A 288358-nucleotide genomic window follows, 5' to 3' on the forward strand; every position below is an offset into this window, starting at 1 on the left:
AGGGTGATGGATAGATAGATAGATAGATAGGTAGATAGGTAGATAGATAGATAGAGTGAGGTTGATAGAGTGAGGGCGATAGATAGATAGATAGATAGATAGATAGATAGATAGATAGATAGATAGATAGATAGATAGAGTGAGGACGATAGATAGATAGACAGATAGATAGAGTGAGGGCGATAGATAGAGTGAGGGCGATAGATAGATAAATAGAGTGAGGCCGATTGATAGATAGATAGAGTGAGGGCGATAGATAGAGTGAGGGCGATAGATAGATCGAGTGAGGGCGATAGCTAGATCGAGTGAGGGCGATAGACAGATAGAGTGAGGGCGATAGAGTGAGGGCGTAAGACAGATAGACAGATAGAGTGAGGGTGATAGATAGAGTGAGGGCGATATATAGATAGATAGATAGATAGATAGATAGATAGATAGATAGATAGATAGATAGATAGATACATAGATAGATACATAGATACATAGATAGATAGATAAATAGATAGAGTGAGGGCAATAAATAGATAGATAGATAGATAGATAGATAGATAGATAGATAGATAGATAGATAGATAGATAGATAGATAGTCAGCGAGACCTAAAAACCGGGATAATGCGGATTGAAAGCATGAAAGAGAGAGGGCTATGGGTGGATGCATGCATGGATGAGTTGATAAATGGATGGGTGGGTGGTTTATTGTGTAGCTGTCTAATAAAATGGAATGGTTAGGTAAGTGGATGGGTAGCAAAATGAAAAGTTAAGAAAAAGTGCGCAAAAAAAAGAAAAGAAAGAGTATGAGGATTGTTGCAACATTTGTTTTGTGAAGTACAATTTTGTTTGTAATCCAGCTGTCAACCTGCAAACGGACTGAAAATCCAAAACCGCACCACAAGACACCAGCAATAGAGGCACGGACCACTAAAAGGCCCGATTTGCGGGCTGATAAATGTAAAAACCGTGATAGTGCGGATTTAAAAATAAATGGTGTCACGAACACCAACGGCAAAATCATGTATATAGCAAAGCAGTTTGTACATTGTAACTTAAAGCACAAATAATGAAGGCTGGTACGTGTAATAGTAGAAACGGACTGAAAATCCAAAACCGCACAAGACACCCCCAATAGAGGCTCGGAGCACTAAAAAGGCACGAGTTGCGTGCTGATCAAAGCAAAAATAAACATGAAAAGCAAAGTATTTGGTACATTGTTCGTCAGACGCCGTCGCTCCCCAAGGCCCCTGGTGTCTTGTGATCCACGCTGTGCCACACTGCTGCCTCACCTACGCTGCGCTGCTCTGCTGACTGCTCTGCTGCCTGGGGTATCGTAGCGCTGCTGCCCTGACTAGCGCTCGCATATTATTTATTAATTAAGTGTTTAGAAATTAAGGTGTGCTCCACTAGCGCTCGCATATTATTTATTAATTAAGTGTTTAGAAATTAAGGTGTGCTCCATTTCGCTAGCGCCTCCCTGCCCACAGCGCTATTTACTTACATTCCCCAACCAACTTCCGGTCTCGCTTCCGACGCCATTTCTGTTGTTGTTGTGCCTCGGAGCCCGCCCTCTCCACCACGCACCCGCCTCCCAGCTGCTTCTCCCTCGCCCCTCCCCCCTCCACTGTCCTCATATGACAGATGCATATCCGCGCAGCGTACACGTGCAGCGGTCGCGCCCCTTGCGCGCCGAAGGTGCGCCAAAGGTAAGCCCGTCTACGCCCGTCCGCGCCTGGACCGCGCCCAGCGCCAGACCCCCTGGTCCTCGCAAAACCCACTCCTCCTGCTTAACGTATGACGCCGCCACCCTCTTAGCCCTTAACCCCGGACGCACACCACAATGCTACGAAGCTGCCCCAGGACATGCCCACGGTCCCTTCGCCTGCCACTCCTGCAAGTTCGCCTGCATCAAGAACCACACCAAATCCACTCCCTCCAAACACAGCTCCGACTCGAACCACCTGAAGTGCATCCTGCTGAACACCCGCTCGGTCCACAGACACTCCATTGAACTTTGGAACCTACTCGACACTACATCGCTGGACGTCGCCTTCCTCACAGAAACATGGATGAACGCCTCATCAGCCCCCGACATCGCCATAGCCATCCCGGACGCTTACAAGATCATCCGAAAAGACCGCACCAACCAAACAGGAGGAGGCATCGCCATCGTCCACAAGAACACCATCAGAATCACGTCCATCTCCGACGATAACCTCGCTACCGCCGAACACCTTCACTTCCAGATCCACACCGACCCTAGGACCACACTTAGAGGCACCCTCATATACAGACCACCAGGAACCCGTAAACAATTCAGCGAAGACATCACTGACTTCATCAGCCCACATGCCCTCGCCTCCGAGAACTACATTCTACTAGGAGACCTCAACTTCCACCTGGAAAACATAAACGACAGCAATACCACCACCCTTCTGGACAACCTAGCCAATCTCGGACTCAAACAACTTGTTGACTCCCCCACCCATGTAGCCGGACATACGCTCGACCCAATCTTCACCTCCAGCAAACACATTTCCTTCAATCGCACCACAGCTCTCCATTGGACGGACCACAGTTGTGTTCACTTCAGCTACAAAACCACCTCGACCCACAACCCCCCACAACCTATTCCTCGAAGAAACTGGAACAGAATCACCACCGACCAACTCCTCACATCACTCAACCAAAACCCTCCCACCCTCTCATCGGACCCAAACCAAGCTGCCACCAAACTCAAACAATGGATCACTCACAGCGCTGACGAATTAGCACATTTGAAAAACCACCAGATCAAATCAGGTAACAAAAAGGCCCCCTGGTTCAACGATGACCTTAAGAAATCCAAGAAGCTAAGCCGTACTCTAGAGAAAACATGGAGAAAAAACCCATCCACCGACAACATGACCACCTTCAAAGCAGCCACCCGCAAACACCACCAACTGATTCGATCCACCAAGAAATGAGCATTCAAGGATCGACTCGACAACAACGCCCATAACAGCAAGGAACTCTTCAACATCGTCAAAGAATTCACCAACCCCACCGCAGCCTCAAACGACATTTCTCCCTCCCAAGACCTCTGCGATTCGTTATCATCCTCCTTCTACAACAAAATTGCCGACATACATAACAGCTTCGAGAACATTTACAACAAACAACCCTCCCCACCCCCCTCCGAACCTACACCGCCCGCTAACAACCTCAGCGCATGGAACCCAATCACCACTGAAGACACCATCCGCCTAATGAACTCCATCCATTCTGGCTCGCCAACCGACCCATGTCCCCACCACATCTTCAACAAAGCAGACTCCATCATCGCACCCCATCTCCGTGATGTCATCAACTGCTCCTTCAACTCTGCTACCTTCCCAGAAAGCTGGAAACACGCCGAACTCAGCACCCTCCTAAAGAAACCCACAGCAGATCCCACTGAACTTAAGAACTACCGCCCCATATCCCTCCTCCCATTCCCTGCCAAAGTCATTGAGAAAGCCGTCAATAGCCAGCTCGCCACCTTCCTTGAATCCAACAACTCCCTCGATCCCTCTCAGTCCGGATTTCGAGCCAAACACAGCACTGAAACCGCCCTCATTGCAGCGACAGACGACATCCGAACACTACTGGACAACGGAGAAACAGTGGCCCTCATTCTACTCGACCTCTCCGCCGCTTTCGACACAGTCTGTCACAGCACCCTTATTCAACGCTTCAACAACATCGGCATACAAGGAAAAGCCTTGGACTGGATCTTCTCGTTCCTCGCTGGGAGAACTCAGAGAGTCCGACTTCCCCCATTCAAATCAGAGGCCACCGAAGTCATCTGCGGTGTACCACAAGGATCATCACTCAGTCCCACCCTCTTCAACGTCTACATGAGTCCACTCGCACCCATTGCACGTCAACACAACCTTAACATCATCTCCTACGCTGACGACACCCAGTTGATCCTTTCCCTCACCAAAGACCCTAACACCGCCAAAACCAATCTCCACGAAGGCATGAAAGAAGTAGCCGAATAGATAAAAAACAGCCGCCTAAAACTTAACTCCGACAAAACGGAGGTGCTCATCCTAGGATCTTCCCCCTCTGCCTGGGACGACTCATGGTGGCCTTCAGCTCTGGGCACAGCACCCATACCCACTGACCACGCTCGTAACCTCGGCTTCATCCTGGACTCCTCACTCTCGATGACCAGACAAGTCAACGCAGTCTCATCCTCCTGCTTCAACATACTTCGTATGCTCAAAAAAATCTTCAGTTGGATCCCCCCCCAGACAAGAAAGACTGTCACCCACGCACTGGTCACGAGTCGACTGGACTATGGAAACACACTATACGCCGGAATCACAGCCAAATTACAGAAAAAACTCCAACGCATTCAAAACGCATCAGCAAGACTCATTTTGGACATCCCTCGCCAAGATCACATTACCGGCCACCTAAAAGACCTCCACTGGCTTCCCGTCAACAAGAGAATAACATTCCGTCTCCTCACCCACGCACACAAAGCCCTTTACAAACTAGGACCCGAATGCCTCAACACTCGACTGTCCTTCTACACACCCACCCGCCAACTAAGATCCTCCAATCAAGCCCTCGCCTCAGTTCCGCGTATCCAAAGATCCACCATGGGAGGTAGATCCTTCTCCTACTTGGCGGCCAGGACCTGGAACTCACTCCCCACTCACCTCCGCCTTACACAGAACCACATCTCCTTCAGAAAAGAACTTCAAACCTGGCTATTCGATAATTAATGACCCCCCCCACCCCCAAGCGCCTTGAGACCCTCTGGGTGAGTAGTGCGCTATATAAATACCCGAACTTGAACTTGATTGTATCAAAAAATACTAATAATGCGGGCTCATAAATGACAATTCACTAGTAATGCGGCTTGATAAATATTTATCGTAAATGGAAGCAAAAACACGCGCAAAGCAGTTTGGAGATTGTAACAAAAAGCACTAATAATGCGGGTTGGTACATGTGATAGTACAAACGGGAGCGAAAATCAAAACCGCAGACAGCCCAATACGGCCTTGTTAACATATACCTAACATGTTTTAAACTTGTGAAGTCATTATGGGCTTCAAGAAGACTGACGCCACGCTTTACAGCAAATGAAATGAAGATCTGTGAAGTCCTTGGGTACGGTTGTAATACTAAGCAGAGCAGCAAATATGCAGAGTACTAAATGTGAAAATCCAAAAAATGTTGGTTGCGAAAGAATGTAGCTCAAACGGAATACACAAAGAAGCAAAAGTTTCAATTAGTTGCTACAGCGGCGCAGATATCACTAAAAATGCGGGCTGTGAAATGTGAAAACCGTAGTAATGTGGGTTGAGAAATGGCGTAGCGAAAATAGAACGCAAAAGACGCTAAAAGCCAAGCATTTGGTACTTTGTAACAAAGAATACTAATAATGCATACTGAGAAATAACAAAACACTACTAATGCGGCTTGAGAAATGTTGTAGCGAAAACTGATGCAAAACCATGCCTAAAGCAAATCTGCTTGTATATTGTAATTAAAAGCAGTATTAATGCGAGCTGGGAAATGCGATAGTAAAAACTTAATCAAAAGTAAAACCGCACAAGGCACCTGCAAAAGAGGCATGCAGCAGTACTATGGCATGAGATGCGGGCTGATAAATGTGAAAACCGTAATAAATCGGACTGATAAATGTGAGCAGCGTAATAATGCGGGTTGGAAAATGGCGTAGGGAAAAGTGATGCCAAAACACGCCAAAAGCAGATTATTTTATACATAGTAACAAAAAAGACCACACAAGACACCAGCAATAGAGGCACAGAGCACTAAAAGGCACGAGTTGTGGGCTGATCAATGTAAAAACCGTGATAATGCAGGTTTAAAAATGTTGTCGCGAAAACTAACTGCAACACGAAAACAATGCAAGTAGCCATGTGAAAGGTAATAATAAGATAATAAAAAGTGAGCGAAAAAAATAAAAGAGAGAGTATAAGGATCGTTGCAAATGTAGTTTTTTACCGTACAATGTTTTGGGGGTTACATTGTAACTAAAAGCACAAATAATGCGGGCTGGGACATCAATAGTAGAAACGGACTGAAAATCCCAAAACGCCCAAGACACCCGCAATAGAGGCACGGAGCACTAAAAGGCACTAGTTGCGGGCTGATAAATGTAACAAGCTCTCGGCATTGCCTGGTAGGGGCAGGGGAGCGGCATTGCGTGGCGGGGCCGGGGGAGCGGCTTCCTTTGAAGTCTGATGCCGAGGCTCACAGGCAGCCAAATGGTGTGAAGCATCAGACCTGTACAAGAGCAGAAGAAACAAGCTCTCGGCATTGCGTGGTGGGCCGGAGGAGCGGCATTGCATGGCGGGGAAGTGGCTTCCTTTGAAGTCTGATGCCGATGGAGTGCGATGTCCACGCGCCCGGCTCACATGCACCGTACCCTATCCGCATTTTGGGTGCACTTTTCAAAGCCCTTACTTTAATTTTGCCAACAAGCATTTCTAAACCAATGCCTTAGGCTTGACCTAAAAAGCATTGGTAAAGGAAATGCAATGCTCAATCAATAGAAACAAAGGAAAACTAAAGTGACAAGCTCATGGACAAATAAGAAGTGAGGGCGGGATATAAGCCCCTTTTAAGATATATCAAATCCAATAGATTTCACAAGAACATACATAGCAAGCACTGTGCAGTAGAAACCTAAAAATGCGCACGCAAACACCGAATCCTTGTGTTTTTATACTAAAGTATTTAGCTCAAAGATGCACTGTATACAGAAAACAACCGGTTTATTTACTTGGGTTTTTTTCACTACAGAAAAGCTTTTTTATGTTTTGGGCTGGAATAAAAATGCAAGCCAGACTTATTAGCTTTGCCCGGAATATTATATTATTCTAAATTGCTAGCGACGCCGATTTTCCACTGCCGCTCGTTTACTTTTTCGCCCTCCCATCTGCTAAATCCTTGGAGTCTACTTTGCAAACAACGGATGCGGACGTAGCAAAATTTCTCTGGTTGTTGTTACGCGCGCACCGTGTTTTCGAGCTCGGTTTCCTGTTCCCTTACCATCTGATCCCAGCCCAGGATGTTACGTCCAGCCTCGGTCTCGAGCTGCCTGACTCGGTCCCGCCCACCTCATTTCCTCCTGTGGCAGGCAGGGAGGAAGCATCTCTGCCAGGACCAGGGCGAGGCAACCAGCTTAGAAGAGGCGCCAGCGGTGGTCAAGGAGGCAAGCGGAGCATGGACAGCCAGGGAAGGAAAGTGATTGTCTGCGACAATGGCACTGGGGTAAGTGTCCGGAGAGGGCTGTCGGGTCACAATGCCTAGCCTGGTGAAGCTTGGCAACTTTACTTGAAAAATAAGCAGAAGCTCCCCAGAAGCAGGAAGTGCAGAGGCTGTGCCTGTTTGTGCATTTATAATCGGAGTGCCACCACCCGGTTTCCTCCCTATTACATTTCTCAAATATTCTGAACCTGTTTTCTTCAAAGTAAATAGTAGGTGATTTTAAAAAAAGCATTGCAATGCACAACTACCGGAAATAAATGTTTTCTTCTCATTTTACCCGTGTTAGCTCCTCCTTTCTCTCAATTTCTTTCGCACCTTTCGTCCTCTCGTCTCCTGCTTTAGCCTCCCTGTATCTTCTTGCTCTCTTCATATACTGTTGATTTCCAGTTTTTTAAGCGCTTTATGTTGAATTTTTGCTTTCCTCAATCTTTACCGTTGTAGGCAGATAACGTTATGTAAAGAACCACGGCTGAGCGTAAAATGAGTTACCAACATCATACATGCAGCAGGGTTATATGCTCTTTATTGAGAAAGAATGGTATATTTTTACAGTACTTTGTCACGTGTAAGCTTTTTTAGATTCGCAAATAAAAGGTGCAACTATGTTCCCACTCACCTTAGTTGTTGCTCGTATTTACCCCACCGTGGACGTTGAAAGGGATACTCTGTTGGGGTTATAACTTGTGATGTACAGGCTGCTAGATATATTGTTGTCACCTTCCCATTGTGCAACATGTTGTTATGCTTTTGTAGTCAGCCTCTTGACTGTGCTGTCAAAGGGAGAATCTGCCCTTCAAGGATTCGAACCGGTGACTTGCAGACTGCTCACTGGGCTGACATTTTTTACCACCTGTTTATGTGCAAAATACCGTTCAGATTGTGGAGTGAGTCTTTCGACTGTGGGGTTGAAAGGGTGAATCAGTACTGCTATCATTCCAACCTATAACACGCAGACTGCTCACGGTCTGAAATTGTGTGGGACTTGTGCATTTAACACTAAAGAGAGAGTCTGTGTGTTTAACTTTGATGACTTTAACTCTTACAACCTGAGCCAGCTTGTGAGTTGCCCCTTATTTCGACTCGATGTTTTATTAAAATCTTGTTTAGCTTAATTTAAAGACTATATGAAAAAAAATTAGAATAACCAACGTCAACATCAAAAAAAGTATGCTTTTGTATTTACGATCAGGAATCTTAGCGTATTCATTACGTAGAGTGATGGTAAGATCCTAAAACTAAGAGTGTTGTGCAGCAGGAGGCCACATATTTAAGTAGAGCTCAAGATTTGAGAATGAGTGCCGGGCTGGACATCATCACACACGTCTGACTGAAATGGGATGTCTGGCATTACTTTCTGATTCAGACGAATCATTGCTGAATTAAAGTCGAATCAATTGCTAAAATGCGATATACGTGTAGGTTTCTTCCTAAAAAGGAAACGTCAAGTCATTTGAAAAAAAAGTTAGTTTTGAGGAAGCTTTCTGCACCGCGTCTAATCGGAAATTCGGCTTCCTAAATAATTTATCGATCGTTTGCAGCAGGAACTTTCGGACAGTTCCATCTTTCTTTAATGTTAGTGGCACGGTTTAGAGGGTGTGTGCAATAATTTGAGAGGTGTGTGTGTAATCGGCAAATGTGTACTTGTATCCACCTTTCACAACGGTGTTGCTAGGAGGGAGCGCACCGACGGACCACGGGTAGGAAAGTGTCACCCTGCAGACAGTTTAGGTGCCTTTGTGGATGGCGAGCTACCTCGGGTGTGTAACATATGATATCTCACCTGAGGGAGAGTGGGTGTCACCAGGAGAGAGAGAGAGATCTACCTCCTCGCCAGGTGAGCGTAGAGCATCATACTCCAGAGTGGATTTGTTGTTAGAGGGGGGAGAGCCCTTCCTCTCACCTTTCAGAGGGACATTTCCCTCAGTGAGGCGGGCCCCTCTCGCTTTTCTGAAGGGTGGACCGCTTCTCGACTGAGGGGGAGAACGAAAGGTAGCCCATGAGCCTGTGAATTCAGGAACATTCCACCTGAGAGCGTGCAGGTGCCGGCAAAGGTGGAGTTAGAGTCTATCCACAAGTTGCAAAATAGTGCCGAGGTGTTCATAAGTCAGGGTTAAGTACTCCCACACACACAACTCAACCCCTGTAAAATACTAGATCAGCAGACATGCCCCTTTCCCCCCCTTACGAAACGTTGAAGCGAAGGTTTCACCGCCTCCCTGTAACCCGGAAATGGTGTTTTGGTCCGAGAGCTAGGAATGTGCCCTGAGTGCTTTTCTGCCCGTGGTCAGAACTATCCCAGATTCCACTCGTTTTACCTGAGTGACACGCCGAAGTCGCTTCACGTGTTGCAGTCACTCTTCCATGAATGTATATTTTTCTCCTGTTACCCAGTTCACCCAAATATTTGTGTGATTTAGCTTGAGGGAAACTACCCTACAGGGAAGAACAAACTTTTGGTTTGACTTGAAACGAAATCAAGGAAAAATAGCAGAGCCCACAAGCTAAATCTTCAACTGTCACTTCCACACGATGAGTTTGTAGTCCCTACTTCTCACCTCATTGATACTTTTTTTTTTCCATTTCAGAAGCATGAAAGGTTGAGTGGGCCCTCCTAAAGTTCGGTGTAAAGTACGGTGCTTCATGCAGCACTGATTATGAAATATAGAATGATCTGTTCGAACTTAATCATAGCTCCCTATAATCGGATTGCTATTTTCTTCGCATTTCTTTAACGCGGAACTGCAGCCTGTCAAGAAGTTGCATTTGTAGACTGTGATGAAATTGTGGCCAACATGAAACGTCTTTTTTTATGCCTTGGACGCAGCAGAGGAAGTGGGGAACTGTGAGTCATCGGTTGACGAGGAGCGCTAAAAGCTTGTGAAGCTCTCACAGGGAGAGCTTTTGCCACTGCACATTTGTTAAGGTAGCCCAGTGTGATGACTGTAGAGGCCTGTGTGCAGCTTTAGTCACAGGTTGCAGTTCCAGTGGGGTAGCTCAGCGGGCTAAGCGTCTGTTGCAGAGATGTCTCGCCAAGTGATGGATTCAAATTGCAGGGCAACAAATTAGTGGATTATACTTCTGCTCCTGAGAATTGTGTGTAACCTGCATCACCAGGAGAACAATCAATCATTCAGGGTTGGTAAAGCGCAGCTACTCACCTGCAAGGGTCTCAAGGCGCTAAGGGGGAAAGGGGGTCATCCGAGGACCCAGGTCTTGAGGTCCTTCCTGAACTGGAGCAATGTAGGGACTTGCCGCAGGTGGAGGGGAGGTCGTTCCAGGCCTTGCCTGCAAGGTAGAAGAAGAACATTCCTTCCCGCTTTGGTCTTGTAGATGTGTGGGATTGTGGACAGAGACATCAGCTGACAGGAGGTGTCTCTTAGGTGCGTGGAAGGAAAGGTGGTTGTTTAGGTATGCTGGTCCGAAGTTGTGAACGGCCTTGTATGCGTGCGTAGGGAGCTTGAGACAGCCATTAATCCTTCTGGGGTCAATCTAGTTAGTACTAAGGAATAAAAGCACCACTTTTTATACAGTACTCGAAAATATAGGTCTGTTGAAACCAGATATATAATGCATCATCAGATTACATTGAATTTATTGAATGGGAGTAAGCGGTGTCCTGGGCTTCGGGTGGGGATATGGCTCTATGCCGTGAAGGGTTTACGTTCTTGAGAAGGCGGAGTTCATATTTAATAGGCAAATAGTAGATATGCTTGATACTCAAGGAATAGTCATTATTGGCAGCTGCAAAGCGGTGTTTACATCAGGGTGAAGATCAAAATAATGGCAAGGGCAATAAATGTTGTGCGGGGATCCATTTCTAGCTTAGTCATGTGTCGCAGAGCGAATGAAAAGGCAAAGTGGTAGGGCAGCCATATGTAGACTTTTGGGATGTAGCTCGACAAAGTTTGTTGGTGAGTTTTCTTCTTGTAGTTTCTGGCGATGGGGAGGGACCTGCTATGCCTTAGTTTCTAGTGCTACAGGACGTTTCAGAGATCAAGTGCTCATCCGAGAGTATGGGGTGTCTACGTTGTCCCGGTCACATTGATCATGGAGCATGTTTGAATTGTGAGCCCAGGTGTATATGTCAAGGTAGGGTGGTACAGCCTGATTGCTTTGTTCTTTGACTATGGAGACAGAATGTGATTCTGCTTGTAGTGTTGATGGCTGGCGGGGTTGTGGAGGTTCCAAAAGCAGCAAGAAGTGTTTACCCTCAATGTTACATAGATGTTTGTGATGGTAACAAGCGCTTGTAGACTGGTCTGAAATAAGCCTAGCTGCACCCTTATGGGCTAAATCAAGGCTGTCCGTGCCATTTTTGTCACTTGCGCCTTGAAGCTACAGTGAATGTCAAAGTGGTAGCCCATGGATTTTGCATGGGGAGGATTGGTTTGGGAGAAACATTCAGTCATGGTGTTACATTTCATTCCGGGATGCCACTAGACACGAGGAACACCGCTTCTTCTTTTTGTAGGTTCAGTTGTGTATACGTCTCTTGTACTTGCTTTGTGACACAAACATGATTGGAGTTGGTGGCTGTCATTCTGAGATGACGCTTCAGCTATGGCTGTATGGCAATTCCTTGGTTTTGCAGAAGGGGGCCTGATGGTTCCATGTCCGAGTCCAAAATTATAAATGATAGAATTAAGCTGTTCCACACTTGAGCCTTAAGAGACCCAGCAGTTAACACAGAGAAATATGATCTGTGGTTAGCTGCTTGTATTGATGTCTGTCTATTAGTAAGGAAGAAAGCAATAACAACCAGTTCCATTGAGCCCCATTCCTTCGCAGAGTGTTGCCTGGCCGATATTGTATTCACCTCCTATCCAATGCAGAAAACAGGCCAGAAAGAGTTGTCACTGCCTGAAGGCTAGAATGTAATCCACGACTTGGACATTAACACTCAGTGTTCTTCATTTGTGTATCAGCCAGGCTGAAAAGGTGCTAATTAGCAAAATATAGTTGTGCAGCACTTTATAGTTACACGGTGACCCTGTGGTTATGTAATTTTCGTTTTTTCTTTCCCCAAGGAGTGAGTGAAGGGTAGTGGTTGCTAGTTAAGGTGAGATGTCTTTTGTAAGAGCGCAACATGCCTGATTTTAAGGATGTGTGGAAAGCACTTTGTTGCTCTGAGACATTGTCAGTGCGCACTAGGAGAAAGTGGGTCAGCAGGTGTTTTGCAGAGGATTTCAATCTCTTCTGTGGCGGTCCAGAGCGAGGGCAGAATTTGTAAGTGGTCTTTGAGGATTGGGCAGCCAAAGTTGTTAAGTTTGGAAGGATATGTGGATGTGATAGAGAAAACCAAAATGTGGACCATTTCCTCTATCAAAGCAATATATCCGGGTGCCAAGGTTGTTAAAAACCCTCTATACTAGGTATATACTCGAGCTGCAGGTGAGAACTTGTAACGGAGGACAGGTTCTTTATTTACTAATAAAGCCCGAGGCAGAAGGGCTAATGTCTTACAACATTCCACTCACTAAGGTGGAATTGTTTTGAATTAACCGGTGGGGGCAGACATGAACATGGGAATGTGGATGTTGAAGGTCTTCAGTAGAGCTCTCAAAATCCTAAATTGTTAGTGTGCGTTACTTTGCCCATTTTGCTACATGAATAATGTTTAGATTGCATATATTTTTCTTTCGGATGGTGCCAGAGAATCAGGCATCTGATTGTTGTGCCATCACAAAGCTTTGAAGAGGTCTTTTGTCCCACTGTTTTCGTTTTAAAGGATTGGGTATTATAGTCTTCATGGCAGCTGGGATGTCTTTTCTGTGTTGTAAAAGAAGTTATTTTAGTCGAGTGATCTATCTCCTTCTTGTTTCCCTTATATCTGGCATTATGCTCCTGAGTGTACGATATTGCCCTGCCCTCAGTAGCATAGTTTTAGGTATTACCTAAGGCAGTGCATGCATTGTCTCCTACAAGAACTTTTATTAACTTACAGGGGTTTAGAAGGGGCCCAGTGATTACCTTTAGTTGGCCTCACTTTCATGCTCGTTTGCATGCTTCTCATTAGTCAGCTTTCCTAGGGTTCCTTCCTCTTTATGGGTTTCTCGCTCTCCTGAAGCATGGACACATTACTGTGTCCTTCCTTTATTTGCTTTTTCAGGCGCTACGCTTTTAATTTTTGTTTAAGCTCTCTACAAGAGTGCCAGTGTTTTTCAGCTGGCTCCTTGTGTACTTCTCCCTGCTTCATGTTCTCCCCAAGTCCCTCTCGCCCAACCTCTACTTGCCCTAGCTCCCTACCCAACTCTCCGTTGTCTGACTGCTGGTCTGCAGCACCACTCGCTCAACTCTGTCAAATCTGTCAATGTGCTTGTCTGCAGCACCTCACCCACTCTCCATTGCTGTTGTACTAGTCCACATACTCTCCCACCAACCCTCTGTAGTCGGTGTGCTTGCCACCAGACCTTACCTTTCACCCTCCTTTGTCCAGGTGCTCCCCATCCCCTCTCGCCAGTCCTCCCCCTCCTTCCCTCCCTTTGTTTTACCTAATCCGCACTTGTTTATAATTTAAAAAAAAAGCGCTATAACTCAGTCAGCATTGGTTTTCATTTTTTAAAATTAGTTTTAGCCTTTGCTGCATAGCACCCGCCCTGCTGTACATCATGACTACAAAACATTGCCAACAGCTGACCCATGCGAGGCCTGTTGGCTCTGCCAATGTTTGTTTACTAGCCTGTTGGTTAGTGGCCTGGAAGCGCAAACACATCAGCCTGGACACTGAAGTGCACTCGTTTTGAGGCAGCAGTGCACGTGATCAGGCCAAATGTGGCCGCTCACAGTGTAAGACAGAAAGTGGATGTGGGCTTACTCACTGCACCCTCCTGTATGACGTGGGGATGGAAGCCACATGTGCATGACACCTGAACAGGTTTTTTTTTTAATTGTAAATCGCCCAGGGTGTTTGACTTGCCTATTTTATAAAGAAATACAACTAAATATTAACATTTGAAAAGAGGAAGTTGAGAGGGAAACAAATAGGAGGGAGAAAACAGAAGAGACAAACCAAGGTCAAAAAGCAATTTCACAATTTGATCACAAAGTTCTTTCAGCTTCGAAAACTTGCACAAATTGAGACACCTGGACAGACCAATAGAGAAACAGGACTGGCTGAAAATCCAGTATGTAGATCTGCATTTTTATTGTGAATTTTTGTTTGGATTCTTTGGAAAACCTGAGATTGGTGAATCAGCTAAATCTGGTTTTAGCCGAGACCCTAAAAAAAAAAAAAAATCGGCTTAGGTAAAGCACTGAAGCATGGGAGATGGTGTTGGCAGTGCTTCCCAGAAGTTAATGCAACCGAAACAAGTTTTAAAAATTAAAAGGAAATACGGCCTTTCCAAAGAGAGTATAGATACATTCTGTGCTTCCAGAGGCTTTGAGCTCTTCGGGAGTCGCCTTTCTGTCATATACATACCTGATGAGCGTCGTGCAGGTCGATACAAGACTGTACAAGCTTTTCCAATGGTGTGCCTGGAATGCAGTTGGGCGAGTAGCTAATTCAGAGGGAAAGAGCAGCGAGGCGCAGGAATGATTTCTGTTTTTACTCATGGATGTGCCTGCTGGTTTTAGAGCGCCTGGTACTCCCTGAATCACAAAAAGGGGTACCGCAGGAAGTGGTGGAGATCAGGAGCAGTAGAGGACTTCTGTACTGTTTGCTTTTGTCACATCTCTTGTTTTCTGTTTAGAGATGTTGTATAGTAGAGCAGTAATAGAAATAGTTTACTGAGACCCAACAGGTACAGATAGGCAAAGTCCATCACTACATATGTGCATACGTTTGCGCCTGGACTCTTAAGACCCCATCGCACATTGAAGTTGCAAACACAAACGGTTACATACTTTTGCTTTTGAGCTACAGGTTCAATATATTGTTGGACGTTTCTCCTCCAAAGTGTCAACCCCTACCTATCCTGGAAAATTGTCTTCCTTGGAGGAGAGGGGCAGGGTCATTTTGTGGCTGTAATGAAACCATGCTACCCCCCGTGTCACCCCTTTGGTCAGTTGTCTGATTAACGGAATTGCACTTTGGGAAAGATTTCGCAATTTCTTTCCCTTTTGCTGGTAATTTGAGTGAATGACAACACTTGTATTCACATTCACTACAACAGTTTCTGTGTACTTCAGCCGCGTAGTCCTTGTGCAGTGCAGGAGGGGGGTCCATCTTGTCTCATTTACTTGTCATGCATGGTGACTGGAGGATTGTGGGGGAATCTCCCACCCTTATCATAAGATGTTTCTGAGGTGGTGCATCGCCTTCTGTTAAAATTGCAAGGGTAAGGTAAGCTAGTTGTACCGTCTGGTTGCCAGGTGAGCATGTGGAAGGCACCCTCGTGGAATAATAGGTAACGTTCTTGCATAGATGTGTCGGTGCTGGAATTGGGAAAAATATTGTGCAGGGAACCCATCAATTAAAGAGGGAGGGTGTAGGTGTGGTAGATGAAAGGGGTGTAGTTAAAAGAGTCGTAGTTTGAAAAGCAGCCTGATAGTCAACTTGAGCATTTAAAAAAAAAAAAGTCTGCCTCAAATAAATTGGCAACAAAGACAAATATGACAGTATATCTGTTCTAGCTTAGTTAACTGGTCAGAAAAAGGCTGCATTTTAGATTTCAGGCACGTAATGCAGAGATCATTGTGTGCACAGCAATGTTGAGTGATTATAACAGCAGTAAGATAACCGGGGGTTAATGCACTGCTAGTTAGTTCTGTGTTTTGTCCAGTCCCAGTTTTGACTCCTAAAGTAGCATGGAGTATTAGTGTGCCTGCTGCAAACAAAATTGTATAAAATGTAGATCACAGATTCGAATTTTATGTGGAAAGGTAATTAGGCTGCTGCTTTTGACACCGAGATGATTTTGTTACTTCCAATTCATACGTTGCAATCTTTCTAATATTGCACAGTGATCTATTTATTGGCATCCAGGAGCAGCATGCAAACTGTAAGTCATGGGTTGAGAGCATTAGTGTTTTTTCCCTATCTATTGCTATTATAAGATTGCAAAGAAGGGTTGCTTTGAGCAGTAATAGTCTTGTTAGTAGAGACTATCCAATCACTGCATTATGTTTTATATCCAGACCTTGTCTTTCTCCGACCATTCAGTCCAGGGTCGGATTGACTTATGGGACAATCTGGCAAGATCCCCCAAGGCTGTTCTGACCAGTGTATGAGCTGGTTTTGGGCTGTTTTTATGGTGGCCCGTTTTTTGTCCGATTTCTCTGATAGTACCACAAACATTGCCGTAGCAAGCACAACTACATACAGTCAGACTTATTTTGCAAAACACCTATTTAGCTTATCTTTGCAAGTATGAAACTGCCCTAATTTGCAAACGTGTGCCAATTTTACATCTATCTGCCTCGCCTTCAGGGAACCACTTTAAATTTAGTGCTTGGAGTGTTTTCTGTCCGAGTCCAACTCTGATTCACTATTAACATATATTATCAAAAAGTATGGAAACTCTGTGATTCCTACACCTTATAATCCTCATTGTTTTATGTAACATTTCCGGTACATAATTTTACAGACACATGATTTATTGTGTCTGCGTGTGACGTAAAGCGCTTTGACACCATACAGTGGAATGAGTAGCGTTGCACAGAATTAAAAAGAATTAGCAGGTCCCATTTAAATCAATATTTAAGTAAATACAGACACATCTGTCATTCTTACAGTGCATACACATCTCTTTCTGAGGGGTGGGGGTAGTTGAACATAGTTGAAAACCTGCCTCCAATAGTTTCTCTTAAGTACTCGTGAATTTATAACAAGCTGTTAGCCTTTCTTACCTTCCATCTAGGTGTTAGGCTCAAGGTGGGTCCCAGCCAGGATGATACTTGAATAAAAGAAGGGCTGATCGCTCTTTAAGTCATGCCTTTATTTTAGGCCCAGATGGAAGATAAAATAAGAAAGCCGCTCTCCACCTGCAGGTTGCTGCTCCAAGTAAATGGAAAGCAGACAATGTGCGGGTGCTGCTGAATTTTATCCTGGTGTTGGATAATGACACCAGGTCAAATAAAAAAATTTATCATGGGTTGGGCGGATGCCAGGTCCGGGCTCAGAAATAACTGCCAGAACCGGGCTCCCATGTGTTCCCCCTACTGTCCAGCGCTGGTTGGGACCAAACACTAATAGAGATCAGGCTGTTCCTGTCCGCCCCATTCTCCTCAATTTTCTTGCTTGTTTTTCCATTCTGTGGCTCGCGCCTTCTTCGATTCATTGATAGTTTTTTCCTCCGTTGTAACAGGGAGTTGGTTACCTCTGTCCCTTTAGGGTCTTCTTCTTTTTTTTTTTTTTTTTAACTGGGGAAGAAAATATGCATATTTATTTCGGATCGTTTCATGAATAGGTGCGGTGGCTCATTTAGGAGCCGAACATGTATATTTGTACGTTGGCACACTCTAAAGAGTAAACACAAGGAGATGATGGACGGAGCTCTGAAACTTTTCAGACGCTCACCCCCAGTCACAGATCTGGGTTGAATTCATAATCATTCTTTAGCTCACTTCGCCACCCCAGTTCAGACCCAGCTATATGCAAATCAGTCTTGAACCTGTGCCTCATGGGAACAGTCCAGCCCGAACTGCCAAGCCAGGTCCTCCCTGGACCGGAAATAAGCATCCTGGGACCGGTTTCGGGGTAACACCCCTCATCAGCCAGGCTAGCTTGAATCCAGTGACAAAGTGAACTTTGCTGTGTTCGCCCTGTGTTTGCAGTGTTCGCCCTAAGTTGGCAGGGTATGCCCAAATGTGGGTTCCTTGCTCACTTTCCCACTGGATGATGAGAGGTGTTACCCCAAAACTGGTCCCAGGATGCTTGTTTCAGGTCCAGGGAAGACCTGTCTTGGCAGTTCGGGCTGGACTGTTCTCATGAGGAACAGGGTCAAGACGATTTGATATGGCTGGGTCAGAACTGGGGTGGCAAAGTGAGCTAAAGAACGATGGCGGATTAAGCCCAGATCTGTGACTGAGGATGAATCTCTGAAAAGTTTCAGTGCTCCGTCCATCATCTCCTTGTGTTTGCCATACTCTAGTCTCAGGAGTATACATACAACTAAGAATTTCTCCAAGTTGGAGCATGATTTTCAGACATAGAGCAGGTGTTGCCTCTATTTATTTCCGAGGCGTGCTGTCTGAAAATCATGCTGTAACTTGGAAAAAATGTAAGTTATTTGTCTGCACCTCAGCCAGTGCAACGGGAAAAAAACAGGCGCTGGACTTTGCGCCTCAACCCAGTGCTAAACTAGCGCAACTGTTCATGATACGACCTTCCTAATTTTCCTGAGCCCTGCCTCCTATACCAGCAGCACAGGTCGGGCACTCTCCGAGGAACAGTCCTAGAACAAGGCTGCCTCTTGTACTCTGTGTATCCTCTTATTAACATGAATGCCCGTTTCATATAGCTCCTCTCCTTGCCTCCCGCCCGTGTCCGTGTTTAGATTTCTGAGTCTCTCTTCACAGGGCTTCTATTTTGAATCCTGCACCCCTCGGGGGTGCATCGTGTGGCTGTGTTGTATCTGCCCTGGTTCTGCTGCTAGGCTGCCTCTTAGCCTGGTCAGAATGCCCGGGGTGTGCCCCTACTGTGACCACCTTTCCCAGAGACAAATACTGACCGGTTGTTCACATCATTTTAAGACTCTGCAAGGGCGCTTGACAAGGTACTTCAATAGAACTTTATTTGAAAATTGTCTACATTCATGTTTTTTTTAAAACATTTTTATTTGCATCTTAAAATAGTACATTAGAACTCTCATTAAGTGTACAGAGTACATTTTACACAGTATCTCATCAGCAGAAACATTCTCAATCACTTTATAGTCACAAATATACCTTATTCCATCAGTTGAGGTCAGATTTCCACCAACATGCATTATTTCCAGGGGACTAATCTGAGTACATTCATGTTTTTTAACATGGCTTTTGTGTACTTTAATTACAGTGGGGGATCTTTAAGGCAGCACTAAAACACATCTTAAAGTGCTTTCTTCCTATATTTACTGTCGAAGGTATGCACTGATAAGTGGAACAAAATACCAGCTTTAGGTATGTGACTTTTCTAATTTTTGAACCAGCAGTGACGTTAAAATATTGGTACGGGCGCTACAAAATTGTTCAGGTGGCAACCATGTGTGCCCCTCAAAACAGAGTATGTGCCTAAGGTGGACTCCCAGAAGTGGACACCGTACTCAAAATGTGGGCTCCAGTAAATATTACAGAACTTCAGAGGGAGCTTCCAAAATTGGACATAGTACCCAACATGCAGTGACGGAAATAAAAATAGAAAATTCTCCGGGATTTTATACATTGGGGGTCAAGGTGTGGTATTAGAAAGGTGTTGAGGGTCACCTGGGACGAATTAATGAAAAGCGGAGTCTGACTTACTCAAGATGTACTTTAAAAAAAACAAAAAACTCTGCAGTAAAGAATTTGTTGGCAAAGACATGTGACAGTAAATTTGTTCTTGCTTGCGTGATTGGTCTCATATAGGTTGTATAATAAACTATTTTACGTGGTTAAGCCGCCTGATGCATAGATCTTTTCAGGTAAGAAACTATTGGCAATATAATTGCTAGAGAGATCTGTTTTGTTTTGTCCCAGTTTTAACCATTATAAAGTAGCAAAGAGGGTTCATGTGCCTAGTGCAAAGCACAACGTTTAGCATGTAGATCACTGATTTTTATTTTATGTAGATAGCTCAGTTGGTTACTTCTCTTGTTCAAGAGGTCCATTGGTTACTTGCAGTTCATAAGTTACAATCCTTCTAATATAGCACAATGAGCTACAAATAGGCAGCAAGGACCTGCATGCACATTACAGGGCATATGTTTTTAACCCTATTCTTTTCCTCAATCTTTTGTTATTCTCTGATGATCAAATAATTTATTGGATTTTAAAACAATGTCACAATAGTTCATAGCTCATTGGCATACAGTATAATTCGCAATTTCGTCCCAGTGGAGCCCACGGGGGAGAGAAACCGCAAAAGTGAAAGAGCACCATGCTCTCGCCAGCCTCCAGGAACAGGAGATGTGCATGCGTACGGAGTGCACATCTTCTGTCCGCGCTTGCCACCTCCTGTCTCCCTTCCAGCACCAAAGCTACAGCAATAGAGTCTTCGCTAGCCCTGACTCCCTCAAAGTGGGTCAGGTATCACCCATCCTAAAGAAACCCACAGCTGACCCTATGGACCTAAACCACTATCGCCCCATTATAAATATTCCTACCTTGGCCAAACTACTGGAAAAATGTGCACACCACCAACTGACAAAACATATTGATCACTTTGACCTTCTTAACAAACATCAATCAGGCTTCGAGCTGGTCACAGCACAGAATCAGTTATGACCCACATAAATGATGATGCGCTTCAAATTCTGGATCAGAACGGTACATGCCTACTCATCCTAGTAGACCTCTCCTCAGCCTTTGATACGGTCAAACAAGAGAACTTGATAGATCTGCTGAATTACAGAATGAGTCTTTCAGGGTCAGTGCTTAACTGGTTTACCTCTTTTCTTCAAAACCGGACTCAAAAAGTCAAGGTCAAAAACACCCTATCCAAACCCGCTCCAGTAACGTTGGGAGCCCCGCAAGGGTCCTCTCTATCCCCTACGCTGTTTAATTTATTAATGGAACCACTCACAGAATTACTACAAGCGTCTAACGTACAATACCACATGTACGCAGACGATACCCAACTATACCGTAAGATCCACACCCTAGAAGACATTAAATTGCTTAACACAACGCTTAGGAACACCCAGATATGGCTGGCAGAGAACCATCTCAAATTGAACGCTCTAAAAACTGAATTCCTCCTTATCGCTCCACCCGCCAAAGTCCCCATAATGCATGACTGGTTCAAACATCTCACTGCACTCAACGTTCAACCAACCATTGTGGACTCAGCGAAATCTCTAGGTATAATCCTTGACTGCAATCTCAATATGCAGGAACACATTAGCAACGCAACACAGGGAGCAAACCTCCAGATAAACACACTGAGGAAGTTGAAACCCTTCCTACCAATCAATGACTTCAAGATGGCGGTTCAAGCTCTAGTTATCCCGCGGGTGGATTATGGAAGTGTCTCTCTCTGTGCCCTTCCTAAAGCTACAACCGCACCGCTAAGAGCCTCTATCAATGCTACAGCGAGACTCATCACTGGCTCGAATAGAAGATCGCACATCTCCCCAGACTTAAAATCCTTGAACTGGCTACCACTCGAAGCCAGAATTCGACTGAAAATAGCTTGCATGACGCATACGGCCATACATCCCAATGCACCCAGCTACCTGACACAGAAACTGACAATCTTTAGTGGTACAAGAACCACAAGAGGTGCAGAAAACCTTCTACTGAAGCCACAAAGATTCAACAAAAAGAAAACCTATAAGCGTTCCTTCTCCGGGATGGTGCCCAGGATATGGAATGCACTACCCCCAGAAACCAGACTGAACCCCTCCACTGCATCTTTCAAAAGGGAAGTAAAATCGATTATCATGGCCAAATCCACCTGATCATAGACAAAGGAAATTTTGAGAACACTCTTACCCTCACCAGTATTCTTTATTATGACATGGGTCCAACTAGACAACCTAGTCATTATACTGGCATTGTCATGCCTCAATATGCCTTTTCTTATTTGCACCCTATTGCGCTACGTTGCACAAGATGTTATGTATATTTGTTTTACCTGCATTTCTTTGTTGTATAATTGAACCTCATTTATTGTAAAGCGCGGTGATATCCGCAAGGATCTTGTTCGCGCTCTATAAAACTTTAAAACTAAAATAAATAAATCTCCTTGCAGTCTGACAAAGATAAGACCAGAGCCACAGAGACAGTAGTTATCCAACATGCATTGCTATTAGCCCATCCTAACCACTTGCCCCGCACACAATCATACTTGGCTGGACACCCTCTTGTCTCATTTATAGTTTTTTCCTGCGTGGGACACCAATCAAGTCTCTTACTCCAGTGGAAAACAGTGGGGTGGTTGGTGGGGGTAAAGGGTCTTTCCATGTGGCTGCTATATCGCTATATCACATTTGGTCACCATAAAATGCTTTGTTAGCTCAAGAGCCTCCCAGACCCTCCAGGACCACCAAGATGAGGACCAAGAGAGTAAACAGGACCTCCCATTCTTAGAACCACCCCCAGTTCGTCCACTACCTCCGTCCAGTATTTGGTGAGAGCAGGGCAGGACCAGCTCATGTGGTAAAAGTCAGCGGGCGCTTCGGCATAACGCGGGCATCGTGGAGTCGGGAGGAACCCAATCGCAGTGCAGTCTGACTGGAGTTAGATAGGTGCAATGGAGCTAGTAAATTTGGATCAACCGCAGTCTGGCTGAGATGGTGATGACTCGGTGGGGGGGGGGCATAAGGGCATCTCACCAGTCTTCATCCTCCAGGGGGCCCAACCACCATTCTCAACATTTCATTAGATGATCTAAGGTGACATAGGAGTTGTTAATAAGAGACCAGTAGATCTAGGGAGTAATAGCGTGTCAGAACTGTAAGTATTTATAGAAGTGAGTGGAGTTAAGGGAGTATAGGCCTTGTAGGTCTTGAAAGATACGCAGGTGTCCCCCCAATCAAACCTCACCAAATTGCGTAATGCTGATTAAATCCCACTTCCTCAATCCCCCCAACACAGCCACCTCCTTCATCCAAGTGCCATGCCACAAAGGCATCTGTAGTGTGAGCTTGGCATCCCATTGAGTATATATCGAAGTGCAGCGCTCGATGTGAGAAGGGCCGCTCGAGTCACTGCCGGGATAGCATGGGGGATTGGAGCTCCGTATAGCATTGCTTGGATCTGGAAGACCCCAGGGTCTCAAGCTCCAGTTGGTGTGCTTGGTCAGACCCTCCTCCTGAGAAGCAATCGTTAATCATTAGGAGGCGAATTGCAACTTAAAGGAAAAGGTTGGACATCCCCAGCCCACCATCGTAGGGGGGCCGCTGGCAATGACCAAGGGCCACCCTTGGTCTTGAATTACCCCAGAGAAATGCTGTGGCCATTTTGTCTAGGGTGTGAAACCACTGGTGTGGGAGGTGGAGAGGCAGATTTTGCAGTACATACAAAAATTAGGGAGCACCATAATTTTGAATAAGGCAATCTTTCCTAGTGGATTCAGTGGAAGGGACTGACATTTACGTAGCTCTTCCTTGGTTTTCCTTAGCAGTGGGGTGGGGTGAGGTTGAGGGACCAGGTAAGTTCGGGATGGAGTGCCACCCAGATCCCCAAGTATCAAAAACGGAGGCTCCTTGCCGGTATGTCAAATTACCATGCCACACAATCCTGAGAGACGTGCAGGGGTATTGGATTTGATTTGCTTGGTTAAGGTGTAGGCCAGGAGCCTGCCCAACAAGCTGCAGGATGCTGAGACAACTGGGGCCAAACGAGCGGGTTCTGCGATGAAAAGAACATCTTCTGCATACATCGCAATACAATCTTCATGGGAGTCCTTCCATTGCCACCCTTGTATTTGCGCGTCACATCTAATAAGTCTGGCAAGTGGATCTATCGCTAGGGCGAAAAGAAGGGGAGATGGGGGGCAGCCTTGCGCCAGACGAATGGGAAAGACGTTGGAGAGAACACCATTCATCAGAACTCGAGCCAACTGGTTGGAGTAAAGCACGCGTATGAGTCCCCGGAAGTGGGGGCCGAATCCCGCACCAAGCAGTACACCTTTCAAATATCACCAATCCACCATATCGAAGGCTTTCTCGAAGTCTATCAGTATCCAGGCCAAGTAGGGTGAAAGAAGGTAGTAATGGGCCAATGCTTCATGCAGGTGCCGCAAGCAGTGCCTCTTGCTGCGATGGGGCATAAAGCCACATTGATTGGGATGTATCAGAGTGGTGACTACCAGTTAAGACGGGTGGCTAGGATGGTGACGTAGATTTTAACCTCTGTGTTAATGAGTGAAATTGGATGGTAGTCCGAGCAGGAGGGTGATGGAGGGTGCCCCTTAGGGATGACCCCAATCGTGGTCATGTCAATGTCGTTTGGAAAGGCCCCCTTCTCCACCGCTTCCTCATAGAGAGCATCAAGGCCCGGTGTTGGAATATCTTTAAATGATGTATAGTACACCTCCGGGTACCCGGCCTGACTTCTTTCCGGTCACTATTATGGAGATGGCTGCACCGATCTCTTCCAGCAAAATGGGCTGGTCTAGCAAGCGCGCGAGAAATGTGGGAGAGGTTAATCTTGTAAGAAATGAGGGTTAGGTTCTGGATCCAAGGAAGAGGCCGCTGAGTAGTGGCGCTTATAATAATTGGTGATGGTCTGTGCATTGGCAGCAGGAGCGTGCTGTGTGTGTCCCTCCACATCCAAAATCTCTGGGATTATCCAGTTGGCCAAGGGGCGAGACGCAAGCCAGTAAAGAAGCTTGCCATTTTTGTCTCCCTAGCCATATACTCTGGCAGTAAAAGACCTCCATACCTGCTTAGCCGACTCTAGGGAAACATGGCGTATTTCTTCACGCAGGATTTCAAGCGGCTGGAACACAGCTTCTCAGCCAGCTACGTTAGTGGCTTGTTCCAGACTGAGGGCTTGAGCTTCTAGCTAGGAGAGGTGTCTCCTCTCGGGCCAAATATTTCTTCTTGCGATACCCCTTAGCAAAGCCTCTGACTGTGGCATTGCTAGTCGCCCACAGTGTACCCGGAGAGCAGACCGTTCCCTCATGTTAAAAGTATTGCTTAAGCTCTTCACCTGGGCCCGTTTATAGACCCTATCTTGAAGAAACAAGACGTTAAGCCGCCAGGTGAGACAATGTTGGCTTCTGTAGGACCTCACAAGTGAAGGAGATTGGGTGAGCGGTCAGAGATAACTCGGGCGAGGATTTGGATATTGGCTATCGCATGACATTCAGGGACAGGCATAAATATCAGGTTAATACAGGAGTGAGTGTGATGGGCCGCGGAGGTGTGAATGTATTGACGCAATCGGGAATTCCATGTTCATCACACACCACACAGGCTGAGTCTGGACACCCACTCTGTGAGGCGTTTAGCGCCCTATCGCCGGTGAGGGGGTCCCAGAAGAGTCGCATGTAGGGTTTAGGACTGCATTAAAGTCTCCTCCGATCACCGTCAGTCCCTGGGGAGAGACGACAGCAAGTCTGCAAGGTCTCTGAGAGAGGGTTCAAGGGCTGCTGATGGTACATACATTGAGACAAGACTATGGATAGTCCAACCCCCCTCCCTATAAGGGCCACAATGCGTCCCTGGGGTACTTGATATCCCGGGTGACTGTGAAAGGGAAGGAGCGGCTCAGGAGAATTGCCACACCCCAAGAACCTCGTGTGAATCCTGCGTGGAAAACTCTATCATACTCTTGGTGTGCAAGGAATGGACGGTGATTTCCCATGAGATGTTTCTTGCAGCATTAGGGCGGGATCTCTGTGAATACTTTACGTCCGCAGTCCGTTTCACATATTTGTTACTTATTAAAAGAGTCCATCTATCTGGGAGTATGCTGGCTGCTGGCTCCTGGCTGTCTGGTCCGACGGACCCAGCGGCGCATCGCCAGTTTGTGTGATCTGTAAGCGTGAGGGTTGAAAATGTCATGCCAAGTGCGGTAGACAAAAGAGAAGGGATACAACAACAAGTGAACAAATTCCCAACCAACCCCCCACCCCATACTTTTTTCCTGGAAGCATCTGTCGCCCTAAAAGAGAACTCAAAAACAACCAGTGTGATTTGGGAGCAGAACTGTGGACCCCTCCATAATGAAGGATCTAGAAAGCTTCAGGAGTCAGGGACAGTCAACATTTTGCCATTCGTCAGATCCCCGGGCTCTGGGAAAGGTCAGTGTCTTCTAAGCTAGCTGGGGGGGGAGTAGAAGATCGCCTGCCGGGCATCCCAGAGTGTGACTCCAGATCTTATAAGAGTCTAAGTGGTCCAGCAGGTTCAGAAGATCCAGTCAAGCCCCTTGTGGCCACCACAGGTGATGAAGAAGCCACTCTTAAAGCGTTGCGCCCTCTGCGGTAGTTGGTGAGTCTCCTATGAGGCATGACATCCCCGCGTGCTCTAGATCTGGTGGGTGCTGACAAGAGGGAGCAGTATTTTGTAGATTGAGTGGTTGTTCCTCCGTCGCCAAGGTCTACGCTAGCTCTGGGTTGTCGAAGAAATGGCTTTTGTTATTGAAGACTACCCAAAGGCTGGCTAGGAACAGGAGCCTGTACTGGCGGTTGAGGCCCCATAGCGTTTGTTTGACTGCAGTATAAGATTGATGCTGTGTTTGCACCTCCCTGGTGTAGTCGAGGAAGATAGTCACCTTACTGCCTTGGAAGTACAGGTTAGGATGAGTGTGGACCTCTTGCAGGATGGCATCCCTGTCCTTGAAATTGAGGATCTGGGCAATGATCGTGTGTGGGGCTCCCGGCGGTGACTTAGGTTTAAGAGCTCAATTGGGCTTTCGGTTTAAGGGCTCAATTTGGCCCGTTCCACGATGAAACCTGTCAAGAGGCAGTCCGATGGCATCCAGGAGTTGATCCAGGTCTCCACGAAGGTCGTGGTTTGTGTAGGTTCCGCTTCTTCGGGGATGCCTACAAAGCTAACAATGTTTTGACTGGAACTGTGTGCCAATGGAGTTCAGTTATATGGGACAGCAGCTGAGAGAGTGCCTTCAGAGTTAGTGTCATCCTCCACGGTGGCCAGACTGGATACGGCCTTCGAAATTCTAGCTGTAGTGTTCGGAGATTTTGCTGTATGAGGACCATGTCGACATGCCCCTCACCCATCTTGGTTTCTACAAAGTCATGTGAGGTGCGTATGGCTTGAAGGATGGTGGTGAGAACTTCTTCTGAGAGGGGTTCTTAGCCAGAGCCGCATTGCTAGTGTAAGTCCTCAGCTCGCCGCAGATTCCTTCTCTCCCAGCTTGGTGCCCTGCAACAACTCCGATGGCTACCCTTTCCTCTTTAGGCCACTTTTCAAACGGAAGGACTTAAATAATTCTCTTCCTCTGACAACACGGTTGTGTTGCGCCTTGAATCACCTGACTACTCATGTAAGTTTACCTTCCCTTTTTCATGGGCCCATTGAAACTCTGCTCACCGGCCGCACTAAATCAGTATTTTACATTTTCAGGACTAATTTGTAATTAAATTCTGATGCCCTCATTCAAAATATTGGCACCAAGCAACTCCTGCCATTCCCACTCTGTTACTCACAACGTAAGTGCAGCCACCACCTCAATTATACCTGCATGCACTTGTACCTTTCAATAGCCCTATTTAGTTCTTTCCCTTTTTTCTTAGCCGCCTAATTTGAATTGGGCTCACGCCAACCCCGGCGCCCATCCTTATGCAGTTACACTTCTTGAAATTGCCCCACCATCAGTTTTTGAGTAAGTGTAAGTTTTAAACTTCGTAACTAGGCGCCTTCCAATGCTCCGTCTCTTGCTATTTTGTGCGCTCTGGATTAACTATTCTTTTCCTTCTACTTACTTTTCAATCAACTCACTATCCTCATTTATTAAGTAAGTCACTTTGCCTGAAATTTGAATCCTTGATTGATCTTTTCTTCACAAATAATTCTGATTCATATTGCCTGAATTTGAAACTTGGAAACCTTAATTAACTCTCTACGTCAAGGCAATATGCACTACTTATACATTTTACCAATAAAGGCACTAACCAATCAAGTGTCTTTCAACCAATGTCATTTTTACGTCTAGCCTACGCAGCGTGCATGTGCTGCATAGGAGGAGACCTTTAGGAATCGAATCCAGTTTTTTGGCCAAAAACGTGCACGCTGTGCATTGCTTTCAATGGCAACGTGTGTTTGGTGATACTCTTGCGGTAGCGAGCTTTGAAACCATCTGTTTGTAATTAACTTTCAAACAGATGACGCTGCTGCTCGCTCCCGCAAGGGAAACGGGCACAGCCCCCTCCTTTCTACCCTCTCCCTGCTGCTTCCTCCTCGTCAAACTTGTTTAGTTGGTTTCTGCCCGTCTTGTTGGAAGTGTACATTTTATTCTTTATAGTGTTACTAATGTGTTTTTAGCATTCATTTTTTTTTTAAGTATATTTTATTTTTGTCAGCAATACGGCACTTTCTAATCCTCTTCTATGTCTCCGCTCGATCTGCCGAGCGCATTCAGCCCTTGCTCTCTCTTGCCCATTGACAGTAGTCTTGGCCCCGAGGGCTGCGGCGCACGCTAGCGTGGCTGCAGGAGGAGCCTGCGCCGCTCGCTGAGGCACCGGGGCTGCGCCGAACAAGCGGGAGGAGTTACCTGAAGAGAACCGGGAGTCTCTGACAGTAACGAGGAATTGAGGCCACCTCTGAAAGCGGTGATCTCACTTCGGCGGGCTCCAGTCTTAAACCTGTGGACCGGTCGCACCGCCTCTTCTTTACCAGCCCTGTCCCGGTTGGAGCTTTCTGCATGCCCCTCGCCTCTGTTCCAGCCCAAGTGTGCGGCTTACCCTGCCGGGGTCTGTGCGTGGGCTGCAAGCAGTGAGAGGGGAGCATGGAGTGGCCACTTGGCCTGTGCTGACCAGCATCATGGAACTTGGCAACCCCTTTAGTTGAGCCCAAGTAATGGGCCGGCCGGAGCAACGACCAGGGACCCTTGTGCAGACAGGAGCTGCCCGGGACCCCCCGATTGCATTGACTGGCACTGAGCCGTGCACTCCGGCTTTCTGTCAGCACATTACTTGGAGGACTCCTGCTCTCAGACTTGGAACTTCCACCAGCAGTAACTCTGGAAACTTGTATCATGAGCTCCCTCCTGGAGCCTGAGGTTAAATAGGCTCTGCTGAAAAAGCCCAAGGATCGGACCCGGAGGTAAGTGTAGTACCCTTGCGATCATTGTATGATCTCTGCGGTATGCATTTCGGACTCCTGCAAGTCCTCCAGTAGTTGAGCGAAGTTAAATAGAATAATTCATATTGTGGAAGTGTTCTGCTTATCCATTCTGCATTAAGATGTACAAGTTGACCTTCTGTTCATCTCACCTTTCTCTATCTGCAGCCATCCCCGTCTTGTGTGCATGCTGAGCTGCGGCGACTTTGTCTTATTATGTTATTAATTACTCTGGTCAGCTCAGTTCTCCCCTACTACTACCTCCCAAACCTCAATGTGTACTGCCTTACCGGCATCCCCCAAGTCAGTGACACTTGGTAGATAGTTTTCTTTCTGTTGCCATCCGTTGTATATTATTCGATTTTTTGTTACAATGCCTTCCAGCACTGTTTCAGTGTAATACTTCCACCTGGGGTGTATTATTCTCTCAGTGCTGCTGTACGTCCATTGCAGTCCTCCTCCAGATAGTGTGTTTATCTGCTGATCTGGGCAGTGGCACATTTCGTTGCCAATTCTCACCCTCCCTTTGAATCCTACCTTGTAAATGTTGCTTTCCCTCTCTCCTTTGCAACCTCTGTAAAGGCTGTACTTTTTATTAGTTGATTTTCTTTTAAGTACAGTGCACCAAGCACATTTTAATATGTTTTGAATAGCTAGATTCCCAGCACTACTGCTATCGGGCTCTCTCTGAGAACATATAATCACGTGCCTTAAATATCGATCTGTATGTATACCGCAATCTCCTACTGTCTATCAATCCGCACTAATTTAGCCAATTAGGCACTTAATTCCTCACTCTCAGTTCTACTCCTTTCCATCTCCCCTCTTCTACACAGCCATCTGTACCCACCCACCCTCTGCCTTTTTATAGACCGTATAACCCTTTTTGCTTTCTTTGTTTCTGTGCATAATCGCTATAATAAGTCGTAATACTTATAAGCACAAGTCAAACAAGTATTGGCATAGCCAAAGGTCTCGCCTTTGGGACCTTATAAGTGTTTGGTTATCCAGCACAATATCCTTGGTGCAACAACATCATCTGTTGCATGGCTAAACACTTATAAGGTCCCAAAGGCGAGACCTATGGGCTATGCCAATGCTTGTTGTTGTTTCTCTGGGAGCCCTACCTTAATTCTAGTATGTGGTACTATGACCAGGACGTCACCCTTATACTATGTAAATATCTCTTATTGAATCGGATTGCTCACATATGGTATGTCCTGAAGATGATCACTAAATAACGGATATCTAAACTGTCGACCCCCTACAACCAGAACTGCATATTTTATATAAATTATTTCCTAAGTAGTTCACTTGTGTGTTGTCAATGCGATGTATATATTTTAAAGTCCCCCTCACTGAGCACCTCTGTCTCTTTTTTTATGTGAGCACCTGAACTAGTATTACTCCTTGCATACTATTGAAAATAAACATCTATTGTTACTCTGATTGTAATGTGTCCCTGGTCACACATTTCCATGCTCCCTCCAGCATTATTTGCCTCCTCTTACTTAATTGCACTGGTGCCCATTCTGGCGCCACCCCTGCGTCTGCCCTGTGCCATTTTTTTTGGCCAGTTTTTGAACCATTGTTTTCATAAGCAGTGCTAGTGTTGGCACCACCTGTGGTGTACTGGTCTATGCGGGTTAGAGATGGAGGTAGTTTCCCTACCTTCTCTTTGCCCATGTCTAGTTTGTGGAGGGAGGGGAGCTAGTCAGGCAATACAGTTCACCCATGAGAGGGGCATCACAGCCAGGACCACTGTAGATCTGGGAGTACAGGATGCCAGAGGATTCCTCCTCCCTACACTTCTCGCCTCAAAGTACTCCCTCAAGAAGAGATCATGGGTGGGGAAGGGGCACCTGATTAATGATGTAGCCTAAACCTGCAGGGCGGAGCTGACCCGCTTGCTAAATAGCCTGCACTCTTGTATCGCAGCCAGATTTCCAGGCTTGGAAAGGGATGTCCGTGGTGCCAGCCTCCGTGCAATGACCACTTCTCATCCTTAAGGGAAGCCCCTGTACAGGCCGGCAGCTGGTCGTATTGTGTGTGAGTCTCACTGTTCCAAGGGTCTGCTGCCCATTGCCAGCCCCGAATGAAGATCGACCACAGGAGGAAGCAGTAGGTCCACCTACCTAGCTTTTTCTGGTGATGGACCCACATGTCCCCATGCCAGTTGCTTGGGATCAGGCACGTCTCCAAGCTTCTCCTCCCAAAGGCCTCGCACCCAACTGGTGCTGCCGGAGCTTGGGATGCAGTGGACCATGGGGAGCCCAGAGGTCAAGGAAGCTTCGCCTGAGCATCTCTACTCTTCCAGGCGGGGATCGCTGCAGAGACAAACGAGGCTCAGGCTCCTGACCCAGGGTGATGCACTTCTAGCGCTCCCCCCCCCCCTCCCCAGCTGTGGGGGCCGGCCGGTTCCACTGCCTTCCAATCTGGGCCCATGCACCTGCTGGAATGCTTTTGCAGGAGATGGCTCCTCAAGGAGAGGAGTTAGCCTAACAGCTAGGCGGTCAATCTCAAATCTGGGTAACCGGGTTCGAGTCTAGGCAAGGACATGCAACATCCTGTGATTCTCGACAAATCACTTAATTGCCCCCTGCCTAACAATGAATGTGTCCTCATGTAAAGCAACTGGTGCTTGTGTAAAGCACTCTGATACCAGATCGGGTCAAGTTTGCGCGATTATAAAACTCTGTGTATTAGAAAAAAAAAAAAAGCCGCCTCTGCCGCCAGTCTCCAGCAGCCGCCACGGAAACTGCCGCAGAGCCAGTCCACACACGACTCTGCAGGCCGACTGCCTGGCTCCCTCTCGCAAGTACAGCCGAGTGATCACCAGGCTGGGAGTTACAGCTTGGGCCTCGGAGCTGGATGAGGTGGGAGCAGTTCAGCAGAGACCCCACAAGTCCCCCAGCCCATCCTTCCAGAGGTCCTCAGCAGTGCGAGCAAGGCGATTGGCGACAGGGCCCTTTCAGGGCGCCACTATTTTGTGTCCGTGGCTGTTGCCCGGTTCGGGGGCTCTCCCCATCAATTGCAGGAGCCCCCAGCGGCAAGAACTGTAGGAGTTGGTCACCAGGTTGTAGCTGGGCGATTGGAAGTGTCCCCTGCTCTCGAATCTCAGCCCGGATGCAAGCGGATGACTGAGGGGTCCATAGCACTCCTAGAGTGCGACTGACATCTTGAGGCTTTTACCTTTTATTATTCTAAGGTTGTTGAAAAGTATTTATTTGGGTGGTAATGAGGTCTTCATCGTACAGACCACTCCAACCGCTGCTTCATATTTTAAATCCTGACATTTTGCTTCTCATGACCAAGCAACTTATAGGGCCTACTGGCTTGAATGATATGTGACTCCTACAACTTGTAATGTTTCATTATCTTATGTAACATTTTTTGGACATTGATACACACTTGTATGATAAATTGTCTCTATGCAGTGTGTGTGTGTTATGTAAAGCACTCTGACACCCTACAATGGGCGAGTAATGCTATAAAATAAATTAAATAAATTAGTGGTATTTAAATAGTTACTCATGTAATTACCCACACAGATGCATCTGGAATACTTACAGTACATGCATATCTTTTATATATACGGGTTGAACAGAGTGAAATAGTTGCCTCAAAACTACAATTTCTCTTTGTCACTTGTGAAATGACAACAAAGTCAGTAACTTTGTTTCCTTGCATTTGGTGTCTAGGTATTAAGCTCCAGACAGCTCTAGCTATTATGAGACTCTAAGCCTCCAACAAAAGGAGGGCTGATTGCCCTTTAAGCGAGGGGTTTGTTTTTGGGCCCAGTGAGAAGTGGTAATAAGAACCTTTTCTTGAGGTTGCAGCTTTTAACGGAAACCAAACACTGCTAAGTATGTCCTGGATACAGCAAATATCAGGAGCATAAATTCAGAATACTTCACTGGGAATGGCCTAGATTATGGATCCTTCTTAATAATAGCCTCGATCTTCCTCATTTCCTAAAACTACTCGCAAGTAACTCTTTCCCCCCCCCCCCCCCCCTTCTAGGGCCGGACTGGCCATAGCGGCACCGGGCAATCCCCCGGTGCGCCGCACGGGGGGGGGCGGTTTTGGGCCCCTGGGGGCCGTTTTTGTTACAGGGCTGTTTTTGCAGCATAGCTGCAAAATCGGCCCTGTACCAAAACCGACCCCAGCAAAGAGCTCGGCGGCACCTCCAACCCCCTCTCCCCCCCCCACACCCCCAAGTGGGGGGGGAGGGGCGGCCGAGCACTTTGCCAGGGCCGGTTGTGGTTCCCTGTCCGGCCCTGCCCCTTCCTCCTCCCAAAAAAATGACTCGGCACAGTGCTACAGCTGATGCCCCAGAACAAGTATCCAGAGGAGGCTTGGAGAAGTGTAGTGCAGTCTTGCATATGCAGTATCTGGTTTTGGGCACAATACTGCAGAGGAAGCCACCAGGGCTATTTGACCCAATTCTTCAGATGTGGTCTCCGGAATAGGAAACTATACTTCAGATGACTCCCACTCGCCCGCCACCCCCCCCTTCCACCACACAAACACAACACTGCTGATGTGATTTCCTGAATGGAGACATACTACTTCAGATCTGATGACCTCCTGAACTTGACAAAACAACCCCAGTGTAGTGTCCTCCCCAGGTACTCTCCAGTGACCATGCCACACATGGAGCTTAGTATAACACGTCTTTTATTCTTCTGTGTATAACCTCGAACTCCACCTTCTAAACCTGCATTCTATTCACTAGGCGCTAATGTTTACGTCGCAGATCTAGGGAGTCCATCAGGAGCCACAAAGGGTCTGTCATTACCTACTCCCACAACACTACACCTGGTACAAGACGAAGAATTGTAATTGTAACAAGATGTTACCCAGGAAGTGATTCTGTATTTTTGATTTTCACTTTAAAAAGATATATAATTAAAAACCTATCTATCTGTAGTATCCTGCATTTATATTGTAAGTTGTTTTACCACCCTTGCTCTGCCAGTGCCTGTGCTCTTGACTCATTAGAATGTTGGAGTCTGATGATGCCTCGGAATGTTGGGGCTGAGAGAGGTGAAGTGACAGTCATGGGCTGAGCACCTTACAGGCAGCTCCTGGTGGGGCTTCTTGAAAGATCTTACCTGTTTGATGTTAACTACAATAAAGACTTCATGTGTTATATACTTCGTGCATGGACCTTCTTCACTACATATTTTGGCGACGAGGTGACGAACCTACAGCTACAAGCAGATCTCAGGTAACTGGCTTACAAGTAGACCTGTTTATGGCAAAATTTACAGAAGCTACAGTGGCAACGACCACAATTTTCAGAAGAGGAGGTATCCACAAGATGGTATTTTCTACGAACAAGAAACCAACGTATTTTACACAGAACTACAAAGATGACTACAAGGAAGAAACAACTACTACAAAGAAAACAAGAAAAGATTAAGCCCTACGCCTTTAAGCCCCACCAGTGTCCTCCCCACCGGACAGCCCTAGCCCAGGTGTGTTGTGCCAATCTACACCACACATTTTGGGACTTTGTCTTTACCACTGCAGTCTGCTGTGCTGCCACGCGCTTCCTACTAATTACAGACTGCTGTTTGCTTCATCTTGATTTTCTACAGCGGCAAGATGATGTTGTGGCTGCAGGGTATGCCTTCTTACCACTTTGAGCTGTGTGATCTTGAGCAACTGCTCCCTACGCTGTGTACCTTGTGCACATCTACGCTACCCAATTTGGACTTTGAAACTTGCCCTTTTCTCTCAGGCTTCAACTCCAAGTGATGCAGCGCTTGTATCACATGCCTTCAACACAGTGTTTGTGTTTGCTACACCTCTCTACCACGGTGCCTTGAGGTGGTTCTCTCATGAAGCTCCTCTCAGCCAAATTTGTGCTAACAAGTGTGCATCGCGGTTTTCTTAGTGCTGTTTGGTTCTTGCCGTTTATTAAGGGCAGACGGTGTGGTGACTTACTTTTCAACATTTTTTTACCACTTTCTAACTGTCTTCCTTTTGGCAGTTGCAACTGTTGGTTTGGTCGCTGTTCTTTCCCAACTGCCGCTTACCTCATGCATTTCCCGCGCTGGTCACCCGGAGGATCCTCTGTGACGACACGCTCTCCGACACGTTATGGCCAAGTATCTCTGTTTGGCACACAATTGAACCGCAAGCCATCCCGCACTGCACGCCGTGCGTGCGGCCATCTTCTGCTCCTTCAACACGTACAAGGTATTCGGTGGCTCTTATGTTTCAAATCTGGTCAATGCGCCATGCTATTTCGTGTGACACGCAACTTGATGTGCGGCTATCCAGTGGACTGAACCATTAAAGGAATTGTTGACTGCGCGGATTGTCCTCCTGTGTTTGCCGATCGACCGCATGATTGTTCCATGTATTTGCTCCTGGTATGTGCCAGTGTAATGCTTCGGGCTTGGGCGGTGAGCACTCCCGCGTTATTATATGTGGCTTCAAAGTGGAACCTAGCCCAGTGTTCAAAAACATCTTCATCATTGCCCGCTGTTTTACAGCATGCATCTCTACGATGTTTGTCATCCTCAACCTTGTGCATTTCACCATATGCCTCGCACTAGTTCATGTAAGGCATTGTACATGGACCTGGCCTTGTGCACGACTTGCTCACATTCTGCTTGTTCGTGTATTACTGTTTGTGACCCTCAATTCTTTACACTCCAGCACGGACGAGCCTGGAGGCAGTGGATACGATGATTGAACATGTAAAATCCTTTGGTGCTTTGGTGCTTACAAGGACATGCTCCGTTTCTGTGCCGCACTCTACTTTTCTTTTCATGGACTGTGATTCTTTGCTACATGGTGTTCCGGTTGTCCTTCCTGGGGTTGTTCTGAGAGATTTGGCGACACGCTCACACTTATATCCTTCAGGCTGCTAATAAAATATTTGTGTAATTCTTTATGCACACACTTTGCCACCGCCTGTACACATGAATTGAGTACACACTTGCACACAGGTTCATTATTTCACGTTCAAGGACATTGTGTACACTCCTCCTGGGGTTTATTTCACATGTGTACTCCTACATCTACCGCTTTGCTTCCATCAATTATTCAACCGTATTGTCATCACCTTTTTGTCAGACCAAAATTATTGCAGTTATATATGAATTTGCCATATGATTTGTCATGATGGTTAAAGATGTATAGGATTTAAAAAAAAAATCTCCCTTTTTTCTATTTACATTTATTGATACTATATTGTTCTTAACTGTTTTATATGAAATGAGCCAAAATAATATCAAAAGGAAACTTGTGTATAGATATTAATCAAAATGAGTTATAATCCTCATTAAAATTACAAATATATTTTTCTAAATATATGACAGTCTTGGTCTATTTGTGGAACATTGTGTGGGTTTGTTTATTTAATTTTCACCTAGAATATTTTGGCGTATATAATATATGCTTGCTATATATACTTCCTTTTTTCGTAATATTGTTCAACGGTATAGGTTCAAAGGTATAGGTTATGTAGGGGTCCACTTTTTTTCAAAATTATACTCCTACATCTCTTCCTTCCCTACATTGGGATTACCGAATATTAACTTATATACACATTTGCCTTCTTGCTTTGTGTTCTTTATTCTGTATGTTTCCCTACACAGGGATGGAAATGGGTTCTAGCCCAATTTGCCCATATACACTTGCCTACTTGGGCAACTCACGGTCTTCACCCTTCATAGGGCACCGTTGCATGGGTCACAGTCCCATTTGACATAGTTCCCTTACACAGGGCACCGTCTCATGGGTTACAGCCCCATTTACTTTTACATATTCACCCTCACACAGGGCGTTTTATGGGTCATAGTCCCGTCTTTACAGGGCAGTACTGTTTTCCTCAACTTGGGGGTTTACTTTACACGACCTACTTTGTCTCAGGCTTTTGTCCCATTTTCATCGCTCCTCACACTCTTGCATTTGGAGTAGAGGAGGGTTGTGGGTTTCAGTCCCATCGGCTGATTTTGCCTTTCTACATTTTGTCACATTGCGGTTTGTTTTCATCGCAATATTACTCATTATTTATTTCTATTGTCTTTTTGAAAATTGGGAGAGGATCAGTTGCACTATTGTATTTCTTTTCCTCTTCTCCATTTCCTCTTATGTCCAGCTTTCCTTGTGATGTTATACATAATTTTCATCCTTGGATTCTGGATTTACTTTGCCTGTTGTCTTGCTTTGTCTCCAGCCTTTTCTCCTGTTTTTGTTCATTCTTTTCCTTCCCTGCTCAGGAGGAGATCCGGTACTCCCTCTTCCTTATGTCTGTGTGAAGGCTGGTGTCCGGTGTGCGTCATGCCTTATTCTTCCTTCCTCTCTTGCCTGCCTGACCAGTGGGTATGTTTGTGGGTTGTCTTCGGCACGTCTGTTCTCTCTCTATTTCGTATTTCCTCCCTTTCTTCTCTTTGTCTCCTTCCTTGCTATCTGTCATTTGTTCTCTCTTGTTATCTTTTATCATACTTTGCATTTGTTCTTCTGTTGGAAGGAAAAGGGATATATGTAGTATCCTGCATTTATATTGTAAGTTGTTTTACCACCCTTGCTCTGTCAGTGCCTGTGCTCTGACTCATTAGAATGTTGGAGTCTGATGATGCCTTGGTATGTTGGAACTGAGAGAGGTGAAGTGACTGTTGGTCAAGGGCTGAGCAGCTTACTGGCTGCTCCTGGTCGGGCTTTTTGAAAGATCTTACCTACTTGATGTTAACTACAATAAAGACTTCATGTGTTACATACTTCCTGCGTGGACCTTCTTCACTACACTATCTTATCCTTCAAGCCCCACGCACGCCAACAGTTTTTTCATTCCCAAGTGAGTAAATATGTATTTGGCGATAGAAATCACGTCTCAAGACCACATGCTATGGATCAACCATTCTAAACCAAATATCTGGCTTCTATAACTCCTCTTGAACACATTCATTCTGATTTTAACCTTCTCTCCTGGTGTACAGAATACACTAATACACTGAAATAAAATACATTAAAATATATTGAAATAAATACATATTGGTGCGTACACCAATTGTCTGGAAAACAAAATATGTAAAGTAAGCGCCAGCCCCAGCCCACATGAATCCAGCGTTGCCTTCTTTTGATTACGTTTTCTTGGTATATCATATACTCTGCTGAAGTGATGGCAGATGCTCGGCACTGCAAGAAGGTAAAGTTGTACCGACAGTGGGCACAATAGTGGAAGCTGCTTGCCAGACCCAAAACGAGTTAGTGCTGCCATGCAACTGAGAGACATGAGAGCAGATGGAGAAGGATGATTGACCGAGCGCTAAAAAGCTAATTTTATTACGTATAATTAGCAGCATAAGCAACTAGGATAGTAACCTCACTACAGGCACTTGTTTGCAGCGAGCGAGGCAAGCTGCAATTCAGTAACTCGCCTGGTAGGCAAGTGTGGCACTGACTTGGACGACTCTCCCAGTCCCGCCGCAGCAACGCTGGGCTGGTTCTGAGGGCTGCTGGTGTGCTCTGGCTGCACCGTGCGAGCTGCTCTGCAGCGATTGCCGCATACAGACAATATGTAAAAGTTTCATGAACTGCCTCCCGCGGCACGACCCGCCTATTAAAGTGTGTTTCTGACACCTCATGTCCTGTCCACACTGTCTCGGTAGTAGCCATTGGGCACAGTGACTCCTGATGTCCGTTGTAACAGTAATGCAGGGGTGCGTGGTGTTGGGAGAATACAAGTACTAGTGTTACACTGTAGCACCAGCTACAGCGCTGCGGACAGCTGAGCTAGCCCCCAAGCCTTCCGTAAGCAGCATGCACCATCACAACGCTCTGCACTCCAGCTGAAATTCATTCAGTAATGGTGCATTAGCAGCGCTCCCGCTTTCACAGCTGAGGAAGCGCTATAATGCGTGACTTTGCATTTCAGTGCGGTGATGCGGACCACCACGCTAAAATGTGTTAGTCTAACTCCTGATGCGTGGTACTTGGTTGGGTTGTTTTACCTGACCAGTAGCCCCCCAACCACCTATCTGTGATATTATTTCTGTAAGAATCAACAAAAAAAATGCACAAATAACCTGGCCACTTTGATGCACTTTGTGAGGGAGACATGTACGTTACACACAGTGCTTTAAATAGGCCGGTGAATACCTGCACTCCCTTATTTTGAAACAGAGAGTACCTGCATTTCTCAGAAGCAAACGGGTACTCTGGGTAGGGAGTATCCGGAGTGTTATATTTTCATTTAAAGGGCTGTGCCTGTACGCTGTTGGAAATATTTTTCAGCACTTATTTCTTATTATGCATTGGCATATATTCCACTGCGAGAATTCAGCAAATACAGTATTTTCTAATTTCCTTGATGTGTATTTTTATTGTATCGTGTCCAGTCGATACAGGGTTCAAAGAAGCAGTCACCAGTTAATGAGTGGGGCGCTTACCTCTCACTTTGAATATGCTGGTGTATGCTGTTTGTATTTGCAGCATGTATACAGGCTACAATCATTAGACAAACCTACACATGTGTAGCATCCCTCCATCCTCTGACCACAAAAGCACCCTTTTAACCATGCACTCAGGACATCCAGAAACCCCATACAGAGACCATCACAACCTCTTCAGGGTTATGAAGCACTTTATAAATAATACAGTCAGACCACACAGAGCTTTAGACTTCCCAACTGGTATGGGAAGCACTATACAAATACCAATACAATATCTGAAAATAAGTGTATCTACCTTCTCCACAATGTGTTGAGGCATGATAGAATTTTATTGAAAAGGTGGAAAACAAAGGACGTATATTTTTTTTTCACTCCTGGGCCCGTATTACTATGGGCCACCTAATTACATTGAGGCCTGAAATAGCAGTTATTGGCCCCACTGGAATTAGGAGATTTGCAGTAACCTCACAGATCTATTTATTTTAGGCCGTTGATTTCAGCAGCAAAACACCTGGGACAAATGAGGACTTGTGGAAATCAGACCCGGAATTACGTATTTCCCATGTAATTTCTCTGTGCATATACAGGGGTCCTTCCATTTACAATGCCCAGTAATTCAATACCTGCTTTGAAGTTTTGAAGTATCCCGGGTAACTATAAGGGTGAGTAGTTACTCCTGAAGATCCAGGGTCAATGTGAACTACTGGCATTCCAACATGAAGTTTCCCCATGTTTGGCGATTTTATTGTAAATTGTAGGGAATCTGCTGTTCCTACGTGGATACCCAGATTTTTTGCATTTTGTTTGGTCTTATATTCTTGCTGCCTTTAGATCTCTGGGCACTTCAACCCTGCTAATCAGTAGTAACTTGCCTGTGCGCACTGAGTTCCTGGTTAAATTGGCTTATTCCTAGTTGGCACTTTTAACGAGTGTAACTCCCCAGTATATGGTGTAAAAAAATAAAATGTACCCAAAGGGCCTGGGAGTTAAATGCCGCTAGTGGCTGCAGCATCTATTGTACCTTCCTCTACAGTGACAGTGCAAACATGGCTTCAGGCCTACCATTGTAGCTTGGCTGCAGCAGTTTTAAATCTGTCGCCTGACCTGCCAAACGTACCCATTTTGACAGGAGAAAATCTCTTTTTTAGGTCGAGCTGGCGTAAGCAGCGTGAAGCGCTGCTGTCTCCAGCGAGCTCTATTGTTAGGGACTTGCCTTGCAAGTGGGACAGGAGATGGGCACGCGCATTGCGATTTGAGCAGGTGTACGCGCACGTACAGCCCGCTCCGTGCTCATCTCCTGTCCCGCTTCTGAGGCAAGTCGGCCTCCTGTGCGCACACACGCACACACGCGCGCACCCACACACACACACACACACACACACCCCTCTCTTTTCTCCCGGCGCTGCTACAGGCTCCGTCACGCTCAGGCCTCCCCTGATGTTATCTCCGCCGCATCACCTGGCACACGCGGGGCTTCCCTCAGTCATGGGAGCCCCGCACTTGCATCAGCGGCCTCAGCCGCCACTTCTGCTCCTCCTTACGTCTGCTGGCACACGCGGGGCTCTCCCTCAGGCATGTGACCCCCGCGCCACCACTGCTCCTCTGGGCCAGCCACTCCGTGGCGTGGGCTTCCCGTAGAAGGCGGAAGTCCTGCCCCACGACAGGCGTGTCGCTCCCTAACTTCCGGTTTTCGGGCCGGCGGCGGTGATACATTAACTGCTCTTTTTGGTAAATGCCCCGGGCCGAGTGACTGGATCCACGCAAAGGCTCGCAATGGCAGGTGCGCGTGGTGCTGGGGTGCCGGTGCTCTCTTTGTATAGTCTGCTCCTGAAAAGAGGCACGCATGTACCCGGTGCCTCTCTTCTCCCCTGCTGTGCGCAAGTGTTTGTGAACGGGGTAATTTTGTGTGCCAACCAGGCCTGGTTTTCTTTTTGTCTGTTTTGAATAGCAGGTGGGGGGGCTCCAGGATGGCCTCGTCTTCCGCGGAGCTGGGGAGGAAAGCCAACAGTGACACTGAGAGCTGTGTTTGTGATAAGGTTGCTAGTCTTTGTGTACGGCATATCTCTCAAGTGTATCCTAGCGCTTTCGAATGCTGATTCTGTTTTTCTCACCGAATTCAATCAATTTATTTTACAGGGCTAGAACGACTTTGGGTAATATCCACACTACATAAAAATAACAATAAATAAATGTTGGCGCGCGCTACATTTTTCTTTATTTGGGTTATGAATGGGTGGCTGAATGGGGTACTTTTGTGTGCCAACCAGGCCTGCTTTTCTTTTTGTCTGCTTTGGATAGCAGGTGGGGGGCTCCAGGATGGCCTTGTCTTCTGCGGAGCTGGGGAGGAAAGCGAACCGTGACACTGAGAGCTGTGTTTGTGATAAGGTTGCTAGTCAGATTGGTGATGGAGAATGCAATAATTAGTCCAGGCGCCGCATCAGGTGTTCAATAATGATAATAATGGTGTTCAGTGTTTTAGCCCACCTCCACTGTTCACTGGCCCTTGCTGGCCTGCCTCGTGTGTGTGTGTGTACACAGCTCACAAATCAGACAAAGCGCGAGGAAGGGTCCTGCCCTCTGTGAAGCCTTATGTGTCCCGTTACTTGAAAGTGCACTGGGTGGGAGGGGAAGAGCTCTGAAAAGCAACCCCCCCCCCTCCCCCCACGAAGTGGGCAGTCACAGAAGGCACCTTGCCAAGGGGTTTTGGGCTGCCTCTGGCTGTAGGAGGTGAGTACAGTCGTTTTTTTTTTTCTTGCATAAAGATAATATTCCATGCATTTTTACAACGATTTAACCGGCAGTCCCAATAAGCTGGTGAGGTCCTGTGGGTGGTAGGGAAGGCAATTGGGGGGAGGGGGGAGGGGGCTGTGACACTGTTCAATGCCCTAGCGGTGAAGGGAAATAGATGGTGCGCCTAATGTGTATCACTGGTGTTATTGGAGAATTCCATGTCACTGGGACACCTTGTTTTCAATAGTAACGTTCTGAGTGTTAATAAAATACAGATTCTGACTTCTAAAGGACTAGTTTTTTAATGTTTTCTTCCTCTAACTGCCCCGTCCCAGCCACATGTGGGTGACTTATTTGGAAGCCTGCTTTCAATGCTCCTGTCCTGGGGTGCCACTGTTGGCATTTACAGTGGTATTCAAAGGTGTTGAGCGAGGATGCAGGCATCCTTATGCCATCAGCTCTTTGTGCCTCGCCACAAATCATACTGTCCTTTGCAGGGTGCATGTTTTGAAGAAATTATTCAGAAGAATGTTCTGCACAGAAATCACTAAACATCTCTGTTACTCGCAGCACACGTTTGTGTAGGGCAGCCACTGGGACCTCTGTAAGGCATGTGTGCCTGCACTGTTGTGCTCGGTGCTGCGAGCGCTTTCAATGACCGGGCTGTTGATAACCTGGATGTGCACACAAACCTTCCGTAGTAATATCTGCTCTTAATCCTTCAGTCCCCGATTGCTCGTGGTAAACACTGGCAAAGGCAAGGCTGCGAAATGTTTATCTGACTGCGTAGAGGGTTAGTGGTGTCTTTTTAATACAGAGCAGTTTGTTTGTGTAGACAGGTACTGCTGCTGAGAAATAACCAAAGCGTTCAACCGGTTCGCTTCCGGTGCGGGAGAACTGTTTCTGTTGAAGGTTTGTTCAAATTCGCCTGTTTGCGGGTGAAATATGTTAGAAATGAAAGAATAAAGTTGCAGATAGCAAAGGCAAAGCCAATAGGAATGGTTTTAATGTGCTACAGTCTGCAAACATAGGCATCTACAAATGCACACAGGCCTTTTGTTCTATGTTTGTGTAGCCTGATGCACAACAAACTGGGGACGTTTTTTAAAACAAGCATTTGCAATGCAATAGGTCTCGCATTTACGAGAGTTTGAGCTAATGGCATTGTAAATGACAATGGCTTTTTTATTTGTGTTGGTTTTTACAAATAGATAAATAAAAGGCATTGTCATTTACAATGCCATTAGCTCAAACTCTCGTGAATGCGAGACCTATTGCATTGCAAATGCTTGTTAAAATATTTATTAGTCAACCCCTGTGTTGGCTTTGTAGCCCACAAGGAAGGGTGCATGGTATTTAAAGTAAGGAACAGTGTAGAGCCACCAAGATGCAAACCTGTGAATTTTCGGCTTACCCACAGATCTCTGCAGATAACTCTATGGTTCACGGTGCTGTCTGACCTACCTTACTGAGGTAGTTTCAGCACAAGCAGAAGCTCAAGCAGCCTTCATAGATTTGCTCATTCTGTGGCATGTTAAAGGCTTGGAATGAAGGCCCTGGCAATTCCTGTTGTAGTAGTCTAGGTGCATATCGTCGCGTGATTAAGAAAAGAATATCCATGTTGAAAGCACCCATGGTAAAGCAGACAATGGCATTTTGTTCAGAGGTCTACTTTATTTCCAAGGGCCTGCTAAATTGATTGGATACTCTTGGCAAGTTCTGTATAGCATAAAGTTGGCCATTAACACATCAAATATAAAGTTAATGATGTTAAGCCCTCTTAATGTGCCTAGTTGGACATCCTGGGATGTGAGCAAGTTCAAGAGTGAATAAAGCAAAAATGGAGGAAACGTAAGCAAGAGCTGGAGCTTCCTGGCACTGCATACAGGGACAAACAACCCTGCACGTTTGCCAGGGAAAATAGTGGGTGGGGGAAAGTATATAAGCCACAGGCTCAGAATGATGCCCTGTGTGGAGCTGACATTTGGGGATAATCTGATGTTCAACATCTATTAAGCCAACCCTCCAGCACACCAACAGTCCTGTTGCTTTTAGGCCGCTCTTTGGTAGCCAAGTTGAGACCCGAGTCCGGGTGTTTGGTAAACAGGCGGTGCCGCTCCTGGCTACCTGAATGTACAATGCTTCCACCAACTCAATATTTACACAGGACGTCTCCTAGCTCACTCTCTTCGCAAGCCTTCTCCTAGTGCTCATGCTTAGCAGGCCTTCTCTTAGCTCACTCTCTTCCCAGTGCTTCTTCTGAGTCACTGCTCAGTGCTTCTCCTGGTCTACTAAATGCACAATCCTTCTCCTGGTTCACACTCTTCCCAGGCCTTCTCCCACCTCACTGTCTGCACAGTGAATCTACCAGGTCATTCTCTGCACAGTGCTTCCACCCGCATAGGTTGTCTGTACAAGGTACCTTCGCACAGCTGTGCTTCTCTTAGCTCACTTCTCCTTACTTACTTTCGACACACTGCTTCTCCCGTCTGTCTGCACCGTACTTCTCCCAGTTTGTCCCAGCCCACAGTCTGCCAAGCCCTTCTCCTGGCTCAGTGCCTCTCCAGTGCATCTCCCTCACCCACTGTTCGCACCTAGCTTCTCTGTCACTATCCGCACAGTTCCTCCCCCGTACTCGCTGGTTGCACCATGCTTCTCTCTCACAGTCTGCTCTTTGCTTCTCCCCATCTCTCAGTCTTCACTATACTTCCCACCGCTCACTTCCTAACCAACGCTTCTCATTCTCACTTGCTCTATGCACTAAACTACTTCATGACTGTCCATTGCTTCCTACTTGTTTGTTGTCTGCAGTATTTCTTCCAAATTTGCTGTTGGCAGAGCACTTAACTCAAATGTCCTCTCTTCCAGAGCAGTCAGTGTCTGCACTGTACTTCTCCTTCATTTGTTGGTTTACCAGTGATTCTCTCTGACTCAGTGTTTACCTAGTGCTTATCTCCTAGTTATCGCCTCCCCAGCACTGCCCTCCCACTCACCGCCTCCACAGTGCTTCTCTCTTATACTCAGTGTTTACTTAGGCTTTCTAATTTGCTAGTTATTTACAGACCATTTCTGCCAAACGCGTTGTCTACCCCGTGCTTCTGTCACTGCTGGACTGTGCTTGCCTCTCCCACTTACTGTCTGTGCTGTGCTTAATTCTGTCACTCAAGTTTTAAATGTATTTGTAAAGTGAATAGTTAGTTAAAACCATTACACTGTTGTATTGTAATTGCATTTTTATAGCGCTTACCACCCTTGACGAGGTGTTGCAGCCTTTTTTGGCAAATAGCACGCTACTCCAGAACCCAAAAAATGATTAGTGGTGAATTATTATAGGGAGATATGAAATTAATTTGAGCAGTGTATATGTGAGTTTGTTATTTGAATTGAAAAAGGATAGTGGAGGGATAGAAGAGGGAAGGGTTTGCATTTATAAAGCGCTTGCCACCCCTAATGAGGTGCTGAAGGGCTCTTATGTGGGTAGCACGCTACTCTGTAACCCAAACATGATTAGTGGGGAATTAGTATAGGGAAATATTAAATTAATTTGAGCTGTGGACGTGTTAGTCTGTTAGTTGGATTGAAATGGATGGGGGGGGAATCGAAGAGGGAATGGTCTATAAAGTGTTTTTTTAGAGCTCATAACAGTAGGAGGAGGTTTTGGATGAGTAAAGGGGAGGTGGAGGGGTGAAGAGTCAGAGGTCCTCATCCTCTGATCCACACCCTCGGCCTGGGACGACCCCTGGTGGCCGACCACACTAGGAACTGCTTCAACGCCCACCGACCACGCACGCAACCTAGGGGTCATCCTCGACTCGACCCTCTCCATGACGAAGCAGGTCAACCCTGTCTCTTCCTCCTGCTTCAACACCCTCTGCATGATCTGCCGGATCTACAAGTGGATCCCCACTGAAACGAGAAGAACGGTCACCCAGGCCCTCGTCAGCAGCAGACTGGACTACGGAAACGCCCTCTACGCAGGAGCCTCGATCAAACTCCTGAAACGACTCCCAACGCATCCAGAACGCCTCCTCACTCCTGATCCTCGGCGTCCCTCGATGCAACCACATCACACCCCACCTGAGAGACCTGCACTGGCTCCCCATCAACAAGAGGATAACCTTCAAACTCCTCACCCATGCACACAAGACGCTCCACAACACCGGACCAGCATACATCAACAGCCGACTCCGCTTCTACACCCCCACCCGCCAGATTCACTCTGCCGACCACGCCCTCGCCACTGTCCCCCGTGTCCGAAGAGTGACCGCCGGCGGCAGATCATTCTCCCACCTCGCCGCCAAGACATGGAACACCCTCCCCATCCGCCTATGGCAGACCCAGTACCTGCTGACCTTCAGAAGACTCCTCAAGACCTGGCTTTTCGAACAGTACAGCAGAATTCCCCCTCCCATCAGCATCTTGAGACCCTCACAGGTAAGTAGTGCGCCTTACAAATGATTGATTGATTTGTTTAGAAAGGATTGTTTGGGAGATCTGAATAGTAAAAGAGCTATGAGATGATGCAAAGAGAGGTAGAGGAGGGAATAGTCTAGAAAGGGTTATTTTGTGGGATCATAGTAGTTGAATGGGGTTTGGATGAGTCGGAGAGTGAAGGTAGAGTATAGATTGAGAGGTATGGGGGAGATATAGGTTAGTGCATTTGAGATGCTGAATTATAAGTAATGTAATAAATATAAATATACATAAGTACATGCAAGGTATATATGCAACTTATGTTTGGGAGTAAAGAGTTCCACAGTTTGACTGCTTGAACAGAGAATGATGTGCCACCTATGTTTTTTTTATGGTGGGATTTTGACATGAGGTGCCAATCGAGAGTGGAGGTTCCTTTGTTGAATTTATTATTTTATTGCTGATGAAGAACGGTCCTTTTCCATGTATCGCTTTGTGGGTGATACAAAGCAGCTTGAATGTGGATGTTCTGGCAACTGGTAAACAATGGTGGGCCTTCAAGGCAGGAGAGATGTGGGCTTGTGGCTTTATATGTATGTAAGAGTAGTCTGGCAGCAGAGTTCTGAATCTGTTGTAGTCTTTACATAGTTGTTAAAGATGATCCATGGTAGAGACTATTAGTGTAATCAAGTTTAGACATAACAAGAGAGTTCTGGACCTTGTGTGGAAATCCCAAGTGGGGGAAGATGCGTTGCAGAGTTCCTAAAGTAACGAAGCTTGATCTTGCTAGTTTGTACCCTTGGGCATTTATTGATAGCTTGGAGTCCATGGTAATTCTGGGGTTTCTTACTTCCTTTGATACTTCACTAGGGGGGGGGCATAAGTTTTCCGGTAGCTACACATGAGTATTTTCGTTTTTGAAGGATTCAATTAGAGATCGCTCCATTTCATCCACGGCTTGGAGCAACTGAAAATTTGTGAGCTTCCCATGTCTTTGGGTCTTTGGGGCTTGAATTAAGGAGTATTGGTGTGCCATCTGCATAGTTATAGCATGTGAGGTGAAATTGATTGATCAGTGCCGATAATGACTTCATGTAGATGTTGAAAAGCATGGTGGAGATGATAGAGCCTTTAGGGACCCCTGCTTTTGTGAAGCACGGTTTGGATGAGAAAGGGTGGGTATGGATAATATTGTGATCCAGCCGAGAGCAGTCCCTGTATGCTGACTTTGTAGAGTCTTTGTATTAGAGTATCATGGCCAATCGTGTCAAAGGCTGCTGCAAATCACATGATTAACAATAAATACAAAATTTTCTAAACAATCTTATCATTTTCATAACTATTTCACATTTGTTATCATTAAAGAAGCCGTATGGGAGGAATCAAATGCTAAAGTGCTCATCAAAGGTAAAAACTCATTGTGCAATAGTGTAAATTTGTCCAGTTCCACATTTTCAAAACAGTCTGGTCATTACAAGACTATTTTTCATTTGTTCCTATTGAAAGAAGCCTTAAGATAGTAATAAAATGCTAAGATCTCAGTAAAGGGTATTGTTCACTTTGCAATTGTGCAACTTCATCAGTGTGGCTATTTACTAAGGTAGTAGAGCTCTGGAACGGCCATCTTGGATAGACCCACTTTGATTGTTCAAATTCCTTCCTTAGGGGACGCCTGTACGTGATGACATAAGTTAAGTATATATATCTAATATACACTTTATTAAAAGCCATAACGTACCTTACATATATATAGCTGCCTCACTGAATCTAAATAAAACTGTTAAAAACAGAAAGAATATATACATACATTATTGCTGTTTCATTTAGGAAGGTTTGCACTCCTTCCTTTTTTGTGCTGCAAGAATAAAACAATTTGAAAAGCGACAATTGAGGATTGTGTCTGTTGATTTAAAACATGCAATGACTGATTGTCTTTGGGAACTAATTAATCTCTGGTTCCATACCACTCTCAACAAGTTTCTCCTTTCCCTCATGAGTCCCAGATGAATACAAAGTAGATGGACGACATTCTCCTCAGCTGCTTGTCAGTCTGCATATGTATAGTTCTTCGTTCCAAAGGCAGGGCATGGTGTGAGCGCGACCAGGGAGAAGGCCAAAACTGTACCTAATAAACTATTCCTTCATCCATGTGGACCACCCACCGTCCAAGTATGGCCGAGATTTAATGATTTTAAATTAATTTATAACTGTCCAGGCATGTGATCTGTTGGATAGAGACTCCATATCAATTATCACAGAGATCTTTTTAATTATCCCATGTCTTCGTTTTTTTAAGGCCCCCCCCTGCGAGAGTGTTGAGTGCCATAGTCACCAATGGCTGTATTTAGGTAGTTACTGGCTGGAGCACTTCAATTATTTTGCATTTGATGCCAAAGAGCTTTGTCCAGTGTGGATTTTATTATTTTCCAGGTTTTAATATACGCCCCTTTCTTACAAGTTGTTGGTTTGCTTGACCAAACTCTAGTATAATCTGGGACTGGGATGCATTAGGAGGGAGACGAAAGAGATGCCTATAAGTTTTAGTGACGATTATGTTCAGAGTCATTGCATATTTGGCACATAAGGCTTCGCTCCCATATGATAGACTTGAGACCAATTTTTGCAGTCATTACCTTCAGAAGTGGCATGAAAGTTAGGCCAAGCAGGGATCTCATTAATGTTTGAAATGCAAGGGTTATTGCACTGCCCTTCCTTTTTATCTCCTGTTTGTGTTGGTTGAAGCTGCCTTTATTGTCGAACAGGACCCCAAGATATCTGTAGGTTTTAGCCAATTCCAGCCGATCATCTTGTAGATACCATTTGTTTTATCCGTGAATCTTACTACTCTCTACCATAACTTTTGTTTTCTGTTGTGCTATGGTCATGCCATTATTCTCTGAATGGTTTGTTTATTTGGTAACTCAGTGTTTACCGAATGCTTTTTTCCCTGTCTCAGTCTTCAGAATGCTTTTCTCTCACTCACTGTATGCACATCACTTCTCCATCATTCACCCCAAAAACACAGATACGTTTAGAAGACCGGCTCCGCTGCCAGAGGACAGTCTAATCCACGGAGCTTCTATCTTGGAAGCAGCAGGAGTTGTCCAGGCTCAACAAGTGCTGTCAGTCCCTCTGTCCAGTTATGTATTACCAATGAAGAAATGACAACTAAAGGAGAGGCCCTCGGATGCCTCTCACCTGGTCTTTCATGGCTACTTTTTTCCAAATTGAGATTGAGACTATAAGTGTGAGCATCCAGGCAGTGCCACTCCTAATAAATTGTTTCCCCCATCACAAACCCCATATTATGATAAATTACCCGGATGTCAGTAAGGTGGAAAATTACGCCTCGTCAATACTCCCAGAATTGTCTCCTAAAACATTCTAAAGAGTTTTAGTTCTGACCTGAGACTGGCCTGCTGCTTCCCCAGGATACTTATCTTTCTCTCAGCTTAATCCTCCATCATTACTTCATCTTTGAAAGAAGGGATGGGTAAAGAATCCATTATCTCAGATGTATCTATTTAAATCAATAGACCTTTCGAGTCCTTTTAGTTGTTGCCCTGTTGTTGCCCTCCATATCCCAGGCACAGTTCTGGAGAAGGAGGTCACTGGTCAATTATAAATCCATTTTCACCTTAATATGCCCTTACCTGAAGCAGTCAACATTTTGACATGGTCCTGGGACTGACTGCCCTGGTGGATTTGGCAGATGGTCGTTTATAAACCACTGATGAGGAAGGTCTAGGATTCTCGTACCTACACCATGCGGATAGTTTTTACCTAATCTGAACACTGCAACAAATCTTGATTTGTCCACTGGTCCATTCATGACCAAGGGCGCATTGTTCATCCAAGAAAAAAATCATAAGTTACCAAAACAACCTCCCTTCTAGACAAGCACGTAAGCTAATCATTCTCCCTTATAAGAAGAAATTTATAAGATCATCCCTTTCTGTACATGCTGCAAATTACACAATTTATCCGAGCTAAGTCAGTCATTGGCAGATTCTTTGGGCCTGGGTTCAAAATACTAATGCATGTGAAACACATGTAAGGAAGGCAGGAGGGTCAGACTGAGAGAGCCCTGTAGTTGTAAAGTAGTCCTTCATGCAGTTTAAGCATTCCCGTAAAGCCAGAAGGATGCACTCAAGCGACCAGTAGAATCAAGTGAGAGACAAAACACTGATCTGGAGGTTCAGTGGACTAATGCGGCCACTGTAGGGGCCTATGTTGAACCTCCTGGTCATAGGTTCAAATCCCGTCTGGTTCACTCAGCCTTTCATCTTTCTGAGGTCGATAAAATTATTCAGGGCTATAATTCCCTTGGTGCGCTTTACAAAAACATGTTATGTTTGTTATTTTTAAGATTCCTTTGAACTGAGCCAAAATGTGTTCGACAAAGTCTCAAGCTAATGACTGAAATAGGCTGGTCGAAGAAAGCCAACGGTTGAAAGGGTTGCTTCCAAAGCCCACTTGAAGTATGTTGTTAGCAAGAAGACTGGCAGGATTTCAGAAGGGTAGTTAATATCTCGCCCTAACAAAAGATGCCTCAGCTCACCTTCCAAAAAGCGAATTATTTTGCTAACTAGGAAAGCATGGACCTTATTACTGAGGACCGTTCTTACATAAGAAACCGAACCTTTCCTGCTTGAGAATGGTAGCTCTAATTACACGCACTGTTACTTCCCACCCTACTTCTTCCTCTCCAGGCATAAACGAGCTCCACAATCCCAGCGGCATGAGAAGTACATTACACTAATTTTTTTATTTTATTTTAATGTATTTATATCGAAGCAGCCAAGTCCAGTCAATTGGTATATACATATTCATTCATGGTATACATAGTTAAAAAAAGAAGCGAATAACTAAATACAATACGCTTAGCATGTCACGTATGTACTTTACACTACATATCACACACATCAAAACACTGTATTCATAGGCTGCTTTCCCAGGCCCCACTCTTGCAACTAGGCGCAGAAGTTAATATAAATATCGTGCGTTACCCCGCATTATTCTTTGTGCTTTTCGTCGCTGAAGAGCAGTGACTGATCTGATGTCCCACTCTGGCCGTCACGCACCACGACACCAAAACTCTCACCACTTCGGCCAAAACGCAACTCGGCACCGTCTAACCAACGACTTCCCGCGAGATTGCATACTATACCTTCGTTTATGCACTGTCTCGCCTCGTCAGGGGTGTATGCCACAATTCCAATACAAGGGCCTGTCCTCCACCTGCAGATGTTCCACTTTTCTCTGTTTTACAGAGGTGGCCAAAAATTACCTCAGTATTTCACTCACTCGCCTGCACTCCGCCTACCCTTTCCCTCCTGTTTCTTTCCCCGTCTTGTCAGCATCCTGCGCTCTCGGTCCTCTTTTTCATCTCAGAACTGCAATGTAAACCCACTAAACCGGTCGGGGTGATGCACCGGCGCCTTCTTTTAGTTATGTGAGGACAAAGTCCCCGCCGGAAAGAAGATAAGAAGGCGGCCGGCCTGCCAGCCTGTGAGCGCCTCGTGCCAGGCGCGGCTGGCAAACAACGCCCGGCGTGTTTAAACCGGGAGCTGGTGGGAACCGCTCTGGAGGTGCCTACGCCCTTTCTGTTCTCAGCTGGCGCTCGCGCGGGGAGTCTGTGTATCTATACCGAACGGCGGAAGACGCCATCAAAGTATTTACATGAATTGAAAAAGTCTAGCTTAACATTTTATCGGATATTGTACTGTAATATCTTTATTGAAAGTATAATAACACACCCCTCGATTGCTGCTTTTGAAGTGCGCTAAATTATGTTATAATGCAGCTAAACATCTCTTGCATCTGCTACAACACCTCTTCGAGGGTAGCAAGCGCTATATAAAGGCAAACCATTTTCCCTTCTCTATTCCTCCACTATCCTTCTCAAACCCAATAACTGACTAACATATCCACCACTACAATTACTTTCATATTTTCCCTATACTAATCCACCACTAATCCTTTATGGGTTCTGTAGTAGCGTGCTACTTGCCAAAAAAGCACTTTGATGCCTCGTCTGGGGTAGTAAGCGCTATATAAATGCAATTACAATACAATACATAAAAGTGCAGGGGATCCATTAGTAACTATTTGACAGAAACCAGCCTTTTTCTAGGCTGTCCCTCTCGCGGGGGGCTGTGCGTGTGTATGTGTGTGTGTGTGGGGGGGGGGGGGTCCCTGAACCCTCCCTCAATGCAACTTTTAATGCGAAGTTTAGAAGTAAATGGAACATCTGCATTTATACTGATGTACTAGGTAGCAAGTAACGTGCTCCAGTTAAGTTATTGGTAATAGAGGTCTGGTGGCTTAGTGGACTTATGGGTCCACTGTGGGTGCCTCGGTTTGACGGGTTAAAATCCTGGCGAGTCCACTCAGCCTTTCATCCTTCCAAGGTCGATAAAATGAGTGTCATTGAGTTCGGTAACAATAAACATCTGTTATTCAGCTTCAAGATGCCCACGGATGAACGTGTGCTTTACAAATACACGTTATGTTGATGGGGTCTATGGAAGCGTGGGATTAAGGCCGTTGCAGTGCAATTCTGTAAGGTCAGAAGAGGAGTTACTCTGTGCCTTAGAGCAGCCAGTGGTTATGGTTATTGGCTCAAACAATTACATTCAGTGTCCAGTAAGGGCTACGTTTTAAAAAGTATATATTTATATGTAGGGCAGGTCAAATATTAATTCTTAAACATAGACTATCCTAGCTGAAAACAAGACCTGACTCCACCCACCATGTACTGTGCTTATGCCTGAGGCTTTGTTCAAGGACTCAGCTCGTCTAGAGATAGCCGTCACTGAGGATGAATGGGTCAAGCACTTTGTAGCACTTTATTCCCCAGTTGTAACTGTAAATGATCCAGTATGCGAGCCGATGTGTAAGGGGAAGGGTACAGGTGGGTTGGACCTCAACTTCTCCTTGGAGGAAGTAACTAAGGGTATTAATTCAAGTCTAGGAGGCAAGGCACCAGGCCCTGATGGTGTTCCTGTGGATATTTTTAAGAGGAATACCCTGTTTTGGGCACCTCTGCTCACCAGAACTTTTAATGCCGCATGTTCCACAGGTTTGCTGGGAACTTGGTACACGTCGATTATTGTCCCGATTTTTAAAAAGGGAGACAGAGAGAACTGTGCTTGCTATCGGCCCATATCTCTGCTCGAGACTACAATAAAAATAATTGGCAGAGTCCTACTAGATAGATTACATTTTTGGGCAGAGGAACACCATATTATTAGTGATCTTCAATATGGTTTCCGTGAAGGGGTCGGCACCACCGAGCAGGCACTAAATTTATCAATTTTGATTGAGAAATATACCAGGGCAAAGGGTGGAAGACTTTTAAAAACTTTTTTAGACTTGACATCTGCCTTTGATTTTGTAAATCACGAGAAACTATGGGATATCTTAATCAAATTAAGTGTGGATGTAAACATTATTAATTTTTTGAGGGAGCTGTGTAATGGGGCCAGTGCAATGGTTAGATACGGAAAAAACGGGGAGTGTACAAGAAAGTTTAGTGTCGCGAGGGGTGTGAGGCAAGGTTGCGTCCTTGCCCCATTTTTATTCTCTATTTACATAAATAACTTGGAGGCCACATTACTACAGGACTGTAATGATATGCCCATTGCCACAGCCCGCCGCATACCAGCTCTCATTTACGCAGATGATCCAGTTCTTATGGCACGAACTCCCATAGCCATGCAGACTATGATTTCTTCTTTTAGTTCATTCATGGCTAAACTTGATTTACAAATAAACTGTACCAAGACTTTTGCTATGAACTGTGGCGCTCACACTACTTACAAGAAAAAAACTATGTTCATAGAGTCAACCCCCTTACAACATACCCCAACCTTTGTTTACCTTGGGGTTATGTTTGATCAAACGGGTAAATGGAGTACAGCGATCCAAGCCAGAAATTTATTATTTTCTAAATCCATAATGGCCCTTGGGTCCTTTAGCAAGAAGATGGGCAAAAAGCCAGTTAAAGAGCTCTTATATATTTATAGAGCAAGTTGTGTCTCGGTAGCTTTATATTGGGCAGGAATATGGGGTGATTCAAACGTTAGTAGCTTACAAATCACTGAAAATGTTTTCCTACGATATCTTTTAGCTCTCCCCAAGAGTATATCTAGTTACACCTGCCATTTAGAATTGGGTATCCCTCATCAGAAGGATCTACTTAAAGTACAACCGATTCTTCTATGGCATCGTGTTTTTGGACTAATGAGAAGTGCCATCTAAATCGCGTCATTTTGGGGGATGTATTGAAATTAGATGGGTGGAAAAAGATAAAATGGTTGTGCTACATTAAGATATTTTGTGATAATATCAAGCACCCGGAATTTTTCAGTGATCCGCTTTCAATGTTAGATACCTCTAGGAAAGTATTGAAACATCTAAGCTCAAACTTTTTAGAGAATCAAAGAGAAAGAACTGAATCTTCTAAAAAGACTGTAACTGCCCATCTAATGATAGTCAAATCAAGAATAATCCAGCCTTACCTAAATCTACAAATGAAAGAACAAGAAAGGTTTTTGTTGATTAGATTTAGATTCGGTATTTTGTTCAGACTGATGAGCTTTCCTGTTGTAAACGATTGGTCCAGGGAAATGTGTAAATGTCCATGTGACAACATCTCTGTACAATCGGATATACATATTCTCTTTTTTTGTAAGTTCTATGTTATATCCAGGAAAAGATGGATCATGCCTATTTTAAAATATATGAACTTGAGACAGTGTCGCCCTGCTTTTCTTGCTATACAACTTTTGGAGGACATTTTTTCAGTGGCCTCTGTTGCAGCTTTTTTAAAAAGTACTTTTTATTTACGTAAGAAAATGATTATATGAAATTTCTGGCATATGTTATCGTGTAAACTGTATGTTGTTATCGTGTAAACTGTTTCTTTTTAACATTATTAGTCATGATGATGTATTGTTTACTGATGTACTTTTATGGTTATTCATAATTATAACCGAATAAAGTTTTTGAACTGAACTGACTCAGCTGGTTTCGTGTACAGGCCATCAGTGGAGCAGGGAGTTTCAAAAAATGTAAGTAGCACAAAATCCCACCAAGTGAGCTGGAACAGGAATCCAGCCAAAGTCAAAAGTGAAGTCTGCGATGTGAAATGTTCCAGCTTTGATCAATTATTAGGTTGCAGATAACAAAGGCACCCCTGGCCCTGCAGGTGGAGTTTGGAGGCACTGTTAAAGGGAAGGCTTTCAGCGGAGCCGACAGGTCATAAGTCAATTCATGTTTTTTTGTTGTAATAAAACTAGCACCCAAACTATGTTCCGGAGGAGTACCAGCCATCAGAAGGAAGTATCTTCAAAGTGAGGGTGCGGTCATTGTTGAGCTGTTCGGTTTCCAGGTGCGTCCATGGGACTTGCCAGTCGTTTCTTGTGGAAGCCAAAGGTGCACAGCACCAGTTGGGATTGTGAGCTGGATTATACAGTTAGGATCTAATTATTTCTCTTGGTATAATTTTGAAACCACAGTGGCTAGAAGCTAAACTTGAACACTTTGGTCAGCTAGCCACAGCCAACCCTACACTGCTTGAAGGCCTAGGGTGAAGGGGAAGAAACTCGATGTTCCTCTACTGCTGAAAATGGGTCTTGCTGTTTGTTGACCTGACTAAGAGCAACCTCCTCTATTCACAGCAGACAGTGACCATTCCACTTCTTCATGGCAGATCACAGCATTAGAGCCTCTCCAGAATCTAGGCCTTGCCATTTCCTCGAGTCCAACAACAAGACCTTATGTGTGCCAAATATTTCATGGGTAACCGCCCAGTTGCTTGTTTAGAAGTCCAGATAGTTATAAATACTGGCTGGATTCTGTCAGTATTTTTATGCTTAATTACCCTGACAGCAGGTCAGGGCAACCAAAACACAAGCTTTATTTAAAATCTGATACCTCTTATCTGGGCAGAGTGCATCTTCTCAACTTTTGTAAAAGTCAGGTGGTGCCACTGGCGTCTGCTGGTTTCAAAATGTGTATTATCTTCACCCACTATGCACACTCATCCAAGGTCCTCAAGGTGCTATGTGATGCTCGCCATCACCCACTTCGCATTCAGTACCCTGCATTATGGATACTGTAGCCCCAACCACATTAAGGCTGAAGTTGGGGCCCCAATAGTAGTCGCCAATAAAGTGTGTGGCTTGACTTGCCCCAATTTGGGATGAAAACAAATTGAATTCTATAAGTTTCACTGAGAATAATGCCCTCTTACAGGGCCCAATGAGGTAAGGAATTAGAAACCATTGTAACAAATCTTTGCTGAGCACTCATCTACTATCTGTATATAGCAGTATAATATCAGTCCAAATCTCAATAATTACCCAACAGTGTCCAGTCAACAGGGAATATCCAAATCCAATCCAATAAAGTAAGGTCGCTCCAATTGAAACAACAAGGTACGTTGATAGTTTCTGCATCAATCAATTTTCTTTCTTTCTTCTTCCATCAATAAAGATTAGCAGCTAACACGTGTTTCGTCTGGCATTCCTATCATGCCTTATGACTTCTTCAGGGCTGCAAGCCATGAAGATAGTAATAAAACTCAATTTACTAATCAATTCTATAGGCATTATTTAACAGAAAGTAAGAGCACCACCTAGGTGTAAGTCATAGCGTTACCATAACTGTGAGTTTAATAACAAAAAAGAGAAGACGCCCAAATCAAATTAGTGCATACCATGGTGTCTATAATAAACAGGACAAGACCCAAAGTACCAATTATGTCAGTCTTATGTAAATTCAAATTGTATTTACCAAAGCTTAGTATCTCTCTGTCGTTAAGATATCCATTAATATAACCAAGAGTCGGGATCTGAAAAATATATAGGAAGCAATCCTAAGTCTCTACTTCTACTGCAAAGTCTCATAAGTCTACATGTAAGTCGATATACTCACTTTAGTAGTATAAACCAGAACCGTCTCATATTCTCAGGTCTTTGTATATTCAAATGATCTTTTTATCCGTAAAAGTTTTTTACTGCATTGTATCCCGGCAGACACGGGTACGCGTCAGTTTTTCCTTTTAGCTATATAAAGAACGGAAAAGGAAAGAGGAAATATATCCTCTTTAGATTCTATAGTTATAACTTAAATTTGAGTTAAGTCTCTACTTCTCGAAAACGTACCGCTCGGTATAAGCGTGTACGTTCACTACGGTACTCGGATCGGCAACTGGCATGTAACATGGGCGCCATATTCTTTAAATATCTCCATGCTTTCTCGCTTTAAACCTGGTCGCCATCTTGTAGTGTATAATACTATTAGTAACCTAAGGTTACGAGTACCGTAGTGAGCGTACACGCTTATACCGAGCGGTAAGTTTTCGAGAAGTAGAGACTTTTAACTCAAATTTAAGTTATAACTATAGAATCTAAAGAGGATATATTTCCTCTTTCCTTTTTCGTTCTTTATATAGCTAAAAGGAAAAACGGACGCGTACCCGTGTCTGCCGAGATACAATGCAGTAAAAAACTTTAACGGATAAGAAGATCATTTGAATATACAAAGACCTGAGAATATGAGAAGGTTCTGGTTTATACTACTAAAGTGAGTATATCGTCATGTAGAATTATGAGACTTTGCAGTAGAAGTAGAGACATAGGATTGCTTCCTATATATTTTTCAGATCCCGACTCTTGGTTATATTAATGGATATCTTAACGACAGAGAGATACTAAGCTTTGGTAAATACAACTTGAATTTACATAAGACTGACATAATTGGTACTTTGGGTCTTGTCCTGTTTATTATAGACACCATGGTATGCACTAATTTGATTTGGGTGTCTTCTCTTTTTTGTTATTAAACTCACAGTTATGGTAACGCTATGACTTACACCTAGGTGGTGATCTTACTTTCTGTTAAATAATGCCTATAGAATTGATTAGTAAATTGAGTTTTATTACTATCTTCTTGGCTTGCAGCCCTGAAGAAGTCATAAGGCATGATAGGATTGCCAGACGAAACACGTGTTGGCTGCTAATCTTGATTGATGGAAGAAGAAAGAAAGAAAATTGATTGATGCAGAAACTATCAACGTACCTTGGTGTTTCAATTGGAGCGACCTTACTTTATTGGATTGGATTTGGATATTTCCTGCTGACTGGACACTGGGCAATTATTGTGATTGGGACTGATATTATACTGCTATATACAGATAGTAGATGAGTGCTCAGCAAAGATTTGTTACAATTGTTATATCTGGAATTAGTATTCTGGACCTGTAGGGAAGTTAGGTGACCTTTCCTTCTGTGCTTTGAAGCACCACTCTTCACAATGTGTTATTATTGAATGCCATACTCTTGCTGTGCGCCGGATACTTAACCTGTCACCCTCTTTAAAAATTGAGGAATTAGGGGGCGTGGCCAAGATGGCGACGGAGTGAGACGTCTTTTAAGTCCCTCCGGCGCCGAGCCCAGCTTAGCTTTGCCTAGCACGATTAGCGGCGTGCTCTGCGATCCCTCGTGGGCTGATTCGGCTCCCTGAAGGTGGGGGTCAGCTCCGGTGCCACAAGTGAGTCATTTGGAGGGCTGGACGAGGCCCCGGGAGCGGCGACGCCTTGAGGCCCTGTCATCCCCGGCCTTGCGTACTAGTGGGGCCGGACTTCCGGTCATGGACGCAGCCGCATAGCGCGGACCCTGAGGCGGGGCGGAGGCGGTTTCGAGGTCCGTGGCCCCAGCTTTGCAGCTTTGCAGCCTGCCAGGATTGCCGGTGGGGTGCTGGAGAGGTGAGACTCTGCCGGAATCGGGGGCTGCGGCCGCCGTGTGTCCCTCAGCGGTGCGGACCGGCGGAGAGGCGGCGCGCGCCCCCTCCCTCCTCCCGCTCTTCGCCGACTGCAGCGGTGAGCCTGTGCTTTCGGGAGGCTTCCCCCCCCCCCCCCCCCCCATCAGCGGTGACCTCCAAGGGGGTGCGGTGGAACCCAGCATCGGGTTTGGGCCCAGTGACGGCCGCACTAGGGCCGTAGCGCCCTGAGCTCTGTGGCCTGTGCTTCCCGGCCTGGCGTCTTGGACGGGCCCGACCTTCCTGTGCAGCTGTGGAGATTGCGGGGGGCTGGTGCTGAGCTGTGTCCGGGGGAGCCTACTTTGGACTGGGCTTGCCTGCTGCTGGGGGAGCAGCGTTGCGTTGGATGCTGCGAGGGGTCTCTGCTGGAGAGGGGCATGCGGGAGTTGCAGAGCGGGAGCTTCCAACCCACCCCTGAAGGCGGAGCAGAGCTGTGAGGGTGCATGACCCCATCCCCGCCACCCTGCTTTAACCTGCTTTGACATCGGTGGCTGACTGGCGTCCGGGGGCCTCGTAGGGGATCCGCAGCGCTCCCCCACTGTGGTGGCCTCGGAAGGTTTGCGGAGCAATATTGTCACGCCGGGGGACCCGACCTACGAAGACTGGCGCACGTGACCTGGGCGCTGTACTGTGGGGTGCACCTGCAGGCTGCATCGACAAGAGGTGGCGGAACATAGGGGTGCGGCTCGCGCCATCTGTTATAGGGGGACCGTCACCTCCAGGTTAGGTGGTGCCACGATGTCCACCGCGTCACGCAAAGGGAAGCCTGGGAAAGATGGAGTCGCGAAATCTACTCCGCAACCGGCGTCCCCTGGACCCAGCGCGTCGCCAAAGAAATCGGACGATGAGGCCCCAGCGACCAAGGCTTTTATGGCGGAGCTCTTTGCCTCCATTAAGGAAGATATATCGGAACTTCACGCCCAGCTTGCGTCGGACCTCCGTGAAGTGCGGAGAGACGTGGACGGTATTGGAGAGAGGGTGGCGACCTTGGAGGATCACGACTTAAGTATGGCGAATGATGTCCACCAGCTGCAGCAAGACATCATTCGGCTTACGGAGCAAAACTTGGACCTCCAGACCCATACGGAGGACCTGGAGAACCGTTCCCGCCGGAACAACATCCGCATTCGCGCTGTACCATGGGACGGAGAAGCGGGCGATCTGAGGGGATATGTCCAGGCCCTCTTCCTGCAGGTGCTGGGTGACGATGATATCCAGGAAATCAGAATGGACAGGGTACATAGGGTTGGTCTTCCAAGGAGAGGGGGGCCGCCCCCGGACATTTTAGTTTGTATCCACGATTTCCAGCTTAAGGAACGCATCCTACGGAAGGCACGGACCATCTCGTCTCTGCAATTCAGGGAGCACCGGCCGCAGCTCTATCAAGACTTGGCACCTTCGACCCTTCAGAAGAGGCGGGAGTTCCGTCCAGTGACCGTCTTCCTCCGGGAACGAGGCATTTCTTATTCGTGGGGTCATCCATTCCGCATCATATTCAGGTGGGAGAACAGGCTGGTGCATATTCGCTCTCTCCAGGTGGCGAAGGATCTTCTGGGTCTGGACGACGTGATCCCCTCACAGAGATCTGGCGGCTCGCCGGCGCGGAGGCGTAGGCGTTCCTCCTCCTGGCAGAGAGTGGGCCCGGATGCGGGCAGCAGGCGACCTGACCGTTCGACTAGCTTACTGGAGAGGGGGGATGCTGTGGCCTCGGTGGCCTCGGGACCTTGGCGTCTTCCCAGCAAAGCTCAGGAGCTGCATGATCTTCCAGCCGCCAGCTGGTAGGTGCCGGAGGGGCACATGACTTCAGGTACCGTGGGTTTGGTTGTACTTTTGGAGAAGACACCCCGGTCTGTGGTCTCTTGGGGTCCCTACAATGGTGCCCCGGCCCCAACCCAGGAGGATTTCCACGTGCTATCATCCACTGGGACTGCTGAGTACATTAGTTTGATTTTGGTTTTGGTTATGATTTTGGTCTTGGGGGGGGGGGGGTGTTGTTGGCTTTTGCGGGGGGTGGTTTGCTGGGATTGTTTGTCCGCTTTTGAGGGTTGTTGGGGCTCAGAAGTGTTGAATGCGGGGGGAACTGTTGGGGGGAAGGTGGGGCTGGGGGTTGGGGTGGTTAGGTGAGTTGTTCGACTGGGTGGTGATGACAGGAATGCGTGGGTTGTTATGCGTGCTGTTGTTGGTGTGTGGGTTGCTGAGTGCTGGAGGGACTGGGGGAGTGGGACTGATGTGCTGGCTGGTTCAAGGTGGCGGGTGGTTGTAATGATTGCAGAGCGGGTGACTTTACTTTATTTCTATGTCACTTAATATTGCTACTTGGAATGTGAAGGGCTTGAACTCACCACCTTAGGCATAGGCACTTTCCGCTTATTTATAGATCCTCGGCTTCCACCAAACATAGGGGGGTGGCCCTTCTGTTTCGAACGGCCCTTCATTTTCAACCAATGGGGATGCAGTGACAGGGAGGGCCGATGGTTGATGGTCAAAGGATTGCTGCATGAGAGGATTTGTACATTTGTGGTGGTGTATGCTCCTAATTCGGGGCAGAATAGTTTTCTCCAGGATCTGCTGCGAAAAATTGAGAACTTTGTTGAGGGTCATTTGATTCTTCTCGGTGACTTTAACTTGGTGTGGGACAAAACCCTGGATAGTTCAGGCACCCTTGGAGCCGACGCCGGCTCGTTCTCTTCTGCCACGCAGCGTAAGATAAAGTGAAATGGGTTTGATTGATAGTTGGCGCACACTGCACCCCCACTCCCGAGACTACACTTTTTTTTCTGCTGTCCATCGCTCCTATTCCAGGCTCGACCATATCTTTCTAAGCCAGGCCCTTCGGGGCGATGTCCGCGACTCCAGCATCTTTCCACTCTCTGTCTCGGATCACAGCTTACTGGTCCTTGGGTTGCGCTGGTCAGCGAAGGGCGACGGTTTGCGCAAATGGTATTTCCCTGCTGCCTTAATCCGAGATGACACTTCTTGCAAAGCTTTGCGAACGGCCATCCGGGATTTCTGGGCTCTAAACCCGGTCTCAGACACCTCCATCTTCACGACTTAGGATGCCTGTAAGGCTTCCCTGAGAGGCACGTGCCTCGCTCTCAACGCTAATCTTAACAAGTTGCGGAGAGCGGAACGCGAGAAGCTGGAAGCTGAATTGGCCGACCTGGAATCGGCACATAAGCTGAACCCCTCCCGACTCACCCTTCGCCCCCTTACGGCGGTGCGGGGGAAATTGAGGGCCCACTACAACAATAGGGCGGAATTTACTCTACTACGGCTGCGCCACACCTCCTACGCGCAGGGTAACAAGGTGGGAAGACATTTAGCCCGACAACTCCGAGACAAACGAGAAAGAGAATACATTGGGAGCATGCGGGACGGAGCGGGGGACCCCCTTCATCGTGATGAGGAAAAGGCGGCCCTGTTTGGCTGCTTCTACGCTGACCTCTATAGAAGTGACGACCACGATCCTGAAACACAAAGGCGATATCTGGCAGACTTATCACTGCCTCAAGTCTCTGCTGACCGAAACGAACGCTTAACGGCCCCCTTCTCTCGGGAGGAAATTCTAGACGCCATCAAAGCCCTGAAGCCTCACAAGGCGCCGGGACCTGATGGATATACCGCCCTTTTTTATCAGACCTTCTCCATCGAGATCTGTGACTACCTAGTTGATCTCTTCAATGCGATGGCAGAGTCTGGCTGCATCTCTGGCTCTATGGCCGAGGCGGTGATCTCGGTCATTCCTAAACCTGGGAAGGATCCCGCTAGTTGCTCTTCCTACCGACCAATTGCCCTTTTGAACATCGATTCGAAATTATATCCGGCTATTATTGCACGATGCCTCCAGGATCTGATGCCGGTCCTCATCCATCCGGATCAGTCGGGCTTCATCGCGGGACGACAGACCCACGATAACTTACGCCGGGTGATCCATTTGATCGAAAAGGCCGATAGATTCCGCATCCCGGCGGTGCTAGTGGGGTTGGACGCGGAGAAGGCCTTCGATCGAGTGGATTGGGGGTTTTTGTTTCGTACCCTAGCGGCCTTCGGTTTCTCGGATAAATTCATCACGATGATCCGGGCGAACTACAGTACTCCCCGCTCCAGAGTAGCTGTTAATGGACACCTGTCTCCCTTCTTCTCCCACTCCCGCGGTACTAGGCAGGGCTGTCCCCTTTCCCCTCTGCTCTTCGCGCTTAGCATTGAACCGCTGGCGTTGGTGGTACGGAAGCATGAGGGGATTCGGGGCCTCCCCTTCACGGGAGAGCAACACAAAATCTCACTCTTCGCAGATGACGTTCTACTGTCCATAGGAGATCCTGCTCGCTCGCTCCCACACGTCCGGAGGGTCCTATCCGAATTTGAGGAGGTAGCCGGCTTTAAGGTAAACTTTGGGAAGTCGTACATCCTAAACCTCACACTATCACCGGCTGAAATGGAGCGGGTACGGCTTTTGACCCCCCCTGTCCTGGGCGACCGGCTCCCTCTTGTATCTGGGGGTCCGCTTAACACCTACCGTGGGGGGCCTGTTTGCGGCTAATTTCCCTCCGCTGCTGACGTCCATACGGGCTGACTTAGCCCGCTGGAGGCCCAAATACATCTCATGGCTAGGCAGAATACACGCCATTAAGATGGTTCTCCTCCCGAAGTTCCTCTATCTTTTTCAGGCCCTTCCCATTCCGCTGGATCTAGATTTTTTTAGACGCCTCAAAACTCTGATGCTCCGCTTCATCTGGCAAGACGGGCACGCCCGTTTCTCCTTTTTTACATTGCGCCGATTGCGATCGGAAGGAGGAGTGGGTCTTCCCGATATGCACCTGTACTATAAAGCGGCGCAACTGCGAGTTCTTGTGGAATGGTCCCAGCAACTCTCAGAGAAACACTGGCTGCATATGTACAGGAGTATCGTGGGTCGGTCCGTATGGGATCTAGCTTGGAAGCCCAAGGGAGATAGGCCCAGGAATGCCTATATCAGTACCCCCACCAGCACGGTGCTGAAAGTGTGGGACACAGTCTCAGGCGATGATCGTTGGACGACGTTCCCGTCGCCCTTCACTCCCATTCATTTCAACCCGGCCTTCCCCCCGCATTGCAGGAGGGCCCCTTCCGTTTGTGGCGTGAGGGAGGCTGTCAAGCACTTACTCACCTTTTCCATGGTACAGTTCCGCTCACCTTCACTAATTGCATGAGAGACTATGGGGTTCCCCCGTCTGAAAGATATCACCATCTCCAGCTCCTTCACTGGGCTACCTCCACCGGGACGGGTGATGCAGCTACGAGACCGCCCTCCACCTTCGAGGCCTTCCTCCTGCGCACTACCACCATGAAGGGGGCCATCTCCTTTCTCTATAAACTGCTGCTCACTACGGCGGCATCGCCCCGCCCATGCTATATGGGACATTGGGAGGAAACGATCGGAAGAGACATCGCCGATGCCGAATGGACAGGCCTCTGGCGAGACATCACGGCGCACAATCGCTCGGTAGCGCTGCGAGAAGCCCACCTCAAAACGATGATTGACTGGTACTTATACCCATCCAAATTGCACCGCATCTTTCCATCCTCTTCCGACCGCTGCTGGAGAGGCTGCGGTTTCCTGGGGGATTTCCGCCATATCTGGTGGGACTGCCCGATCATTCGCCCTTATTGGGAGGAGATCTTGTCCCACCTCAAGGACATCCTTGGCTATCCGATATCTACCTCACTAGAACATGTCCTACTCGGGCTTCGGGACCCAGGTCTTGCGCACCAGACGAGAGCCGATAGGCAAATTCTTTGGCTCTGCCTTGGGGCGGCTAAACTCACCCTTGCGGCAGCATGGAAGACGCTGACTGCGCCAGCGACCTCCCTCTGGCACGCGAGGCTGTGGAGACTTCTGAGTGTAGAGTGAGTGGCGGACATCTTTTTGGGGAACTTTAAGAACTTCATCTTTCGCTGGGGCCCTATAGTCCGATTCCTTTCACGAGGATTGCCCTTGGCAGTCTGTCCTTCCTCGGTGCGCGCGCTCCACCTATTTCAACTTTAATTAAGAGAAGTATGTCTGTTTGTATGAATGGCTGTCATCACCACGGGGGGGAGGGGTGGGAGGGAGGTTCGTTGCGGGATGATCCGATTATGCGACATTCATTGCACCTTTAGACGGGTTCAGCAATTTGTGCACGAGACGGCTTACCTCGGCTCCGGCTGCCCTCCTTGACTGGAACTTGGACTCCGACTTTGGATTATCTATGCTGCACTGCCGTTGAGTCTCTTCTTCCTGAAGTGCGTTGCCCGTGTGTGGACTGTAATTCAGAGATGTCGCTCGTTGTACTGTTTTATTTTGTGTTTGCACACTGAAAATAAAAATAAAAATTGTACAAAAAAAAAATTGAGGAATTAGAAACCAGAGCCAGCAGACATTCTGCCGAGAGATCCTGCCAGCGGCTAAAGTCGGCCAGGCTAGGGAACAATGGGCAGATCAAAGGTTGCATAAGGATTTAACTGCACTGTACTCAAAGCACCTAAATGCCAATGCACTTCATACTAACCAACGATATTGTCTTAGGCCGGTACAGCAAGGATGATTTGTGCGCCTGAGGTCGACAAAGTGTAGGAGAAAGGTAAAGTACACTGCAAAGTCGAGGAAACCTGTGAAACTCCTTGTAAATAAGTTTATTTAAATCAGAATAAACACCCGGTGTGTGAACATTGTTCTGTGGGTAGATCCAAAATGTAATGTGGTATATAGAATGTTTCCTGAGAGGTATCAGGAGTGACTTCAATTGTTTTCAACTCATATGTATTTGATGGCAAATTGGAGACACTTCGAAATGAAACCAACTTGGATTTGGTTCACCAGGGTGGTCCTTGTATCTGAAGGTATGCATCAATACATGCTTGTTTGGTATTAAGTCCCATGAACGTTGTGAAGCCGCCCGCAACTTGTCTACAAATCAGTTGGTCGATTTCCCCCGCCCCTCATGTGGGAAAGTAAGTCTCCCTTTATTGGTTGGTCTATTTTAGCTCTATAGACCGGTAACGTCCTTAGTTTTATGGCGGGGAAGGCTTCTGTTGCCATATTGAAGGGCAATGAGGACTTTCCATAATACCTGAGAAAGACAGTTGCCATCTTAGGTTTAATGTCAATGGCACTTATGGACCATTCAGTCACAAAAGAATCCAAAGATGGCACGCCATTGGCTGTTAATGAAGAAAAGTAAGGTTGTTAGGTAGTTGCTGTTTCCAAAGTACCTCAACTCGGGATGGATGTGTATTTTACTGTTGCAGGCACTTGTGGGTGCAGTTTCTCAATTCTTTTCTGCTTTGGCCAGTCTCTATGCAGGGTAAGGCATGCACTTTTAACCCAGACACTGATTGGTGCTACTGACCTGTTGGTTGGGCACTGCATGGGGTCTCAGTGTACTGTAGCGTAAAATGTCACCATTCCTGAGATTGAGGGTGTGTCCATTTGTATTGTGGCCCACGGAGTTGACTGGACAGGAAGGGGGCATCTTATTTTGCAACATCAAAGTGGGAGCCCTCTGCTTTAGGGGAGGCATCAAGAGAATGCAATGAGAATTGTTAGGCTGTATTGGGGCCAGTGAGGATCTCTCATGGGCTATGTGTCGGGCCTATAGAGGTCCTTGATCGTTCACTGTTCTACCTCTACCCAGCATTCCAGCTGTCTACCCCAACTTCAGCACATTGGCAGCAATGCTTCTCTTTTGCCAGACAACTAGCATAGGGTGTGACGAGTAACAAAAGAAAGGGTTTTTAAAGTAAAGGGAAAGGGGTGCTCAGCTATTGTAAACGCAAAATAAAAAGGATTACCAATATTTGGTGTTGGTGCATGTAGGCGAGGGGATAAGCCCTATAACCCCCCGAATCCGTCTGTTACCAGAACACACGTTATAAACATAAAGAAAAATGCCTATTGCACACAACAAGAGTAATTTCTTCTCAATTTTTCTAATGCGTGTCTCTCTTTTTTTAAAATTTCTTTATTGAGTTTTAAACGTTTTAATGCAAGCAGGGGACAGCTCATGAATAACAAAGTTCATTACAAAAATAATTCATAAAGAGAGAGGAGACAATTCCATAGACCACAGTAAAAGAAGGAAGCATTGTCCAATAACCAAAACATTGCCTAAAAAGAAAAAAAAATGTTAACATTGTCCTGGAACCTGAGCAAAATAAATCAATCCAGGGTCCCCTGAATCCACTGCTCTAAAGGCGCCCAGAGCTTTGCACCAAGCAATCTTTTTTTCCAACCCTTAGTCCTAGGAGGCACTGCTGAGAAAGTATTCTTCCGGCTGTAAGCAGACTGCCTCAATCACTTGCGAGATCCCGTGTTCCAGATAAGGTCCTTATCTGGAACACGGGATCCCGCAAGTGATTGAGGCAGTGCGCTTACAGCCGGAAGAATACTTTCCGGATAGCCATCGAAGGAAGCACACCCGCTCCTCCATTTGTAGCGGCTGCCGGCGGATGTTTTCTGGCGGATACAACTTTCTCTAGCTTTATTGAGCCTCATTGTCCCCGCCGCTATTGTTCACCGATAACATTACCAACTCTGCAATTGGATTGAACCTGCAAATACCCATAATTGTGGTTCTGATCGGAACCTGAAATCGACTCACGCTTCACATGGTCTAGAGCCCGGCCGGGTTGGAAGTATCACCGGCTAAGCGACCTCTTCTTTTCACCTGAACCGTACAGCCCTGAGGAGTTGCATTGCTATGCGACGAAACACGTGTCGGCTGGCTGCAAAAGATATTAAAGAAGACTTTCTTTAAAACACTGTGTTTTCTCTGACAGCTTTATATGTATACTGTTTCGAAACATTTGTCCATTGAGACCCGCATTAGAAAAATCGAGAAGAAATTACTCTCTTGTTGTGTGCAATAGGCATTTTGCTTTATATAGGGTGTGACGAGCAATGCCTTTGGAAGCCAATAGTCATGTTACTGCATGCAGAAGCCAGACTCCCGCAGGCAGTCGACTGAATACTACTCTTGCACACCCTAAATCACTCCATCTGCAGATAACTGTGGCACAAGTACTAATCTTGCCACTCCTAACAGTAGAACACCAAAACAACGTAACTATTCATTTGCAGCATGCTATTTTTGCTACAAGTGGCCAGTGTTGGGATGGAATAGTCCTCTGCATGGTACAGACGTATACCCCTTTTCTGAGTGCCCATCTGTACTGTTGTCTGGATCCCTATTGCTGACTTTTTTTGTCATAGCCGAACACGTGTGCACCATGACATAGGCCTGTCTCAGGGATTGTGGTATTGTTAAACCGGGAGAACGCCCAGATGGCTACCCTTGTAGTGGTGGATGGCTACTGCCTTCACAAGTAATTAAGTAGCATAAGTGTGGTGGTGGCAGCATAATTTCTAGTGATGAATAGTAGTGACCATGACCTTTTTACCCTCTGCCACTGAAATGAGGCTGCTGCGTGCTTAACTCACCCTTGGCATACCTCAGGTAGAAGTGAAGTGCTGCATAATGCTGGAGTAGTTACTCTGCGTGGTTGTATGTGTACCTGGGAGGGGTAAAATATAGGGATGGAGAAGTACTGTGTAGTACATGTGTGACTGGTGCATGTGCTAAGTGTATGTATGCCTGGGAAGGAATACATGACCTGACCAATGTAGTGCTGCGCAGTGTGGGTGCAAAGAAAGCAATAGCTCAGCATATGTATGTTTGCGTGAAGGACAATACATGAAGGGTGAAGTGTTGTGCACATGGTGTGTGCTGGCAGGGTGTGTTTGTTTTAAAATACAAGGGAGTAATCTGCCGACTTTGACAGAAGAAGATTCTCTGTTACTAGAGCAGGAGATTACAGTGGAGGAAGTTTTGGAAGTGATTGGGGGGGGCTATTGTCAGGGAAGGCGACTGGGGATGATGCCCTCGTGGCAGAGCTTTACAAGTGCTGCAAAAGCCTCCAAGTTGGGATCACAGGACTAGTTCCAGATTCATGGAATATGGCCAACATAATTTTTTTTCTAAAAAAAGAGAAAGCTCCAAAGGAACGGGTATCGTACCACCCAATCTCTTCAATAAATGCAGATGCAAAGGTGTTTGCTAAGATATTGGCCACCCGGTTAGCTCCAATGATGGCCAGCCTGGTTTCTCCCCAGCAGCATGGATTTATTCATGGGAGAGATACTAGTGCCCATGTTAAAATGTCAATAGCGGCTTTTGACGCTGCAGGGAAGTTGAAAACTGAACTGGGCATGGTCTTATTGGATGCAGAAAAGGCATTTGACCGGGTGGCCTGGGAATATCTCTGGGCAATACTCATCGCATTTGGGGATAAGGAAAACTTTCGGAAGCTGGTCAAGGCTATGTATTATAACCCGATGGCCAGATTACAGTAGTCAAATGTTCAAACCATCCCTTTTCCCATCGCTGCTGTACAACGCAGGGCTGTCCCCTTTCCCCTTTTTTATTTGCTCTAATGTAGTGCCATTTATTCGGGCACTGTTCGTAATCTGTTTTGTCCGCTAAATATTGGACAGCGCCCCCTCAAACTTACAGCATATGCCGATGATCTAGCTATTTTCACTGAAAAGCCAAGGGAGGCTATAGATAACGTTAACAGGGAGGCAAAGAGGTTTGGATGTTTCTCTGGTTATAAGTTGAATTGTAACAAAACTCAAGTCCTTCTTAACTTCCAGTCGGAACTCCCGGTTGAAGGGGTCTGCCCGAAGGTTACATTTCTGGGGGTACAAATTTCGTCTAAAATTGAGCTCGTACATTCATTAAATTATGATTCTCTACTAACCACAGTTACTAAACAACTGGAGCTGTGGCAAAAGCTTCCATTAAGTATCTTAGGCAGATGCAATGTTATAAAAATGAAGATACTTCCTAAGTTCCTTTACCTTTTTAGGTCAATCTCGTTACGAATTCCTAATGTGTTTTTCAAGAAGCTAGATAGGGTTCTAAGCAGCTTCATCTGTTGCTATAAGAAATCAAGACGCACCGTTGGATTGATGAAGCTTCCATATAATCAGGGGGTTTTAGACCTCCCTGATTTTAACTTTGATTTTTGGGTCGCTTTTGTTGCCCGCTTACGCAGCCTCTTGGACCCCGAGCAAACTGATTTCTGGCATTGGTTGGTCCTTGGGAGAGAAAGCCAGATGTTTTTATATCGAAATAATGACCCTAACTATTTTAAACGTGTACGGTTCAAGACCATGAGAGATTGTGTACATATTTGGCAGGGCATTAAAACTAGATTTTCTTTATCTCTTGTACACCGTAAACTTCCTCTTTGGGGTAATCCAATGTTGCCCGGAATATTTCAGGATGGTATGGTTCGCCAGTGGGCTAGCTATAGGGTGTACTCTCTCAAGCAACTATGATTGTAATGGTATCAAGACATTTGAGAATCTCCAGTTGATGTTTGATATTCCTCAACAATTGTTTTTTAAATATATACAGGTTGGGGACTATTTAGTTAGAAACCTAGTAGTTCGGAGTGTCTCTGGGTCAGATATGTGGGAGCGTATGTACGCTCAGAACCGGCAGGCTACAATTAGCAAGGCGTATAAAATTCTTTGCCAGAGTAGAGCAGAGGGCTGTGAGAAATTGGCCTCCAGGTGGAGTGTGATTCTGGGGGAAAATATTGCTATAGAAAACATGAAGATAGCCTTGGATAATATTTCCCGCTCCGTACAATCTGTAAATCTATGGCTGCAGCTATTTCGGACACTCTGTTTACTTTATTATACCCCTGAAAAGATTGCCAGATGATCACAAGGCGGGGCTGGATGGGGAGAGATTCATGGAGGTACACGCCAGAACTGTCCTAAATGTGTGTTGTATGCGACTGGCATTGTTCATATGTTTGTTGTGTCCTGCCTTAAGGTTGTTCTGGGATAAGATATTAGCAACAATTAAAGGCTGACTTGGCGGAGACCTCATGATATCGACAACTGAAAAGATGCTAGGGTACAAGGAAGATTGCGGTCGGAATAGGCCCATATTGACAATTTTGCTGGTTGCTGCCCGGCTGACGATAGCTAGAGCCTGGATCTCTCCCAAACCCCCTACCGAGATGGAATGGTGGTTAATCTTTAAAGAAACTGGGGAAAGGGAAAAAGCGCTGGCTAAAGCAAGGGGCATTTAAGCTCTGCAAAAATATAGGTCCATATGGGGCTGTTTAGAAGAACTATAAAACACATGTTAAAAGTTTATTGGTTGACATGTATATATGGTTGCAAAATATCTTGGTAGAGTTCTCATCTTTGTGCTCTTTTTTTTGTTTTTGTTTTTTGCCTTTGTTTTCCTTATGTTTTTTGTTTTGTTTGTATGACTGTACTTCTTCTTGACAATAAAAATATTTTAAAAAATAAAGGAAAGGGCCTGCACACATCTTTGGAAGGTGTATGGGGCTGACAAGGGAATCCTAAAGAGTAGAGGGATTAACCTTTTGATGAAAATGCCAATGTGGCCGATATCCAGGTGTAAACTCTGCTCACTCCCTTGGACTATATTGTAAGATAATCGGCTTCAGAGTTTTGCCTGCAATGACAGACCTCTTTAATGAAGGATGATGAAAAGTAGCGCCCACTTCAAAAGAAGCAGAACTCCAACATAAAACTTCAAAAACTTAAAACCTAAATCGCGTTTGGCGTCTGGGAAAAGACTTTAAAAGGGGAGTTTGAGTCCCCAAAGATGTGTCATCTGCCAAGCAGCTAGATGGGCTATGTGAGAATGGGAAGCTCTGCAAGACTTCTGCCTGTGACCAGGACTGGGGGCGAAAGCCTGCTAGTCTCCCTACTGGATGAGGAGACATCACCCAGGACACCAAAATCACCTGACCTGGAGCACCACCGCCTGCTTGCTTGCCAAGATTACTGTGCCCTGTGAGGGAGAAGAGAGCACTGGAGAGAGCGAGGTCCTGTGGGGGCCCTGCACAAGGATTCCCTAAGCGAGGTGTGAGGCTGTGCACTGATCGCGAAGTTCCCCGTTTGCAGTATTGGCTCTGCGACCCTCGTGTGCCATGAGAGAGCACAGCCTTGTTCTGAACTTTGTCGGAAGTGCTGAGCTGGGAACACCAGGCAGTACCGCAGTGACCCAATATGCCAGAAGGGGTCAACGGTGAACTGATTTTGGGCCAGAAGCCCAGGACTTGTGAGTACTGAAGTTGGTGACTCCGTATGCTAGGAAGAGCATCCGCAGTGAGGGTTATCGCATCAGGAGAGTCTACGCCCGGATCGTTATCACAGCAACTCCATATGCTAGAAGGGACTGTCAGTATCACTTGGTCCTAAAGTTTGGGTCGTCGCCTGGACCGGAGGGGCTTTACAAATACACAAGTGATGTTATGTGGTGGTATGGTATGTTGGAGCTCCAGTCGGGAGTCGGAGGATCACACCGGCATTCCGTGCCGCCTTCCTCCGAACAAACTAGGTGGAAGAGCAACTTACCTTTTGTGTCTGCTGAGCGGGAGTGGTCCGACTTCACTGTACAGGATCCAAACTTGTGCGCACCCAAGAAGAGGGCATGCACTGCACCGCCAACCACTGACATACGGCCGGAGCAGGTAAGACTGGACCCTGTTCTTTGGGGCTCGGCGACTTGCTGCTAGCAGTTCTGCAGCACCATAGACACTTAACTCCTTTGTTAAGAGTCGGGGGGGGGGGGAACTCTTGAGTATGGTCTAATAGTCTGCATTCCCTGGATGTGGCCACCAAATGGGGGATAACTCCAAACTTGTTACACAAAGGAGGGTAGGACAGAGATTGTCCTGATAACTACTAGAGCTCCGTCCTCAAGGGAGATTATTATTGCTTTTGAATTTTGTATACCTTTGCATGTGTAGAGGTAGAAATTAAAATACTAGTTTTGCTAAAAAAGCGAGAATTGGACTGGACTTTGATTTATTGTGCGTACTTTTTGCACTTTGGGCTATGAGTAGTGCTCACTCACCTTTATCTACATCCCTCGAGGGAGCCTTGACTGCTTGACCACAGAGAGTCAAGTGTAGAAGGGGTACTTTGCCCGATTGCTTAGGCTCATTAGTAGACCGGGCCCTAGGACATAAAGAGTAAAGGCCTCAACCACCATGGTTTGGCCCCGTAGCCCCTTTGTGCCCTATGACCGTCTGAAAAGGGTTCTTGAAGCTAGATTTAGTTAGTATAGCCAACTTCATAAAAGCCAAAACATATTGATTTGCTTGTTCCAGAGTCTTCAAGCTTAGCAGCGATATTTTTAGACCCATAGTCAAGAACACAACAACTAGACAGGACTGCAGTAGTTCCTCATTCAGAATGCACCCAACATATTTGGGAAGAGATTTGATGCCCTAGTTGCATATTTTAATGAGGCTCGCATATCTTACTCGCATGTAGTTACTTTTCTAAATGTATTTCACTCAGCATGCTCTTTTAATAAGTAGGTAGCATTGCAGTGTTTTTCAACAGACGAGCATCAGTGTTTTTTATTGGAAATCCCAGACAACACAAAACTTGTTTTGTTGTTAGTAATCAAGCTTCCCTTTACGCATACGATAAATAATCTCCTGGGTTGAGACTAAGAGTTTGATTTGTGTTCATTCAAGTAATAGAAGCTAGAAAAATTATCTAGAATCATAGTGTTGCTCTGGCTGGCTTCCCGAATTCCAATTTTCTGAAGTGAAGAGTACTAGAGAAAAAGAGGATGTATATTTTTCTCTTTTTTTTTTCTTCTTTTTTTCAGAAATGTATTTGCTATTCGTTTTGACTCGTTATTTCTTTTCCATCCCTGCCCTTTTTAAAAAAAAAAAAAAGAAAAATCTTTTTTATTGAACATAAACAACAAAATACAAACGGTGCCATAGGTATCTGTGAATCACAATCGGAGAGTGTAGATTCCAACCATCCCTGCCCTTTTAATATATGATACAATTTCATAAACGTATTAAGCCCTTCCATATTGTTGTCCTCATTCAAAGGTGGACTTCCCACATCAAGGCAACCCTTCCGCTCAAATAGGTTCCACTCTTCCTACTCCATCTACCTTAATAATGTACTCTTCCCAAGTCTCACCCTTGCTTTGCTGGCACCCTTCCTTCCTAACAGGTCTTCTGGGGGTGTTGGTGATCTTTTCTGGGAGGGAGACGAAGTGCAAGACTGAAAAAATATGAAAATCAGATGGCAAAATAGCTCTTCAAATGTCTCCATGTTGCCTCCCTCATGGCCTATTGACTGTTAGGGCCTAAGCTCCCTCCTCTCAGCCTAGAAGTAATTGAAGAGTCTTTAGAGAGAGAATGAAAGAGTCCCACTTGTCGGTGGATAGGATGAAGGCAGAGGAGCAAATGCCCAGTACTCTCCCCTCTCCCCCTGTTCTGGAGCTTTTTTGAAATCTCACATTTACAATTAAAAGATAACATTTCTAAAACTGATAGTTTTGCACAAAATAAATAAATGTCATTAGAGGGGGGCATTCTAAAATGAAAACGGGTGAGTTTATTTGTGAAAGGAAGCCTGAGCAAAGGTTACCAACAGCTAGTCTGCTAAGAAAAATGTATCAGAAATATTACAGGTTTAAAGAGGAACACCTTAAGAGAATGAAACGCACAGGAGGTACCACCAAAGTATTTAGAAGGGTGGAAAGTTTCTGCGATGCCATTTGGCATAGGTCATGTAGCCACTGCCAGCCAGCGCTTTGTAGAGGCAAAGCTGATCTTCAACTGACCAGCAAGAAGATCTACAACACAGACTAACGATAAATAACGTTTAAACCTGTGAAATGCCAGATAAGTAGCCAGTCTTCTGACCTTTACCTGAGATTTGTTTAGTCGGATCTATTGATGCATCTGGTTGATCTACACTATGTTCCAGGAGTATATCTGTCACTAAGGAAAGCATGTGTTAATCCTGATGTTCTCATCCAGTTACTTCGTTATAGGAAGGTCTAACATGATAATGCAAAAAAACTGAAACTTCTTAAGTTATTTTCCAGGGAAAACCAAGTATGTTTTTTATTACTAATGCCAATTTTCACTGCATAAGGGAATTAAATAAAATCCAATTGTGGATGTATTTGCTATGATATAATGTCAGAAATTTGGGAACTCATTTCAAATGTGCTTTAGAGACAGTGCAAGAATTTTCACTCCTTTTACAATACTGAAAGTGTTTTATTCTTGCCAGAAGAAGTGGGACTGTACCCAATATTATGGAAAGAGTTTCACAGGAAAGGAGTTTTTAGAGAAGAAAGTAAAGTACAGGGATTTTGGGAACAACTGACATTGGAGTACTGTCAAATGTGATGGTATAAACTGAGGAAATACAGCACAATAAAGAGGATCAAGAACTTAACGACTCAAGTTGAACAAATAAATTAACATTTGGCCCATTGTGCTCAGGCGCGATTACCATAATGTTGAATAAAGGATAAAGGGTAAAATTCTTCAAGCAGATGGAAAAACTAAATCAAATATAAAGAGGAATAACACGTTTTTAATATCGGTGAGTTCAGTTTATACTCTGGGCACAGGATAACGGAAAGGGGAGGCTGTGATTCTTGATAAGACCACTGTTTGAAGCTGGTTAATTAAACTTAATTGTGAAATTTAAAGTTAAGAGAGGTGTGGTGGTGTTTTGTTGTCCTGGTTCACTTGCCTTTCTCGTTTGGTTCTTTGACTCTGGATGGCCTTGCCATTATGTTCACATCATTATTTTCCATCTTTTTACTTGTCTCTTTCTTCTCCCTCTTGTAGTTTGTCAAGTGCGGTTATGCAGGCTCCAACTTCCCCGAACATATTTTCCCGGCCCTGGTGGGACGCCCGATCATCCGTTCTTCCACGAAAGTGGGCAACATCGAGATCAAGGTAAGAACTCTGGGGAGTCAGACAGATCGGTGAAGGGGGAGATGGTGTCTTTTTTTTGGCAAGTGGAACTTAACAGGAAGTAAAAAGCAGACACTGTATTTTAGCTTCAGTATAAGGAACAGTTTAGCCATTGACTCCAGGCTGAAAAAGGAAGTGGGTTTATTTTGGCACTGCGCGTGAGGCAAATTCAAACTATTGCATGTGTACACCTCAGATTGCCCTTTGTATGTGATGGATACTGTTCTTGCCTGACCTCTGGTGCGAGGATGGAGTTGATGTGAAATCAGCAAAGCTACACTCAGTTGTGTGAAGTTTCGTAGACTATTTTGGAGAATCCATCTCAGTATAGCTTGTCATGATGCGTACATTGAGTGAGACTTCGTAGGCTCTTCCGACACCAGTGAACTGCAACCTGAGGAACTTCCGTTAAGAGTACTGTGACGACTGTTTGAATTTAGAACTTGAACAATGTGGTGTAGACCACATGGGGCTTAGTTGTGCCACAGCTATTTTAAACTGGAGAACAGAGATGGTGAAGTAAAGAAATACAAATGGACGGAAAACGAATTAGCAAGTACACGAAAATCTTCAAATCATTTCTAAAAGAAGTATTACTTTGTTCATGGGTAAGCAAATCGAAAGATTATCCCAGAGCTTGGGACCAAGAAAGTTAAAAGTATGACCTCGGAGTGCCTACTCTCAATGTGGGTAATGGACATAAGGGAAAGAGCTTCGAAGAAGTCTTGATGTTTTAGGGAGTTAGAAATGCTCCTGGAGGAATGAATTGTCATAAAATAAGATTTAGACAATTGCAGCTGTTTGTGCTTTGACAGAACCTTGATTGGTTTTCCACTATGAGAATATTAAAGGGTGCTGCAAGTCAGGCTAGAGGTGTATCTGTGCTTGCTGAATGGGAGTGCTGGGACTTGAACTGTTGGGGGTGCTGCATAATAACACTGATACCCACAACAGAGCTGTTTAGAACTTATTGTTGGAATATCCGTAAATTACGTTTTGCTGAGTTGCTGATCGACTTCTCGGTACTTGAATGCCAATGAATACTTTAAGTCAGAATTGGTGCACACTGACAGAAATGCAGTTAGATCACAGTAACGGAATAAAAATAAATCTGGGTTTAGATAGATTGGCTTTATGTGTGACATAACTGGTGCAAAATCCAGATACTAGTTCACCGGCAAACCCATGTGTCCACGTAGTACTGGAAAAACTGAAGGTAGTAAAGAGCAGGAATAGGGTGCAGTGAGAGTGAGTGAGTGTGTGTGTCCAGTCTCTCTCAGTACTGGACTAGTGGGGGCCCTTCGGGTTTGGAATGTGGTGTATAAGTAGACCTGTACATTGCACCAGGCTTAAAGTACCTGAGAATAGTTTTGATGGATTCTTTTTGTTTTTCTGCGGGCAGGACCTTATGGTGGGAGATGAGGCCAGTGAGCTACGTTCCATGCTTGAGGTTAACTACCCCATGGAAAATGGTATTGTGCGCAACTGGGATGACATGAAGCACCTTTGGGACTACACCTTTGGACCCCAGAAGCTTAATGTGGACCCCCAGAACTGCAAGATCCTACTGACGGAGCCTCCCATGAATCCCATCAAGAACCGCGAGAAAATCATTGAGGTGAGAACCTTTGAGTTTTTTCTTCATTTTTACATCCTCAGCTTGGAGAAACTTTTCTTTTGAAGGTTACTTAAGATGATGACCACTTAAATGTGAGAAAGGGAATATTGTTTCATAGCGTTGTTCAGACACCACATAAAAGCTTCTACCCTGTCTCCTTTCTCTATATTGCTTGTGAGAACGGGCTGAAGTACTAAGCCTGGGTTAAATTAAAATAGATGATTTGCCTTCTAAAGTGGCAACTGCTAGCCATCAAAGTGGAGGTTTTTGAAACTCAAAACGAACTGGCATGCTCATGCAAGGGAAGGAATTTTAGTTGATGGAAAAAGTAGTTTCTGTTGAGACTCCCCTTTAGCCATATATTTCAAGAACACGTGTATGTTTAAGTGATACATTCTGCTAACCATGTAATGTTCCTCCCATTACAAATAACGCCAGAACTTGGGAACATTAACAAATGGGACTTTCTCATCTTGACAAGAGATTACATTTCCTATTACATTCGGATTGTTCGTATGCTGTGCTATTTTTTTCCCCTCATTATAATGTACCATGACTGTATTAAATGAAGGGATGCATAACTGGTTTTCACTGCACCCCCCAAATATGTGAAACAAAAAAATTACGTAGTATCTCAAAACTATTAGCATTATTTAAATTATGCTTTTTAAAGTAGCTCCAATCTGAGATGAACTCGGCGGCCAGAATACATGGGAGCTTAGGAGCCTTGTGTAGGTGTTCTTGCTTTTATTTTTGCTGGGTTTTTATATATGGCAACACGTAGCCTCACCGTTATTTCAGATAACAGTGATTTAACACCGGCTCCAGGGCTTAAAGTGGGCCAGGTCTTGCCAGTGCTGAGCACCGACAGTTCTTAAAAGCTGGTGCAGAGTCGATCCCTCTCCGGCTCTCCATTTTTGCCCTCACCCTCAGATTGAACCTCGCACTGCCTTTGATGTAACTTTAAAGAGACTCGTTATAGTTCTTTCACAGTGTCACCATTTCAGAACTGAAGCCTTTTCAGTAGGCTATACTACGAAGCCATGGTTGTTGCTTATTTATTTTATGCAACCATTGACAAAGCCAATAGTACTGGTTTGTTGTAAGTGTAATGTTACTTGCTGTATTATAGATATGGATATAATGACAGAAGTAGCAAAACACCAGTCTGGCGGAACAATAAGCTAAGCATAGGTTTTCAGCTTACATGCTTTTAAGCCACGTCCTTAATTAAATCAGTCGCGCCCCTTTGAGAGACACAACCCCCTCCCTAGTTTTTTCATCCCACTTGAAGCCCTGTCTGGCGCTAAAGCATAATCAATTTCATTCAGGGCCAGAGTTCTGCAAAAAAACACATTCGGCTTATTCTCACATGGTGGGAGCAGATACTGTGAAGAAGGTGCAGCCTGTCTGCTTCTAAACTAACACGGGTCACTCTTTCATCTCTGAACAAGCATTTGCATTACAATAGGTCTCGCATTTGCGAGAGTTTGAGCTATTGGCATTGTAAATGAAAATGCTTTTTATTTATGTGTTTTGAAAACTTGATAGCTGTACTTAAACATGCACTATGTAGGTATTCTGCGCACACAAATAAAATGCAGTGTCATTTGCAATGCCAATAGCGCACACTGACGTAATCGCGAGACCTATTGCATTGCAAATGCTTGTTGTTGTTTTTTTGTTTCAGGAACCTTCATTCTTTCATTTTCCATGCTGAAGTGGCTCCCTCATTGCAGATTTGTGTCAAAGGATGGGGATTTGTTACACTGATTGATTAACAATAAACATTGATTAGCAATAACTGTGGTCACAAAATGCCAGCTCACCAAATTTGTAACCAGAGGCATCGCTTTACTGTTGTAGATGTGATGATGCGTGTAACAGAGATGGCTCTGTTAATCAAATGCCCTTTCGCCCGGGCGATATCCCTGCCCTGCAGCGCCCCCTAACAGCCCACTTTGCTGCTGCTGATGCCCGCTGCTGCCCTCCATGATTTCAGCAATGCAAAGTGTCCGCGGCAGCGCTCCCAGAAACATTGTAAACAATGATCACATGGTTACTGGGAGCGAATTATGTGTCACTTGGGGAGGGGGGGGGGGGGGGGGGTGTTGCTAATGGTTGTTTTTTTAGTCCGAAGAGTTTTGTATATTCACTTATTGTGTATAATTGGATATTAAACATAATTTAATCAACGTATAACTGCACACATGACATCGATAACTAGGATGTTACAATTATATAAAAGTGTGTAAAGTTTCTACGATTAAAATTTTGTGAACAACGCAATTTTATCTAATGTTTGGAAAAAAATATCTTGTGGTGGATCTATATACGTCATAAAGTGGATTACATATCCGTTTTAGAGTGTGTAATTTTAGGGTGACCAATCTGAGTGAAAAATACCAAGGTGTAATATTATTGTTTTATCTTTTCCCTATCAAGTTGGTGTCAAAACAGAAACGATAATTATGTGGTTTTTGCATGCAGACAAATGTTGACTAACTGGCTACAAAATCGAACAACCGAATAATAATGCCGCAATGGGGCTACACAAATGTCCGCTCCACCAACCTATAAACAGGCCCAAAACTTACGTAGAGGCAGACTCAGGCTCTGTTTTAACGGCTAGACACGCGATTCAAAGATTACCACTTTCTAGGGGTAGGTGGCACTGTTGCAAGAAAGTGGTCACAATATGGCGGATGTGCTATACGTAAGGCTTCTCAAGAGAAGTCATACTTTTGTTGTACTTTAAAGGCCCTCTATTCTATTGCTCACGGTCAAACCCCGCCCACTACAAAAACATCAACAACATGGGATGTAATCCTCCCAGTGTACTTTTGAAGTTTGTATCTTGGCGACTTCACTATCTCGGTGTCCCCACCTCTGTCTCAGTCATATCCTGAATACAGCATGTCTCGAAGAAACAGGGCAAGCGCTGCCTAGGCCAGACCTAAAAAGGACAACCAACTCTATGCTGGTTTTGCATGCTTAAAGTTACACTAACTTGTACTCTGCCTTCTTTTTTTCTTCCATAACAGGTGATGTTCGAGACATATCAGTTTGAAGGGGTCTACATCGCTATCCAGGCTGTACTGACGCTCTATGCGCAGGGTAAGGACATGCACGCACACCTCTTTTAATCAGTCTCAATATATTCAATTCATCTCTTTGATGCATGGAAGTGCCAAAGTATTTTAGTGAATAACAGAACATGGTGGGGATACACAAAGGAGAGTTGTGCTAATCTGTTCTTTTCAAAGGGGGACTTGTTTATTATTTAAAACCATTTTAATAGGACCCTTTCCCAATATTATTAAATGCCTTAGATACTGCACAACAATTTCACTCTTTGAAAGTTTATAATAACCCTGCAACATGTTTAGGTGGTCCGGAGGGTTACTCAAAAAAGGCTTTCCAGGCTATCAGTGTTCAGTATGTTCGAGGCATGTGGGCTGCTAAATTCATATCTTAGCATTAGAATCGCCGCCTAGTGTTGGGCTCGGATGATCGCACATTGTTGTCCTGGAAGAGTCTTCGAAGTATCCTGAGATTTGTGGCTCCTCCCCTGGACTACAGTGCGCATGGGCATCGGCTCCATCCCCAGATTGTTTTTTTCCGCCATTGGGTTCGGATGTGGTCTCGACGTCTTACTGTCGGAACCAAGAAAAAATAACTTTTAGCGGCCAAAAGGCCTCGATTTTCTTGCGTCGGTATTGTCTGCGCACGGTCTCGAGTCTTCCGTCTCTTGGAGCCGGAATAAGCGGAGTTTTCTTCGCTCTCGGAACTTTGAGGCCTTCTCATCGCGACACGACTGCAAAACTTTTCGGACATGGAGCGGAGCCCGTTTAAGTACTGCCCGCTCTGTGGGTCCAAGTACCCACACATCGATCTACACCCCGTGTGTAACAAATGCCTTTCGCCTGACCACGACGACGGCAAGTGCAAGTTGTGTGCACAGTTCCGCTCAAAGAAGACTCTCAAGCTTCGGCGCGCGGTGCGCATGGAAGCTAAACAAGCGGCCCCGGATCCGGAGAACATCTTCGGCGACCAGGACGAGGAGGACCAGGGTCATCATCTCCAAATCTCCCCACCCGAGTCGGAGGTCGAGGCGGATCCGGGAGACGACGACGGAGTCGCGGGTCAAGGCCTTGAATACGTCGACGAGGTAGGAGACGACAATGAGATTTATGGGGCCGCGGCAGACAGCTCGGGGGACGAGCTCTGCCCCGAAGGTTACGAGGATACCGACCGGGACACGGGATCGCCTGTCGGCCTTACCCAAGACCCGTTGCCGCAAGCCACAGCCCCGCCTTCGGGCCCGGCCACGGACTTACTTGCTGAGCAGACTGTTTCGAAACCGAAACCATCGGGATCGACAACACCTAAAATGGCCGACCCGAAAACGAAACCGAAACTTAAGGACTCGAGTGTCCCTAAGATGGCTGCCGTGCCGGTGAAAACGACGGTGCCCGCTACCCCATCGACTCCGTCGACCTCCGGTCCGCAGAAGTCGAAGAAGTCCGTCGATTCCGATGCTGCAAAATCGAAACCGACGCCAGAGGAGGGGTCCTCCAAGAAAGATGGTCGGCACGGGTCAGCGGCTACGACGCCGTCCAAGCCCGCCAAAGTCGGCTCCAAGGAGGCTACGCAGGCACACGGAAAGAAGTCTGCGCCCCGAACACAGGAATCGGAGGCGGTAAAGACAGGATCCGCGCCCAAAGCGCACAAGGCCCACAAGGACGTCGGATCCGAGGGAAAGATCAGACCATCCTCGTCAGCGCCGAAACAAACTGTGAGTGAGGCGTCCCCCATAGCCGAATCACTGCAAAGAATCAGGGAGAAGGCCTTTGCCCCGTCGGCTCCGATACCATCGCCGCAGCCGCAAAAGGACACTCCAGCGAAGCCATCTGGGAAACTTCTCTTTATTTTGCCGCCGAAGGAGGCGCCGAAAGCATTTTCAACCAAATCGGCACCGAAACAGGTGATTTCTTCACCGACTGGCCCGCTTCCACGTCGGGTACTCGAATCCGAGGACGATTCAGAGCATTTCATCGACGCTGACACAGGCAAACTGACCCTCTATAAGAGGAAAATCACTTCGGAGCCAGTGGACTCCTATGTCATCCCACTAAAGAAGAAGAGGGTGCCCCTTGACGCCTCAGGCCTCACGGAACCAATCCAGCCTCCTCCGAGACGGAGCCCTACTCCCTCCCCAGAACACTCTGCGGGTGAGGGGTATGATGAGGACGAGCAGTACAATTTCCCAATCAATGAACCTGATGCACAACCGGATTCATATGATGACACTGGTGACCAGAACACCCAAGGTGCGGGCAGGACCCGCAGCTTTTTAATGCACGGGCATCCCCGACTGAGGATTCAGCAGGTTTTCATGCACTACTCGAAAGGGCGGCAGCCAATCATGATGTGGACATGCATGCCGACCCGGTTGAGGAAGACTTCCTTTTCGACACTTTTTCGGTCTCTGAAAGGACAGTAAAGACACTGCCTATGCTTAAAGGAGTCCTCAAGCATGCTGGGGACATATTTAAGGAGCCTACAAGAGCGAGAGTGGTCAACCCTCGCATTGAAAAAAAGTACAGACCTGCACCTGCAGACCCCGCATACATTCGGGGACAATTGCCACTGGACTCTCTTGTGGTCGCCAATGCCAGGAAACGTGCCAACTCCCAGACAACGGGTGAAGCTCCTCCCCCGGATAAGGAGTCCAAAGTGCTAGAGGCAGGGGGCAAAAGAGTAGCTGCACAGGCATCAAACTTTTGGCGCATCGCCAATACACAGGCACTCTTGGCGCGTTACGATAGGGCGCACTACGACACCCTAGAACAGATTGTACAACACCTGCCTCCACAGTTCCAAGAGGGCACCAAACTGCTTATTGAGGAAGGAAAGCTAATCTCAAACGCAGCCATCAAGTGTGCACTTGACGCTGCGGACACAGCTGCTAGAGCTATCAACACTAGCGTTATGCTGAGACGACAAGCGTGGCTCCGCATCTCAGGGTTTAAACCGGATATTCAGACAACAATTCTTAATCAGCCAGTCAATCCTGATAGTCTGTTTGGTCCAGATGTTGACACCACCCTAGAGAAAATAAAGAAAGACACGGAAACTGCTAAGTCTATGGGGGCCCTACAGTCACAACAGTTTCGTGGCAGCAATTTTCGTCACTCAGGTGCACGTGGAGTCACCAGAGGACAAATGGGTCAACAATCCCAGTTGTCAAAAGGTGGGGCACAATCCTCGTTCAAAAAACAGAACAAGGGAGGTTACAGAAATAACAGCAACAGAGGTCGCGGCAGAGGAAACAACAGCTCCCGCTCCTCTACTCCAAGCAAACAGTGACTCTCTGTCACTGCCCCCCGACCACCTAACACCTGTCGGGGGGAGACTGCAGCAGTTCCTGCCCGTCTGGAGAAACATCACCACAGACAGGTGGGTGCGACAACTAGTCCAGTATGGTTATTGCCTAGAGTTGAAGTCCACTCCACCCAACATCCCGCCAAGGCAAAGGCCTATGTCCGCAGAGCACTTGCTCTTATTGCAGCAGGAAGTAGTGGTGATGCTGCAAAAGGGAGCAATGGAGCTCGTGCCGGTGGGAGAGGAAGGCATGGGGGTATATTCCCTGTACTTCCTTATTCCAAAGAAGGACGGATCTCTCAGACCCATTCTAGATCTACGTCCCCTCAACCTGTACATACTATCAGAACATTTCCACGTGCTTACACTGCAACAGATTCTTCCCTTGCTAAACCAGGGAGACTTCTTAGCAACCTTAGATCTCAAGGATGCTTATTTCCACATTCCACTACACCCGTCACACAGGAAATACCTCAGGTTCACTATTCAAGGCAGGCACTACCAGTTCAAGGTCCTACCCTTCGGAGTCACAACAGCCCCGAGGGTGTTCACCAAGTGTCTGGCGACAGTAGCGGCGCACCTCAGGAGGCAGAACATCCATGTCTACCCCTACCTAGACGACTGGCTCGTGCAAGCCAAGTCAGAGCAACAGTGCGCCGCAGACATGTCGACTACAATTCACCTTCTTCACGATCTGGGTTTCTCCCTGAACTACCCAAAATCGCATCTTCAGCCGGCGCATGTCCGGCAGTTCCTAGGTGCGACGATCAACACCCTGACGGCCATGGCTCAGCCAAACCAAGTCAGGATAGACAGCATGCAGGCTCTGATCCAAAGGTTCAGGCCACAACACTCGCTTCCAGCGAGAGTGTTCATGCAGTTGATAGGCATGATGGCCTCCTGCATCTTCATAGTCCCTCACGCACGGCTACATATGCGCCCGCTCCAGGAGTGCTTAGCGAATCAGTGGACACAGGCTCGTGGGCAATTGACAGACCTAGTGTTGGTTACCAGTCGGGCATACGACTCTCTGCATTGGTGGACTCCACACAACCTTTGCAAGGGCCGACTGTTCCAAGAGCCTGTGCCGCAGATTGTCCTGACAACGGACGCATCTCTCCAGGGATGGGGAGCTCATGTGCTTACTTACACAGTGCAGGGACTATGGACGACGCAGCAACAGAAGATGCACATCAACTATCTGGAACTGATGGCAATCTTCATGGCGCTCAAGTCCTTCATTGTACATCTGTGCAACAAAGTCGTGCTAGTCCGGACGGACAACATGACCGCGATGTACTACATTCAAAAGCAGGGAGGCACCCACTCGCCACAGCTGTCTCATCTGGCTCAGAGCATGTGGAAGTGGGCCATTCAGAGGAACATTTTCCTCATGGCAGAACACCTCCCAGGAAAGGACAATCAGATGGCGGATCTGCTCAGCAGGTACAGCCATCAAATGCACGAGTGGGAGTTACACCCATCTGTCCTCCACCCGTACTTCCGGCAGTGGGGTCATCCGGAGATAGACCTGTTTGCCACAAAAGAGAACGCAAAATGCCAACACTTTGCCGCCAGGTTCCCTCACCCACAGTCGCAGGGGAATGCGATATGGATGAACTGGTCAGGCAAATTTGCGTACGCTTTTCCGCCAGCCCCTCTAATACCGCTGGTCGCAAGAAAGCTAAGGCAGCACAAGATGACTCTCATCCTAGTTGCTCCAACGTGGGCGCGCCAGGCTTGGTACACCACGTTCCTCGAACTCTCAGTGGTGCCGCATCAAAGACTGCGCCTCACGCCCAGTCTTTTGACGCAGAACCATGGAGAAATTCAGCATCCAGATCCGCAACAGCTCAACCTGGCGATCTGGCTCCTGAAGTCCTAGAGTTTGGATACCTTAACCTACCTCCGGAGTGCATGAACATCATCAAGGAGGCGAGGAAACCAACTACTAGAGCATGCTATGCTGCAAAGTGGAAGCGTTTTGTCATTTACTGTACAGCCAATGACATCAACCCGCTAGATGCATCTATCCCCAACATCATCTGCTATCTGTTGCATCTTTACAAGTGCAATCTAGCGTACACTTCCATTCGGATACATCTATCCGCCATAGCGGCTTATCTCCAGAACAGGCAGCACCTCTCTGTCTTCAGAGTGCCCGCCATTAAAGCCTTCCTTGAAGGTCTGAAACGAGTCATTCCCCCAAGAACACCGCCAGCTCCGGTGTGGAACCTCAATGTCGTTCTCACCAGACTGATGGGACCACCATTTGAGCCACTGCACTCGTGTGAACTCCAGTTCCTTACGTGGAAAGTAGCTTTCCTTGTAGCTATTACGTCTCTGAGGCGTGTCAGTGAGCTGCAGGCGCTCACAATCCAAGAGCCATTCATTCAAATTCATCCAAATAGGGTAGTGCTACGCACTAACCCCAAATTCCTTCCGAAGGTGGTGTCACAGTTTCATCTAAACCAAACTATTGACTTACCAGCATTCTTTCAAAACCCGCAAACGGTGGCGGAAAGAATGCTCCATACCTTAGATGTACGGAGGGCGTTGATGTACTACATAGACAGAACACAACCCTTTAGAAAAACAAAACAACTCTTTGTTGCCTTCGCACCACAACACAAAGGCAACCCGATTTCCAAAGCAGGGATAGCCAGATGGATTGTTAAGTGCATCCAGATATGTTATCAAAAAGCCAAGCGCACTTTAACAATACCCCCCAGAGCGCACTCCACACGCAAACTGGGGGCATCCATGGCTTTCCTAGGGAACATTCCTTTAGAGGATATTTGCAGAGCAGCCACGTGGGTTACACCACATACCTTTACAAAACACTACTGTGTTGATGTGCATTCCAAGCAGCAAGCTGCTGTAGGACAGGCTGTTCTGAAGACACTTTTTCAGGTTTCTGCAGCTGGCACGGGCAACCGCCGCTGATGGAGGGACTGCTATGTATTCTATGCTAAGATATGAATTTAGCAGCCCACATGCCTCGAACTGAATATGCTACTTACCAGTATGCATCTGTTCTTGGCATGTAGGGCTGCTAACATTCATATCGCCCGCCCTCCTCCCCGGTGCCTGTCGCAGCTGCAGATATACTATTGTATTTATTCATTAGCATGGACATCCTTTACACTTTTCACTCCATCTTCTGCCACAATGGCGAAAAACAATCTGGGGATGGAGCCGATGCCCATGCGCACTGTAGTCCAGGGGAGGAGCCACCTATCTCAGGATACTTCGAAGACTCTTCCAGGACAACAATGTGCGATCATCCGAGCCCAACACTAGGCGGCGATTCTAATGCTAAGATATGAATGTTAGCAGCCCTACATGCCAAGAACAGATGCATACTGGTAAGTAGCATATTCATTATCCTCCATCTCCTAATAGAAGTCTGCCCATGGCTTGGACCAATGTATTCTTCTTAAAGTCACTTAATACCTAAACTTACCACAAAAAACATGAAATAATTTTGGGCACTGACTGGCATGGGTAGTAGTGAGTGAGTTTATTTGATTCAAATAATTAAAATTGTTAAAAAACAAATGGCGCATGCCATAAAACACAAATAAAATGTCATTCATAGGCCCACTATTCTTGTAAAAAGATTCGGGCATTCTATCGTAGATAACAATAAAATATAACAATGCATTAGACTCTGTTAAATACTTTTCATGTAAACACGATCATTGTTGAGTCTATCAGCAAATGATAGAGATCCAGAGTGTCATCTGGTTGGCACCTTGTGAGTTGTTTGTTTTCACTGATGGAACGTCCCTGCCGACACTTGCATGCTCTCACCGAAAGTCTGCCTCCTTTCCCCTCCCGCAGTCATTCTAGGGCAGTGATTCTTAACATTTTGACTTATGTGGAATCCCACTTAATCATTAGTAAAATCAGTGGCCCCCAATGAGACATTACTAGAATCCAGTGACTCCTACGGAGCCATTACTGAAAGCCGGGAGCCTCGGACAAAGCAATTTTAATGGTTTGGACTGCAAAACATCACACACAAATACAGACACGTGCATTCATCAAGCAAATACAAAAAATGATAATTTATTAAATTCACAGATATATACAAAGACAAATCACATTTTTAAGTTTAATAAAAAGGTTAGAGCTTGTTGAAATTCAATGGACGTCACCCAATGTCCATACTATATTCTTTTTTGATGCACTGGACTGCTCCCATGAATCATTCGGAGGATACCAAATTATTTTTTAGCCTCCAATTTCAAATTCCTTCACGTTTTGCCTTTTCATTCATATACTCTTTATTAACCTGTTAATACTTTGTAATTTCCCAAGCAGTCACAGACCCCCTGAGTATGCATTATGGACCATCTGGGGTCCCCGGACCACAGGTTAAGAACCGGTGCTCTAGAGTGAGGAAGTGAAAAGCTTGTCGCTTCGGGGTTTCCTTATGTTCTAAGCTGTGTAAAGTAAATCCCGAGAGACAGTCTTTCTTTAGATTACATCCGTAATTCATTTGCAGGGTGCAGAAAGATATACTCTATCCTGATTGAGATCAGTGGCTCTGCAGGCAAGCTGCAGTAGACTGCAAAATTATAGTAATGCAAGCCTGCTAAGAGTTTTGCCTGTAGTTCAGACCCTTGTGACACTGCCATGCCACGACTTGGTTTAGGAAGTGTAAGCCTTTCAGTAGCAGCAGTGGCCTGTGTGACAGACTTTTATTGCATATGTAAGTAGGCGAAATCTTTCAACTTTATCTTTTGGGCCAGTATACATGTTACCTCCTCCTCAATTCAGTTTAGCAGGTGCTGCCAATTAACTCCACTAGTCAAGAGTGTTTGTGGGCCTAAGTATATATGTATTGGAAGAAACTGTACCGGAGACGTCGCTCATTAACCACTAACTTTATCAGGAGTGCAGCTGTCATTGGTGGTGGTACACTGGCTCTGCATGTTTTTGAGAGGTTTTGAGAAGCCCACTGCTTCCCAGCTATGACTGTTTTTACTACCAATCTGCAAGCAGGAGTGGTCATTTTCCTGGCTTGCATTATAGCCGTGACACTTTTGCGAGACAATTACATCCCCTTTTAGTTCCCGCCTAATTCTAAAATGGCACCCTGCCCTTCTTGCCTCTTCCAATCTTATTTTCTCTAAAAAATAATTCTAATCCAACCTACCTATGATATTGTAAATTAATATGTGCTTTTAAACCTTGTTATTTCTGTGTAAAGGCAGTTAACAAAGTAATCCACCTTCTCTGTTTAACATTCTAATTCTTTGAGCAAAAAACACTCCTTTCCCATATCTTTTTATCAAAGTTATGGCAATGTGAATAATGTTTCTCTGTGGGAGGTGGGGGGGGATGTTAAGTGTTGGTTTGATTTACCGTGGCTCCTCGGGGCATTTTTTGAGGTGGGGCCAAATTCCCCTTTGATCCTAGGGACCTCCAGAGAATCCGGACACCTGATGTACCCTTCGGGGGCACTTGTCAATTGGAGTAACTTCCAAAATTCTGCATACCCTCTGCCTGCTCTGTCTTCCCCTGAAATCTGTTTGCCACCATCTCCTCTGTTGAAGCAGAGGCCTTCTCCATCCTTCGTACTGCTGTCTGATGCAGTGCCGGCTCGATGCCTCTTGTTGTTAACTGACTTTAAGGGGTCTACTATACATGCTGCCAGGGATGAAAAGACTATGATAGCAAAGCATGGCCTTCTTTAATGTCTGAGAACTAGAGGCATAACATTATTGGATAAACTATAATTGGAAATATACTAACGATAGACTGCTACCAAGATCTGTCAGGGTTTGATAAAACTAGAGTATCAAAAACTGAAAATAACAATATGATGTGTTGTGCAATCTAGTTTAATACAATAGTTGGCAGGTGGCTATAGACGTGCTACTGCCCGGCTAGCCAGCCATTGCCCAAAACGCCATCACTCTTAAACCTATACGTTTAATGAGAAATGCAAAACTACAACTAAAATGACCAACGGTACCATATGTGACATTTGACCACCTGATAGCTAAATGGACACATTTTATTATGGAGATGAATATGATGATGCAGAAGGTAAAAAGCATATAAGGAGTGTTCTGTGGTTGGCTAAGGATAGGACACATTACATTTTCACAGATTCTATTGTGGTGCAATCTTGAATAACACAGATACCTCTTAGGGATGTAGCATTTAAATGTGTTAAGTAATAGTAAGGGACACATTGTTACATAATTAAAAGACTTTTAATGGAGAATATGCTTTTGAATATTGTATACTTTTTTTGTTTGTTATATGTCACAATAGCATGAGGTGAGGGTTGTGGAGGTTATTCTGTGAAGGTGTGATGGGAAGTGCAGAAGTGACGAGCCGCAGCTGTGCCCCGGAGCCGCCAAGTCTGGCATCAACGCCCAGCATTAACGCACTAACGAGTGGATAGAGGCTGCGAGTGATTAGGGCGACCAAGCTCCTGAGAGGCAAGTGAGCGGTTGTGCAGGGGGCGCGACAAGGCTAATGCTACGGTTCTTCCCGTATGCGGAGAGGTGGTCGTCGCTAGGCCGGTGCGGCTTGTGCAAAGGAGAGTACCGCCACACCCCCTCCTGCGCCCCTGAGTCAGTGCTCTGTTCAGCTGGGGTCGCCTGCTCTGGTGATTTGGAAACAAAAGGGAAGTTGAGCCGTCAGCCGCAGCACCCCCCCTGCTCCTATGATAAACACCGGCATTGGCAAAGGAAGGCAGGTGCTGCCAAAAATTGTACACCGACTCCAGAGTGGAAAGGGGCATCTGCATCTGGGCAGAAGCTCTGAAGGGGGTCATGTTGATGTGGCTCCCCTATGAGAGAACGGGACAAAAGATATCAGCCGGCTGACTTAGTCAGCAGATGGGGGTAATTTGGCTCAGGGAAAAACGGAGTACAGCCATTGATAGCAGGAGGAGGGGTAAGTCCTGCGCCCAACAGTATTAGTTGCGTCTTTTTTGCTCCATCGGACTCACCATTCTCCCTGACTTTTTCAAAAATAGGAAGGGGAGGCGTGAGTAGCCTCAGGAGGTCTCAAGGTTGTGGAGGTGGCCAGCATTAGTCTGGGGCAGTTCCGTTGTAGTTTCACCACCCCCTGCTCTTCGTCCTCCTATCGCTGCTCTCTTCTCTGTGAATAACTACATTGAATCAGGATCTACACACCAACCTCCGAGGTGACAATCCGGCCATACAGCGACAAATTTACTTAGGGCTGCCAACGGTTCCAGAATTTGAAGTTTTCGTTACTGTTCTCGACTCGCTCCAGGCTAGTTTTCGATTTTCTAGCTGCATGGGTAGAACCAAAGTGCCAGGGGTTTCGAAGCCATGTAGCGCAGTGTAATACTGCGATACAGCTTTCACTCAAAATCAGAGGAAATACGCATATATAGTAACTAGCTGAAACTTCGTCAATCGCATTCAGCTGCAGAGGTCGGAAGTGGAAGTGTCTCGTCCACAGCGAGTAAGCGGAGGAGGCGTTCAGGCAGGCAAGCCAGCCTGAGTGAGATGACCTCAAGAAAATTACGCTCAGGGCCTGTCATTTCCTTGTCACCAAGACAATCCCGTAAGGAGATCGCACAGCGGTACTAGGCTGTTAAAGCAGCTTTGTTATAAATCTCATCCAGGCATCACCAGTTTCTTCCGAAAGATGCCCTGGATCGTACCTGAGATAGTAGCAGTGGTCCCAGAGGGATTGGTTCCTAATTCCAATCTGGTAGCGCCCTCTCCTTTAGACCTTGTGGAATCTTAGGGGGAGGAGGGCTATTGATTCCCTGCTGTGGACCGGACTCTGATAAATTAAGGTGTTCAGGATGGCCTAGTTTGGCAACCCTCCAACGCATCTTGGCTCTCAAATATGGTTATGAATGCCGTCGTCGTACAACAGAACCAGCCTCACATTTCCCTGAATAGGTCTAAGATAGACTGAATGCCTGCGGTTACAGCAGTCAGGGGGTGGGGCATCTGTATGGGATTAAGCCAGGACGGTGGTCCCGAAGAACCTTTGGGAGATGATCCTAGTATAATCGAGAGGACAACGCTATGTAAAAAAGCGAATTCTGGGGAAGATTATACACTCCCAGATATCGACATAGAAGCTCAAATAGGGGGTTGGGGAGACCCCCTTGACCATACTTATAAGGATGATCACCCAATGTGTAGACCTATTGAAAAAAACTCTCTAATTTTAAGTTCTTCTCCTAGGCGCCTCTCCTTGCCCCCTTTATATTGTAGCTCAAGTCATTTGATTGGTTGTTCTTCGGAACCTGCTCACAATGTATGTTTGCCTTGTACACAGCCAAAGATTGGAAACGATGGGAATGGTGTTCCTTTGCAATATCTTTTTTGTATCGAAATCTTTTTATGTTCTATTCCTAGTGGAAAAAACTGTATTTCTCATCATATATTGGAAATGATATCTGTAATGTTGTTCGAAGTGCAGAAGGCAAATAAGTTTGGCACCGTCAAAACTATACTTTCGACACACTCCCATATGGAAGCACCTGCGAATGACAGCCCATTACCATCTGCTCCTTCGGGAGGGTTGAGAGATGTCTCTGTTCAAGCGGGTACACCCCTTTATTTGCTGTCCCCCACAGAACCCGTGTGCAACCTTGAAAAGGAAGAACTTTGTTTAAATACATTATTTGGGGAGGTAGAACAAGGCCCCCTTCAGGAAAATCTATATGATTTTTTTTCCTTTGTTTAAAAATGGTTACAAAAAAAGGGTCATCGGAGAAGTTGAGAAAACCAGAGGACTTGTCTCACAGTTGGGTAAGGGAGGAGGAGGTTTTAACTCCCTCTACCTCCCATGCCCAGTACTCTAATCTGCCAAGGGGTGGCAGGGAAGAAGGGCAACCCCATAAGAAATCATAAGGGGGAAAATATGAAGAGGAAACATAAAAAGATAAGACGACTTTCCAAACGAAAAACGACATGGTTGCAATTTTTACGATCAGATTGATTCACATACAATGATGGAGGGAGATCCTTAATCTCTGTTTTATAGGGGAAGTTCCTATGGAGGCCCCCACACCGCATATGGTGACAGCCGGGAGGTTGGGGATTCTGTTGCGGCAGTGTCTTCACCGAATTTGTCACCGCAGTCCACCCAAGAAGCCCAACTCCCCATGATTTACGAGCTGATTGACCCCTCGGGAGGGGAAACGGGAATGGGATGTGAAGTTTTCATGCCCCAGACAGGGTCCGGGGTTAGGGTGGTCGGAAATCTAGAGGGGTGGGTTCAAGTGCAGAGTGCCATTCAGGATGGGCCCCATAGAGCTCTCACAGGGACCATTCTATTGCCTAATAGAAATATGGAGGGCGCGCCACCCAACGCTTCTGACTCACATTCGAATACTCAGCCTAATGGTGGTGCTTAAGCTTCTAGCTACAGGGATAGGGTTCCTTTATGGATCCCCTCGAGGGACACCATAAAGAGAACCAGTGTTGTGCAGAATGTTTCATCCTCTATTCTGGACTTCACTTGGTTATTCGGCAACAAATCTTTTCCGATAAATAGAGGATTTATGCTCCACTTTTTCTCGAACATCGAGGCCTTAAAGTTGATATCCAGTAGGGATGTTCTAAACATGAATATTAATTCATTTGTTGCTTTTCCCTATTCTGTAACTCCAGCATTCTCCTCAGCAGGCATGCCAGGCTCACGGTTTCAATCAGAGGTGCAGCAACACCTATTGAATGTTCCTTTTGATGTTGAGCATCTGTTTGACTCCCTGATGGATAAGATGCACTCCTGTATCTCAAAACAGTTAGTCTCTTGCAGAAAACTCGCAAAGTGGTCTATCTGTTGCCTCCTACACCTATAAGAGGCATGCCTTGCTTATCAAGGTGCAGGACATTAAGGCTTTTATGGAGGGTATTATGAGGGTAAAACCTCCAAAAAAACGCCCCATGCACCTGTGTGGAAACTGAATTTGGTACTCTCACAACTCGTGGGTCCTCCCTTTGACTTCCTACAATCAGTTGATCTACAGTTCTTGTTTTAGAAGGTGGTCTTCCTAGTTGCTGTTACTTCCCTCCGATTAATTTGTGTGTTTTAGGCTCTTAAAAGAACCATTCATCTTGGTTCACAAAGATAGGGTGGTTCTTCATACCAACGCCAAATTTCTCCCTAAAGTTGTCTTACCTTTTCACATGATGGCTACCATTGAGCTTGCCTGCCCTTTTCCCACAACCTGAGTCTGTAGCAGAAAGGGCCCTTTGCCCTCTAAATTTTAAGACTGCCCTTGTGCATTCTATTGCTAGAGCAAAGCCTTATAGGATGTACTGTAAACTTTTTGTGACCTTCACCAAGCCCCACAGGGCTCATGCCATCTCTAAAGCAGGCCCTGAGAGATTATTTAGTGCATCCAGATTTGCTGTGCTAAGGCCAAGCGCCCACTACCCGTGCCCCCTAAAGCACACACTGCATACAAGAAGAGAGTTACCCTATGCTTTTTGGGTAATATCCGTATAAGTGATAACTGCAAGACTGCTTCTTAAGCAATTCAACGCACCTTCACCAGGCACTATTGTGTGTACGTTCTTGCAGGCCAAAGAACCCTTTTTTCAAACATCTGCATTATCTGCTTGCTAGCCACCACTTTAGAGAGGAATTGCTTTATAGTCTATGCAGAACATCGTATCTACAGCCACTAATGCTACGAGCGGAAAATGCTACCCTGTAACCATCTGTTTGTAGCATCTAGTGCTATAGATTCACATGCACCCACCCACCCCCTTTGTGGAAACACCAATGATCACTGTTTGTTTGTCCTTCTCACTCCCTTTTAAGATGCACAGCACACTCTGTCTTAAGTACTGCTCCCCACTTAGACTATTTGCTGAAAGGAAAACCTTAAGAGATGGAGCCAGTGTGCTGGTGCATTATGGACCAAGAATTGAATCACTACAGGTTTTGTAACACAAGTGACTTCGAAGAAAAACAAGTTGTAAATGTCTGGCCCGTTGTCCAGCATTTCAATATGCATGACTATGGGTCACAAACAGATGGTTATGGGGTAGGTAACATTTTCCTTTCAGTCGCAGTTCCTGCTTGTATCCATAAGACCGTAGTCTGACTGTTTTTTTTTCCAGGAGGAGCTACGGGCATGGGTAATATTTAGTTAAGATGTTTGTTACAGAGTACTTTGAAAAAAGCGGGAGGAGAAGCTAAGCACTAGAATGAATGACTAATATTAGATGCAGGCAGGGGGTAGGTTGTGTGCAACAATTATGGTACAGTCTTGGCCCAGTGTTTTTCCAAACACTGCTCGTTTGATGTGGCGTGGTGTTAACGAGACATTAGAACAGTTACTTTTTTGAGGGCTTTCCAGAAATTGTGGTAGTTTGTTCCATCCCGATGAACAGGTTCAGTGATTTCCACATTCCAGGTCCCTGAGCTCTCAATGACTTGCTTTCATGTTTATTATGTTTGAGAACTAACTTATGGTTTAAAGTTTCTATTGAGCACTTAGTGGCCAGATTCCACAAGTATCCTGGGCCTTTAGCTTAGAATGCTTTGTACACGGTGAAGAGGACTTTGACTTTTATTGTTGCATCTACTGGGAGCCGGTAGAGAGCTTTTAAGGCTTGTTTTTTTGTGGTCCCACCAATGTAAAGTTGGGCAAACTCTGGCTGGTTGGTTCTGGAGCCTTTAATACCCATAGAAGAGTTTATTTGAAGTCCAATGAAAATGATGTAGAATAGTCAAGAAAGGCCATCACAAGGCATCTTGTCAGTTCCACCTGTTGTCCATTTTGGTTGAATGGAAGGATCCAAATTGTTTCATTTGACCAGCCTGTTTTCCTGTGAACTGAAAGAGACCGGAATTTAACCCCTTCTGCGCTCATGACGAGCTCAGCTCGTCATGAGGTTTACCTGTCGTGCGCTCATGACGAGCTGAGCTCGTCATGAACCGCGGGGTTTTAAAAACTTCAGCGCGCAGCGGGAAAACCCGCCGCGTGTTTGTGGTTAATATGACTCCAATGTTGTTGACTTTCAGGCAGCTGTAGGTGATGCTCCTAGACTGGAGAACCATTTGAATGACGGAGAGGAGGATTTTTGACCCTCATTCTGAAGATGTCTATTATAGCTCCGTTCAGGCAGCGGGATCTTGCCTTCAGCCAGAATAGTCCATAGAGCATGAAGGTGAAGATGTTGACCTTCTTCTGAGACCTGCTTTCCAGACAAAAATGGATGCGGGTGTCATTGGCTGACACTTGTAGATTAACGTGGAACAAATCTAAAAGGTGTCCCAGTGAACACACCTAGATGTTGAAGAGTAGACATGGATGGGATGAGCTCTGTGGTAATAATATAAATTCCCCAATTTCTGCAGGAACATGCTAGATCTGAAGAAGCCACTGTTGAATGGCCTTCACCATTCTACACCAATGGCAGATAAAGTTCAGCCTTTAATTTTCCCTCTAGAATTAGCATTTCCCTATGAAATTTGAGCATTTTATATCAGGCAACAAGTCTTGCATTGCAATTGGTAGATACATGTTGAATAGCATTTCTGCAGAGCAGCCAAGTTTATTGGAGGTTACACGTGAGGGTTGACTGTTTGAGAAGTTAATACACCAATTCAGGGTGTCCGTGCATTGTATTAAAAGTGATAGCACTCAAATTTAATGGCAGATGAAGACCTGCACGCTCTTCCTGCCTGCCCATATGTGGACCTAGTTTTGAGACACGACTAAATGGACCACAGCTTTGTCCTTGCTTTATTTTTACAGTTTGTAAAATTAATGAACTATGTATTCATTCTATTTTAATGCATAGTCTGCTCTGCTTTTGAACTACATCAGTCGGCATTACTACTGCATGTTCAGCTTATATGAAAATCGTTTTCAAGCACACAACGGAAGACAGCACAGCCACAGCACACACATGTAACTTTGTTTATATTGTACATGTAAGGCTTACATTGCTTATAAGCACTCACAATGTACGTTTAGATTGCTGACACTGTGAGCAAGTGGGACCCCTGGGGTTAGCATCCAGGTGTTCCTCTTTGAGAGCTATCCTTGTGGGCTATTTCTCTCCTCTGAACGTTCTCATGCTGATTCTGACTAGGATGTGCAGCTCTAAAGTGTTCTTTTCAGTGACCAGCTATATCCAGACTTCTGTGTGCATGTCGTGATGCTCTCCAGCTAAGTTCCCTTCTTCTCCACCTTCAGGACTGCTCACTGGGGTAGTTGTGGACTCTGGAGATGGCGTGACCCACATCTGTCCTGTCTACGAGGGCTTCTCATTGCCTCATCTTACCCGTCGCTTGGACATTGCTGGCAGAGACATTACACGCTACCTCATCAAGGTGAGGTGTGCTTTCTTCTACAGTGTGACAAAGTGAGCAGCCAAATAAAAACTTAATATAATGGATACGTTATCTGCCATTTTGGTTGCGATTCTGGGATGTTCTGATCATCTTTGCATGCTGTTGGGTGTGTGTATTCCATGTGTAAGTTGAAGAGAGGCAGAATAATCTTAGCAGGAAAGGGAAGAACACCCATGCTAAACTTTATCTTTGTTTCTTCCACTCTTCTTTTTTTACCATTATTCTATTGTTTTTACTCTGTATTCCTTACCACCCTCTGCCCCTTACCTTTTTCCTTTTTTGTGTTAATCTTTTTTCATATTCTAATCTCTGATCATTCTCCGGCGATGCATCTTCTTTTCTTCTACACTATTCCTTTGCTCTTGGGCTCATCCAATAGCTTCTGCTCCTGAGAGGATACGCATTTAACCATTCGGCTGACTTTGAGACCGTGAGGATGATGAAGGAGAAGCTGTGCTACGTGGGATATAACATCGAGCAAGAGCAGAAACTGGCCCAGGAGACTACAGTACTAGTGGAATCCTATACGGTGAGTGATACCAGTGGTCCTTAATCACCATCCCACAACCACGAGTCTTTACAAGTGTGAATGTTCCATGCACAGTACTCTTTTCTGAGAGATTCTTCAGTCCGTTCTGTTGAGGGCCGGGCCTTTTTTTCTGACCTCTAGGCACACCCAGACTTTCCGGAAGCATATAAATCAATTTTGGGTTCTTGTCTTTATTTTTCCTAGCTATTTTTGTAAGGATGCACAATTATATACCTAGCTGCAAGAGCAACAAATAATTTGACAAGTATCTGGAGAATGCAATTAGCACTGAGAGAGATGATGTAAATAGTAGTTATGATGCCAACAGAGACAAGAGAATTCTGAGTGGATGTCTTTTAAGCTTTCTCTTGAATGATTGTAGGGTGTAGTTACTTCTTATGGTACTGTTTTGGAACAACACCAGCAATTATTTCATAGCAAAAACAAACATTGTTCCAAAGTCTTCATTCATCTGAATGTATTTTAAAAGTTGATTATCTGCCTATCATTGAAAATCATCTTCAACATGTTCCCACTTAGATACTGTCCAGCATATCAGTACATTTTCTCTAAGAACTCCACTTTGTTACGGTCTTAGCTACCCAATATCTGGTTGTAATTGGATGGGACTTTAAACACACAGATTCCCCGCCTGTCATGCCCTTTAACATGCTGCCTTTTATTCCACATTCTCAATATCATATCTTCTCAGCTGGCATACTCCGAGGAATCCCCCTTAGCCTGATTCATTTCAATCGCATCTATTCTCAAGTCGGTCCCTCCTTTTCTGATCACTCATTTACATGACAATCCCAGTGCCTGCCATGCCCCCGCCAACCCCTGTCAGTCTCTCCAAGTGCATTTTTTCCAAACACCAGCTGTGACTATCACGAAGATGACTTCCAGGACTTTCCGGTTATCAGACCTGCCTCAACCATTATCCTACCTTTCCTGCTGCATCATGCTGCAGAGCTGGTCCTGCCCTACCTAATGCCTAGGCTCCCAAGGACATGAACTCTTGCATTAGTGGCCATCTCAGGAAAAGATGGAAGCTCTACAGCCCAGAGGCACAAAAAACATGCAGATATTTGATCGCCCCCCGACTTCCCTTCTATACTTGAATCAAAATCATCAGACTCGTTCTCCTTTTTTCACTATCACTCTTTCAAACTCTCAGATGCCATCCAAACTTGACCATTTGCCCTCACATCCCATTGCTGTGTTACAGCTCATGACTTTACAACCATGATCTCATCATAAATTCACATCATCGGGTATCCCTTTTTCCTTGTCTCCTTTTCTCTCATTTGCCTCACCAGCCTGTTAAAGTCAGCTCTCTACATTCCTCAGCAATCATGTCCCCATTCCTTAAGCAGAAAATCCTTATAGAACTTCTGACCACTTTATCCTACAAATTTTAAATGGCATGTATTCTCATTATCTCTAGCCTGTGTTAACTAGTCAACTAATTATCTGCTCTAGGCTCCCTCAACCATCAAATAGATGTGTTCATCCTTGAAATCTGGAGGCCTTTATTGATTCCACTCCCCATCCCAGACATCCAGAGCTATCACGTAGGTTTCCCTTACTTTCAAAACTGAGGCCAGAGTGGAACAGATTAGGAGTCCATTCTTGCAGCCAGGGTATCATCGTGGCACTGAATCTGGAAAACACAGCTTTAAATATCAGCTTCACACTCTTTATCCATCTTGCATATCGCAATCTTAATCTGTAAATTCCAGGCCCTGTGTCGAAACCAGGGAATAAGCACAGGTGGTTATAATAACGGTACATCTTTGAAGCTGCTCCCTAGCAAAACCAGTGTATTCAGTCCCAGCCTCACAATATGGAACATGAATTCAACGACTTGTCATTGACTATTGACTGTTGTCACTTTGAACTGTACATTAACTTTGGGATGCTCTTTTACAAGCTGGTGTTCTACCTGCTGCTTTTAGAAGTAACCTCTATTTTTTTAATAGTTTTTATTGTTACCATGCCGCCACGTGGCTTCACTTAAGCGATGGTTACCTTGTTCTAGAAGAAATTTTATATTAACAATTTTATTGCTTTATCTTCATTGAGAACGATGGAGGAGCTCAGTGAAAAATATTCAGATTTTTAAGTTTTGACTTTTACATGTGGATTGTAATGATTGAGTTAATCAAACAATAAAATATAATAATACTTTCAAACTCTTGAATTCATTTCCCTGGAAACTGACTCACGACCTTTACAATGCTTTCAAATTCTTCCCTAAAAAAGTCCCCCCCCTGTGCTTCATTTCCAATTTTATAGCTACCCATAACACCCGCTGAGTCTCAAATCTTCCACTCTCTGAATTGCTTCTTTTCTACCTTTCATACTCTTAACTGCATTATACTAAGGTACCTTTGCTACAATACAAGGCCTCCAATCTGGGTATGCCTGGGGCAGCTGTCCACTGCCTTTCGTTCTGCTTCATCAGCCAGTCCTACTCCATAACTTGATGGCCGTCTTACATTGCCCACCAAGTATAACACCCTCGTAAATCTATACTAACTCCTCCTTTTTTCTTGCTCGTCTTTATTTTTTATTTATATGTTTTATATAGCGCTAGCTAGACCCTAAGGTATCGGGGTGCTTCACATAATCGTGAAAAACATAATATAATCAAGTCGTTGAGCATATGACGCAAGACAAATTAGATTTTAGTAAAAACATAAATATATACAAATAAAATTGTTAGGCAATGAGGGTGGTTACCATATGCAGGCAATTAGAACAGTATGAGTTAAGGGAAAGACCTAATAGACAGTAGAAGCAAACAAGCAACCAACTGTCAGGGTCTAGTCCTAGAAAGAGATATATTTGAACAGAGTTCAGTTTGCTTATGCTTCTACACCTTGGTCTGCGAATTTCCTTATTTGGCTTCTTATTGTACCTTTTCTCATGGGATCTCAGTTTTGCATCGGCTTCTAAACATCTGCAAAACGTATTCCATCTTCCTTATCACAAAGCTAGGAGCCTTGTTCAAGCACCTGTGATTTTGCAAAATACAACCGTAACCACCTCCTTGGTTTTTCGCTTTTCTCCTTTATGCCCATTGAGAACTCTGAATTTTTGTTCCCAAGCTCTACGTAGCTTGTTCAAGCACCTGTGATTTTGCAAAATACAACCGTAACCACCTCCTTGGTTTTTCGCTTTTCTCCTTTATGCCCATTGAGAACTCTGAATTTTTGTTCCCAAGCTCTACGTAGCTTGGCACATTTAAATACATTTGTAGAAACTAGAACTGGGTTTTGAGTTAATTGTTTCTCCTGTGAGAGTCCATGAGACAGAGATTTTCTTCACAGCACAGAAATCTACTGCTTTCATGTGTCCCATGTCTGACATTTACATGCACAAACTCTCTTTAGAATTTTCCATGATGTGGGATTTGGCTCTATTTTATTTCATATGGATTTAATCTTCATGTTTAATAAATTTTTTAACTTTTGAGTTAATGACATTGCCTTCAGGCTTTTTTAGGGGTGCTATTTCACTCGAGAGTTTGAATTCACCCAAACAAAACTTGGCACGAGTGTCGAAGACAGGAGGCAATGTTGTCACTAGGGTAGATGAAGTGTTTTATTTATTTTTTTAAATATATTTTTATTATCATAAGTTCAAAACAGTGCTGATTACACATACCAATGTCCATTGTCCTGTTACACTTAATACAGGGTAGTTTGACAGGTAATACGTTGTACACAGTTGAGTTACTCTAGAACATAACTTACCTAGGTGTCTGGGTCCCTGAGCCGGGGCATGTAGGCGGTTCTCTGATAGTTCGTGTGGGTTAGTCGCTAAATCTGGGTCTGATTCCTCCGTAGGTGGGGTACAAATATTGCCGCGGACCGAAGTCCACTTACCCCACACCCGCTCCCACTTATTTGGACACCCCTGTGTATGAATACTGCCTTTTCTGCCACCATCGCTCTATCCAGGTCTTGGCACCAGTGCTGATGTCGGGGGCAGTAGGCATGCCCCAATGCTGTGCGATATTGTAAATGTAAATGTAGTTGAGCTTATATAGCGCACAGCTACCCGCAGTGGGTTTCCCGGCGCTTGCTTAGGGAACCCTTCCTGGTATTCCCCTGTGAGATAGCAGGGTATCCACAAGGTGAAAGTCAGGCATCCCGCCGCGAGGGGCCGTTGTGGAGATTAAGCAAGCTATTGCCCAGAGTCGCAGAGTGTCAACCCGTGAGTCGAGGAGGCACCGGGGCGAGAATTATCGAGTCCGTGGACTTTTTAGCCCAAGACCCGCCAAGGCGGGGAATTGAACCCTGGTCCAGGACCGATCTCAGCTTCCGGGTCTGCTGCCTCTAACCCCTGAGCCACACTTCTCCAATATTGCTTTTAGCTAGTGTAATCCCAAGGGTCGCCCAGGCCTGTGCTGCATGGTTGAGATTAATCCATCATAATTTTTTAGCTAAGGATGCTTATTTCCAGTTTAGGGAGTACCAGGCCTGGCGGTTCGGGCTGGACTGTTCCCATGAGGCACAGGGTCAAGGCTAATTTGCATATGGTTGGGTCCAAACTGGGGTGGCGAAGTGAGCTAAAGAACGATGATGGATTCAGCTCAGATCTGTGACGAGATGAGTTTCTGAAAAGTTTCAGCACTCTGTCCACCATCCCCTTGTGTTTGGATATCGTCTGCCACCATTTGGTGGTAATTCCATCCCCTATGTGATATCAAATGTGCACTTGGAAGTTCATATGCATGGTCGCCATCTTCAGATCTTTTTTCCCCGCCGGTGACTTTAGTAGTTGGCACCTTCCATTCCCTCAATGTTTTGTTGACCTCATTTGTTTGTCCCATCACATTTCTGGGCAGGCAGCTAGGTCGTATGTGAATCCAGAAAACTCTTTGAGCTGCAAAGCTGCTCCTACTGGTAAGTAACCATTTTATTTTGCAGCATGAATCCTTTCATTTCTGTAGCGGTATCTGTCTCTCTGGGGAGGTTGGGTTGAAATGTGCATGAGTTTACAAATAGGTGTTGTAGAACACTCTGTCCCACCTATGCTTCCTTGCTTATCTAGATGGCCACATGGCAGTGATTTGTGAATGTGTGTGTAGATGACACTGTTGCAGCCATGCAAATGTCACTGAGTGGCTCATTTGCTGGCAAGGCCAGTATTGCACGCTTCTTCCTTGTGGAATGTGCGCTGAGCCATGTAGGCAAAGGTTTTCCTGCCCTTGAGTAAGAGGTTTGGATTGTCTCTACTATCCATCCTGCGTTGGTTCCCTCCGTTACTGGTATGCCTTTGCAAAAGAGACGAAGACAGTCTTAAGTTCCAGCAGGGTTATGCGTTTCACTGCCTCCACAGAGCTAAAGAGATCCCTGACCTTTAGGCTGTCATGGGTGATCCCCAACCTTTCTGGGATTCATCGGTTATGGTCGCCATGAAATTTGGTAGCTTGAAAGGTGTCCCTATCGTTACATTCCTTGTGTTACACCATTCTACTGCTTCCTTTACCTTTGCACGGACACCCACTAGATCCTCCCAGCGGCTTATGACCATTTGTTGCAGAACCATTCCTCTATGGGTTGCTTGTGTGGTCTGGCCTGCGGTATGGATGGGATGTAAGATGGCATCATGTCCATTAGTTTCATAACTACCCTCGCTGTCAGAGATTGACCATTCTGGTAGAGGTGAGCTCGGTCTGTTATTACCTTTGCCCTCTTGGGCATTGGATAGGCATGTGCTGTCTTTCAGTTCAGTGTCACTTCCAGGAATACTTTATTTTGCTCTGGGTGCAGACCTGATTTTTCCTGGTTTATGGTGAATCCCTGCTGTAGTAGTGTGGAGATGACCATCTGTATGTCCTGTTGGCACTTCTCTCTTGGGCTTGCCTGTTTTTTAGCAGTTATACAAGTGTGGGTAGATTTGTGCCTGGTCTCTTGAGGTATGCAGCTACTGCTGCCAGGCATTTTTTCAACTCCTTGGTGCTGATTGTATGTCGAAGGGGAGCACCCTGAACTGGTAGTGCACCACAAATCTGAGGCTCTGTCTGTGCCCTTGGTTCATTGGTATGTGTAGGTAGGCATTCTTTAGGTATATGGTGGCCAGGAGTCTCCCTATTAATGGAAATCATGAAAAGTCCCTCTTGTGAGTCACATTGGTATTCTTCCCTCTATACAATCATCTCTTTTCAGGGAAACCCTCGTATATTTAATATTCGCACAGCAATCTATACACTGAACCCTGTTTAGTGCAAAAATATCTCCTTTTATTAAATGAATTCTCGGCACATAAAAATATTCTATGTACAGTGATGTATTCAGGTCATATACTAGAATATCCTCGAAACAAATTTAATAAAAACATTCACAATTTATGCAATATCATCACTTACAGTCCTTTGTAATGTTAGAAAAACAGTGTTCATTCATCTCAGTAACCATACATCTACACACTACCATGATTCACCTAAGAAAATACATGTCATTGCAAGTTGTCACCAATTGGGACCGGTAATATCACAAGTTAACAACATCAAGCGCTCGTGGTTCGGCTTTGACCATCTATGACCCCTTCCTTTTTGTGGTTGGCAGCTCTTTGGTTTTCGCCTCCTTGTACTTCAGCCCCTCTCATGTGCCTACCGACTTTGGGGGTCGGTTCGAAAGCTTACCCAATAGGTCTCATTTGGTTTGGGACCCCTGCTGCTTTTTTAATTAATTCCGACCTTAGGCCGTCGAGTGTTTCAACGTCAATATCTAGGCAGCCTATGAGGACTTAGAGTTCATGCCTCTGGGTAACTTTGTTACCTTTTGCTGCCTCTTCTTTATGGCATCTCTCACCACCCTCCTCATAGCCTCATGCTTTTTGATGTCGATGATGCTTTCCTCTGCGTCCGACTCTCCTCCCACTGCTGGCTGGGCTTCCTCAACTGTTCTACTGTTGTTCCTAGCTGGAGAGGCCCATGTCCTTCATGGACTCCTGTGTCCTCAGGAGTGTCAGCCATGGCTTTGTGTTCCAGATACTGTTTGTGTCTTTCCTTCAACAACTTCGGAACAAATTCTGCGCAGGCCTTACAGTTTTTGGCTTTGTAGTCCTTTGGAGGTTCAAGTTGCAGACCTAGTGCAGATCTGTTTACGCAAACTTGTGGTAATTGCTAGGGCAGAATTTAAAAGGGGTGTTCTACATGTCACCTTCCTTTGTATTCTCCGATCACGTGCTGGTCCCTTGTCGGGGTTGAGAAGGCTCCACTCCTCTGCTATTCGACCAATTTAGGCCTCTGGTGATTTACAGTCATGAACTTCCAAGGTGCACTCCTGATGTAGCACACAGGATGGACTTACCACCAAATTGTGGTCAAAGACACCCAGAGAGAGAGAAAAAGAGAAGAAACATGATTCTGGACCCAACCACTAGAGGGTGGAATATATATGCATAGCATGTGTAGAAAAGAGGGTTTTTGATTGAGTGGGGTGAAGACCCTTTATCAAAAACCACACTCCCTATCAGGGTGAACCACATAAGTCACTAAATTAACCTGTGCTCAACTCTGAGAGATTGGCACAAAAGCACTCCAGTTAAATTATGCAGCATTTCCAGAAGTAATAAAGAGGGAGTTAAAAATCTCCATTGGGAGAAAACTGCAGGCTGTGGCCGACAAGGATTCCATGAGGCCAGATACCCCTTCAGAGAGGAGCTGCTTGTAGGCAATTGGCTTACTGATGGAGGGGATTGAAACCCTACTCGAGCAGAAACCACAACTCTTATCAGGATGAAACGCAAGCAATTCCCAAATTAACCTGTGCTCAACCCTCTGGTAGCATGGCACAAAAGCAGTCAGGCTTAATTTAGAGGCAATGTTTAAAGTATTTATGCAGCACTACAAATAGTAATAAAGTTAAAACACAACGCAAGAGAAATCTTGCATCAATTTCGAAAAGTAGAGTAAACTTTTATAAATGATTGGACACCAAAACAATAAAAATGTAATTTGTAGATCTGGAGATATGCAATTATAAAGGTTTTGTGAAAATTGAGCTCTGAGAAGCAAAAAACGCCAACCAATGTTAACTGGTTGCAGTAGACCGGGTCAGAGGCACAAGTACAGGCTGACTGCGATGGTGTGTGGGCCAGATTTAGGACTGCGTTCAGTCCGCTGAGAAAGTACCTTGTGGGCTTGGGCGTCAAGATGCAAAGCCTTGCGTCAAGATGCCCGCTCCAGTGTCCAGGAGCAATTGACGAGAAGCTGTGATTCGAAATGTGTTGCGCAGCTGCGGAGTCAATGATTGTTGACAAGGAGCTGCAATGCAGGGTCCCTCAATGACGTGGAGGAAGACGGTGGGGTTTTGCAAGACTTGCACGGCAATGCGTTCGTGCACGCGGTTAAGTGTGTCACGCTGGACTGGTGTCGGCACCAGGCTGTGTAGGCATCAAAGAAGCTGCTAGTGCTTTTGAGGAGATGCGTCGAGGACGAGTTGCGTCACACTGGGCCAGAGTTGGTGGCAGGTTGTGCTGCGTTGACCAAGCTGGTTATGTCTGTGTGTCTTGAAACAGGGGGGTCAGCCAACTAACCTGTGGTGCTTTACTGTAGTTTTGGACAGCAACAGAAGAGACATGGTGCAGCAACAGCAGGCCTTGACAACAGACTAGTCCTTGGCCAGCAAGTAGGGCAGGCTTTCCAGTTGGGCAGTCCTCCTTCCTGGCAGAGTGCACAGGTTCAGAAGTGATCTGAAGCGTTGGGTCTCAGGGTCCAATATTTATACTTGGTACTAGTTTTGAAGTAGATGAAGTTTCTAGAGCGTTCCACACCCAGAGCTGTTTGGAATTTCCTTCCTCCCTCTCCTGGCCCCACCTATTTCCCCTTTGTCTCGCTGTTTTGGAACAATACACAAAGACCTACTGCCAGCTTAACCTAGTCATATGACCCAGGATACAGGCTGCAGACACCAAATGGTTGGGACAAGAAAATGCCAACTTTCTAAAAGTGGCATTTTCAGATTTAGACTTAAATTCCAACTTTACTATTAAAGAGGGTTTTAAATTAACATTCTTTAAAGACGAAACGCGACATTCCTACTTGTTCCTAATTGAATGTTATCACTTAAATGTAATAAAATAACCCAGTGTTATCCTAAAGGAGAGGTAGGCCTTGTAGTAGAGAGAAATTAATTTAAGAGTTTTTCACTACCAGGACATTTAAAACTTGTAAGTACATGTACAACTTTTTAATATACTGACCCCTGTCCCATGGTCTATTTAGGGCCTACCCGAGGGGGTGACTTGTATATATTAAAAAAGAAAGCTTTAAGACTGGAAAAAGATTTATTTTGCCATGTCGAAATGACAGTTTAAAGGCAGCGGAAATAGCAGGCCTGAGACTAAAGTGGATGGCAAAAGGAGTGCTTCTGGCCCACTAGTAGCATTTAAGGGCGTACAAGTAAACTAAATGTGGCTACTAGGGATAAGCCAGTTCACCATCTTTGAGAGAAAGCCCATGCACTGGTTAGCAGTGGTAAAGTGTACAGACTACTAAAAGTTACCAAAGCGGGGGTTCAGAAGGCAGGAGGGTGAAGGCAAAATGTTTGGGGATGACTGCAGAAAGGGCCAAGTCCAACACAGCTGAACAGGATTTAATGCTGCAGAGAAGAATGTATAGGGAGCTACCACAAAGTCATGCCGGCTGGAGATGCAACGTGGGCTGATCAGTGAGTAGGTAGGTCCCGGTCTCCTGTCGGTTCTCAGGCCAGTTTTTTGTGGAAAATATTCCCAAATGTCTGTTTTTAGCTGTTTGGGCACATTTAGCACCACTTTCAAGGATCCTGGAGTGGTGGGGCACCACTTGGAGGGCCGGACTCTTCAAGTAGGGTCTAGGTGTGGGTTGAAGGCTATTAGAGCTTTTTGTTTCCCCCTGTAGTCTAGAAAGGAAGTGAGCCAACTAGACCTTGGAGCCACTCTGGTAGCCCTGCGATCAAGCAGCAAGGCAGGCCTCAAGCAGTAGGTCAGTCTTCTGTGGGTACAAGGCAGGCTTCAAGCAGCAGAGCAGTCCTCTGGTAGCACAGGGCAGTCCTTCTGGGGGTCCTCCACCGGTCCTGGAGGGAAGTGAATAGTTGGTCAGAGGGTCCAATATGTATACTCTTGGCCAGCCTTTGAAGTGGGAGAAAGTTCTAGACCCTCCCCCCTTTCCCACCACATCTGGTTCTGGAATGTTTCTTTGTCCGTACCAGGCTTACAAGAGGTCTAGGATGACAGATGACTGGTGTCAAGTTCTTTGTTAGTGTGCTCAGGCACCCCTTTGAAATGAGCCAATAAAATAAATACATGTGGGTACTATATCTGTCATATGTGTGCATGATATAATAAATTACATAGGGGCAGCCTCCTCTGTGTGGTTATGGTGAAGCTGCACTTTCTATGCAATATGCATTTTATTGATTTGCCTATAACTTCTGACACCTTGGACACATTCTACCAATTGTGGCAGTCCGTTGGTAGGTTCATTTAAAGTCCATATTGCCAGCTTTTATGGAAAGGAAACTTGGTACTGGGGACTGACTGAGTGCTGATTGGATGGTTGCAAGAGAAAAATCTCTCTTGGGTCTGCCATTTATGATGCTGGGCACAAAGGAGAATTATAAGTCTGAAGTTTGCCCTGGGTTTGACACACCCATGCATGAAGTTTGCCCTGGGTTTGGCTGTGTTACCAAACTAGGGTCCGCGAATACACAAAAAACTAGGCCTTTCCTCAAGCCAAGCTTTGTGGGCTCCCTATGCGCTAGACTGAGTTGGCCGAAGGACCTGGATATGTACACTGTGTAATCCCAGGCAGGCCGTGCAGCCATCATCCGCTTTTCAAGGTCAAAGCCTGCGCAAAACCCAATGAAATTTTAAATAAAAAGTTCAAAATTTAGTTAGGATTCTGCCTCAAATAAGCAAAAATACTGAAATTCACCAGTTATGATATGCAAACCACACGTTGCATGCCATAGTTTGAGTTGCCCCCATGCAGAAAACACCCATTTGAAAAAGGCACATTATAAAAAGACTGACTACCAAGAGCAAAAGATGGCAGGTGGTGTGAGTTATGGAAGTTAACAAATTTCAGCTTTTTTGCGTTTGAGCCAAAATGATCAAATAGTGTTTTATGTTCCCCCCCTCAGTGTTTTATGCAGACACCCCTCCCACCTCGTTCGCTAAGTCATTCTTTCATAATTCACAATTTTATTAAAGATAAAACAGATGTGTGTTCAGTTTGCAGACCGTGATTTACCTGCCTCCTCCCTTAAGAAAGCTACACCCAGCTTTCTCAAGAGAACCTGTGCTTTATTTACATATCTTACCGCACTTTTCTGGAGCAAGAAAGTATGCTTTTGTTATAAAAAGTGGATAGCTACATCAGAGTGATACAATACATCAATCTTACTCAGAAGTAGTTTTATCATTTTATGGAGTGGTGCTACTTCTTTCGCCCTTCCTTTTAGCTCCCAGATGGACGAGTGATCAAAGTGGGAGGTGAACGTTTTGAAGCACCAGAAGCTCTGTTCCAGCCTCATCTCATCAATGTGGAAGGGGTTGGTGTGGCAGAATTGCTCTTCAACACCATCCAAGCTGCCGATATCGATACCAGGTATGGGAAGACATCCTTCTTGTAATAAATGTGGGAGAATCTTCCATTGGAGCTTACTCTGGAAGATGATCTTAATGGAAAGATTAACTTGTACAATGAGGGGCATGGCTGTAGGGAAGTGTTCATATTAGCCATATGCTGTTATGTAGTATACAATACTCCCTATTTTATGTTATAAGGATTCTGCAAGTTACTGATGAGTTGTAAGATTATATAGAAGAAGATGGTCAAAGAATGAGTTCCTTTACAAGGTCACTAAATTCCAAATCGACTTTCAGCATTCTTGTTACGTACTGTAGGGTGTCTTTTATTCCTATAAGAATTGGCCATATCATTTCTACTCCAGTTGTTTTTGTTTACTATGTCACCTGCTTGCTTTGATGTGGTGCATATATTGCGAAAACAAACACCAGTGTGTGGTTTATTTGAGGAGTTTGATATAATTCATTTGAAAACCAACCTTGTGTTATAAAATGAAAGATGTCTGCACTTCTTTCATAAAATCCTGCAGTGTGTTGAACAAATCTACGATTTGATGATCAATTAATGACTATGAATTTCCAGGAAAATTGTTTAGAGAGATTTTGAAAAGCTACTTATTTGAATTAGTTGCGATTCTGATCACAGACCAGCTTTTCAACACTGTTCATATGCACCACCAGCAGCAAAGCATCTGCAAGTAAACTATAAAACTATTGCTGTATAGTAGTTATTTCATTTTCTCATTACAGATGAGTAGTGATGTTGCAATTAGACTGTAATAAGGAAATTACCTGCAGGCTTTTATTAAAGAATATACAATTTCATGGCTTTCGTAACAGCAAGTTTCAATTCCATTAAGGACATGGAGGCGAGGATTATACTATACAGAAGTCGCAGGACTCTTATGGAGGAGGAGTGCGTCTCCTACTTACCTATTGATTACAACCTGTGCAATGTCATTGACGTCTTTATTTGTTAGGTGGTCTCCGAAGAGTTGACATCCTTAGCGCAGAAGCTCTTAGCAATGTCGGAGAGATGCTTTAAACCCCTCAACCAGAGGGAGAACCTATGCCTAAAAACTGGAAGGTAACCCTATCTGAGGTAAAGTTTCTACCTGGGATGTCCATGGCCTTAACATCGGATACACATCTGTGAGAAACCAAGCAGAGCAGGGTTGCCAATTTGGCTGAGCATTCCTTATGGGAAAAATTCTTGTTGTGTGGCCAGGAAAGAAACAGGTTAAGTACTGTGTTGACTTCCTAAAGCCCAGAGTAGTGCAGTTCGGGTGGAAGTGAAAGCCTGATGACTCTGAGTAATTTCTGAACCAAAGGGTGTTCACCTATCGAATGTAGATCAATCGGGCATGCCCTACTAAGAGAGTTGAGAAAAAGGTGATGAGGTACCTATTTGCCAGTCCCTCTGAGGCTAGAGAAGCCAAAAAGTTCAGAATGTGGACCATTCCTGTCCCCCACGGGTTTCAGGTCAGGTGTCTTTGACACCAACCCATCCATCTGGACCAGGCCGACCAATAGCTTTTGACGGTACTGCTCACTCGTGCTTTTTAGAGGAGTTCTGCTGCATGGCTCGAAAGTCCTGGGACTTTGCATCTACCCCGGGAATCCTCCATCCCATAAGTCGCAGAAAACGTTTCAAAACCAGATTGTGAGGATTGACGGAGGGATCCCTGAGATTTGGAAAGAGGGGGAGAGGGATTAGACAATCCCAAGAAAGTTCCATCAGAACTGGATACCAAACTTGAGATTTCCAAGATGGGGTCACAACAAATGTGCCAGTTGTTCCACTAGTCTCATGTTCATGGAGAATGGGGTAAAGGCATATCCCACCTCAGTTGTCCAATCCTGTGAAAAGGTATCTTGTCGGCAGGGGATTGGAATCCGGCCCCCAACTGTACCCAAGTACCTGTCCACCTGGTGATCCAGTTTGGAGGCAAACCGATCTGTCGTGATTGGGCCCCACTTAAGTTGGAGAGCTTGGAACACTGAGGGATCCATCTTCCAGAGGCTGAAGTCCTGGAGGTAATGCGTCTGCCATCCAGCTACCAGATTAGCTGATCCTGGGAGGTGTTCTGCTGTGACCAAGAAAGGGGCTTGGACTTGGTACCTCTCAGGTGGTTTAGTGGACTGCTGCTACATTGTCCATCTTGGGGAGAACGCAGCATTGAACTTTCTCCTTGGTCCAGCATTTCACTATGAAGTAGTCCGCCAACAACTCCAAGCATATGAAAAGCTTGTTCTTGATCGGCCCATTTTTCTCCTGTGAGAAATCCCCACACTTTGCCTCCCAGCTTGTGCTGCTGGTGTATCTGACTCTATGACCAAATCTGCTTGGGCTCCGAATATAGATCGGCCATTCTAGGCCTCCAAATGAGCCAGGCACCAGCGAATCTCTGCTTTCGCCTCGTCAGAAAGGGGAACTTTCTGAGAGTATGCCACTCCTTACCCGAGATGGGAGATCTTGAGTCACCCCAAGAAGATAGCCCGGATGGACGAAAACAATAGACTCACCACACATTCGATTTGCTGTATTGAAGTGGACCGGGAGGCCAATGTACGTCATAGTTTGTGGCATATCTTGACTGCCTTCTGCTATGGGATACTAAGCGTGGCGCAGACCGAGTCCATTACGAAGCCCAGCAAGGTTAACAATTGGGTCAGGGATAGCACCGGCATTTTCCGGTTAATGATGAACCCTAAGGATTGGAACAGTTTAAGTGATTTGGAGATGGTCTGTCCGGGTCCGAAGGCTCTGATCCATGAGGAGATCGTTGAGTTATATTATCAGGTGCATGCCATTGCATTGGACAAGTTCCACAACCGCTTGAGTACCTTGGTGATGCACCAGGGAGCCGAGGAGAGCCTGAAAGGTAGTGTTGTCAACGTCTATTGACACCAAATGAACTGCAGAAAATGCCTGTGGTGTGGGAAGATCAGGATCGTAAGGTGCGCATCCTTGAGGTGTAGACGCACTACCCAGTCGTTGGGGTTAAGAAGATCCTGTAATAGATGGATTCCTTCCATCTTGAAGTGACCGAAGACCATCTACTCGTTGAATTCTGAGGTTTATAACAGGATGTTGACCCTATTCTGTTTCTCCACAAGGAAGAGATTGCTGATGAAACCTGAAGAGTGCGGGGTCATAGAACGATAGCCTTCTTTAAAAGGAGTTTGGATGCTTCTGCGGACACCAGAGCGGCCTCTCTATCTGCATATAGCCATGTCTGAACTGGGGTGGCAGAGTGGGCTAAAGAACGGCGATGGAGCAAACCCAGATCTTTTGACTGGGTGTGAGTGTTTGATTGGTTCAGATGCTCCGTCCATCACCACCCCCTTTTGTACCGGCCTCTGAAGTGGCCAGATCCCCTAGCTTTGAATCATTCTTGATCAAAAGGGACCAGCGCCTCTCTGTAGAGAGGCGCAATTGGCATTGCCAAGAAATATGATGGCCCATTTTGGCCAGCAATAAAGGGTGTCCAGGGAGATGAGGGAAGCCGAGGCCCTGCGTCCTAAGCCGTGTCTTGAATTTTCATCAGGGGACTGGCCAAGTCAAACAGTTAATCTTGGCATGATCGCTCAATTCCTTTCTTGGGATCCCGGATATATTTGACTAAGAAGGTAGCCATTATGGGGGTCAATTTCAGGTGTTCGGGTCACCTTGTCCTCGAAGGAATGGCAGGGGCCCTCCTCCTTAAGGTGGTTACGCACCTCTTTGTATAAGGGTTTGCGTAGCCTCTCAGCCATATATGTGGCGATCTTCTCTGCCTGCATCCAGTCCGATGATGTTGGGTGCATTAGGTCATCTGGTTTCAGCATGTTGGGGCTTGGGTGTCTTTGTGGTCAGTGGACAACTTGAGGTCTTAGAACAGGCACCTGGGTCTTTCTGGCTGTATATCTACATCAGAATCCATGGGGGAGTCCTCACCATCCAGGGGCACTTAGAGCCTAATGAAGGCATCTAGGTTGACCCCTGGATCCCTGGTGCACTTCCCCTTGGATTTATGAGTGACTGACTGCCCTAGAGGTAAGGGGGGCAAAGGCTTTTGTTTGTCCTCCCTCTGGTTGAGGGGTTAAAAACGTCTCTCTGCCATTGCAAAAAGCTTCTGCTCGAAGGGCGCTACCGCTTCAAGGACTGCGTTACAAATAGAGGCGTCAATGACATCGCACAGGCTGTCATAAATAAGTAGGTAGGAGAGGCACTCCTCCTCCATAAACGAGTCCTGCGACTCCTGCATAGTATAATCCTCGCCTGACATAGAATTGCTAGCCTCCATGTATTATTACAGGGATTACTTCCACAGAACGCGACAAAGGGCTGTGGAGAATTTTTCTAATATCAAAATCTTTGCCGCCGAGAAAGTGTCTGAGGAGCTGTGATACATTCATTAATCAACTTATGTGAATTTGTATCAGGATTACTATGTGATTAAAGCAGACAACATTGTTTAGAGAGAACATCAAACAGTATTATTGTTGCTTTAAATTATTGTGTGACGATCCCCAGTCAATTAGTTATATCACCAATTGCCCTCAGCAGTTTCTGTACATATGGTAAATAACACATTGGATGCAAATACATATTTTATCTGTGTTGAGATGTACCCATGGGAATGTGCTAATGTTTTCCCTTTTGTATTGCAGATCAGAGTTTTATAAGCACATTGTGCTCTCTGGTGGATCTACCATGTACCCAGGTCTGCCCTCTCGTTTGGAACGGGAAATCAAACAGCTCTACCTGGAGCGGGTTCTCAAAGGTGATGTGGAGAAACTTTCGGTGAGTGAAATAATTCTTGCTTCAGTTCATAAAACCCATCTGTTTAAAGAGCACAAAACTCAGTCTTATATTTTTCTTTCGGGCAGCAGACTACCCTGGAACATGCCCGGTCAGTTTTAACCCTTTGCATGCTCGTGACGGAACCATTCCGTCACGAGCCACGGTGGTGCTGTGCTGGTGTCGGAATGGTTCCGTAAAGGCCCGGCCGCCACGCCTGCGCGTCGCTGATTTCACGCCTGCGCTGAGCGTTCAATTAGGCGGGCGGGGCCGTGACAGAACCATTCCGTCACAAGCACAGCGCCACCACGGCTCGTGACGGAGTGGTTCCGTCACGAGCATGGCGGCGCCGCGTGCCCCCCTAGCTCCGCTGCGGAATTACCGCCGCGGCCAAGGGGTTAAAGAGTCTGCCATATGAACGATCTTAGCTGTTCTGTACATGATTGCAGTAACAAACAGTGTTCACTACCAGATCTGGACACCATTACAGACGTGGCTACAGACTGTCTAAACGTATTACAGAAAGGGTCTGTCACCTACATACTTGGCTAGCGTTTTTTGTGAAATTCCTCCATGAACAACTGTAGGCGGAGTTTAGGTTTAAATAGGAAAATCTGCGAGTTTTTGATCAATAGCCATTCTGACCGTATTGATTTGTCCTTTAGAGCAGTCTGTGGCGTCCTAGTGGATTGTACGTTCAGTGATTGCTGTGCCTTATAAGTTTATGATCAATTTTGTGTCATGACGATGTCTGAAACATTTAGGGAGATTGAACTGAGCACTTGTTGTAACAGGCAGAACTCTTGCATGGAAGATGCCAAGCTAACAGGATGTATTTAGCATTGCTTAGCCCATGTTGCAATACTAATAAAGATGTCTTTTAGCTCCAGTGAGCCATGTCTCATTCGTTTTTGGACCCAACCATTCAAGCTACGTATTGGTTGCAATAAGGAAAATATTAATTATTAACTTGCCACCTACCTCTGCAGAAATGTAGGAGGTGGTGCCTGTGAGCGGAGAAGTTTAGGCAGAGGTAAAGGAGAACAAGCATCGGCAAAGCCAATCGATCTTGCCCATAAGAGTCATTGGCTTTGGCAAAGATTTGCAGCCATGCTATACAGCACCGCGGATGCTTTGCAGTGTGGCAAAAACTAATTAAAACATTTGTTTGACACAGCCAGAGCTGGATTTATTTATATAGCTTACAAATACGGGCCTACAACCCGACGGGCCGGCCACCACACTGTAATAGCACATAGACCAGGAGAAAAACCCCAGCAGGTCTCCGATAGTACAAACGCAACAAAGCAAGGCATAAAGCCACAGGGAAACCACAGTGAATAGGAAAAGTGAAGGTTAATTTTATAATATAATAGGGTGAGTAGCAGGAACATTGCAGTTATTAAGGTCCAAAAGTCCGTGGCGGGGCGTCAGCAGGCATTGAAACAAACACAGCGAGTTTCAAAAAAAGGGAACAGCTACAGTACAGCGAGGGCGAGACGTGGGTCCCACATCAGCAAACAATACCATCCACTGCCCAACGCCCACCCGTTACTACAAAATACGCAGCAATACATAAAAGGAAGTCAGGATTGCAATACAAAGCCATCCGCTACATCAACCCAGGGAATGAGAGAAGAAAGGGAAAAAGGGGAAAAGAACATCAGGAAAAAGGGTTGAAAAAACAGGGAGAGGAGGACGCGGCCCCACAGCATGTGCCCCATGGCAAGTAAAGCATACGAAAAAGGGGCAGCCCATAGAACCAAAGGAAACAGGAGTAATGGATGCGTAATGAACATCGGTAACAGGGAGGCCGCAGGCCCACACTGGCAAAAAACACCCCATGAGGCCTACATGCAGACGCGGCGTCCAGAAAAAGAATACACAAGAGCCATAGAACCAAGAACAAAAGAAAAACAAAAAGACAGACCCACCCCACCCTGCACCCCTGCAGAAGGCTATGGCCTACCCCCCCGGCAGCGTGCCTGTCGCCCTAACCGGAAACCCGAAATATAGAAGAGGCAAAAAGTAAGAGAGAAACCACGTAGGCAAAAAGAGAGGAAGGGGAAGGAAGGAAAAAACTATCGGGAGAGGAGACACAGAATCAAAACTATCAGCTCCCAACCCTCCCGTCCAAGCACATTCAGAGCCCACTAGAAGATGAGGTCATTTCAAAAAAAGAAACAGGCACCAGGAATATGAAGAGGAATCAATCACACAGGTAGAGCCGCTGGGCGGTCATCTGGCCACTCCACAAAGTAATAGTCCGGCGGTACAAGTACATCTCAACCCTGTCCTCGTCTGTCCAGTGCCATAGGCACAGAGTGCACAAAGAACCAGTACATGAGGGGCCAGAGGTAAAAAGCAAGGATTCCAAATGTCAAGCCACTACACAAAGTATAACGGCTGCGGACCAGATGAGCAAAAAAAGGCGGCAACAGCAGCAGGCAACTCAAGCGCGGCTCCGCGGGCAAAGGGGAAAACATCGCCCTGGTGAAAAAGTCACAGGATCTCCACTCGGCAGGCCGAAGCAAAAAATCACCGGGAGACCCGGCGAGACAGATCCGGACAGATCTCGGCCGGGGGCCCTCCAATGCATCCACCACAGGGAGGAACTCCGGACAATACGAGGCAGCAGGCATCCGTACGTCCAAACAACCGGTGGCCTTAGGATTTTCAATGTCCAGGAAAGGCATCGCGGCACCCTGAAGCGGCGAAGCCATACACGCAGGGGACGGCACAACGAGCCCGGAACAAAGGCCACCAGCCAGCCCAGTGACAGGCACAGTCATGGAAGCACGCCAGGAACACAGGGCGGCGAAGACTTCGCCAACTGTAGGCTCACCTTTACGGTATTCAGCAAACGTGCCGTGCGGCGAGCCGATGTCGCCGTCCCCAACGAGGCATAGATGCAGGGAGCGGGCCGCCATCTTTGCAGCCTGGCGCGGCCGCGGCAATCTCCGACCCCAATCCGACCACCAACGGAGCTCGATAGGATCAAGCCGGCGACAAGCAAAGGACCCCCCAGGGCAGAAAGGCGGGCCACCAGAATATTGAGGCAGCCGGCGCCACCTACCCACGGGCGCCGCCCGCCGAGACCGGGCGGAGGGTTTCAAGATGGCCGGACAGGAGAACAAAGGGGAGACGAGTCGTCCATACGGTCAACCCCCGTCCGTGGAAGGCAGCGCTCCACCACCAGGTCCCCGGACAGCCAGACCAGGCCCGGTCAGTCGCCACCGGTTCAACCGCGCAGTGGCCGCTCCGGCCGACCCCGCTCCTCCACCAAGGGGTCAGCCCCGGCGATCCGCCCCACCTGGGCGCCGCAGACGAGTCCAGGCCTGCCCGCCCCGGAGGCCGCGAAGCGAACAGGGGCGCAGCTCAGGATCCGCGGCACTTAGGATCATCCGGAGCAGACGGTAAGTGCCAGCAAACCATCATAAGTCCATATTCCATCAAGAAAGACTTCTCGGGGCAGGATAAGGTGCAGGATATACAGTTCAGGCAGGAAGGTTGACGGAGCCGAGCTACAACGCGGCCATCACGGTCGCGAGCTTGGCTCCTCCCCCTATTTAAGCCTTTTTGTTTTTTATTATTATTTTTAGCTATGCTGCACAGCATGGCTACAAATCATTGCAAAAGTAAGCAATGCCCATTTCTGTACAGCACGAACAAAAGGAAATGGCGAACCAATATTCTCAAAGGAAATTCTTTTTTGGCTTTGCCAATGCTGGTTAGATCTTGGTGTAGTACCCCTGTGATTCTAAGCAAACCAGTTAATCTCACCATGTGTGAAAAAGAAACCAATGACATTTATCAATACATCCTATCCCATGAAGAAAGCAATTGCACTCATTACCATGTCTTATTGAAAATACATTTGTAAACAAGTAACATCTGTTGTCACAATGAACATCCATTTTAAAACCGAAAATGGTTTCTTCAAAGTGTGTGTGGCATATTAAAATATAGCTACAAAAGCCAAGAGCCTGAACAGGGACAACAAAAAAGAAGAAAAAATAAAAGTAGTGCCTCAATCACAGCGCTATCAGCGGAAGGACAGCAATCATGCTGCAGCAATCAGTACTTGGTCCGTGCTCCAGCCGAAAGAAGGGGAAATAATTAATCACCGCTGTACTATTAGAAGGCTGCAAATAAGAGTTACAATGAAGACAATACATGTTAAGCAATGAGAAGGCTGCAAGTCCTTTGTAGTATAAAATATCTCTTCTAAGCGAGAGCAAATGCGGTGCATGCGCCGTTGCAGGCGAGACGTAAAATGGAGAAATTGCTGACAGCTTCTGAAAGAGCGTTGAGATTGTATGTATTTATGTCACTTGAATTTGCATAGCACAAACATAGCCAAAAGGCAGATATGATCTGGGATGAAATGAGCACTTCCTGTATTGTGCTCTTTATTTCTCCTGACTGGCTAGCATTGTGGACTGTTCTTTAGTTCATCACTGGGTGATAGGTTTGGTCTTTTTTACCTGCATTCCCTTTTCTCAGATCAAACCGAGACATTTTAGATTTTTCTACCTGGTTTGATGTCACCCTTGGCATATATGGCGATTGACGTATAACTCTGATGCAAGAACTATTTACAAAGCTGCATTAAAGAGTTTTCACAAATTAAAACAGACCACTATGAGGAACTTCTTCGTAGAGAAAATTAAAAGCGCTGAAAACTCAGCTAAAACCCTGTTCAACATCATTAAAGAATTTTCTAATCCTCCCGCCTTAGTGTCGCAGATTACCCCCAGTCAGTCCTTATGCGATGGCCTTTCTGACTTCTTTCACGACAAGATTGTCAAGATTTCATCCACGTTTAATCAAGATAGGGCTCGACCCTCGTCTGACTCTAATGTCCGGCAGGAGGGGACCTTTGCTTCATTTAAGAACCTAACATGGGAGTCCGCTTTGACTCTATTTGACCGGTGTAAATCCGGGTCCCCTCTCGATCCTGCCCCAGCACAGGTGTTTAGCAAACTTTCTCCCCTTGTGATTAGCCCACTTCTTGCCATCTGGAACACCTCTTTACGCTTAGGCCTTTTTCCCTCTTTGTGGAACCAGGCCATGTTGGTTCCAATTATTAAGAAGACAAATGCTGATCCATCTCTGTTTAGTAATTATCGACCGATATCTCTTCTTCCCAAGCCAGCAAAATTTTTAGAGAAGGCAGTACAGGAACAGTTGGCAGAACACCTTGAAGCCAAACAACTATTGCATGATTCTCAGTCTGGTTTTAGACCAGGTTTCAGCACTGAGACGGCACTCTTAGAGGTATCTGAGTCTATTCGAGAGTGTGTAGATGTGGGCGAGGAGGCCATGTTGGTCCTCCTCGACCTGTCTGCAGCTTTCGATACTGTCTCACATGACATACTGCTGGACCGTCTGCATAATGTTGGTATTGGGGGCACTCCATTGGCCTGGGTTAGATCCTTCCTTACGGGGCGATCTCAGAAGGTCTTTCTCAGACCTTTTGAGCCTGAAGCAAAACCTTTGCTCTGTGGTGTTCCGCAGGGCTCTGCACTGAGCCCACTGTTTTTCAACGTGTACCTTGCTCCGCTGGCAAAAGTGGTTGAATCCTGGGGGGTCTGAGTGATTTCTTATGCTGATGATACTCACCTGGTATTTTCTTTTAGAGATCACTCTGACGGCAGTCTGGCTAGTTTTCGCCACTGCCTTACTAACATCTCCTCTTGGATGACCTCCAATAATCTTAAACTTAATACTGATAAGACGGAGGTTTATTTTTCAATCAGAAATCCCCACTTTCAGCCACACTATGGTGGCCTCCGGAGCTCAATCCTCCTCCGGTACCAGTTCAAGCAGCTCGCAATCTGGGGTTTCAATTTGATAACTCTTTATCCTGCAAAACTCACATCAACAAAGTTACGGCAGCTTGCTTTGGATAGCTGCGTATGATTAGGAAAATCTTTCCGTATCTTCCACTGGACTCTCGCAGGACCATCATACACAACCTGATTACCTCACATCTTGATTATTCAAACAGCCTATATGTGGGTGCCCCAGCTTACCTAATCGATCGTCTGCAGATCGTGCAAAATGCGGCTGTTAGACTGATTGGCAATATCCCCTATCGCCACTCGGTTACTGCATACGTGAGGAAGCTACACTGGTTGCCAGTGACCCGACGCATTCAGTTTAAAGCACTGGTCTTTGCATTTAGGGCCCTCAATGGAGCCTATCTATCTGAGAAAGAGGCTCAAACTTGGCCATTCGACCAGAGCTCTTAGGTCTAACAATCTCCGCCTCCTGGTTACCCCACGCTTCCGCCGGTCCAGAATGGGGGGCCGAGCATTTGCAGTTGTGACCGCTAAACTCTGGAACAGCCTCCCCTTAGATCTTAGGTTTATTTCCTCTGAGTCTCTGTTCCGGAGTAAACTGAAAACCTGGCTGTTCGCCAGCCCTTAGCTGCCGCCTCCCTACTGTTTAGCCTGCCGTCTTCTTATTTTTCAACATGAATTTATTTTTCATAACATTGTACAGATACATTTGTATGGTTTATTTATTTTTGTCAGTTATACTCTTTTTAAAATTGTATCAAAAAGAATTGCCTGTCAGTTCACAATATTTTTTGTTCTGTTTCTTAAATACTTTCCTTTATCTGTTGACGGTTCTTTATTCCCCCCAGTTTGGTTACCGTTTTGAAATTTTCTCTGGCTCACCAATGATTGTTATTTTAGGCTTTGACGAAGCTACAATTACGATAGCAAAGGGTCGCGAAACAAGTGTTAGCTAGTAGAGTTCTGTAAAAACCAAGTTAAACTCAAGCAATTGAGTTTTCGATTAATGAAGTAAAAATAAACTTTGCAATAATAATCCTTCAGAAGTCTGATTGGATGTTTAATGAGCTCTTTTCTTGAAATAAATATTTACTTCAACACAGTTTGTCCTCCAACGACTTCCCGTATCATGTACTGGTGCCAGTATTCAAAAGCTTACAATCTATAGTGCCCTCCAGAAAATGTGCTGAAAATTGGATACCAGTGATAGGCTGCTGAGTGGAAGCTCCGTAGGGCAGGTAAATAAGCCTGCAGGTGGGTTTAGAGACTGATATTGTACGGGCAAGGGTAATTCCCTCACATGTGGTAGTCTGAGTACAGCACAGGGTCCGGTGGCCGTGCATTTGTGTGCTCTCCCTCATGGTATTGAGGTGCTGTTTATGAATATCAGTGATGCATTTTGTCATTAAAGGTCCGTTATTTTGCTACACTATTTGTGAATCTGTAGGGGGTATTGCTTAAAGGAGGCAATCTACAAGAGTTAGAAATAGTGTGTGGTATTATTTATTTTTGTTAGCAACTGCCACATGAACGGCAAGGCATTTAGAGTTTGAGATGCATGGCTTCCGCTGAAGCACCAAGGACAGGAGAATTTTTCAATACATCGCTCTAGACACATGACTTTTAGAGGCAGTTGTGCATGTGCTGTGGGGGTGTACAATGATATTAAGGTAACATGCTTTCTCGTGGCTACTCTACCTTACCTCCTCAGATTCCTCACCTTTGCATAAAGTAAAGTCCACATTTGTAAAGCGCACAATCACCCGTAAGGGTCTCTAGGCGCTGGGGGCCGTCGGGAAGATTAAGCGAGCTATTGCCCAGAGTCACATGGTGCTGGGCTAACCTGCCGCCGGAGCCGGGGATCGAACCGTGGTCCCCAGATTCCAGCGTCAGTCGCCCTGGCCGCGGCGCCACACCTCTCCCGCATACATCCCAGGCGCCAGACTGAATCCAGAAACTTTTTTCAGCAATGCTTCTGCATGTCTCTAGGTGGTGCCAAGCGGCTCAGAGCTGACTCCGCACCACTCCTTAAGTGATTTTGATTTGAGTTTCGTAAAGCTTAACAAGTACCCAGAGGTGTCTCGGTGCTGAAGAAGGGAGAAGAGAGGGAATAACGTTACATTTGAGTAAAAATCCAGTTACGGGTTTTCTCCTATCTCGAAGACTGGCTGTTGAAGGTGGGCTTATATCACAGTCCATCGTAGACCACCTCCAGAAGACGGAAACCCTTTTAACATCATTGGGGTTCATTATCAATTAATTGAATTTGCACCAAACTCCTTAGCTTAGGTTGCCATTTATTGGGGCAATTACAGACAGTGCAATTCAAGGCCTTGAGAAGCTTACGGAAACTCTGGAGAGAGGGCGCTGATTTAATTTCCAAAGGAAGCTTGTTCCATGTTAGGGTTGTGCACACCAGCAAGCTCCTACCACCCAGGACGAAAGCCTATAGGGAGGCACCACCAAATTCATCGCTGAACTAGATCTGAAGGTCCTAATGGGCACATACCTGCTGATTTTCTCCCTCAAGAAGGCTGGCCCTTGACCCTGAGAGCTTTGTAGGTTATACAAAGAGCTTTAACAAGAATTATTTGCCGAACAGGCGACCCCTGCTTTCTGTCCGTACACCCCACCCCGAGAGTCTGGTGATCCAGTCCTCTACGTCCCAGACTGCATTCCCGACTGCTCCTCCAGATCGGGAATCCAAAACTTTTGACCAGTTCGGGAAGAAACTGTTCTCACTTAGTCCGGGGTTGCGGTCTATCAACACCGCTTGCCTTTTGGGCCATTACACCCACTCCTTGTGGGATATGGTTGCGGACGTGCTGCCCCAGTGTCCGGAAGAGGCACGGGTCGCCCAAGCTCTTGCTGAGGGGTGGGGATGCAGCACGTTATTCCATCAGATGTGCACTTGATACCACGGATTCGCTGGGCAGAGCCATTTCCACGACGGTGGCGATCCGTCGACCCGCCTATCTGAGGTCCGCCAATTTTTTGAGGGATGTCCAGTCCACGCTCATGGACATGCCTTTCGATGGCCGTCGCCTTTTTGGCGACAAAGTAGACAGTGCGCTTGAACATTTCAAGGACTCCAGGGCTACGGCCAAATCCATGGGCGTGTCGGGCCAGCGCCAGCAGACTTCTGCTTTTTGCCCCTTTCGTGGCCAAGGAAGGGGCGCCCCCACATGATCGTTCAGCCGCAGACCGAACCTCAACGCGGATGTGGTAACCACCGTGACAGTACAGGGGGACAACGGCAAGGTCAGTCCACATCCACTCCCGCAGCATCTGCCTCAAAGCCTTCCTAGTCCGAGCTTTTAGGCCCATTCGACGCCACGTCCGCCATTACCTCCTCCACTGGCATACCATCACTTCGGACAGGTGGGTGCTGCAAATTGTCCGAAGGGGCTACTCCCTCCCCTTCGAGGCGACCCCTCCAGCCATGCCACCGCAATACCACCGCATGTCCGGGGATCACTTGCAACTTCTGCAGTAGGAAGTTACGGCCCTCTTGGCCAAGGTGGCCGTCGAGCGCATTCCTGGGCCAGAAGTAGGATGTGGTTGCTACTCTCACTACTTTCTGGTTCCCAAGAAGGGCAAAGGAGGCCTACGCCCTATCTTGGACCTCCGGAGCATCAGCGGCTGCCTCCGGAAGGAGAAGTTCAAGATGCTGACTTTAGCTCAGGTCCTGGCTGCCCTAGACCCTGGAGACTGGATGGTAGCGTTGGACTTGCAGGACGCATATTTCCACATCTCCGTCCTGCCGGCCCACCGGCGCTACCTGTGGTTCACGATAGGCCACAAGCACTTAGGCGCTACTGGGTGGTCACGAAAGTGATAGCGGTGGTCGCAGCTCAGGGGTTTCAGTTTTACCCTATCTTGACGACTGGTTGTTGAAGGCGGGTTCGCCCCAGACAGTCGTCTCCCACCTCCAGACTACGGCCGATCTCCTGCACTCGCCGGGGTTCTCCATCAACGTGCCGAAGTCACACCTGTGCCCCTCTCAGAAGCTCCTCTGATCAGAGCGGTTCTGGACTCGGCGCAGTTTCGGGTTTATCCTCCGGAGCAGCGGGTTCAGGATATTCAGGCTCTGATTCTCATCTTTCAGCCTGAGTCTCAGTCAGGTTGGCGCTGCGGCTCCTGGGGCTGATGGCCTCCTGCATCCTGCTGGTGCATCACGCCAGGTGGCGGATGCGGGCTCTGCAGTGGGACCTGAAGTTTCAGTGGGCACAGCATCAGGGCAACCTGTCCGACCACGTCCTGATCTCGGAGGACACTGCGAGACAGTTGCTGTGGTGGCTCTCGCACCGTGATTGGGTCTGCGGCAGATCCCTCTCCCTTCTCCAACCGGAGCACGTAGTAGTGACGGATGCGTCCCTCCTGAGATGGGAGGGCCACATGGGAGAGGCGAAGATCAGAGGCCTCTGGTCTCCGGAGGAGTCCCAGCTCCATAGCAATCTTCTGGAGCTGTGGGCGATCTGGCTTGCACTGAAGGCATTCCTTACCTCTGTCCGGGTAAGTGTAGTGCAGGTGTACACAGACAACACCACCGCCATGTGGTACTGCAACAAACAGGGCGGGGTGGGGTCATGGACGCTTTGTCAAATGGCTCTGCGCCTCTGGACACAGCTGGAACACCTGACAGGTTCCCTGAGCGCCAGGGCGGAGAAACTCAGCCGCCGGTGCATGATGGATCATGAATGGCGTCTGAACTCGGACGTGGCGCAAGGTCTCTTTCAGCAGTGGGGAGAGCCTTGGTTCGATCTATTCGCCACCGAAGAGAACGCGCAATGTCATCAGTTCTGCGCGTTGGAATTTCCAAGGCGGCACTTCGCTCGACGATGCTTTTCGTCGCGAGTGGAGCTGCGGTTTGTTGTATGCCTTTCCGCCTATACCACTTCTGCCCAGAGTGCTGAAGAAGATCCAACGCGACCGGGCCCAAGTCATCCTTGTGGCTCCAGACTGGGCATGAAGATAGTGGTATCCCGAGCTACTCAGTATGTCAGTCGATCCCTCGATTCGTCTGCCTCTTCAGAAGGACCTTCTATCACAGCAGCAGGGGACGGTCCTCCACCTGAACCTGTCCAGTCTCCACATTCATGCGTGGAGATTGAGCGGCGACAGTTGAGGCCATTTGACTTGCCTCCTGAAGTCTGTGATGTGATTCTGGCAGCCAGGCGTCCCTCCACAAAATCTGTATACGCCAACAGGTGGATCAAATTTGTGGCATGGTGCACAGCAAAGGCTCTGGATCCACTTTCTGCCCCCTTTCAGAGGTTCTCCTCTTCCTTCTTTCTCTTGCCCAGCAGGGCTTTGCTCTGGGCACTATCAAAGGCTATCTCTTGGCCATTTCAGCCTTCTTAAGGCTTCCCAATCAGCCTTCTCTTTTCAAGTCCCCTGTTGTAAATAGATTCTTAAAGGTCATCCCACACATGTTCCCTCCTGTTCCCTTCGTAATACCTCAGTGGGACTTGAACCTTGTACTGACTTACCTGATGTGCGCTCCCTTTGAGCCACTTCATAACTGTCCTCTTCGTCTTCTGACTCTTAAAACTGCATTCCTGGTTGCCATCACCTTTGCCAGGAGAGTGAGTAAGCTCCAGGCTCTGTCTTCTAAGCCTACTTTCCTTTCTGTCCATCCGGACAAAGTTGTTCTGAGGACTCATCCTTTCCTGCCCAAGGTGGTTACAGCCTTTCATATCGGGCAGTCCATCACCTTGCCCACCTTGTATACGCCTCTGCATCCCTTGAAAGAGAGGCTCCACGTCTGGACCCAAAACGGGTTCTCTCCTTTCATCTAGACCGCACACGCCAGTTCCGGGTGGATGATCAGCTCTTTTGGTTACTTGGGCGCTAAGAAGGGACGGCGGTGCACAAGCGGACCATCTCTCGGTGGGTCGTTTTGTGCATCAAGGTCTGTTATTCCTTGGCGAAAGTGGAGACTCCTGTGGGGCAGCGCACCCATTCCACTCGGGCCACGGCGGCTACTACTGCCCTGGGTCAGGGAGTCCCCTTGCAGGACATCTGTCAGACAGCGAAGTGGGCCTTGCTGCACACTTTTGCTAGGCACTATTGCCTGGACAGCCAAGTCTGGAGAGATGGCTTTTTCAGCCGTTCCGTTTTCCAGGACTTTCTGGTGTGATCTTTTGTTCGCAGACCCACCTCTGGGGTTGGTATTGCTGGGGTATCTATTCTAAGGTAAGGAATCGAAGACTAACCTGTTTCTTTCAGATGCACAAGTTACTTATCTTCGGTAACGATATATCTGTAAGAAACAGTAGTTAGTGTTAGATTCCTTACCGCCCCACCCATCCTCCCCGTTCTGTGAACCGATATCTAGGGTTAAGGTATCTCCCTTTGAGGGCCCTAGTTTCATGGCACCAGTGTCTGTTTCTTGCATGGCTATGCGTTCCTGGCGCGGAAAGCTATGTACAGAACTGACGTCAGCGCGTGAGGGCGTCCTCTAAGTACTCCGACGTCATCCCGGAGATCACGACGCCGACGATGGACGCGGAGCTGCAGACGACGCCTACTGACGCGCAAGGGTACTGCTGACGAAAAATCTTTCCGGATCCAGTCTGACGCCTGGGGATATTCTAAGGTAAGGAATCTAACACTAACTACTGTCTCTTACAGATATATCGTTACCGAAGGTAAGTAACTTGTGCGTTACGTGTCATTAATTCTTTCTTTATGCGCTCTGAACTGTTCCCTGCTTTCTTTTGCACTCATTGTCATTTTGTAATTTTCTTGCTCTAGAAATTCAAGATCCGAATTGAGGATCCACCACGCCGGAAGCACATGGTCTTCCTGGGAGGGGCAGTTCTAGCCGACATTATGAAGGACAAGGACAGCTTCTGGATGACTCGACAAGAGTACCTGGAGAAAGGAGTCCGCATCCTTGAGAAACTTGGTGTAACCGTTCGATAGGAGAGGGGGAAGTTTGGATTCTTGCCCTCCCCTGCCCGACTCCATGAAAGGATACAAGGAAACATTGGCAGCATCAGGAAAATCTGTTCTATGCATCCGGCTCCTCTCCTGCGTCAAAAGAAAAAAGCACTTCTGAACAAAAGGACCAAAATTACTGTCTAGCATTCACTCTGAGCATCCTTTCCATTAGTGAACTTGCAGGATGGGTACCGAGTCAACATGTGGCCTTACGAGGTCTGACCTGCAAACGTGCATCTTGAGATCTAAGGTTTTGACTGTACTTCTTAAGACGAACCAGTGGGTATGACTTTAGTAATCTGGAAGCCTTCTGACTCGATCACTGTATGATTTTCCTGAGAGGGGAATATATGTAATCTTCTGCCACAAAGTTTTGATTTCATTGTTCCCAGTACAACAATGTCCAACAGGGACGTCTCTTTCTATGACATTTCTTACTAATGATTTATCTTTAATAAAATGTGCACTATCACATATCTCTCCTTCTGTCGGGACTTTATCTAACAAATAATCATTTCCGGTTAAGAGCTTAACTGCAATTACATCACTTCCTCTCAAGGCTTTCCAACAGTGGCTTCATACGCTGTTGGCTTTCTTAAGTGATCATGTGTTCGATCCAGGTTGAACTTCAAAGTAATCTCTCTCTCATTTATGAATGCACATAATGACAGCTTTTCTTAAACTGTTTTTTTCAACTTTGATCTCACTTCTGTTGATTTGTCATTAAGGACCTCTTTACTGATTGTTTCTGTTATACTTACCTGACATACTGCCTTCAGGAACTCTTTACTGATTATTTCTTTTATACTTATCTGACTTACTGCCTTCACTTGAAGTAATCTCTCTTCCAGTCAAGAATTGCGATTGCACCTGCTGTACTATTTCCATTGTGATTTCACCACCTGATCTGATTTGCCCGTCCTTGTATTTTTGTAGTTGGATTTGCTTCTTCAGTGGTAATGCATCCCTTCAGCCCTTTCCAGCACCATTGTCAGTGGATAATGCTCCTGATATGGTTTCACTTGTTCGTTAAACCTTTTGTCAAGTATTCAATCCCTTTTAGTTTTCAATGCACATCCAGTGGTATCACATTGTTCGGGGGGGAGGGGGAGGGTGCTTGGATGCTCTGCGTACTCCTTGTCAATGTTGTTGCTGTGGTGTCTGTTCCTGGTAGGTTGACTTAATCTGTGGATTGATACCCTCTTTATAAAGGGGCAGGAGTAACCTAGGAAAAACTGGTATATTTTGTTGCATTGATTCGTCTCTATATGGGACTGCAATTTCAAGGTCCCACAAGATCATCCTTTTGATGGCAGTACTTTCCATTATTTACAGGTTTCTACCTGTTATTGTTGTAGTCTATTTGCCTAGAAGCATAGCCATTGTGTATTCGTTGGGGATTCATTATACAAATTAAGAATCTTTCTTGATCCTGTGGCTTTTGTTCTTGAAGACGCACAACTTATTTTAACCCAAGATTCTTTGGCTAGAACACACTACTTCTTCCAAGGCATCTTCAGAAACCATTAACAGTTAAATATAGGGCTTTTCTTTTAGCTGTGTTTACGTCTGGGAATATATGCAGTCTTGTTGATATTGACGTATGATATAACAAGTAGTTCCAGTTAAAATGTTAATTTCACAAATTAAATCTTGTGAAATTAGTATATTTTGTATTCTGTGAATTTCACAGTTAAAAAAACTAAAAAAATATTTTTAGCGGTTGTGGAATTTCAGGGAATTTTTACCTTGTGTACACTGGTTTGTGTACTAAATGTCTTGCATGAACAGTAACCCCGTGGCCGAGACATTTTCTCTTAAAATCAATCTCCTAACATCCTCTTGAATAATCTTATGAGGGCAGTTTGAAAAAATGCAGATTTCTTGCAAACATTTTGTAGAGAAAAGAGGATTTTTCCAGCCCCATTAATAAGGTCTCTTTAAATGTTCCTGGAGTTTTTATTCTTTCATACAAAGTTGGGTATATAAAAATATAACCCTTTTGAATTCTAGTGGCTTTCCATTGACATTTTTGTAAGCCATGTAATAACATTGGACTGACCATTCGATATCTTTTGTGGTGAGAAGTCATAATGGGTGGATGCAATATCACACAATTATACTGTCACAGCATATGGGCGAATCTCTTCCTTCTCCTCATGACCTTGACACACCATAGTCCAGTTTCACGTTTCTTATTCCCTGCCTTCTCAGTTATGCTGAAGAGCTTTATTTAATTATAGCTTTTTGCCCAAAAGTAGGTGTAAAAAGATGGGCTTCTTAAGTATACAAGATTTTTCTGAGACTGGCCAATCTGGTACAGATGAAAGTGTGTGCGCATGATGGGCCCATGTATGAATATAGGCATCTCTTCTATTGGCACACCAAATTGTTGCATCTATGTAAGAATATTGCAATTGTTGCCAGCAGGTGATTGGCAGGTTAAAAAGGTTGCCATGGTAGTTAGAGATGTTTCTAATGTGACTGTCTGGTATGGTCTATTGCCACATCAATGTGTAGAGAAACAAATTTTTTATATTGGTTATGGACTGTTATCTCAAGGCATCTTGAGGTACATATTGGTGTGTCCTGCTTCTTCCTACTGTCTAGTGTCTAGAAATACTGCACATTAGCCAGCCTTCTTGTTCTAGCCAGATTTCGTGGAGGACCCTGCTGTGTTTAGTTTGAATGTATGTCTTTAAGCTCCTAAAAAATGCTTTTATTTTTAAAGCTCCTTAGCAAATTGCTAGGTAGGCGGGGACAGTGACTTTCAGAAGTGAGTAGTACATTTTTTCTTTCAGGAAAGCATCACGTTTGATTCATTTACCAAGATAGTCTAATGGTCGAGCCAGAAACTGATTCAGGCCTGCCATTTGTGCTACTGAGTCAAATACAGAGTGGCATTTAAATAGGTGATTTGTTTTCTCACTTGACTATCTAGCCATTTTAAGATATGTATCACAAAATGGAAACTCTTTAATGAACTCTGTCTGGGGTGAGTAGAATAACTGTCGCCTCTGAATAGATGAAAAGGTATGTACCCTGTGTCGCCTCCCAGTATTGATGGGGTCTCACACACCAGATGAAAGAAGTGCTTCTCAAATAGCGTGTTTGAGAACCTGCAGTATTGGGTAAAGCGAGAAGGGTTCCAGGGTAAAGCAGGTTCTCAGAAGCCATGCAAGAAATAGATTTTGACCAAAAGGTACACACATATTGGACTGGAGCAGGACCTGTGCTCAAGATACGGTTAGTGAAGCAAAAACGTGGCATTTGGCAAAAAAAATGGGCCAGGAAGTGGTTATGGAGGCATTCCAAAAATTCTCAGAGGTGGAGCAAAACGGTTGAAATACCAAGATGTGTTCTTTTTTTATATAAGCAAATACTGCCTCAAGTGTCAAAGCAGAGGCAGAGTTCTTCTTTGTCTGATTGGTTGGTGGTGATTAAGAGGGTATGGTTTGTTTATTTCCTTCAAAAAAAAAATCCTGTGGTGTCACCCCAACTGTTTTCTCATCTTTCCAACAAGATTTACTTATTGTTTTTGGCCTTATGTTGTTTCTTCTCTCTCCCCCTGCTTAAAAATTTAAAAGGATTAATTGTTGAACAGACTGTAACTAGCAGTGACTGATCTTGGCCCGCCAATCATTTAGAGACAGAATTCCCTGTACTGCACACTCACATTTTTGGGGAACGGGAATAATAAAATGCCTTTTTGAACCATGGCTCCATTTTTGTTGTTTTTGATGTGTCCATGTCTTATTTATTTATTTATTTTTTGCTTGTAGTTTTCCCATGCTACTCTGTTTTTCGTTTTAGGATTGATTCTGTTTTGGGCCTTTTTTCCCTGCTTACTGGTTACACCCGGAGTTTTGCAACTCTACAGTTACTGATCATGGGGTTGAAAAAGTAGGAACTGATAGGTGCATTTATTACTGCAGTTAAACTGTTTCTGTAATCCTTGTTATTATATTTAGGTTATTACTGACATGGGACTGGTCATATAATGTGGTAGTGCGTTACTTCTGTTAACCGTTTGGAGATGGAGGGAATCAGGAAAGAGCTTGCCAGCTTCAAGAGACACAATCTCTTCACTACATTCTAACTTTCACTTGTCTTTCAATGTGTTCCAGCTATGTAAGGCGTAGATCCCCCCCCCCTCTTTTAAATAACTATTTGTAAGGATTTTTCATGAAACCATAACTGAATAAAATAGTGGCCCAGCAGCAATTGCCATCAGTCAGTTCCCGTTCCCTGATATACTACATTCTATGCTATTATATATTGCTCCATGTCTATGCACTTTGTATATCACACAGGGTCCTAACATTCCTCATCTTTCAAATAATACCTCTTACCTCTAAGGGCAAACCCATAAGCCCATTATCCAACAACATTTTGTTACTCCTTGTGTTTAACAATTATATTACAGATAAATGTAATTTGATACAAAATTAAAAACAAAGATTACATAGATAATCTCTAGAAAATAAAACAAAATTATACACTGTTTTAAAAAAAAAAAAAGGAAAAGAACTTGCATTACTAGGTGCAATATTGCATGTACATAATAGGCATTTCAAATCTAAGGTTGTAGCCAAAATATCTAAAGATAAACATAAGTTTTCAAGAAACGTAATAAGGAGAAAGTGAGTATGGCCATCCAACACAATCACTAATACTATTATTTCAATTGCAGATATATAAAATAAAGGTCAAACCAAATCTAATCAGAAGTACATTCCACAGTGTGGAGGAAATGAAGGAAACCTTATGAGCTTGGAGGGTTTAAGGCAGTTAAAACCTTACTTCAATGATGGAGACTGGGAGTAACTCCAAATTGGGCTTGGATAAGAACATTTTGATACTCCTTTTTAGGTCTCGGCCTGCGTAGGCTGCGCTTGTGCAGTCTTGCTGACGAGAAATTTTAACTTTCAGTATGGGGGCTTGAACCCGCCCCTCTTCTCCATTGGCTGGCTTCCTAAACGGAGGCCAGCCATTGGAGGAGAGGGGCGTCACTCCGTTGAAGACCGGATTCGGGGGCGTGTTTTTTCACTTCTTTCTATTTTCTTTCTCTCCTCTTCCCATTGGCTGGAATTTTACCTTCCAACCAATGGGAAGAGGAGAGAACGAAAACCACGCCCGAATCCGAAAATATCGGGGCTTTTCGGAAGCCATTTCTGCTGGACTGCCGCCGGAAGAAGTAGAGAAGCTGCCGAGTCCTCAGGTGAGTGCTCGCTTTTCTTGCTTCTGTTCCCTCGTTGTGCGTCTGCCCCCTCGTTGTGAGTCTGCCCCCAAACACAAATAAACGATAATTTGAGAAAAATAGCCTCTCTGTTTACCTCCCCCCTTACTAAGGTTTTCCCCATTAGTTGTAACCTAGCAAATAAGCCACATGTATGCATAATATACTCACTTAGGTCTGATTTTCAGCCACAAATACATAGACAAAAACCACATTAATGCTTCATTCCATTATTTTAAAGCAGCATATTAATACAGAACACGACAAAATTACACAGTTAGTAAATTATGATTGCAACACAAGCAGAAATTAGTTCCCACATGTTGGTGTGTGCGCCAAGGTTGATTAGTTTCATGCACCACTCCATTAGTCCAGATTACACGTTATTGAAGTGTGACTTCACAAGGAGTACACAAAATTTTGTTTCTCGACCTTGCTCCATCACCTGCCGCCCAAGTCATTCTTATAGCTTTGGGAGGCCTGAAATAGTCTGAATTGTCAGATTTGAAGCAGTGTGATGGTTAGCAGTTGTGTTGATTCTGTGATGGGCAGTGCTGTCAGGGGTCAGTGCACGCTGTGGTGGTCTCCTAACAAGGGCCCGGCACTTATTGTTTTACAACTTAAGCAGTGCCAGCAGCAACAGACAGACGACCCACACAGGACCGACTGGAGAAGGGAAACATACAGCCGACACCATCACCACCGGACATAATGGATATGGGGTATCGCGGAGGTCCCCGCAGGCCTGCGGTGCCGTGGGGGGGCGCACGGTGTGGACGGAATTGTTTCTTGTTTTGGAAGGGTGGCATCATTCTTTAGGCCTGGCAGAAGTCGTGCAATGGCATGGAACAAGAAACATTTCAACGCCCGAAAAAGCCACGCTGCTTTCTCAAGCAGAACGAAACAGAAAAGCAACACAGTTTATTTGCTCTGACTGGCAGATATAGGAGCACCTGAAGGTAGCCCGTGGCTCATTGTCCATGACAGGGGCGTAATGCAAGCCCCTGCGGTGTAGGGGTGTGGGCACAAAATAAAAATAAACCCACCACTCTCCCTCCAGTGAACTAGGGCCACAGACCCGCAGAGGGCGCCCAGATTCTGAAGGCACTATGCAGCCAGACACTTGGTAGTAGGCGCTGTACAGAAGCAGTCCTTTACCAGAATATTGTACACAGAAACATCGCATGATGACAAACAAATTGTGTCCTAGATAACGTGTACAAAATATCTTCCCATTCAGTGTAGATTTTCAATTAATAATTTGTGACAAAATTGATCTCAGACAAGAGTCTGGAACACATCACTAACCCCCTGTAATTTACAGCGCCTAAAAAATGAAAGTGAGCTGTGAGGTCCTGTGTCAGAATCAAGTTATTGTCGTGAAGAAGCCGGTAGGGCACAAGATCTGACCCCAAAGCAGCCCCCGCCACGGTGCCCAGCCCCTCACCTTACCCGAAAGCGCCGAAGGGCAGCTGGAAATGGTGAGGCGCTATAAGAACACACCTCGTGACGTGAACAGAATGTGATCACCTGTGGTGCCGGCAGGTGTGTGGAGTGAGGGCTCCCTGCTGCGGGGGTGGGGGGGGGGTGTTGGCAGATGTGGGGTGCAACCGGTGCTAACATGGAAGAAATGCAAGTTCAAAGTAACAGAAAACATGGCCACTGTGTTTCGGGTTATTGAAACCCAGAGAGTGTGAGGCACTGCGGGGGGAGCCCTCTCCACTCGACCCCCCCCCCCTATCACAGTGGTTAACTGGACAGGGTTTAGCAAAACAGTTTAATGAAGCGCAATTTGGGCCAATTCCGCCGTTTCTTCTGGTTCACCCGAGGAGCGAAATTGGACTAAAATTTAACTTTAGTGGCAATGACGGGAAAGAAGCGGGTTTCTAGACCGAACCACTAGGACAAGACAGAATGGAAAGACAAGAACGACCGGCCCGTGCAGCAGTAAACTGGAGCCTACTGCCGGCGGAAATGAGGCTTGAGACAGCATGCTGAGAGGAGGAGCGCGCGAGACCTCCAGCAGCTGTCGTCCTCACGCCGTGAAGATAGGACAGGTCTCTGTGACGTTCTGTTTTCACGGTAAGCCCTGTCCTTTTCAGACTGGGGGGGCGTGTTTTTCTTTCTCCCCTCTTCTCCATTGGCTGGAGGGGAGGAGAGAAAGAAACGAAAAAAATACGCCCCTCAATCCGAAAAGGACGGGGCTTACAGTGAAAACAGAACGTCACAGAGACCTCTTCTCCAATGGCTGGCGCCGTTTAGGAGGCCAGCCAATGGAGAAGAGGGGCGGGCATTAACCTCGCTACTCTGAGACATAAAGTCTCGCTGGCGAGACTGCTCATGTGCGCAGCCTACGCCAGTCTCGACCTAAAAATGACAGAGGGGAGCTCTTATCGATGGATCTGCGCTGGCAGGCGGGGAAAGAACAAAACTGACGTCAGTGGCAGTTATATTGACAACGTGGATGTCACAACGACGAACACGCCGCCGATGTCACTCTGAGTCGACCCACGCCACCTACCGGCACGCAGTTGTACTGCTATCAAAAATATTCTGGATCCAGCCTGACGCCTGGGAGTTCAAAGGTAAGGAATCTGCAGCTCTATGTCTCCATCTGATTGCTGCAGCCAGTGCAGAGAAGGAAGAGTCTCCCCCTGTCTAGATTGGGGCTCTACTGCAAGCAGAGCATCAGCAGATTGCAGAGGACGGGCAGGGAGATAGTGCTGGAGAAGCTTGGTGAGGTAACTGGGCCCTAGACCCATAGTAGGCACAATCGACAAGCCCATGAATTTCACTCTCCAAGCCAAGTAACCAGTGGAGTTCCTTCAAGTAAGTCTGAACAGCGGGGTGTTGGGGGTTCTTAAGCCAGAACCACGCTGCAGTGTTCTGCACCAACTGGAGTTTCTCGAGTTGGTATAAAGGAAGACCCCAGTATAGTGCATTGGCATAATCCAGCCAAGATCTTATGAGTGTATAGATAACCATCTTCTGGCAAGAGTCTGGAAGCAGGGACCGAAATTTCCCTAGGATCCAAAGGAGCCAAAGCAAGTCCTGACAACACTGAGGATTGAAGGACATGTTATCGAACTTAATTCCTAGGTTCCACGCCACTTTGGTTAGAGTTGGGGGAGAAGGGGCAGAGCTAGGCCATACCCCACCATCCCAGAGAGAGGGAGGGAAAACAAAGACCATGTGAGGCAAGAGACTTTACACTAACGAACAACATACCCCATACATCTCCCGTCCCGCTGATTACCGAACCCGGCATCTTTAAAGGAGAGGAGCAGAAGGGGTTAGCTCTGATCGAAGCTTCTTGCACACAGGTAGAAGACCGTTCCTGAAGGTGTGAGCGCCAATGGGAAGGTCCGGCTTGGATGGAAGAGGTGGAGTATCTACCATGTAGAGAGGGAGAAACAGGAAGAGAGGCGGCAGGAAACCTGGAAGACTCAGACGACCTCGAAGGAGCAGAGGTCCCAGCTGAATCGAGGAGAGAGGATGACAAACCAAGAGCCCAGCCGTATCGCGAAGAGATGGCGCCAAGTCAGGAAAAGAGGAGAGTCCAGCGCAGACAGCACAAGGAGACGGCGCAGCTGATGGAACATCTGAGGTTTGGTGTGAGGACTGGTGGATCCCCCCCTGGGATCTTCTTCACGCCACCGCAATTCAGGAGAGTTGCGGCCATTGCAGTACGTAACCAGGACGGGGGAGGGGAGTGAGGGGTTTGTATTGGTATCGCGGGTGGTGCCATAGAAACAGGAGGAGGGTCACAAAGGTAATCACCAAAAGCTCCATGAGAAATCACATATGTTGTTCAATTTTTATGTGTCACCCCACCCTCTTGGGAAAAATTGAAGGAGATTCACTCTTACTAAATGGGAAAGAAGGGGTGGGGGGGACTCTCACAGCACCCGTTTATAGGGAGATCCACCTATGTGACTTTACGTACTCCTGTGTCCTGAAAATCCTACTAAACCTAACACTTATACTTACCTCTCACACCTTTTCTTCCTGAGACACCTGGGGGACGTCCTCCTGACGGAAGAACCACCTGGAAAAGAAGAAGACGTTGAATAAACCCTGTAAAGAGAAGAGGACCCTGCATATTTCTGTTTGTTAAGTTTACTTTTTGTGCTCCTGAAATGAAACTGCGCCAAGATTAGCACATATCGGGCCTCCAAGATTCTTTTTCCGCCCGTCCCTCCGACAGGTTGTGTCAGAAGCGGAATCAGAGGAAATGTAGGCCGTAGTGCACAAAATGGTGGAGAATCAAGAAAAACTAGGGTGCATTATGGAAAAATTCCTGGCAGAAGTGGAAGGAGGATAGGGAGAAGCTCCATAAGACACTAATGGAACAAAGCCAAACACAAGAGACAGTGATAGGTAAACTGGCAGATGCACTCAGACAACAAAGGAGTCTGACCTAGACCACTCTCCCCTCTGTGGTTTTACAGAAATATGTCAGCAGGGAGGACACCGATTTTTTTTTTTTCTTCAAACTATGAGAGAATGGCCAGAGCAGCGGGATGGCCTATGGACAAATGGGGCCAGTATTTAGGCCCACTTCTCTCCGGTGAACTACAGGCCGCTTATCAGCCAGCTAATCCACTAGCAACCACGCCATATGAAGAAGTAAAGAGGAATATTCTAGAAAGATTAGGGGTGGATGAGGAGACATACAGAATCCGTTTTAGGCAAATCAAAGACTGACCCCAAGAAACCCAAAAGGCACTTTACTACAGAGCCAGGGATATGGCAGATAGGTGACTAAAACCTCTAGTGTCAACCAAAGAAGAAATAATGGAAAAAGGTGTATTTGGAACAGTACTTGTTATCTTTACATCCTCACATTCAAAAATGGGTTTGTCAACACACCCAGCTAACTCTGGAGCGGGCTGTCGAGATAGCCAGCGCTTTCAGCAGGGCCCAGAATTACAAAGAGGGTGGGAAGAAACCCATTGGAAACAGCCAGAAGGGGTAGTAGCCAAGAGTTCAAGACCACCAACCCCAAGAAAACCAGAGACTGTCTTGTTGTTACCCGTTCCTTCGCCAGTGCCTGTTCGAGCTCCACCCTAACCTGGGCCCCAATGTTATAATTGTGGGGCGTTTGGACCTATCGCCGGTATGTGTCCCCAGAGAGAAGAAACCGATGGAGGTAGGGATAACATGTTCTTTCTATTGCACCCCAGCAGGACGAAACCCTCCTTATCACTAGTTGGTGATGGTCAATGGTGAAAGTAGACAAGCCTTAGAGGATACTGGCTGTTTACACAGCATGGTACAAACCCAAGCTGTCCCTTGATGGAACCCCATGCCACCGGATACATCAATATCCAATGCGTACATGGAGATAACCTGCAATATCCCACCACCGAAGTGAGGGTGCAACATAAACCTTCTACAAAACCAATTCCTTTACAAGTGGGTCTAATCCCTAAGTTACCAGAGCCCATGGTTCTGGGGACTGACTATCCTTATATGACTAGGTTAATACAAGACACATGGGAGGCAGGAGATGAGTGGAGGAAGACTGTTCTCTTTCCCCAAGGAAAACCGAAGAAAAGAAGGAAACAAAAGAAGTGTGAGAAACAGGACTGGAAATAAGTTGTTTTAACACAACCCAAGGATGATACAATATGGCACTATGATCAGGGTTTTCATGCAGTTCAACGGGAGGATATCTTTTCTTGCGGGAAGCCTGGATCAGAGCAATGGATATTGAAGACCCTGAGCAAGTAGGTCCCCAGTGCTTTGTCAAAAAGGGTTTAGTGTATCGAAAAGGAGGGAAGGCCCTCCGTCCCCAATTGCTGGTACATCAGCAGTATAGGGAGAAGGTATTGTTTCTTGCCCATAGTCATTTGCTGGAAGGGCACTTTGGGAGTGAGAAAACAGAACAAATGATCTTTGAGAGATTTTAATGGCCCGGTATATATCAACAGGTCCGCAGGTACTGTAAGGAATGCCCAATATGCCCGAAAAATAGTAGGACCCTACCTCTGAAAGTTCAGTTACGGCCCCTATCCATCATCGACAAGCCCTTCACCTGAATAGGGATTGATATAATCGGGCCCCTTCTTCCCTCTCACAGTGGGTGGAGGTATGTGCTAGTCCTGGTAGACTACGCCACCCGGTTTCCCAAAGCGGTAGCATTACGGCAACCCAATGCTCTTCAAATTTCAAACCCCATGATAAACATCTTCTCCTGAGTAGGGTTTCCCCGGAAAATCATAACCGATTAGGGAACCCCCTCTGTATCTAGATTACTAAACAGGTGTGTCAACAGTTGAACATCAAACAAATCCGTACAGTATCTTATCATCCTCAAACTGACGGATTAGTGGTAGGGTATAAAGCAACCCTTAAGGCCACCTCAAAAAAACTGTTCGACTTGGAGACCTGTAAATGGGAGGAGATGCTACCCCTGGCCCTTTTTGCCATTCGTTGTAAACAGAAAAGCACAGGATACTCCCCATTTGAGTTACTATATGGTGGCAACCCCGTACTTTGCTAGATATGATGAAGGAAGAATGGGAGGAGGAACCAGAAGGTGCAAACCCCCTCCCAGATTATGTACTTAACTTAAAAACACATGTATTGTGAAAACTTACTTGGAGCAAGCCCAAGCTTACCAAAAATCACATTACGATAAAAAAAAACCAAAGAGCGCATCCTAGAGGTAGGTGATTTTGCCTTATTGATGATGCCAACCTCTGACCATAAATTGTTAGGTCAGTGGAAGGGCCCCTTCAGAGTGATAGAAAAAGTAATCCCAGTAACATACTGCCTTGAGATGGATCCTGAAAAAACAGACTAACAGCCAAATATTTCATATTAATTTGTTTAAAAGATGGGAAGGGGCAATACCCACATTACTAGGCCTATCAGAATGTCCATTGCCTTTATACCATCAAAGTGTAGATGCCGAGGTACCTGAAGCACAAAAACCGGAATTGGAAAAACAATTACAGCCTCTTCAAGAGGTTTTCTCCCTAACTCCTGGTAAAACTACCCTAATAGAGCACACAATTACTACCCAACCAGGGAAAAGTATAAAACTGCATCCCTATCGTATTCCCGAATCCCTTAGGCAAGAAAGGTGCAACAAAGGCTCCACATGGGGATAATAGAACCATCCAACAGTGAATGGAACTCACCCATCGTCCTTGTGCCCAAACCTGATGGGTCCATCAGATTTTGCATTGACTTCAGGGAAGTTAACAAAATATCACAATTCGACTCCTATCTGCTACAGCGGGTCGATGAAATGATTGAGAGACTGGGGAAAGCCCGCTATATCAGCACCTTGGATCTATGTAAAGGCTATTGGCAGGTGCCCTTAAGACAACAAGATAGGGAGAAAACCGCCTTCTCTACTCCTGTGGGACTATCATTTTACTGTACTTCCCTTTGGGTTACACAGGGCTCGGCCTCTTTTCAAAGGTTGATGAATACAGAATTTAAACCATGTGCTTCTTTTGCCCTGGCTTATATAGATGATATAGTCATCCATAGCACTTCATGGGAACAACACCTATGTCATTAACGAAAGTCATTCGGACCCTAAAGGAAAGTGGTTTGACCATAAATTAATCCAAAAGCAGGTTAGCAGCCAAATCAATGAAATATCTTAGATACGTTTTAGGGGAGGGTTTCATCAAGCCCCAGGAGGAAATGGTAGCAGCCATCACTAATATTCCTTTTCCCCAAACAAAGAAAAATCTTAGAGCATTTTGGTTGTCTTGGGATGCTATACGAGGTTAATACCCTACTTCTCCGAGGTGGTGACCCCCCTGACAGACCTCCTTCAAAAAGAAGCGAAAATAGAGTAAGAGCTTAAGAAACCCTCCCCTGTACTCATGCAAGCCATTCACAAATTGAAACATGCTCTGACCTCAAAACCTGTACTCCTTAGCCCTGATTACTCTAAGCCTTTCGTTCTACAGACAGACACTTCAGAACATGGTTTGGGAAGCCATGTCTTATCACAAGTGGATCCCCAAGGATAAGAAAGACCCATTCTGTATATTAGTCGCAAGATATTCCTGTGTGAAAAACGATACGCGGTAATTGAGAAGGAAGCATTTGCCATAAAATGTGTCATTGAATCCCTCAGATACTATCTAGATGGTCGAGAATTTGCCCTGTATACAGATCATGCCCCTCTGGAGTGGCTTTCAAGGAATAAAGGACACAATGATAAGATCATGTGATGGTGTCTTGCTCTAGAACCCGTTCGGTTCACCACCTGTCACAGGAAAGGATAAGATCAAACAAACACAGACTTCCTGTCCACATATGCCCATGATTCATTTATTTATTTATATTATTATTTATAAAGTTCTTTTATAGCGTGAACTTGATCCCGAAGGATATCAGAGCGCTTTACAATACTTTTTATAACCGTTGAACCACATTGTAACAGTTAGGAACATAATTCAAAACAAAAAGTGAGACAACAAATCACCGTGGGCGCATGCATCAGGTGTCTAGGTTATCTTCCGGGCGAGGTAGCGGCCGGGCTGGTGTGTGTTTATGGTGTGGGGGCAAACCACATGCGAGAAAGGCACTAAGTTCGCTTGGTGAACACTTCTCCCTCATTGACATTGGTAGGAAGCTAAATCCTCTCCACACTGACTTCACACACTACACAAGCTGTCACAATACGTGGGCTAGACTAGACTATTGGTTAACTTCCCCTGATTTAATCTAATGGTGCCAAGCAGTTACGACGCTCCCGCGCAAATATTCAGACCACTCCCCAGTATTATTGACCTTGAAGATAGTGTATGTAGAAAGAGATCATCAGCACAATAGCGCATCAGAAGCGCTGTCAGAGAGTTGCAGAATAACAAACGCGTTACATGTACATAAAGTATTTTGGAAAGTTCTACTTAAAAGTACCAATATACGAATGGTTCCCTACACTAATGTATAGCATCTTCTTTTTTGACAGCTAGAGATGTAGCAAATTAATACCAATATATTCTGAAGTGCAGGGATTGTGGCTCACATCTTCCAGCCACACTCGGGCCAGATGTAGGTGTCCAAATACCGAGCAGCAACGCAGAAATTCACAGAACGTCTGCATTACTGACTGGTACTTGGCTGAGTGCAATGTAGGTGAGTTAAAACCTACGTGCAAAATAAGGAATCACAAAATAGAGATTCCTTACTTTGCTCTTACATTCAAGGAATCAGAAATACCGATTCCTTAAATGCAATGTACGTAGCACTAAAAATAGTGTACTTCAGCCTTAAGTAATTGCTAATTACCATGAACTTCAAGTTAGTGGTAAGTAGCGATTTCCTTTAAAAAATAAAACCACTTTTGTTTTATTAAATGTGCGATGTGGCACACATCCATGCCCTTAGGGCATGTATGTGCGCCACATGTGCACACATGCACATTTCAGGGGTGCAACAGGGTGTACTTTGGACACCCTGGCAGCCTTGAAATAGCTCCCGCTATTTTCGATTCGGTAATACCGAATTGCTAATAGTGAATCTCTTCCCATTCATTCCTATGGGCCTCCTAGCCCATAGGAATGAATGGCTAGGTATTCCTTAATAACGAATCTCAATTACAGATTCGTTATTAAGGAATGTTAAGGAATCGCTAATATTTTAGCGATTCCTACCTACATTCCATTTAGCAAGTCCTTAATAGCGATTCAGTAAAAATCGCTATTAAGGACTTGCCAAATGGACGTTACCTACATCTGGCCCACAGTGTGCACACTTGGTTTCCTTTTGTACACAGCAGCAGAAACTAAATCACCCTCAGGTTGCAAGAGTGTAGTGAAGAAAAAAAAAAAGGTAGGTCCATTTCAGCAGAAACACATGGGAGCAAATGTAGGTTTACAGGCATTCGTTTCCAGTGGAGGTCATAAATGAAGTACAGAAAAAGGAATGGATTCCGAATGGAGTTCAGAAGATATCCTTACCCCAAGCGTTGTACTCTTGAGTTGTGGCCATCCTGTATATATTTCTGAAGGCACAACCTTTGAAAATAAGACCCTACATAAACATGGATTCCTGATCTGAGCAGAGCACTTTGTATTTGGCTGCCTAAATGAGGTAATACTGTAGAGAAACACCCCAGGACCGAACACAATGAGATAGATGAATGCTGCTGACCAAGTAGTCACTTCTGTGAGACTGGTCAGGTTGGTCAGTGGACTAATACATCCATGAAAGATTCTGTTTGACTTTATGCTCACATGCTTGAATCCTGATCGGTTTGCACTGCCTTTCATACTGCTGTCTATAAAAGTACAAATACTAAGTTAAGTAATAAACACCCGTTATTCAGTGCCAACATGCCCGCTGCAGTAAATGTGCACTTTACAAATGCATGTTATGTTATAGAGAAAAACATTTACTGTCACTTTTGCCCTGAAATGTGAAGGGTCTCAGTACAACTCGGCCTGATCACTGGAAAAGCACTGGACCTTCTGGTGTATTTTTCCAAGTCTGGTTTGCCTCGAGATAACTTGATCTAGGCTGTGTCTCAGTAGTGATAGATCATGTGTGCGACAGCAGGAACCTGCTGAGACCATATACAACAATATTACAACATTAAATCAGAGGTGCAGGCAATTGTCGGTGTGGGGCTTAAGAACATTTTAGAGTAAATAACCCATATTGCAACTGTACCACTGACCAGTGTAAGACTGTGTCCACCCCACAACACCAGGAGAAGGCATTAGTAGTGTGCCTACAGCCACAGTTGGGGGTTCTCCACCCATTATACAGAGATGATTAGCTACCCAGCAACTGTAAGGGTTCTTACTCTTCAAATGCAGAACTAAACAAATTATTATGGGGTCTAACCTGATTGTGACCTCTTTGCATATGAATGACAGTGTTTTGCAGGCAAGGAAGAATCTTGACCCCTGTTATCCTTGAGAAGACCAATTTCTGAAGGGATGGCTATTCATGTAGTCTACAGGTTCAAAGTGCTGTCTGTACTGAGGAACCGCCAGGCTATTCAATAGTACTGGAACTGTTCAGTCATAACTACTGGCTCCCCCTAATATACTTATAATTAACCAACCTTAAGTGATAGATCCTGAAATAATGGTCCCAACAACAATTTAGATAATAGTCAAATGCAGGTCTTTATTGCGTCTGTCACATAATCAATAAAGGTAAACTGTATGGAGGTAACCCTGACGTCGGGGCCGGACTGGGAACCACAACCGGCCCTGGCAAAGTGCTGCGGCACTAAGGTTGCGTCCAGAACAGACAGAAATGAAGCAGCACATCGGACTTAATGACCTAGTTTTTCCATCAGTTCTGGTCGCAAATGGAACTGACAATTGATATTTCTTTATAGGGGAAGGATCATGATACGACAGACAAACGGGAATTAGTACAATAGGACAGCGGCTGGACCCACGTCTGACCAACTGGATTTGGCTTATAATCCTGGCCCTTATTTTATCGCCTGTGAAAGATCCAGGAAAAGTTTCGGCATTAGCCATGAAATGCAAAAACATAAATGCATGGATGTGGCCAGCTGGGTGGGAATAGGCAAGAGGCGAGTCTTAGGTGGGAGCAAACCAGGTTTTATTAACTGAAAAAGTCTGTCAGTACAGGTAGGGCGACTCGGCACAGGCCGCGGTGAGCGACTTCTTTCCGTCCTGCTTTTCTGGATAACGCCCTCCTCTCGGCACCGGGTCGGGCTCCGCCGTCCTTTCCCGTTGTGGTCCGTCTTGGCCCGTCTTGGCCCAGGTTCCGCCGAAGGGGGAGACAGAAACAGAGGGAGTATAAGTACAAGGGTCAACTCCCAAGTTGCGTTCGGGAAAAGGAGTGAGGGGATGATTAGTGCTTCAGTTAGGTCTCGGGTTGTGAGGGAAGTGCACGGGGGACTTAATCTACGGGCTTTTGGGTACTCCCTTCTTTAACCGCAACCACCCAGTAACCTTACCACGTACCTCTGTTAGCCACGCCCCTCCAGGGGAGTGGCTGGGCGAATCATGTGTCCGTTGCCCTCCTGGGACCGTCTCTCCCGGTGATCTGCGTAGGACTCCGGTTCTTCTTCCGCCCTTCTCCTCCTCTCGTCGTGGGTCTCCGTCTCCTGAAGCGCCGTCCCCCTCCTTCTCCGCACTCTCCTCGTCTACGTCCTCTGTTCCGGCTCTGTCAGGACCGTCCTCGGCTCCTCGGCTCCAAGCCACTTCTCTCGACGCCTCGCCTCGGCTCCACGCTCTTCCTCCGCTCCACGCCTCTTCTTCTCTCCCCGCTGCTCCTCCCCTTCGTTCGACTCCGCTGCTCCACGCCACACCTCCGCTCTGCTCCGTTCTGACCGCTCCTCCGGTGTATAGACACACCTGTTCTGTCAGCTGGGCGTCCTTTATGCAGAGGGTGTGCTCCTCCTCTTCCTCACTTGGTCCGGGCCAGTTAAAGGGGCCGTGTCCCATATCCTCCTCGTCACAGCTGTACTGGTCCATCCCCTGGTTCCAGCTTGCTCCCTCGGCCACCTGTTGAAAGAAGAGGGGGGGGGGTCATAGTTTATACTCGCCTTCCGGGATACAGGGGGGGCGTCCCCCGCCTCCCGGTTACAATGGAGTTTCACGGTTTCTCCACAATGCCATTATGCTATCACCCTTAAGAGAAATTCTTCCCACTTGACTGGTCTAATGTAAATCTGATTAAACCACAGACTGCTGCTCTCAAATGTCACATACATTTGAAGTCTTTAAAGAAGAGGACTTGGCCTAAAGGCTAGGGCGGTCGACTTCTAATCAACTGCTTAATTTGTAAAATATGAAGTGCAGGTGCTCAAATGTTTGTCGGAGGCCACACCCATTTTTTCTAGCCACACCCACTCCCTCCACTGGCTCCACCCACTTACTCTATTAGTTCCACACACATCTTCAACTGGCACTGCTAAAAGTCAGATGGCATCTATGTAAAAACTGAGCCCTGTTAGCTGATTTTCTTTTTTAGGACTAGAGCCCTTGGGAGTACCTCACCAGCCCCATAGGCAAGCTTGAGTCTATAAAGCCTTCTCTGACAACCTTGCAGTTGCATTTAGGGGGGTCAGGCATTTGTATGCCCCACCCCTGCCCCCCGTGGCTACAGCGACCCTGTACACACATAGTGGTCGCAATAAAGACACCGGTCAGCCTGGACATAAAGCAGATGGCAAAGCGAAAAGGTTGCCAGTGGGGTGTGGTTCCCAGCCATAGGCCTGCTGCCTTGCAAGGTCGCCGACGTCAGAAAGCTGCCTGCAGTGCTGGAAAACTCAAGACCTATAAGTAGGTACCAGCCACTGCCACCCACCCGAGTGTGTGTTCTGTCTGTGTGTTAATAATAACATACATTATTTCTCTCCAATAGTGGGAAACAAACTATTTACATCGGATTCCCTTTCTTTTAGGCCTCATTACGAACGTACTAGAAACAAAAAAAAAATTCCGACTACAACAAGCACAAACTTTTTTTTGCAAGCACTCAGGTCAGTCATTTTTTGTTGATTCACCTCACTCATGTACTTTAGCCATTAACCCTTCGAAATAATCTGCTTGCTTCTTAAAGGCACCACGCAGATAACATCACTTTCTGCATTATCATTACACCCATGTCTTCCACTGCATGAAGTAGTATGACTGTTCTCCTCAGTTTTTCGCTGCCTCCCGTTAGCGCACTTTTAGTCCAGTGACTTCTTACACTTCTCGTTGCTCAATGAAGTGTTATTTCGAATATTTATGTTTCACTTGTCTTTATTGCTTGATTTAGCTCACAAAAGAGTGTCACTTAAAGCACGATCGCACCATGGTGGCTCTGCGCAGTGCACTAAGCGGAGCCGTGTAAGCACAGACAAGAGTGACTTCCAATAACCCGTTACAATGGGCGTTAATTGTGCGCACATGAGTGTCACTCCTAGTAGTTGAAATGTCACTCTAACTTCAGTTATGAAAATGTCACACAGCATTCTGAAACCTTGGCAGCTGTGTCAGTCCTCCGGTTCAGTAAGGGAAAGTTCCCCACCCAGAGGGGTGCGGGGTGTAGCCACTGTTTTCTAGCTCTGTAAGGGAGAGCACAGCGGATGTATCGGCTCTTTTCTCCAGTTACACCCAGATTGTTATTTTGGAAGAAAGAACCCATCTACTGGACAGGGTAGAGCATGGCACGTGCTCCGGAGAGTGATGCCGGTGTTTTAATACTATAGGAGGAAAGCTTGAAATTGGACGCTTAGTCAGTCATTGGGCACTTGTGCTGTGCAGCATCCAGGAGTCCAGCACTCGGCACCACCGCCCATCTATAGATCCAATCCCTCTATGAGAGCCAATGCACCCGAGGCCTGCTGATTACTATCTTAAAAGATAGAAAACTGTCCAATGAAAATGAGCCCCCCCGTGCATGACATCTGGCTCCTCTTTTTAGGTCGAAGCACGACCTGCATTCAATGCGTGAGCATTGATTGCAGTCAGGTTCGACAACTATTGTGACCCGTATTTGGGAATGTGGACAGCAGTGTGCCACGCGCTTTCCCATTGTCAGTTTTTACCGCGGGAGCGAGCGCGCTTGCGCAGACGCACACACAGCCCCTGCTTTTGCCTGGCTTGCATGCAAACACGGCGCGCACACAGCCAGGTCCCATCCCCTGCACGCACAGGCACGTGTATATATATATATATATATATATATATATATATATATATATATATATACATATATATACACACACGCATACACGTGTTACCATCCTTGTGGGGACTATGTGTGAATACCTGCCTTGTGGGGACTTACCTTTCCCAATGTTTTTAAAACACACAACAAACAGAAAAATGTTAAGAAAAAATTCATGATACAGGATCCTGCTTCAAATTTGCAAATATAATGTTATTTAATTGTGCGCACAGCACCATCCTTGTGGGGACTTGAACATGTGCTACCATCCTTGTGGGGACCTAGTCCATAACACTATTTGTGATTGAATACAGTCGAAGGCACATGGCTAAATGTTTATTTTAGCAACAATATACACAAACAACATTATAATATGTTCATATATGAATTGCTGCATATATAATAGGGGTATACATTAAAGGTAGATTATCTTAATTTGCCAGAAAATACCATATGATGCTTAACGAAAGACACTTAAAGCTGCATTTAACCTATTTATTAGTGCTTAAAATCTTAGGAGATAAGGGAACTAACACATAAAGAAATTAACATATAGAACAAAGGAATATGGTCAAGTGGAATCCAGAGCTTGAGTAGCTGCTTACATTTTTACCAAAATAGATGTTTAAGTTCCAAAAGAGATACTGAAATAGTGTGTACATTCAAAGCTTGAATCCCATTATAAAGGGTGTGAAGCTAATGATGTTCAAGTCCACACAGAGGTTGTGTGTAATTATAGAAATGCTCAAGTCCCCACAGAGATAGTGTGTTATCATAGAGATGTTCAAGTCCCCACAGAGATAGTGTGTTATCATAGAGATGTTCAAGTCCCCACAGAGATGGTGTGTAATTATAGTGATGTTCAAGTCCCCACAAAGATAGTGTTTTATTACAGTGTTGTTCAAGTCCCCACAAAGATAGTGTGTTATTATAGCGATGTTTAAGTCCCCACAGAGATAGTGCATGAAGGTGATTGTGTTTAAGTCCTCATTAAAATAGGGCCCGATTCACAAAGGTACACTTAGACCAAACGTCTAACTTTACTACTTTTCAGTATTCAAAAAGCTCCATACAGAGAATGTGAAGCTGGTGATGCTCAAGCCAAAACAGAGCTTGTGTGTAATTAAATGAATGTTCAAATCCCCACAGAGATGGTATGGGACTATAGTATTACCACGGTCAGCAAATAGAATGTGTGTGATTATAGACATGCCCAGGTCCCCACAGATATAGTGTGTGATTATAGACATGCCCAGGTCCCCATAGAGATAGTGTGTGATTATAGACATGCCCAGGTCCCCACAGAGATAGTGTGTGATTAGAGATGTTTAGGTCCCCACAGAGATAGTGTGTGATTATACACATTCCCAGGTCCCCACAGAGATGGTGTGTGATTATAGACATGCCCAGGTCCCCACAGAGATAGTGTGTGATTAGAGATGTTTAGGTCCCCACAGAGATAGTGTGTGATTATACACATGCCCAGGTCCCCACAGAGATGTTGTGTGACTATAGTATTACCACGGTTGCCAAAGAGAATGTGTGTGATTACAGACATGCCCAGGTCCCCACAGAGATAGCGTGTGATTTTTTTTTTTTTAACTTTTTTTATTTTATAAAGCAAAGGAAAACAACACAACAAATATACAATCAAGGCAATACAGCAATAGTACATCCATCAGGTCTGTGCTCAAGGAGGACGGGAGATACAAGACAACAGGATAGAAGATTCTTTGAATACAGATGAGGGGAGGGGGCCAAAGGCGGAATTACATATGAACATCACAATGTACCACAGCTAGAAGGAATGCAGGTCAGGGCGATTGGGCAGGACTAGGAATCTCAGCGAGTGGGGGCGTACAGATATCTCCACGGTATGAGTTCCACTGGTCCCAAATTTTCCCCCATTTTTTGGGTCTGCCTCCTGCCATATACACTGTCTTTTCTCTGAACATGCACCAGTCTATACCCTCTTTCCAAGCAGTCACTGTAGGTGGTCTCGGTGACCCCCACAATTGTGCAATATCCCTCTTAGCAACCATATTGGCAAGAGTCACCCACCGAAGCTGCGACACGTCATAATCATTCGGACCCCACACATTCAATAAACATTGTCGGGCTTCTGGTATCATCACAACACCCGTTACTTCATCCATCACCTCATGTATACGTTTCCAAAATCGCACCACCTCAGGGCATTCCCATATGATATGGAGATAGGTGCCAAGGAGACCACACCCACGCCTACACATGCCATCCGTGGAGTAGCCCATATGGATCAGACGGGGACCGGTGACATAGATTCTGTGGAGGATCTTGAGTTGGATCAGACGGAGGCGGGCCGGAATCGCCACCTCCCTGGGAGAGGAGATCGCGGACTGCCAGTCCTCATCATCTAGTTCAATAGCATCAGCAATCCATGCTTCACGAAGGCGATCAAGCAAACTCGATCGATCATTAATCATTTTCTTATAGATCAATGAGATAGTACTGTCTGGCACATGACCGTCTAGTATACGATCTTCGAGGGGGGAGGATTCCGGAATATCACTACCCACTGGCAACACAGAGTTCAGAGCATGGCGAACCTGGACATAACAGAATTTTTCCCTGTCACTCAGCTTATACTCGACTTGCAGAGCCAAGAAGGTCTTCACTCCTCCTTTAACCCAGAGGTCACGCACTTTACTAATACCGATCGTGTCCCATTTATCAAATCCCTTCGTCTTCCATAGGCAACCCAATTTCGCAGAGGCATAGAGCGGAGTTGCGCCAGTCAGTTTATCACTCCAGCCCGTAGCCGCCGTTGCGCTATGCCATACCCGCACGGCTATAGCGGTAGGTCCCGAGAGATGCGAACGGGAGGGTCCCGAATAAAGCGCCCTATAGTAGTTACCACCCGGGAGCAGCAACTTATCCATTTCAAAAGCCGGATTCAATGCCGGGCCATACATCCCGTGGTTGATGGCAGAAAGGTGGGAGGCCCAATAATACATACGAATATCCGGGAGCGCTATACTGCCATCATACCAGGGAAGTGTCAATTTTGGAAGAGCGATGCGTGAACGTCCGTCCCATATTATTTGCCTCTGCAACGATTCTACCTCCCGAAAATATTTTGACGGGATGACATCAAAACTGTTCTGAAGTGCATATAGGAACCGTGGCAAGGACATCATTTCAAAAAGGGCTGCACGCCCCAGGGGAGACAACGGCAATTTACGCCAACGCGCTACATCGGAGTGCAACCTTTGGAGTGGGGGGAGTAAATTGCGTTCATAGCGAACCGCCGGATCCAGCGAGATAAACACACCCAAGTATTTAAAGCCAGACTGCGACAACTGGATGGGACAGTCTCGCGGCAAACGATGGACATCACCCGCAAGTACATAAATGTAGGATTTCGACCAATTAATAATAAGGCCCGAGTTCTTCCCGAAGGAGTTAAGTACGTCAAACAATACGTTGAGCGATTTTTGGGGAGATGTAAGGTACAATAAAATATCATCCGCGTATAAGGAGATACGATCTTCAAATTCTGGCGTCCAGCGTATGCCCTTCATCGAAGGTTCCCACCGTAGCCAAGCGGCGAGTGGCTCCAACGCCAGAGCAAAGAGGAGTGGGGACAACGAACAACCCTGCCGCGTGCCCCTCCCAAGAGTAAAAGGCATGGAGACACGGCCATTAACCACCACCTGTGCCAGGGGCTTTTCATACAGGAGTTTGACCCAACCAATAAAGCCAGCGCCGAATCCAAACTTGGCGAGTACTGCCCAGAGATAAGACCATTCGATTGTGTCAAAGGCCATCGTGGCGTCTAAGGACGCCAAGATGGCCGGTCCACGCAACGTCGGGGCCCTTGCGAGAACACCATGCAAGCGTCGCAAATTTAATGCCGTGTTACGGTGCGGGATAAAACCTGACTGATCCGGATGAATCAGGTCGCCAATAACCGTAATCAGACGATTAGCAAGCAGTTTGGCGAGGATCTTAGGCTCCGCATTTAAGAGCGAGATGGGTCTGTAAGACGAGCAGCGATCCCGTGGTTTACCCTCCATATGGATCACCACAATGGTCGCAAGACGCTGATCTCTGGGGAGGGAGCCACTGTCTTGCGCAGCCAAAAACATATCACGGAGATAAGGAGCTAGAGTATCAGGGCGTAATTTATACAATTGAACAGGAAGGCCATTGGGACTCAAAGCCTTGCCGGAACGAATGGAGCGCAGCGTGAGAGCCACCGCATCCACCGAGGGCGTGGCATCCAAACAGTCCCGATCTGATTCCGACAGACACGGAAGTGCTATATCTCGAAGCAACAACTGCGAATCCTCCTCGGGCCTGTCGGATACCGAGGTATAGACCTCTCGAAAATAGGCAGCAAAGCATTCAACAATTTCAACGGGGTCCGTTACACGCACACCATCACATGTCTCAATCACCGGAACCACACGACTCGCTCTCTCCCTTCTGTCCAGCCAGGCAATCAATTTTCCTGCTTTATCACCCACATCATATAGCCGTCCTTGCTGTTCCCTACTCATCATATTTGCTGCATCAGTAACCAAAGTTTTATATTCTAATTGTTTAAGGCGGAGAACATGTAATGCTTCTCGAGACACCTCTCGTTCCAATGCAGTCTCCAGGTCTGTGATTTCATTCTCGAGCTGAACAATTGCCTCATTTTTACATTTCTTGGCATACCCCACCAAAGACAATGCCTTTCCCCTGATCACCGTCTTGAAGGCTTCCCACAGCGGAACAGGCGAGGATACAGAACCAGCATTCTCAGTAAAATATAAATCAAATGATTTAATCAATTCAGTGCGAGTCTTAGGGTTAAGAAGATACCAGGGGTTGATCGGGGCCACCCTCCCTTCTGCGCCTATGTTAAGATGAAAATGAAACCAAATAGGGGAATGGTCCGATATACCCCGGGCCAAGTGTCTAATCTCTCCAATCGAAGGGGACAGGGCAGCCGGTATCAGAATATAATCCAATCTAGAAAGACTACCATGAGCTCCCGAATGGAAATTAAACTGTGTTTGCTCTGGATGCATTAGTCTCCAACAATTAATAAGTCCCAATGTTTCCAGAAAGTCGCCCAACCAGGATTGCGCAGCAGGAAGGTCTTGGGGCGGATAGCGATCTGCTCTGCCAGAAATGACGGAGTTAAAATCACCACCCAGTATCAAAACACCCTCCGGGAGACCCAAAACCATCCGCCCCAGGTCCGTGATTGTCGTGGATTGTAAGCCCGGAGGGACATACACTGAAACCAACGAAATTGTTTTCCCCTCCCACCGCCCAACAAGTGCAACATATCTACCCCTGGCATCAAGGATCACATCGTCAACCTCGAGGGGGAGGGAAGCCCTGAGCAAAATACCCACTCCTCTAGAACTAGATGTAAACCCAGAATGGGCAGCAAGACGATAACCCCGTCTATTAAGAGCGTGATACGTATTTCCTATCAAATGTGTTTCTTGTAACAAAACGACGTCGGGCGAAAGGCGCCGCAACAGCTGCATAACTACCCCTCGCTTTATCCGATCACCCAACCCATTCACATTCCAGCATAATACCCTCAACCCTCTACCCCCATCCAGATCAATAATGAAGTCCCATCGCAAAACGAGCATCACACCAATGTCAAAAATAGTGAAAGTACCTTGCCTTGAAAAAGAAAAAACAAACAATCCCAAGAACATGTCCCTCCCTCCCCCCAAAGTTCCCAACACAACTCCCCCCCACCCTGCACCCCTGCACCGACTCAAAGCCACCCCAATTTGCAGTGTGCCTGTCGCCCTAACAATTACAAGCAAAGAACTAGTCTACACAAAGAAAACCCCAGAGGAGGAAAGGGTCCCGCCATCCCATCTACCTCCCAAGATACGAAGGGAATGATCAAAGAAGTCAGTGAGCCTCAGTTGTTCACATTGAGTGAGTGTTCCGGACACAGGCGCCACAGTCATTCTTGGTCCATCAGTCCCCCCTCAGCACCACCAGCATGTTACTGGCCAGCACGGCGAGTCGGCAAAGTGTCCAACCAATCACTCGCTTCCTCAGGCCTGACAAAGAAGAATGTTCGATTGTCATATTCAACACGCAGTCGGACCGGGAATAACATCGCGTATTTCAATTCCATGTCTCTTAGCCGCAGTTTCACCCCTTGAAATCCCATTCGTTGTTTCTGGACCGATTGGGAAAAGTCCGGATAAAAGTTCACAGCAGCGTTCTCGAACTGCGTAGGGCCGCTTGTCCGTGCCGCCTGCAGGATGGCGTTGCGATCTCTGAAGTTGAAGATCCGTGCAATAATCGGACGGGGGGGGGGAAACCGGGCTTCGCCTGTCCCCCTGGCACTCTGTGTGCACGTTCGATGGCAAAGAATTTACTCAGGCCCTTGGGTGCAAGATGATTAAGAATGAGGTCCTCCACTCGAAGATCAGTGGCGAGTGAACTAGAATCTTCCGGGACCCCAATAATACGCACGTTGTTGCGCCGCGCACGGCCTTCAAAATCCTCCAGGCGACGAGCGAAAAAGTCATTAGCAGTTCTAAGGTTGCGCACTTCTGTTTGCAAGTCGGACACATCCGTAGTAAGGCTGGATGTCTTTAGGTCCAATGACTTCACCTTCTCGTTCGTCTTGGCCAAATCAGTTCAAATGAGGTTGATATCAATGGCCACCGTGTCCAGCTTCAGAGCCAGGGCTTCATATTGTTGGCCAATAGAAGACTGAATACCAGCAATGGCGCCCATCACGTCCTGTAGCGTTAATTCCGCCAATGCAGCAGGATCGTCGACAGCTCCCTCCCGGGCCTTAGGCGCCCCACCAGGGGATCCTTTAGAAAGTGTGTAGCGATCCATGACGTTCGTCTGGGTTGATCCTCCGCGGATAGTGGTCTTGACTTTCCGTTTTTCACACTCGGGCTTGCCCGTCATGGCGAGCCGGGTGCCCCGGAGGGAGGCTTGGGATCTGGTCCAAATGGCTCCTTAAAAGTCACACACAAGAATACCGGAGGCGAAGTTGGGTCAATTTGAGTCCACAGCCAAACTGTCGCTAGCTCGAAGCTCAATGAGCTAGCATCGGAGCCCGCCTGATCAACAGGCACACCGCAGATAAGAGACAGTGCGCTGGAGAAACGAAACCGAAAGTGAAGTGAGGCTGTGGTCTGATCCCCTCAAGCCGCTGTTGTTGAATTACGACCTGGGTACAGCCACGACTCAAGGTCCAGGCTGTTCCTCGGAGAAGGCCACAAATTTCAGGACGGCATAACTCGGGGACCCCGCGTCCGATTCCGACCCAGAAACCTGCTAGTACATCAGCCGGGTTGTGTCTTTAATGACCTTCCATCAAATCAGGATATTGTCCAGGATAAATGCGGGAGGCAGCGAGGGTCCTCGGGAGCCCTGTGCTCACGCGGCCATCTCGGATGCGCGCGAAGCTCCTCAGCTGATAGCGTGTGATTAATGGGATGCACAGGGATAGCACACAGAGATAGTGCATGATTGTAGTCATGTACAAGTCCTGACAAATATATTACAGTGACGTTTAAGTCCCCACAGTGATAATGTGTGATTACCATCATATTCAAGTCTCCACAGTGATGTGTGTGATGATAGGTATGTTGAAAAATCGATACCGATCGTATTAATATAGATCGCATTATTCAGTGCCAAAAAGGTGTTTCTTGGGTGGAGTTTGGGTGTTCCCATGCATCCACCCATATATTCTGGCACATTCCCAGATTTACCACGACAAGTAAACCTGGGGATGCATTAACATTGTAGGCCTTCCTGATAGAGGCGTAACAAGGAAAAATATCTTTGTTCCTTCTTGTTTGTTCAGAATACAGCACACTTAGAAAGCGGAAAATGCATCTAATGAATGCCTTTGTGCGGGAAGGTGTCCCTTGCTCAATAAAAAGAATCTTTCCTGCAACACAGGCACCCTTTTACTACAGCACAAAAGGTGCCTGCATTGGCGCAAGGTAGCACATAACATATTCCCGGTTTTATGGTATTTATTTTTTGACATTTCCGTCAGTATTTATCCATATTTATAAATATGCACTCATGCTTGAATGTCTACTAGATTTCAGTGCTGTAAACACCCACAGAAGAGAAATTAATGCACTTTCAAGAAAATATGCACTTTTCAGTATCAACCTTGTGCATATCTACTGCTGTTAAAGCCTCTTTACTAAAATTCCTTTGTTTTTTAGCTCCCTTACCTATCAATCTACACAGCTATGCGCCTGGCAGTCATGGCAGACAGTATTTAGATTTACTCAAAAAGTAACACAATGTCTGTTTTTATCCACATTTAAAAATAAATATAGACAAGAAAATAAATGTTTTCAGTCTGTATATATCTGTTAAAATCAGTAAAAACGGAAAACAGGTAGCCTTACACAAAAAGCACCAGCACAGTGAGAAAGCAGCAATGCGCAAAGTATTTATTAATATGGCTCATTCCTGACTTCTCCGTTTGATGCAGTGCAGCATGTTGTCTTGCTGCTTTGCGCTACGTCAAATCTTGGTAAATTTAACCCTAAGTCTGAAAGTAGGAATCTTCACCGTTACTTCGTCCAAGGGCTCAACAAAAACGATGCCTCCTCTTTGGACACCCTTGGCTGCCTTGCCCAGCTGAGCTTTAACTTCAAAATTTCATCTAAATCTGAAGGTAAATGGAGACGCAGCCCAATCAACTTCTTGTATCCAAACTGTGGTCCACGATGAGATGCCCACAGTTGTTGCTTTGAACATTTAGGCACTCTTTTTCTCATTCTACTGATAAAACATAAATATAAACTTAAGATAATATTTGTCCCATTTCAGAAATTTCTCCATTACCTGGTGACCATTTTTAATGTGTTTTGACATGATTCTTGAACAGCCAACCTGTCAATGATCTTTCTCCTCATGCATCAAACCATTTGGAGATACTTTGACAGACTGCATACAAGTGGCTTCCCTGGTGTGTTTTCTCAATAGCCTTAATGCCTCTGTTTGTTGTGTTACCCCATGAAATGGCAAATCCATATTATCCCCTTCCTCCTGGGATTTTTTATATGCTGCACAGAAGAATAGAAGATGAGCCATTCTTTCATCTGGCAAATTACATGCCGGCATAGCGCTGAATAGGCGGTATATGTTCTACCGTTTGGAACAAAAGCCACAGAGTTAAAGAGATCCGTCTGGATTTTACACATAACTAACTAGCCACTAGGAGAGTAATAAAGTCAAAATAGCGTTAATGAGAACCAGTACATTTAAAATCCAGAAAGGCTACAGTTAGGAACTTCTGAGTCAGGAATTAGTCATTTGTTTCTTTCGCACAGTATTCCAATGTATTTTTGGATAGTGTTCTTTAGATAGTGGTTGGAAGTTCATCCTGTCTTTGTATTTCACTTCAAAGTCAAGTAATGTTAGCATTGACCACACACTTCTAAAGCACAGGATTTTACTTTGCCTATCATAATAAGAAATACCAAATTGTTACACCACCTTACCACCTTTTGATTTGAAATCTAGCCACAAACAGAACATGATCACCTGTTTAAAAAAAGACCTACAGAACTTCCATGACCCTATTCCATTAACTCTGCAAATTAGGTTGTCTATAGACTTTTATTTTGCGATAAACACTCCCATCATTGATAATAAAACCTAACTTAGATCTAAAAGTCCCCAGTAATTATCGGCTCATACCATGTTATCCCAAACTGAGCTAGATCATTGAGAACCCAGTAGGATCACCAATGCAAGTGTACTGCAACAAATACCAGTTATAAAATACCTCTCAGTGTGGATTCCACCCAACGCTTGGACAGTATTACTGACTATTAGTGAATTTTCAGAATGATAACAGACAGAGGGGCATATGTACAAGCCCCTATCGCTACCACAATATCACTTGTTCTGACGTTGTGGTGGCGTTAGGGGCTTACCCTTATTTACCAGGCAGCATTAAGCCATTTACCGTGGCTTAACGCTGCCTGGTAAATAAGGACCCCTTTCATGCTATTTGTAGTGTGAAAGGGTTGGGCAGTGGATGTTGGGGGGCGTTCCACCGCAACACTCATTGATTTTGATGCTGCCCCCTATGTACAAGGGCAGCGTACATAGGAGACAGCGCCAAAATTAATACTAGGGAAAACCTGGTCTTAACTTGGCAAAATGAGGAGAAATGCCTTATTTTCCCTCGTTTTTGCATTTTCCATGTGTGCTGCCTTGTGCAGCACACATGGAAAAAGCAAACAGCCATGGATTGTTATGTACAGGAAGGTCGCCCTTCCTGTACATGAACAATCTGTAAAAAATTGTCATTGTGTGACTTTTATGTGGGCTACATTCATACCCCCAACCTGAAAAATAGAACTGAAGTACAAGAAAGAAGTATACTTTTGCATGAGTATGTGGGAGGAAGACCTGTTTAACAGACTGACCATAACAATAAGGGGTACTATCTTAATATGTAAAATGGAGAAGTGTGATTGCTATGCACTATGACTTTAATATGCAACAGCATTTCCTTGAACAATTCTATGTTCATATCTCAATGTGTACCTGTAATTACAGTTTATATGTAAAATGAGTGCAGTGTGAATTCCTTCTCTATGTAAGGGTATGCATTCTCTTCAAGTTGCATAGCTTCCACTGCTTTTGAGATGTCACTTTGGTGCATGTTGGAAAGCAGAGTCTCATGTGAAGCATTGTTAGAGCTTAGGAGATGCACAGGGTATTTTAGCTAGATATCAGGGCACACAGGAAAGAGGTGTGCATGGAGGAATGCACACTGATGGTAGGCTGACTTAAATTCATTGGTAGAGCTTTTGGTGAGACTCGGTGACGGGTTATCGGTGTCTTGGGGCTCTGTAACAAGTTGAGACTGGACTAGAGAGATGTCATGCAGTTTTCTTTCTACAATAGAAGGATGCAATGAAGGGCCACACTGATATGTGCTGACAGACCAGCTTGTGTGTTTCGAAGATGAAATAGAGTCTTCCACAAATCAGGCTTGAAGGTTAATCATAAAGCAGAGGGTTGATCTCAATGCTGGAGCAGCAAACAATTGTGCAATTGGTTAGGATTGATGACTATTCGCAGTACTTTCAGAGCTGATTTTGTATGTGGTGCATATATTCCCAGTAGTGGATATATTCGTCATGACAGAAGATTGAGTTCCTGAGGCCACATGTAGGTTTGCAGTTTTGAATATGCTTGCCCGTCACTTGTGAATCGTCTTGGTGGTTGGTTTCGGATCAGGATTCAGTAGAGTTTCAGAATAGCTTTGTGTAGCGTGGAGGCTGCATGACTACTTAGGCAGGTTTAAGTTATAAAGAGTAGGTCTCAGCAGGAGTCACAGATCTGATGGTAAATGCTTAGGTGATTCTTCTTCATCGATGTGGTATCATGTCATGACCATACATCTCCACTCTCTGTTCCCCCTCTGATTACTACATTATATTTGTGTATCATTGTCATAGTGATCTTCATAATCGAGCAAGCCTTGAAATTTAATACTAACCCTTGAAGATGATGCATGCCCAATATTCCTAAATGAATTCATTTGGATGTGCCCATGAGATGATGTGAGGATTTGGGGAGCCTGTATGGGAGTAAGGATAGGCCTTACCTTGTGTTCTAAGTTCATGAAGGTGTTCAAAGAACACATTGCGAAAAAAACAAAGACAGGTCTCTCTTATAAAGAAAGTGAAGTAAGTTCATCCAGAAAGCTAATTCCTAACTGCTGTTTCAGGCCTCATGCATCTAGCTAGGGCTAATGGCATATACATGGCCTCCCAGACTCCATAATGGAAAGTCTTAAGGGCATTCTACAAACCACAGCACACCTCATCCAGTGCCTGAAGAATGATGGTAAATTATCCCCACCATGGTAGAACTTGATCGGCTCCCCTTGCCAGCCCGCCCCATTTTTAGAACCAGCTTCATATTTTATAAAGCCATCTCAGTCAGCTCAAGCAATAAATGCAGAACACTCTAGGACCATAATCCTTGTGCTAAAAAGTCTTACTATGGGTACATTCCTCCCTTGATTAAAAGCCTCCACTGCCAGTACAGAAATGTACCGGGTGCAACTACAAGAGGTAAAGTGGTTGCAAGAAATAGAAACTGTAAACAGAGAGGCAGCTGCTGAAATAGAATATACTAGAGGTCCACGATATAGTGCCGACCTGGATGCGGAGATCAAGGTGGCGCGTTACACAAAGCGTTGTAAAAGTTGTGAAAGTGCTGCCTGTGAAGGGAGGGGTCCAGATGACAGATTGCAGTAGTGATGGTTACAGGTGAGAGTGTGTGTGTGTGTGTGGGGGCTGTAATGTAGACAGTACTAGAAAAAACACTGTGCTGTTCGAATGTTGTATCCTACATACTCCAGTCACAATTGCACGTGATAATGGTTTTGTTTTCGGGTACGGGGGGGGGGTGGTGATTTGCCACAAATCACACAACGTTTTTGGCTAAGAGTTGGAATGCCGGGACTCGAATGACAGAATCTTCAACACTAAACGACACTGATGAATGTATCAAGAAAGAGCGCCTCTATGCGGCGCATATTTATACTTTAAAAACGAACGTCAGGGCTAATTCTTATAAAAGTTACTGCCCTCTGTGTTCGTGTGAATTTAGTTCAAACTGCGGCCACGGCCAGTTTGCATCGGCGGTGTTGGACCCGGCCTAATGGCGTGGTCCTACCTCTCCCACGCGGCGGGCCCCAGACGACATCAGCCCTCCACTCAGCCTCGGGCAGCCCCTCCAGCCCGACCCTGCACGACCACCATTGCCGGTCCGGTTACCATCCCGGATCAACCCTACCGGCCTAGCTCCATCCCAGGCCCATCATGCCCGAACACGAGGCCTTCCCCGACGCCATCTTGGAACCTCCACGTCAGGGGCACGTGGCCTCTGCCTAGCCCCGGCTCCAGCGAAGCCCCGACATCGAGGCGCCAGGATCCACCCAGGTGGTCGAGTGGCCACTCGACGGTTCCCGGAGGAGAGGGGAGTTTCGTTGGCCCCCAGCCGTCCCCGGACGCCTGGTATCGATCGCCCTCCGGCCTCCCTGGGCGCTGGCTCCACCCCCCTGCTGGGTGTCTGGACACCATCATCCCGGCCCCTCCGGCCCCCAGGCGCGAGGGTCCGGACATCAAAGGACTCCAGCCCTATATCTGGGCCAGCCCCGGAGCAGGACCCCAGTTGTATCCTGGACTGGAAGCCCTGCTGACGCTGTCACGGCCGACACCAGACGAACTCATCCTTCCTGTAACCCGAGACCATCTTGAGAGCCTGCTAGTGCTGCCGCGGCCTACCTCGCTGAGACCATCAGGAGAGCCTGCTGGCGCTGCCGCGGCCTACCTCGCTGAGACCATCTTGAGAGCCTGCTGGCGCTGCCGCGGCCTACCTCGCTGAGACCATCTTGAGAGCCTGCTGGTGCTGCCGCGGCCTACCTCGCTGAACCCATCTTGAGAGCCTGCTGGCGCTGCCGCGGCCTACCTCTCTGAGACCATCTTGAGAGCCTGCTGGCGCTGCCGCGGCCTACCTCGCTGAAACCATCTTGAGAGCCTGCTGGCGCTGCCGCGGCCTACCTCGCTGAAACCATCTTGAGAGCCTGCTGGCGCTGCCGCGGCCCGACCTCTCGGAACCCCCCAGCTCGAGGAATGAGAGCTGTGCGTAGGGTATCCCTTCTTCCACCCCTGTTGACTGTCCCGCTACCTTACCCCCCTTTACGAGACTTTACGGATCCCTCGATCTGCCTGTATATACTGCCAAGAACCAGCAACCTTTATTATCTATAAAAGCTTAAGAATTTGATCTCCTGTGTGGTGTCCGTTTGTAGTGTTGTGATTACTCTGCTGTACGATCGTAGGAGAGGACCCTCACCCAGGAGGCCTCTCGGTAACGCTCGGCTACTTCTCGAAGGAGAGGTGGACCTAGGGGTGGTCAGTCAGACATCTTCTGCCTCCCCCGGGGTCGCCTTTCTAACATTGGTGGCAAGCGCCGGGATCCGAGCCCTCGCAGATCGTACAGAGAGTGATTCACTCACTACCAAGAAAAACCCACTACGACCATGAGCACAGAATTCCAGAAAGAGAAAATGGAAGACTACAGTCACAAGGAGCTAAAGCAGTTCTGCAAAGACCTAGGCATCGCTACCACTGGCTTAAGCACCAAAGAAGACTTTAAATCGGCCCTGCAGGCCTGGGTGGACGCCGGCGACGCGCCACCCCTGAGTGAAGATAACCCGGGCCCGAACGGAGGCCCGGAGGCTGAGACAAACCCAGCGGGAGGGAGACCCGCAAACCCAGACACGGGCCTCTCCCACAAAGACGCCCGAGAACGAGAGAGGAACCGGCTCCACGAGTTGGAGCTCGCTCGACTCAGACAAGAAGGAGAGATCCAGCTGGCGGAAAGGAAGTTAGCCCTCGAGCAGCTACGGCTAGAAGGAGACCTAGAAGAAAGGCGGAGACAAAGAGACCTCGAGGAGAAAAAACTCATGTTCGAGCATGAGCGCGGCCTCAAAGAACTGGAAATTAAGGCCAAGACAAACGAGACCGGCACCTCCGGAGGCAAGACCTCACCTCCCCCGGTGGACACGAAGGTGCACATACCCAAGGATGTCGTCAAAGAGTACTATAAGAACGACGACATCCAACAGTGGTTCAAAGCCTATGAGGTCGCCATGACCGCCCATCGAGTACCCCTCAAGGACTGGGGCGCCGGCCTGTGGGGGAAGTTTATCAACGAAGGGAGAGCCGCCCTGCTGGAGCTCCCTGATACCGAGATGACCTTGTACGAGCACATGAAGACCGCCCTCCGCACTCGCTACGGACTCACCCCCGAGATGTACCGGCAGCGATTCCGAGACTGCAAAAAAATCCCCGGTACCACGTGGGTGGAGTACGTAAACTTTTACAGCAGAGCCTTCGAGGGGTGGATCAGAGGCTGCCAGGCCACCACCTACCAGCAATTGGTCGACCTCATTCTATGGGAACATCTGGCCAATAACTGCTTCATTGCACTCCGGCAGCACCTCCTTGACAGCAAACTAACTGAGCCACGAAAGCTCGCTGTCGAGGCGGATAGATGGGTGAGCACCCGAGTTCCCCGGAGTCCGATGGGAGACTACGGCCGGGGATCCCCGGGGAACCACCGACCACGAGACGGCGGAGGAGGCCAGAGCCGGGGACGGGACGCCCCCCAGGGGTCCTCCCCTACCTCCACGTCACCATCCCTGGGCCGAAGAGGGGGCCCACCAGCCAGACCCGGGCCCCGCCCGAATGTTACGTGCCACAGATGCCAGCGACAGGGCCATTACGCGAATGACCCCCTCTGCCCAATGAACCAGCGACCCGGCACCACTGGTCCCCCAAACCGCCAGATCGCGGCCGCCGCTCTGGGTGAAGAAAGAAGCGAGGAAGAGGACGACAACCACGAGCAGGCCGAATGGGAGCCCGCCGCTATGACCTTAGCATGCCTGGGTACTTACGACCTGATCCCCCGAGACCCGATCCCAGGCAACACCCAGAAATACCGCCAGTGGGTCACCATCAATGGACGCCGGGCCGAAGCCCTCCGGGACACTGGAGCCAGCGTGACGGCGGTTCGCTGCCATCTGGTGACCCCCGAACAGATCCTTCCTAACGTCCTGTGCCCAGTCCGGTCGGCGGACAACTCAGAGACTTTGTGCCAGATGGCCCGCATCCCCTTCGAGTGGGGAGGAGTGTCGGGCATGCTGAAAGTGACCGTCCGGGACGATGCCCCCGTGGACTGCCTCCTTGGGAACGACCTGGAAAGTTCCCCCTGGGCCGGCGTCGAACGGAGAGAGCACCTGGGGATGCTAGGCCTTCCCGAGTGGGTCTGTGCGACCACCCGCTCCATGTCCGCCCGAGCCTCCACCCCAACGGAGGAAGCCCCGACCGAGGAGCCGGAGTGGCCCGCACCTCCGCCGCCCGCCGTCCCCGAGGACGCCGACCCCGAACCCGGCCCCCAGGGGCCCGGCCAAGAAGATCTCACCGAGCTCGGCCACCTTCCAGATTTAGCTCAATGGCGCCAAGAAGGTGGCCCCACCCGCGAACAATTCCGGCAGGAACAGAAAACCTGCCCCTCCCTCGAGGGAATCCGACAGCAAGCCGCTACTCAAGCCGCTGGAGACCCCGCGGGGTCCCACTGGGTCTATTGGGACAACGACCTTCTCTACAGTGAGCAAAAGATTGCCGAACTAGGGGCCAGCCGGGTAATGGTCGTGCCCCTCCGATTCAGAGACTTTCTCCTAAACTTAGCACATGATGTGCCCCTCGCCGGGCACCTGGGGCAGGACAAGACTTACAGCCGCCTGGTGACCCATTTTTATTGGCCGAAAATGCGCAACCATGTGCATAACCACTGCAGAACCTGCCCGACCTGTCAAGCCAGCGGGAAGAGCGGGGGGAAAGTCAAAGCCCCGCTCCAGCCGTTTCCCGTGGTGACTACCCCCTTCGAGCGAGTGGGAATCGACATCGTAGGGCCCCTGGACCCTCGCACCTCGCAGGGACACCGTTTCATCCTCGTCCTGGTGGACCATGCCACCCGCTATCCCGAGGCCATCCCCCTCCGAACCATCACGGCCCCCGTGGTGGGCCGAGCCCTCATGAGCATCTTCTCCCGAGTCGGCTTCCCCCGGGAAGTCGTGAGTGATCGGGGCTCCAACTTTATATCGAAGCATATGCGGTCCCTATGGCAACAGTGCGGGGTCACCTATAAGTTCACCACCCCGTATCACCCCCAAGGAAATGGACTAGTGGAACGGTTTAACAGAACCCTGAAGGGGATGATCAAGGGCCTAGAGGAGCCGCTCCGACGCAAATGGGATGTCCTGCTGCCCTGCCTCCTCTTCGCCTACCGAGAGGTACCCCAGAAGTCCCTAGGGTTCAGCCCTTTTGAACTATTGTACGGGCACCCGGTCCGAGGCCCCCTCAGCCTGGTCAAGGAGGGCTGGGAGACAGCCGTTCGAGATGCCCCACTGGATGTCTACCGATACCTCCTGACGCTTCGCAACCAGACTCGGAAGTTCAGGGAACTTGCCGAGGCCACCCTAGAGGCCAGCCAGGAGGAAATGAAGCGCTGGTATGACCAGAACGCCTCGTCCATCGAGTTCGAGCCAGGCCAGCAGGTCTGGGTCATGTCCCCGGTTGAACCTTGTGCCCTCCAGGACAAATGGACGGGGCCCTTCAAAGTGGTGGAGCGCAAGAGCCCCGTCACCTATCTGGTGGACATGGAGTCCCCCAGGAACCCCCTCCGGGTTCTGCACGCTAACCGGCTCAAGCCGCACTTTGCCCGCACTGAACTAAGTCTGCTGTTACCGACCGATGACGGAGCTGAAGACGACTCCGAACCTCTGCCAGATCTCATGAGCACCTCCGAGAAAGACGGCTCCATCGAAGGGGTCAGGCTCTCCTCTACCCTGACCCCAGAGCAGCAACAAGACTGCCGGAAGCTGCTGGGACAATTTGCGGATCTGTTTTCCCTCACTCCGGGGGTCACCCGGTGGTGTGTCCATGATGTAGACAGTGGAGACAGCCCGCCGGTAAGACACCGGGCTTTCCGAGTGCCCTACCGGGTTCGGGCCTGCATCCAATCAGAAGTGGCCAAGATGTTAGCTCTGGGGGTAGTCGAACCCTCCGACAGTCCATGGGCCAGTCCCGTTGTCCTGCCGCCACCCCCGGAACAGCTCCGGAACTCCGGTTCTGTGTTGACTACCGGGGACTGAATGCAGTCACCAGGACCGACGCCCATCCCATCCCCAGGGCGGATGAACTGATCGATCGCCTGGGGGCCGCCAAATACCTCAGCACCTTCGATCTCATGGCTGGGTATTGGCAGATCGGCCTTACCCCTGGTGCACAAGAGCGATCGGCCTTCTCGACCCCTGATGGCCACTATCACTTCAAGGTGATGCCCTTCGGCATGAAAAACGCCCCGGCCACCTTCCAGAGACTAGTGAAGCAGGTGCTGGCCGGACTAGAGGAATACAGCGCCGCCTATCTAGATGACATTGCTGTGTACAGCCTTCACTGGGATGAGCACCTGACCCACCTCTGGGAGGTCCTGACGGCCCTCCGCCGGGCCGGACTCACCATCAAAGCCAGCAAGTGCCAGATAGGCCAAGGGTCCGTGACCTATCTGGGCCACCAAGTGGGGAGCGGCCAAGTGGCTCCCCTCCAACCAAAGATAGACGCCATCTGGGCCTGGGAGCCCCCGGTCACCCAGACCGCCGTCCGAGCCTTCCTGGGGCTCACTGGATATTATCGGCGATTTATAAAGGACTACGGGAGCATTGTGGGGCCCCTCACAGAACTGACCTCAAAGAAACTACCACAGAAGGTGCACTGGACCCCTGCGTGCCAAACAGCCTTCGAGACTCTAAAGACTGCCATGTGCACCGCCCCTGTGCTCCAAGCCCCCGACTACAGCCGAGAGTTTGTGGTCCAAACTGACGCCTCGGAGCACGGCATCGGGTGGTCCTGTCACAAAGTAACCCCGAAGGGGTCGACCGGCCTGTGGCCTTCATCAGCCGACGCCTGCTGGCAAGAGAACAACGGTGGAGCACCATCGAGAGGGAGGCCTTCGCCGTGGTGTGGGCCCTCAAGAAGCTCCGGCCCTACCTCTTCGGCACCCACTTCCGAGTCCAGACCGACCACCGGCCCCTGCGGTGTTTGATGCAGATGCGGGGGGGAAACCCGAAACTGCTGCGCTGGTCCATTTCGCTGCAGGGGATGGACTTCACTGTAGAACATCGCCCTGCCAACGACCACGCCAATGCTGATGGCCTGTCCAGATCCTTCCGCCTCGGCGAGGAGAACCCCCAAGAAGATGGGTGACTCTCCCCTGCCTTCAGCTGGGGGGGACGCGTGTTGGACCCGGCCTCATGGCGTGGTCCTACCTCTCCCGCGCGGCGGGCCCCAGACGACATCAGCCCTCCACTCAGCCTCGGGCAGCCCCTCCAGCCCGACCCTGCACGACCACCATTGCCGGTCCGGTTACCATCCCGGATCAACCCTACTGGCCTAGCTCCATCCCAGGCCCATCACGCCCGAACACGAGGCCTTCCCCGACGCCATCTTGGAACCTCCACGTCAGGGGCACGTGGCCTCTGCCTAGCCCCGGCTCCAGCGAAGCCCCGACATCGAGGCGCCAGGATCCACCCAGGTGGTCGAGTGGCCACTCGACGGATCCCGGAGGAGAGGGGAGTTTCGTTGGCCCCCAGCCATCCCCGGACGCCTGGTATCAATCGCCCTCCGGCCTCCCTGGGCGCTGGCTCCACCCCCCTGCTGGGTGTCTGGACACCATCATCCCGGCCCCTCCGGCCCCCAGGCGCGAGGGTCCGGACATCAAAGGACTCCAGCCGTATATCTGGGCCAGCCCCGGAGCAGGACCCCAGTTGTATCCTAGACTGGAAGCCCTGCTGACGCTGTCACGGCCGACACCAGACGAACTCATCCTTCCTGTAACCCGAGACCATCTTGAGAGCCTGCTGGCGCTGCCGCGGCCTACCTCGCTGAGACCATCTGGAGAGCCTGCTGGCGCTGCCGCGGCCTACCTCGCTGAGACCATCTTGAGAGCCTGCTGGCGCTGCCGCGGCCTACCTCGCTGAGACCATCTTGAGAGCCTGCTGGCGCTGCCGCGGCCTACCTCGCTGAACCCATCTTGAGAGCCTGCTGGCGCTGCCGCGGCCTACCTCGCTGAGACCATCTTGAGAGCCTGCTGGCGCTGCCGCGGCCTACCTCGCTGAAACCATCTTGAGAGCCTGCTGGCGCTGCCGCGGCCTATCTCGCTGAAACCATCTTGAGAGCCTGCTGGCGCTGCCGCGGCCCGACCTCTCGGAACCCCCCAGCTCGAGGATTGAGAGCTGTGCGTAGGGTATCCCTTCTTCCACCCCTGTTGAGACTGTCCCGCTACCTTACCCCCCTTTACAAGACTTTACGGATCCCTCGATCTGCCTGTATATACTGCCAAGAACCAGCAACCTTTATTATCTATAGCGGGGTGCCGCTCGAGTAGAGGAGTCTCTTGCCAAATCTCTGACCGTGCTACAGGAGTAGCTATCAACTGTTCCAGGCCATTATCTTGCCAGCGTGAGGAGGTGTCAGCCGCGAGGCCGCAGAGGAGGCGAGAGGCGCGGCCCCGGGACTGCGAGGACCAGCCTACAACATCCACAGCTGTGTCCTCTTCCCGGGTGAGCCGCGCCCCCTCCCAGTGCCACGCCCCCTCTTCACCCTAGACTATATCAAAAAGCCCAGTGACGCGCACCGCGGGACACGCGCGGGGCACATCCCGGGGCTAAGACCGGGCAAAGAGCAGGCCGTTTTAGGCCGTTAGAGACCGGACAGAGCCGGACCGGGCTACCCCCCTAACCCCCAGCTTCAAAAATCTTTTCTAAATATCCCCACTTGTACAAACATGTCTCCAAGGGGAAGCAGAAGTAAGACTGCAGCAAAAAAAGGACAACTAACTGGCCCCATAGATAGTTTTTTAACAAAGGCTAACACCTTCATAGATCAGAGTATTTTACTCATAGAACGGAGAGTATCCCAAGACCTCCTGGAGGCCCGGCGATCCTCACTGGGTCATCTAGCAACCGCTAGAACGCCAGTTCCAACCAAAGGTCAAAGACACAGTGAGGGCGGGACTAACAACAGGCAGAGCCTCCCAAATATAGTTGATCTATCGGTGTCACAACTCTCAGAATCTCAACTTATAGCTGACTCTGACCTAGAAAAAACTCCTGACTTAAATCTACACCCTACACCAGAAGAGGTAAGACAGGCAAGAGGGAGGAGGGAGGGAGCTATAAAAAAGAGAAAGAATCAAGTAGCGACAAATGAAACACTAACGAGAAAACAAACTCCATCCGCTACGGAGGAAATACGAAATACACTTAGTCCCCCCTGCTGGGAAACCAGAGTAGGCATACTGTGAGTATACATTATGACGCCTCACCTACCACGAACCTAGCGATAGCATCTGAGGGCTCCCCATCAAACGAAATTGATTGTAATTACAATCCAGACCTGCTGGAAGAAATTGGAAATCTCCTACATAAATCCCTTTCACCCATTCAAGAGACCCTGGCAAAACTAGAAAAAGCCGTAGTCGAACTCACAGAGTCGTTGAAAGCTAATTCTGCCTTAAATCATGTACAAGATCTACAAAAAGTACAAAAACCCGGGGCACCGAAACCGGTAAATATAATCCCCGTGGCCCAAGGAGAAAACTCGCTACCTGTACCCACCACAGCCCCGAAACCCTCAGCTATAATACCAACTAAGAACAAAGCACCAGACACCTTAGTCTCAACAATCCCACCAGGAAAAAACAGCACTCCCGGTAATGGCACTATCATAGCCACAAAAATAAACAACCATCAACCAAGCAATCCCAAACATACCGACCGAGGGTAAGACAACAACAGGGCGAAACACGACCAGTAACACGACCAGTAACACTTCCACCAGAAGCGAGTCCCTTTGTTGCTATACTGACTGGTGTACCAGAGTTGACGGACCAAAACTGGTCATTAAAAAACAAGATACAACACTGGCTCACCATAAATCGTCCATCACCACCCCCCTACTGCTCCACTAGAATTCTGATGATTAGAAGAGCCCCTTGGGTCGGCCATGGCAAAAAAACAATACAGGGGGACTGTGTCCTAATTACTTTTGAGGACCCAAGAATAGTGGAACACATCTGCTCAGGAGAGGATCAAACTCCAAATGGGGGGGTAGGAATAAAACGTCTCTCCTTCTTTTATCCACCCACATTTCAAGACGGTCCCTCGCAAATGGAGGGACCCTGGTACACAGTAGGTCCTCCTTATCGAGGCAGAGATAGGGACGAATGGAGAGGGCAAGAACAGTGGAGAAAATATAGAGAACCCCCACGCTGGGACGGCTGGAATGGATTACCACTAACAAATATGTATAGTGGCCTAGAGTGTGTCGACTTACCACTACAGCCAGAAGAACAGACCTCTAAAACTCCAGCTATCCCGCCAATCCCAGATAACCTATTAATCCCTGAAGATCTAGCCATTCCCAATAATCCACAAACAGACAATGCCCTCAAAAATAATCCTCCAACTCTGAGCGTGATCTCCTGGAACATCGCGGGATTACGACCAAAGCTGGAGGATGGGACCCTCATGCACCATGTACACAGACACCAAATAGTCTGCTTACAGGAGACATGGTCACAATCAGAACTTCATCTGCAGGGGTATAAGACATATTTTTCCGCTGCACTGGGGGGACAAAAGGGTAGACCAAAGGGAGGTCTAAATATTTTCATAGCTAACATCATCCAAAACATAAAAATAAATATCATTGAACTGGAGCCTAACTTCCAGATCATTGGTCTCTCTTTATCAAAAAATGAGTTTGTAGTCCTCATCAATTTTCATAACAACCTCGAGGATATACAGCTCCAGAGAGTCTTGGCTCATCTTCATGAAAAATTAACTACCCTTAGACAGAAGCAAGGAGCAAGGGGTGTATTGTCTATAATATGGGTAGGAGATTTCAATCTACATCATTGCACCCAACCAGAGCAAAAATGTCCTGGTATGGTGACAGAGGAAGGTGATTCTCTTATCCATTTTTCTCACAATAATGCGGGTGGAATAATGAACGATCTCCTATCAGATCTGGACCTTCAAATAGCAAACATCCCGGATCACAGAACTAGTTCATTAGAACCGACCTATATAGGCAGAGGTTTTAGCACTACGGTTGATTACATTATAATATCAGCTAGCCTACAACCCAGAGTAAACGCCTTTGAAGTCATACCCAACACTCATAGTGATCATGCTATTCTTACAATGGAAATGATTACAAACCATCAACAATCTCTCCCTATGACGATAGCTAGTGCACTGACCCAGGACAATATAACCCTAGGCCAATTGAATGGGTACTCAATAAAGTGGGGGAAGATAAACCCAGAGAAAATTACCAAAGACTTGATAAAATCAGTATACCCCCAAATCAAGAAATGTTTGGATACACTGGTAGAAGATGAGGAACTTCTTAACAGCTTTGCTCAAATCTTGGAAAAAACAAAGTCCCTACTCACAGCAAAACAGAAAGCTGGCCCACGTCGTTTAAAAGGATGGTTTAATCAAGAATGTACTCAGGCTCATACAAAACTTAAAGTAGCACTAAACAAAGATGAAAGGGATCCTCATACCATATCCGCTTTAAGAAAGGAATACCTTACAATCAGGAAAAAGAGAAAAGCGGAATTAAAGCAAGCTTTATGGGATGAACTCCACGTTAGTGCACAGGAAAGAAATAGCCAGGCCTTCTGGAGAGTAATAAGAACCCCTTTTTTGGCTGACGACACAAATCCAAAAATTGAAGTTGCGATAGATGAGACAGAATGGGTATCACACTTCTCAAAAATCTTCCAAAAACCATCCTTGGATCAAGAAACTGAAGATGAGAATTTAAAAGCTTCGCTCTACCCCATTCAAATAGACTTTGAAATTTCCGAGATCCTTTTGGCCTTGAACTCAAGCAAAAACGGAAAAGCGCCAGGCCCGGACGGAGTCCCGGCTGACTTCTTCAAGTACAATAGAGATCTCTGGGCCCCGATCATTACCAGGGTGTGCACGGCAGCGGCAAAGAAAGGAATTCTGGAGTCCTGGACAAGGTCCGTTATGGTACCGATATTCAAGAAGGGTAATCGCCAGGACCCTGCTTGTTACCGTCCAATATCCTTGTTGGATTCATTGGGAAAGTTGGCAGGTAGGGTGATTTTGGAGCGACTTCAGGACTGGGTGGGGGAGAGAGGCATACTGTCTGACCTACAATTTGGTTTTAGAGAGGGTTTTGGAACGGTGGAACAAGCCCTAAACCTCTCCGTGATCATTGGAAAACATATACATGCCAAAAAAGATAAACTTTATATGATCTACGTGGACTTGTCCGCGGCGTTTGACTGTGTCTCTCACACCAAATTGTGGTCCCTCTTAGCTCAAATGGGGGTAGATCCGCCACTCCTGAATTTCTTAAGGGAAATGTACTCCAACCCCTCCGCTAGAGTCCGTTTTGGCACCAAGGGAGAGCTGACAACGTCCTTCAGAGTGGAGCGTGGAGTCAGACAAGGATGTGTCCTGGCGCCTTTCCTTTTCTCCCTCTACACTAACAACTTGGAGGTTGAGCTTTTGAAGGGTGCCCGGGACCTCCCACAGGCAAAACAATGCCCGATTCCCGCTCTGCTCTACGCGGACGACGCTGTCCTCCTGGCACGGACTCCCCGCGAACTCCAAAAGACCCTTAACAGGTATTCTCAGTTTATGGCTACTCTAGATCTTCACATAAACGTGAAAAAGACTTTTGTGATGACGGCAGGTGCTGGGAGAAAACATCTGAAAAACATTACCCTCAACAAACAAAAAATAGACTCTGCAACTGAATACTGCTATCTGGGAATTACAATAAACAATAAATTGTCCTGGAAAAAGGCAGTGGAAGCGAGGAAACACTGCTTTAAAAGAGCGCTAGCGGCATTGGTGACTTTTTCACAAAAACTGGGAAAACGACCGCCTGTGGAATTGTTAGCGATATATAGGGCCAAATGCATACCGACAGCCCTGTATGGAGCAAGTTTATGGGGTCACACGGACGTCACCTCCTTGCAAATAGCAGAAAATAATTTTCTAAGGTTCCTTCTGATGGCCCCAAAGCGATCCTCAACTTATGCTTGCCACGCTGAACTAGGCGTCCCACACATCGAGGACCTTGCAAAAATCCAACCGCTACTTTTATGGCGTCGTATCTGGACTTCGGAAAAAAATGACCTAACCAAGATGATAGTGGCAGACGCTATGACATTAGATCACGCTTTAAAAATCAAATGGTTAGCCTATATCAGGAATTTTTGCATTGACCTTGGGGCAGAGCAATATTACACAAATCCTGAAAAAATCAGAGAACTTACAAAGAAACAACTAAAAGCATTAGCCCTGGGACACTTGGAAAATCTGAGATTACAATCTGAAGCAGGCAAACCGTCTGTTCAACACGCGATAATGGTCCAATCCACTCTTTTAATTCAGCCCTATCTAAATCTAAATATTGGTATTTTTGACCGTTTCCTACTGACCAGATTCAGACTAAACATGTTTCACAGACTGGTAGCTTTTCCAACAGCAAACGTTTGGGATCCGAATCCACCCTTATGCCCCTGTGACGAAAAGTCAACACAAACTACCCTGCACACTGTCTTGTTTTGCAAGTTTTATCATGAACACCGCAAGGTTTGGCTATTGACTTTATTAAAATCCTGGGGTCTCAGACAATGTCACCCTGCCATGCTGTGTTTACAGCTTTTGGACACTGAAGCTACCTGTTACCATGTGCTGAATTTTCTGAAGTGTATACACAGACACAGAAAAAATCTTTAAAGTGATTTCCTTAAACAAATTAATGTTTTTATAAGTCAGATGTGGAACTTACCTGTTACATGTAATCATTTTGCACTTTTTTTATACATAATTGTTTTAATATGTGTTACCATGCTTTTATGGATTTCTAATTTTTGAAATTCCGAATAAAGATTATTATTATTATTATAAAAGCTTAAGAATTTGACCTCCTGTGTGGTGTCCGTTTGTAGTGTTGTGATTACTCTGCTGTACGATCGTAGGAGAGGACCCTCACCCAGGAGGCCTCTCGGTAACGCTCGGCTACTTCTCGAAGGAGAGGTGGACCTAGGGGTGGTCAGTCAGACATCTTCTGCCTCCCCCGGGGTCGCCTTTCTAACAGGCGGGATTTGTTTTCAAGACTTCGAAAAATTGTGTCGGAACATGCGCGTTTTCGGTAAACAGTTCAACTCTTATCTGTCAGGCTTGGAGCGAGATGACTGCCAGCTTACTGTAACACAAGGCTCATCACAATATTTCGAGTTTTCACCAATGACTCACGCCCGTTTATCCTGTTATTTAAAGAACTGCGCCTGACGTCAGCAGAAAACGTCACACAGAACTTTATTTTAGTTCACATTGTTATTTCACTCAAGCTCCTAGTAAAACAAGACAAAAAGCGCTTGCGCTGTAGCAGGGGGGAGAGATTCACTCGCAGGAGCGATAATTGCGACCACAAGGGCCGCGCGCTCCCGCAAGTGGATCTCCTGACGTGCACGTGTTGCCATTGAAGGCAATGGCAACGCGTGCACGTGCTTGGCTGAAAAGCCTACGCGCTAGGAAAAGGTTGTTTTCCTTTGCAGCGCATGCGCTTCGAAGGCTCGACCTAAAAAGGAAGGCCAAGAAACACCTACCTGCCTTGAGGCTTACTGCAAATAGATGGGTTACACCCGGAGTCAGATAGAAAAATAGCCCACAACAGAGATTGCTCGAGATTCCTGGTTAATGGCCTTTACCGAGTTAGTAAGTACACTACAGAGCACCACTCAGGCAGCTGGATCATGAATGTTTTTAATCATTTTGAGTAGCAAAATAAATAGAAATTAGAGCTAACACAGAGTCAGTGTTGTACGTTTTTAGAATGGAGGAATATAAAATAAGTCCTTAATGAGGGAATAAGTTTGAACTGCTGGCTAAACCCATAGAAAGAATGAGGCTCACTTAAGAGGTATTTTCTTGAGGTGTCTGTGTGCCCATTCCTTTTGAACTCAAGGTTGATGGTCATGTGATACAAAGAGCTTGTTAAACAGAATGAACAAAAGCACACAGCAGCTGACCAGGGTTTCGCACATCAACTTTGTCTGTTTCAGAGATATTTGGTGGTGCGGCTACTCTCACCATCCGCTGCCGAGGATGTGTATCTGGGCAATAGTATATAAGAGTAGAGAGGCGCACACAATGAAGTCAGTGGTACAAGAGAGTCCATGAAATGCGTAGATCTTCTGTTCTTTTTTAAAAAATATTCTTTATTTTCACATACAACGGCACAGCCAACGCGTTTCATTCCCATTCGTGCCTTGGGAATTTCATCAGGGCATATACTCGACAATCAAGTCCGTGCGAAGATTCTAGATGTGGTTCCTCTTAGGAAACTGATGTAGAAGAATGATCACAATAGATCACAGTGTATTCCTGAAAGGTGCTTCACACTCAATTCCAAGTGGAATGGTGGTTCGAGTCCCCCGGATTGGCTGGAAAATATCACTATGGAGAGTCAAGAAGTATATTGGTTCCGGACTGCTTAGGGGGGCTCCAAGGCGGAGGGGGGATCGGTAAGCTTGGGAAGATAACCGGCTTCGGTGAGGGTGATGTTCGCGTTAGTACGCGACGGTACCTGTGATATGGTCTCCGTTCTCCGCCGCTCCTCCTCATGGAATGTTGGATGCTTGTTTAACAGTACAAAAATTCAAAATTTGCTCAAATGATAGAATGTTTCTGTACTGCTGGGGTTACCAATCACCCTCAGTGCGCTCTTTAACATGATAAGCGCAAAATTGGGTAATTTAAAATTCCATGTTCTCCCCTTTTTGCCCATATATGCCTTAGTCTCCAGGATTGTCATTTTTCAATTCCCCGAATCTCTCTATGTGTAGTGTGCATTGCCTTCAATCTGAGGACTTAAGAAAGTGCTCCAAAATAATGCCCAGACTTTATCTTGTGAAGGGATCTGGGAGTTGGTTGTCACTATTACCTAGTGCAAATTCCTGAGACAGCTGCCGACACAGACAGGAGGATTTTTGTGAATTACAACATTTACTATAAACACACTGAAGCATTTATTTTTACTATACACTTTAAAATCACACACTTGGCTTTATTGTTTTAACGCTAGATAGCGCCAAGCTGTAATCAGAGTCTGCCCAGTTGGACACCTGAGTCTCAGGAGTTCAGGAGCCCCCGATGTTCCTTCTTTCTCAAAGGTGTGCTGTCTTCACAGCAGGGCTATTCCCTAGTGTGGAAAGTCAACTGACTTCAGGAGGTTCCAGCACACAGCCTGTTGAGGTGCTAATGGTTCCTTTGTTTTGCACAAAGGTGTATTTATTTGTATACAACTACTTAGTCCTAAATCCTGCCTTATATTTCATTTTGAAGCAGGTGATAGTAACATCCAAGCTGCGGGACTGCGGGAAAGGTTTTGTCTACAGGGTGGAGCAAAAACTGTCTTAAATACTTTTGTTCATCAAATTCAGTGTGAAAAATGACTCTTTATGACTCATGACATTGTTTTGTTTCATGTTGATGTGCATTCATGTTTATTCCACGTGCTATTTTTAATTCCGAAAATCTTCATAGACACTTATGAAATTGATAGTTATTTCAAGAGGACTTTCAGATTATAATAAGGAATTATAATACAAAACGAGGACACTTCATATTTAAAATAATACATAAAATATCGCATTTCATTTTTTTAAGAAGAAGGTTGACGGCTTCTCTGATAATGTGGCTCAGAGCGAAGCGCATTTACAATATTTAGAAGTGCACCTTGAGGCTCTATTGTGAGGAATCAAGTGTGTCTAGATTGCTCCAGCCCTGACGAGTGGAGTTCCCAGTCTGGGAGACTGCGAGCAGGGAACCACAGTGTTCTGGGGGTAGGCTATTGTGGACACTTAAATATTGCGCCCCAAGGATGGGGTCCCCATGGTGATCACTGGGCACAGATCTGTAGCCTAAGACTGGCACAAACTTGCAGTCTCAATGTGGTACATAACACAGTATGGGTTTTTAGTGATTTTGTATTTAACAAAAGAATTGAGTAGCATAGTATGATTATTCTTTGCTGTGAAATAAGAACAATGAATAACCAGTTTTATTTCAAATGCAGTGTCCATGAAGGATAAACACAACATAAACACATATGTGTTTATAGCCCCAAAGACAGTGATATTACATTTTCAATATATAATGATAGTGATAGTTACGGTAGGGCAAACGTGAACACACATTTATAATTAATAAGTAGTGGCGTATATCTAATCATGCACATAGACATGGTTTAGTGAGTAATGATTCAAAGCTGGGCATGTAGTGAAGATTTCTAGGTAGTGGTGCAAATCTGACCATATACTAAGAATTAATTATCATATATGCAAACCCAAACAGGCACTGTTGATTACTGAGTCATGATGGACATCTCAGCATGAGTTTATGATTATAGAGAGAGAGTGCAAATTCCAATACTTACTAAGGATTACTAATGGCCGGTATAACTATGAAGAAGAAGGTCTGTATAAACAAATTAAAAGCCAGACCTATTGGCAGGTCAATTAATTATATCCCCTGCAATTCATACTTTCTAATTAAATTTAAAAAATATTTAATTATTTATAGCCCTACTTTGACAGGTATGGGACAAGTAGCTATTACACTTTTGGAGTTGGCAGTACCAATGTTCAAAATTATAATATTATATAGATCAAAAGCTATAAGCTTGGCACCCCACTACTCAGAAGCTTACAAAGTCATCTCTAGGGTGCCCTAAGGTACATGACCCCTCTAACCACAATCAGCACATACCTCAGCATGCTTTCCTACCCCAAAGTCAAACAATTCATACTCTCCCTCTCAGACATGAACCCCAACACAAGAAATAAGTTCATCACGTGCATGACAAAACCGCTAACTGGATGAAAGCTGACTTTCTCAAACTCAACACCAACAAGACAAATGTAGTGATCTTCACCACACCATGGGACTCCACCTGTTGGGTTGCTGCACTCATACCCACAGCCACACCTAGCACCAGAACCTTGGAATCATCACTGACACCAAACTGGCAGTGGCAGCACAAGTAAGCACAGGCATCCTGCTTCCACACCCTAAAGATGTTGAGGAATATTCTATGGCTCCCAAGTAACACCAGAAAAGAATGTCACCCTCGCCACCAGCAAACTAGACTACTGAAACATTCTCTCTGGTCGTACCATCAAGCATTCATTCTGGTTGTATCACCAAGCATCTCACAAGAAGACAACAAACCATCCTCAACCCACCATGTATAACCCACATAACATCACATCACATCCCACGGAGCTCCACTGACTCCCAATGCACAAATGTGTAGATTTCAAACTTCCCACACACATGTTCAAGCCGCTACACAACTTAGGCTCCACTTACCAGGCCACCCACCTCTTCTTTCACCCACCACCTAGTCACCTACACTCTGCAGTAAGATTCACACACATTCCATGCATGCACAGAACCACAGCATTCTTTTACATAACACCTAAAGCATCAAATAATCGTCCACTTCACATCAGACAGATGCTTCTATCTTCTTGAATTCCAAAAGAACCTGAAGATCTATCTCGACTGGTTTCGATGCACATACACCTGGTCATCACTAGAATACCATCATGGATGAGAGTACCTTCTACAAATACACATACCATTATTGTATATGGCACATAATTATACTCTAGAAAACAATAAATAAATGAGATTACATTAAAAAAAAATTAAACTTTATTTTTGGTTATGCAAACAAACATAAACATTCCCCCCCCCAATTGTGGCATCGTACAGAACCGTTGCATACAGGACGACAACCTCATTAAGGCACATTAGGGACAAAAACATCGCTAATCGTCAGTCAGGCCTTGGGCTTGTAAAGCAACCTTACAGTACAATCAGTACATGGCAACCGTGAGTTGAGGCAGCGGTCGAGCGCACAAAGACAATCCAGATCTAACCATCCCCAATACCCTCCCCCTCCCCATCATTTCCCGATCCCTCAGAGGTGAACAGTTCTGCGCTATTCCCCTCAGAGTCACTCATGGTCAAACCAGCAGTACACATCATTCTCCATGCCAACAGGTCTTCCTGCAATCTCTCGTCTCTACGTGTACATTGCATATGAGTCTCTTCCGCCAATGACCACTCCCGGACATCCCTCAGCCATGCAGAAATCTCAGGGGCCCTCCGCCCCATCCAGGTAATGGCTACCCTACGCCGTGCCAGAACCAACATAAGCTGTAATAGTTTATAGGGGACTTTCCTCTTCCTAGGCCGGGGAACCAGAGCTAGCAGACAGTGGAGCGGTGTCAGGGTTATGCTAAGGCCGGTAACGGCGGCAATCCGTCCCACCACCTCTGTCCAAAAATCTCGCACCAGGGGACACTCCCAGGCCAAGTGGAGAGACCCCGCTCTCTCAGCACCGCACCTAGGGCAAGTGTCCTCCCTATCTGGCAAAATGCGCTGTAAAGAGACCGGTGTCAGGTATGTGCGATGCATAAAATTAAAGTGTGTGAGCTTAAACCGTGCATTACAAGAGACCTTACGTGTGAGACCCCCAATACGCCTACGCTGCCCGGCATCCAGTGTCTCCCCCAGATCTATCTCCCAGGCACTCCACGCAGGCTGGATAGGTGGCTCCGAGTCCTGACGGAGTGCGAAGTAAAGCAAGGAGATCAACCTGCGACCCCTACCACAGGTGAGGATGATGTTCAGAGTGTGAGAAGTCTTAGGCGCCTCTGGAAACTGGGGCCACATCTCCTTTACCACCTCCTGCATACCGCGGTAATGTAAATATTGTCCGACCCCTAGGCCCAAGGCCTCCGCAGCCTCCTCGTAGGAGACAAACGAGTCGCCCGGATACAGGTCCGCCAGAGTATCACAGCCTCCAGCCCTCCAATCCCGAAAAGACATGTGTTTCTCCATTGCTACAATAGGCGCCAAAATCCAAACTGGCAACTCCCTATGAAAGGGGGCCCGCCGCAGAACCTGCTCCGCATATCTCTGCCAGAGTGCAGACGCATGACGCACCAGATAAGGTAGAGTCGCTTCTGCTCCCCTCCCCTTCACCATCGCCACCTGCAGCATATGAGATTACATACATAACACAACCTGAAGAAAATTAGGAATATTGGATTGAAATGTCTTTCCCGTGCACACACAATTTGATGTAGCGAGTAAGTTAAGACCAGAGCCTAGACTTCTGTCACAAAACATTGAATTCAGTAATCAAATTATTTCCTCCTGTACTGGCAATTTATATAAAAAAATTCATTTATAGTATGGCATATGTAGCTGGTGAAGGGCCAAGATGCATTTATAAATGGGTATTGTGCTACTCTGTGGTAGTGCTAAGGATTGAAGAATGTGTGAAGATAAAGCAAAAAGTAGTGTGAGATAATGTGCTTAAACCTTCGTGTCAAGTCTATGGATGGGGGAAAAGTGAGTCGGTGCAATCTGGCCCATTTGGGAGGTGTTTCTGTTTTATTTTTTTGGTTTTTATTTTTTTTGCAGAGTTTTATATAGCGCGAACTAGACCCGAACCGAATCGGGTATCAGATTGCTTTACATAGCACCAGTTACGTTACATGAGGACACGCATTCATTTTTGTTAGGCACGGGGAGATTAAGTGATTTGCCCAGAATCACAGGACGTTTGGTGTCGTTACCGAGACTCAAACCCAGTTCCTCCAGGTCCGTAGTCAAGCGCCCTAGCCGTTAGGCCAACTCCCTCTCTTGTGTGTATATGACAGCGGCTTTTCAAAATTTGTCACAGCAGCAGTATAGCTGTGTATATGCCTAGGTAGGTGGGAAAAGTGTTAGAAAAGATGTTGCTGTTCATGCATGTGGACAGTAGGAGTGTGAGAAATTCATGTGATTTGTTTTTACGCACTTACACAACATTTTAGGAAAATTTTACGAAATGACATCTAATTGTGCAAAATGTGAATCTGGCTTTTAGTGCTATATTTTAGCACAAAATAACCAATAAGTCATTTTTTGACGCAAGCACACATTCTGCAGCATATTATAGCTCAAACAAGACAATTGGCATGAGCAATACCTGCTCACGTTCTGTTTGCCCGCATTCCTCCAGAGTGTTCAACATAAATGTTTGTAGCAAACGCCACATAATTAGGTGATGTGGCATCAGGGATTTTACATAACAAGTGCAACACGAAATTCCCCAAATTACTCAAACTATGCAAGGGTAATTTACATTTTTCTCAGGCCTAGTGGACATCTACTATTTGGATTAGACTATCAAACAGTTTAAAGAACACTGAATATTGGCATTGGAGTTGTCCAGATGTGAAAGAAGCTAAAATGCGAGGGAGCTGAGGTGGAGGTCAATCATGGATTAACTATAGTAAATACTCTTGCCTTCACAGAGGACCATTAAAAGAGATACCCATCAGAATGGCTATTTTTTAACCAGAAACAATATAAACTCTAATGAATCCACTGAGTAACAGCAGAGGAACAATCATTGTATGGTCAGCTATAGTCGGGGCCACTGAAATTATGCAATTGTGTGGCAAAAGCGATTTTAACATGAGTATAGATATGCCGCATTGGTCACAGAATCCACTCTCTACTGCATAATCTGCAGATTTTAACAAAAAAAATTGTTTCTTGTTTGAACGGTTCAAAAGTTACTAAAAAAGAAGCAACATCTATTGCCACACAATGGAAGGATCTTTGCAAAGGTTATCTAGTCGCCTTTCTGTTGTTATTACTATATTAGGGCGGTAAACTGGTTTCAAAGAGGCACAGCCAATGCACTGACAGTGTTACCAAGTTTAAAAATGAGAAAAGAATCAATAATACTATTAAAAAATCTGCCATATTTTAGTGCATAATTTCCCTTTTCTTGCTACATAATCTACTCAAGCCTGCTGCATAATTTGGTCCTCCCCTGCTGCATAATTCCAGTGCCCCTGGCTATAGCATATGCATGAAGCGATCACCCAGGTATTCCGGGTGCAACCTATAGAAATGGGTATTACACCAGTGGATCACTTGTCTCTCGATTGCTGAATCAGTGCACTGCATTTAAACAACAACAAAAAACAAAAACAATAGGAGACATAAGAGGCCGCAGTCACAACATGTCCAAGAAGACAAAATACAAATACTATTTGAATAGGTAGTGGAAATCAAATCAGTGAGCAACATGGAACGAAATGCATGTGCTTTGCTCTTTGTAGCACTAAATGAATGGCTTGGAATGCAGAGCGCCCTACATATATGATGGCCCTCCTCTAATTTAACAAATACAACTTTTTGCAAAGTATTGCAATGTCTCAAGAAAAAACAAACATGATTTAGAAGCCAGTGACTTTACAGAAGTTCACAAAAGCACTTTGACGCCTCGTCAGGGGTAGTAAACGCTATATAAATGCAATTAACTAAATAAATAAATAAATTACAAACTCAACTTGTTCAAATCCACAAAGGAAATTTAGTAGTCAATGCCTACAATTTTGCTCTGTGATGTTTTAAATACAATTTTAGTGAAGGAAGTAATACAAGTTTGAAATCTGATTTTGCAGGTAGTGCTTCACAGGGTAACACAAGAGTGCCTGTGTTACCAGGGGCGGCTGGTCCATAGGGGCGTTGGGGCAGCGCCCTACAAAAGAATCGGGCAACAGGTGAACAGAAATGTAAGCAGACGAATTGACAGTTTACAATTCGTCTGTTTACATTTCCGGCCCGCCTGTGTCTTCACTGGTGAAAGTGCACGTCACGCACAGTGCACGCAGGCAGAGACGAGCAGGAGTTTAGAAGATGGTCTGCGCATGTGAGAGAGGAGCGTTGCCCCTCACTCACATTCACAAACCATTGTATGCTGCGCATGCCCAGTGTGGTGCAGGAGGTTGTAGATAGGCTCCTGCTAGGGCGGCGATGCGTTTTGCGCAAAGTCGCCCCATGCCCTATCAAATCCCGGGACAGAGTAAACAAGGTTCAGAAAAACGAAAAAAACCTCCTTTGCACTACAAGATGGAAAATTTCAAAACGTATTTTGTTCAAACTGCATGTGCCTCTAAATATGTTTGTAAGGACGTGCTGGTGCAGATGATCTGTACCTGCTCAGAACGTTTGTCTAGATATTAAAATCAAGCAGAGGGAGGCAGCCTCCCATCTCAGGCCCATCCGCACAAATAAATGGCATCAATTAGTCACAATTCATTCAGGGTTTGATAAGCGGTTTGGTTCGGTGTGACTTTGTGACACTCAGACTTGGTTCGGTGTGACTTTGTGACACTCAGACAGAGTCGAAAGGAGAATGTGCTTAGAAAAGAATGGGACTGGAAAGGGGCACAAGTGATGTTTTCATATGTGTAATGTATGCTGAATAAACAGGCCCCTTCGACTGCGGGGTCCACAGAGTCACCGTTCTTCCTGAAAATATGAATATGCTCTTCCTACCGTGAGCGTTAGACGGACCAGCAATCGGGCTTTGTTTTCATTACACCAAGAAGTGTTTTTGTTTTTTATGTTAAATGCTGATCTTTTTTCTTCTTCACTGCTTTTTATGGTGACGGGAACCAAGCACCGGAAATATGTATTCTGAGTGTTTTGCATTCGTATTTCCAACGGAGGAAGCCTCATGTTGTCCTTTAGACACGACACATAGGAGGGTACATTTTATATTGTTGGAGAAGGTTACAGTTCGCACATTTTCTTATCATTTATGTTTTTGAAGCCACACAGCAAAGCTGGGAAAGTGGTCTACAGGTCCGGTTGTTGCCTTCAATCAAGACACCATTATTGTAGTCTAATTTTCCCCTTTTCGCTTTGTGTGACCTTGTGGAACTTACTTCAGCTAGGGGAGGAGGGGCAGTAGTGGGTGCACTGAGTACATAAGGCAACGGAGCCATTGAAAGAAATAATTTGGCCCAGGGTCAGCTCCCTTTCACAATTACGTCTCGGCTGAATCTACTGGAATATCTTTCATAAATTTCACTTTTGAGCATTGGATTGCAGTTTGTAGTAACACCTGCTTTGTTGTGTTAGCTTTCGTGTTCAGTGTTTGCCAGCTTTTGATGCCACATATCAAGGACTGGTAGGAAGTTTGAGAATGTACTGAGATGGGGATATTGGCTTGTGTGTGCCATTTTTCCTGATCCATTTCTTGTTGCAACCTGTGCTTGCTTAAATTTTGATCTGTGTACCAGTGAAATGCAGAGACACGGGATTTTGATCTGTGTACCAGTGAAATGCAGAGACACGGGGTACAGGGATATGGGGCTCTTCCCGTTAGCCCCGACAATTGCTGCTGCTGATTCGCCCACCACTTTCAAATGTCACCAGCCGCCCCTGTGTGTTACTCTACACCTGCTACATATGCTGTTGCCTTTTTGAACTGATCAGGGATGTGCATTGCCATCCACGGCTAGGAATCGTTTACAATTTGGCCACCACATAGCGCTTTGCTTTTTACCTTGTATGTCTGCGTCCACTCTGTTTGAGAACAGCCTAAGTGGGGGGAACCTCGAAGTGTTTGAATAGGGCTGTGCTCACCATTCTCTTTGATTATCTTATTCAGGCCTTAAATGAGGTGCCAAAGTGCGTTAAATAGGTTTCGGAATGTGCATAAACTCATGAAAAAGAAAACTGCAAAATTGCCTCATGCTACACCATGCAAAACCACGTTATAATTTTTTTTGACAGCAAGAGAACATGCTCATCATAATTCGGGCCCTACAAAACAGCTGTAAAGAAAATATCTCCCTTTTCTCAGGCGACAGGTGCAAGAGCAGGGGTTAGCAGTTCCTTCTGGGCAGAGCACTTCCTGGGCAGCCGTCAGTGTTAATGTATGCAGATCACAGCCTTTGTGTTTCGGCTGATCACAGAGGTGAGCCTCAAGTTAGGAATGAAAGGAACACCTCCCCTCCCCCAACCTCCAAACACAGGTTGGTTGCAACAACGAAAGCCACTCTTGAAAACATAATATGGACACTGAATTTAACAAGGCAACGGCGGAAGACCCATAGTTTGTTTTGCGTGTGACAATTTGTACCATTAATAGGTATTTGACAAAGGCCGATACATGAAACTGGCATTTCTTTGCAGTCTACCAATAACCACATGATTATGCACTCGAAATTCCAGGGTGACAACACAAAAACTAAAGTTTTAATAGTTTTTGATACATTTTATTTTTTGTTAGTGAAGCAAACCAGAGGGAGGACTTTGTGGCACTACATGCTGGCAAATAATTCAAGTCTAGTTATTCATCCTTCAATGTAAACATTGCAGGTCTAACCTTCCAGGACTGAAACCTTTGCAGGTTTATGTAGCAGAAACTCGACCCGAAGGCATTGGAGCGCTTTACACAGCACCAGGTACGTTACACAGGGACACATTAATGTTCCTAGCCACAGGGAGAATAAGTGACGCCCAGAATCACAGGGTGTTGAGCTGACACTGAGCGCCGAGAATCGAACCTGGATCCCCATTTATGGAGTCGGCATCCTCTTCCTTTCATTTAGCATAAGCACAGGAAAATAAAGCATTACCTCTAATGTACATTTCACCCATGACAGTAAGAACGGAGGAAAATTGGGAGGGAATGGGTAAAATAGTAGGAGGAGCTTAGGGAGAAATGGACAAAGTCAGAGAAAACAGAGAGAGATGGGGAGAGATACAAGTTGAGTCAAGATTTAGGGAGAGAACGACGTGGTAAAAGTCTTGGAGACAAACCAGGAAATAGGGGTAAACAGGAGAGAGAGATTTAGAGATAAGGAAAGTCAAACAAAACCAGTGAGAGGCAGATAAATGAAAGCTAGTGAGGGGCATCGAAAGATAGAGATACAGAGATAGACAGGGAACAAGAAAGAAAGACAGAAACAGAGAAAGACAAGAAGGGAGAGAGAAAAAATAGGGAAAGGCAGCCAAATATGAGACATATGTGAGAGTCAAGGAGAAACAGGATTAGAATTGGTGAGAGAGGAATAAAGCCAGATAGTGTCATAAGGAGAGAGAGATAGGTAGAGACAAAAACAGTGGGCGAAAGAGAGAATCAGAGATGGAAAAATAGGAAGAGAGAATAAAAGAAAGACAGGGAGAGATGTGAAATCGAAATGGAGTGAGGAAGTGGGAGAGACTGTAAAAGACAGGGAAAGAGTAGGACAAGGAGAGGGGTGGGTTTATGAAACATACTAGAAAGACAGGAAGGAGGACAGGAGGAAGAAAGGAAGGAAATACACACTGAACTGAATCTAAATGCATTTCTATATAAAGCTATTTGTCTGTCCATTAACCTCTATCCCACCCTCTCTTGATCCCTCTACCTGTAACAGACAACTTTATCTACATAGATCGGTCTTTGTCTATATTTGTTTCTCCTTCAATCTATCCTTAGTAGTCTATCTGTCCATCTATATATCCCTTTATTTGTATGTACATCTGTACATCTGTCTGCCCATCCCTCTATCTAGTTGTAAATCTGTCGATCAGTCTATCTATCTGATTTATCAAAATTGTATCCACCATACATCTGAATGCACTTTCAGAAATGAGATCCCTGGCCACACAACTGGGAATGGGTGAATTTCACCCAGCAACTGACGTAAGAAGAGGGCTAGCAACCTCCCTCGGGCATCAGGTGCACAGATTTTAGGAAGGTAGGAACAGCCATGGATTACAACCATGCCCAGACATCAGAGATAGACAACACCAGCTTAACACAAGCGGACCCATCATGCTTTGCAGTACAAGCAATGGATCCCACTATGCATCAATTTAGTACCCGCCATCCCACCCACATGAAGCCATGCACACCCCTGACCATCAAGTTGGCAAGACCTGTTGTGTCCAAAACATTACATGTACATAGAGTGGACTTTGGGACAGCCACTTGCTCGTGATTGGACAGCCATTGTTGTTTATATCAGATGTCTTGATTCAATGGCTTTTCTCCCTGTCCCTGTGTTTGTTCCACCCTGGGGCATTTTGATCTCACAGTGTTGTGAGTGAATGTTTTTAATCCTTCTTCTGCATACTTGTGGAGCTGTTTTTTTATTTTAGATTTAACATTCCATGGGAGTGCAGGTATTTTCTTCCTGTCTATATTTATTGGTTTACAATGGGTTGGCATCTGCTAAATGCTTCTGATCCATTTGCTTCCTTCTGTATATTGCACTTTTTTATTTTCACTTTATTTACATTTGAATTTACTAATCTAACATGGTTGTCCACCATGTTAGATTAGTACATTAAAAGCGGAGGCTTGTGTCGTGACACATTCTTGTGTCATGAAGCTCATTCACACATGCATTAGGACACACATCACAGCGAACACTTGTGCATGTGGCATATTGCCGGCCACCTTAAAATGAGGTTTCTTTAATAAAAACTCTATTGCAAGATTGTGAACCATACATCTGTTAGTATGTGGTGGCCATGATATTCAACTCCCCACAGAGGTAGTAGTTGTGATATTCATATCCAAGACATGCAGAAATAGTGTGTGATGAGAGTAATGGCCAGGTCCCCAGGGAGATAGTATGTTATAGTGTTCTTATTCAAGACATGCTGAGATAGAGTGTGCTGGTAGCTGTGCAAGTCCCCACACAGATAGTGTGATTACTGTAATGACCAGATTGTCTCAGTACATGATAAAAGTCATGTTCAAACCTTCACACAGATAGTATGTGATGATAGACAAGTTTAAGGTCACACATATATAGTGTGTTAATCAAGTTCATGTCTCTGAAGAGGTAATATGTGATTATAGTAATGCTACGGCCCCCACTGAGATAGAGTCTAATGATAGTCTAATGATTGTCCCGTCAGAGTTTATGCATCATGATAGTAATTGCCAAGTCACTTCCGAGACCATGACAGACAATGAGATGGAGGCCTTTCCTGTGTGGGGACATCAAGGAAGATGAACTAGCAATGCCCTGGACAGTATGAGTAAGGGGAACGATAAGTATGATGATTGCTTTCTAGTTCAATATTATAAATTGAATAAAGCAAAGTTGGTACCACTATTATACAGGTGTACAAGGATGCATTGGTGTTTTTTCTAGGCATATGAGCTGGCAATCACCTTAGAACCATTATACATCTACAGTGGCACGTAAAGAATGAAGCAAATGACAAATTAGCAATATTGCTGGTTGCAGAAAAGGCCTTTGACTATGTAGAGTGCAGGTATCTATTCATGGTAATAGGTAAATTGAGTCTGTGCAGGGATTTCATTGAAAAAGTGCAGAAGCTATATAAAGTGACTGACTCAGATAAACGTTTGGAGCTTTATCTCACAACCGTTCCTCAACTTAAGGGGCACTAGAATGGTCTGTCCTCTGTCCCCACTCTTGTTTTACTAACTCTGTTTTTATTTGAGATGGCAATCACACAAAGCAGAGACATATGGAGCATAGTGACACTTCTGTTTTATGCAGATGGTATTGTGGTTGCACTTGTAACAATCAAGGTTTCCTAACCAACATTAATGTCCTGATGATTTTTTTACAAAATTAACTGGTCTGTATGTAAAGCTCTGCCCATGACAAAAACCACAACAGCAGTGATAGGCTGTGTGATGCTGAGAGCGTCGATCCACTGGTTCTGAGTGACACTGGTCCAGCTGTGGAGTGGGGCACTGGGGCAGTTGGGGGTGGTATAGGGGCGTCCATCGAGGGTGAAGTGTACGATGGAGTGGTCTGACCAGGTGACTTCTGTGGTGTGGCTGTATCATATTCTGTTGATGGACGTGAAAATGGGGTCTAGCGTTTGTCCGGCTTTGTGTTTGGGGTATGTAACCAGTTGCTTGAGTCCAAAGTTGTCCAATCTTTCCAGTAGGTCAGTGGAGTCCAGGTGGAAGTTGAGGTCTCCCAGGAAGACATAGGGCCCGATTCACAAAATTAATCTGAGGCAAAATCCTAACTTTACGACTTTCGGTTTTCACAGAAGGCATTTAGGAGTAGTAAAGTTAGGATTCCTAACTTTACTACTACAAAACTGAGAAAAATCCTAACATTTTGACTTTTGGTATTCACAAAAGGCGTTTAGTTGTAGTACTACTACTAAATGCCTTTTGTGAATACAAAAAGTCGTAACCTTAGGATTTTGTCTCAGATTACTTTAGTGAATCGGGCCCAAAGTGTTCAGATTCTATGGTGAGTGTGCCGTGTGACCTTACAATAGAAATATGCATGGGCTTTTTTCTGACATAAGTGTCTCCAAGTTGTACTTCAGCATGTGTAGTGATACCGGGGCCCAAGCATGTAAGAGACTCACTCCCCTCAATTATGATAGTGTTTTACAGCATAACCTGTAAGCATTTAAAGTCTGACAACATTACCCACCCACACTTTGAGCTTTTTCGCAGATGTGCTTTGTGAGCCTGGGACTCTGACAAGTGTAAATAAACACTTGCGCTCTGGGCTTTTCTTCCCCTCTGCCCTCCAGTGGCTGCTAAATGCATGGGCTGATGGAGGCCGGGTCCCATTTGATGCTGTTGGTGTTTGCTGGGTTACATAATGAGAACCACGATTCCCAGATATGGGGGATACCGCCTCAATGATCCCGAGATAAGAACGGTTGTCAGCAGTCCTGTTGTGACTACCTCAGCAGTCGCAGGTAAAATGTGATGGATTGAAGCAGGACAGGGGCCTTTGCAGCAAATCACCAGCAGTCTAGAGCAATGGGCCATCTTCAGGTCTGTGGGGCTCACTCTAACCTGTACCGTCACTCAACAGGGGCGAACGGCGTGCCATATGTCACCCTCCCTGATACTCCAACTGCCTCTCATTCATCAATCCATCGATGAAAAGCCTGATGTCAGCAAGGCATCAGCATTCATGGAGCACCCTTTTTGATGCTGTCTTACTAGACTACATTTTGGAATAACGAAAGGTCGGAGCCCCTAGAAGCGGAAAGCAAATTATTCCTACTGCCAGTGCTTTAAATGGGCCGGTACTCACCGGTACTGAGTATCGGCACTTCTCAGATTTATCACTCTGAGCACCGGCACTTCTCTACTGCCGTTAAGAGTACCAATACTCACGAAAAAAAGTAAGGCTCATTGGCTGTGCTGGTGAGCCGGAGTGGAATGTGTATCTTGCAGCCAAGGCGCCACTTCTGCAGCCCCGATCTGAGCCCCAGCTGAGCTATTCAGCAGGGCTCATTTGAATAATGAATGAAAGGGAGGGAGGATGGATAGATGAAAGGGTGGATGATGGATGAGTGAAAGGAGGGGTTAAGTGAAAGGGTGGATGGAATGAAAGGTTGATGGAATAAAGGAGTGAAGGGGTTGATGGATAGATGAGCGAAAGAATTAATAAATGAGCGAAAGAGTGGATAAAAAGATGAATGGAAAGGTTTGGAGATGGATGGATGGATAGAATGGTATATGAAGGGTGGACAGACGGAATGGTGAAAACTGAATGATGGATGAAAGACTGAGCAGACGACACAATGTAAAGGTTAAATAGCGGACATCAGCAGGTAAATGGTAGGATGAAAGAATGAATGGATAGATCTATGGAAGAGACAAGTGCTATCTTCTGGGGAGGGTCATGATGATTTCCTTCATTTACATTGTGCTATAAAAGCTTTGGGTCGAAGGGGGGGTATTTTCAGTGGGTGAGTGTGTGGATGGATGAGTGAGCAAGGGTGGATGTATAGATGGAGGGATGAGTGAAAGCATGGATTGCTGGGTGAAAGAGGGTGGATGATTGGATAAAAGGGTGGATGATGGGTGTATAAGTGAAAGATTGGATGGATGGATGAATGAAAGGGAGGGAGGATGAATGAAAGGGATGGAGCATGGATGAGTGAAAGGAGAGATTGAGTGAAAGGGTGTTGGAATGAAAGGGTGGATGGAATAAAGGAGTGAAAGGTTTGATGAACAGATGAGAGAAAGGATTGATAAATGAGCGAAAGAGTGGATAAAGAGATGGATGAGGGAAAGGATGAATGGATAGGTTTTGAGTTGGATGGATGGATAGGTGTTTATATGAAGGGTGGACAGACAGAATGCTGAAAAACTGAATGATGGATGAAAGACAGAATAGACGACAGAATGTAAATGTTAAATGGTGGACATCAGCAGGTAAATGGTAGGCTGAAAGGATGAATGGATAGATCTATGGAAGAGACAAGAGATATCTTCTGAGGAGGGTCATGATGATTTGCTTCGTTTGCTTGGTGCCATAAGAGCTTTGGTGTGACGTGGGGGTATTTTCAGTTTCTTTCTACTCATGTGCTGAAAAATATATGGTTTTGTGCCAAACAACAGCAATTCACAGTATGGCATTGAGAAGGTGCATCTATTGCAAAAAAATGAAATGTTAACATATTATAGCATTTCTCTTTCATTTTTGTGTAATGAGTTAACTTGCTTTGTTTATATAAACACATGTCTCATGTGTTTTGATGTGTCCTGCAACTAATAATAGAAGTCATGAAGTATCATCAGGTCTTGCTTTTAGCCCCGCCCCCTCACTACACCTCTAGCTCATTTTAATGAGTACCTGCACTTATTTTCCCCATTTAAAGCACTGCCTACTGCCATATAGGGATGTATGTTGGGACGTTTTCTCAATGTGAAAAACTACTTATATGATTCTTCCCTGACTGTAAATGAAGAGGTAAGTTAAACAAGCATTTACAATGCAATGGTCTCGGCAATATTATTGGTAGAGCTATTGGTATTGCTCATTATTTTTTTTAATTTTTTGTATCCCTAAATAAATGGCATTATTATTTCTATTGGCATATACACAGCTTCCCGCGTGCGGCCATCTTCTGCGCACACTGGATGTATTCGAAGCCCTCACCGGTTGCCCCTACGGCCTGCCCTGCCCCCGCCACCATGGACCCCAGGGCCTGCCCTGCCCCCGGGCCCCCCCCCCCCCCCCCCCCCGCGGTCAGAGTCGTTGTCAGCCGATGGGCCTCTTCTGGCCACTGAAGCCGCTTCTCCTGCCCCATTATCAGCTCTTCACGCCGCACCCTCTGGCTGTGTGGGGACAAAAGGGACTGAAAGAGCCCCTGCCCGCCCCAGGGGGCAGCCGCTTACCCTGATAGCGGGGCACTTACTGAGCAATAGAATCTGCGTCCCCGCGAAGGGGAGGGGGCTCACCCGGATTTATGGCAGATACGCGCGTGCAGCCTGCCCATTTCCGGTCCAATGGGACATATTAGGACCCAAGCTTTTTTTTATATAACGCAAACTCGACCCGAAGGTATTGGACAGCTTTCCATGAGCACCGGGTTCGTTAAACATAGACACATTCTATTTTGGGATGCAGGAGGAGATAAGTGATTTGCCCAGAATCACAAGATGTTGAGACAACGAGACTTAAACCAAAGCTTTTCAAAGGTTTCCAAAGCTCCAAATGCTCCCCCCCCCCGAAATTTGGCTCTAGTTGCGCCTCTGGCTACAGCGGACAGATAAACCATGTGTGCAGGTCCGGTAAAGGGGCATTCTTTCATTTTGGGGCTGGGGGAGATGCTTGTGTTAATCTAGAGCCCGAGCTCGCTGTGGAATTAACAAGGGGTGCAACACTATTCACCGATCCCGCTGTCACGCCTAGTACTGAGGAGCGCATGGGCCGCGCACGCGACAGTCCTGTGGATTTTCTTTCAATGTTGACGCGACGAAGAAGAACGGAGCCCGCTGCCACCACGGAAGACACAAGAAACACTGCACCAGGCAACCTCTCTGAGGAAATATAATACATGCACAGCATGCACAGGGCTAAAACCCTTCTTTCATCGCAGCCAGTGTATGGGAAGCGTGTTACAGAAAGGACACTTGTGGCCGACTGAAATGCGTTTCTATTGGCAATTGCGTAACACAAAACGCTGTCCATTAACTGAGAACAGGTGGCACTGAGATTCCAGCACCTCGGGCGCCTGAAGAGGGCTGGGCTCCTCGGCACTGCTGGAGCTTCAGGAGCCTACCCCACTCCCACCAGGACCGGATGCCATCAGATTAATTATGCTAATCACACGGTGCCAACCAGGAGGGCAGGGCAACAGGGAAGCAATTAGAGATGTGGCATAACGGGCAGAGCTGCCGACTTTGAAGCCATGCTCGAGTGTCGGTGGCGGCTTAACAGCATATGCTTCTGGGCATATCAATTAAACTCCCCGAGCCTAAAAAAAAATATGTCCTTGTTTAATTTAACCTGATCCAATACCTTCGGATCGAGTTCATGCTACATACAACTGCAAACACCGAATTTCGTCGGAAAGCAGTGATTCTGACACGGGGACAGGCTACGGGCAGACCTACCCTCCCCCGCTGCACAAATTACTTGGTTGTGCAATGTCTCCAAAAACTGACACACCAAACGGAGCGGTGAAGGCCGCTCACACCCGGGCCAGAGCAAGGGACGTTCCCATCTCATGAATCCCCTTCCTTGCGGCCGGCTGCGAGGAACACCAGACAGATGCTGTGCTTAGCATGCTAACACGCTTGGCGCGTCAATCACATGTGGGGCGCCAACCGAGGTCCTCACAGTGAATGGGGCGGGGCCCGATGGGGCGAGCGGGGATGGAGCACAGACAACTAGAAAGTTAGGTCCAAGAGCGAGACGATCTTGGTTCGTGGCAGCCTGGGCACGAGGGATCCGACAGAGCAGCCGGCTTCCCCACGCCTCAATGGCATTATCTGACCCACAGAAGTTAAACCTTAAGATTGTAATTTCCTAACAAAATGCGTCTTCTCGGTCCCACATCAAGAGCAAATACGAAGATCAGAACTGGCACAACGCAGAACGTCCAAGCATTTGACACAGACTTACGGCCCCACATCAACCCGTACCCAAACTCCACATCTGTCCGAAGTAGCATGCATCAAACTCTCACTCACTTCTTCTTCAGAGCACCCCAAGCTGACATCTGCAACGAAGGCCCCCCAAGTTCAGTTCAAAAATAAGTTTAAGATAAAGAATTACATTAATAAAGGCCCCCCCAGTTCATACCTTCCACAAATTCAAATCCACACTTGTGTATCTACTCCTAAAATAGAAAAGAAGAAACTGACAACTGCCACAAAGAGGACTCAAAACTCCTGATGCGTGCTGAAGCACCAAATCCAAAGCAAAACGTCCCAAACTCAAGTCTGTATCTAAAATTGCAAAGCACAAATGCACATCTTTGCCTAAACGACGCATCCCATTTTCACATCCTCACTAAAGCCGCAATGCTTTGCCAACATGTGGACCTAGAGCAGCACATTCTATTCGCATACAACACCTGAAGAAACATTCAAACTCAACCCTGCCCCAAAGAATGCCGAAAGGTCACATCGGCCCAAATCAAAACATATCAATCTCGCATCTGCCCTAGGAAACTGCTTATCACAGCACAACCATAGCTCGCATTTGCGTCTAAAGCTGTACATACAGAGCAGGGCTGATTTACAGTAGCACATTCAAGCACACATCTGCGCTTAAAGCAGCATGTCCCTATTTCACATCTTCCCCAATTAAGCGCGGGACAACCTACAATCTCCCCATAAAAGCATTGTCCAATCTCACGAGTACACTGAAGCGGCACATGCCATAGTAATATATCGAAGAAAAACACCCCAAGATGACACCTGCCTGAGGACGCAGTACAACCAAAGCACGCGGAATGCATCTACAGCAGCACATTCCAATCTCACCACTGAATAATGCAGCACATCTGCACCTCAAGCACTACACCCGAAGATCACATCTGCACCTAAAGCAATACACCAGAAACTCACATCGCATCTCAAGCAACAAAACCCAAGCTCACATCTACAACTTAAACAATACACCCTAAAGTCGCAACTGTGCCTCTAGGAACAGACCGCAGGCTCATCCCTGCAATTAAGTATCACATCCAACACTCATATCTGCTCACGAAACAACACACCCCAAACTAAAATCTGCAAGAAAGCCCATACTTAACAAATGTATAGGTGTAGTATAGTAGCACATTTCGAGTCCGCGTCTGCATCTAAGCTCACGTCTCCCACAGCAAAACAACTGTTGTTTCAAATACGCCCAATCTGTCAGCCATAAAACAATATTGCCCCCAAAGCATGCCCCGTTATAGTCCCCTTTTAACAAACATTTCTTCGAGCATGAGTAACTGCCCCACAGTGCTAGAGCGTAGCAGGAGAGCTGCAGACGGAGGGAGGGGGGGAGCGGGACCTGGACGAAGAAGGGCTGCGGGCGGAGGGAAGGGGGGCAGAGCAGGACGAAGGAGCTGCGGGTGGAGAGAGGGGGGAGCGGGACCGGGACGAAGAAGGGCTGTGGGCGGAGGGAAGGGGGGCAGAGCAGGACGAAGGAGCTGCGGGCGGAGAGAAGGGGGGGCAGAGCTGGACGAAGGAGCTGCGTTATGGAGGGAAGGGCAGAGCTGGACGAAGGAAAGCGGAGGGAAGGGGGGACGAGCAGAGCAGCTCAGAGCAGCTCTGGAAACCACCACCGTCTTTCTCCGAGGCAAAGCAGAAATGCCTCGGAGAAAGCATGGTAATTTTCGCATTCGGGGGCGTGTGTTTTGTTGTTCTGAGTGACGGGTGACGTCACTGGCGAAAGAACAGCAAAATGTACGCCCCCAAATCCGAAAAAGACGGAGCTTCTTTGGAGGGACGGCTCTCTCCTCCAATGGCTGGCCTCCATTTAGGAAGCCAGCCAATGGAGGAGAGACTAAAAGGGAGGCGGGATGTTGCTGCACTCTAAGTAACAATAAATCTCTGGACTTCCGGTCATGGCCTACGTCCAAGCCTACGGTCCCGAGACCTAAAAAGGGTGCATTGGAATGTGACCATTGTAATTACGAGTGAATGAGATTCACTCAAGCATCCCATGTATCACTTTTTGTGCTGTTCAACTTGGAGGTTAGACTACTTCTCAAAAGTATAAAATTATATTATACCCCTTGGTACGATATGGCCTTGCGATACTTATATGGATTTGTGAAGAAGACGAAGGATAGCAACTATTGCTTTTGGAGAAAGTGGCTTGTATCCGCTTGAGTTACAGAAAACAAAATTGGAGCAGGAATACAAATGCTTGTTTTTAAGGCTTCTGTATAGTAGGGATCTGGTTGGTCCTGTGAGAGCGCAGGAAAGCGCGGGGAAGTAATTGGTCCAGTCTGTAAGCTTGGATAGCCTCTGCAACCATGCTGGTCCATTAGTTCTTGATCTGCTGAATGCCTCACCTGGTTTTAAACGTGGCTGAAGGTGGCTGACGGTGGCATTCAGCTCTACGCCAGTGGCACATTTGCCCACTGAGCTATCTTTCTAGTTTGTGAGCATTAGCATTTTTAATGCAGTTCTAAGCCATGCTGCAAGGTTTACGCTGCCTAAGCCATATGTTGTGGAAATATGGGGATATAATTCACATCTATGGGCTACAGCATTTAGTTTCCATATGTATCGCCTCATCAGGGGTTCCTAAGTGCTATATAAATAAAAAGCAGACAATAAGGACTCCAGAACGGACCAGCTGACCACTTATACTTAGTGAACAGTTATAGTTTACTCTACCCATCAAGTCATAACCATAGCTTCAGGCGGAGAGATTAAAGAAAATCTATTTACAACTAATCAATTGGGACTTGTACAGCGGCTAATAGACCTCAAGGGTATCCAGGCGCTAAAGATGCCTTTAGAATTAAAGGAGTGTGCCCTTTAATTCAGGAACGCGTTTGGTGTGCTGATAGCCGAAAAGCTGAATATGGCACTTTCAGTCAGACATTTAAGATTTTAGCGAACTGTATATGTTAAAAGTGAAACTGCAAGTCACACAACACAATTTGCTGCTGGGTAAAAGCCAGGCTGACGTTGTCACTCATTACTAGTTAGCCCTATAGTCAGACTTCTACAACTGTTCCAATTGTAAGGCACACTCCCTTTCCTCTTATTCTCTTGCTCTCTTTCTTGTGCGCTCCTTCTGTCAGTCTCTTTAACTTTAAATCTCAATCTCATTTTCTTCCTCGCTCGCTCCTATCCTCTCTTGAGACCTCCCATTTCTTTCTCCTTCTTTGTCTTTGCATCTTTCTCCTCCTCCTTTCTCTTTTTGGCTATTACTCCACCCTCTTCCCTTCATATTCCACTACCTCTATTTCTCATTTCTCCCCTCTTCCTGTCTCACAATTTCTATTTTGATCCCTATATTTCTTTTTTCACTCGTGTTTGTTGTCCTTTTCTTTTTTGATGTTTCATTTGTCCTCCTCCTTTCATTTTACTTTCTCTCATTCTGTTGTATTTCACTTTCTCTCATTTTGTTATTTATGCTCCACTTTCAATACTCTATTCCCCTGAGCCACAGGTGTTGCGTGTTAGACCTTTAAACCACGCATAAAGAGCAACATTATTTTAAGTGCTGCAGTAAACTTACCAAAGTAAAGACGTGTTCACTAAATTACTTAATAAGACAACTAGAAAAAAAGTAAATTGTGTTTACACCACAAATGCCTTTATGATTGGCTGCTGTTACTGCTTATTATGGGTAATTTTTAATTGTGTGCACGATTTAGAAATTGGATGTGATGCAATAGTTGTTGTTGTTAAACTTCTATTATGAAGGGCAATATAGATTGGTTCCAATGACTTAATAAATCCCAAACGTTTTTAAGATGGCATTCACGCACCCCACCTGTTGACTTTTGAAGTTTTATCAAAAATCGCATTTTGTGCAGAGATTTCTAACACCACAGTGCTGGGGTTTAGTTACCACTACTCATTTGCCCAGGTCCCATCACTATGTACTCCTGGCCACAGAAAGGTGATGTAATACTCAAGCAAGATGGAAGCTGGACTGACTAAACTGACAGTCATACCATATGCATACTGATCCTCCCCGTGACTCCATGTATGGTCAAGAGAGGTAGGTACACCAATATGCATTCTTTCCAGTAAAATGTCTAGAAGTGGCCGTGAGGTGACAGTTAACTATAGAACAGGCCTCTGATAAGAAAACCTGCTTTCTATGTAATCTCTGTTAACAGCACACAACACTGGCCTCACAATATTGTAGGCAGCTTTATTTAATAAAAGACAAATTGGTCTTAATTGTTCCCTTCGTTTCTAGCATTCAGTATACACACATTCTTGTTGTACATAGCCTCCCTACATCCTTATTGGCACATGAAATCACAGTAGATGTTGGAAAACCCAGGATAAAGTGCTGCATCACTAAACTCTTATAAGGAGACAAAGGCAGGATCTATTGGCTATGACAATGCTTGTTTTGTAGGCACTGGGAGAGTATGTGAATTGCCCAGAATCACAGAATGTTGAGCTGACATGCCACATACTCTCACAATTAATTTTAGTGACAAATAAACCTCTTTATGACTTCATGCCTGCATTTCTAAATTACACAAATTGTTTTATTAATGTTTACAAACTCGCTAAGAGTTAGACTGGGTTCAGTCTCTGGATGCTTAAACCTCGGTCTGCTCTCAGTGTCCCAGTCAGTCACATCTCATGTTGCCTTTCCCTGCAAAGGTGCCGTCTTTTCAGCAGGGCCCATCCCCTAGTCTGGGAGAGTTTCCTGTTCAGGTGATTCGAGCACCGCGCTGGCCTCTTGAGGGCTAATGTCCCTTTTGTTATGCGCGAAGGTGAATCTGCATATCTGTTCCCGGCCATCCTGAAGCCTTACAGGTTTTGTTTTCTTCAAGGCCGCCAGGATTATCATTCCGAGGGGCAGAGGAAATGCTATTCAAACTGGGTAAAGTGATTCTTCACTGAGCAGACTTGTAAAAGTGGCATGGTCAGCGACTGGCTGCCGTCCCCCCCCAGCTTACCACACCAAACCCCTGATACAGGATCATGAAACATGGTTAACTTTTGGAAGGCTGGGGGTCGCGAATCCCCCCGGACGTATTTATTAAGATATAAGATCATAACATTTTTAATTGCATGATAAACATTTTATACAAAAATCAGCAGGACATTAGATACAATATTGTCAACAAATTTGAGAGCCTAACCTTAACAGAGACTCTAATACAGTTTGTTTCCTAACCGAATCTAACATCCTCATCTAGATTTTTGTATACTACATTTCTGGCCATATGGCAAGGTCGCTAACCGGTGTCAGGTCCTACGAGCTGCGCCTTACCTAGAGATGTGCGCATGCGCAGCCGGGCCCGGTAATTACCCGGTCCACGCCGTGAACTCCATTTACCCACTGAAGGAGGGCCCTTACTCTGCGCCATCCGGTGATGTCATAAGTATGCGCGCGCGGGGTGGCTACCAGCCTAAGGAAAGCGTGACTACTCCAACCCGCGCCCCTTTGAAGCACCAGTTACCTTGCCCCTGAAGTTCTAGGAGGGGCCAATGGCCCCTCCTCCTGGGCGGGAACCTCCATGGGATGATGCCCGCCCCCTCAGACCTTAAAATTAGCTGATCACCGGTCATGACCTTACCGCATGCCCCAAACCTAATAAATACGACGACCTATGGGAAAAAATTCTAATGGACAACTACTCTTAGCTAAATCACATCACGCATCGACGTATAGCTACAAAGGGAAAAAAGGCCTAAACACAATCGGAACAACAAACATATTTCAGCACATATCCATAAAAGGGGAAAATTCCTAAAAGAAAGCATCATCAGAAAATTATACAAACCACATACAGTTCGCTTATGCCTGAAAAACAACCTAGCAAATTTACACCTAAACAAACTAGTACAGCAGCGACCATTTTTTGTTCCAGGGATGGTGGGAGGGGAAACAAGAAGCCCCCGAGCGCGGGGCACAACACGCTGTGGGGGAGCGTCCAGGGAACAAGAGGGTCTCCCGGGCGCTCCCAGCTTCTTTATCCATGAGGGGCCCGGGGGGGGGGGGGGTGGCTACGCCCCCCACCCGGCCCCTCCTGCGGCCCGCCCCCCTGACCCGGAAGTCCTACAATGACATCCGGGCCAGGGAGGGCGCCACCCAATCGGTGGTGAGGTGCGCCCAGAAGGGCACGCCCCACCACCGAGAGGCACGGAGGGGGAGTCGGTCGCCGTGCCGCCATGCGGGCGGGGGGGCCAAGGTCCCCCCTTTTCACATGGTCAGCGACTGGCTGCCGTCCCCCCCCCAGCTTACCACACCAAACCCCGGATACAGGATCATGAAACATGGCTAACTTTTGGAAGGCGGGGGGTCGCGAAACCCCCCGGCCGTATTTATTAAGATATAAGATCATAAAATTTTTTATTGCATGATAAACATTTTATACAAAAATCAGCAGGACATTAGATACAATATTGTCAACAAATTTGAGAGCCTAACCTTAACAGAGACTCTAATACAGATTGTTTCCTAACCGAATCTAGCATCCTCATCTAGATTTTTGTATACTACATTTCTGGCCATATGGCAAGGTCGCTAACCGGTGTCAGGTCCTACGAGCTGCGCCTTACCTAGAGATGTGCGCATGCACAGCCGGGCCCGGTAATTACCCGGTCCACGCCGTGAACTCCATTTACCCACTGAAGGAGGGCCCTTACTCTGCGCCATCCGGTGACGTCATAAGTATGCGCGCGCGGGGTGGCTACCAGCCTAAGGAAAGCGTGACTACTCCAACCCGCGCCCCTTTGAAGCACCAGTTACCTTGCCCCTGAAGTTCTAGGAGGGGCCAATGGCTTCTCCCCCTGGGCGGGAACCTCCATGGGATAATGCCCGCCCCCTCAGACCTTAAAATTAGCTGCTCACCGTTCATGACCTTACCGCCACAGGCCAGCATTGTTAACCGACGATCTGGCATCCCCATTCTTGACGTAACCTAGGGGGTGCTCACCTAGCGAATCCCTCCAACCAGACCCAGACATTATTAGACCACAGGACGTTCCCAGCTTCCGTCAAGTGCACCCCATCCCCCAGATAGAATTGTTCGCCCCAGATACACCCATGAGGAATCGTCTGCAACCGGGGGGCTCGAAATAGTTTGTCCATCTGTGTGTTGATCCTCTTTACCGAGTGATTCAACGCCCTGACCGAGTCCCCCCCTCGCCACTGCCACCGAGGGATAAGTTGAGACCATACTACTGCGCAACCCGGGCAAGTCCTGGCCACCCACCCCGCAGTGGAGATGATCTCCTCAATGAGGATGCGCCTCCCCAGTTTGGCCAGGTCATTCTCCCCTAGGTGAAGTATCACCACTGACGGGGAGTCAGGCTGCTGAGCTAGGAGTCCCTGGAAGAAGTTCCTAAACTGGCCGAGGCACAGACCCCCCTCCCGAAGAATGAGATGTCAAACCCCTTCAGCGCCGCCCTCCTCTTACGGTCTCCTGAAAGAAAAACATGCTTAGCCCGCCTCACATAAGAGTGGCCCACAATCCAGATCCTCATTGTCCTGAGTCCTGCATGCTGCTTGTGCTGTGACGGTGTAGATCCTTGACGCCCGGCGGTGAGTTCCTCCCCTGCGTCACAGGTTTGAGAAACTGCAAGAACCAGAAAACATACCAAGCGTGAGAATCATCATGTCATAACATGTCAATCCGTACATATCGTTTATAACATTCAGATGACCATCTCCCAATTTTCTTCACACTCTCAGCCGAGAGACCCCCTAGTGCTGCTTCTGTTGCCGCCCCTATCCTAAAGGAGTGAGTGCTAAATTCCTTGGGATCTAAACCTGCCTGTCTCACCGTCAGCTCTAGGACCCGCCTAAACTGGTACCTAGTCAATGGTGTCCCATCGGCATGACACAACAGTGCACCCCCCGCCGTGCCCTCCCGTTGCCTGTGGAAAACTTCCACATGAGAAACCGGGCAGCAGGGGTTGGTCCGGGCCCGGTGGAGCACTATGGTGTGACCCCGAGATTCCTGGTCTGATTTTGACCTCTGAATTGTCACCCACATAGTATCCTCTCTGATCCTAACACCAGTCAGTTGTAGGCCGCCCAACTTATCCCCTTTCGACCCTGCCACCAATTCACCAATTCTTAGAGCCCCATAGAAAGCAAGGGAAAAGGCGGCTTTGAACAGATGTATCTCCCATTCTGAGCTACAAACCTCGTGCAATGCCAGCAATAAGGCTGCCAGCCGCGCCAATCCTATGGGCCTTCTCGTGTCCGCAGAGTGGCCCTGCAACCGGCGCCATCCCCTCATAGCCTTGCGCACCATAAAGTTATTGGTGGGGTCTCGCATGCCCTTAGCCTGCGCAAAGAAGGAGATCGCCACCCTATGTCTGCTTGCGGCTGCCACTGATCTCCCTTCCCTGTGCATCCATTCTAAATAATCCGCAAAGCTGTCCTCCTGCGCCCACCTAACCTCCCATTCTTGCCCCAAGAAAGCGCGGTAAGACAAAAACGCCCCTTCGTAAGCTGTCTTGGTCCTGGGGGCTAGGCTAGCAACCACGAGGTCCTGTAATCTGGGGCACCAATCTGCCAGAGTACTGCCGGGAAGTGCGCTGGCGAGGGGTCTGCTGCAGGAAGGTGTTCCCTGAAAACCTGCATTTTAAAACGAGAAAGGGAGTCAGCTGCATTGTTGAGGATGCCTGGGACATGTTTGGCTCTGAAAAGTACATTCCATTTTAAGCACTGCAGCACAATCTCTTTAATCAGGCGCAATATGAACGGACAGCGTGCCCCCTGTTGGTTTATGCATTCAACCACTGTCATGTTATCCGACCAGAACACCACTGATTGGTTACATAGATGTTCTGGCCAGACCTTCAATGCCACCCACACTGGGAAAAGTTCCAGGAAGCCGATGTTGGCGGTCAAACCCCATGTTCTCCATTCTTCCGGCCACCGTTGGGCGACCCACTTGGTCCCTAGAATGGCGCCAAAGCCCACACTACCAGCAGCGTCTGTCCATAAACCCAACTCTGCTGATGTAGTAGGAGGACCTGACCACACTACCCTGCCATTAAAGTCCTCCAGAAATGCCATCCATATATGCATATCCTGGCGAACCTCAGCTGACAGCCTAGTGCGGTGGTGCTTCTCCCGTAGTCCTTTCATAGCCTGGGCAATAGAGCGTGAGAATGGGCGCGCCATTGGGATGACCCGCAGTGCAAAGTTCAGTTGCCCCACCACTTCCTGCAGCTGCTGCAAGGAGACCTTGCTTTTACATAGGCATTGACGCAGACCTGCCCTAAACTTAGACACTTTGTCCCTGGGCAACCTGAAGCACCCCTGTACTGAGTCAATTTCAATACCAAGGAATTCCAAGCAAGTAGCCGGGCCAACCATCTTCCCCGGCGCCAGCGGAACCCCAAAAGCCCGCATGAGCACGCAAAATTCCTGCAGTGCCCAAGCACACTCCTGAGAGTCCGCCCCGCCTAAGAACAGGAAATCATCCAAGTAATGCATGACCTGTTGGTGGCCCGTCGCCTGTCTCATGACCCATTCTAAAAATGAGCTAAATGCCTCAAAATAGGCACATGATATGGAACAGCCCATGGGCATGCATTTGTCCATGTAAAACTTGCCCTCGAAAGTGAAACCTAAAAGGTGGTGATCCATCGGGTGCACCGGTAGGAGACGGAAAGCGGATTCTATGTCAGATTTAGCCATCAATGCCCCTGGTCCCAGGGCACGCAATAAGTCAACCGCCTGATCAAATGAGGCATACTTTACACTACAAATCCCTTCATCAATCGCATCGTTCAAGGATGCTCCTCTCGGCGCAGATAGGTTGTGGATCAGTCTAAATTCACCTTTCTCTTTTTTGGGTACTACTCCAAGCGGTGAACACACAAAATTGGGGACAGGCACCTCCTGAAAAGGGCCAGCTATCCTGCCTAGGGACAGTTCTTTGGTAATCTTAGCGGACACTACCGTTGGATTTTGTTTTACTGACAATTGGTTCCTGCAATTTGCGCTACCTATGTAACCCACTGCCGGGATCCTAAAACCTTGTGAAAAACCCTCCTGAAGTAGGGTGGCCGCTGCGTGGTCAGGGTATCTATTCAACCATGGGATCAATGCTAACACATCTATTGGTGTGGGGGGGCCCATCTCGTCTGACTTACTCTGGCTTCCCCCTTCCCCTATGACCATGGTTGCCTTGCTTGGACCTGCAAGTTGTCTCGGGGTGGGACGGGTGACCACAGACTGCACATGCATGTCTAAATCTACAGGTGCCCTGGGCCCTTGTGCAGGTGCGCTTATTAAAATCCCAGCAAACCCCTTTTCTTTCTGACCCCCCCCCCTATTCTTCCCCGGGACCTCATTCCCCTGGGTCGACCGAAAGGGCTGTTGGGGCCTGGCGGAGAACACCCTGACTGCACTGGTGGCCTGAGATGGGGCTGTGTCACCTGAGAACTGCTTGTGCCAGGACACAGAATCCAACTTGTCCCACGCCAGTGATGCGTCAAATTCCTTGGCCTTCCTGAAATTAACATCATACTCTTTCCACGCATCCCCAGTGTATTGGTCGCTCCACCCCACAATCCTGCTCTGGTAGCAAGCCATTGCTGCCTGCACATTTGGGGGGCGTTCTGCCGTGATAGCCAAAAGGACAGAAAAGGCCCTGATCCAATTCTTCAAAGTCTCATCTACCCTGAACCTGGAGCACTGTGCCCTCCATTCACTTGGATGCATCCATTCCTTCAGTACCTTGGCCTGCTCCATTTCCCTATTGTCTAGCAACAAAGAGAATATGTATACATATTTTCCCGCCCAAATCAACTCCTTCACTGTCTGGGACACATGCTGCCCCAAGTTTTCACTCCTGGATGGCACTACGCTGTCCCCCAAGAGAGGCAGCGACACTTCCTTACCATTTACGGGCACTTGGGCCGGTAGAACACTATCACCATTCGGCTGGGCGGGACTGGAACCTGGAAGGGAAGAAGTTGAGGGCACCGCACTACTATCCGCCGCCGTAGCAGCCTTAATCTTCTCTACCAACTTTTCCGCCTCTGCCACATGATCAGATGAGGCGAAACGCACCCCCCCCCCTTCTGCAGCCACGGCAGCAAGTCCGCTATCTGCGATACCAATTCTGGAGGGACTGAGTCTAGGTTACCTGCTGGGACTGCAGGCGCCACTGGGGGCATGACCGGCGGCACCGGTGTAATAGGCAAGGGAGCGGCCGGTGGCGGCAGGCCCGTGACTGGGATCGGTACCACGGAAGAGGGGGCAGGCCCCGCAGGTGGGAGCGCCGGTGGAATGGCTGGAGCCGGTGCCGCGGGATCTGGAACTACAGGCATAGGTGTAAGAGGGGCCGGGACCGCAGGTACAGGTGAAATAGGTACCGGGACTACCGGCTCAGGGGCGGAGGCAGTGTACCTGGGCTTCTTGGCCTTAGACCTCTTAGGCGGGGTAGCAAAATCCCCCCTTGGCAAGGGGGCCGCCCTCTGGCGAACAGGCCTGCCCGATGGGCCAGGAGAATCAGCAAACCTCTCATTGATCCCGGCTTCCAATTCATCAACCTTCCCCAATCGTTTGTTAATGTGGGTCATTTCCCGCATCATGGCCTGCATCATAACCACCATCCTGGACCCTCCTTTACCACCCCTTGGCCCTGGCATGTTAAACAAAAAACGCTGCCTACACTCCTAGTGTCACAATTGAGCGTACGTGTGCTTTTTTACCTTCACCAGATGGAGGATGTCCAGGGGGCTGTAAGCACCATGCAACGGCAACCGCAACACCACCGGCTTATCCGGCTATGTCAGGGGTGAGTAAACCTAGTGTAGACCCACCCGGCGGCTACCAGGAGCGATGAAATGCTAGCCCCCCGCTCTCCTCTTACCGATCAAATTCTGCACGTTTCACAGCCGATATTGGGTTGGTTACGTCCGCCGTTCACCCCTCTGGGCTCACTGTGCACAAGATGGCAGAATACTGTATCGAATTGCCTGAAAATAGAAAAGGTATTATTCTCTGGGAATGGCACACTCACGCAGTTACGCAAAAAACCTGAACCATAAAATTACCCCTGAGGGTGTGCTCGCACCCCTGCTGGAAAAAGAAGACAGTCTCCAGAGGCAGGAGAGAGTTGTAATAGGCCAAAACAATTTATTTCCTACACGTCACAAATTAAGTTAAAGCAGTCTTTAACCCCCCACTGAATCACCTAAAGTTTAAAAGAGAAGCATCACCATGAATCAGCCCCAAAATTTTAAAATTATCTCTCAAATTCAGCAATTAAAGGCAACCTTTCCCCTGGTCTCCCATCCAAGTCCTGCCCTGGTCGACCCTGCTTCGCAACCTATTTCAATTCCTTCGAACAGCCGGCAAATCTCGTTGCGCACTGTACTGCGGGGAAAACGGAACAATAGTTTAAAATGCCTGTGGGCGAACAAGGCGGGAGTTCAGCGGGCCGATTCTATTATGCTCCTACATGTTTCTTCGTGGCACACTCACGCGGAGCTCCAGCAGCTGCAACCTCGGCTACTCCGGCAGCGCTGTTTCCCACCAACCCGCACCCGCCGAGAAATACCTCGATTCCTCGAAAAAGTTTCACCCACAGCCGAAAATTAACGTGATCAGCTCTCCATGTGGCTCCGATGCCGCTGCACACTACAGAGGAAGCCTGCACCGAGCTTGTGCGACCGCCGCTGCACACCGTAATGAAGCGCCTGAAAAATAAAATCGACAAGGTGAAACAAGAAACAAGAAGCCCCCGAGCGCGGGGCACAACACGCTGTGGGGGAGCGTCCAGGGAACAAGAGGGTCTCCCGGGCGCTCCCAGCTTCTTTATCCATGAGGGGCCCGGGGGGGGTGGCTACGCCCCCCACCCGGCCCCTCCTGCGGCCCGCCCCCCTGACCTGGAAGTCCTACAATGACATCCGGGCCAGGGAGGGCGCCACCCAATCGGTGGTGAGGTGCGCCCAGAAGGGCACGCCCCACCACCGAGAGGCACGGAGGGGGAGTCGGTCGCCGCGCCGCCATGCGGAGGGGGGGCCAAGGGCCCCCCCTTTTCATTTGCTTACATCCTTGCGCACCAACTTCACAGGTATTTTTTCCAAACCATTTATTTCACGGACTCTGCTTTCATAAAGAACGCATTTCAAGTAAGCGCTGAAAGTTCAGAACATTATGCAAGCTAATATCTAATAACTCGTATATTACTGTTCCTGAATTCTCGCTCGTAAGGGTTGAGAAAGCTTTAAAACATGTAATAATACCACTGCAATTTAAACTCAGTGCTAGTGCAAGTTTTGAAAAGTACCTGATATGCGCTTAGTAAAAAAGAAACACCTTTTATCACAGGTTTGTATTTAATTATAAATGCAAATGATAAATTATAACAAATTCTGTCCTTTTCTTGATTCCTTCAAACCCAATGTAAACTCTAACCCTTTTTTAAAGCAAACGATGTATTGGATTACAACTGGAGGACACATTTCTCACCCCAAGAATTTTTACAGATGGAATTTTCATCAGGAAAAATGTGTCACGAAACTTGCTGGCAAATGGTGCAGATTTTGTGTTTGTGTAGTAAAGTGGTAAACATACATTTTGTCTGTTATTTCCTCCCCTAGTTCTGAGTGCAAAACGGAGTACACTGTGCACATTACTCATCAGTAATTACGGTACCCCTTGCTTGATTTATTTATTACTTTTTTATGCAGCATGCCTCTTATCGAAGTGGCATGTTAGTGCACTGTGCAAACAAAACAAAGCAAAAGTATTTTCTCTCAGATTTGCATTCATAATAAAATAAGAGCAATAGGCAGGACTTTAAGTGGAACGGGTCTCAACGGTGCTCAGTTTTTTAAAGGAGGCCTCGAAATGGGTCTCTCTCGGGCTCTGTCTTGTGCCCTGGCACAGGCGGTTTGTTTTTTCCAACCACAGTGACAGCAGGCACATCGATGTGCGCGTGCTCACACTGCTCACTTCTCACTAGTGAATTAGTTACGGGATAACGTCTTGCCAGGTGTGTGTTGTAGGGGAAGGGAAATCCTTTAAAGAGCATTTTCTCTCTGGATTTCTCTTCTCATTTTGAAACTCAGGAGCAGCAACAATGTCGTGGTGTCACCAGGGCTTTAAGTGGAAACTTTTTGAATATTATATACAAGCTATAGTTGCTGCTTATTTATCTCATGCAACTAACAACCATTGACAAAGCCAATAGTCCTGACATGTTGTAGGCATGATGTTACTTGTTGTATCATATATCTGGATGCAATGACAGAAACAGCAAAATTCAAGTCGGGCGGCACACACAGATTGTTAGTTTACGTGTTTTAAGCCACACCCTTAATGACACTGACCACGCCCCTTTGAGAGAACCCCCATTTTTTCATCTCACTTAAAGCCCTGGCAATAGGTTAAACCATGGGTTAACTTGATATTATTTTAAAATGAGTGTGTTTCTGATTGTCCAAAGGGTGAAGGGTGTTTGTAAGTAATATACAGGGATGAGGGGACAAGGGGCCTCAAAGTATGCAACAGCTTTCCAGCCTGACATCCAGCACCGCAGCTCCATGGTGTCTGCTGTGTCTTACCAGGCACCACCAAGTATCCAAGTGGCAATGCTGAGTGCAACCCTAGAGCAATTGAGCTTTCAACAAGGGTGATGATCCTGGATCATTTACACTGAATCAGGAGGTTTGTAGATGGTGCATCCATCATGTGTAGAAGTGGTGTTCTCTGAAGAGATGTCAGAAGGCCACCAGTAACACCTTAAATACCCAGTGATTACTGTGTTTTCCAGTCAAAGCAGGCAATAGGAACAGTACTCTTAGGTGATTTTCCATTGTTGATGCCTTCAACATTAATGGATGCAGTGTGACACCTGGCTAGAAAATACAGATCAGTGTGCTTTAAGCGCTCCTGAAATTTCAAGAGTGGCTTGAAATGCAGAAAAAGAATGGTATGAAGTGATGTAAGTCAGAGGATGTGTTTGAGACACAGCACAGTTGGCCATGTACTTACAGTCTAGTGAACCCTAGGCTATTACGGAGACTGGATAATACCACTTGAACATGGAAGAAGCCCCATGCTGGGATGAAAAGCCTGAGGGTGGGATGCTATCTACAGGACGGCTTTAGAGCGGTGCTGCTGGTGAAGCCACACCTGGCGCTGAGCTCAGTGGTGGGCTGTGTTTAGAAGTAACGTATGAACTTAAAAGCACCTGCTGCAGAGTTCTTTGTGTGTACATCAGTTTTCAGACAACAATAAAAATGTCAAGATAACTCTGGTGATTAATATTCCTGCTGGAGAGAGTTCAGAGTTTTTGCTAGTGGTAGTTTTGATTCAACTTGAAAGTAGAGCAGAGGGTTAATAATGGGGGGGGGGGGGGCGTAACTCGCTTAATTAGTGTAGGGTAATCAAGTGGAATTATCTAAAAATTCTGTGAAATTATGCATAATTACGCAAAAAGAGTAATTCTAGGTTTAGTGCTATTTCATAATGCAAAAATACACCCTTGCTTCCAAAGATGAGCATAAGAAACTTTTTATGTTAAGAAATAGTGCTAAATGCAACAGAACACAAATATCAAGGACAAGGAGCCGATCATGCTTGCGAAATGTGCTCCTGGGGTAGGTTTTTCGAAAAATTTACCTCCCCCGTTTTTAGCACTATTGTCTTATTGCCAAATGCCCCCCAAACAGCCATAATGGCCTTGAGAAGGCATTTTGTGCTAAGCAGTAGCCCTAATGTGCTGTTGCAGTTGAGTTTTTCCTCCAACTTACTCCCAGCTTCTAGCGCTAAATTCCATTTTGGACGCAAGGATGCATTTTACATTGAGAAATAACACTAAATGCAGCAGAACACAAATAGCAAGCTCAAGCAGCCACATACACTCACTAAGTTTGTCTCCTGGTAGGGTTGTTTTTCCCAAAATTACTCTTAGTTACGCGAGAAGGTGTAATGCGTTCTTATCGGTATTTCTACGTCAAAGAGTACCTACCGAAAAGGAATTAAAAAAATTACTCTGATTAGCGTGATCAAAATCATGCCCAGGTTGTTTATATGCCTACTGCAAAGAAAGTGCACCATGCAGACAAAAGGACTGTATTTTATGTGAGTTGCTCAGTGGATAACTGCTCTTGTTGCAGAGATCTTTCCCTTACTTGCAGTTCATAAATTACAATCTTAAATAGAACAGTGACCAAACAACTTTCATCAGAGCTGCATGCAAACTGTATGGTATAGGTTAGAATATTATGTTTTTCTCCCAGACTTTCATTATCCTAATATTGCTAAAAACTGTTTATTTGGATAGTAGTACATTTGGATTAGAAAATCGTATCCCAACCACTGTGGTATGTTTTAAATCCTGAGTTTGTGCGTCTCCAGAAAAAAACATTCAGTGGATGACATGCGATTCCTACACCTCGTAATCCTTAGTGTCTTTTGTAGCATTACCTACAGACTAATTTAGAGTTGTATGATTCATTGTCTCTGTGTAATTTGTGTGATGTATAATGCTCTGACAACCTACACTGGTGTGATTAGCGCAATAAAACAAATGCATGTGAGAGAGGGGCTATGAAGAGATGAGGGGCACATTTGAAGGGTTGTAGTGAGGTCATCCATGCAGATGGAGGTCATGGTGTGCACCAAAAAAGACTGTTGCACTAGGCACCACCAGCACTGAAGTCGACACTGGCTGGCTAGTCCACCAAAGGATTGTCAGAGTCTTGGAATGAATTGACTTTGCAATAGCGAAAAAAGACAAGGGCTCTGAACACTGGGCCTGAATAGTCCTCTAATTTATTTGCAAAACATGTTCAGAATAATTTACTTTATATCACAGTGCAGTGCACCATCATTCTTGAATTGAAGATAAAGTTCACATGGCAATAGTGAAGTGTTCCAACTCAAATAGATTTTAAAAATGCTCATAAAACCACACTTTTCGGACACAAAAAGACTAAATTCAATAGCAGCATCATGTAAATAAGTTTTTTATGTAGAGAAAAGGTTAATTTACATTCAAAATATTTGGATAAATAAAGGAATATGGAGCTTTCCCTTTGAAATGTGCATCCTTTCTGCTGCTAGTATTTGTTTCTGTGAGCAAAGTGTGTTTAAATGCAAAGTGTGTTTATTCCACACACACCACATTCCACATACATCCCACACACATTCCACACACCACATTCCACACACATTTCACGCACATTCCACGCACATTCCACACACAATCCATGCACATTCCACACACATTCCATGAACATTCCATGCACATTCCACACACATTCCATACACATTCCACACACATTCCACACACATTCCACACACCACATTCCACACACCACATTCCACACACCACATTCCGCACACCACATTCCACACACATTCCACACACCCCATTCCACACACCCCATTCCACACACCCCATTCCACACACCCCATTCCACACACATAACACACACATTCCACACCACATTCCACACACCACATTCCACACACATTCCACACACCACATTCCACACACATTCCACATTCCACACACACACAAACTCCACATTCCACACACACACTCCACATTCCACACATTCCAAATTCCACACACATTCCACACACCCCATTCCACACACCACATTCCACACACATTCCACACACATTCCACACACCCTTTTCCAAACACCCCATTCCACACACACCACATTCCACACACATCCCACACACATTCCACACACCACATTCCACACACCACATTCCACACACATTCCAAACAGATTCCATGCACATTCCACGCACATTCCACACACATTCCATGCACATTCCACACACATTCCACGCACATTCCACACACATTCCACACACATTCCACACACATTCCTTACACATTCCACACACATTCCACACACATTTCACGCACATTCCACGCACATTCCACACACATTCCATGCACATTCCATGCACATTCCACGCACATTCCATGCACATTCCACACTCCACACACCACATTCTACACACCACATTCCACACACCACATTCCACACACCACATTCCACACACCACATTCCACACACACCACATTCCACACACCACATTCCACACACACCACTTTCCACACACATTCCACACACATTCCACACACCACATTCCACACACATTCCACACACATTCCACACACCACATTCCACACACACCACATTCCACGCACATTCCACGCACATTCTACACACATTCCATGCACATTCACACACATTCCACGCACATTCCACACACATTCCACACACATTCCACACACATTCCTTACAAATTCCACACACATTCCACACACATTTCACGCACATTCCACGCACTTTCCACACACATTCCATGCACATTCCACACATATTCCACGCACATTCCATGCACATTCCACACACATTCCATACACATTCCACACACATTCCACACACATTCCACACACCACATTCCACGCACATTCCACACACCACATTCCACACACATTCCACACACCACATTCCACACACCACATTCCACACACAACATTCCACACACCACATTCCACACACATTCCACACACATTCCACACACCCCATTCCACACACCCCATTCCACACACCCCATTCCACACACCCCATTCCACACACATTCCACACACATTCCACACCACATTCCACACACCACATTCCACACACCACATTCCACACACATTCCACATTCCACACACACACACTCCACATTCCACACACACTCTCCAAATTCCACACATTCCAAATTCCACACACGTTCCACACACCCCATTCCACACACCACATTCCACACACATTCCACACACATTCCACACACATTCCAAACACCCCATTCCACACACCCCATTCCACACACCCCATTCCACACACCACATTCCACACACCACATTCCACACACATTCCACACATTCCACACCACATTCCACACACCACATTCCACACACATTCCACACACCACATTCCACACACATTCCACATTCCACACACACACACTCCACATTCCACACACACTCAACATTCCACACATTCCACATTCCACACACATTCCACACACCCCATTCCACACACCCCAGTCCACACACCACATTCCACACACATTCCACACACCACATTCCACACACATTCCACACACACCACACACACCACATTCCACACACCACATTCCACACACACCACATTCCACACACATTCCACACCACATTCCACATACCATATTCCACACACATTCCACACACCACATTCCACACACATTCCACATTCCACATTCCACACACACACACACTCCACATTCCACACACACACTCCACATTCCACAAATTCCACATTCCACACACACCACACACACCACATTCCACACACCACATTCCACACACATCACATTCCACACACATTCCAGACACATTCCACACCACATTCCACACACATTCCACACACCACATTCCACACACATTCCACATTCCACACACACACACTCCACATTCCACACACACTCCACATTCCACACATTCCACACACATTCTACACACCCCATTCCACACACCCCAGTCCACACACCAAATTCCACACACATTCCACACACCACATTTCACACACATTCCACACACACCACACACACCACATTCCACACACATTCCACACACATTCCACACACCACATTCCACACACATTCCACACACCAAATTCCACACCCATTCCACACACCACATTCCACACCACATTCCACACACATTCCACACACCACATTCCACACACATTCCACATTCCACACACCACATTCTACTCACATTCCACACACCACATTCCACAAACATTCCACACACACACACCACATTCCACACACCACATTCCACACACACCACATTCCACACACACCACATTCCACACAAATTCCACACACATTCCACACACTACATTCCACACACATTCCACACACATTCCACACACCACATTCCACACACACCACATTCCACACACATCCCACACACATCCCACACACATTCCACACACCACATTCCACACACCACATTCCACACACATTCCACGCACATTCCACGCACATTGCACACACATTCCACGCACATTCCACACACATTCCACGCACATTCCACACACATTCTACACACATTCCACACACATTCCACACACATTCCTTACACATTCCACACACATTCCGCACACCACATTCCACACACCACATTCCACACACATTCCACACACCACATTCCACACACATTCCACACACACACACCACATTCCACACACCACATTCCTCACACACTACATTCCACACACATTCCACACACATTCCACACACCACATTCCACACACACCACATTCCACACACATCCCACACACATTCCACACACACCACATTCCACACCACACATTCCACACACATTCCAAACACATTCCACACACACTACATTCCACACACACCACATTCCACACACATTCCACACACATTCCACAAACATTCCACATTCCACACACATTCCACACACATTCCACACACCACATTCCACACACATTCCACACACCGCATTCCACACACACCACATTCCACACACCACATTCCACACACACCACATTCCACACACATTCCACACACATTCCACATTCCACACACATTCCACACACATTCCACACACATTCCACACACATTCCACACACCACATTCCACACACACCACATTCCACACACCACATTCCACACACACCACATTCCACACACATTCCACACACATTCCACACACTCCACATTCCACTCGCACTCCACATTCCACACACTCCACATTCCACACACCACATTCCACACACCATGTTGGACCCGGCCTCGTGGCGTGGTCCCGCTCCTCCCACATGGCGGGCCCTGGACAGCATCGACCCCTGTCCTCCCCGCCGAAACTACCTCTCCAACCTTCAACGAGAGCCGCCACTCCTGGCGACCCCCGGCTCTCCCCCTCAGGAACACGGCGACCCCCATTCGCCCCACTCTGCTGGTCCGACCCCTATCCCGGGCCGCCATCTCAGGCCCCGACTCCATCTTGGACCCTCCACGCCCGGACCACGTGGCCTCGGCCCGACCTCAGCCGCGGCCCCAGCAAAGCCCCGACATCGAGGCACCAAGATCCGACCAGGTGGTAAAGCGGCCACTTACCGGATCAAGGAGGGGGAGAGTGTCTATAGCCCTCCAGCCGTCCCCGGACGCCTGGTTTCGATCGCCCTCCAGCCTCCCTGGGCCCTGGCTCCACCCCCCTGCTGGGTGTCTGGACACTCTCATCCCGGCCCCTCTGACCCCCAGGCGCGAGGGTCCGGACATCAAAGGACTCCAGACCTATATCTGAGGCAGCTCTGGAATGGGTCAGCAGTTGTATCCTGGAGTCGAGAGCCCTGCAGACTGAATCGCGGCTGACCCTGAGAAGAACTCGCTACTCTGAACCCTGGAACTTCGGAGCCCTGCTGACGCTGACACGGCCCGACCTCGCTGAAACCATCTTCGGAGCCCTGCTGGCGCTGCCGCGGCCCGACCTCGCTGAAACCATCTTCGGAGCCCTGCTGGCGCTGCCGCGGCCCGACCTCGCTGAAACCCTCTTCGGAGCCCTGCTGGCGCTGCCGCGGCCCAACCTCGCTGAAACCATCTTCGGAGCCCTGCTGACGACGCCGCGGCTCGACCTTGCGGAACCCCCCAGCTCGAGGATTGAGAGCTGAGCGTAGGGTATCCCTGTGCCAGGCTGGTACTAAGACTGTCCCGCTACCCCATTCCCACAGTTACCGAGACATTAAGGATCCCTCGATCTGTGTGTATATATATTGCTGAGAGAGCCTGCCTTGATTGTTGATAAAGACTCTAAGAATCAACCCTCTGGTGTGGTGTCCATTTGTAGTGGTGTGAGTGCTCGGCTGTTACGATTCTAGGAGAGAAACCCCACCCCGGAGGCCTCTCGACGGCGCTCGGCTAACTCCAGAAGGAGAGGTGGGTCTCGGGAGGGTCAGTTAGACAGCTTCTGCCTCCCCCCTGGGATCGCCTTTATAACATTCGTGGCAGGCGGTGCGATCCGAGCCGACGCAAATCGTACAGAGAGTGACTCACCCACTACTGACAGAAACACACCACAACCATGACTACCAAAGAAACCAGACCGACCGCGGAGTTCCAGAAGGAACGGTTGGAAGAATATAACCACAAAGAATTGAAACAATTCTGCAAGGACCTGGGCATCGCTACCACTGGACTAAGCACCAAGGACGATTTCAAGCAGGCCCTACAAACATGGGTGGAGGCAGGAGCGACGCCACCCCAGACCGAAGATGACACGGTCCCGGACATGCATCCGGAAACCCTCACAACCCCAGCGGAGGAAAGACATACACACGTAGACACGGGCCTCTCCCACGAAGACGCTCGAGAGCGAGAAAAGAGCCGGCTCCACTAAGTGGAGCTCGCCCGACTCCATCTGGACGGAGAACTACAGCTGGCTGAGAAAAAGATAGCCCTTGAGCAACTACGGCTGCAAGGAGACCTGGAGGAGAAACGAAGGCAGAGGGACTTAGAGGAGAAGAAGCTCACGTTCGAGCACGAGCGTGACTTAAAAGAACTTGAGATCAAGGCCAAAAATGGTGAGGCCAGCGCCTCCGGGAACCGGAGCCCACCCCCTCCTGCGGACAGGAAGGTCCACATCCCCAAAGATGTCGTCAAAGAATACTATAAAAACGACGACATCCAACAATGGTTTAAGGCCTACGAGGTGGCCATGGCCTCTCAACGAGTACCCCAAAAAGACTGGGGTGCCGGCTTGTGGGGGAAGTTCATCAACGAAGGGAGAGACGCCCTGCTAGAACTTCCAGACGCCGAGATGACCTCTTACGAACATATGAAAGCCACCCTCCTTACTCGCTATGGACTCACCCCCGAGATGTACCGGCAGCGATTCCGAGACTGTAAGAAAATCCCCGGTACTACATGGGTGGAGTACGTGAACTTCAATAGTAGAGCCCTAGAGGGGTGGATCAAAGGCAGCCAGGTCACCACCTACAAGCAGCTGTTCAACCTCATTGTATGGGAGCACCTCTCCAACAACTGTTTTGTCGAACTCAGGCAGCATCTCCTCGACAGCAAGCTGACAGAGCCACGTAAACTCGCCTTCGAGGCCGATCGATGGGTGAGCACCCGGGTCCCCCGGAACTCGATGGGCGACTACGGCCGAGCTCCCCCGGGGCCCCACCGGCCGCGAGGCGGCGGAGGAGGCCAGAATAGGAACAGAGACTCCCCCACGGTGCCGCCCCCGACCCACACTTCGCCATCCCTGGCCAGAAGAGGGCCCCCCCCAGCACGGCCGGGGCCCCGCTCGAACGTTATCTGCCACAAATGCCAGCAGCCCGGTCACTATGCCAGTGACCCCCACTGCCCGATGAACCAACGGCCCGGCACCACTGGTCCTCCAAACCGCCAGATCGCGGCCGCCTCCCTGGGAGAAGAAAGGGGCGAAGAAGAGAACTATGACGAACACCAGACCGAGTGGGAGCCCGCCGCCATGTCCCTGGTATGTGTAGGCGAAAGAGACATGGTCCCCCGGGCCCCGATTCCGGGCAACACCCAGAAGTACCGCCAGTGGGTCACCATTAATGGGCACAGGGCCGAAGCCCTCCGCGACATCGGAGCCAGCGTGACGGCCGTCCGTTGCCACTTGGTGACCCCTGACCAGATCCTGCCCAAAGTGCTGTGCCCAGTACGGTCGGCAGACAATTCAGAGAGCCTGTGCCAGATGGCCCGAATCCCCTTCGAATGGAGGGAGTGTCGGGCATGCTGAAAGTGACCGTCCAGGACGATGCCCCCGCGGACTGCCTCTTCGGGAACGACCTAGAAAGTTCCCCCTGGGCCGACGTCGAGCGGAGAGAGCATCTGGGGATGCTAGGCCTTCCCGAAAGGGTCTGTGCGACCACTCGATCCATGACCGCTCAGGCCACCATCCCGACTGAATCCACCCCGACCGAAGAACCGGAGTGGCCCGCGCCGCCGCCGCCCTCCGACCCCGAGCCCGGTCCACTGGGGCCCAACCGTGAAGCAATTGCCGAGCTCGGCGCCCAATGGCGCCAAGAAGGTGGCCCCACACGAGAGCAGTTCCATCAAGAACAGAAAGCGTGTCCCTCCCTCGAGGGGACCCGACAGCAAGCCGCCGCTCAAGCCGCCGGAGACCCATCGGGGTCCCACTGGGTCTATTGGGACAACGATCTCCTCTACAGCGAACAGAAGATTGTCGAACTGGGGGCCAGCCGGGTGCTGGTGGTCCCCCTCCGGTTCAGAGACTTCCTCCTGAACCTGGCACACGATGTGCCCCTCGCCGGGCACCTGGGGCAGGACAAAACCTACAGCCGCCTGGTGACCCATTTCTACTGGGCAAGAAAAAAGGAATGATGTGCACAATCACTGCCGGACTTGCCCAACGTGCCAAGCCAGCGGGAAGAGCGGAGGGAAGCACAAGGCCCCCCTTAAACCCTTCCCAGTCGTCAACACCCCATTCGAGCGGGTAGGGATCGACATTGTGGGGCCTCTGGAGCCCCGAACCTCTCAAGGGCACCGTTTTATTCTCGTCCTGGTGGACCTTGCCACCCGCTATCCCGAAGCCATCCCTCTCCGGACCGTGACGGCCCCTGTGGTGGGCCGGGCACTGATGGGGATCTTCTCCCGGGTGGGCTTCCCCCAAGAGGTCGTCAGTGACCGGGGTACGAACTTCATTTCCCGATACATGAAGTCCCTGTGGCAACAGTGCGGGGTCACATACAAGTTTACGACCCCCTACCACCCCCAAGGGAATGGACTGGTGGAACGTTTTAATCGAACACTCAAGGGGATGATCATGGGCCTGGAAGAGCCCTTGCGACGCCAATGGGACGTGTTGCTGCCCTGCCTCCTCTTCGCCTATCGGGAGGTCCCTCAGAAGTCTCTGGGGTTCAGCCCCTTCGAACTATTGTACGGACACCCCGTCCGGGGTCCCCTCAGCCTGGTCAAAGAAGGCTGGGAGGCTGCAGTCCAAGATGCTCCCCCCGACGTCTACCGGTACCTCCTGACGCTCCGAAACCAGACCCGGCGGTTCCGGGAACTTGCCAAAGACAACCTCGAGGCCAGCCAAGAGGAGATGAAACGCTGGTATGACCAAAACGCCTCTTCCACTGAGTTCGAGCTGGGCCAACAGGTCTGGGTCATGTCCCCGGTCTAACCAGGTGCCCTCCAGGACAAGTGGACTGGGCCCTTCAAAGTGGTGGAGCGCAAGAGCCCTGTCACCTACCTGGTGGACATGGAGTCCCCCAGGAACCCCCTCCGGGTCCTCCACACCAACCGACTCAAGCCTCACTTTGTCCGAACGGAACTTAGCCTGCTGATGGCTACTGATGGCGTGGCCGAAGACGACTCCGAGCCCCTACCGGACCTCCTGAGCACCTCCGAGAAAGACGGCTCCGTAGAGGGGGTCACCCTCTCCTCCGCCATGACCCCAGAACAACGGCAAGACTGCCAAAAGCTGTTGGGTCAATTCACAGACTTGTTTTCTCTCACCCCCGGAGTCACCCCGTGGTGCGTCCACGATGTCGACACCGGGGACAGCCCACCTGTGCGACACCGGGCCTACCGAGTTCCCGACCAAGTTCGGACCTGCATTCAATCGGAGGTCTCCAAGATGCTGGCCCTGGGGGTGGTCGAACCCTCTGACAGTCCATGGGCCAGTCCCGTCGTCCTGGTCCCAAAAGCCGCCGCCCCTGGCGCCACTCCCGAACTGCGATTTTGTGTAGACTACCGGGGGTTGAACACCGTCACCCGGACCGATGCCCACCCCATTCCCCGGGCCGATGAACTGATCGACCGCCTGGGGGCGGCCCGCTACCTGACCACATTCGACCTAACCTCCGGCTACTGGCAGATCGGACTCACCCCGGGCGCCCAAGAGCGCTCCGCTTTCTCCACCCCCGATGGCCACTACCACTTCAGGGTGATGCCCGTCGGGATGAAGAACGCCCCCGCAACGTTCCAGAGGCTGGTGAATAAGGTGCTGGCGGGGCTAGAAGAGTTCAGCGCCGCCTATCTGGACAATATTGCGGTGTACAGCCTCCACTGGGCCGAGCACCTCAAGCACCTCTGGGAGGTCCTGGCGGCCCTCCGACGGGCCGGACTGACCATCAAAGCAAGCAAATGCCAGATAGGCCAAGGTTCCGTGACCTATCTGGGACACCAAGTGGGGAGCGGCCATGTGGCTCCCCTCCAACCCAAGATCGACGCCATCATGGCCTGGGAGCCCCCGGTCACCCAGACCGCAGTCAGAGCCTTCCTGGGGCTCACTGGGTATTACCGGCGCTCCGTGAAGAATTATGGGAGCATTGTGGGCCCCCTCACCGAACTCACTTCCAGGAAGCAGCCACAGAAGGTGCACTGGACATCCGAGTGTCAGGCCGCCTTTGAGACTCTGAAGACAGCGATGTGTACCGCCCCCGTGCTCCAAGCCCCCGACTACAGCCGGGAATTCGTAGTCCAAACCGATGCCTCGGAGCACGGTGTCAGGGCGGTCCTTTCCCAAATCAACGCCGAAGGAGTTGATCAACCTGTGGCCTTCATCAGCCGACGTCTGCTGGCCCGAGAGCAACGCTGGAGCACCATTGAGCGAGAGGCCTTCGTCGTGGTGTGGGCCCTCAAGAAACTCCAACCCTATCTCTTCGGCACCCACTTCCGGGTGCAAACTGACCACAGGCCATTGCGGTGGTTGATGCAGATGCGAGGAGAAAACCCAAAGTTGTTACGATGGTCCATCTCCCTCCAAGGGATGGAATTCACTGTGGAACATCGCCCCGGCAACGACCACGCCAATGCCGACGGCCTGTCCCGCTTCTTCCGCCTCGGCGAGGAGAACCCCCAAGAAGATGGGTGACTCTTTCTGCCTTCAGCTGGGGGGGACGTGTGTTGGACCCGGCCTCGTGGCGTGGTCCCACTCCTCCCACATAGCGGGCCCTGGACAGCATCGACCCCTGTCCTCCCTGCCGAAACTACCTCTCCAACCTTCAACGAGAGCCGCCACTCCTGGCGACCCCCGGCTCTCCCCCTCGGGAACACGGCGACCCCTACTCGCCCCACTCTGCTGGTCCGACCCCTATCCCGGGCCGCCATCTCAGGCCCCGACTCCATCTTGGACCCTCCACGCCCGGACCACGTGGCCTCGGCCCGACCTCGGCCGCGGCCCCAGCGAAGCCCCGACATCGAGGCACCAAGATCTGGGGAAGAGTTTTGATAGCCCTCCAGCCGTCCCCGGACGCCTGGTTTCGATCGCCCTCCGGCCTCCCTGGGCGCTGGCTCCACCCCCCTGCTGGGTGTCTGGACACTCTCATCCTGGCCCCTCTGACCCCCAGGCGCGAGGGTGCAGACATCAAAGGACTCCAGACCTATATCTGGGGCAGCGCTGGAATGGGTCAGCAGTTGTATCCTGGAGTCGAGAGCCCTGCAGACTGAATCGCGGCTCACCCTGAGAAGAACTCGCTACTCTGAACCCTGGAACTTCGGAGCCCTGCTGGCGCTGCCGCGGCTCGACCTCGCTGAAACCATCTATGGAGCCCTGCTGGCGTGCCGCGGCCCGACCTCGCTGAAACCATCTTCGGAGCCCTGCTGGCGCTGCCGCGGCCCGACCTCGCTGAAACCATCTTAGGAGCCCTACTGGCGCTGCCGCGGCCCGACCTCGCTGAAACCCTCTTCGGAGCCCTGCTGGCGCTGCCGCGGCCCGACCTCGCTGAAACCATCTTCGGAGCCCTGCTGACAACGCCGCAGCTCGACCTTGCGGAACCCCCAGCTCGAGGATTGAGAGCTGAGCGTAGCGTATCCCTGTGCCAGGCTGGTACTAAGACTGTCCCGCTACCCCATTCCCACAGTTACCGAGACATTAAGGATACCTCGATCTGTGTGTATATATTGCTGAGAGAACCTGCCTTGATTGTTGATAAAGACTCTAAGAATCTACCCTCTGGTATGGTGTCCATTTGTAGTGGTGTGAGTGCTCGGCTGTTACGATTCTAGGAGAGGAACCCCACCCCGGAGGCCTCTCGATGGCGCTCGGCCAACTCCAGAAGGAGAGGTGGGTCTCGGGAGGGTCAGTCAGACAGCTTCTGCCTCCCCCCTGGGATCGCCTTTCTAACACACCACATTCCACACACATTCCACACACATTCCACACACATTCCACACACCACATTCCACACACCACATTCCACACACATTCCACACACATTCCACACACCACATTCCACAGACATTCCACACACCACACACATTCCACACACAACACACCACACACACCATATTCCACACACATTCCACACACCATATTCCACACACCACATTCCACACACATTCCACACACCACATTCCACACACATTCCACACACATTCCACACACCACATTCCACATACATTCCACACACATTCCACTCACCACATTCCACACACATTCCACACACCACATTCCACACACATTCCACACACCACATTCCACACAAATTCCACACACATTCCACACACCACATTCCACACACCACATTCAACACACCACATTCCACACACATTCCACACACATTCCACACACATTCCACACACATTCCACACACCACATTCCACACATCACATTCCACACACCACATTCCACACACATTCCACACACATTCCACACACACACACTCCACATTCCACATACATTCCACACACACACACTCCACATTCCACATTCCACATTCACACACTCCACATTCCACACACATTCCACACACCACATTCCTCACACCACATTCCACACACCACATTCCACACACAACATTCCACACACCACATTCCACACACATTCCACACACATTCCACACACCACATTCCATGCACATTCCACACACATTCCACACACATTTCACACACATTCCACACACATTCCACACACATTCCACACACACACACTCCACATTCCACACACATTACACACACATTCCACACACATTCCAAACACATTCCACACACATTCCACATTCCACACACATTACACACACCACATTCCACACACCACATTCCACACACATTCCACAAACCACATTCGAAACCAGTACCACGGGGCTGTCCCATGGGCTGTCGGAGGCTTCGACCACCTCAGGGCTAGCATCCTAGAGACCTCGGCCTTGATGTAGGCTCGAACTCGGTCAGGAACGCGGTAGGCTCTGTGCCGTATCCGGGGGGGCTGTCCCCGGTGTCCACATCGTGAACGCACCAATTGGTGAAGCCGGGGACGAGGGAGAAAAGGTCAGAGAACTGTCCCAGTAACTGGCGACAGTCCTCGCGCTGCTCGGGGTGAGGGAGGAGGAGAGACTCACTCCCTCTACGGAGTCATCTTTCTCTTTCACACAGAGGAGGTCGGGGAGAGGCTCCGTGTCCTCTTCGGTTCCGTCGTCGGTGGCGAGGAGCAAGCTCAACTCGGACCGTATGAAGTGGGGTTTCAGACGGTTTACGTGGAGGACCCTCAGGGGGTTCCTGGGGGACTGTACATCGCAAGGTAGGTTACCTGGCTCTTTCGTTCCACCACCTTGAAGGGCCCGGTCCATTTGTCCTGCAGGGCACAAGGTTCCACAGGGGCCATCACCCAGACCTGTTGTCCGGCTGGAACTTGACCAGAGTGGCATTCTGATCATACCACCTTTTCATCTCTTCTTGGCTGGCTTCGAGGTTTGCTTCGGCCAGTTCTCGAAACTTCCGAGTCTGGTTTCGGAGGGCAGGAATGTATCGAAACACATCTGGGGGGGGTTCTAGGGATGCCGTCTCCCACCCTTCCTTGACCAGGCTGAGGGGTCCCCGGACGGGGTGCCCGTAGAGCACTTCGAAGGGGCTAAACTCCAAGGACTTCTGGGGAATTTCGCGGTACGCGAACAGGAGGCAGGGGAGGAGGACGTCCCACTTGCGCCTCAGGGACTCCTCGAGACCCATGATCATCCCCTTGAGGGTGAGGTTGATCCGCTCGACCAGGCCGTTACCTTGGGGGTGGTAGTGGGTGGTGAACTTGTACGTCACCCCACACTGCTGCCAGAGAGACTTCATGTATCTCGAGATGAAGTTCGTTCCTCTGTCGCTCACTACTTCTCGTGGGAATCCCACCCGGGAGAAGATCCCCATGAGGGCCCGCCCCACTAGGACAAGAATGAACCGGTGTCCTAGGGACGTTCGGGGGTCAAGAGGCCCCACGATATCGATTCCCACCTGTTTTAAGGGGGTACTGACCACTGGGAAGGGTTGGAGGGGAGCCTTGCGCCGCCCTCCGCTCTTGCCGCTGGCCTGACACGTGGGGCAGGATCTGCAGTGGGCCTCCACATCAGCTCGCGTGTGGGGCCAGTAGAAATGGGTGACCAAACGGTGGTACGTTTTGTCTTGGCCCAAGTGTCCCGCCAAGGGCACATCATGGGCCAGGTTCAAGAGGAAGCTGCGGAAATGTAGGGGGACCACCAGCACTCGGACTGACCCTAGTTCGGGGGACTTTTGCTCGCTATATAGCAGCCCGTTTTCCCAATAGACATGGTGGGAGCCTGACTGGTCACCGGCGGCCATGGCCGACGGCCTGCTGCCGCGGCCTCACTAGAGAGGGACAGGAGGTCTGTTCCAGGCAGAACTCCTCTCGGGAGGGCCCCCCTTCCTGGCGCCGCGGGCTAACTCGGGGAGATCGTCCGTGCTCGGGGCAGGTTCACCAGCGGGGTCCAGGGGACCCGGGTCGGGGTCACTGCTTTCGCCGGGAAAAAGGTCGAGGCCTTCTGTCTGCCCGCTGTCCTCCGGCTTGGCGGGGACGGGGCGAGGGTTTTCGGGTTCCACCACCTCGGGGGTGGACGCCCGGGCTGCCATGGATCGGGTGGTCACGCAGGCCCACTCGGGTAGGCCCATCATCTCGAGGTGAGTCCTTCGCTCTACTTGCTTCCACAGGGAGCTCTCTAGGTCGTTACCGAGGAGACAGTCCACGGGCATGTCGGTGCGGACTGCTACTCGTAACTCCCCGGAGACGCCCTCCCATTCGAATGGGACCTGAGCTATTCTGCAAGTGCGGAGGGAGTTGTCCGCGGAGATCACTCTGCAGGAGGCGTTGGGTACTATCTGGTTCTTCGTGACTAGGTGCTTCTTTACAGCAGTGATACTGGCCCCTGTAACTCGGAGAGCCCCTATGCGGTGCCCGTTGACGGTCACCTGCTGTCGGTATTTCTCGGTGTTATCTGGCAAGAAGGTTCCGGGAACCATCTCCCTATTCCCCAGGGAGACTAAGATCATGGCGGCTGGTTCCCCCCCATCCGGGTCCTCTATCTCTTCCTCTTCTAGGGCTACATTGGCGAGGTGGCGCGCAGGGGGACTCACAGCAGTGGGCTTCTTGAGCATGGGGCAGTTGGGGTCACTGGCATAATGCCCTGTCTGTTGACATCGGTAGCAGGTGCTGCTTATTCTGGGTCCTTGCCAAACTGGAGGGAATCCGGCCCTTGAGGCTGGCAGGGATGTCCCGGTCTGGTTTCTAGGGGGGCTGCGGGAAGGCCCTTTCTGGGGACCCCTTTGTCTACTCTGACCCCCTGCGCGCCTTTGACGTGGAGATCCTTGTTCGTTTCGGCCATAGTCTCCCCCGGGACCCCGTGGGACTCTTGTGCTCACCCAACGATTAGCCTCGACTGCCAGCTTCCGGGGGTCTGCTGTCCAGAAGGTGCTGTCTTAGTTCCACAAGCAGTTGTTCGATAGGTGCTCATAGGCTATGAGGTCAATGAGTCCTTCAAAGATGATCACCTTGCTGCCCTTGATCCACCCTCCCAAGGCCCGGCTGTAGAAATTCACGTACTCTACCCATGTGGTGCCGGGGATCTTTTTGCAGTCTCTAAATCGTTGCCGGTACATTTCCGGGGTGAGCCCATATCGAGCCATGAGGGCGTCCTTCATATGGGGGTAGGAGGTCATGACGGAGGAGGGCAGATCCAGCATGGTGTCTCTCCCCTCGCTGAGGAAGCGGCCCCATAATCCGGCCCCCCAATCCTTCTCAGGTACTCAGTGGGCGGCCATGGCGACCTCGTACGCTTTGAACCATTGCTGGATGTCGTCATTTTTATAGTATTCCTTCACCACGTCCTTGGGGATGTGGACTTTCGGTTCTACCGGGGGACCCGTGTCTCGGTGCCCCGGGGGTCGGGTTTCTTCGTTTCGGGCTTTAATCTCTAGTTCTTTCAAGCTGCGCTCGTGTTCGAGTTGGAGTTTTTTCCCTTCATGCTCCCGCTGGAGCTTCTTCTCTTCTTGTTCCCCTTGCAGCCGTAATTGTTCTACGGCCAGTTTCTTTTCAGCCAGCTTTATCTCTCCTTCGATTTTAAGTCGTGCCAGTTCTAGCTCGTGGTTTCGGTTGCGTTCTCGGGCTGTCATTTCTTCGATCGACAGACCTCTCTCCGTGCCGGTATTCCGTGGTAGGGTGTCGGGTCCCTCTTCTCTTTGGCCGTCAGTTTCGGTCGGCGGCTCCTCCTCCCCATCATTCCTTTCTGTCGTGGGGAGGTGGGCCCCGGCCTCTACCCAGGCCGTCAGGACTTTCTGGAAGTCGTCTTTGGTACTTAACCCAGTGGTAGCGATGTGGAAATCTTTGCAGGATTGTTTTAATTCTTTGTGGGTATATTCTTCCTGGCGGTCTTTCTGAAATGCGGTCTTTTCGCTTGCTCCGATGAGACTCATGGTTGTTCTTGTTCAGGTGGTGTGCCAGTCGCATTACTGTACGATTCCCAGACGTAGGCTCTTATCCCGTCGCTTGCCACCAATGTTAGAAGGGGCGATCCCAGAGGCCAGGTTATGTCTACCCGACTGCTCCGTGACCCACCTCTCCCACCAATAATGCCGAGCCTCAACTAGGGATCCCCTCCGGGGAGGACCTCAAGTATTGAATCCTACACACGAGGACCACACCACCCTTAGGAACAGACACTACAACGTAGGTTTTCGATATCAAGTTCTTTATAAACAGGTAAAGGAATTAGCACTCATATGTACACAGGATCGAGAGATTGCCAAAGTCTCAAGGCCCCCGGAAGTGGGAAGCGGGACAGTCTCAGTCTTTAGACCAGTATGTAGCGTACCCTGCGCACGGCTCTCAATCCTCGAGCCGGGGGGTACGGAAGATGGTGATCGTACCCGTTGTCCTACTCACTTGAGGCTGACTCAGTTCGTGATGGTAGCGTCGATGGTCCAGCCGGACCAGAGTACTCCTCGAGCCGCGACGAGGTCAGCAGGGCTCGATCCGGAGGGTAGTTCTTGAGAAGCCGCGACCACGTCAGCAGGGCTCAGAATGTTTGTTGAAGATCTTTAGGGTTCAAGCTCGAGCCGCGACGGGGTCAGCAGGGCTCCGATGTTCTAGTTCCAAGGATGAGCCGCGACAGCGTCAGCAGGGCTCGTAGAGTTACAGAGGTCAGTTCTCCCAAGGGAAGCCGCGATCAGATCAGCAGGGCTTTCCTGTCCAGGATACAACTGCCCGCTAGTTCTGGGGCGGGCCTTGATATAGTCCAGTGGCTCTTTGATGTCCGGACTCTCGCAGGCGGAGGTCTGAGGCCTTGGGGGTGGCCCGTTGGTGAGGTCCGGCGGTTGGCTCTTTGATCTCTTGGAGGATGCGTCCCGGATTTCCCAGACACCCAGCAGGTCTGGAGCCAGCACTCGGGGAGGCCAGAGGTGCAATCGAAACTGGCCCCAGGGGGAAGGATAGAGGTGTGTCAGAAACCAGTCTCTCAGGGGAGGCCGGAGGTGCCATCGAAACTCCCTATCTTTCCTCCCTATGGGAGCCCTCACCCTACCAACGGGGGCTGGCGTGTCTGGAGCCTAAGTATCGCTGGGGCTGGGGTCATGCTAAGCCCAGGGAGTCAGGGAGCTCGGGAAGGGAATATGGCTGCCGGTGTGCCTATGGGGCCTCGCGGGTTTGGGGCGCGCGGGGCTGGAAGGCGGTTGGAGACAGGCCGAGGTTGGTCGTTAGCGTTGGGACGGACATGGGCAGGGCAACCAGGGGTTTCTGGGTGCAGGGCTAGGCTAACGGGGTACTGAGGAACAGGGGGGGAACCACGCCACGAGGCCAGGTCCAACACGCATCCCCCCCCAGCTGAAAGGTGGAGAGAACTACCCATCCCCTTGGGGGTTCTCTTCACTGAGGCGGAAGAATCGGTACAGGCCGTCTGCGTTGGCGTGGTCAGCACCAGGCCGGTGCTCAACAGTGAAATCCATCCCCTGGAGAGAGATGGACCATCGTAACAGTTTGGGGTTCTCCCCTCTCATTTGCATTAGCCACCGGAGAGGTCGGTGATCGGTTTGGACCCGGAAGTGAGTACCGAACAGGTAGGGCCTCAACTTCTTCAGGGCCCAAACCACTGCGAAGGCCTCCCGCTCGATGGAGCTCCACCTTTGCTCTCGAGGGAGTAACCTCCGGCTAATGAAGGCCACTGGCTGATCCAGGCCTTGCTTGTTCATCTGGGACAGGACGGCTCCGATGCCATGCTCGAACGCGTCCGTTTGGACCACAAACTCTCGGGAGTAGTCCGGGGCCTGTAGCACGGGGGCAGTACACATGGCGTCCTTCAATGCTTCGAACACTTCTTGGCAGGCGGGGGTCCAGTTAACTCTTTTGGGCTGGTTCTTGGAGGTTAACTCCGTGAGGGGCACTACCAGGCTGCCATACCCCTTTATAAATCGTCGATAGTATCCCGTGAGCCCTAGGAACGCCCGCACCTCTGTCTGGGTGGTGGGGGCTTCCCAGGCCACGATCGCATCGATCTTGGGCTGAAGGGGTGCCACGAGGCCGCTGCCGACCTGGTGTTCCAGGTAGACCACGGACCCTTGGCCGATTTGACAATTGCTGGCTTTTATGGTGAGACCCGGCTCCTGCAGGGCTACCAAGACCTCCCGGAGGTGGAGGAGGTGTTCGGGCCAGTGGGAGCTGAATACCGCGATATCGTCCAGATACGCGGCACTGAATTCTTTCAACCCGGCCAGTACCTGGTTCACCAGTCTCTGAAAGGTGGCGGGGGCGTTTTTCATGCCGAAGGGCATCACCTGGAAATGGTAGTGACCATCCGGGGTGGAGAAGGCTGATCTCTCTCGGGCTCCTTCTGTCAGGGCGATCTGCCAGTAACCGCAGGTCAGGTCGAAGGTACTGAGATAGCGAGCAGACCCCAGGCGGTCAATGAGTTCGTCTGCTCGGGGAATGGAATGTGCGTCGGTTCTGGTGACTGCCTTGAGGCCCTGGTAGTCCACACAGAACCTCAGCTCGGGAACAGCGCCGGGGGCGGCTGCCTTCGGAACCAGAACCACGGGGCTGGCCCATGGGCTGTCGGAGGCTTCGACCACCCCCAGGGCTAGCATCTTAGAGACCTCGACTTTGATGCAGGCTCGGACTCGGTCAGGAACGCGGTAGGCTCTGTGCCGTACCGGGGGGCTGTCCCCGATGTCCACATCGTGAACGCACCAACTGGTGACGCCGGGGACGAGGGAGAAAAGGTCAGAGAACTGTCCCAGTAACTGGCGACAGTCCTCGCGCTGCTCGGGGGTGAGGGAGGAGGAGAGACTCACTCCCTCGACGGAGTCATCTTTCTCTTTCGCACAGAGGAGGTCAGGGAGACGCTCGTGTCCTCTTCGGTTCCGTCTTCGGTGGCGAGGAGCAAGCTCAACTCGGACCGTACGAAGTGGGGTTTCAGGCAGTTTACGTGGAGGACCCTCAGGGGGTTCCTGGGGGAGTGTACATCGATGAGGTAGGTAACCTGGCTCTTTCGTTCCACCACCTTGAAGGGCCCGGTCCATTTGTCCTGCAGGGCACAAGGTTCCACAGGGGCCATCACCCAGACCTGTTGTCCGGGATGGAACTCGACCAGAGTGGCATTCTGATCATACCACCTTTTCATCTCTTCTTGGCTGGCTTCGAGGTTTGCTTCTGCCAGTTCTCAGAACTTCCGAGTCTGGTTTCGGAGGGCCAGAATGTATCGAAACACATCTGGGGGGAGTTATAGGGATGCCGTCTCCCACCCTTCCTTGACCAGGCTGAGGGGTCCCCGGACGGGGTGCCCGTAGAGCAGCTCGAAGGGGCTAAACCCCAAGGACTTCTGGGGAACTTCGCGTTACGCGAACAGGAGGCAGGGGAGGAGGACGTCCCACTTGCGCCTCAGGAACTCCTCGAGACCCATGATCATCCCCTTGAGGGTGCGGTTGAACCGCTCGCCCAGGCCGTTACCTTGGGGGTGGTATGGGGTGGTGAACTTGTACGTCACCCCACACTGCTGCCAGAGAGACTTCATGTATCTCGAGATGAAGTTCGTTCCTCTGTCGCACACTACTTCTCGCGGGAATCCCACCCGGGAGAAGAACCCCATGAGGGCCCCCCCACTACGGGGGCCGTCACCGTTCGGAGGGGGATGGCCTCGGGATATCGGGTGGCGTGGTCCACTAGGACAAGAATGAACCGGTGTCCTAGGGATGTTCAGGGGTCAAGAGGCCCCACGATATCAATTCCCACCCGTTCAAAGGGGGTACTGACCACTGGGAAGGGTTGGAGGGGAGCCTTGCGCCGCCCTCCGCTCTTCCCGCTGGCCTGACACGTGGGGCAGGATCTGCAGTGGGCCTCCACATCAGCTCGCATGTGGGGCCAGTAGAAATGGGTGACCAAACGGAGGTACGTTTTGTCTTGGCCCAAGTGTCCCGCCAAGGGCACATCATGGGCCAGGTTCAGAAGGAAGCTGCGGAAACATAGGGGGACCACCAGCACTCGGGCTGACCCTAGTTCGGCGGACTTTTGCTCGCTATATAGCACGCCGTTTTCCCAATAGTGGTGGGAGCCGGAGTGGTCACCGGTGGCCTTGGCGGCGGCCTGCTGCCGTGGCCCCACTAGAGAGGGACAGGAGGTCTGTTCCAGGCAGAACTCCTCTCGGGAGGGCCCCCCTTCCTGGCGCCGCTGGGCTAACTCGGGGAGATCGTCCGTGCTCGGGGCTGGTTCACCAGCGGGGTCCAGGGGACCTGGGTCGGGGTCACTGCTTTCGCCGGGAAAAAGGTCGAGGCCTTCTGTCTGCCCGCTGTCCTCCGGCTCGGCGGGGACGGGGCGAGGGTTTTCGGGTTCCACCCCCTCGGGGTGGACGCCCGGGCTGCCATGAATCCGGTGGTCACGCAGGCCCACTCGGGTAAGTCCACCATCTCGAGGTGAGTCCTTCGCTCTACTTGCTTTCACGGGGAGCTCTCTAGGTCGTTACCGAGGATACAGTCCACGGGCATGTCGGTGTGGACTGCTACTCGTAACTCCCCGGAGACGCCCTCCCATTCGAATGGGACCTGAGCTAATCTGCAAGTGCGGACGGAGTTGTCCGCGGAGATCACTCTGCAGGAGGCGTTGGGTACTATCTGGTCCTTCGTGACTAGGTGCTCCTTTACAGCAGTGATACTGGCCCCTGTATCTCGGAGAGCCCCTATGCGGTGCCTGTTGACGGTCACCTGCTGTCGGTATTTCTCGGTGTTATCTGGCAAGAAGGTTCCGGGAACCATCTCCCTATTCCCGAGGGAGACTAAGATCATGGCGGCTGGTTCCCACCCTTCCGGGTCCTCTATCTCTTCCTCTTCTAGGGCTACATTGGCAAGGTGGCGCGCAGGGGGACTCGCAGCAGTGGGCTTCTTGAGCATGGGGCAGTTGGGGTCACTGGCATAATGCCCTGTCTGTTGACATCGGTAGCAGGTGGTGCTTATTCTGGGTCCTTGCCTAACTGGAGGGAATCCGGCCCTTGCGGCTGGCAGGGATGTCCCGGTCTGGTTTCTAGGGGGGCTGCGGTGAGGCCCTGTCTGGGGACCCCTTTGTCTACTCTGACCCCCTGCGCGCCTTTGACGTGGAGATCCTTGTTCGTTTCGGCCATAGTCTCCCCCGGGACCCCGTGGGACTCTTGTGCTCACCCAACGATCAGCCTCGACAGCCAGCTTCCGGGGGTCTGCTAACTTGCTGTCCAGAAGGTGCTATCTTAGTTCCACAAAGCAGTTGTTCGATAGGTGCTCATAGGCTATGAGGTCAATGAGTCCTTCAAAGGTGGTCACCTTGCTGCCCTTGATCCACCCTCCCAAGGCCCGGCTGTAGAAATTCACGTACTCTACCCATGTGGTGCCGGGGATCTTCTTGCAGTCTCTAAATCGTTGCCGGTACATTTCCGGGGTGAGCCCATATCGAGTCATGAGGGCGTCCTTCATATGGGGGTAGGAGGTCATGACGGAGGAGGGCAGATCCAGCATGGTGTCTCTCCTCTCGCTGAGGAAGCGGCCCCATAATCCGGCCCCCCCAATCCTTCTCAGATACTCGGTGGGCGGCCATGGCGACCTCCTACGCTTTGAACCATTGCTGGATGTCGTCATTTTTATAGTATCCCTTCACCACATCCTTGGGGATGTGGCCTTTCGGTTCTACCGGGGGACCCTTGTCTCGGTGCCCCGGGGGTCGGGTTTCTTCATTTCGGGCTTTAATCTCTAGTTCTTTCAAGCTGCGCTCGAGTTCGAGTTGGAGTTTTTTCCCTTCATGCTCCCGCTGGAGCTTCTTTTCTTCTAGTTCCCCTTGCAGCCGTAATTGTTCTACGGCCAGTTTCTTTTCAGCCAGCTTTATCTCTCCTTCGATTTTAAGTCGTGCCAGTTCTAGCTCGTGGTTTCGGTTGCGTTCTCGGTCTGTCATTTCTTCGATCGACAGACCTCTCTCCGTGCCGGTATTCCGTGGTAGGGTGTCAGGTCCCTCTTCTCTTTGGCCGTCAGTTTCAGTCGGCGGCTCCTCCTCCCCATCATTCCTTTCTGTCGTGGGGAGGTGGGCCCTGGCCTCTACCCAGACCGTCAGGGCTTTCTGGAAGTCGTCTTTGGTACTTAACCCAGTGGTAGCGATGTGGAAATCTTTGCAGAACTGTTTTAATTCTTTGTGGGTATATTCTTCCAGGCGGTCTTTCTGAAATGCGGTCTTTTCGCTTGCTCCGATGAGACTCATGGTTGTTCTTGTTCAGGTGGTGTGCCAGTCGCTTTACTGTACGATTCCCAGACGTAGGCTCTTATCCCGTCGCTTGCCACCAATGTTAGAAGGGGCGATCCCAGAGGCCAGGTTATGTCTACCCGACTGCTCCGTGACCCACCTTTCCCACCAATAATGCCGAGCCTCACCTAGGGATCCCCTCCGGGGAGGACCTCAAGTATTGAATCGTACACACGAGGACCACACCACCCTTAGGAACAGACACTACAACGTAGGTTTTCGATATCAAGTTCTTTATAAACAGGTAAAGGAATTAGCACTCTTATGTACACAGGATCGAGAGATCGCCAAAGTCTCAAGGCTCCCGGAAGTGGGAAGCGGGACAGTCTCAGTCTTTAGACCAGTATGTAGCATACCCTGCGCACGGCTCTCAATCCTCGAGCCGGGAGGTACGGAAGATGGTGATCGTACCGGTTGTCCTACTCACTTGAGGGTGATTCAGTTAGTGATGGTAGCGTTGATGGTCCAGCCGGACCAGAGTACTCCTCGAGCCGCGTCGAGGTCAGCAGGGCTCGATCCGGAGGGTAGTTCTTGAGGAGCCGCGACCACGTCAGCAGGGCTCAGAATGTTCGTTGAAGATCTTTAGGGTTCAAGCTCGAGCCACGACGGGGTCAGCAGGGCTCCGATGTTCTAGTTCCAAGGATGAGCCGCAACGGCGTCAGCAGGGCTCGTAGAGTTACAGAGTTCAGTTCTCCCAAGGGCAGCCGCGATCAGATCAGCAGGGCTTTCTTGTCCAGGATACAACTGCCCGCTAGTTCTGGGGCGGGCCTTGATATAGTCCAGTGGCCCTTTGATGTCCGGACTCTCGCATGCGGAGGTCTGAGGCCTTGGGGACGGCCCGTTGGTGAGGTCCGGTGGTTGGCTCTTTGATCTCTTGGAGGATGCGTCTGGGATTTCCCAGACACCCAGCAGGTCTGGACCCAGCACTCGGGGAGGCCAGAGGTGCAATCGAAACTGGCCCCCGGGGGAAGGCCAGAGGTGTGACAGAAACCAGTCTCTCAGGGGAGGCCGGTGTCAAGGTCTGCACTCCACAGGATTGTTGTGACGTGATAAAGCTCCACCTCCGGACCTCCCAAACACCCTGAATATATAATCACAGGGTGTTCGAGTGATACGGTGAGGGAAAAAACCCCTTAAAGGGGAAAAACCCGGGAAATGAAAGGAAGGGAGCAGCTGGGAAAGGGAAGCTGTGAAAAGAAAGGTGCACAGGTTAATACAGGTAACAAAACCCTACTCTCTTTCAATTCTCGCTGAAACAATAGACTAAAAGCCACCTGCCTGTTGCTGCCCTTTGAACGTCCAGCCAACCTCTACTCCTTCTTCTCTCCTTCCCTGTACAACAGGAATGCCAGCATTAGTATGTGTGCATAAAACAGCGCTAATAGAGTATACTTCGGTAAGGGATGAAACCTACCCCAGAGGGGAATAACCACCCGCTCCAATCAATATCCTATTTCACAGCAGACCAGCAAAGCGGATTCCATCATCCACAGACCCTGGCCAGTTCCTGATAGCAGTGGCTGTAATCCAATAACCCCAAACACGGCAGGGCGTAGTTCCTGCACCACCACCCTCCGCTTTGGTACCTATAAGCCTTCAACACAAAAATAGTCAGTCACCCCAAACACGGCAAGGCGTAGTTACAGCACTATCGCCCTCCGCTTTGGTACCTGTATTCCACAAACGTTACTACAATCCAAAAGTCAATGATTTCATGTCGGCAATGTGAAGGAAAAGCCTCCCTCTACATTCCGCCACTAGACGAGATCAAAGCACACACAGTAAACAAATGATACGTGAGTAGCCACTCACTTTCTCCACAGTTTCTGCATCCAAAAACGCCCCAGTCAATACGCTAAGTCTGACTCCTGTGAGCAGGGGCTCACACGCTAACAATGCAACGAGCGCCACAAGGAAATGGCGCGGTACTATACCAGAACGTTGGTATCGCCGTCAGGGTTCTTCCCGATCTTGGCAGGACACAGCAAGAGACCCGCCAGCGCTTCCGCAGGAAAGGCAGAAAGAATCAAGTACACCCGCGCCATGTCCAAGGCGCGCTATAACACTGCGCCGCAAGGAATCATGGGAAATGTAGTTTTGGGACTAAGCATCATGGGGGATGTAGTTTGGATAGCTCAAAGTCAGGTAGGCGCAAAGTCAGGTCCTGACAGTACGCCCTCCTCCCAAGCGCCTCCTAGGACCCGGTTTGGACGGACACCTCAAATGGAAAGAACGCACAGCCCTAGGGGCATGAACATTGCTCCACGGCTCCCACGAGTCGTCCTCCGCGGAATAACCCTTCCAGGAGACCAGATACCAGAGCACACCTCGGCGTAACCTGGAATCACGGATGGACCTCACCTCGTATTCCACCCCTTTTTCGCCATCCACAGGCGGCGGCGCCACCCTGCGCGCCGAGTAAGCTCTCTTCAGAAGGTGTACATGGAACACCGGATGGATTCGTAATGAACCAGGCAACCTCAGTCTATAGGCCACAGGATTCACCTGCCGGACGATTGGATAAGGACCAATGTAACGAGGGTGGAATACACTCCGTAGTTTAAATCGTATATTCTTTGTGGAGAGCCACACTCTGTCTCCAGCCTTAAATAGGGGACCAGGCCTTCTGTGTTTATCCGCCCACCTCTTGTACACGTCCTTTGCCCTTGCCAGATGTTTTTGGACACCCTTATGCACCCTTCTCAACGCCCGGACTTGTGTCAGGACGGAGGGATGGTTGGAGACATCTACAGGGATGTCCACTGGTATGGTATGTGCATCATACCCGTAATTGGCCTTAAAAGGAGACACTCCAGTAGAACTATGCCAGGCGTTGTTGTAGGCTAACTCCGCCATCCACAACAAATCCACCCAAGATTCGTGGGCCTCCTGGGAATAGCACCGCAAGTATTTTTTCAAGGTCTGGTTCAGCCTTTCGGTCTGGCCATCGGTTTGAGGATGGAAGCTAGTTGAAAGAGCCGCTTCGATGCCCAGCGCTATACACCACAACTTCCAAAAGCGTGCCACGAACTGGGGACCCCTATCAGACACAATCACCCGAGGAAGACCCTGTAACCGTATGACCTGGGAGGCCAACAGTTGAGCGGTTTGCCCTGCTGTAGGGAGGTTTTTGCACGAGATGAAATGTCCCATTTTGGTTAGATTATCCACCACAACCATAATCGCTGAACACCCCTGATCCAGTGGTAAGCCTGTGATGAAGTCCAGACTAATATTCTGCCATGGTCGAGCAGGCGAAGGCATAGGCATCAGCAAGCCTTTTTGTTTGCTGTTTTCTCCCTTTGCCCTTGCACATGTATCGCACTTTTACACCCACTGGGCCACATCCACTGCCAATGTTTCCCACCAGAAATGTCTTTTAAGGAGATGCACTGTTTTTGTCACACCCGGGTGCCCGGCCATGGGAGCTTCGTGACACCACTCAAATGCCTTTCGACGTAACACCCTAGTGGGAAGGAACAAACATTTTCCTTGCAAGGGGAGGCCTTGTTTCAACACTCTTCCAGGAACCTCAGCAGTCCAAAGCCCCCAAGCCGCTACCGATCTGGAGTTCCTGATTTCTTCTAGAAAGGTCTCGGCCCGGACCACACATAACACCTTGGCTGAGGGAATGATAGCATGCCGGGTCTCTGTCTGATGTTCATTAGGTGACTGTTGTCTGGACAGCGCATCAGCCTTTCTGTTATCTGTACCTGGTCTAAATGTCACCACGAAATTATATTCTGCAAAGAAAAGCATCCAACGCATTTGCCTTTGCGTTAGGTGCCTAGCGGAGGTCATGTATTGCAGGTTTCTGTGATCAGTGTAAACGGTCACGGCATGACAAGCCCCCCATAAGTACTGCCTCCATTCCTGAAAAGCCCTCTTAATGGCTAGAAGCTCCTTTTCCGCTATAGTATAGTTGTGTTCTGCGGGGGTCAATTTCTTGGAGAGATAGGCCACTGGATGTAGTTGACCGGTAAGGGGATCTCGATGAGACAAGACCGCTCCTATCGCTTCATCCGAAGCGTCGGCCTCCACCACAAACGGATGTTCCAATACGGGGTGTGCTAGCACAGGGGCTGAAGTAAATGCCTCTTTCAGAGACCTGAATGCTTCATCTGCCTCTGCAGACCACACAAAGGGTGCCCCCTTTCTCAACAATCTGGTAATAGGGACAGCCATTTGTGAGAAATGATCTATGAATCGGCGGTAATAATTGGCGAACCCCAGGAAGCTCTGTACTTCACGCACATTCACTGGGGCGGGCCACTCCTTGACCGCCTGCACTTTCCTGTCGGACATCTGCAGTCCCTTTGAACTGAGGTTGACCCCCAAAAACTCCACTTCGCTGACCCCGAACTCGCACTTACTCAACTTGACGTACAGTCGATTTTCTCTCAATTTATCCAGAACCATCTTTACTTGTGCAGTATGACATGCCTCGGTCTGTGAGTACACCAGTATATCATCTATGTATACCACTACAAATTGGTCCACGTAGTCCTTCAGCACATCATTGATAAAAAACTGAAACGCCGCAGGGGCGTTACATAACCCAAAGGGCATCACCATGTACTCATATAGCCCATAACGCGTTTTGAACGCGGTTTTCCACTCATCCCCCTCGCGGACTCTGACCAAGTGATAAGCCCCCCGCAGATCCAATCGGGTGTAGATCTTGGCATCTCTCACCTGGTCGAGCAAGACAGAAATGAGGGGGAGAGGGTATCGATTCCGCACGGTGTTCCTGTTCAAAATGCGATAATCCACACAAGCCCTGAGATCGCCATTGGCTTTCGCTATGAAGAACAAAGGGGAGGCTGCAGGCGAACGGGAAGGTCTAATGAACCCCAGCCGAAGATAGTGGTCTATGTATTCCTTCAGATGTGCTGTTTCGGGCACAGATAACGCGTATACCCTACAAGAAGGTATGGTAGCCCCCTCCACCAGATCTATGCGACAATCGTAGTCCCGATGCGGGGGTAGAGTTTCTGCCTTACTCTCACTAAACACGTCGCTGTAGAGGCTGTAATCACTTGGGAGTTGCACATTCGTTTCCACTGCCGTGGCAGCAGAATATGACGATGACAGAACTGCGACATGTGAGGAAGGATTGGACACCATATGGGCTCCACAATGCTCAGGCAAAAACCAGAACGTTTTGGACTTCCAATCCACAACCGGGTTGTGATGACATAACCAGGGCATCCCAAGGATCACCTCGTACTGAGGAGCTGCTATGATGTTTAGCGATAAGGTCTCTGAGTGGACTATGCCTTTCTGTCTCACCGATAGCCCTATCTCACAGGTTTTTTCCGTTATCTGTCCTGATTTCAATGGTTGCCCATCCACCGCTAAGACTTCCTCAGGGTTTTCTCTCGGTACACGAGGTAAGGACAGCCTAGATACCAATCCATCATCGATAAAATTGCCTGTGGCTCCGGAATCCAACATGACCAACACCTGATGGAACAATTGTTCGCATTCCAAGGTCATGTCAATTACCAGATGGGATTCTGTCTCACCTATCCCTTTAGTAGAAAGAGAAGTGATTTTCCACTCCTTCTCTTCTTCCACCACCTGTCTCTTGTCCTTGTCTCGTTCTGTATCAACCCCTGTGGTAGACACTGCCACTTTCTTGAACCGACTACCGGTAGATGCCTTAGGCTTGGACGGGCATTCACGTACATAATGACCCTTTTTACCGCAGTACATACATAGCCCTTGTGTTCTCCTGATTTCCCTTTCTTCTCTGGACAACGGTGCTCTGAGGGCTCCTATCTCCATCGGTTCTGGGCTGCTCTCCGTTCCCCCTGACACCTTCCGAGGGGAACGTTCCACATATAACAAGCCTTTTTCCCATTTTCTCCTAGAACTCCCTCTGTCTGTCATTCTGCTATCCAATCTCAAGGCAAGATTAACCATGTCTACACATGTCCTAGGTTGGGGATCCACCTGGGCTATGACGTCTTTTAGGTCTTCCTTCAAACCCTGATAGAAAAGGGACATCCTTTTTTCTTCTGGCCACTCCGCCTCAGCCACCAATTTATTAAACTTAGTCAGATAAGTGATCAACTCGCCCCTTCCCTGTCTTAACTCCAATAGCTCCCTATCAGCGCTAAAATTAGTAGCTCTGCGGTCAAACACTTTCTCAAAATTCGGTTCTAAAGGCCGACCAATCGGACAAGATGGCATCATTATTTTTGACTAAAGGCACCGCCCAGTTGGCTGCATCCCCTACCAAATAAGATATGGCAAACGCCACTCTGGAATGATTGGTCGGGAATGAAGCCGGTTTGCACGAAAAATGCATCAACACCTGAGTCAAAAAGACTTGTATTTTCCCTGGATCCCCTGAATACCTTTCAGGATTGGCTAGAGGAATGGGCGGAGGTACTGTTACCTGTATGGAAGACGCAGCAGATGAAGCATTAAAGGGATTCTTTGACAACTGTTCTACCTTGTCACGCAGTGCTGCAGTTTCGGCTTTGGAAGAAGCCAACTCCTGCTGCACTAACACTAGCGCATGCAACACATCCTCCATGGACGCCATTTATCACAGCCACACCGACCAGGCAGAGTGTAATTCGTGGGTACTTGATTCTGTCAAGGTCTGCACTCCGCAGGATCGTTGTGACGTGATAAAGCTCCACCTCCGGACCTCCCAAACACCCTGAATATATAATCACAGGGTGTTCGAGTGATACGGTGAGGGAAAAAACCCCTAAAAGGGGAAAAACCCGGGAAAGGAAAGGAAGGGAGCAGCTGGGAAAGGGAAGCTGTGAAAAGAAAGGTGCACAGGTTAATACAGGTAACAAAACCCTACTCTCTTTCAATTCTCGCTGAAACAATAGACTAAAAGCCACCTGCCTGTTGCTGCCCTTTGAACGTCCAGCCAACCTCTACTCCTTCTTCTCTCCTTCCCTGTACAACAGGAATGCCAGCATTAGTATGTGTGCATAAAACAGCGCTAATAGAGTATACTTCGGTAAGGGATGAAACCTACCCCAGGGGGAATAACCACCCGCTCCAATCAATATCCTATTTCACAGCAGACCAGCAAAGCGGATTCCATCATCCACAGACCCTGGCCAGTTCCTGATAGCAGTGGCTGTAATCCAATAACCCCAAACACGGCAGGGCGTAGTTCCTGCACCACCACCCTCCGCTTTGGTACCTATAAGCCTTCAACACAAAAATAGTCAGTCACCCCAAACACGGCAAGGCGTAGTTACCGCACTACCGCCCTCCGCTTTGGTACCTGTATTCCACAAACGTTAGTACAATCCAAAAGTCAATGATTTCATGTCGGCAATGTGAAGGAAAAGCCTCCCTCTACATTCCGCCACTAGACGAGATCAACGCACACACAGTAAACAAATGATACGTGAGTAGCCACTCACTTTCTCCACAGTTTCTGCATCCAAAAACGCCCCAGTCAATACGCTAAGTCTGACTCCTGTGAGCAGGGGCTCACACGCTAACAATGCAACGAGCGCCACAAGGAAATGGCGCGGTACTATACCAGAACGTTGGTATCGCCGTCAGGGTTCTTCCCGATCTTGGCAGGACACAGCAAGAGACCCGCCAGCGCTTCCGCAGGAAAGGCAGAAAGAATCAAGTACACCCGCGCCATGTCCAAGGCGCGCTATAACACTGCGCCGCAAGGAATCATGGGAAATGTAGTTTTGGGACTAAGCATCATGGGGGATGTAGTTTGGATAGCTCAAAGTCAGGTAGGCGCAAAGTCAGGTCCTGACAGCCGGAGGTGCCATCGAAACCACCTATCTTTCCTCCCTATGGGAGCCCTCACCCTCCCAACCTGGGCTGGCATGTCTGGAGCCTAAGTTTCGCTGGGGCTGGGGTCATGCTAAGCCCAGGGAGTAAGGGACCTCGGGAAGGGAATATGGCTGCCGGTGGGCCTATGGGGCCTCGCGGGTTTGGGGCGCGCACGGCTGGAAAGACGGCCGGGGACAGGCCGAGGTTGGTCGTTAGCGTTGGGACGGACATGGGCAGGGCAACCAGGGGTTTCTGGGTGCAGGGCTAGGCTAACGGGGTACTGAGGAACAGGGGGGGAACCACGCCACGAGGCCAGGTCCAACACGCATCCCCCCCCAGCTGAAAGGCGGAGAGAACTACCCATCCCCTTGGGGGTTCTCTTCACTGAGGCGGAAGAATCGGGACAGGCCGTCTGCGTTGGAGTGGTCAGCACCAGGCCGGTGCTCAACAGTGAAATCCATCCCCTGGAGGGAGATGGACCATCGTAACAGTTTGGGGTTCTCCCCTCTCATTTGCATTAGCCACCGGAGAGGTCGGTGATCGGTTTGGACCCGGAAGTGAGTACCGAACAGATAGGGCCTCAACTTCTTCAGGGTCCAAACCACCGCAAAGGCCTCCCGCTCGATGGTGCTCCACCTTTGCTCTCGAGGGAGTAACCTCCGGCTAATGAACGCCACTGGCTGATCCAGGCCTTGCTTGTTCATCTGGGACAGGACGGCTCCGATGCCATGCTCGGACGCGTCCGTTTGGACCACGAACTCTCGGGAGTAGTCCGGGGCCTGTAGCACGGGGGCAGTACACATGGCGTCCTTCAATGCTTCGAACGCTTCTTGGCAGGCGGGGGTCCAGTTAACTCTTTTGGGCTGGTTCTTGGAGGTTAACTCCGTGAGGGGCACTACCAGGCTGCCATACCCCTTTATAAATCGTTGATAGTATCCCGTGAGCCCTAGGAACGCCCGCACCTCTGTCTGGGTGGTGGGGGCTTCCCAGGCCACGATCGCATCGATCTTGGGCTGGAGTGGTGCCACGAGGCCGCTGCCGACCTGGTGTCCCAGGTAGACCACAGACCCTTGGCCGATTTGACAATTGCTGGCTTTTATGGTGAGACCCTCCTCCTGCAGGGCTACCAAGACCTCCCGGAGGTGGAGGAGGTGTTCGGGCCAGTGGGAGCTGAATACCGCGATATCGTCCAGATACGCGGCACTGAATTCTTCCAACCCGGCCAGTACCTGGTTCACCAGTCTCTGGAAGGTGGCGGGGGCGTTTTTCATGCTGAAGGGAATCTCCCGGAAATGGTAGTGACCATCCGGGGTGGAGAAGGCTGATCTCTCTCGGGCTCCTTCTGTCAGGGCGATCTGCCAGTAACCGCTGGTCAGGTCGAAGGTACTGAGATAGCGAGCAGACCCTAGGCGGTCAATGAGCTCGTCTGCTTGGGGAATGGGATGTGCGTCGGTTCTGGTGACTGCGTTGAGGCCCCGGTAGTCCACACAGAACCTCAGCTCGGGAACAGAACCGGGGGCGGCTGCCTTCGGAACCAGAACCACAGGGCTGTCCCATGGGCTGTCGGAGGCTTCGACCACCCCCAGGGCTAGCATCTTAGAGACCTCGGCCTTGATGCAGGCTCGGACTTGGTCAGAAACGCGGTAGGCTCTGTGCCGTACCGGGGAGCTGTCCCCGGTGTCCACATCGTGAACGCACCAACTGGTGACGCCGGGGACGAGGGAGAAAAGGTCAGAGAACTGTCCCAGTAACTGGCGACAGTCCTCGCGCTGCTCGGGGGTGAGGGAGGAGGAGAGACTCACTCCCTCTACGGAGTCATCTTTCTCTTTCGCACAGAGGAGGTCGGGGAGAGGCTCCGTGTCCTCTTCGGTTCCGTCGTCGGTGGCGAGGAGCAAGCTCAACTCGGACCGTTCGAAGTGGGGTTTCAGGCGGTTTACGTGGAGGACCCTCAGGGGGTTCCTGGGGGACTGTACATCGACGAGGTAGGTAACCTGGCTCTTTCGTTCCACCACCTTGAAGGGCCCGGTCCATTTGTCCTGCAGGGCACAAGGTTCCACAGGGGCCATCACCCAGACCTGTTGTCCGGGCTGGAACTCGACCAGAGTGGCATTCTGATCATACCACCTTTTCATCTCTTCTTGGCTGGCTTCGAGGTTTGCTTCTGCCAGTTCTCAGAACTTCCGAGTCTGGTTTCGGAGGGCCAGAATGTATCGAAACACATCTGGGGGGGGGGTTCTAGTGACGCCGTCTCCCACCCTTCCTTGACCAGGCTGAGGGGTCCCTGGACGGGGTGCCCGTAGAGCAGCTCGAAGGGGCTAAACCCCAAGGACTTCTGGGGAACTTCGCGTTACGCGAACAGGAGGCAGGGGAGGAGGATGTCCCACTTGCGCCTCAGGGACTCCTCGAGACCCATGATCATCCCCTTGAGGGTGCGGTTGAACTGCTCGCCCAGGCCGTTACCTTGGGGGTGGTATGGGGTGGTGAACTTGTACGTCACCCCACACTGCTGCCAGAGAGACTTCATGTATCTCGAGATGAAGTTTGTTCCTCTGTCGCTCACTACTTCTCGCGGGAATCCCACCCGGGAGAAGATCCCCATGAGGGCCCGCCCCACTACGGGGGCCGTCACCGTTTGGAGGGGGATGGCCACGGAATATTGGGTGGCGTGGTCCACTAGGACAAGAATGAACTGGTGTCCTAGGGACGTTCGGGGGTCAAGAGGCCCCACGATATCGATTCCCACCCGTTCAAAGGGGGTACTGACCACTGGGAAGGGCTGGAGGGGAGCCTTGCGCCGCCCTCCGCTCTTCCCGCTGGCCAGACACGTGGGGCAGGATCTGCAGTGGGCCTCCACATCAGCTCGCATGTGGGGCCAATAGAAATGGGTGACCAAACGGTGGTATGTTTTGTCTTGGCCCAAGTGTCCCGCCAAGGGCACATCATGGGCCAGGTTCAGGAGGCAGCTGCGGAAACGTAGGGGGACCACCAGCACTCGGGCTGACCCTAGTTCGGCGGACTTTTGCTCGCTATATAGCAGGCCATTTTCCCAATAGACGTGGTGGGAGCCGGACTGGTCACCGGCGGCCTGGGCGGCGGCCTGCTGCCGTGGCCCCACTAGAGAGGGACAGGAGGTCTGTTCCAGGCAGAACTCCTCTCGGGAGGGCCCCCCCTTCCTGGCGCCGCTGGGCTAACTCGGGGAGATCGTCCGTGCTCGGGACTGGTTCACCAGCAGGGTCCAGGGGACCCGGGTCGGGGTCACTGCTTTCGCCGGGAAAAAGGTCGAGGCCTTCTGTCCTCCGGCTCGGCGGGGACGGGGCGAGGGTTTTCGGGTTCCACTCCCTCGGGGGTGGACGCCCGGGCTGCCATGGATCGGGTGGTCACGCAGGCCCACTCGGGTAGGCCCACCATCTCGAGGTGAGTCCTTCGCTCTACTTGCTTTCACGGGGAGCTCTCTAGGTCGTTACCGAGGAGACAGTCCACAGGCATATCGGTGCGGACTGCTACTCGTAACTCCCCCGAGACGCCCTCCCATTTGAATGGGACCTGAGCTATTTTGCAAGTGTGGACGGAGTTGTCCGTGAAGATCACTCTGCAGGAGGCGTTGGGTACTATCTGGTCCTTCGTGACTAGGTGCTCCTTTACAGCAGTGATACTGGCCCCTGTATCTCGGAGAGCCCCTATGCGGTGCCCGTTGATGGTCACCTGCTGTCGGTATTTCTCGGTATTATCTGGCAAGAAGGTTCCGGGAACCATCTCCCTATTCCCCAGGGAGACTAAGATCATGGTGGCTGGTTCCCACCCTTCCGGGTCCTCTATCTCTTCCTCTTCTAGGGCTACATTGGCGAGGTGGCGCGCAGGGGGACTCGCAGCAGTGGGCTTCTTGAGCATGGGGCAGTTGGGGTCACTGGCATAATGCCCTGTCTGTTGACATCGGTAGCAGGTGGTGCTTATTCTGGGTCCTTGCCTAACTGGAGGGAATACGGCCCTTGCGGCTGGCGGGGATGTCCCGGTCTGGTTTCTAGGGGGGCTGTGGGGAGGCCCTGTCTGGGGACCCTTTTCTCTACTCTGACCCCCTGCGCGCCTTTGACGTGGAGATCCTTGTTCGTTTCGGCCATAGTCTCCCCCGGGACCCCGTGGGACTCTTGTGCTCACCCAACGATCAGCCTCGACAGCCAGCTTCTGGGGGTCTGCTAACTTGCTGTCCAGAAGGTGCTGTCTTAGTTCCACAAATCAGTTGTTTGATAGGTGCTCATAGGCTATGAGGTCAATGAGTCCTTCAAAGGTGGTCACCTTGCTGCCCTTGATCCACCCTCCCAAGGCCCGGCTGTAGAAATTCACGTACTCTACCCATGTGGTGCCGGGGATCTTCTTGCAGTCTCTATATCATTGCCGGTACATTTCCGGGGTGAGCCCATATCGAGCCATGAGGGCGTCCTTCATATGGGGGTAGGAGGTCATGACGGAGGAGGGCAGATCCAGCATGGTGTCTCTCCCCTCGCTGAGGAAGCGGCCCCATAATCCGGCCCCCCAATCCTTCTCAGGTACCCGGTGGGTGGCCATGGCGGCCTCCTTCGCTTTGAACCATTGCTGGATGTCGTCATTTTTATAGTATTCCTTCTCCACATCCTTGGGGATGTGGACTTTCGGTTCTACCGGGGGACCCGTGTCTCGGTGCCCCGGGGGTCGGTTTTCTTCGTTTCGGGCTTTAATCTCTAGTTCTTTCAAGCTGCGCTCGAGTTCGAGTTGGAGTTTTTTCCCTTCATGCTCCCGCTTGAGCTTCTTTTCTTCTAGTTCCCCTTGCAGCCGTAATTGTTCTACAGCCAGTTTCTTTTCAGCCAGCTTTATCTCTCCTTCGATTTTAAGTCGTGCCAGTTCTAGCTCGTGGTTTCGGTTGCGTTCTCGGTCTGTCATTTCTTCAATCGACAGACCTCTCTCCGTGCCGGTATTCCGTGGTAGGGTGTCGGGTCCCTCCTCTCTTTGGCCGTCAGTTTTGGTCGGCGGCTCCTCCTCCCCATCATTCCTTTCTGTCGTGGGGAGGTGGGCCCCGGCCTCTACCCAGGCCGTCAGGGCTTTCTGGAAGTCGTCTTTGGTACTTAACCCAGTGGTAGCGATGTGGAAATCGTTGCAGAATTGTTTTAATTCTTTGTGGGTATATTCTTCCAGGCGGTCTTTCTGAAATGCGGTCTTTTTGCTTGCTCCGATGAGACTGATGGTTGTTCTTGTTCAGGTGGTGTGCCAGTCGCTTTACTGTATGATTCCCAGACGTAGGCTCTTATCCCGTCCACACACATTCCACACACCACATTCCACACACATTCCACACACATTCCACACACATTCCACACTCCACATTCCACATACATTCCACACACATTCCACACACACACTCCACATTCCACATTCACACACTCCACATTTGACACACATTCCACACACATTCCACACACCACATTCCACACACCACATTCCACACACAACATTCCACACACCACATTCCACACACTACATTCCACACACCACATTCCACACACCACATTCCACACACCACATTCCACACACCACATTCCACACACATCCCACACACCACATTCAACACACCACATTCCACACACACCACATTCCACACACCACATTCCACACACATTCCACACACCACATTCCACACACACCACATTCCACACACACCACATTCCACACACATTCCACACACATTCCACACACCACATTCCACACACATTCCACACACCACATTCCACACACATTCCACACACCACACACCACATTCCACACACCACATTCCACTCACCACACACCACATTCCACACACATTCCACACACCACATTCCACACACATTCCACACACCACATTCCACACACATTCCACACACCACATTCTACACACATTCCACACACCACATTCCACACACACACCACACACACCACATTCCACACACCACATTCCACACACCACATTCCACACACACCACATTCCACACACAACATTCCACACACATTCCACACACCACATTCCACACACACCACATTCCACACACATTCCACACACCACATTCCACACATCACATTCCACACACCACATTCCGCACACATTCCACACACCACATTCCACACACCACATTCCACACACATTCCACACACCACATTCCACACACACTCCACACACCACATTCCACACACCACATTCCACACAAATTCCACACACATTCCACACACATTCCACACACATTCCACCCACACACTCCACATTCCACATCCCACACACATTCCACACTGTTGGACTGGGCCCTTCTGGCAGGTCCACCCCTGAGGTTTTTGCTTGTATATGTGACCTAGGGATGGTGATTGCCACTCTGAGTGCGTGTAGATGAGAGAGGCCTGCCTCCAATAGGAATGCATGGGGAATGTATGTGCCCCTGATAGTTCCGGATGCGTGGGGGGGTACAGGCTCGAATCTGGTATGCGTGGACTCGTGTGTTTAAATGCTGCAAGATGATGTATGCGGCGTGTGTGTGTCTAGAAGGGAAGTGCCACTTCTAGACATGGGTGTGTGTGTGCAGTAGGTGTGCTGGCGCGTGATTGGCTGAAGCCAGCTGGGGAGCCTAGCTCCAAGAGTCTGTGTGGGTCTGCCCCGGTGGTGAATGGAGAGATTAGCATGCTGATGTGAGGGAGGAGCTGTGCCTGTATCCTGTATGGGGCTGGGCTTTCCCCCCACAATGCTGGCTCCACCCCCCTGGGGTGCGTCTGATGACCTGGCCTGCCTGATGAATGAAAGGGGTGGTTGGGGAAAACAAGATACTCCCAAAACCAGCTGCGACTGGTTTCTCCCCCACCCAGCACCTTTAGACAAAGGAATTCCATGTATAAAAAGAGGCTGTGACCTCTTCTAAAACGTTCTTGTTCCCAACTTGAATCTACATGGGGCTGCTGCTGCTTGGGCCCAGGGTTGGCTTGCCTCCCTGGGCCCTGCCCTGCTCCTGGACTTCTGATGGCCTTTTTCCCTTCAAGGAGCTGCTGTGCTCCACCTGAGTTCCTGGACTCTTTATGGACTATGCTATTTTTCCTATAGCGCTTGGGAGCGCTTTCCTCTGACCCCCAGCGCTTGGGAGTGCTGTTCTTCCTACCTAGCACCTGGGAGCGCTGGTTCCTGCCTTCTAGCGCTTGGAGCGTTTTATCCATGTTACTAGCGCTGGGAGCGCTATACTCCCCAAGCCGGTGCCCACCCGGCATTTGCCCTGTGCTGCGAAGGTTCCCGAGCCCCAGCGAGTGCCTACCTCGCTTATCCCTGTAATGGCCATATTCTTCGAGGGAGCATGGCCCTCGTCAATTCCCCCGAGTCACCGCCGCCGGCCCGGGGCCCCGTGTGATGTCATCCCCGGGCCGCGCTGGGATTGGCTGCCGGCCCGGGATGTGCTGCTGACGACTCCCCGGGCCGCGCTGTGATTGGTCGGCGGCCCGAGGAGCTTGCGAGGAGGCTGGAGAAAGCCGGGAAGGCAGGGAGCGGCGGGAGCCTACTCCGCGCCCCTGCTTCCCCCCAGGAGAACTGCCGCTTCCCCCCAACCCGGGGCCCCCAGGAGCGAGAGGGAGCCCCGGAGAGCGAGGAGAGACCAGCGCATCCCCCGACCGGTGAGTGCTGCCGGAGGGAGAGGCGGGGCGTCGGGGCACATTGCCGGTGCCCGCCCCTCCCCTCCAGTGTGAGTGTCCGGGAGCCTAGAGGCCCGTGGGGCCCCCAGTGATGCCGGGTCCCCCGAGGGGTATCCCGCCTGCCCCCATCTTGATCCTGAGCCCAGAGAGGCTCCACCCTTGGGCCTTGTTCCGCCGAGCCTGCGAGGCTCGGCCCCAGCCCACATAGTGCTTCCCGAGGCCCAGGGGCTTCCCCGGCCCGAGATGTTCTCGAGTCCCCTGAGTGGGACTCCACCATTAGTCATGAGCCCGAGAGGCTCCACCGTGTCCCAGTGTCCCTGAGCCCCGAGAGGCTCCACCATTGCCCCTTGTCCTCTCGAGCCGACGAGGCTCCGCCCAGTATCTTTGTTCTCGAGTCCCAGAGGCTCCCACGATGCCCCTCAGCTGCCCAGCACTTCGTGGGCAGCGGCCACGTGTAGGTTTATTCATGGCTCCCTGCAGCCTGTCCTGACTCTGAGACATTGGGGGGGTCCTAGCCCCAGAAAAGGCCGCTGGCCTGTTGGAAGTTATTGCCTGATGTTCTTATGTAATTCTTGTGAGTTATTCTGTGCTGCATCTCTGAAGGTGCTTCTGTTACGTTAAGTGCTTTGTCCTTCCTTCCCTCCTAAATAACCTAGGTCTCATGTATATGGCTTCTGGTTAGAGTGAGTTCTACTGCTAGTTCTATTAAGCTCCAGGTTGTCAGGGGGTCTAATGCTAGCTCCTGGTTGTTAGGTGTTCTAGTACTAGTTCTAGGAAGCTTCCAGTGGTTATGTGTCTTAAATGCCAGTTCCATCATGTGCATATTCCTAGCAGTGGTCCCCTGGCCCTGTCCTGTGTATAGTCCCTTGTAAACCCTGCCCATGCCCCTGGCACCTTGTAAATCGTGTATTTATCCCTAAGTGTGTTTTCAATACACAGTCTATTTTTCATATATATCTTGTGTGGAGTTCCTTTTGTGGGGGGCCCGGGAGGTTGTTGCTGGGGGTGCGTGCGCAAATGCTTTACATATGACCTCCGAGATAGGCCTGACTGCTCGTGCCAAGCTACCAACGGGGTGAGCAGCGGTTGTCTTGGCGGGTGACTTCCCTACCCTACCTAGAAATGGTGATTTCTGCCTGGCCTTGGCGCAAGCCTTGGCCAACTAGGGATCCCATTTCTAACACACACACACTCCACATTTCACATTCACACACTCCACATTCCACACACATTTCACACACATTCCACACACATTCCACACACATTCCACAAACCACATTCCACACACCACATTCCACACACCACATTCCACACACCACATTCCACACACATTCCACACACCACATTCCACACACATTCCACACACATTCCACACACCACACACCACATTCCACACACCACATTCTACACACCACATTCCACACACATTCCACACACATTCCACACACATTCCACACACATTCCACACACCACATTCCACACACCACATTCCACACACCACATTCCACACACATTCCACACATTCCACACACCACATTCCACACACATTCCACACACCACATTCCACACACATTCCACACACCACATTCCACACACATTCCACACACCACATTCCACACACATTCCACACACCACATTCCACACACACAACATTCCACACCACATTCCACACACCACATTCCACACACATTCCACACACTACATTCCACACACCACATTCCACACACATTCCACACACCACATTCCACACCACATTCCACACACATTCCACACACCACACACCACATTCCACACACATTCCACACACCACATTCTGCACACATTCCACACACATTCCACACACCACATTTCACACACCACATTCCACACACATTCTACACACCACATTCCACACACCACATTCCACACACATTCCACACACCACATTCCACACACATTCCACACACATTCCACACCCACATTCCACACACATTCCTCACACCACATTCCACAATCATTCCACACACATTCCACATTCCACACACATTCCACACACATTCCACACACCACATTCCACACACATTCCACACACCACATTCCACACACATTCCACACACCACATTTCACACACACCACACACACCACATTCAACACACCACATTCCACACACCACATTCCACACACATTCCACACACCACACACCACATTCCACACACCATATTCCACACACAACATTCCACACACCACATTCCACACACATTCCACACACATTCCACACATCCCACACACCACATTCCACACACATCCCACACTCCACATTCCACACACATTCCACACTCATTCCACACACCACATTCCACACAACACATTCCACACACATTCCACACACAACATTCCACACACAACATTCCACACACATTCCACACACCACACACCATATTCCACACACCACATTCCACACACATTCCACACACCACATTCCACACACACAACATTCCACACACCACATTCCACACACCACATTCCACACACATTCCACACACCACATTCCACACACCACATTCCACACACATTCCACACACCACATTCCACACCACATTCCACACCACATTCCACACACATTCCACAAACATTCCACACACCACACACCACATTCCACACACCACATTCCACACACATTCCACACACCACATTCCACGCACATTCCACACACCACATTCCACACACATTCCGCACACCACATTCCACACACATTCCACACACATTCCACACACCACATTCCACACACCACATTCCACACACATTCCACACACCACATTCCACGCACATTCCACACTACATTCCACACACATTCCACACACATTCCACACACATTCCACACCCAATTTACACACACATTCCACACACCACATTCCACAATCATTCCGCACACATTCCACATTCCACACACATTCCACACACATTCCACACACCACATTCCACACACATTCCACACACATTCCACACACCACATTCCACACACACCACACACACCACATTCCACACACCACATTCCACACACCACATTCCACACACCACATTCCACACACCACATTCCACACACCACATTCCACACACATTCCACACACATTCCACACACATTCCACACACCACACACCACATTCCACACACATTCCAAACACCACATTCCACACAAATTCCACACAAATTCCACACACCACATTCCACACACCACATTCCACACACATTCCACAAACCACATTCCACACACCACATTCCACACACATTCCACACACCACATTCCACACACCACCTTCCACACACATTCCACACACCACATTCCACACACATTCCACACACCACATTCCACACACCACATTCCACACACACCACATTCCACACACCACATTCCACACACATTCCACACACCACATTCCACACACCACATTCCACACACACCACATTCCACACACATTCCACACACATTCCACACACATTCCAAACACACCACATTCCACACACCACATTCCACACACCACATTCCACACACCACATTCCACACACCACACACCACATTCCACATTCCACACACATTCCACACACCAAATTCCACACACATTCCACACACCACATTCCACACACACCACATTCCACACACATTCCACACACATTCCACACATCACACACCACACACACCACATTCCACACACACACCACATTCCACACACACCACATTCCACACACACCACATTCCGCACACCACATTCCACCCACATTCCACACACCACATTCCACACACCATACACCACATTCCACATTCCACACACATTCCACAAACCAAATTCCACACACTCTCCACACACCACATTCCACACACACCACGTTCCACACACCACATTCCACACACATTCCACACACCACATTCCACACACCACATTCCACACACATTCCACACACATTCCACACACATTCCACACACATTCCACACACACCACATTCCACACACCACATTCCACACACATTCCACACACCACATTCCACACACATTCCACACACCACATTCCACACACATTCCACATTCCACACACATTCCACACGCATTCCACACACCACATTCCTCACACCACATTCCACACACACCACATTCTGCATACCACATTCCACCCACATTCCACACACCACATTCCACACACCACATTCCACACACCACACACCACATTCCACATTCCACACACATTACACAGACCACATTCCGCACACATTCCACACACAACATTCCACACACATTCCACACACCACATTCCACACACATTCCACACACATTCCACACACCACACACCACATTCCACATTCCACACACATTCCACACACAATCCACACACCACATTCCACACACCACATTCCACACACATTCCACACACCACATTCCACACACATTCCACACACATTCCACACACCACATTCCACACACCACATTCCACACACATTCCACACACATTCCACACACATTCCACACACCACATTCCACACACATTCCACGCACCACATTACACACACATTCCACACACACACACCACACACACCGCATTCCACACACCACATTCCACACACACCACATTCCACACATTCCACAAACCACATTCCACACACATTCCACACACCACATTGCACACACACCACATTGCACACACATTCCACACACCACATTCCACAAACCACATTCCACGCACCACATTCCACACACATTCCACACACCACATTCCACACACCACATTCCACACACCACATTCCACACACCACATTCCACACACCACACTCCACATTCCACACACATTCCACACACATTCCACATTCCACACACATTCCACATTCCACACTCATTCCACACAAATTCCACACACCACATTCCACACATCACATTCCACACACATTCCACATTCCACACACATTCCACACACATTCCACACACATTCCACACACATTCCACACACCACACACAACACACACCACATTCCACACACCACATTCCACATACCACATTCCACACACATTCCACACACAACATTCCACACACCACATTCCACACACCACATGAAAAGATCGAGAGGGACGTGTATCAATATCTTGATATCTGTCAGGTTTTCTCAAATTGTCCCTATTTCTAAGGTTGTATCTTTTTTCAGAGGGCTCCCTGTGGGGAGACTTGCCTCCTTGTTCTGGAGATATATCTCTTCGTTGAGGAGACCTTCCTCTGGACTGAAATTGTTTTTCTCTGGGAGTGGTTTGTTTATTACCCCCCCCACCTTTTTTTGGAGTATTGAGATTATTCTTGATAAAGGTTTTTTCAGGATTTTCAGTTAGTCGTAGTTTTAGTGGTTTCCCACCCAAACTATCTCTACCTAGTTCTTCATAGGATTTTTCAATTATTTTGGCAAGTTCAAAAGGTTGTTCTGCTATATCTGTTTCTTTCAATTTTTGGCGGTAGGTTGTACCGTCAATTGTCAATTGAACTAATTCTCTATATGCTTTTGTCAATTCTTTTAGCTTAACTAAAAGTTCTTGGTCTGACATTTTTTCAATGTCGGGATGTGGTGTGTAGCTGGCTAAAACCGGCCATGTGGCTCCTGGTATACCTAGTGGACCGAGCCTGGTAATGTGATCTTGATGTTTTAGGGTGCCTTTAAACCAGAGCTGGTGCTCTTGGTATGTTAGTGGAATTTCAACGTCCTCGAAAGGGGCGTATTCCTCTGGAGATTCATCTATTTTGTAGTAGTGAAACTCGCGTCTCATGGCATTTGCTGCCGGAAAATGTATCCAGGAATAGAATACCTCTGTCTGCCGATATTCATGGGCCTCTACCACAAATATGACTGTACCACCTCTTGATGATACTCCATTATTTCTAAGTTTGTAAGTTACACTCTTCCTTACATTGACTGGGATGATTATAGCCTCCGGGTTATCATTTTGGAGAGTTGTGTCATCCGCTAAAAGTTGAGCTGCTATTCTAGCTCTCTCCCTTTCGTCGTCACTTTCTGGCATGTTTTCTGACAGAAAGTTTGCAGAGCAAGTTTCAAGGAAACAAAGATTAGGTGCACAATATTTTGGAACACTGTATCCTTCAACGTTGACTAAACCAAAAACTAATACATAGGATTCTCATCCTACTAAGTTCTGGCGGATATTAACCTTTTACCCACTCCAGCCGTCTATTGGAGTTTTTACGGGAAAAAGGGGTCTGTGTGAAAAGCACGACTGAGTTACTTTAGTATCTAGCGTTAGATTATCGCCTTACCAAACGTTGGGCGCCATGTAGTAGAGTTCCTATATTCCCAATAGGCTCTGCGCATTGGAATAACATAAACGATAGTTTAGACGTAGGACTGAGGTCGACTAGGTCTCTACTGAATATGTTAGACCTAATTATGAATGCCAGCTAGCTCAGAGGTCACTAGAAACTTTCTCGAGTAAACAGGAAGGTGTTAACTTTCCTGAATAGACAAGAAGGGATTAGTTTCTAACAACCGCATAAACATGACAACTTTGCTCCCCCCAGAATAAGGAGTATATCTCCAGAGTTGCGGAAACAATAGACAGCTATTTCACTCAGTCAATCGTGCATGCTTAGTTTCACCAGGAGTGCAGAGAAATAGAGAGACGGGCGTTATTCAATGAAAGTGGTTATTTATTGAGCAGTCTTCTTTCTCATGCAAGAGAAGTGAATTGCCACAATTGCAATACTTGTCAAAAAGTAAAGTGCGTACCGTAAAAGGAGTATTACGAAATAATACTGTAAAAGCATTTATATGATTTCTAAGCCATAAGATACTTAAAACGGATACAATACATACAATGATAAAAGTTGACTAAACGTGCTCAACTGGTGTTTCTAAAATACGCCTACCCCGGTGTACCTAACCTAAGCCTAGTACGTGGGAAGGAGTAAGTGAGATATAGTTTTAGTTAAGATAGTTTTGCCAAGAATCTGAATCAAGAATTCTCTAAGGCAGTGTTTCCCAAACTGTGGTCCGCGGACCCCCAGGTGTCCGTGACACATTCCCAGGGGGTCCGTAGGCAACAGTTTTAAAAGCACGGAAACGTTTCTTGTATAATTAGCAGCCTTCCAGCAACAATAAAAGTGTCAAGAGAATGCCAGTGATTAATGCACCTGCTGGAGCTGAGGAGAGTTTTGTTCAGTGGCAGCTTTGATTGAACTAATGTAGCACAGAGAGTCAATGTGCCTACTGCAAAGAACGTGTATCATGCATCTTAAAAAGCAGTATTTTATGTGCATAGGTTCGTGGTTACTGCTTTTGTCACAGAAATTCTTTTGTTACTGTGCACTTCATAAGTGACAATCATAATCTAGCAGACAGACCTATAAACTGTCATCAAAGAGCTGCTTGCAAACTGCATGGTACAAGTTATTAACTTATATTTTTTCCCCAGTTATTCATTATCCTGATGCTGCTAAAAATATTTATTTGGGTGGAAATGCATTTTTAATGTTAAAGTCAGTGCTAGCCACTGTGTTATGTTCTGAATCCTGAGTTTGTGCTTTTCCAGACCAAGCACTCTTTAAACATTTTATATGCACACTGATTTACATGTATGATTCAATGTCTCTATATGTGTGTGATGTAAAGTGCTGTAACATCCTACAACTGTATGAGAGATGCTATAAGACAAATGAAATACATGTGACAGAGGGGCTATTACTTCAATATAAAATACTAAGTGCCAGATGTACGATCTGTTTTTATATGCGCGAACGGGTTCACAAACCCTTTTATGCATGCAAAAATCTATTGAGCCATGTACATAGCCTATTTTGCGAGTCGCAATTTGTTTGCGACTCGCTAAATAGGTTTTGCAACTTGCTATTTGGAAGGGGCATTCCCTTCCAAATAGGGAGTCTCAAAACCATGTACAAATATTTTGCGGTCACAAAACAGTCGCAATTACCACCTACTTCAAGTAGATGGTAATGCATTCGCAAATGGAAAGGGGTCCCCAGGGGACCCCTCCCCCTCTGCAAATGCATGCAAATTTATTTTTTAAGGGCAGGCAGTGGTCACAGGGACCTGCCCTTAGAAAATGAAACGAAAACGTTTCATTTTCTTTTTTATTTTAAATGCATGGTAAACAGTCTGCATTTTATTTTAAACTGCTTTATTTAAAAGCAGTCCGAGACATGGTGGCCTGCAGAGCCCAGCAGGCCACCATCCCTGGGAGGGCTGGCATTCACAATGGGCTCGCAAATTGCGAGAGGCTCATTAATATTAATGAACCTTGCAATTTGCGACCCCATTGGGAATCCCAAACAGTGTTAAACACACTGTTGTACATTTCATTTAGCGACTCGCAATGTGTCGCCTATTGCGAGGCGCTAAATGAAATGGTCGTACATCTGGCCCCAAAAACCTTAGTACTTTGAGTATTTGTTTTGTGTGCACACGTGTGTATTTTTTTAGAATTACTGTATTAATTTGGAAATTTAACTCATACAAATTGCTTGGGGGTCTCCGGCTTCCAATGGTGACTCAATGGGGGTCCTCAGGAGTCAAAAGTTTGGGAACCACTGCTCTAAGGGACTAATCAGCTCCGTACCTTGGTTATAGAATGAAGGAGGTCTTGTATCTCTCTCTCAGGACTCGATCTCTCAGCAACCCGCAAGGGTGACTGGAAACACTGGAGCTGGATTTCTCGACCGGGAGAAAAGACAGCGTCTCTCTCAGTGCGTCAATGGGAGGGTCGGATTCCTTCAGCACTCGTTTCAGCAGGGCATCGGGTAAATAGATAGCCGATCTGCTCCAAACCACCGTGTTTTTGCTAAGGCAGATGCTGGTATATTTATACCTGGAAGGTGCCAAGTTTGACGTAAGGGTGGACATAAGACGTCACTAAGAACTCACAGTTCTTTCAGGACTCCAGGAGTTCTTGGACAAATCAAAACAAAAGCAGGGGGAATTCCCGGGCTGCTGCAGGCTTGGTTTGTTTAAAGAACGCGTTGTACTTTCTAGGAGTCTATGGGAGTAGCCTTGCCATATTTGGACTGCATTGGCTATGACTAAATATGGATATGATTCTTATGCCTTTATAAGGATATGATTTGTTATAACCACATAAGGGCATGAATCGGGAATATTTAACTAGGGTCCTAGATACGTTCACAACAGCGGAAAAAGGGTGACCACTCAATCTGTCACCCACTGGTGAATCGTCAGCTCGATTGGCTTACTCCCCAGGTATGACAAGGTCCAATTGGAAGAGATGGGGGACCTGTTCCAACAGCACCCCTGATCAGTATAGACGGCGGGCACAAGAATTTTTCTTTTTAAAGCTCTTTGTATTAAACAAGAGAATCGATACCATGCGTTCATACGGGAGGAAGAAAGCATCTTATCAGTATAATTACATCTGAACATTGAAGCATTATAGGATCCTCCAGGGAGGGGATTATTGGTGGAGCACAATTGTCACCTCGGTATGCGTTCCATTTAGTCCAAATTGCAGACCCCTTCTTGGGGCACCCACGCGCAGTATACACTATCTTCTCCCTATACATGCACCAGTCCATGTCTGCCCTCCATTTCACGAGTTGAGGTGGCACCCCAGGACCCCAAAGCTGGGCTATATTCCTTTTAACCAGCATCAGGCCCAACATGGCTCATATTTTGTCTTTGCTATTTAGGTTTGTGGGTTCCAATACATTTAGGAGACAGCGCTTGGCTTCAGGTCGAAGACTTACCCCTAGAACCTCTTTCATGCACTCGTGTATTTCCTGCCAGTAACTTTGTATGCAACCACATTCCCATAAGATGTGTCTCCTGCACCTCCCGTCATTCACCCTTCCCATGTTGACAAGTCGAGACCCAGACACATACACCCTATGAAGAATCTTTCGCTGTACCAGACGCAGCCTAGAGGAAATTGCAACCTCTCGTGGAGAGGAGATTGCTTCCTACCATTCCTCGTCGTTCAGCTCGTCATCCACCCACCGTTCCCTAATCGGCGTGAGGGGATCAGGTGTATTGTTAATCAATTTCATGTATGTAAGGAAGATCGCTTTCGTAGTCATATAACCATCAAGCAACCCGTCCTCCAGTGGCGAGTACTCTGGGGCAAAGGCACCCGTGGGAAGTTGCGCAAGCAGGGCATGTCGTATCTGTAAGTAACAGAAATACTCTGTATCCGATAGTTCGTACTCTTTCTTCAGGGAGGCAAATGATCCCCCCTTCCCTAGGTCTCCTATCTTTGAGATCCCGATCATATCCCATTTGTCGAAACCCATTGAAGTCTCCAAGGTACCTAGTTGGTCAGCATCCCACAAGGGAGTGGCGAGTGTGAGCTTCTGTTCCCAACCCAGGCTTCGATTCTCTGCCCGCCAGATTTGCACGGAGGGTTTGGTTGGCCCAGTTAATGGGAACTTGCGCATTCTAGAGTAAAGGGCCCTATTATAGTTCCCCCCAGGAAGCAGCTATTTGTCCATTCTATACCCCGGGTCCTCCGAGCATCGATATGTGCAGTGGTCACTTGCAGCCAAGTGGGCAGCCCAGTAGTATTTTCTTATATCTGGAAGGCCAATTTCCCCCCAATCGTACCAGCCGAGAGCCAGCTTCTGTAGAGCTATTCGGGGTCTACCATCCCAAAGGAGTTCCCTCTGGAGACACTCTACTTCCTTAAAATAGCATGCGAGGATCAAGTCTGGGTAGTTCTGCACTGCATAAAGAAAGCGCAGCAATGCCATCATTTTAAAGAGAGCTGCCCTGCCCAGCAGGGAAAGGGGGAGCGCCCTCTAATGTGCAACATCACATTTGAGTTCCCGAAGGGGGGGGAGCAGGTTTCGGTCGTATCGAGTCTTCGGGTCCGCCGAAATGAAAATTCCTAAATACAGGAAACCCCCACCAGCAATCTGAATCAGACAGTTGTTAGGCAGACGCGGAGGATCATCGCTGAGGACATACAGCAAGGACTTGGCCCAGTTTATTGTGTAGCCAGAGTATCTCCCAAAGATGGCAAATATATCTGGGACTGTGTTAAGAGACAACCTGGGGGAAGCCAGATACAGTAGGATATCATCCGCATAGAGAGAAATGAGGTCCTCCCAGGCCTCAGACCACTTGAGACCCTGTATTACCGGGTCTCTACGGATCCATGCTGCTAAGGGCTCGAGGGAAAGAGCAAACAGAAGCGGTGACAACGGACACCCCTGACGTGTTTTGCGACTCAGTACAAACACCTCAGATTTTTATTGTTTACCACTACTTGTGTCAAGGCTTTGATGTATAAGAGCTGTATCCAGCCTAGGAACCTGGGCCCGAAACCCAACTTTGCCAAGACTGAGAACAGATATGGCCAATCAATGGTATCGAACGCCATGGTAGGGTCCAACTTGACCACTCCTGTGTCTTCATGGATATTTCCGATTCTCCCCAACACCCTATGCAATCTCCTCAGGTCAGTGCAGTGTGCCGGTGGGGCATAAAGCCCCACCGGAACACTGCACTGGGTGTACCAGTTTGCTGATAACCTGGGTCAAGCGGCTTGCCAGTAGCTTGGACAGGATATTGGGTTCAGCTTTCAAGAAAGAGCTGGGCCTGTAGGATAAACACCTGTCTCTGGGTTTGCCATCTTTGTATATTGTGACTAGAGTTGCTAACCTTTGATCCCAGGGAAGCAGTTCTGCAGTTCTGCCTTTCTGCTTTCTTCAAACATCTCCCGCATATGCTGCGCCAAGGCTTCCGGGTTGAGCTTGTACAGTTCAATCAGCAGGCCATTACGATCCAGCGCCTTCCCAGGTTGGAGATTTCTAGCGGGCACAATAATTAATTTCAGAGGCTCCGAATATTTCCAACACCACCATCCAGTGTGCTATGGACATGGCTGACTGACACTGTGGCCAAAGGTATTAAGTCAAGCATCCTCATTTGCCGTTATGCCTGGCTCTGTGTCTCTGGCTTTAATCCAGAAGTCCAGCAGCTTCTGATCAACTTACCCTTTGATGGGAACACCGCCTAGGGCCTCATGCTAATCAGATGCTAGAACAAATCAAGAAGGACATGCCTAAGGCAGTGAGGGCTCTTCAGTCCCCATCACCACGTGGGTTATTTTCTAAATCCCAGTTTTGTAGCTGCACCAAATTCCCCTCTCCAAACTCTTCCACCTCCTGTCAGATGCAGCAACAGCAACCTTTCTGAGGTTACTCCAAGGATGCCTATAGAGGCAATAACTACAAAGGCATTGATAGTGGGTTGTGGCAAAGGTAGCTGCGCCTGCCAAACAGTGACGCTGTCCCTCACCTCCCCCACCCAACCACACAACACCTGTTTGGGGTAGACTGCAGGGGTTCCTTGCAATTTGACAAACCATCACCTGAGACCAATTGGTCCTTTCCATTACAGGGCAGGGTTATTGCCTGGATCTAATTTCTCCCTTCACTCCTGCAAACATCCCTGTGCAGAACTTCAACAGCTCCTCCAAGAGTAAGTACATACACCTGACTAAAGGGGGCTGCAGACCCTGTGCCACCACACAAACACGTCAGAGTTGTACTCTGCACTTTCTGATCCTCAAGAAAGACAGGTCCCTCAGGCTGATTCTCAACCTCAGGCCCCTCAACAAATACATCCTGTAGCAGCACTTACACATGATCATGCTCCAGGGTGAAATTCCTGTGCTGCAGCACGGCGACTCTATGGCCTCCCTCGACCTGACGGAGGCCTATTTTCACTTTACGATCCATATTGTGCAACATCGCTACCTCAAGCTCGGGGTAATTGGACAGCACACCCAGTTCAAAAATGCCTTGCAGTGGTAATTGATCATCTCTGGAGGAGCTGCATCCACGTCTTTCTATACCTCAACGACTGGCTGATACAGAGCCCAAGCAGACAGCAGTGCTTAGCGCACCCTGTTAACCTTAGATCTTTTAAACAATCTCTGTTTCAGTATCAATGTGGGCAAGTTCCACCTCCAACCCTTTGAGATACTGCCCTTTCTAGGGGCAGTTCTCAATGTAGTCACTAGGAAGGTTTATCCCAGTCCCGCACTGGTACAAGCCTTTCAGCTTCTGCTGCCTCTTTCTCAGGCAAATCGCCGACTAACAGTCAGGACAGTAATGCGCCTCCTTGACATGATGGATTCCTAAATACCCATCATTCCCCACCCTCAATTACATATGCGTACACTTAATGCCTTACGACACAATGGTCTAGTGTTGATTTGGGCCACCACTCGTTGCTGTTCCACCACTGGAGAGAGCAATATATCTAGACCTTGTTCTCCAAGTGACCATTACCACTGACTCCTTTCTCGTGGACTCGGGTGAGTTCTTGCAGGTATAACCGTTCATGGCCTTTTGACTTCCCTTCGGCCGAGCTTCCACATCAGTTTACTAGAGTTTACTTGCTGTCTAATTTGCTCTATAGGTTTTCTTCTGCCACATGCTTCACAAAACAATCCTTGTTAAAACAGACAACATGACAGCCATGTACTACCTTCGGAAACTAGGAGGCACTCATTCTCCCCAGTTATCGGCGTTAGCACAGAGCACTTGCTGTACAGCGTACACCAGTTAGTGGAGTACCTTCCGAGAGTTGACGACAACTTTGCAGATCTGCGCAGCAGGAGGTGACAAAAACCCCACAAGTGGGAACTCCACCCCAAAGTCCATCTCCTGTACTTCCAACGTTTGGGTTTCCCAGCGTGAATCTATTTGCTGAAAACACCAAATGCCCAACCTTCACTCTTGGTTTCCGTAACCACAGTCCATAGGTAATGCACTATGAATGAATTTGTCAGGGATATTTTCCTACGCTGTTCCTCCTCTCTCACTACTCCTGTATGTGGTTCAGAGGCTACGGCAAACCACCCTCACCCTCGTCCTGGTGGGCCAGATAACTGTAGTTCGCAACCCTTCTCTAGTCATCTGTAGTACCTGCATAACCAGCCAGATCTTCTCACTCAACACGAGGGCACAGTCGGGTACCCCAACCATTTAAACCTTGTGATTTGGCTCCTGAGGTCGTAGAGATTGGTTACCTCAATTTATCTATGGAATGCCCATCCTCGAGGAGGATCGCCGTGCCACTAATCTGAAAGAGAGATTCCTTACCTTAGAATATCACCAGGCGTCAGACTGGATCCGGAAATTTTTTGCGTAGCAGTACCCATGTGCGTCGGTAGGCGTCGTCCGCGGCTCCACGTCCGTTGTCTGCATTGTGGGCGCTGTGATGACGTCATCGGAGTACTTAGACGCCGCCTCCGCGTGCTGACGTCAGTTCTTCTTTTTTCCGTGCCAGCAAGCGCCGATCCGGAAAAAGTGGTACCCTTAGTCTATTTTTGACTAAACTTTTTCGATCTTTTTTGATCTACTTCGAAGTCTATACGACTCTGACGGTGCTGGTAGGGATGCCCGGGTTCAAACCCTGTGCCGACTGCGACCGACTGATGTCGGTTACCGACACCCATCGCCGGTGTCTTCATTGCCTAGGCCTCGACCACGACGACAAGGCCTGCTCCGACTGTCGAGCCCTGACGTCTAAGGCTAGACGGGAGCGGTCCCGCAAGCGACTCAAGCTCCGGCAGTCGGCCCCGTGCCGCTCGAGGTCCCGGTCCGCGAGGAGGTCGAGGGGCAGGTCGTGGGGGTCGGAGCCACCATGGCTCCGGGAGTCGTCCACGGTCTTCGGGCTCCTCAGGTAAGCACAAGAAGTCGAAGCAATGTCATCGCTCTTCTGACTCCCCCCGACGCTCGTGCGATGCGGCCGGGGGTTCGGGCGACACCGCCCACCCGGCTCCGCCGGAGCCGCAGGTGTCGTGGCCTGCTCCATACCAGCCGGTCCCTGGGCAGAACGCGACGCCGGGGGAGATTGATGACTTCCTCATGGCCATGAGGTCTCCCCTACTCCTCCGTCGCGTTCCGCGGCGCCTTCAGGCCAAGCGGTCCCGACTGGGTCCCCACGCGGGCCGGGTGCTTCGGCCCCGGCGGGTGCTTCGGCCCCGGTGCCGTCCGCGACTTTGGTCCCGACGCCGCAGGACCCCACTGGATCCGGATCCGGGTCGCCGCCGGTCGACCTCACGACCTCACTAGCGCCGGCCCCAAGGGTGTCACCCCCGACGCCGTCCCTGGTCCTGCCCTAGATTCGGTTCCGGCGTTGGAGCGGCGCCGCTCTCGATGCCGATGGGAGATTTCTATTTCTATGACCCGGCCCCATCCTTTGAGCCTGAGTACCAGGCAATGGGTGACGAGGGGGACTGGAAGGGGTCTGAGGACCCTCTGGCACATGAGTGTCAGTCTTATCAGGACTGGACAGGTGAGCTTGGGGAGGCCAGTGGCCTGGACACTTAGCCCGACACTGGTTTTGTCTCCCCTCCTAGCGTGACTACGGAGGAGGGGGCTGCCTATAGCGTGGTGCTGATGAGGGCGGCCAAGGCCTTGGGCCTTGAGCTCTCCATTGTGGCCGTGAGGACTAACCTCCTCACTGAGGTCTTTAAACTGCAGGCAAGCTAGGCCGAGCCTCTGCTGCCGTTTATTGAGGCCCTATCAGATGTTCTTCTGGGCACTTGGTCCAAGCCCGCCACAGGTCAGCCTGTGGATAGGAACGTGGCCAGGTGCCACCGCCCGGCTCCGGGCGACCCTTGCTTTCTAACTACCCACCCCACTCCCAAGAGCCTGGTCATCCAGGCCTCTAATTCCCAGACCGCATTCCCGTCGGCTCCCCCCGACCGGGAATCCAAGAGGTACGAGCAATACGGAAAGAAAGTATTCTCCTCCCTGAGTTTAGGATTGCGGTCAGTCAATACCGCATGCCTCTTGGGCCGCTACACCCACTCTCTGTGGGATACGGTCTGCCAGAATGCCCGGTGGAGGTCCGGGCTAAACTCGGCCAAGCCCTTGTGGAGGGTCGAGATGCGGCGCGTTTTTCCATCCAGTGTGGGCTGGACACTACTGACTCACTAGGCAGAGCGATGGCAACGACGCGTGGTTGAGGTCTGTCAACTTCTCGGCTGATGTCCGAAACACACTTAGGGACATGCCGTTCGATGGCAGTCGCCTCTTTGGCGACAAGGCAGACCATGCGCTTGAGCGCTTTAAGGACTCCAGGGCTACGGCCAAGTCCTTGGGCCTCTCGGCCCAGCGCCAGAAAACGGCTGCCTTTCGCCCCTTTCAAGGCCAAGGAAGGGGCGCCCCCACACGTCCTGCCAGCCACGGGCCGCAGACTCCCGTCCAGCGCGGTGGTGGATGTGGAAACCGCCGTGGCGGCGGTCGGGGACAACGGCGAGACCAGTCCACACCTACCCCTGCAGCATCCACCTCAAAACCCTCCTAGTCCGTGCTTTCAGGCCCATGTGACGCCAGTGGGGGGCATGGTTCACCATCACTACCACAGGCGCACTGTCACATCGGACAGGTGGGTGCTCCAAATTGTCCGAGGGGCTGCTCTCTCCCCTTCGAGGCGTCCCCTCCAGCCATGCCACCGCAGTGCCACCGCGTGTCGGAAGATCACTTGAAACTTCTGCAAGAGGAAGTTACGGCCCTCCTGGCCAAGGGGGCCCTCGAGCGCGTTCCTGGGCCAGAAGTAGGGTGTGGTCCTGGACAACCTCAGGAAGGGTATGGATAATAACAAACATCAGGTGCTGGTACTCCTCGATCTCTCCGCCGCCTTTGACACGGTTGACCATACCATCCTACTGTCCCGTGTCAAGGCGGCTGGAATTGAGGGTTCAGCCCTGATTTGGCTTTCCTCCTTCCTGAGGGACCGCACCCAGGCGGTTCGGCTAGGAGACTTCACGACCACTCCACTCACTGTCACCTGTGGTGTTCCCCAGGGCTCCTCTCTTTCTCCCCTACTTTTCAATCTGTACATCTCTCCTCTTATTTTCGCTCTTCAGCAGCTGGAGGTCACCGTGTATAACTACGCCGATGACCTCCAGCTCATCTTTGATCTGTCTTCTTCTCCTCTCTCTGTTCCTAATTTCCAGTCTTCCATGACATTTATCAGGGACTGGATGAACCACAACCATCTCAAATTGAACCCGGATAAAACCGAGCTGGTTCTCATCGGTGGTTCTTCCAGTCCCTGGAATTCTCTCTTCTGGCCCCCCACTCTTGGTCCCCCCCCACCCCTTCAACCTCGGTCAAAACACTGGGTATTAAAGTGAACAACCAGATCACCCTTCATTCACAAATCAGCTCTGTAGTCTCCTCCTGCTTCCTCACTCTCCGAACCATCCGCACTGTCTCCCGTTTTTTTTCCCCTCAGGCACTCAAGCTGATCATGGCCGCACTGGTGATATCACGGCTGGACTATGCCAATGCCCTTTACAACGGCATCCCGGCATACAGTACGCGGAGGCTCCAGCTGGTCCAGAACCAGGCGGCCCGGCTGGTCTTTGGTCTCCCACGATATCATCACTCTACACCGCTCCTCAGGGAGCTTCATTGGCTTCCTGTCAAGGAACGTTCCCTTTTTAAGACCGGCTGCATGGTCTTCCAGGCCCGCCAAGGCACTGCCCCTGCCTTTATCTCCTCGTTAATAAAAGAATACGTCCCCACCAGAGAGCTTCGCTCTTCTTCCAAATCGCTCCTCCAAATCCCTCGTTTCAAACGTAAAAAATGGGGTGGAACCAACTTTTCTACCTTAGCCCCTACGTTTTGGAACTCCCTTCCTGATCACCTTCGTTCTGCTACCCATTATCTTTCTTTTCGGAAAGACCTAAAAACGTTCCTTTTCAAACAGGCCTTCCCCGTGTAATCTCCCTTCTTCTTCTCGACTGGTTAATTTTGCCTCTGTTGTCGACCTCCATACTAGCGCCAAGAAACCGTACGGTGCACGTTGCGCTTTATAAATGTTTAAAATTAGAAATTAAATTAGAAATTAGTGGTTGTTACTCTCACTACTTTCAGGTACCCAAGAAGGGCAAAGGGGGCCTACGCCCTATCTTGGACCTACGGAACGTCACCGGCTTCCTCTGGAAGGAGAAGTTCAAGATGCTGACATTGGCTCAGGTCTTAGCTGCCCTAGACCCTGGAGACTGGATGGTAGCATTGGACTTGCAGGACGCTTATTTTCACATCCCCGTCCTGCCGGCCCACCGGCGTTACCTGCGGTTCATGGTAGGCCACGAGCACTTTCAATTCGGCCTTACCAGCGCCCCACGGATGTTCACGAAAGTGATGGCGGTGGTCGCAGCTCATCTGCGCAGGTTAGGGGTTTCAGTCCTCCCCTACCTCGACGACTGGTTGTTGAAGGCGGGCTCGCCCCAGGCAGTCGTCAGCCACCTCCAGACTACGGCCGACCTCCTGCACCTGCTGGGGTTCTCCATCAATGTGCCGAAGTCCCACCTGTGTCCCTCTCAGAAGCTCCTCTTCATCGGAGCGGTTCTTAACTCGGCGCAGTATCGGGTATATTCTCCCGAACAGCGGGTTTGGGATATTCTGGCTCTGATTCCGATCTTTCAGCCTTTATCCCGAGTCTCAGTCAGGTAGACGCTGTGGCTCCTGGGGCTGATGGCCTCCAGCATCCTTCTGGTGCATCACGCCCGGTGGCGGATGCGGCCTCTGCAGTGGGACCTGAAGTTTCAGTGGGCCCAGCATCAGGGTAACTTGTCCGACCATGTCTTGATCTCGGAGGGCACTGCAAGACAGTTGCAGTGGTGGCTCACGGACCGCAATTGGGTCAGTGGCAGATCCCTCTCCCTACCACAACCAGAGCACGTAGTTGTGACGGACGCGTCCCTCCAGGGCTGGGGGTGGCACATGGGAGAGGCGGAGATCAAAGGCCTCTGGTCTCCGGCGGAGTCCCGGCTCCACATCAACCTTCTGGAGCTGCGGGCGATCCGGCTTGCTCTGAAGGCATTCCTCCCCTCTGTCCCGGGGAGTGTAGTGCAGGTGTTCACGGACAACACCACTGCCATGTGGTACTGCAACAAACAGGGCGGGTTGGGGTCGTGGACACTATGCCAGGAGGCTCTGCGCCTCTGGCAGTGGCTGGAACATCAGGGTGTGACCCTGGTGGTTCAACACCTGGCAGGTGTTGAACCACCACACACATTCCACACACATTCCACACACATTTCACCACATTCCACACACATCACCACACACATTCCACACACCACATTCCACCCACCACAATCCACCCACATTCCACATTCCACACACATTCCACACACCACATTCCACATACATTCCACACACCACACACATTCCACACACAACACACCACACACACCACATTCCATGCACATTCCACTCACATTCCACACACCACATTCCACCCACATTCCACACCCCACATTCCACACACATTCCACACACCACATTCCACACACATTCCACACACCACATTCCACACACAACATTCCACACACATTCCACACACCACATTCAACAGACCACATTCCACACACATTCCACACACCACATTCCACACACATTCCACACACATTCCACACCACATTCCACACACATTCCACACACCACATTCCACACACATTCCACACACCACATTCCACCCACCACAATCCACCCACATTCCACATTCCACACAAATTCCACACACCACATTCCACACACATTCCACACACCACATTCCACACACCACATTCCACACACCACATTCCACACACCACATTCCACACACATTCCACATTCCACATACCACACACCACATTCCACACACATTCCACACACATTCCACCACATTCCACACACCACATTCCACACACCACATTCCACACACATTCCACACACCACATTCCACACACATTCCACACACATTCCACACACATTCCACACACCACATTCCACACACATTCCACACACCACATTCCACACACAACATTCCACACACATTCCACACACCACATTCCGCACACATTCCAAACACATTCAACAGACCACATTCCACACACATTCCACACACCACATTCCACACACATTCCACACACATTCCACACCACATTCCACACACATTCCACACACCACATTCCACACACATTCCACACACCACATTCCACCCACCACAATCCACCCACATTCCACATTCCACACAAATTCCACACACCACATTCCACACACATTCCACACACCACATTCCACACACCACATTCCACACACCACATTCCACACACCACATTCCAGACACATTCCACATTCCACATACCACACACCACATTCCACACACATTCCACACACATTCCACACACATTCCACACACCACATTCCACACACCACATTCCACACACCACATTCCACACACCACATTCCACACACATTCCACACATATTCCACACACCACATTCCACACACATTCCACACACCACATTACACACACATTACACACACACACATCACACACACCACATTCCACACACCACATTCAACACACACCACATTTCACACATTCCACACACCACATTCCACACACCACATTCCACACACACCACATTCCACACACATTCCACACACCACATTCCACACATCACATTCCACACACCACATTCCACGCACCACATTCCACACACCACATTCCACACACCACATTCCACACACCACACACCACATTCCACACACATTCCACACACATTCCACACACATTCCACATTCCACACACATTCCACAATCCACACAAATTCCACACACATTCCACACACCACATTCCACACATCACATTCCACACACATTCCACATTCCACACAAATTCCACACACATTCCACACATCACACACCACACACACCACATTCCACACACACCACATTCCACACATCACATTCCGCACACCACACTCCACACACATTCCACACACATTCCACACACCACATTCCACACACCACATTCCACACACATTCCACGCACATTCCACACACATTACACACATTCCACGCACATTCCACACACATTCCACACACATTTCACACACATTCTACACACATTCCACACACATTCCACATTCCACACACCACATTCCACACACATTCCACACACCACACACATTCCACACACACCAAATTCCACACACATTCCACACACATTCCACACACATTCCACACACCACATTCCACACACATTCCACACACCACATTCCACCTACATTCCACACACCACATTCCACACACATTCCACACACCACATTCCACACACATTCCACACACATTCCAAACACCACATTCCACACACAACATTCCACACACATTCCACACACCACATTCCACACACATTCAACACACCACATTCCACACACATTCCACACACCACATTCCACACACATTCCACACACATTCCACGCACATTCCACACCACATTCCACACCACATTCCACACACATTCCACACACATTGCACATACCACATTCCACACACATTCCGCACACATTCCACACACCACATTCCACACACATTCCACACACATTCCACACACACCACATTCCACACACATTCCACACCACATTCCACACACATTCCACATACCACATTCCACACACCACATTCCACACACACCACATTCTACACACCACATTCCACACATTCCACACACCACATTCCACACACCACATTCCACACACACCACATTCCACACACATTCCAAACACATTCCACACACACCACATTCCACACACATTCCACACACCACATTCCACACACCTTATTCCACACACCACATTCCACACACCACATTCCACACACATTCCACACACCACATTCCACACACATTCCACATTCCACCCACATTCCACACACATTCCACAATCCACACAAATTCCACACACATTCCACACACCACATTCCACACATCACATTCCACACACATTCCACATTCCACACACATTCCACATACCACACACACCACATTCCACACACCACACACACCACATTCCACACACCACATTCCACACACCACATTCCACACACATTCCACACACATTCCACACACCACATTCCACACACCACATTCCACACACATTCCACGCACATTCCACACACATTCCACACACATTCCACGCACATTCCACACACATTCCACACACATTCCACATTCCACACACCACATTCCACACACATTCCACACACCACACACATTCCACACACAACACACCACACACACCAAATTCCACACACATTCCACACACATTCCACACACCACAGCGCCCCACGGATGTTCACGATAGTGATGGCGGTGGTCCCAGCTCATCTGCGCAGGTTAGGGGTTTCAGTCCTCCACTACCTCGACGACTGGTTGTTGAAGGCGGGCTCGCCCCAGGCAGTCGTCAGCCACCTCCAGACTACGGCCGACCTCCTGCACCTGCTGGGGTTCTCCATCAATGTGCCGAAGTCCCACCTGTGTCCCTCTCAGAAGCTCCTCTTCATCGGAGCGGTTCTGGACTCGGCGCAGTATCGGGTATATTCTCCCGAACAGCGGGTTTGGGATATTCTGGCTCTGATTCCGATCTTTCAGCCTTTATCCCGAGACTCACTCAGGTTGACGCTGTGGCTCCTGGGGCTGATGGCCTCCAGCATCCTTCTGGTGCATCACGCCCGGTGGCGGATGCGGGCTCTGCAGTGGGACCTGAAGTTTCAGTGGGCCCAGCATCAGGGTAACTTGTCCGACCATGTCTTGATCTCGGAGGGCACTGCAAGACAGTTGCAGTGGTGGCTCATGGACCGCAATTGGGTCAGCGGCAGATCCCTCTCCCTACCACAACCAGAGCACGTAGTTGTGACGGACGCGTCCCTCCAGGGCTGGGGGTGGCACATGGGAGAGGCGGAGATCAGAGGCCTCTGGTCTCCGGCGGAGTCCCGGCTCCACATCAACCTTCTGGAGCTGCGGGCGATCCGGCTTGCTCTGAAGGCATTCCTCCCCTCTGTCACGGGGAGTGTAGTGCAGGTTTTCACGGACAACACCACCGCCATGTGGTACTGCAACAAACAGGGCGGGTTGGGGTCGTGGACACTATGCCAGGAGGCTCTGCGCCTCTGGCAGTGGCTGGAACATCAGGGTGTTGAGGTTCCGTGACGATTTTAACCCGTGTTTGTAACATTGTCGCAAATGCATAATTTTGGTATCAGTGAACCGCAAATGATCCATTTAGTATATCCTGGTGTTTTCGCTATGCTACGAGCAAGAGCACTCCTGTTACAAACACATTTCTGTTCTACCCGTGGCATCCATCTTAGAACAAGGAAGCCATTTTGTATTCCTTGCCCTCACATAGTCAATGGACACGCAATGACCTCTTTTCATTTAAGGACACGTAGGCTTTAGCCGGCAATTCACCTTGCTAGTGACACGTGCACCTTAGGCCAGCAACGCTGTGGCAGCATGACTCGGCAAGAGCTGCCTCCCCAGCCTGAGGCCAGTCCTGCTATACTGGTTCTCGTGTTCGTTGGTCTGATCATGATTAGGCGGCCGAAGCTGGTAACCGTGCCCATTTACGACCCACAAACATCTCTTATCCTACTTTTCTATCTTCTGCACCTGGCTCTGCTCCTTTCCTTCTGGGCCTTTATTAGGGGGAGGTAACGAAATTTACGATGAGGCGGTCCGGGTCTTGAATGGAAAGTTGACATGGGATTATGATGGAATAGTGGGAACCCCTCGTTCGTAATGTTTTGACATCAGATATTGTTGACGATTCCTGTGCAACGCCAAATATTTATTGTTTAAGATACAAAGGTTTTGGAATGTGCTAACATGTAAAGAAATTTGCCTGAAGCCCAATATTCAGTATATAAGGAGCAACCCTCTTTGTACAGATTGAACAGGCTCCTAGATACTGCCCATGTGTAGTTTCTGTGACTTCTGTGTCCCTGCAGTAATAAACCTTTGGTCTTTGACGCCACCATCGAGAAGCCCGTGTTTCTGTTTGTTTGTGCACCGAGGCAGGTTGAACTCCGGGGTCTTCGGGTGTTATCCCTGACACCTCTGGACGGAACCAAAAAGTCCAGAACTCCAATTGGCGCCCAACGTGGGGCGACGTCATTCGGTACCGGTCCAAAAGCCTGAAGAGGTCGAGAAGCTTCGTGTGAAGATTTCAGAGGGAGGCGCCCCACTTCATCGATCCCGGCATATCGCAAAAGTGGCCCGACGTTCTCTTCCACGAGGGTTCCCGTTCAGACGGCTGCAGTGGTTCGTTGCCTTGACCGTCGCCCTGTCTTGGACCCGAGGTGCAGTCCTTAGTACGGCGAGACGTGACGGGTTTCTCCTTGGTGACGTCTTCAGTGCCTCAGTTAAGTATTAAGTGGTTGATAGTTGGTTACTTCGTAAGGGTTGCTCCTGTTTGGATAATCCTTTTAGTTTTTGGTTTGGTTCGGTTTCATAAGATTATCGCTGGTTATTCTGGTTACGATAATCATTCAGTTCAGTTCGGGTATCGATACGTTTGTCTGTTCTGGTAGGCCTAAGTTCTTGGTTCAAGTGCGCACCTTTCTTTTAATTTGTGTTTCGTCTGTTTTGTGTTCCGGGTTATAAAATTGTAAGTCGGAAAAATTGTATGTTGTCTTGTTTTAGTTGCAACAGGGATTCCCAGTTGGAGGACTCGTGTTCGGTTCCTCCGATTGGAACTCCCCTTTATGATCTATATTGCAAATTTGGTGTGGGCCCTATCTCTTATAACGAGGTATGGATCCACTACACAGAGAAAGATGGTGTCCTTAGTTGGCCACTGCATGGTAGTTTCGAACCTCAAGTTCTTGATAATTTAGAAACAAAATTATTCAAGAAGAAAGCCCGGCCGGCAATGTTTGATTCTTTCCGTTATTGGCGAAAAGAATCTAAACAGAGAGAAATTAAAAAGTTGAAGAAAGAACAGAAAGAGCAAGAGTTGACTTTAGAACAGTCTGCTAAGCAGCTACAACTCAACGAGTCTGAGAAAGCGATGGAGGTGGCCAATAGAGAGCATAATTTAGCAATAGACAAGTGCTATCCTGCTTTGCCATCAAGTACAGCTAAGATAGTAGAGGACCCTGAAAAGGATCCCCTGTTGTCTTACTTGTTACGATCACCCCCACCGTATGCACAGGGTGCTACGGCTCCACCTATACCGAATGTTCAATTACCGGTTACTGGACAACCTGGTGTTCCCGCTCCTCTGAATCAAGTTCCTGTACCTCCTGTGGTCACTATTAATGTTCCTTCGGCACCCCCTCTTTCAGGGTTGCCGGCTTCTTTACCTATACCTGTATCGCTCACACCTGCTAGTTCACAAGCTGTTTTGCCCGCTACTCCTACTGTTCCTAATCTATCTGTTCCAACTGCTACTCTATTTACTGCTTCTGCTAATATTATGACTCCACTTTCTGTTCGTCGAAGAATCACTGATTCTGTCTCTAACATTCTATCTCCCTTCTATAAAACTCTGATTAAGACTCCTACCTCTGACTCTGTGCAGAGACGTAATCAGCTTCCCAGTACTGAAGAAAGAGGGATATTAGATTCCACTGCTCTTAGATGGATTTCGAAAGTTGGAAGATATAATGTACAAGATGTATTAGATACATTTATGCAATGGAACGAACCGACACAACGATATGTGTTTGATGAAATGTGCTTCCTTCTACGTGAGGAATTGGAAGAGGATGACCCTGAATCAAATCTAGAAGAATTAATTAATGTTCAGAAAGAGTTTGCTGCAGGTATGATAGTTGGACAAAATATAAAAGAAGCGATGGAACTGGTTTTAAGTTATAGGAATGACCCATCCCTTCGTTCTCCGAGGGAGTCAGAGAAACGTAGTACGAAACAAAATCGTCAATATCCAATGAGAGAGGTTCCACCAATTTGGCGTGAAGCTGTGCAAGCTAATGTAAACCTTGGTATTGCAGCCGCTCCGGCCCAATTCCAGAGAGTATGGATACATATTCCATGGAAGCGAGCTGAAGTATTAGCAGTGAAACAGGCCTTGCCAGATCCGCGTAAAAATCCTGCAGGGTACTACAAAGAGTTGGCTCAGACAGTTGACGCTTGTGTATTAAATCTAGCTGACATAGATCTGCTATTTGGTAATGTAGTACCGCAACCAATTTGGGCTAAAATTCGTAAAGAGAATCATCCAGTTGCCCTAGGTGGTGATTGGGCAGCTATAATTGCAGCGGATGGTCAACAAATAGGTGGTTCTAAACCTGAACCCTTAATTGCTAATTTGCCTGGTAGAATAATCGATTTAATGAAAACCCTAATGCCAGCATTACGCGTTAACTGGGACAAATTGTCCGCGTGCAAACAGAAGAAAGACGAAAGCGTCTCCGACTTTTTCACAAGATTCGAGGAGACTTTTGTGGATCATAGTGGTCAGGATATGAGCACAGAAGGAGGCCAGATATTATTTGTTGATAAATTTGTGCACAATCTGTTGCCAGAACTTAGTGGTAAATTAAAAAATTCTGAAAGTGCGTGGGCTGTCTCTACGACTGCGCAAATACTTGCTACTGCCCAGTACTATGAAAATAGGGACAAAGAGGAGAAAGAAAAATCAGATAAAAAGACGAAAGAGTTAAAAACTAAAGTTCTTTTACAGCAAGCATATCCGCCTCGCACCAATCAGACCAATACACAGCAAGGGTCATATCAAAGAACGGAGTATAATTCTCAGAGGCCACAGTACCAATGGAATCAGTGTGCTTATTGCAAAATGGAAGGCCATTATAAGACTGAGTGTCCGGTACGGGCACAAAATAATACTGCGGCAGCTCAGAGAGGTCGTGGTGGTTATATGCAGAATTCTAGAGGTCGAGGAAGAGGTGCTATGCCTCCACAGACAAGTGATCGCCCTTCTAATTATTTCGACCAACGAAATGGACAATCTGCCCAACAGAATAGGTCTCAACAATATCATGTTGAAGATTACTATGAAGCTAGTGAGGAAGTTCAGCCAAGGGAGTACTAGGACAGCCATGGACAAAGAGAGGGAGTAGTATCAGTTCCAGTAGATCAGAGTGGGCCTTATGTCGCAGTAGCAACATCAGGTATAGTCAAACCGTTTCTGTTGGATACTGGTGCAGCAAAAAGTTCTATCATACATGCGAAACTCCCTGGCGCACCTTTGTCTGGCTCAACAAACGTTTCAGTAGGTTTTTCAGGCGCCCCTGTTCACAACCCTGTTTCTGGTCCTTTGTCTATTTCTGTTGGACCCCGACAATTGAAAGCACCCCTGATTTTGACGACAGGTTGTAATGAAAATCTGCTTGGTTTAGACTTATTAAAACGCCTATATGCGACATTGTACTGTTCTCCAGAAGGAGTACAGCTTACGTTGGGTAAAAGAATCATCTCTCCAATGTACTTGTCGATGGATGCACTACCACCAGAGCTGCGTTCACTCCCTGATACTCTTTGGGCGACTGGTCCTAATGATGTAGGTCTTTTAGAAATTCCACCATATGTAGTAACTTTGAAAGCGAATGTAAAATTTCCACGAATTCCACAATACAGAATTTCTACTGAAGGTGAGCGTGCGCTCCTACTGATAGTACAAGATCTGATCAAGAAAGGCGTTATAGAAGAAACTAGAGGTAATGTCTGTAATAGTCCTGTACTGCCCATTCTGAAACGAACTGACCCAACAAAACCTCCAGTATATAGATTTGTAATTGATCTTAGAGAGGTTAATAAAATTGTGATTCCACAGTTTCCTGTGGTTCCAGACATTACTGCATTGTTAACGTTAATTCCTGCTACAGCGGCATGGTTTTCAGTTATCGACTTGAAAAATGCCTTTTTCAGCATTCCGATAGCCGAGGAAAGCAGAGATATCTTCGGTTTCTCTCTAGGAGGACGAAGCTTCAGGTTTAAACGCGCTGCACAAGGTTATTGTGAAAGTCCATCCATTTACAGTCAAGCATTAAAAAGCCAGTTAGACTCATTTGTACTTCCTCCTGGTTCTGCTTTAATACAATATGTCGATGATCTTCTAGTGGCTGCCGATGACAAGGAAACTTGCAAAACAGCTACAATTTCTTTATTGCATCATTTATCAAATTTGAATCATAAGGTGTCACCTTCAAAAATGCAATACTGTTGCCAAGAAGTGACCTACCTAGGTCATCTCTTGTCAAAGGAGGGAAGGAAGTTGACCCCAGAGAGAATAAAAGCAATTACACAGATGAATGTTCCTAGCACGCAGAGAGAAGTACGTGCCTTTTTAGGTATTACCTCATATTGTAGGCAATGGATCCCAAATTTTTCTCTTTTGGCAAAACCGTTGGTAGCTTTGACTGGGAAAAATTTTCCGAGTCCAGTGCCATGGTCTGCCGAATGTCAGGAGAGTTTTTCTGAGTTACGAAATGCACTGTGTTCAGCTCCTGTATTGGGTACACCCGATTACAGTAAACCATTCACGCTCTATGTCCATGAGAGAGAAGGTTGTGCGTTGAGTGTTTTGACACAGAAATTTGGTGATAAACAACGCCCTTGTGCGTATTTTTCATCAACATTAGATCCAGTAGCTAGAGCGTTGCCTAGTTGCTTGAGAGCTACAGCCGCAGCTGCAGCCTCCATTCGACAATCTGCTGGTTTGGTAATGAACAACATGCTAGTAGTTATGGTTCCTCATGCTGTGGATACACTCATGAACCGAACCAAGACCCAGCACCTTACCAGTGCTAGATTATCAGGTTACGAACTGACATTGCTAGCAAGTCATATTCAGATCAAAAGATGCAATGTATTGAATCCAGCAACATTGTTGCCGACTAGCCAAGAGTCGAGTGATTCCGAACCACACGACTGTTGTTTCAGAACTGAGGAAGAAACAAAAGGACGAATTGATTTAAAAGATACTCCATTATCAGATCCAGATGGCACGTTGTATGTTGACGGGTCTTGCTTCAAATTGGAGAATGGTGATGTAACTGCTGCCTATGCAGTAACGACTTTGAGTACGATTGTGGAGACTGCGAGAGTGAGTCAGAATTCTGCCCAGGCTGCAGAATTGATCGCGCTGACAAGAGCGTGCGTTTTAGCTAAGGGAAAGAGAGTGAATGTGTTCACAGATAGTCAGTACGCGTTCGGCGTGGCCCATAGTTTTGGCCGTTTGTGGAAAGAGAGAGGTTTCATTACGTCCCATGGGACTAAGATTCAACATGGCCAGCTAGTTAATGACTTGTTGGAATCTCTAACCTTGCCGACTGAAGTTGCGATTGTGAAATGCAGTGCTCATAAAGCAATCACGGATGATGTTGGTCGTGGGAATGCTTTTGCTGATGAGACTGCAAAACAGACAGCTAGAAATATGATGAGTAGAATGTATGTTGCAACGTCTGCAAGATGGATTTCTGAGTCTGGAATGTGTGAGGACACAGTAGAAAGCGTGAAAGAAATTCAGAAAGAGGCGACTGAGGAGGAAAAGCGTGCATGGAAAGAGAGCACGGGTAAATTGGACTCGAGTGGGTGTTGGATTGACTTGTCGGAACAACAGCGTTGGATGATGCCTGATGCGTATGTGCTTGCAGTAGTAACGATGGCACATGGAGCAGCGCACATCAGTTCTAAAGGGATTTGTAAGATGTTGGCTCCAGTTTGGAAGAATGATGGGATTAGTAAGTGTGCAGAGAGAGTGGTGAGAAATTGTATGGTATGCTTGATGCATAATCCTGGCAAGGGAATCCCCACACCTGCAGGTCACTTCGCTCCTCCTTCCTGCCCCTTTGAAGTGATCCAGCTAGACTTCATTCACATGGATCGTTGTAATAATCTAAAGTACGTCCTAGTGGTAGTTTGTGCGTTCTCCAGATGGATCGAAGCATACCCACTGAAGGACAATACTGCTTTGTCCACTGCCAAGATCCTTCTTAAAGAATACTTCCCCAGATTCGGAATGCCACGGATTGTATGGTCAGATAACGGAAGTGAGTTCGTAGGGAAAGTTATGCAGAGTGTGTGTGCCGGCCTAGGGATTAGACAAAAGTTTCACAGTGCGAATCATCCCCAGTCCGCGGGTTTAGTTGAGGGTTACAATGGCACCCTTAAACTGAAACTTGCTAAGATACAAGCATCCACGGGTTTGCCCTGGCCAGATGCACTGCCTTTGGCTTTGTTATCAACAAGAGCAACTGTACATTCTAGAGTAGGGCTTAGTCCATATGAAATAATTTTTGGTCGTCCTGCAAATGTTTGGGGGGTACCTAGACCGAAAGAATTTAAGCAGCTGGAATACCCAATGTTAATTGATTATCTTTTCGACTTGACTGCTAAATTGAGCCTTATTCACCAACAGGTTTTCGATGCATTGCCAAAGCCACCGGAGAGTCCAGGTCATCAGCTGAAACCTGGGGATCAAGTAGTCATTAGAAATTTTGCAAGAACGAAAAATCTTCAGCCCAGATTCGTTGGCCCTTTCCAAGTCCTATTGGCGACGAGAACTGCTATTCGAGTGGCCGGACGGAAGAATTGGATCCACACGACACATGTCAAACGTGTGCCTCTGCCACTCCCTTACAACAACTGGGTAAAGAAAGGAATCAGTGCCTCTGAAGCAGAACAAATACCCAGGTTCATCCCTTTCAGTGATGCAGAACTGATCACTGATACATCAAACTCTGACTCTCCTCCTGAAACTGCTCTTTTGAACCCTGAACATTTGCCATCTGCACCAAAAGAACATTTGTCATCTGCAAACGCGAACATTGCAGCGTCGGCTGAAAATATATTGTTTCCAGATCAGACAGCTCCTGCAAAACTGAGATACAACTTGCGACCTCGCAATATGGACAAATAAAGCAGGAAACTGCCTATTTTCAGATTTGAATTTTCTATACATTGCCTCCAGCCAGGAAGTTTGCTATTATTTTGTTGTTTTAAATTTTGCCTTGCCGTCTGGGTAGCCGTAGGGTCGTGGCTGTGTGCCTAGTTGAATCTGCGGGGGTCAGACATAAGGTCGATCTTTCTGTTAGTTCTGGGAACTCCCAGGGCTGATAGAGGCATTTTCATCTACGTACACATCATCAGTGGTCACGAGCGGATTGTAGAAGATGGAGCTTCCTGAGCTGCAACGAAAGAATGTAATTTATGTTCGCAGAAATAGACTGTACCGAATACTTCACAGCAAATGCTTTCTAATGCAATGTGCAGTTACATTTTTAATTGTTTTGATAACGTTGGTGGGTGGAATCATCTTTGGTGTGCATTTGATTTTTATGCCGGTAACTACAGTACCTCCCCTTGATCCTACTACTTCTACGGTTTCTTCTATGCATTCTTTTCACTCGTTTCCTGAACACGAACAAGCTCGACGCTCTGAATTTATTAACAATACATTTGTACAGCTCTTGCATCAACACCAACTGGTAGTTAATACTACAGACTGCTGGGTGTGTGGCTTGATACCTCACACTATGGATAAAGGCATTCCCTATCTAGTCTTGCCTTTTAGCTATAATGGATCATTTCAGGCCTTTCAGACCATTTTTTCCTATGCCCTTGAGACCTATCCTCCGCGTCCACCACGGTCCACTAAATACAACTCAGCCAACAAAGCTTTAGTCCAGGAAATAATTGACATGATTAAAGACGTCAATAATACTCCATCTTACCCTAGAGATGAATTACGGGTGTATTTGAGTTGGAACTCTACCGAGTATCGCCTTAGTTTGGGAGAAAGCAAGCGTAAAAGCTCCACTTCAGTCTGGGTCGTGCCTCACCGAGGTCAGGTCTGTTTGCAAGGAAATGGGAGAAATCTGAGAGCTCAGCTAGGGAGGAGTGAGTGCGTTGAGACTTACGTATTTCCGTCTAACTCCTCCCCTGCCTTCCTTACTGCTAGGGGTACTTACTTCATCTGTCAAGACAGAGCGTATACATGGCTGCCTGCTGACTTCTCAGGTTCATGTTATATTGCTCGATTGTTACCTCCGACATACACTGCTTCTTCAGATTATCACAAGACCAGAGTAGCAAGAGGTGTCTTCAGCAAGGAAGATACCGCTGGTCAGGAAGCTGGAGACTTCTTCAAAGGTTTCCTTCCGTTTTGGGGGCCTATGGCCAATAGTAGAAATCTACGTCAACTAACACGGGTAGTTGAATCTACTATTACAGAAACTGCTGGTGCCCTTAGTAACTTAACAGCTGAGCTTCAGGCGGATCGTCTCATGACGTTGCAGAACCGTATGGTTCTAGACGTAATACTTGCAGATCGAGGTGGGGTATGCAGAATGATCCAATCGAGCTGCTGTGTTTTTATTGCCAATAATGCTCCAACCGTCTATGAAGCGATCTCTAAGCTACACAAGATTTCCGACTCTATACACGTAGACAAGGGAAACTGGTCCTTCATGGAGTGGTTTTGGACTCTGGTATCAGCGTGGGGATGGAAGGTTCTGATGGTCATTGGTGTCATCCTAGTATTTCTGTTCTCATGCTGCCTTATTATCCAATGTGGTCCCGCTTTGTGTAGCCTCTGTGCTGCAACCTGTTTCAGAAAACCACCTGCATTAGGAGAAAAGACACGAGACAGAATGATGATGCAACAACATGTCACTGACCTAATGAGCATAGAGTTAGATTCAGACATAGACTGAGTAATTGCCTATGTAAGGGCAAAAGGAGGGTCTGAGGTTCCGTGACGATTTTAACCCGTGTTTGTAACATTGTCGCAAATGCATAATTTTGGTATCAGTGAACCGCAAATGATCCATTTAGTATATCCTGGTGTTTTCGCTATGCTACGAGCAAGAGCACTCCTGTTACAAACACATTTCTGTTCTACCCGTGGCATCCATCTTAGAACAAGGAAGCCATTTTGTATTCCTTGCCCTCACATAGTCAATGGACACGCAATGACCTCTTTTCATTTAAGGACACGTAGGCTTTAGCCGGCAATTCACCTTGCTAGTGACACGTGCACCTTAGGCCAGCAACGCTGTGGCAGCATGACTCGGCAAGAGCTGCCTCCCCAGCCTGAGGCCAGTCCTCCTATACTGGTTCTCGTGTTCGTTGGTCTGATCATGATTAGGCGGCCGAAGCTGGTAACCGTGCCCATTTACGACCCACAAACATCTCTTATCCTACTTTTCTATCTTCTGCACCTGGCTCTGCTCCTTTCCTTCTGGGCCTTTATTAGGGGGAGGTAACGAAATTTACGATGAGGCGGTCCGGGTCTTGAATGGAAAGTTGACATGGGATTATGATGGAATAGTGGGAACCCCTCGTTCGTAATGTTTTGACATCAGATATTGTTGACGATTCCTGTGCAACGCCAAATATTTATTGTTTAAGATACAAAGGTTTTGGAATGTGCTAACATGTAAAGAAATTTGCCTGAAGCCCAATATTCAGTATATAAGGAGCAACCCTCTTTGTACAAATTGAACAGGCTCCTAGATACTGCCCATGTGTAGTTTCTGTGACTTCTGTGTCCCTGCAGTAATAAACCTTTGGTCTTTGACGCCACCATCGAGAAGCCCGTGTTTCTGTTTGTTTGTGCACCGAGGCAGGTTGAACTCCGGGGTCTTCGGGTGTTATCCCTGACACCTCTGGACGGAACCAAAAAGTCCAGAACTCCAGTGTGACCCTGGTGGTTCAACACCTGGCAGGTGTTGAACCACCACACACATTCCACACACATTCCACACACATTCCACCACATTCCACACACACCACCACACACATTCCACACACCACATTCCACCCACCACAATCCACCCACATTCCACATTCCACACACAATCCACACACCACATTCCACATACATTCCACACACCACACACATTCCACACACAACACACCACACACACCACATTCCACGCACATTCCACACACATTCCACACACCACATTCCACCCACATTCCACACACCACATTCCACACACATTCCACACACCACATTCCACACACATTCCACACACCACATTCCACACACAACATTCCACACACATTCCACACACCACATTCCACACACATTCCAAACACATTCAACAGACCACATTCCACACACATTCCACACACCACATTCCACACACATTCCACACACATTCCACACCACATTCCACACACCACATTCCACACACATTCCACACATCACATTCCACCCACCACACTCCACCCACATTCCACATTCCACACACATTTCACACACCACATTCCACACACATTCCACACACCACATTCCACACACCACATTCCACACACCACATTCCACACACCACATTCCACACACCACATTCCACACACATTCCACATTCCACATACCACACACCACATTCCACACACATTCCACACACATTCCTCTGGCAGTGGCTGGAACATCAGGGTGTGACCCTGGTGGTTCAACACCTGGCAGGTGTTGAACCACCACACACATTCCACACACATTCCACACACATTCCACCACATTCCACACACACCTCCACACACATTCCACACACCACATTCCACCCACCACAATCCACCCACATTCCACATTCCACACACATTCCACACACCACATTCCACATACATTCCACACACCACACACATTCCACACACAACACACCACACACACCACATTCCATGCACATTCCACACACATTCCACACACCACATTCCACCCACATTCCACACCCCACATTCCACACACATTCCACACACCACATTCCACACACATTCCACACACCACATTCCACACACAACATTCCACACACATTCCACACACCACATTCCGCACACATTCCAAACACATTCAACAGACCACATTCCACACACATTCCACACACCACATTCCACACACATTCCACACACATTCCACACCACATTCCACACACATTCCACACACCACATTCCACACACATTCCACACAGCACATTCCACCCACCACAATCCACCCACATTCCACATTCCAACAATATTCCATATCATATTACACACATAATATTACACACACCACATTCCACATACCACATTCCACACACCACATTCCACACACATCACATTCCAATACAAAATTAAATATCACATTCCACACCACATTTCACATTCCACATATCCACATTCACACACCACATTCCACACACCACATTCCACACCACATTCCACAACCACATTCCACGCACATTCCACACACATTCCACACACCACATTCCACACACATTCCACACACCACATTCCACACACATTCCACACACCACATACCACATTCCACACACAACATTCCACACACATTCCACACACCACATTCCGCACACATTCCAAACACATTCAACAGACCACATTCCACACACATTCCACACACCACATTCCACACACATTCCACACCACATTCCACACACCACATTCCACACACATTCCACACACATTCCACACACCACATTCCACCCACCACAATCCACCCACATTGCACATTCCACACAAATTCCACACACCACATTCCACACACATTCCACACACCACATTCCACACACCACATTCCACACACCACATTCCACACACATTCCACATTCCACATACCACACACCACATTCCACACACATTCCACACACATTCCACACACCACATTCCACACACCACATTCCACACACCACATTCCACACACATTCCACACACCACATTCCACACACATTCCACACACATTCCACACACCACATTCCACACACATTCCACACACCACATTCCACACACATTACACACACACACATCACACACACCACATTCCACACACCACATTCAACACACACCACATTTAACACATTCCACACACCACATTCCACACACCACATTCCACACACACCACATTCCACACACCACATTCCACACACCACATTCCACACACCACATTCCACGCACCACATTCCACACACCACATTCCACACACCACATTCCACACACCACACACCACATTCCACACACATTCCACACACATTCCACACACATTCCACATTCCACACACATTCCACAATCCACACAAATTCCACACACATTCCACACACCACATTCCACACATCACATTTCACACACATTCCACATTCCACACAAATTCCACACACATTCCACACATCACACACCACACACACCACATTCCACACACCACACACCACATTCCACACATCGCATTCCGCACACCACATTCCACACACATTCCACACACCACATTCCACACACCACATTCCACGCACATTCCACACACATTACACACATTCCACGCACATTCCACGCACATTCCACACACATTCCACACACATTTCACACACATTCTACACACATTCCACACACATTCCACATTCCACACACCACATTCCACACACATTCCACACACCACACACATTCCACACACAACACACCACACACACCAAATTCCACACACATTCCACACACATTCCACACACCACATTCCACACACATTCCACACACCACATTCCACACACATTCCACACACCACATTCCACACACATTCCACACACATTCCAAACACCACATTCCACACACAACATTCCACACACATTCCACACACCACATTCCACACACATTCAACACACCACATTCCACACACATTCCACACACCACATTCCACACACATTCCACACACATTCCACACCAGATTCCACACACATTCCACACACATTGCACACACCACATTCCACACACATTCCGCACACATTCCACACACCACATTCCACACACATTACACACACATTCCACACACACCACATTCCACACACATTCCACACCACATTCCACACACATTCCACATACCACATTCCACACACCACATTCCACACACACCACATTCCACACACCACATTCCACACACATTCCACACACCACATTCCACACACCACATTCCACACACACCACATTCCACACACATTCCAAACACATTCCACACACATTCCACACACCACATTCCACACACCTTATTCCACACACCACATTCCACACACCACATTCCACACACATTCCACATTCCACCCACATTCCACACACATTCCACAATCCACACAAATTCCACACACATTCCACACACCACATTCCACACATCACATTCCACACACATTCCACATTCCACACACATTCCACATACCACACACCACACACACCACATTCCACACACCACACACACCACATTCCACACACCACATTCTACACACCACATTCCACACACATTCCACACACATTCCACACACCACATTCCACACACCACATTCCACACACATTCCATGCACATTCCACACACATTCCACACACATTCCACGCACATTCCACACACATTCCACACACATTCCACACACATTCCACATTCCACACACCACATTCCACACACATTCCACACACCACACACATTCCACAAACAACACACCACACACACCAAATTCCACACACATTCCACACACATTCCACACACCACAGCGCCCCACGGATGTTCACGAAAGTGATGGCGGTGGTCCCAGCTCATCTGCGCAGGTTAGGGGTTTCAGTCCTCCCCTACCTCGACGACTGGTTGTTGAAGGCGGGCTCGCCCCAGGCAGTCGTCAGCCACCTCCAGACTACGGCCGACCTCCTGCACCTGCTGGGGTTCTCCATCAATGTGCCAAAGTCCCACCTGTGTCCCTCTCAGAAGCTCCTCTTCATTGGAGCGGTTCTGGACTCGGCGCAGTATCGGGTATATTCTCCCGAACAGCGGGTTTGGGATATTATGGCTCTGATTCCGATCTTTCAGCCTTTATCCCGAGACTCAGTCAGGTTGACGCTGTGGCTCCTGGGGCTGATGGCCTCCAGCATCCTTCTGGTGCATCACACCCGGTGGCGGATGCGGGCTCTACAGTGGGACCTGAAGTTTCAGTGGGCCCAGCATCAGGGTAACTTGTCCGACCATGTCTTGATCTCGGAGGGCACTGCAAGACAGTTGCAGTGGTGGCTCATGGACCGCAATTGGGTCAGCGGCAGATCCCTCTCCCTACCACAACCAGAGCACGTAGTTGTGACGGACGCGTCCCTCCAGGGCTGGGGGTGGCACATGGGAGAGGCGGAGATCAGAGGCCTCTGGTCTCCGGCGGAGTCCCGGCTCCACATCAACCTTCTGGAGCTGCGGGCGATCCGGCTTGCTCTGAAGGCATTCCTCCCCTCTGTCCCGGGGAGTGTAGTGCAGGTGTTCACGGACAACACCACCGCCATGTGGTACTGCAACAAACAGGGCGGGTTGGGGTCGTGGACACTATGCCAGGAGGCTCTGCGCCTCTGGCAGTGGCTGGAACATCAGGGTGTGACCCTGGTGGTTCAACACCTGGCAGGTGTTGAACCACCACACACATTCCACACACATTCCACACACATTCCACCACATTCCACACACACCACCACACACATTCCACACACCACATTCCACCCACCACAATCCACCCACATTCCACATTCCACACACATTCCACACACCACATTCCACATACATTCCACACACCACACACATTCCACACACAACACACCACACACACCACATTCCACGCACATTCCACACACATTCCACACACCATATTCCACCCACATTCCACACACCACATTCCACACACATTCCACACACCACATTCCACACACCACATTCCACACACAACATTCCACACACATCCCACACACCACATTCCACACACATTCCAAACACATTCAACAGACCACATTCCACACACATTCCACACACCACATTCCACACACATTCCACACACATTCCACACCACATTCCACACACCACATTCCACACACATTCCACACATCACATTCCACCCACCACAATCCACCCACATTCCACATTCCACACACATTCCACACACCACATTCCACACACATTCCACACCCCACATTCCACACACCACATTCCACACACCACATTCCACACACATTCCACATTCCACACACATTCCACATACCACACACCACATTCCACACACATTCCACACACATTCCTCTGGCAGTGGCTGGAACATAAGTTTAAGTTTAAAATATTTATTGAGCGCAACATACACCTGGGCGGTTTCTTGGCGCTAAAGTAAAAGGCAATCAGTTGAGCGAAAACAGTGACTAAGACGGCAGCTGGAAAAATGGTCAGATTACTAGGGATGAGCCTGAGGGAATAAGAAAGTCTTCAGGGCTTTGCGGAAGGCGGAGTAATCATTGAGGGACCTAAGATAAAAAGGGAGAGAGTTCCAGAACATGGGGGCAAGAGTGGAAAATTTTGTGCCACCCTGTTTCTTTTTCCGGTAGCGGGGCACAGCTAGAAGAAGTTGTGCCGAAGAACGGAGGTCTCTACCAGGGACATAGGCCTTGATGGCCGAAGATATGAATAGATGGGCCAGGCCAGTCCTGGCCTGGAACGCCATGCAGCCTAGTTTAAATAGGGCACGTTCCCGCACCGGAAGCCAGTGAAGGGTCTTCAGGAGGGGAGAGGTGTGGTGGAATTTAGGAAGACCAAAGGCAAGGCGGGCAGCCTGGTTTTGCACTAATTGCAATTTCCGGAGGCTGTACTGAGGGATGCCATTGTACAGAATGTTCCCGTAGTCCAGGCGGGACAGGACCAGTGCGGACAGGATGAGCTTAAGTGCAGGGAAAGAAAAGAAACGGGAAATAGAACGAATGATGCGAAGAGTAAGAAAGCAAGAAGAAACCACAGAGCCAATCTGGGAGTGCATAGTAAGTTGATTGTTTAACTTAATACCAAGAGTCTTAACAGAGGAAACAGGGATGGGAGGAGAACCAAAAGAAGGGGGCCAGAAAAGAGAGTTCCAGGGACTGGAGCAACCACCCGTCACCACAAGCTCCGTTTTATCGGGATTGAGTTTCAGGTGGTTGAAGTTCATCCAGTCCCTGATGAAAGATAGAGTAGATTGGAAATTCGAGATAGAGTCAGGAGTAGGAGAAAGATTAAAGATGAGCTGGAGGTCATCGGCATAGTTATATACCGAGACCTCCAGTTGCTGTAAAGCAAAGATGAGCGGAGCGATATAAAGATTAAAGAGTAAAGGAGAGAGAGAAGAACCCTGGGGAACACCGCACTGGACCTGGCAGGGGGTAGATGAAAACTCCCCAAGATGGACCGCCTGGGTCCGGTCCCTCAGAAAGGACGAGAGCCAGATAAGGGCTGATCCTCCTATGCCCGCCGCCTTCATCAGGGTGTGACCCTGGTGGTTCAACACCTGGCAGGTGTTGAACCACCACACACATTCCACACACATTCCACACACATTCCACCACATTCCACACACACCACCACACACATGCCACACACCACATTCCACACACCACATTCCACACACATTCCACACACCACATTCCACACACATTCCACACACATTCCACACACCACATTCTACACACCTTCCACACACCACATTACACACACATTCCACACACACACCACACACACCACATTCCACACACCACATTCAACAAACACCACATTTCACACATTCCACACACCACATTCCACACACCACATTCCACACACACCACATTCCACACACATTCCACACACCACATTCCACACACCACATTCCATGCACCACATTCCACACACCACATTCCACACACCACATTCCATACACATTCCACACACCACACTCCACACACCACACACATTCCACACACATTCCACATTCCACACACATTCCACAATCCACACAAATTCCACACACATTCCACACACCACATTCCACACATCACATTCCACACACATTCCACATTCCACACAAATTCCACACACATTCCACACACCACACACCACACAAACCACATTCCACACACCACACACACCACATTACACACATCACATTCCGCACACCACATTCCACACACATTCCACACACATTCCACACACCACATTCCACACACCACATTCCACACACATTCCATGCACATTCCACACACATTCCACACATTCCACGCACATTCCACACACATTCCACACACATTCTACACACATTCCACACACATTCCACATTCCACACACCACATTCCACACACATTCTACACACCACACACATTCCACACACAACACACCACACACACCAAATTCCACACACATTCCACACACATTCCACACACCACATTCCACACACATTCCACACACCACATTCCACCCACATTCCACACACCACATTCCACACACCACATTCCACACACATTCCACACACATTCCACACACATTCCACACACCACATTCCACACACCACATTCCACATTCCACATACCACACACCACATACCACACACATTCCACACACATTCCACACACATTCCACACACCAAATTCCACACACCACATTCCACA

General features: G+C 48.0%; 1 protein-coding gene across 1 annotated transcript; it reads left to right on the top strand.

Moving 5' to 3' along the window:
• The first annotated feature begins 7094 nt into the window (after window positions 1-7094).
• Window positions 7095-131031, top strand: LOC144781795 (actin-related protein 2-like). The gene is made up of 9 exons (XM_078660797.1): window positions 7095-7276; window positions 76176-76286; window positions 77707-77922; window positions 80967-81039; window positions 97496-97632; window positions 98033-98182; window positions 109645-109790; window positions 114428-114560; window positions 127124-131031. The coding sequence occupies exons 1-9, from the start codon at window positions 7229-7231 to the stop codon at window positions 127292-127294; spliced, it is 1185 nt and encodes a 394-aa protein (XP_078516923.1). The 5' UTR covers window positions 7095-7228; the 3' UTR covers window positions 127295-131031.
• Window positions 131032-288358: the final 157327 nt, after the last annotated feature.

The sequence above is a fragment of the Lissotriton helveticus genome, chromosome 9, assembly GCF_964261635.1.
Source record: "Lissotriton helveticus chromosome 9, aLisHel1.1, whole genome shotgun sequence".
Classification (NCBI taxonomy): Eukaryota; Metazoa; Chordata; class Amphibia; order Caudata; family Salamandridae; genus Lissotriton; species Lissotriton helveticus.

Bases quoted from the DNA above. Each gene is read 5' to 3' on its own strand.
- LOC144781795 (XM_078660797.1), top strand. From the start codon at position 7,229: ATGGACAGCCAGGGAAGGAAAGTGATTGTCTGCGACAATGGCACTGGG. The intron at 76,287-77,706 runs GTAAGAACTCTG...TTCTGCGGGCAG, and splicing joins TGGGCAACATCGAGATCAAG to GACCTTATGGTGGGAGATGA. The intron at 109,791-114,427 runs GTATGGGAAGAC...TTTGTATTGCAG, and splicing joins GCTGCCGATATCGATACCAG to ATCAGAGTTTTATAAGCACA.